This window comes from Schistocerca cancellata, chromosome 5 (assembly GCF_023864275.1).
Source record: "Schistocerca cancellata isolate TAMUIC-IGC-003103 chromosome 5, iqSchCanc2.1, whole genome shotgun sequence".
NCBI lineage: Eukaryota > Metazoa > Arthropoda > Insecta > Orthoptera > Acrididae > Schistocerca > Schistocerca cancellata.
In genome coordinates, this window is record NC_064630.1 from 407611078 (window position 1) to 407899435 (window position 288358).

The 288358-nt window shown below is 38.5% G+C and overlaps 1 protein-coding gene across 6 annotated transcripts; it reads right to left on the minus strand.

Annotated features, from left to right (window-relative positions):
• Positions 1-69855: 69855 nt before the first annotated feature.
• Positions 69856-238054, minus strand: LOC126187317 (TGF-beta receptor type-1). Of its 6 annotated transcripts, none has more exons than XM_049928322.1 (9): positions 237804-238054; positions 211716-211833; positions 167596-167744; positions 131213-131455; positions 130271-130501; positions 120372-120539; positions 99355-99527; positions 78327-78566; positions 69856-77998 (listed from the first exon to the last, which is right to left on the minus strand). In XM_049928322.1, the coding sequence occupies exons 1-9, from the start codon at positions 237874-237876 to the stop codon at positions 77873-77875; spliced, it is 1521 nt and encodes a 506-aa protein (XP_049784279.1). In that variant the 5' UTR covers positions 237877-238054; the 3' UTR covers positions 69856-77872. The 6 variants fall into 6 exon arrangements, with proteins under 6 accessions (XP_049784279.1, XP_049784278.1, XP_049784281.1 ...); XM_049928321.1 differs by having other exon boundaries at positions 131213-131458; positions 237804-238053; XM_049928324.1 differs by lacking the exon at positions 167596-167744 and adding an exon at positions 177479-177612 and having other exon boundaries at positions 237804-238049.
• Between the last annotated feature and the right edge of the window lie 50304 nt (positions 238055-288358).

A 288358-nucleotide genomic window follows, 5' to 3' on the forward strand; every position in this document is an offset into this window, starting at 1 on the left:
TTAAAGGCATCTCGCATTGAAGTCCGTGCCAAATTTCGCGCGTCTGTAAATTTTAGCCACTCTTCTGGCGTTCTTCTGAACTTCGCATGCTTTTTCCGTTGCCTCTGCAACAGCGTTCGGACCTGTTTTGTGTACCATGGGGGATCAGTTCCATCTCTTACCAATTTATGAGGTATGAATCTCTCAATTGCTGTTGCTACTATATCTTTGAATTTGAACCACATCCCGTCTACATTTGCATAGTCAGTTCGGAAGGAATGGAGATTGTCTCTTAGGAAGGCTTCTAGTGACACTTTATCCGCTTTTTTAAATAAAATTATTTTGCGTTTGTTTCTGGTGGATTTGGAAGAAACGGTATTGAACCTAGCTACAACGACCTTGTGATCACTAATCCCTGTGTCAGTTATGATGCTCTCTATTAGCTCTGGATTGTTTGTGGCAAAGACCTCACTAAGCCATGGACCCAAGTTGTCAACAATACACTGTGCATGTTGTTGGTGGCTCCATAATGGAGTGGGCTGTGTTTACTTGCAATGGACTGGGTCCTTTGTTCTTTAGATATCCCCACAAGGAGAACTTAAAAGAATGGCCATGAGGGCCTTTCCTGAAGACCACGGCTTCCGCCCAACTTCCCAGAAAATATGTCGTTCAGTTTGTGCATTTCACGTGTAGAATACGCTGGATAACCAATGTGCTGCATCCACATACAGCCTCTAATGTCCTGATTGACATTTCTAAGTACAGCATCTAAACTGTTGACGGGACAGCACAATATACATTGAGATGAGAAAAGTCGTGGGATACTTCTAATATCATGCCGGGCCACCTTTTGCCCGGCATAGTGCAACAACTCGACTTTGAAGTCGTTTCAAATCGCCTGCAGAAATATTTATCCATGCTGCCTCTATAATCGTTCAGAATTGCGAAAGTGTTGCCGGTGCTGGATTTTGTGCACGAACTGATCCCTTGACTATGTGTCATAAATGCTCGCTGGGATTCGTGTCACGCGATCTGGGTGGCCACACCATTCGCTCGAATTGTCCAAAATGTTCTTCGAACCAATCACGAAAAACTCTGGTACGGCGCATTGATATCCATAAAAATTCCATCGTTCTTTCGGAACATGAAATCCATGAATGGCTGCAGAGCGTCTCCATGTCGGCGAACATAACATTTCCAGTGAACAATCGGTTCAATTGGACCAAAGGACCCAGTCCATTCCAAGTAGACACAGCCCACTCCATTATCGAACCACCACCAACATGCACAGTGTATTGTTGACAACTTGGGTCCATGGCTTAGTGAGGTCTTTGCCACATTCTAATCCTACCACCAGCTCTTAACAGCTGAAATCGGGACTCGTCTGACCACGCCACGGTTTTTCAGTAGTCTTGGGTCGTTGCTAGCATCGTCTGCTGCCATAGCCCATTAACGCCAAATTTCGCCGCATGTCCTAAAGATACGTTCTTCGTACGTCCCACATCCACTTATGAAGTTATTATCACAGTGCTGCTTGTCTGCAAGCAATGACAACTCCACGTACTGCTCTCGGTCGTTAAGTGAAGGCTGTCGGCCGTTGCGTTGTCCGTGGTGAGAAGCAGTGCCTGATATTTGGTATTCTCGGCACACTCTTGACGCTGTGGTTCTCGGAATATTGAATTCGTTAACGATTACCGAAATGAAATGCCCTATGCATCTAGCTCCAACTATCATTTCGCATTCAAGGTGTGTTAATTTCCGTCGGGCGACAATAATCAAGTCGGGAACACTTTCACATGAATCACCTGAGTACAAATGACATCTCCGCCAATTCGTCGCCCTTTTATACCTTGTTTACGTGATACTACTACCTTCTGTATTTTTTTCAGTTTGCTATCCCACGACTTTTTCCACCTCAGTGTCAGTCACTTGTCAGAGTACCTGCTGTATGTTTGGAGCCACGATTTTATCTCCAAGTATTACACTCCACACATTAACCGACCACCTCTATTGACGATCGACGTGACGTGTCTACGTAGGACTTTCTGTGGCCCACTAACGCATATTATTACTGCTCACTGCATCATGATATGCGAACATGGATTCATCAGCGAACACAACATTCTCTGAAGTATCGAGAGTGAAATTATAAGTGGTCCATTAACAGAAAGTGACTCGCCGAGTTGAACCGTTACTACGCAGCTCCTGTGTCAGTAACAGGTGGTACAGGTCCAACTTGTGACCGTGTACTATTCGCCACACAAATGTAAGGCTGACATGGGGCTCTTGGTAGTACTGCAGCTAAAAGAAACATTTCCTCCCTTCTACGTGGTTTTCGTCTATTACCGCCAGCCGTTGTCAACTTCTTGTCTCTCGACGTTATTGTTCAGAACATAAGAATGTATTGGTTAATGAAGCGCTTCGATCACTGCATATGCCATGGCTGCATCAGTCACATCGCGTCGGCGTTTTCCGAGCATCTACAACAAATGGTACACGTAGGATGTTTATGCCAGATTTGTTCCACATAAATATTCGAGGCAGACTGTACCTCGTTTTTCGTGCAGTCATACCCACCCTGTATTTCGTAGTGTAAGGACAGATTCCACAGTGTAACTGAGCATGGGCTCAAAGAGCTCATCAAGGAAGCTTGTCTCTCCAACAACTTAACATCTCGCCTGCATGTCGTTTAGAAGGCTTATTGAGTTGTGCAATCAGAACAGTTAAGTGGACATTCCGCCATTATAACACCCTCTCAACGTAGTCAATTATGTACATCATCCTGCATCCTCCCCTAAAATTTCGTACGTTTCTAGCTCCGTAACTACGCATGATAGAAATGTAAATTAATTGATTTGCACACAGTTGGTTTAATCCTTATTTTGGCACTCTGGATGCAGTACACTCTAAACCCACTTTTCGTTAATTTTAAGTATGTAAATCGGAGAAAATCGGTTCTGTGACGCCTTCTGTCAAGAGTTCGATAGGACCACTACCCGTGAAGTCAACGGCGTCACACTGAAAGCCGCAGTCCGTCTGCGGCAGCCGTCCACAGTCGAGTGGGGTTGCCTACACTCCTGTATGTCAGGTAAGATCGAGTGTGTGAAATTTAAATGCCTTTTGTTTCAAACATGTTTTGGCATCCGAGTGAAAAATAAAATGAGCAAACTATGTTTTATCATGCCAGTTTTTTTTCCAACATAAAATACTTGAATGACGTTTAATCTGCGAACTTGACGGCAATCTATTGCGTAAAGAATTTAACACCTCGATGTGCTGACACCGTACGTGGAGGAGAGGTATGCCGTAACTATGCAGAGACGAGCTATCTGACATGGTAACGCCTGAATTTTGAACAATCTTATTGCTGATAAAAATCGGAGCACATTGATCTATCAAATGCGATGCGGTGTGTCCTTTACAACAGGAAAGGGGACCAGAAAAGCAAAGAAAGGCTGCTCGTCCTGGCACCGTTCAGTTTGCAGTGAACGCAGCTACGTTATCTGCGCCGCATGTGTACGCCAGAGATATGAAAACTTGACTAAAATGAGTTCACTTAGTTATTATTAACATGTTTCTTCTTTCTTCTTATTAGAATCATACGAATATTTTGTTTAAACAATAAAAACTTTTTTTTATTTTTATGACAACAGAATTTTCACTTCTTCACGATAACCCTCGCTTTTATTCTCCATAGTAAATGTCTTTTTTAGATAGTTCAGTAATATTCTATCTTTTTCATGTATTACTATATCTTCAGCAAAGTCAGTTCAATTTTTAGCCATTTATATGAAAACATAAAAGGACACGATTTTTTAAACCAGTAATGTTTTTCAGTTTTTCCTATATTTCAGTTTCTTACTCTTATTTTTTGGTTGTGTGAGCAATATAACTTCGAAAAGTAAGTTTTTGAGAAGTTAAAAAAATTTCAACTAAAAACATTCAGTAGATTAGTTATAACAACTGTTGTCCTTGGGGTGCGATATACCTCGTGCGTCAAGTGCGTCACTACACGAAAGCGTGTCAAGTAAGGATTAAATGCGTTAGCTACAAGACAGAAAAAAGCGTTGTGTTTAAAAAAATTATAAATCGTTGTGTAGCTCTCTGGAAAATAACTAAACATACCATGATCACAACTCCGCAGAAACAGTAATGTTTCTTACATTTACCTATCTGAATAAATATTTCTTTCATTTTTGATTGTAAGCTGCAGAGAAGAACACGTTATCTGAAACGCCCTGCATGTAAGTGACAAAGTGGGTCACGTAGGAAGTCCCATGAGGCTATTTATGGATGATGCTGCTGAATATAGAGGAGCCATAAAGCTAGGAAAGTAAAGCGAAATGCACGAAGACATGTTAAAAATATCGACCTTTAATATAAAGATTGACAGTTTAACCTTGTGACGGTATTATTGATATGGGATTCCGTTATGTTGGGTATCGGTCTCTTCATTTATTCTTGCGACATTGTATTTCATGAAGTGGATTTCAGTTTGGTCAATTTAGATTCTTTTTCTAATATATTGTTTATCTAAATAATGTTTATCATGTGGCGGTCGACCCGGTCTGGCGCACGTTTGCAGAATTTGGCGTAAGTGTCGCATTCAGCAATAGCTCTATCCGCTTTCTGAGAAATTCATATCTTGCGGTATTTGCTACGCAGCTTGTGTTGCCTGATAGTATTGTTTCATGGGTCTCGGACTCCTCTACTTTTCATCTGCGATCTTTGTGATTAGGAAAACTTGTGTTTCCCTAGAAGTCATCAACATAAATGAGGTCCCTCCCCAAAGTGCTAGCGGGACACTCTCGATTAAACTGAGCTTCTAGAGCATTGGGGGGAATTTTTCTGTCAATTTTACGAGACTTTGTGTTCATTTCGTTCGAAACTTATTCTCTGCCATATTAATGCGGTACGTGTCGAGATTTTAGAGAAAATAAATGACTTATTAAACTCAAATTTGATTTAAATCTCAGAGCCAAAGAAACTGGTACACCGGGCTAATATCGTGTAGGGCCCCCGCGAGCACGCAGAAATGCCGCAACACGATGTGGCATGGACTCGACTAAAGTCTGAAGTAGTGCTGGAGGGAATTGACACCATGAATACTGCAGGACTGTCCATAAATCCGTAAGAGTACGAAGGGGTGGAGATCTTTTCTGAACAGCACGTTACAAGGCATCAAAGATCAATAATGTTCATGTCTGGGGAGTTTGGTGGGCAGCGGAAGTGTTTAAACTCAGAACAGTGTTCCCGGAGCCACTCTGTAGCAGTTCTGGACTTGTGAGGTGTCGCATTGTCCTGCTGGTTCAAATGGTTCAAATGGCTCTGAGCACTATGGGACTCAACATGTTAGGTCATAAGTCCCCTATAACTTAGAACTACTTAAACCTAACTAACCTAAGGACATCACACACACCCATGCCCGAGGCAGGATTCGAACCTGCGACCGTAGCAGTCCCGCGGTTCCGGACTGCAGCCCCAGAACCGCTAGACCATCGCGGCCGGCTGTCCTGCTGGAATTGCCCAAGTCCCGTGATGCAGTCGCGCGGTTTGGGGCACCTTGTCACGGTCCGCGCGGCTCCCCCCCCCCTCCCCCCCCCCCCCCCCCGTCGGAGGTTCGAGTCCTCCCTCGGTCATGAGTATGTGTGTTGTCCTTAGCGTTTAAGTTAGATTAAGTAGTGCGTAAGCTTAAAGACCGATGACCTTAGCAATTTGGTCCCATAAGTCCTTACCACAAATTTCCAAATTTTCCGGTGATGCAGGTGATCAGACAGGATGCTTAGGTACATGCCATTTGTCATAGTCGTATCTAGATGTATAAAGGGTCCCATATCACTCCAACTAAACACGCCCCACACCATTACACAGCCTCCACCAGCTTGAAGTGTCTCCTCCTGACAGGCAGGGTACATGGAGTCACGAGGTTGTCTTCCATACACCTCCATACACCGCCATCCACTCGATAAAATTTGAAACGAGACTCGTCTGACCATGCAACATGTTTCCAGTCATCAGCAGTCCAACGTCGGTGTTGACGGGCCAAGGCGAGGTATAAATCTATGTGTCGTGCAGTCATCAAGGGTACATGGGTGGGCCTTCCGCTCCGAAAGCCCATATCGATGATGTTTCGTTAAATGATACGGACGGCACTTTATGGTGGCCCAAAACTGAAATCTACAGCAATTTGAGGAAAGGTTGCACTTTTGTCACGTGGAACGATTCTCTTCAGTAGTCATTGGTCCTGTTCTTGCAGGATCTTTTTGCGGCCTCAGCTATGTTGGAGATTTGTTGTTCACCGAATTCCTGATATTCACGGTACACTCGTGAAATTGTCGTACGGGAAAATCCCCACTTCACCGCTACATCAGAGGTGCTGTGTCCTATCGTTCGTGGGCCGACTATAACCCCACGTTCAAACTCACTTAAATCCTATTACCATAACAATTTGTTTTTATCGAATATTATGTTCTTTATAACAAATTCTCAGCCTGTTGGCCGTCATTCATCAACAACACCTGTAGTCGAGGGACACATTTGTGAACAGCACTGTACAGCATACCAATAGGTATGGTGTGAAATTGTCGTCGAATGTTGTCTTTGGCATCCATAACGAGGTAACCACACAACAAATAATCACACGGATTGAAATCAGGGGACCTGAGTGAACAACCATGACGGAAGTGGCAACGAACTCGTGATTCTCACCAAACGAAGTGTGCAAGAGATCTTTCACAAATCTAGCAATACCGGGTGGAGCGCCATCTTGCATAAAAGTCGTACCTTCCAGCACGTCTTTTGTCAGCCAGGCTAAGGATGATGCGATTCCGTAAGATAACGGCGTACCTCGCACCCGCCGCGATACTTGTGCGGCGTCACTGATATGTTACTGTCCAACGCCATCTGTTGGCTGGTTTTTGCACTCGTTTTTTGGTTTCAATAATATCTTGTGTCAGAGTGTCAAGTTTTACCTGTCCACCTGTATTATTACGTAAGTTAGTACATTTTCAAATGTTAGCAGACTTTTGGGTTACCATGTATACCGCTTTAGATTTCTGTCTCTGTAATCTTCACTAGTACTGCCTGTAGTAAGACAGTGGTACACTTTTACTTTAAGACACACTGTGTGCATATGTTTTACAGTTCGTCGTATTTCTCATTTCAAATAGTTGTTGTTATCCTCATTTTGTGTGCACCAGATTTGCCAACTGCCGATTAACTAAAGTGAAAATTGACTTTAAATTTGGAAGAGCGAATTCTGTTTTGGGAACTCATATTTTGGATTGTTTCACAGGAGTAAGTAAGGTGTTCAGAATAATAACTGCATTAGATGCTTCTTTGACATATCGCATACACACTGCTGACAAAAAAAACTTTTCGAGTGATGGCAGAGCACTTTTGTTATTTTCAGGTAATTATCAAAATGAAAGAGATGCTTATTTTGGAGATTACAAGGGCTGAAACTTCTGTCTTCTTGTTGCGTCCACCAATTTGCTGAGCGCTCATATGCATTTCAGTCCCAGTGGATGTTATTTTTGTGCGGTGTTGCTTCCGAGTGGATGTGTGACAAATTGAAAGTCGTCTGTACACATAAAAAGGAGAGTATGTTTAGTCATCTGTAGAGAGAGAGTTACTCGCCACGAATATTGATACACCAGATACGAGAGTTTACCTAGTCTTTTGCTTCACCGTGACTAATATTACGTAAGTTTATTGTCCTGGTACCAGGGTCAGAACTTACAGCACCATATTTGTCATTAATTGGGTGTTAGAAGTTGTCACGAGAACCTCAGCGACAGGAAGACTGCCTTTGCCATGCGCAGTTTACACAGTTAAAGAAGTTCCGGTAACACTGGGGTATTAGATATCGGGTGGAAACTGATCAGATATACCGTAATAAGACCTTGCTCATATTGTTGATAATGACGGCTATCTAGTGTATATTTTGTGTAGGACTATTGTACCTAGGAATACATTACGCTTCCCGGGCGGTGTTCCACCTGCCCAGTTTTAGAACCACATTAAGAAACGCGCGATAGAGGCCACAATATACTATTCCCGGCGTTTTCTACTACACTCCTGGAAATGGAAAAAAGAACACATTGACACCGGTGTGTCAGACCCACCATACTTGCTCCGGACACTGCGAGAGGGCTGTACAAGCAATGATCACACGCACGGCACAGCGGACACACCAGGAACCGCGGTGTTGGCCGTCGAATGGCGCTAGCTGCGCAGCATTTGTGCACCGCCGCCGTCAGTGTCAGCCAGTTTGCCGTGGCGTACGGAGCTCCATCGCAGTCTTTAACACTGGTAGCATGCCGCGACAGCGTGGACGTGAACCGTATGTGCAGTTGACGGACTTTGAGCGAGGGCGTATTGTGGGCATGCGGGAGGCTGGGTGGACGTACCGCCGAATTGCTCAACACGTGGGGCGTGAGGTCTCCACAGTACATCGATGTTGTCGCCAGTGGTCGGCGGAAGGTGCACGTGCCCGTCGACCTGGGACCGGACCGCAGCGACGCACGGATGCACGCCAAGACCGTAGGATCCTACGCAGTGCCGTAGGGGACCGCACCGCCACTTCCCAGCAAATTAGGGACACTGTTGCTCCTGGGGTATCGGCGAGGACCATTCGCAACCGTCTCCATGAAGCTGGGCTACGGTCCCGCACACCGTTAGGCCGTCTTCCGCTCATGCCCCAACATCGTGCAGCCCGCCTCCAGTGGTGTCGCGACAGGCGTGAATGGAGGGACGAATGGAGACGTGTCGTCTTCAGCGATGAGAGTCGCTTCTGCCTTGGTGCCAATGATGGTCGTATGCGTGTTTGGCGCCGTGCAGGTGAGCGCCACAATCAGGACTGCATACGACCGAGGCACACAGGGCCAACACCCGGCATCATGGTGTGGGGAGCGATCTCCTACACTGGCCGTCCACCACTGGTGATCGTCGAGGGGACACTGAATAGTGCACGGTACATCCAAACCGTCATCGAACCCATCGTTCTACCATTCCTAGACCGGCAAGGGAACTTGCTGTTCCAACAGGACAATGCACGTCCGCATGTATCCCGTGCCACCCAACGTGCTCTAGAAGGTGTAAGTCAACTACCCTGGCCAGCAAGATCTCCGGATCTGTCCCCCATTGAGCATGTTTGGGACTGGATGAAGCGTCGTCTCACGCGGTCTGCACGTCCAGCACGAACGCTGGTCCAACTGAGGCGCCAGGTGGAAATGGCATGGCAAGCCGTTCCACAGGACTACATCCAGCATCTCTACGATCGTCTCCATGGGAGAATAGCAGCCTGCATTGCTGCGGAAGGTGGATATACACTGTACTAGTGCCGACATTGTGCATGCTCTGTTGCCTGTGTCTATGTGCCTGTGGTTCTGTCAGTGTGATCATGTGATGTATCTGACCCCAGGAATGTGTCAATAAAGTTTCCCCTTCCTGGGACAATGAATTCACGGTGTTCTTATTTCAATTTCCAGGAGTGTATTTTTGTTGCTATAAGACATGAAGCTGTGTTTTGTGCAACATTTATAAATATTACGTGTTCGACATATTTAAGTGCCGTATAATATATTAAAACTATTTAGTGGATATTGTTAATTCTTCAGTTACAGAGTTTTATAATGAGTAAAATTTCTGGAGATTTTAGAAACTAGTTACGTGATGTGTGGACGGTTAATTCATACGCCGCCGGTGGTGCACCATCTTGTACCTAGAAACGGAAGGTCTTTTTAGAATGGAACACATGATACTTCCAAACGAACTGAGTGACTTGAAGGTCTTAACAGTCTTCCCCATTTTGCAAATGAAATTTGAATTAGTTTCCAACAGCTTCTATTTCAAAATAATTGTCACTTGTAACTCGTTTAATACTTACACTACTGCCTGTCATCTCGACTGCTAGTGATACGAGGCCGTTGGGATCCAGCACGGCGTTCCGTATTACCCTCCTGAACCCACCGATTCCATATTCTGCCAACAGTCATTGGATCTCGACCAACGCGAGCAGCAATGTCGCGATACGATAAACCGCAATCGCGATAGGCTACAATCCGACCTTTATCAAAGTCAGAAATGTGATGGTACGCATTTCTCCTTCTTACACGAGGCATCACAACGACGTTTCACCAGGCAACGCAGGTCAAGTGATGTTTGTGTATGAGAAATCGGTTGGAAACTTTCCCCATGTCAGCACGTTGTAGGTGTCGCCACCGGCACCAACCTTGTGTGAATGGTCTGAAAAGCTAATCATTTGCATATCACAGCATCTTCTTCCTGTCGGTTAAATTTCGCGACTGTAGCACGTCATCTTCGTGGTGTAGCAATTTTAATGGCCAGTAGTGTATTTTTCATCTGCCTTCACTTGATAATTATTGGGGCGCATTAGATTAGTAATGTAGCATATACACTATTATAGAAGGCGTCCGGAAATACCCGTTACAGACTTCTAGGACTTGTAGAGGGGTGTGAGCGGATAATATTCTAATCAGGGACCCATATCAAGAAACGTACGTTTTCGTGCTTTAACCATTCGAAAACATGTTGATAATGAAAACAGTCTTACAAGTAATTGATTAGGCGCAACCCAGTATATCACTTATCTTACAGTTCCACTCACTAACAGTCAAAGAAATTGCTCGTGTACCGTACTTGTTTATCTTAGCGAAAGTGATGCAGTAGCGCCTCTTCCATCTCGGGTGTTCGGCGTCACCTTGAAGCATTACAGTCACGCCTGCAGACGATGAGGGTACCTCTGGTTTTGAAGTTGTTGCGTACTTGTGGCAAAAAAAGCATTCGATGGAGTCGGACGTTTTGGAGAACGATCTTGATAAAAGCAACGATCAGCCCCTCCATTGTCTTCTGCTTCGCCATTCAGAAGGTTCATTTCCGGTATATTCTGCATATGAATAGCCAACCCATTTTGCTCCAACACTCAACGGCCACGTGAATCAGGTTCGAACCAGATCTGAGAAGTAGGACAGATATCAAATGACATCGGCCGACCCGACGTAACCACCCCCCCCCCCCCCCACCATGACTACCCTGTTATATACCTGCCTAGCAAACATGTTTTCAAACGGCTGTAGCACATGGTTCAAATGGCTCTGAGCACTATGGGACTTAACATCTGAGGTCATCAGTCCCCTAGAACTTAGAACTACTTAAACCCAACCAACCTAAGGACAACACACACATCCATGCCCGAGGCAGGATTCGAACCTGCGACCGTAGCGGTCGCGCGGTTCCAGACTGAAGCTGTAGCACATGGATTCCTACTCAAAACATTATTTACTCACTCCCCACTACAAGTCCTAGAAGCTTGTAATGGGAATTTCCGAACATCCTGTATACAGTATTGACAAGATTTTCTCGATTGCAATACTTTTAAATTTGGATAACGTGTTTGTTCCTAGGTACGTGACCATGTTGTTATCTTGGAACAGTTTTTCACATTTGGAAAAACGTTATTTTTCCGGAGTAATTTTTGTACTTTCACAAAAAGACGGCAGCATACTTAAAGTGAATGCTATCATTTCGACATAGAATAGGAAAATACATAAAAATTCTACGTGAAAGTCTGAAAAGTGTTTAAGGTACAGCACTCTAACCTAATAATGAGGTATCACAAAGTATTCACCAATTCTTTTTTTTTTTTCTGTGAGTCATCAGTCTTCTGCTTGATGAACTCCATTCACTAATGGCATCCACCAGTTTTATGAGCCGTACCGACAGATTACTATTGTCTGAAAGCGAATCAGAGAATCTTGTTTGTACCTCTGTTATATTTGTTCTACGATACCATTCACCACACCTTACTTTTGCGTAATAACAGCTGAGAACTTCACAAAAAAAATTCTGCAGTTTCAACCCACTATTCGGGACTGTGTATCGATGTCTTGTAATTTAGATGCCACCTTCCTCTACTCAGAAAGAAATTCGTAGTTGCCTAAGGCAACAATTCACATTTACTCTTAACACGAACTTCAACACTCCATAATGTTACAAGCGCTTATTCCGCTTAAATTTAATAATGCTGCTACTTTGGAAAAAATCTGCTGCCTCCCCAGTTTTCCTGCACATAGCTGTTGTTTACCTGATATTATTAGCTTAAAATTTACTTGATTATGTCTGTAAGCACTGAGTTCTATTTATAGTACATTATTGTTTGTCTTACAGCTTGATAAGGAACACTTCTACTTGCCATGTAGCAAACAGAGGTCTTCAATGCGAGAATCTAAATTTTCAGATAAAACTACTCGCAGCCGTTTCGCATCTTAGGTGTGATATATTAACCAGTATGAAGCTCGTGAAGTAGAATGTGGATGTAGTTTCTAAAGTATTGTAGCACGTAACAGTTCTAGAATTTAAGGGTGCTTTATCGTAATTTTCCGTTTCTTGCTGTTTGGATACCTAATAATCTGCCTTTAGTTCAAGCTTGCAAAATCGTATATTAATGGAAAGGATAATCTGAGTAATATTCATTGGTTGAGCCCAATAAAATCATTTTAACTCCTCTTCATCTCAAGTTGGACCGTAGGAAAAACAATATAAAATGTTATGGATAAAGGAGGTCGGATCTTCAATCACTTCAAAGAAGAGATTCCCAGACTGAGTGAAGTAGACCTGAAAGAGATTGTATTTGTTGGACCACAAATAAGAAAATCGATTAAAGATCCAGACTTGATAGCAAACTCAAAAAGGCCGAATTACCAGCTTGGTCCTCTGCCTAAACAATCGTGAAGGCTTTTTTGGTCAACAGAAGAGATAATAATTATGTTTCTATTTTGAGTGATCTTATTAAACAGCCATGGGGTGTAGAATGTCGCTTACAGTACAAGTTTTTAAGAGCAGTTTTGATTTCTTTGCTGAAAATGTGGGAGTCATAAGCAACGAGAAGGGCAAACGTTTTCATCAAGACAAGCGTACGATGCAACACTATTAACACTGGAATCCTTCGATAACGGACGACTGCTGCTGTGGTCTTGTTAGGGACAGTGATGAAACTGAAAACAAAAGAAGTGCATCGTTGTCGAATTTTCCGAGTACTACCGGAAATTAAAAGTGAAAATGTGTTCTGAAAAAGACCTTCTATTGACTTCATGACCACTTATACATATTAAATAGCACTGAGTTCTAAGGTTCTGCATATGTACATCTTGTTTGCTTTAATTGTATCAATGTTCGCCAGTGTTGTTTTTGATCCTGCTGCGTCTAGGAAATGTGACGTAATGGAGAAAAACTTATTTTTACTAATGAATTAAGCACCCCAGAATCAGATAAATCCATCCCTTTGCAAACCAGATGCGTATAAAATTTTAATTTGTTGACTAGTGTGATTTGAAGAGGTAGTTCCTAATAAATTTTGTTTTACATTTTTTTTACTGGTAGGGATACCCAGTTTCTTGCTTTATATTAGACGGGGCTTGTTGAATATCTTACCACTAGAGTATGTAACTCCATTCTGTGAATTAGACAAGGAAAACTATTTGTGTGTTTTTTTATTATGACTGTATATCACAGTTCGGCTGAAACCGAGTCTTATTACCAGCAATAAAAATAGTTGAGAAGTAAATGTACTGGGAACCGAGTGTAAGAATTCCAAGATCCTTAAAAAGCTTGTGCAGGATGTATAGTTATCTATTGTACATAATATTCTTACTGTTCGCTTCTGCTAATGCTGTTATTTAATCCGTGTGTTGACTCGATTTTAACATTTATCCAACTGGGCACCAAAATATTAATTATACTGTGCTTCATTTAGTGTATGACCACTAAATGTTTACTTCTGGTGCTAAGAGGTCATTATTGCATAGTATTTGTCTTTGTGAGATTAACTGTGAACCACTTGCAGCCCTGTCCACGTATCATCCGAGCTGCGTCTATCTCTTCATTAGTGTGCTTGTGTCATTAGTAAGCATTACAGGTTTTGAGCTGCCCCTTAAAGTCATACAAGGTCAGTTATATAGGTTGGAAATATAAGTGGGCACAGTACTGATTCTTACAGCACTCCACATGTTATGTTTTACCATTCTGAGGTTATGGAGGGTAGAGACCATCCATGCTACAGGGATGTCATTAATACAACAAAACTTTAGGCTGCTAAATGGAATTTTGTGAACCATACAATCACAGTCTTGGGAAAGGTCACAGAAAGTACTACAATGACAATGTTTCTTGTTTAGCTCTGCTAGCATTTCATTTATGACGTATTGCTTTCAGCATGGAGAATCCTCCACTAAAATCAAACAGAGAGTCTATTAACATGTACTGCTCAGTTAGTCTGTATTCTAACATCCGTCACTTTCTCAAACATTTTTGTCAAAAGATTTTTCTATAACATATTTAACTCTGTCAGGAAATATGAGTCGAGTTGTTGATTGATTGCAAATATAAGTTTAACCCAATCGAGTCAGAAAAAGGTTTTACATTCTTCTAGGAACACCATCATAGCTAGCAGTATTTCTGCTTCTAGTGACCTGTAACCTCTTTAGCGGTTACATTTTTTTTAATCTGTATTTGTTGGAGGTGCAAGCAGTGTCCGCAAAAGTAAATCTAACATGTCTGTGATTGGTTTTTTGTTACTGGGCACTGAATTTTCAGCCACTGTGAAAGGTAATCATTGAGTTTTGTGATTTGAATGATTCCAAAGTGTCACCATTTCCGCCAGGGCTGTTTGCTAGGAGTTCAATTTCATTTGGATAAGTAGTTTCGTTTCTCTTTTCTTGTTTAATACTGTTCAAAGTAATTTTGGCCTTACACTTAGAGTGTATCAGTGTTTGAGCATAGTGCACGAGTTCTGATTTTTAGTAACATATCGTAGGACATTACGATACTGGTAATAAACGAGTTTCCATCACTTACTATAGCTTATCCTCCAGACTCGATAGATATCTCTCTTTGTAGCACAAGATACGCTAATCTCAGGAGTTATCCACACCTTATCCTTGCTTCTCATCAATTTTAGTCTTATTTGTTTTAGAGGAAAACAAGACTCAAAGTGACACGGTTATGTGATGAAAACACAGTTAAATTTCTCATTCCCACTCTCCGTTTCATAAATTTCTCTCAAACGTTATTTCCATACTTTCCTTCGAAGCACTGTGATTGAGTCAATGTTTATGATTCTGCAACCTAATACTTTTCTTCTATAATCTATACCTAATTAGACAGTAAATTTTATTTTTAATTTTGTCCTTCGTGATCAGACAAGTCAATGATTACTGGTTTTACAGCTAAATAGATGTAGATGTAGATGTAGATGTAAATAATTTCAGATTGTTGCTAAAAACAAACTCTCGCTCTCTTCCTTCCGAACCACGTAGCGAATTGTACAGTGTAAAATAATTCAGAGCTGACCATCAATGACTCTGGCTGCCCTCGTTCAGTATTATCTTAAAGAAAACCAACATTATAGTCTCCACAGGCAATTATTATACATTTAAGTGTGTATGACCTTATTAAAACTGGTTATAGCTGTTTTATGATGTGCAACAAAAATTCTTTAACTTGAAAGAACTCCTTCAGAGCCTGGCGAAATGGGATAAATAGACATAGGAATTATTATCAGGCACACTGTAGTAATTTCAAAAGGATAAGAGGCAGAACAAATAGGTCATACCAAAATTTTGTACCCAGTATACAATCTGAAGTGAATAAAATAAAGTTTGATATGGCATTTTGGGAAAATTTTTCATCTGAAAACAAAGATGAACAAAAAAGTAGAAAATCTGAATTCGAATTAGAAGAAAACACTTTGACAAATTTCTTAAACAGTAGTTACGCCGTAGTAGTTGTTGATAGTAATGAGAACATATCTGATGAGTATTGTTTAGTGAGAATGTTGAGTGACTGTGAAATGAGTGAAAAAGTTGATACTGGCGGTGTATGTGTGGAAGCTGATGTTCATGTACTTGGCAATAAAAATGAGAATGACAGACCAATACCAGATGAAGTTCCAGTAGATAATAGACAGAAAAATGAGGATGTCATAGAACAGAGTGGTCACAGTGTCGAGTTTGTTGAAGAAGGGTGTGAAAAAAAATGAGTTTCGTGTTGAAAATGACATTAAGTGTGACGATAATGTTTCTGATGAGGATGTCTCAGATGATGGTGATAATGATGTTGATGATATGTTACTTACAGAATTAGATGGGATGGTATATGTCGAAGTTAAAGTTAATGATTTGATGCTGAATGATTCTGGAAATTCTGATGTGTGTTCGAGTGATGAGTTAGAAACCATTAGAGCAGTTCCAGATAGATTTATGTTGCCAGTTGATGTTGTGTCTGAATGTGTTGGTGAAAATGGAAAAGAAGATCTAATTAGTGCTAGAGCACTATGTGTAGTTAGTGATTATAGTAACGAATGTCAGTACGGTGATCAAAAGTGTAAGGTCTTAAGTGAAATTCGTCAAAGTGTGTACTCAGATGGTAATATTGCTATGAAAAATGTGGAAGAGTCTCCTGGTAGTAATATGATTAGTAAATGTGTAGAGTCTGTAGTAAAAAGTAGTGATTGTGATAAAGGGGTGAATTTCTGGGACATAGAAGAGGATTTGTTATTTGAAAATGAGGTCAATGAAATGGGTAAAAAGCTTGGAAGTCCATATATCGAAATACAGGTTAATGACTGGATAGGAAACTGTCTTCTGGATAGAAGCAGCCCAGTTACAGGAATATCAAGAAAGCTAAGAGACAGGATCAAAGATAATAAAAATTTCACAGAATTTCCAGTAACAGGGGTAAGGATAAAAGGGGCTACAGGCAAAAGCAGTAAGTTGATTACCAGACAAGTCTTACTTGAAATTAAGATTAATGATGTACAATTTATACAAGGATGCTTAGTAATTGATGATTTGAATGAAATCTTGATACTACGTATGAACTGGATTATTAAGGCTAAAGTACATTTTATCTGGGGTGACTTGAAAATAACATTTGTTGAACCAAAAAGTGGAATTCGTGGGGAAACGAGTATTGTAATGGAAGATCATGGTCTAAGTAGTCTGATTAGAGGGATGCAAGAGACTAACAGTGATGGTTATTGTGAGTAAGGGGAAGAATTTGGTATTCATGAGGATAGTGTTGATTATTACAGTGAACTGGTAGCGAAAAAAGTGTCTGAAACTGAAAGCCTTAATACAGAAAGTAGGAGAGACCTTAAAGATTTTTTGAGGGATTTTAATGATATATTTGATATAAAACCTGGAAGAGTAAAAGGGTAACAATGCAAGCTAAAATTGAAACCTCATGACCCATTTTTCATAAAACCATATGCTAACCCTATCTGTAAAAGAGAGGAAGTAGAAAGAGAACTTCAGAAAATGAAAAGGTAGAAAATAATAGAAAGAAGTTTCATTCCTTACAATAACCCATTAAAAGTCGTTTCGAAACGAGATGGGGGTATTCGTTTAGTGCTTCACTCCAGACCTCTGAATAAATATTTCGAGAGAGAAACTGACCAACCTGAAAGTATAGATGACTAACCTTGACTTAACTTCAGGCTTTCATCAGATCGAACTAGAAAGTGATTCTAGAAAATACACTGCATTCTTGTTTAATGGGAAATGTTTTCAATGCTGTGTTGTACCATTCGATTTAAATGTATCTGTGGCAGAATTTATTAGGGGATTGGATTTTACATTGAGTAAAGAACTCTTGGAAAAGTTAATTACACTACTGGCCATTAAAACTGTTACACCACGAAGCTGACGTGCTACAGACGCGAAATTTAACCGACAGGAATAAGATGCTGCGATATGCAAATGATTAGCTGTTTAGAGCATTCACACAAGGTTGGCGCCGGTGGCGACACCTACAACGTGCTGACATGAGGAAAGTTTCCAACCGATTTCTCATACACAAACAGCAGGTGACCGACGTTGCCTGGTGAAACGTTGTTGTGATGCCTCGTGTGAGGAGGAGAAATGCGTACTATCACGTTTCCGACTTTGATAAAAGTCGGATTGTAGACTATCGCGATTGCGGTTTATCGTATCGCGACATTGCTGCACACGTTGGTCGAGATCCAGTGACTGTTAGCAGAATATGGAATCGGTGGGTCCAGGAGGGTAATACGGAATGGCGTGCTGGATCCCAACGGCCTCGTATCACTAGCAGTCGAGATGACAGGCATCTTATCCGCATGGCTGTAATAGATCATGCAGCCACGTCTCAACCCCTGAGTCAACACATGGGGAGGTTTGCAAGACAACAACCATCTGCACAAACAGTTCGACGACGTTTGCAGCAGCATGGACTCGGAGACCATGACTGCGGTTACCCTTGACGCTGCATCACAGACAGGAGCACCTGCGATGGTGTTCTCAATGACGAACGTGGGTGCACGAATGGCAAAACGTCATTTTTTCAGATGAATGCAGCTTCTGTTTACAGCATCATGATGGTGAACGCACATTGGAATCGTGTATTCGCCATCGGCATATTGGCGTATCAACTGGCATGATGGCATGGGGTGCCATTGGTTACACATCTCGCTCACTTCTTGTTCGCATTGACGGCACTTTGATCAGTGGACGTTACATTTCAGATGTGTTACGACCCGTGTCTCTACCCTTCATTCGATCCCTGCGAAACCCTACATTTCAGCAGGATAATGTACGACCGCATGTTGCAGGTCCTGTACCGGTCTAAAATGTTCGACTGCTGCCCTGGCCAGCACATTCTCCAGATCTCTCACCAATTGAAAACGTCCTGCCAATTGTGGCCGAGCACCTGGCTCGTCACAAAACGCCAGTCACTACTCTTGATGAACTGTGGTATCGTGCTGAAGCTGCATGGGCAGCTGTACCTGTACACGCCATCCAAGCTCTGTTTGACTTAATGCCCAGGCGTATCAAGGCCGTTATTACGGCCAGAGGTAGTTGTTCTGTGTACTGATTTCTCAGGATCTATGCATCCAAATTGCGTGAAAATGTAATCACATGTCAGTTCTAGTGTAATATATTTGTCCAACGAATACCTGTTTATCATCTGCATTTCTTCCTGGTGTAGCAATTTGAATGGCCAGTAGTGTATTTATGTGGATGACATTTTGGTACCAAGTAAGACCTGGGAGGAACATATTCGAATTTTAAAGGAAACTGGAGAGAAACTGAGCCAGGGGTATATGACTTTGAAATTAGAAAAATGTAAATTTGCAAATGAAACAATTAAAATTTCTTGGCCATTGCATAAGTGAAAAAGAGATTTTCCTTGATGGGGAAAAGATAGAGGCAATCGCAAAATTTTCAAAACCTAGAAATAAAAAAGATTTAAAATTTTATTTTGGATTAGTAAACTTCTATCAAAAATATGTGAAAACACAGGTACTTAATGCACCATGTTTGAATAACCTGTTAAGAAAAAATGCAGTGTAGGATTGGTCTGAAGAATGCCAATTAGCTTTTGATAAAATTAAGAAGGTGTTGGTAGAAAGTGAAATCCTTTATAGACCTGATTTATCTTTTCCATTTTGTTTGATGAGAGACAGTTGTGATTAAGGGGCTGGGGGTACATTTATTCTGAGAGAAAGAAATTAACAGGAAAATTTAACATCATTCTATGACATTTGCAAGCAGAACCTTACAAAAACATGTGAGAAATTACATGGTAACTGAAAAGGAACTTTTGGCAATTGTATGGGGAATCAAAAAATTTAACAATTATTTGTTTGAGCTTGAAGTCAAAGTTTATACAGATCATAAAGCATTAACCTACTTACAAGAGTGTAAATTGTATCATGGGAGAATTACCAGGTGGTCAATGTTCTTACAGTAGTTCAAATATACAGTTCATTTTATAAAGGGAAAGGAAAATGTCATTGCTGATGTCCTGTCAAGAATGCCAGTGAGCAATGAAAATGATAATGAAAACACGTCAGGAGAAAATATTTAAAATAATGTATTTTAAAGATGTCCAAGAGCAAAGTGAAATTAGGAAAATCTGTAATCAATTGAGAAGATATCAAAATGGTGATGAACATTAGAAGCTAGGGAAGAAAGGTCATGAGAAAGTACAAATGTACTACCAGGTCTTCAAAGGTATTTTATTTTATAGGCACAGTCCAGATAGTGATGCTTGGAAAGTTTGCAGGCCTGATTCTCATATAAATACTTTGACATAATACACACATGAAAGCTTCAGACTCTGTGGTGCATTGAAATGTATTCAAAAGATACAAGAATGTATATATTTTCATAACATGTGTAGGAGAGTTAGGACATCACTTGCCTGCTGTGACAGATGTCAAAGAATGAAAGTTAGTAATAAAATGAATAAGGAACATTTACAGAATGTGGTACCACGTAAACAGTTAGATTTGGTAGAAACAGATTTGTATGGTCAACTTCGAAGAGCTAAAGGAGGATTTCAATATATTTTTGTCATTGTAGATTAATTTTTTAAATATGTGAAATTTTATCCTTTAAAGAAAGCAACTAGTAAGAAAAAAGTTAATCAATTTGTGAAAGACTACTTCATTAAAGTGGGTACACCAAAAGCAATTTTATCTGACAATGGGAACCAATTTACTTCTAAATTTTGGAAGGAATTTGTATAAGAACATAACATCAGACGTATCTTAATACCATCATATTCACCTAATTGGTAGATTATGTAGAACTTACTGACTGATCAAGATCACACAAATTGGTTATGTTATATTAATGAATTTGAAGACATTATGAATAGCTTACAACATATCTCCTTATGAGATCATGTTTGACCAAAAACCACCTTACCTAATCAAAGAACTTATAGAGTTTATTTATTTATTTATTTATTTATTATCATCCCAATGATCACATTTGTGATATAGGATTTGTCAGGGTACATTTTAACAACTATATAATATCTTTACAAAATTTGTATCTGTGCTGAATTCATACTAATCTATCTTATGTTTAATACAATATACAACTAATAAGTGTTTTTATAACATAATTTATTATGCACTGATGCAATTTCATTTGTCACATTAACTTAAACATATATTTTATACAGTTGCGCAGAGATATTCACTTATGCTGTAATAGCATTTGTCAAGCATGTGGTTCTTTAGAACAGTTTTAAATTTATCCTCATTTTCCAGCTCTTTGATATGTTTTGGTAGTGCATTAAAAAGTTTGATGCCTTGATTACATACATGTTTCTGGCTTCGGGTCCTTGTTACAGCTTGTATGTGGAGATCTTTACATTGCCGTGTATTGTAATTATGGAAGTCTCTATTGGTTTTCATTTTGTCCTGATTTCTTTTGATCACCAACAGACATTTCAGAATGTATAATGATGGAATTGTTAAAATTTTCAATGCTTTAAAAAGGGGCCTACAATGTGCTTGAGGTGGGCTGTGGGTCATTATCCGAATAGCACGTTTTTGCAATTTGAAAATCTCATTTAGACGACAATTTGTTTTTCCCCAGAATACTATCCCATAGGATGCAATGGACTGAAAATAGCCAAAATATACTAATCTGGTACAGTCATTACTACAAACTCTTGAAATTATTCTAAGCACAAAACATGCTGAATTTAGTTTTAGTGCTAAGTTCACCACATGGTCCTTCCAATTAATCTTCTCATCAATGTGCATACCCAGGAATTTTGCACACTGTACTCTTTCAAGTTGTTTGCCCTCCATGGTGGGATTTAGGTTGTCCTGTTCACTTATTTTTCCATATTGCACATAATTAGTTTTTTTGCATTCAGTGTTAGCTTGTTAGCACTAAACCATTTTTGTATATCTTGTAGAACATGGTCCACAGTACTGTGCAATAACTGCTTCACATCACTAACTATTAAACTAGTATCATCAGCAAATAACATGATTCTAGCTTTTCTCTCTGACACCTGAATATCATTAATGTAAATGAGGAACAGCAAGGGGCCTAATACACTTCCTTGAGGTACTCCTACTGTGACCTCCCTTGGATCTGATCTTAGTTTAATTTTTTGATTAATATTTGGTGCTGTAATTTCAACCACCTGCATTCTCTTTTCCAGATAAGACTCAAACCACTTTTTTACTGGTCCTCTGATACCTATAGCTTCAAGCTTTTTCAAAAGTATGCTGTGGTCAACAGTGTCAAAGGCTTTTGACAAATCTAGATTTATCCCAACTACACTATTTCCCTCTTCCAATTTAGTGATTATTTCTTTTGTGTATTCTAGTACAGCTGTTTCGGTACTTCTCCCAGCTTGAAATCCATGCTGATTGCTGTTTATCAGATTGTGCATATTAAGATAATGTGTGACTCTATATTTCATTAGTATCTCTAAAACTTCAGAGAAAGTTGGGAGGAGTGAGACAGGTCTGTAGTTTTCTATTTTAAGTTTATCACCCTTTTTCAACAGGGGAATGACTTTAGAAATTTTCAGTTTTTGTGGAAACATGCCCTCAGCCATTGATAAGTTTGCTATGTGCGTCAATGGTTTCGCTATCTGATTAGCTGTTTTCTTTACTAATATTATTGGCACCTCATCTACTCCAGCTGACATCTTGGACTTCAGACTTTTAATCACTTTTAAAACTTCTTTTTCGTTTGTTGGAACTGCCATCATACTGCTGGCTGCCTTGGGTGCTTCCATCTTAATCTGCTCCCCAAGATTCCTGCTTAATGTCTGGGGTACATTTAAAAAGTAATTATTTATATAATTAGGCATGGCATATTTATCTACCATTTTATTCTCCTCATCTTTTAGAATAATTTCCTTGTCTTTGGTAGGTACCCCGGTTTCTTTTCTCACAATTTCCCATGCTACTTTAGTTTTATTTCTGGACTGTTTTATTTCCATATTATTACTTAATAACTTTGCATTTGCAATTACTCTGCGGTATATTTTCCTATACCTCTTTACATATTCTATAAAATCAATATTTGTACACTCCCTCAACTCTGAATTCAGTTTTTTCATGTTTTCACATGATTTCTTAATTCCAAGAGTCATCCAAGAACTTGACTTTATGTATCCAGTAGACTTGAATCTGGTCAGTTTCTTTGGAAAACACATCTCAAAGTTCATCATATAAATTGATGCAAATACACTATATGCCTCATCTGTACTTGACTGTTTCAAAACATCTAACCAATTTTCATTTTCTAAGATACTTATGAACTGATGACAGCTGTCCACAGAGAAGTTTCTTTTGTAAATATTATTTACACCTTTATCTTCCTTTGATCTTAAAGGGATTTCAATGGTGAGAGCATTGTGGTCAGACAATCCTAAATCTATGTTTGTTACCTCTATGTCAGTTTCTGACATATTTGAGAAAATGTTATCTATGAGGCTATTGGAGGTGTTTGTTATTCTAGTTGAATTGTTTATGTGTGGTGACATGTTGAAACTCTTTAATATGTCCAAAAATTGCCTTTTTTGTTGACTTTCAACTAGAAGATTAATATTGAAATCACCACAAAGAATAATCACAGTTTCTTTTTTGTAAATAGTATTTAGCAACAATTCTAATTTATCAAAAAAGACTTCTATGTTTCCACATGGTGACCTATACACTGTTATGACTATGACTTTTTTCATCAGGCCATATAGCTGGACAGCACCTGCTTCAAAAAACTTTTCAATACTTAAGTTCTCTGCTTCACATCTCTTTTTAAATTCTAACTCTTGTCTAAGGTAAATACCGACTCCACCACCTTTTGCAATTTTCCTACTATAATTATTTGCCAGTTTAAATGGATTAATATGAATACTACTAATTTCTTGGTCCTTACACCAATGTTCTGTAATACACAAGACATCAGGTTGGGTGTTACTTACTGCTATTTCAAGTTCACAATATTTGTTCTTGAGGCACTGCACATTTAGAGTCATAATCTTCAGAACAGGGGAGTGAGCACTGGTGGTATTTCTCCTTTCGTTTAACACTGTTATCTTGGAGTTTTCATTATGGCTGGATACCAAAAATCCTGTTGTACCACAGGTTTCTTGTTTCTGTTGCTTTTCCTACTTGAAGTTGATGATGCTGATTGATTGTTTATACTAGCTGTGGCAGCTGATGGCATTTTAATATTTACAATAGCAGATGATGATGTTTTTAGTGCTTCAGCAAATGTTGCTCTTGTTAAGGTTTTCATTTCTTCTGCTTCTGTCCTCATTTGGAGTGGGATTTTAGGGAACTTTTCTACTGTTATGCGGCTTATTTCTTCTAGTATCTTTTCACCCATCATTTTTTTTCCATAATAGTTCCTGTGCTGTCCATGCCTCGTGAAATGTTTTCTCACTGAGCTGTTTGCATCCACAAAAGTTGCACACTTAAAAGCACAGCAGATCTTCCTGAATTTATTATTTGTTGACTTTATTTCTTTGTTTACACACGATTCCTCGATTAGATCATGTCTATGTGGCACACTTACAATGAGAACCTTTAAATTTAGATCTGACAGCTTTTTTAGAGTTGTTTGAAGTGCCCTTGTCGCTAGTTGGCTTTCATTTTTGTATATGTCATCCCAGCTTGTAAAAGCATAACAGCAGATGAAAGAGAGGAGGTAGTTAGAAGAACTATGAAAAATTATAATGAAAAAAGAAAGAAAAACACATGACAAACAAACAAAAAACACAGTATTCAAAGTTGGAGATCTAGTTTTGACAAAAGGTTACACCAAATATAAAGAACTAAACAAAGAAATAAATAATTTTTTTCATATTTGTATCGGACCTATCGAAATTGTTTGAAAACCCACACCCAAATGCTTACAGACTTATACAAAACATTATTTGGACTCAGGAATGTTACACAGCTGAAATCATACAAACAGCCTTCATCACTCATATAACATCACAAGAACTGTTTTTGCTCAGGAGGTTGCAAACTCTTTTTGCAATTTGGGGGTTGTGAACTCAAGGCTCTGAGCTCATATGACCCTTTCCTTTTTCAAGTCGCATTCTCTCCTACTATTCTGTCCAAACTGACCCTCCTTCCATGATCCATGTCCTCCAGTAGTTAGTAAGTAAATGATTATGTTGTTTGAATGAATACAGGTAGTCAGCAAATGTGACAATGCAACATATGTATGAATTTTGAGGAGAGATGGTCTGATATTAACTTATGATGTCTGTGCAGTTATAATGTAGTTGTGTTAATTTACATTTTGGATATGATACTCTCTTTGTGCTGATAATGTTATATTCTCATTGTGCTGATGATCTTGTGAAAAGTAGAGAAAATGTTTAGAGGTGGTGTTAAGTTTACTTAAGATATCTGTGCAGTTATTGTGAAATTCTATCACTTTACATCTGGGGTGTGATTACAATTAGGTTAGACTCTTTGTAGTCTTATATATGTGTTCTCATTTGGCTTGTCCTGTTACTATACGTATTATGTGAAAGTCACTGGATAGATGTTGATTTACTACCACCTATGAAAATACTCTATGTCATGATCTCGTCATTAACATGTATTAGATCTACTGTGTAATTGGCAAAGGAAAATTTCTCAGAAAGAAATTTATTATGTTTGTATTACTTGAATGGTCCCATCTGTGGAGCATGGAAAAAATGAATTTTATGTTGGAGATAGTTATTGGGACAGAAGGGTTTCTGATTCCAAGGATTTGAGATGCACTCAGTTTTAATTTCATGTTATTTCTACCGCTTCAATGACTATTATGATCAACCATTGGTAGTCTTATTTAATTATTCTTTTGCCATCTTTGTACTATAAGATAGGGATGATGTTTGCTACATGTCTGGTATCTGTATATGTAATGCTATCTCCTTAATACAGATGCAAGGTGTTCTTTGTCACAATATCTACACAAATCTGAAAAAACAGCTCTTCTATCAACTTCATGTGATACAAAATGATTGAGTTAGGTACTGTTCGATATTGCTGTATGATACAGCAAATCAGTGCCGCACAATATATATATATATATATATATATATATATATATATATATATATATATATATATATATATATATGCGTGTGTGTGTGTGTGTGTGTGTGTGTGTGTGTGTGTGTGTGTGTGTGTGAATCAATTAGGTTTCTAAGCATTGTAACTTGAAATCTCCATTAACAAGTGTTAGCTCACAATCTGATTTCTAATGAAAAACTAGTCAAATTTCTTTGTTATCTTATTGAAAATACTCTGATGACCACTAACGATTCTGATGTAATGAGTAGCAAAGGAAAAACTAAAGATTGAGGATTTGTGTTCCTGGTATAGTTATTGTTCTTGCAGACATCTACTTTCAATTGAAGTCTAGTTGATTCATTATTATGTAACTGATGAGAAAATATATACATATAGATCAAACCTTTAGAATGTCTGAACTAACCATTTTGTGCCTAATTTTTTTTTACCCATTCATATGTAACTAGTGGTACTTCACCCTTTACCTTAACCTATGTTGGAATTTACCTTTATCTGTTTATTTACTGTCAGATCTGATGTTGCTACATCATGTCTAATGTGGTGACACTCAACGAGAAGTCTGTCAACTGGTTATTGAGCAGTTATCTGGAAGTACACTGTGGGTACTTAATTTACCAATATAAATTTGATTCTACGGTGGCATGTGGCCATGATGGCTCTTAGTCTCTACAAAAAGATGCAAAAAAAATTCGGATGTTAACTTTCAAGCTATGAGAACAAGGCACCTTTGACAGTTATTGCGGGCAAATTCCTCTATCCATCCTTGTGGTTTCCTGACCTGAAACGTTCATGTCAGTTCAGTTGCTCTAAAGTCTGAGTTTGAGTTGTAAAGAAATAAGGACGTTTGGTCCTACAAGTGGTACAGTCATTATGTCTAGGTACATTTCAACAGTTGAAAACTAACACAATTTTTCCATTAAAATAGTTTCTGAACGGCTAACAACTACTGTTTCTTATAAATTGCTTAACAGCTACCTTTACATGATATAACGTACAGTAAAATCATCTGTTTAATCTGGTCTATCTAGACTTAATACAAAGATATACTGTTACATGCAATATAATTCTTTATAATCACCCATAGTCAACGTATTCTCTGCTGCTTGAAATATCTTCTTCCTCTACTTAACACAATGATATACTGCCATTGCAACATGGTTCTCAGTAATCACTCATAATCAACGCTCTTTTCCTTTCAAAAGAAATATATTTACTTTAATTAGATATACATCTTATGGGAAGAAAGTTAGAACTAGCAACGTATTGTCATATATTATACCATACTGTGCTGTCACACGCAATCTAATTCTCTGTAATTATTCATTGTCCAAGTGGTAAACTGCTTTCTTGTGGTGTATACCTTACCCCAGCGATTATTAACAACAATGTCTTGACTATAATTAATTCCATCACTCTAAAAACAACTGTTTATTCATATGTACTGGAACTTGAAAAAATATATATCTCTTGCCTTTGACTTATATATAATTTTGTAACATTTTAAACACATCAAATATGTCCCTGAACTTGAAATAGCACTTCATATACGCTTTGTCTATTGGAAGGATAACATGACACTTATCTAAGATTTTAGGAACCTAAAATTTTGTATCTTAGACTTGCCTTCTGTTTAATTTTGAAACTGTGACATAATTTTTTTTGTAATTTTCATACTTGACTTCATGGTGTTTATCAAACATATTGATGCATGAGAAAGTACTTCCATAATGCGAACATTGTAACATTTGGATGATCTGCCCAATGAGGCAGTTGACTTTGTTTATTTAGTGATATGGGATATGTTGTAATTCAATGCATTTGGCTACCTTATTTCTATATTTTCATATTTGTGCACTAATTTATGTTTGAGCAGCAACAGATATCAGAGGAACACAGTAATTCTGTACCACACTTCAGTATTTTCATGTTTATGTCTTTGATATGTCACAGGTTTCAATATTTCATGTTTAAGTTATTGATTATGTTTGATGAAACCCAGATATTAGAGGGACAGCTTGTAAGTCAGTTGGTAGTATCTAGCATTTGTTACTTGAATTAACCAATACAGCATTATATATGTCATTTACTCTGTCCTGCAGAATGCTAATTGCTCACCCTTCGTTCGTTGATCAGTCAATAGTAAGTGTTGGGGTTAATTTTTGGGGATTGGGAAGGTGAAGCTGTGGCAAGTCCATTCTTCAGGGAATGCCAAACACTAATCCCTCTGGCACTACAGTGAAGTACTGGACCAGTGGGGGTCCTGTGTGGGGGGGGGGGGGCGGAGGGTAGGGGGGTTTCCTGTCTTTGGGGTCTGTCATCTTTTCTTCTTCAACTCCAACACTCCGAATCTTCCATTTCATTTCTTGTTTCTCATCAGAGTACCAAACTATATTTCCCACTGTCCACATGCATATGTCTCTATTGCTGAGACCCTTCTAATTTACCATGTCAGCTTTATAAGTGACTAAAGCCTATTTTATAGGAGGATCTGGGGAACAAGCTAGCATATCTGTGTTATTAAATGTAACTATGCTCTGTCATACTGTATTATTTATTTATGTCTGACTTTGTTGTATGCTGTCACCCAAATGATAAATATTTACTTTTTTTTATTTTGCTATATACCAGCACTCAAAGTTGTGAACATTTACTTATATACAAGTATGCTCTGTTAATATATTTTCGTGAGGAATGGCTCGCTTATACTATTCTCTGCCACATAATTATGTTTTATGAGTTATGCTGTTCTAATCTGTGGGGTCTGTCATCTTTTCTTCATCTCTAACACTCCGAATCTTCTGTTTCATTTCTTACTTCTCATCAGAGTACCAAGCTATCCTTCCCTCTGTCAACATGCATATGGCTCTATTGCTGAGATCCTTCTAGCTAACCGTGTCAACACTTTACATTGTTGACAAAAGCCTATTTTACAGGAGGATACGGGAAACAAGCTAGTATTTCTGCACTATTGAAGATACTGAATTTATATATATACTGAGTGATCAAAAAGTCAGTATAAATTTGAAAACTTCATAAACCATGGAATAATGTAGATATAGAGGTAAACATTGGCACACATGCTTGGAATGACATGGGGTTTCATTAGAACCAAAAAACAAAGTTCATAAAATGTCCGACAGATGGTGCTGGACAGCCAAACGTCAGTGACTGCGCATGACAATCGTGTATAAAAGGAGCTGTAATGAGAGAGAGAATCAGATGCGCCAGCAGTCACAGCATGTTGACGTTACCCGAAAAGGCGCTTTTAGTGAAGCTGTATTATCGGAATGGAGAATGTGCTAGTTCAGCGTTACGATCCTATCGCCATAGGAAGGGGATTCGAATGGGTAAAGGTCCGTTGACAAATGCAGCTGTGGCCTGAATGATTTCGAAGTTTGAAGCCACCAGTTGTTTAGACGATAGACCCCATAGTGGCCGACCGAGAACAAGGCTGAGACAGTTCAGGAAGAAATGGAGACTGTAACGGGTTCGTCTATGCATGCGGAAGTCAGCATTCGTGCAGCCGCACGTCGCACCGGCATTCCATACACTACTGTTTGGTTGGCACTTAGGCGTACCCTCCGATGCTATCCGTACAAAATCCATCGGAATCATGAACTGTTACCTGGCGATTTAGTGAAGCGGAGGGCAATTGCGGTGTGGGCGTTTCAAAAGATGGCGGAAGATGACGATTGGTTGAGTAACGTGTTGTAGACTGACGAAGCTCATTTCACGCTCCGAGGGTCTGTCAACGCCCACAACTGCAGAATTTGGACTACCGAAAATCCTAGAACTGTCGTGGAAACTCCATTGCACGACGAGAAAGTCATGGTATGGGTTGGATTTACCACATCTACCGTTATCGGGCCTTTTTTCTTCGAGGAATTGCGAGATTCTGGTTTTGTAACTGCTACCGTGACGGGTTACGCCGATATGTTACAGAATCACATCATCCCCAGCCTGACTGATAAACACCTGCTGGCACATACGATGTTTATGCAGGATGGCGCTCCACCTCATATTGCTAGACGCGTGAAAAATATCTTGCGTGCGTCGTTTGGTGATGATCGTGTGCTCAGCCGCCACTTTAGTCATGCGTGGCCTCCCAGGTCCCCAGACCGCAGTTCGTGCGATTATTGGCTTTGGGGTTACCTGAAGTCGCAAGTGTATCGTGATCGATCGGCATATCTAGGGATGCTGAAAGACAACATCCGATGCCAATGCTTCCATAACTCGGGACATGCTTTACAGTGCTGTTCACAACATTATTCCTCGACTACAGCTATTGTTGAGGATTGATGGTGGACTTACTGAGCATGGACTTATTGAGCTTTTCCTTTAAAGAACATCATCTTTGCTTTGTCTTACTTTGTTATGCTAATTGTTGCTATTCTGATCAGATGAAGCAGCATCTGTCATATATATATATATATATATATATATATATATATATATATATATATATATATATATATATATATATATATATATATACTATTGAATGATTGTAAAGGTGGGAAGGAGGCGTTGGAAGTGTCTTGACAAATGAAAATAGTAATATATACAAACCAACTTTCCAATGTATAAAACCTATTCATATTTTTGTCATATCATTTATGATTCATTTATTGTGTACTCCCACCTAAGTGGTGAACACTTACCAATGTATAATGCCTAACCATGTTTTGTCATGATGTACCAGTCATTTATGATTCAATTATTGTGTATTCACACCTAAGTGGTGAACACTTACGAATGTATAATGCCTAACCATGTTTTGTCGTTATATACCAATCATTTATGATTCATTTATTGTGTATTCACACACAAGTGATGAACATGTACCTGTGTATAATGCCCAACCACTTAACTGTTGGTGACATTTCAGTTACTTATAAAACACAACCAATATGATGTATTAGTCACTTATTCAAATCTTTGTATATTGTCACTGAGAGTAATATGTAACTGGACACATACATATCACAACTGCATTGTGCATGTATTCTTGAAAAAAAATACATTAATTAATGTTTGAATAATTGTAAAGGTGGGAAGGAGGCGTTGGACGTATCTGGACAAATGAAAATAGTAAGATTGGTCATTGGTCAGACATTTCATCCTATAAAGCAGTCTGTGTACTGCACACTTCATGATTCTCTACGAAGCAGTCTGCGTACTGCAAACTTCACGATTATTCATAAAGCAGTCTGCGTACTGTGAACATCAAGACTATTTACATATATGTAAAGTACAGAGATTAGTGCATTTACACTTAGTAATTTTGTACTAGTTTTGAAACTCTAAGTTACATATTAGCTCATACAGTTAAGAAATAACTTGTTCCTTCCTTGTGCTAATGAGTAATAATTTTGTATTATGCTTCATATTAATTTACATATTTGATCAAATACTGGATTTATTTCATGCCATAAGTAAAATTCTTGTTCCTCCATGTGTCAGAAAAGGTTTTGTTCGACTGTCAGTTTCACAAATCCTTTTGGGGGTGTTGAAACGTAACAGACCAATTAGACTCACTTAAAGCATGCATTCTCCAGAAGAATTAGGAATTACACATCCATACAAAAATATGTAACTCGTCTAGAAAAAATTATAACTGCAAAAATAACTGCTTGATTTCATTTACTTCGAAGTGTAGAAGCTCTGTAGATGAAGGGAACAATTTCCATGAAGGGAGCCTCAAGTAATTGACGAGATATGTAAATGCATTATTGTAATTATGTATTCGAGAAATTATACTCAAATAGTATCACAAATACGACCCAACATAGAATTGTACTTGCTGTTCTGGAGTAAACATACGTTTTTATATGTATTTTCAGTTTTTATATGTCAATTTTAATTGTTAGTTAATCAAAAAATGAACCTAAACAATGCCGAGGATTGTTCGGGATTGTTTGGAATATATATATATATATATATATATAATATATATATATATATATATATATATATATATATATATATATATATATATATATATAGGGGTAGCCATATTGGCATAGGGAGTCAGTACTTTGTGTGTATTTGTACCGAAAGCATGTAGCTTGTTGAACATGATTCATTTCATTATTGTAAGTATGTTACAACTTATTTCAGATTTGTCAAGATGCTTTTATTTACTTTGAGATCGTAATAAATATTCAGCTGAAACATTATACTGGATTAAATATTCATTTGACTTTATAGTTAAATCCTACAGTCGCTGTTTTCCAGGACTTCCGCTGCGACAGATTGCCAGCAACGATGAGTACTTTAACTTAAATCAAAATTAATTCATAGTAACGTTTTAATACTATATTGAGTACAAGTGGCGTAAATTTCTCAAGGTATAGTCCCCACTGTAATACCACTAAACGAGTGTTCCGTGAGTTTAACAGATTTATGAGAACCTACATACCAATTGGGTAACATATTTGTCTTTATTTGAAGAGGTACACAACAACCTCAATGTTTATGAAACTCCGTACACTCCTAATGAGCTCATTTTCGATAGCAAAGAAGACAACGATTGGACAACGCCGTTACCAACACATTCTTTTCAGCAAACAGCACATAACGAAAAGGTAAGGGAAGTCTGTTTCATCTGATCTAAGAAAACAAGGCCAAGATGTTTCGAAGAATGTGAGAAAGATCTTATTAAATAATGTAATGCCACACTGTTCAATCATATTTCACTATCAGTCACTGCACACACTATACTCACATTGTTTCATAACACTTCACTCACTACACACATACACACACACACACACACACACACACACACACACACACACACTGGTGATCTCTGGACCATTTTCTGTACCACCACTTTCCATTTGCTATCCTGAAAAACTGAGTCAGTTGATTTAGCTTTACAATACAATACAGTAAAGCATACTACAGCGTAGCCGGGTGGCGTGGCCGAGCGGTTCTAGGCGCTACAGTCTGGAACCGCGCGACCGCTACGGTCGCAGGTTCGAATCCTGCCTCGGGCATGGATGTGTGTGATGTCCTTAGGTTAGTTAGGTTTAAGTAGTTCTAAGTTCTAGGGGACTGATGACCTCAGAAGTTAAGTCCCATAGTGCTCAGAGCCATTTGAACCAAACTACAGCGTAATGTTCTACTTCAAGCAATCAGTTATCTTCGTCTGCTTTTTGCATTTAAGATGTGCGTACGCATTTCAGGTTTGACGATGTATTCGTTTTATAGCCTAATTTGAAACCAATAGTCTGCAGAAAACTGGAGTTTAAAAAATAAGTGTTACTCTCTTGTTAGTAATCCCCAAATGCTTATCAAACATAAATGAGCATTAGACGTTATAGCCGATATATTTCTCAAAAAAATTAATAAAAAAATACGAGGTTTTATAAGCAAAGCAACAATGAGCGATATCGTACTAAGCGACTTTTAAACGTAGCGTTTTCGTATGATTTAGACGGAAACGTCAAATTTCGCTCTCCTTTTTTCACTTCTAAATACTGTAATCGCGAAAAGCTGCGAAAATATGCTCTAACTTTATACCTGTACAGTCAACCGTTCACGTGACGGGTACGTGAAACCTCCTTTAGAAACCACAGTAATGCATCGTGGTATTCGGGAAGGCGCTCGGGTCCCGAATCGAATCCTGGTACATTAACGATGAGGGCCGGTGTGCCGGCAAGCCTGGATGTGGTTTTTAGGCTGATTTCCACATCCGAATAGATGAATACTACGCTGTTACTCACGTCCCGCCTCCTTCACAAGGTGGGCGTACATTTCGAAAACTAGCTCAAACTTTCAAATGGGATGACACTAAACGCAGACATTAGGTGCACACGAATTCCCGTCACAGAGGGGAAGGTGCGCTGACCCCGCCTCCTTCACAAGGTGGGCGTACATTTCGAAAACTAGCTCAAACTTTCAAATGGGATGACACTAGACGCAGACATTAGGTGCACACGAATTCCCGTCACAGAGGGGAATGTGCGCTGACAACGAGGGCATCCTACCATCCTCTGTGACTAACATTTCCCAATCCAGAAAACATGTCGACCCCTTGAAGACATGGAATAAGGCCAGACAAAAGAAGATGGAAGATTACCAATATTATCGGTAAATTGGCTTCTTGTTTGACACATAACTGACCGGAAAAACTGTAATATGTGTCGAACTTTCTGGTAAGATGCTTAGGTGCTTACATTAAGAGCAGTTTCTCCCAATGCATACAATTATTTGAGGGGACAGAAGTATCCTTTGCCCTACCTACCGTTCAACACTCCAACGAAGAACGAAGCAACTTCGAGCATCGTAGTAAGAGCTAACAATCTTAATCAAAACTGGAGAAAGCGTTTTTCAAGCTTTCGATGAGATATCTGTTCTCACCTTCGATAAAACGAGTACTGATAGTCAGTTAGCTACAACAGCTAACGTAATACGTCAGGTGATCATCGCCCTCAGCTTATGTGCGACAGGGAAGCAGCCTGTCTACGCTGAGGTGACTAAAGTCATGGGAAGGCGATATGCACACATACAGATGGCGGTACTATCGCATACGCAAGTTATAAAAGCACAGTGCGTTGGCGGAGCTGTCACTTCTACCCAAGCGATTCGTGTGAAAACGTTTCCGATGTGGTTATGGACGCACGACGGAACTTTGAACGCGGAATGATGGGCCATTCCATTTCGGAAATCATTAGCGAATACCAATATCCCAAGATCCACAGAGTCAAGAGTGTTTCGAAAATACCAAATTTCGGGCATTCCTCTAACCACGGACAACGCAGGGGCGACGACCTTCACTAGACGACCGAAAGCAGCGGCGTTTGCGTATAGTTGTCAGTGCTGACAGACAAGCACCACAGCGTGAAATGACCGCACAAATCGATTTGGGTCGTACGACGAACGTATCAGTTAGTACAGTGCGCCGAAATCTGTCGTTAATGAGCTATCGCAGCAGACGACCAACGAGAGTGCCTTTGCTAACAGTACAACATCGCTTGCAGCGCCCCTCCAGGGCTCGTGAGCATATCGATTGGATCCTAGACGACTGGACAACCGTGGCCTGGTCAGATGAGTCTGGACTGTAGGTTCCAGCGTGGTACAGACACCACGAAGCCATGGGTCCAAGTTGTCAACAAGTCACTATAACGGTGTGAGCTGGGTTTACACGGAATGGACTGGGACTTCCGATCCAAATGAACCGATCGTTGACTGGAAATGGTTATGTTCGGTTACTTGGAGACCATTTGCAGCCATTCATGGACATTGTGCCATGTCGCTGGGCAACAAGTGGTCGCGGTTGATTTGAAGAACATTCTGGACATTTCGAGCGAATGATTTGGCCATCCAGATAGCCCGACATGAATCTCATCGAACATTTACGAGACATAATCGAGAGGTCAGTTCGTGAACACAATCATGCACCTGCAAAACTTCCGCAATTATGGATGGTTATAGAGGCAGCATGGATCAGTATTTCTGTAGGCGACTTCCGACTTGTTGAGTCCATGCCATGACGAGTAACTGCGCTACGATGGGCAAAATGATGTCCGACACTATATTAGAAGGTATTCCATGACTTTTGTCACCTAAGTGTGTTACGACGTCACAGTAACCCCCAGGAAGGCTAACAAAAGGGATCAGAGTGTGATGGACTTTGCACTGTAACTTTTTCTTACGACAGGGGAGCAAAAAATTGGACGATATGGAAGCTATCCACAAATAAAATGTATCTCTCAAATCCTGCCTATCGCAACAGGATAGTGTGGGTATTTTGCAATGTATCCGCTGTTAAAACGACTATGAAACCATTATATAGTATATAGACGAAGGATCCAATTTGCCAGATGTCATGCCGTGACGAGGAAGTCAATACAAAATGTGAGAATTGTTGTAAGGACGATCTTTCAATAGCGTTTCATATTTCAGAGACCTTTCTGAGTATTACTTGGAACGTAGAACGAACAGTGAGAATAGTTGCACAGTTGCTTTTCTGTCACACTGCTAAAACTGTTAAATATCTGGTGAACTACTAAATGATACGCGTTAAATTCACAATATCCCAAAGATGATACGACTTTCCTGAGAAGTACCATGCGATCTCAAATTAAGAACAGGATTTTTTAAATTTAAGCTTATGTTTCAAGCAAGAAGAGCATTTTGAAAGGTAATTTGATTAGTGATTTCAATTTTGAGTAGGTATACATCACATGCGTTTGTTATATTTGTTTGAATGAGGAATGTTTGAAATTGCTATTACAATAAATATTTTAGACAACCTAAGCGGTATGTTTCATGTAAAATTGATAACATATTTTTCTGACAGATCTCATATCCAAGCGAAGTTCACTTTGTGTGAAAACCTACAAGAAAAGATACATCATAAGGAAGTACATATGGATTCTCAGTAACATGCTGTCAATAATATATGCAAAAACGGTGTATTTAACATTCACGTTGCACACACACGTAATGGCCAGACTTAGAAAAATGTTTGTTAATGACTTTTCAACGCAGCTAAGAAATTAATTCGTTCTCCCATCCCCTAAACTGATACAGTCTCGCCGGCCGAAGTGGACGAGCGGTTCTAGGCGCTACAGTCTGGAACCGCGCGACCGCTATTGTCGCAGGTTCGAATCCTGCCTCGGGCGTGGATGTGTGTGATGTCCTTAGGTTAGTTAGGTTTAAGTAGTTCTAAGTTCTAGGGGACTAATGACCTCAGGAGTTAAGTCCCATAGTGCTCAGAGCCATTTTTTTTTTTTTTTTTTTTTTGTGTGCAGTCTCATACGCATCTTTATTATTACTTCCTACAAATGACAGTGTTCTGTTTTTACGTCTTGCTTCGAGGCAGAAATAAAATTTCATTTATCTAATCTCATATGTTACCCTCAGTGAGAAAACGTTCTAAACACAACCTTACATTATGAGCATTTATTTCATCTATCCGCTTGCACCGAGATACCCTCGAGCGCTGAACAACAAAAATTTTCGGAAAACCGTGATACATAACATCCCGAGTTTTACAGGTAATATTGTTGAAATGCGCAACGGCACAACTCTTATTTATTTCACTGACTGTTCAGTATTACTGAGTTGAAAGGTATAATCACAACACGAATCACAGCAATTTTTGCCTTGCCTCCCCAGTGACGTCACAGCAGAGGCTGATAGTTTCGCCCGGGAAGCCGGAATACACCCTCCTGAGCGCATGTATGTTTGAAACGCTACAGGACTACCAACTATATGACGAGTGCGTGGCAGATGGGCAGTGTTGTAATGCTAGCCATAGAAGGCAGCGCTGGCTCAGACGGAATTTGCATAACGCCAGCATATGAATACAGAAGCATTCGCGGCTGTGCGGGAGTGCAGAGGAGTGTCCCTCAACAAACTGACTACGACTCAAGAAGATGTTGCAGTGTTCTCCGGCCGCAAGGCACTAAGGTCCTCGTGCATCATCTAGTCGGCGTCGACGAGATCGCAAAATAATCTATATATATTAGCTACTCGGTATAGTTCGTGACGGAGAGGTCTTCAAAACTTTTCGGTCCCTTCCTCTCCTTTTCCGACTACGGAGGAAAGAGGAAATTATCTCTCTGTACTCTGGTATCTCTTCTGTTGCAATTGAAACATTTATGTAACAATGTTACCCCAGAAACGTCGTTGGATATCCTGGTATCGAGACTGAAACTTGTTAATTCATAACATGCATTTGGGCAATAATGAGTTCACCTTCCCTGTCGTTCTTTCATACTTAATTCTGACAGATGGAAGCTGTACGGAAGTGATAAAGCACGCTACCAGTCATGGTTCATACTGATCCATCATGAGCTAGGCGTATTCTGCGTTTCGTGCCACTAGAGGCAACCGAACTATATGCGGGAAGTACGTCCACCAGAAATTGTTGTAGAGAATGTGAAGACATATTTATTTTTGCCAAATTATAGACCTGTTATCTGATGTTTTAAAACAGGTCGTACATCTTACAGTTTTCGTTTTTCATCTTTTTACAGTTTTCTTTTCTTTTGTTTTATCTACAACATTTACAAAGAATAATACTTTTCAAAATAACAATAATTTAAGGTTAAAAATGTAAATAAAATTTTGTTGTTTTCTAAGACACATTGCAGAACGTTACCGACGTCGAACATTTTTGGAAGTTGACCACTAACAGCCGTCGAGTAATGCATAAAATGCATGTTTGTCCATCAGCTGCTTTTTTATTTAAAATCCAAATATTGGTTTGCTTTTGCACTACATAATTGCGAGGCAGGCAGCGCTTACTTATATCGTCAGTATTTCAGTTTATTTCGCTGTATCTACTTTGCCGTAGAGAGTCCACTTACATACGGCCTGCACTGTGACTATTATGTTTATCTTGATAGATTGCCGCGTCTTGCTTTGATGGGTTCTTGTTAGATGAAAACCATCTTCTCCCATACGATATGCCAGGAGCGGTTCAGGTGTTCGGTTCTACGGAGCTTGGAGAGGGGAAAGCGGCATCGTAGTTTGTTACTATATCTGCCACCTCAACAAATACACTGCCGGAAAAAAATTAGTACAACCATTAAGTGGTTTACAAGATTTATTGTTGCAGCAGTTCATATGGAGTAAATGAAATGATTATATTCACAGGCAGTTCTGAGGTGCCAGGTAACGATCTATGCTGAAACACCCACATATTAGCATGTAGTGTAGCCTCCACAGGCGGCGTTACAGGAGCTAGCTCTCGCATCCAGTCGATCACACAGATAGCGAATACTGTCTTGGGATACGTTATGCCACGCCTGCTCGACCTGTCCACATTATTCTGTAAGAATTGTTGGCTGTAAGAGTTGGCACACATCTTACGGAACAAGCTGAATTTCACGAGCAGCGTGTGGGCGAACATTATCCTCTTGGAATAACTCATCACCCTCCTGTCGCGAGAACGACAAAAGAACGTGTCTAACAACATTCTGCCCGTACCGAGCGCTGGTTTGCGTCCCTTACAGAAGTACCAAGGGTGAACGAGACTTATAGCCCGTCGCACCCCAGACCATAAGGCCCGGTTTGTCTTGGACGAATGCACGAACAGCACTCACCAAGTCTACGTCGTACTCGCATACGACCATCACTTGCCTGCAGGCAGAATAGCTTTCGTCGCTGAAGACCATAACGCACAATTCCATCTTCCAAATGATTCCCTGACGGCAACAGTCGAGCCGTGCACGTCGATGCTGTGGTGTTAGTAGGAGACGGGCATAGTGCCACTGCTAGTAACCGGTTCGCAACTGTTCACATTGACACATCCGGACTCACAATATATAATATAATATATATTAATGACTTGCCATCCTATATTCACGAAGGTGCAAAGCTGGTACTTTTTGCCGGTGATACAAGTATAGCTATCAGACCCAACAGACAACAATTAATTGATGAAATTGTAAATGATGTTTTTCAGAAAATCATTAAGTGGTTCTCTGCAAATGGTCTCTCATTAAACTTTGACAAAACACAGTATATACAGTTCCACACAATAAATAGCATGACGCCATTGTTAAATATAGACTTCGATCAGAAATCGGTAGCTAAGGTATAATATTCAAAATTTCTAGGTGTATTCATTGATGAGGGGTTGAACTGGAAAAAACACACTGAAGATCTGCTGAAACGTTTGAGTTCAGCTACTTATGCTGTTAGGGTCATTGCAAATTTTGGCGATATACATCTCAGTAAATTAGCTTACCACGCCTATTTTCATTCTCTGCTTTCGTATGGCATCATATTATGGGATAACTCATCATTGCGTAAAAGAGTGTTCATTGCACAAAAGCGTGTAATCAGAATAATTGCTGGAGCTCATCCACGATCATCCTGCAGACATTTAAGGAGCTAGGGATCTTCACTCTAGCCACACATTATATATATTCACTTATGAAATTTGTTATTAACAATCTGAACGAATTCAAAAGTAATAGCAGTGTACATGGCTACAACACTAGGAGAAAGGATGATCTTCACTACTCAAGGTTCAATCTAACTTTGGCTCAGAAGGGGGTAAATTATGCTGCCACAAAAGTCTTTGGTCACTTACCTAATAGCATCAAAAGTCTGACAGATAGTCATATAGCATTAAAAAGGAAATTAAAAGAAATTCTGAATGGAAACTCCTTCTACTCATTAGATGAATTTTTGGATATAGTAAGTGTGTAATTTCCCCACGCCCCACCCAAAAAAAATTAAAAATATTAAGTGTCATGTAATATTTTGTGTAATGTAATATCTTATATAGACACATTTTATTAACCTGATACGTTCCACATCATTACGAAGTGTCGTATTCATGATCTTTGGAACAAGTACTAATCTAATCTAATCAAGCCCTTTTATCTGTGCTGTGGCGGCTGCTGCCCTTACACTACAACGATCCTGGGGGTGCGTCTGAGCTGCGTGGACGTCCAGAACCTCATCTACCTGTTTGCTAATATTCACGTGATCACTGGACACAGCATCGCTGCACAACTGACGCAGCATGCCCAGCCTGTGTGGAAATTTTGTGTTATGTTGTCCTCGTCATCATTGCATCCTCATCGCCGGCAAGCGAGTCTCCCAATGTGGCTTCGACTGAAATAAGACTCGCACTTGGCGGCCGAACTTCTGCGGTTGGGGACTGGGAGCCTTTACCAGAATATTCTTCAGAGCAGCAGTGAAGTCATTTACCCTGCAGTAATTCTCCCTGACACTTTCACAAACTCAGTGTAGATCATATGCAATATACAGTGTGATTATAATTAAAGTTAAACTTTCAAAATGCTGTAGAAATAACATAACTGGTCAGAATGATGTCAAATTGCAACAGAATGTTATTGGAGAAGGGGGAAAACGTATGGCAGAAGAAAAAATTGGTCAATAGATGGTGCTGTATGTGTCACAACACGTAAATGAAAACACCTGTCATGGGCACAACCCATTGAAGTTGGTATAAACATGCTGGGTACATGCCCTCTAATTGTCAGAAAGCTGAAAGCTTGTAGTGTACTTGATCAGTCACTACAAGTCTGACTTTTTCATATTGTATGTTCCCTGGACCCAGGTTCATACATGAGGCATTGAATGATTGCGTTATCATGCAGACATTTGTCTTCTTGAGTTGGTACATTTTAAAAAGCATAGGTTTTACCCATTCATCATACAATGGATAAGCCAACATGCTCAAAATCTATCTCTGCAGCTCATCCGTGGTTTAATGTAAAATAAATCCTACTTCATGTTTGCTGACCACCTCTTACTTTCTCCACAACAGTCTCATAAATTCATAACATAACTTTTTCTCAGAGTGCTCTCATCTGGTGTTGACCTTTGTGTGTATTTCTCAAGAAATGATTTGAATGCGTTATTGCTTACCTTGTGGACTGGAATTCCTGGTTGGATTAATGCCATGACAAGGTCTGTACAAAACTCATTCAGTGACCACTGCTTTTGAGATCCTGAAGTGAAGGCAGTTTGTATTATAGTAGTTTGCTTAGGTTTTGAGTTGTGAAGTTTAATGTCCTTTAAGTGTTTGTTATTCAGATGTGCTGGTTTATTCTGTTTCCTCTTATTCTAAATAAATTCTTTCCATCAAGCCTGAATCACGGTACTTTAGTTGAGTACATACATTCAGACTAGTAGCCTCATCATGTCTCTAGCAATCAGTTTTCATACTATTTTATAATTTTTTTTCACACTTACTAAGTATGCTATTTACCTTTTACCCTTAAGGGACCTAAGAACCACTCTGTAATAATTCCTTTACATTTGCTAATTGTATTTTGCAACCTTGCTTTAGAGAAGAACAACACTAAATCAAATTATCTGTTAAGAAAATTTGCTACCTACATTTGTTTTTACTTGCAGGAAACCACCATAACTGCTTGAAGAAGTCAAACAGTTGCTTCACAGAAATTTTGTGGGATTTGCAGTGTTATCTGGTGGTATACCTCAGAAGTTCATTGCAACATATCCACCAGGAAAGCATAAAAAGTCACAGAGTAGCTACTAGGTAATTCTCAAACTGAATTATTATGTAAAAGGAAATAGTATTGAAGGAGTTTATAATAACTGTATTTGTGCTCTCTTGACCCCTTGCTTGCATGTCATATGAGTGTTCCAGATGACTGTCTGCCCTTGTTGCTCATGGTTCTCACTAGCTGTGGGTAATAAGGATCACTTCCACACTCAAAACAGCACCATTCAGTAGCTGTAAATGTCAGTGAAAAACTTACACACACACACACACACACACACATACACACACATGGGCCTTGTGGAAGGTGGTAGGATGTTCAAGTAACTCTGCTAGTCTAATTATCATTTCATACCTTTGTTTAAGGGGGATATGTTATTCAGTTATAATTCATTGTAGCTTACATGCTACATAAGATTGTCATTTCAGCTGAGGCTTTTTGTTCTCCTTAGCTGATGGGCCATTCTAAATACATAACTCAAAATTTTTGGAATCAGTCTCATCTTTAGCCTTAAATGGGACAAATAAGTTTCCCCTGCCCTCAGCTCAGTGTCCAGGTGTAACACTGGGCAAAAATCTAAATTGGGCTAAATACACAGCTACAAATTGCAAGAAACATCCCTCCATGTACTAAAAAAACCTCTTTCCTTTGGACTGGAAAGAAAGCTCATACAAATAATTGAACTTCCAATTACTGATTACAGCAGTCTTACCCTGCCAGAGCTTTCTGAGTTAAGTTGCTAGTACTTGGAGCTGCTGATGAATATTTGAGTACAACATATCCGTAATGACATTTCAGTCATATTCATAATCTTATGCACAGTTACACTGGCTGCACGGAGACAAAACAAGGGAGTACCATACATACACTTAGCTTTACTACCTGATCAATATATACACTCTCATCTATCTCTCCTAGACTGTAAGATTGGTGTAAACAACAGCAGACACATTCATTTTAATAAGAGCAAAATCATTTGTGTCCTACTAAATTCTTTTTTTGTACTATGAACACAGCATTCAAATGTTCTCCTTCACAATATAAAAGAAATTATCGATATCTCTAACTAAATAAGTCCACTAATGACATATCTCCTAAAACACCAGTAATGACTTCCCTTGTTTTTGAATGTATCCTTTATCAGTTACAACCAATTATCTTTGTTTCCCGTCAAATATTTCCCCTTTGCTAAGTTACCTGGCTTGGTCCGAACATCTGAATTTCTCCCTCTTAGAACTCAGTTTGCTTACGGACATGGTTTTGGAATGTTCCCTATAGGCATGTTTTTACTTTGCAAAGCACACGCTCATGGATTTCCCAAGTTTAACACAGAGCTTGATGGCATAGAATTGCTCTAAATTCCATTGCTCCAGTTTTTTAATGCAAAACAAAAAGACAAATGCACTGATGGCATTCTCGAAAATCACATGATGTATGTCTGGAGCTGAAAGTTGGAAACTCTGGAAGGGATGAACACACTAGTCTAAACAAGCAGAACAATACAGTGTTGCCAGATTGCTTGCAGTGTTGTCAGTCCCATTACTTTTCTCACACATGTTGTATGTTACATGCCCAGCTCTTGAGAAGCACACTGGGTTCATTTTGTAGGACTGTTCACTAAACTTCATCTCACTGCATTGTCAGATATGTGAGGATGACCTGCAGATTTGTTGTGTCTTATTGAACATCCACTTTCAATAAAACACATATGCCACTCATAAATAGGTCTACTGGGAGAATTGTAACCATACTCTATACAAAAGTTACATTGTACAGTTGTTGCAGATTCCACTCTTCAAACCAAAACATGCAGTGAGCACACTAGGAACCGGTAAAGGCAGCCATCTTTGCTGCAACTGCTGCTAGCACTTATGATGGCACAATTCTGTACTAGTGCACCATTTAAGTAAAAATTTGATTTATTTTCCTTCAAGATGACACCAAGACTAAGTCTAAGTCATAAGAATAATTTTGCATGAAATTTCGAAGCCGTAAAATCCTTTCTGATACATCTGATTTATTATATTTATGTTTCCTACTGTCATTATTATTATTATTATTATTATTATTAACATTATACTATTTTATTATTTAAGTAATGTGTGATGCTAAAACGTTTTCCATGTTGTTGTTGTTGTTGTTGTGGTCTTCAGTCCTGAGACTGGTTTGATGCAGCTCTCCATGCTACCCTACCCTGTGCAAGTTTCTTCATCTCCCAGTACCTACTGCAACCTACATCCTTCTGAATCTGCTTAGTGTATTCATCTCTTGGTCTCCCTCTACGATTTTTACCCTCCACGCTGCCCTCCAATGCTAAATTTGTGATTCCTTGGAGCCTCAGAACATGTCCTACCAACTGGTCCCTTCAACCCTATTCTGATGTAAGAAAACGCCAGGAATGCCCTCATCTTATTAGGACAAATTAATGATAGATCCTATGGTGGTGTGCCCACATTTCTGTCACTTGGAAAACCTCATGTGGTTTCAAATGCATAGTTTTTCATGCAGTCTAATAAATTCAGCTTTAATACACTGTTGCTGTTTTAGTCAGAAATGCCAAGATTAATTCAATGAACCTCTTTGTCTTAGCCAACCTTCTGCATGTCTTCTCATATCTGGATAACTTGTGTATCCTACATCTGTCTGAATGTGCTTACTACAATCATACCTTGTCCTCATTCTACAATTTTTACTCCCCACACTTCCCTCCCTCCCATCCCCTCCCCCCCCCCCCCCCCCCACACACACACACATACACAAATTACCAAATTTATTGTCACCTGGTTCCTCAGGATGTGACCTGTCATCCTATACTTTCTTTAAATCAGGTTGTCTGATAAGACCCTTTTCAACCCAGTTTAATTCAACAACTCCCCACTGTTATTCAACCTATTCATTTAATCTTCAGCATTCTACTCTCACCTGGTTGTTATTGTCAACTGTCAATGTTTTCTTTCAATTCCTCTCTATGCTCCAAACAAATAGGCCTACTTTCAAAATTCTTCCTGAATCTTAAAGTTATATGTGATGTGACCATATTTCTCTTTCACACTTCTTAAACCAAATGTTTTCATAATGGTTAAATCATGGCCTGTGTGAAATTCTACCAGGCATCTTCCCATTTCATTCATTTCTCCCAGTCCATGTTGTTTTATTTCTACCCTCCTCTCTTCCTTTTCCCACTACTGAATTCCAGTCCACCATCAAAAAATTTTAAATTTCTTGAAAAAACAATCTTCTTTGCCACATATTTCACTTTATTTTTGCAACATAGTTTTCAGGTCATTAGTCCCTTGTCTAACCTTACCGTATCTATACCAGACAATGGGCAAATAAACCAATGCTTAAGTAGTTTGCAAAAATAAATATTTAATGAAACAGGTCACAAAAGCGGTTTCTTTTATCATATTGTAATTTTTTACCACATAACCACAGAGTGGCATGTATTCAGTGGGCATAAGGAACCAGTGCTTACCCAGCATAAAGTGAAAAGACAGCGAAACACTGGAAACATTTGGGTTAAAAAGCATTCCTCACATCTGTTGACAAATGCAATATTATACAATATTTTTTGGATTAACAGTACAGATTTTTTATGATTGTCAGCAAAATTTGGTATTTCACACTCACTTCGTGTTACAATTCAGGCAAGGACTAATTTTCTCTTAATAGGCAGTACAAGTGGCAGCGGGAGCTCTGGAAAATGTGCCTGCCTGTTACCACCAGCCACCAGGTCCTGCAGTGAGACGACTGCAGGCCTTGGTGTGAGATTAGAAGAACTTCTTCTTACTGAAATGTTTCTGCTTATGCAAGTCATTCACAGAGCCTGTTCCAAGCTTCTCTTTTCCCCCACAGTCTATCATTTAGCACCTCCTCCCATTGCAGCCATCTTAAGCTCACATCATCCTTCACCTGGTCTCTCCATCTTATTTGTGGTCTTCCAACTGGTCTTTCTCCAGATTCTGTGGATTACAGAGCTCTTCTGGGAAGTCTTTCTGGCCCAGTCATTTTAATGTGGCCAAGCCTCATTACTCTCCTTTGTTTCTTTTAGGGGGTTGATCTGCAGGGTGTTTCATTCCTTATCTTGTTCCTTCTCATCTTACCCAGGCTCCCTCACAGAAGGCACATCTCTGTTGCTTGTATTCTGCTCAGATCTTTCTTTGTCCAAGTCCAACATCCATAGGCCAAACTTGATAGATAATAAGACTTGTACATCATAATCCTTGCTTTGGCTGATATTTTCCAATTTCTAATTATATCCCATACACAATAATAAAATTTTGAACAATTTTTTTTTCTCTCAGAAATTTCATCCTTGATGTTTCCTTTCTTGGTTTGCTAGATACTTGAAAGCATCTACTTTTTTCATAATTTTTCCATTGCAAGTTACGGCCTTCATTTTTCGTTTCTCCTGCTATTTTATTGCTTCATTTTTCGTTAATCTTATTTCCATTCCTGCTTCTTCAATTACTCTCTGCCAGGTATATAGTTGGTCTTTCAATTTCTGCTCAATTTCTTCCAAAATTATCACATCATCTGCATATGCTGTGATTTTCATATCATCTGCTGTTCACTCTTGATGAATTTCCTAATGATTTTGTCCATTACCATATTAAAAAGCACTAGTGAGAGCACACTTCCCTGCTGAACACCTGTATCAGTTAAAAACCATCCTGATATTTTTTCTGTCTATTATAACACAATTCAGGCATTTTTTGTACATGTTATGATGCTCAGTTACATTCCTTTTGATTATTTCAGTCTGTTCAGACATTGTCATATCTCTTCCCTTGTACCAGTGTCATAAGTCTTCTTTATATCTATGAATGTGAATATGATGTCTTTCTTAAATTCCCATTCCTTTTTTACAACCTTTCTGGCTGCAAGCAAGGCATCTATAGTTGATCTCCCAGGTCAAAACTCTTGTTGTTCTTCTCTTAACTATGGTTCTATCTTATTCCTGATTTACTGTAACATTCTCTTTTCATAAATCATCATACAGTGGCACAGTAGTGCTATTCATGTGTATTTCTCACTGTGTGCCTAGTTACTCTGCCTAAAGATAGGTATTGCAGTTGTCTTTGTCTAATGATCAGGAATCTTTCCATATGTCTACATTGTCCTCATTATTTTATACAGCCACTGAATTCCAATAGTTCACATGGCTTTGATCATTTCTGCTGTCATGTCATCAACACCAGGAGCTTTGCCATTTTTTCATTTTTAACACAGATTTACCAACATTCCATTAGAACTACTGACAGCCTTGGGAGAGCCAGTCCTGACAAAACTCTACCATCTGGTGAGTAAAATGTATGAGACAGGCGAAATACCCTCAGACTTCAAGAAGAATATAAGAATCCCAATCCCAAAGAAAGCAGGCGTTGACAGATGTGAAAATTACCGAACTATCAGTTTAATAGGCCACGGCTGCAAAACACTAATGCAAATTCTTTACAGATGAATGGAAAAACTGGTAGAAGCCGACCTCAGGGAAGATCAATTTGAATTCCGTAGAAATGTGGGAACACGTGAGGCAATACTGATCCTATGACTTATTTTAGAAGCTAGATTGAGAAAAGGCAAACCTACATTTCTAGCAATTGTAGACTTAGAGAAAGCTTTTGACAATGTTGATTGGAATACTCTCTTTCAAATTCTGAAGGTGGCAGGGGTAAAATACAGGGAGCAAAAGGCTATTTACAATTTGTACAGAAACCAGATGGCAGTTATAAGAGTTGAGGGACATGAAAGGGAAGCAGTGGTTGGGAAGGGAGTGAGACAGGGTTGTAGCCTCTCCCTGATGTTGTTCAATCTGTACATTGAGCAAGAAGAAATAAAAACTTTGAGGTTCGCCGATGACATTGTAATTCTGTCAGAGACAGCAAAGGACTTGGAAGAGCAGTTGAACAGAATGGACTGTGTCTTAAAAGGAGGGTATAAGATGAACATCCACAAAAGCAAAACGAGGATAATGGAATGTAGTCGAATTAAGTTGGGTGACGCTGAGGGAATTAGATTAGGAAATGAGACACTTAAAGTAGTAAAGGAGTTTTGCTATTTGGGGAGCAAAATAACTGATGATGGTCGAAGTAGAGCGGATATAAAATGTAGACTGGCAATGGCAAGGAAAGCATTTCTGAAGAAGAGAGATTTGTTAACATCGAGTATAGATTTAAGTGTCAGGAAGTTGTTTCTGAAAGTATTTGTATGGAGTGTAGCCATGTATGGAAGTGAAACATGGATGATAAATAGTTTAGATAAGAAGAGAATAGAAGCGTTCAAAATGTGGTGCTACAGAAGAATGCTGAAGATTAGATGGGTAGGTACTAATGAGGAGGTACTGAATAGGGTTGGGGAGAAGAGGAGTTTGTGGCACATGTTGACTAGAAGAAGGGATCAGTTGGTAGGACATGTTCTGAGGCATCAAGGGATCACCAATTTAGTATTGGAGGGCAGGGTGGAGGGTTAAAAATCGTAGAGAGAGACCACGAGATGAATACACTAAGCAGATTCAGAAGGATGTAGGCTGCAGTACGTACTGGGAGATGAAGAAGCTTGCACAGGATAAAGTAGCATGGAGAGCTGCATCAAACCAGTCTCGGGACTAAAGACCACAACAACAACAACCTACATCCAACATCTGCAGATCTTCTTTTTCTGTTTCCTCTGTAGTAGTCATATTCCTTTCATCTCCCTCCATCATTGTTTCATCCCGTCCTTCACACAGCTTTTGGAAGCATTCTTTCCACACTTTCAAAACTTCTATGTTTTCCTTCTATGTTGATTTCCTTCTATGTTGATTTCTTTTGAAGTGTTTTCTTTTTGCTTCCTAAGAAGAATTAAATGTTGTAAAATATATCTACATCTTTGGAAAACATTTTCATGGCTAAGGCAAATAACTAATTACATACGTGGTACATAGTTTTATGTTAACACCATAAACAATCTTAACAGGTATGCTGTTACATGTGGGAAGCTAAGCAACCTAGCTCATGTGTATCATACTGCGGGGTAATGGATTCTTGGAAACCCGAGCAGGTCTGCACCTTTGTGAATGTGGGACTCTGCTGCCTGCAGTTCCCAACAGGAGAAGAACATAATACAGCTGGGTAGACCTAAAATTGAAATCATGGATAACTTGAGGTGAAATCTTGCATACAATTTTTTGATATGGAACATTACAACAATCAACGAAAAGAATCTGGACAGTAGATGAGAAAGTAAAGAAATGACTGCCTAAAGTGTCTGCCATGCTGTGGAGTTCTGCATCTCATTTGGAGGAAACCTCATGGCACAGTCAACTACTTTCACTTTTCAAAAAAATAATAGATCCAGACTGGGGGGACAAAGAAGCCTATATCGGTACTCATGGTTGATGTCACCATGTCAGATATCAGTTTCAGCTTAATTCTACATGCTTTGCAGATATTTTCTCTCACTGATTCCTTATTTGATATGTTGTACGCTTGATTTTATGACAGTGGCTAACTTGTAACAAAAATCAATGAATGCCAAGAAATATTGAAAAATAAAAGTGATGGATTTTAAATAAAATGTGTGGAAGAGTCATTGATGGCCAGCATAAGGATGACTCAGTGGCTAAACAACCGAGGCATGATGCAGCAGTAAATTTGGAAACATATGTTAGCAGAATCTGCTGTAAAATGTTTGGGTGTGGTGTATTGTATATTTATTGGTCCTGTGAATCATACATTGTACAGGGGTACATAATGATACAGGACTTGTCAAACAATTGCAATAAAGTTTAACAGAAAACTGTTGTATGGTTTCTAGTATATAGCAATATAAGTCTAACATATGGCAATAACATTTCACAAAATACACAAATAAGTTTTACACATACACATTCCTTACTTTTGGCCTTGATTATCAGATACACACATATATGTAATAGACCACATATAATACACAGATAAATCTACATGTAAACATTTCATATTTTGGCCTTAATTGTACAAACAATTTAAATTTTTCACATATTTGCATTGTAGATAAAAAACTCATCAACACTATAGTAGCAATTCTGTTGCAAGTAGGCCTAGTCACTCACTGCAGTTTTGAATTTATGCATGCCAGTTATTGCCTTAATTTTTTTAGGTAGTTTGTTATACAGTTTTTTCTGCTTGCAAGGGTCCTTTTTGTTTTAGTGTTGTATGTGAAAACTGCAATGTAAATCTTGATTATTCCTTGTGTTGTATAAATGGATAATTTGGTTTTTTGGAGCAGTCTTGCTATTTTCACCTACAATTTTCCTTACAAACATTATTGTTTCTAGGATATATAGGCATGGTAATGGAAGAATATGAAGCTTTTTTAATGGGGGTTTGCATGAAGATCAAGGTGCTGTGCCTTCCATGGCTCTTATAATTCTTTTTGTGCAATAAAACAGCTTTTGCTTTGTGGTGAATTTCCCCAGCAAATTAAACCACATGTTAGTGGGCATAGTACACATTTTTTATGACTTGCTTTGATGTGCATCCAGGAATAATTTTTATACTACAACAAATGGTATTTAATTTACTACATAGGTGTTTTGTGTGTCTCTGCCATCTTAGGTCATCTTGGAACCAAACTCCCAGAAATTTGGTGCTATTTACAATTTCATGTCATTTGCCTAACAGTTCTATGGTCACATTTAAAGGCTGTTAATTCTGCACTGTGTGTAGATGCATACTGTTTGTTTTGTGTGTGTTTATTATTACGTTGTTCATTGCAAACCATTCTGATACATGTGAAGTGCTCTTTTTTATTGCATTTTGGAGCTCTTCTGGGGTCTTTCTTTGATAAGTATGTTTGTATCATCAGCATATTTAATGTACTAATAGTTGCAGCTGCAAGGTTCCAAATCATTTACAAACAGCAAGAACAAGATTGGTCCCAGTACGGAACCCTGCGGCACATCGTATTTAACACACTTAAATTCTTTACTTCTTTGTACAAGGCTTTAACTATTTGGTGTCTGTTTCGTGGATATGACTTTACCCACTCATAAGCTGGGCCTCTGACACCAACATTTTCTAGCTTTCTAAGCAATAGACCATGGTTAATGATGTCAAAGGCTTTTGAAAGAGCTAGGAATATTGCTGCTATGTGTTCTTTTTTATCTAATGCATTTAAAGCTTCATTTAAGAAATTGATAATAGCTGTCTCGGTGGATTTACATTTTTGGAAACCATGCTGTGTAGCTGAGAAAAGTTTTTTCATTTTTCTTTTTCTTTTCTTTCCCCAATGAAATCTACTAGTCTTTTATAAAAGATCTTTCAATTATTTTAGAAAAAGCCAGTAGTAGAGAGACTGGCCTATAATTTGTTATATCTGTTTTTTCACACTTTTTGTACAATGGCTTCACTTTTTGGGAAGATTCCCTGAGAAAGTGAACTATTGCATATGTCCATCATGGGCCTAACTACTAAGAGTGCACATTTTTTAATGGTAGGGTCTGGTATGTTATCAGTACCAGAGGAAAAGTTTGATTTTAGCTCCTGTATTGTTTTCAGCATTTCCTGATCATCTGTTGGGTATAGGAAGAGAGACTTGTTGCTAGGGATGTTATGGTACCGGTATTCTCTCCATTTTACTCCTGTTTCATGCCTTACAATGTCCCATGTGGCTTTCATTTTATTTGGTGCATTTGCTAAGAAGGAACTATTTGCCTTTCTTTTTGCTTCTTTTATGACTTTAGTAAAAATCTCTATAATTCTTAAAATAGGAAACAAATTCTGGGGATGTGGTGTGCTGTCTAGATATTTCATGAAGTAATCTCTTTTTCTTCGGAGATATTTGTAACCCTGTTGTGATCCATTTTATTTTCAGATCCTTTTTTGTGACTGCCTTTTTATGGAGTGGAAAGCAAAGTTCAAAACAACAGCTAAAATATTTAGGAGTTTGTTGAACTTATCATTTGTACTTTTACATTCATAGATGTCTTCCCAAGTTTCTTTACTCAGGTAGTTAAGGAAATGTTGTATATTCTGGTCATTATACTTCCTAGATGCAGTTGTTAGACATTCAGTTGAATGAAACTGTTTTCCCAATCTTATACTAATTTCTTGGACTGTCTGGTCTCCAAAGCCTGTATTGTGGGTTTGTGTTGAATATTGCGAGGGCACATTTATAAATATTTGATCAAGGATTGTGGCTGAGGTTTTTGTGATGTGTGTTGGTGTTTCTGTAGTAGCGTTTAAAATGAAAGTTGCTAAGAGATTCAGTAAAGCAGTTTTTTGTTTGGACTTACTTGCAAAGTCATAATTCTATTTGCCTCAATATCTTTCTCCATGGATAATTTTTCTACGTAATGCATACATTTAAAATTTCTGCTCTTTTTTAAAGATAAATACAACTACCACCATGTTTACACAATTTCCAACAAAAATAACTACTCAATACAAAATTTGGAATGCATACCATCTGAAGTTTCTCTTTGTCAAGCCAATGTTCAGTAAAACATAATACAGAATTATTTTTAATGTCATTTTCTAACAAAATATGAAATTCGTTTACTTTGTTGGATAGCGATTGTACACTTTGATGAAATACCGTAACGTTTGGAGTTAAACACGAGTTCTGAAACTTATTTTCCTTAATACTTATATTTATATTGTAAGTTCAGTCTGGAAGATATTTTTTATTTTCAGTTTTCACTTTTGAATTTTAACCCCCTTCACACGGTATCAGCTTCCCTTGTTCTTAATGATTTTACAGATGTCTGTAATCATTTTACTGAAATTCATTGAGCCTAGTCTGTTTAAATGCACACCATCCTTTCCCAAGCATTTGTCACTAAAAAATTTGTTGGGGTCTATGAATATTGTGCCGAGTTCGTCACACTGTTCCCTGATAGCACTTTTTATGTTAGTTATATAAGAACTGCTTACTGGCCTTCTGTGCAGAATTCCACTTATAACCAGTCTCGAGTTTGTGTACAGTGCTTTGGCTGAACGAATGATGTTTCTCGTCTCACTTACAATTTCTTCCTGACTGCTGCTCCGAATTGAATTCGTCCCAGAATGAATAAAAACACCTTTGTAATTGGTCTTTGGATTGTTTCCATTTTAAATTGTAGACTGTTTTGCACTTAAGAGATTTTTAAAATGTTTGTTGAGTTGATGAGCAGTGCAAACACTGATTTCACAATTTGGTGAAACTACATTTTTTAGTATAGAATTGCAAATAACAAACATGCTTCACCCTTATATTAAATATCACTGTTTTCCAGCTGTATTTACTTAGTGATTTTCTACAGTTTAAAAACTCTGTGTCTTTTTCGATCGTATTTTGCCCATGAGAATTTTGAGTTTTTTTCCATGTTTGGTACTGTATTCCCACAAGCACAGGGTGCCAAATCACTTAGTAACGTCATGTTTGCTTCCTTGAGAGACACAATTTCACTTCTAAGCGTCCACCCCGAAAACTGATTGGTCAGCGTGACGGAAGTAGCGGAAAAGGAAAGAAATAAGAAAGACTGGGTGTGGTGGTGGAATGACGGCTGTATAGAGCTGGAATGGGAACAGGGGAACAGGCAAGTGACTTCGTTAGTCACTGTCCTCACCCATCCAGCCCCTTGTCTGTTCCCATTCCAGCACAACGCAGCCATCATTCCACCACCACACCCAGTCTTTTTGTTTCTCTCCTTTTCCACTACTTCTCCCCACCCCCCTCCCCATCTCTTCCTGCCCTCCGTCTGCCCTGCTGCACTTCACTGTCCCCCACCCCCACCATAAAATCCCTCCCCCTCCCTGTCCCACTCCTCCTTACCCCCACTTGGTCACCAGACACAGGCCTGTGTCTGTATATGTGCGGATGGATATGTGTGTGTGCGCAAGTGTATACCTGTCCTTTTTTCCTCCTAAGGTAAGTCTTTCCACTCCCGGGACTGGAATTACTCCTTACCCTCTCCCTTAAAACCCACATCCTTTCGTCTTTTCCTCTCCTTCCCTCTTTCCTGATGAAGCAACCGTTGGTTGCGAAAGCTTGAAATTTTGTGTGTGTGTTTTTTATTGTGCCTATCTACCAGCGCTTTCCCGTTTGGTAAGTCATGGAATCTTTGTTTTTAATATATAGGGACTTCACATTAAAAATAATATGACTGGACATTCTCACAAAGTAAACCCATTCCGAATTTTCAATAAGTTACTAGTCTTTGCTCGGACCATGGATATAATTAGTTTTAAACAGAAGTGGTACAGATCACCCTTTTTATAATATTAAAGAATACTCTGATTTACCAGATTGTTATATTAACTTTGAAAAACTGTTACTTTTAATTGTATTATTATGTACCGCATAAACTTTGTAGAACTAATATTTAATGTTACACATTGTAGTACTGTGCATTGTATATACTTTATGTTGTATCAAATTGATGAAACCCATGTCACTGTGAAATGATTTATGGTGAATAAAGATTCTTGATACTAAAAAAGCCATACAGTTCGTCAGGAACTACAGGTCTACTATAAATGATTCATCCATTTTCAAAGCTCTTATTCCAAAGTATTACATGTACAAATATGATAGATGCATGAAATCTGTAAACTCATCAAGTTTGCATTTTGCACTCTACAAATGTTGTACAAGTACCTCTCTGGTCACATGACACATCCAATCAGTAGACAAGTTCATTCACTGTCTTAGGTAACACATCCTGATAATGGCCATCACGACAGCATTTATATGTTTTCTGTGCTGTTCCAGTGTTCTTGACAGGGGGTAGGGGGTCTATTTAAACATAGTTCTTGAGGTACCACCAGATGAAAATAATAAAAAAAAAAAAAACACATGGTGTTAGGTCAGTTGACCTGGGGAAAGGGAACAGAGCCATACCATCTTCAGCACTATGCTCAATCCAGCAATGCAATAGTTTGTTGTTCAGTTAGTAACAAACATCAATGCAACAATGAGGGGGTGCCCCATCCTGCTGGAAGATGAAAGTCTTGGAATCGGCAGTCTGCTGAGGAAATAACCACAACTGCAACGTATTGAGGTAAAAGGTACCCATCACAGTGTTCTCACAGAAGAAAAATGGCCCAAATAGCTTTGTCTGTGGCATTATACATAATATCACAGGATTCAAATCAGCTTCTTACTTCTGCAGAGAAAATATGGAGACAGGAGGAGTTGCCACATTTGTCAGATACTGTTTTGATTACAAGAATATTGATATTAATAAATTTTGCTCAGAACAGCACTTAGAAGCTTGTGCAACAGAAGTAGTATTTCATAATAAGACTTTTATAATAATAAGTATATACATATCATCTTCAGGAAATTTTAGCCTCTTCATACAAAATCTGGAATCTCTGTTGTCCCATCTCACAGTAAAAAACAAGGAAATAGTGGTTGTTGGTGATTTTAAAGTGACTTTATTGAAAAGCTGTGTCAGTGAACAATTATTGAAGTCAGTAACACTATCATGCAATTTAGTTCCTACTGTGAACTTTGGACTAGGATGTATAAATGCACTGAGACTGCTATTGATAATATCTTCATAGACGAATCTAGGGTAAAAAGTCATATCACAAAACCAGCAGTAAATGAGCTATCTGATCTTGATATTAAATGTTGAAATTTCTCAGGATAAAAATTCTGTTAAATCTGAGTGCAGGAGGGCAATAAATCAGTCAAAAAATGAGACATTCAGGAAATTCCTCAAAGGCATGAACTGAATAGATGTTTACGATACCTCTGACTCAAATGGACAACACAAACAATTCATTAATAAAGTTACTTCCACTTTTGAAAATTGTTTTCCTCTAACGGTAACTCAAATCACACAGAAGTCAAAAAATAAACTATGGATTACGCAAGGAATAAAAATATCATGTGGGACCAAAAGGAGACTATCTACTATCTAGGACAGCTCTGATGTTAGCATTGTAATGCATTACAAAGGATAGTGCAAACTATTGAAGTACATAATTCAGAAATCGAAGCAGCTTTATTGTGAGAAAAAGATAACTGCATCAGGCAACAAAATAAAAACTATATGGGATATAGTTAAGACAGAGACAGGTGGGACCAAAAAGGAAGAGGAACAAATAGTTCTAAAAATAAATGAGACTCTGGGAACAAGTGCATGTAGTGTTGCAAGCCTCTTAAACAAGTACTTCATTTCTGTTACAGACAGCTTGGGCTTATCAGGTTAGGTGAAGACTGCAATGGAGTATCTGAGACACGTCTTTACAAATAACTTCAGTAAAATGGGACTGACACTCATGTCCCTCAAAGAAGTAGCATGCATCATAAAACCCTTAAAATCTAAGTATTCTAGTGGGTATGATACCATATCAACAAAGTTAATCAAAGAGTGTTCATGGGAGTTGAGTTCTATCTAAAGTTATTTGTGTAATCAATTTCTTACCAGTGGAACATTTCCAGACTGACTAAAATATGCTGAAGTTAAACCTCTTTACAAGAAGAGGGATAAAGACATACCATCAAACTATCGACCAGTTTAACATTTGCCAGCTTTCTCAAAAATATTTGAAAAGATTGTGTTCAAGCTTCTCCTTAAGCATCTGACTACAGATAATATATTGTCCAGATCACAGTTTGCGTTTCTTAAGGGTTCTGATATATAGAAGGCTATTTACAGCGAGAATGTACTTAATTCATCAGATAATAAATCAGAAGCTACTGGAATTTTCTGTGACCTGTCTAAAGTCTTTGACAGTGTGAACCACAGCATTCTCTTGAGTAAAATGGTTTGAGTCTTATCTAACTAACAGGAAACAAAGGGTGTCATTGTGAAATACCTGTGCAGTAAACAGTTATTCTTCATCTGACTGGGAATTAATTATGTGTGGTGTTCCTCAAGGTTTCACCTTGCATCCGTTGCTTTTTCTTGTGGACATTAATGACCTCTCATCTGTTACACTGTCAGATGCTAAGTTTGTTTTGTTTGCAGATGATACAAACATCGCAATAAGTAACAAGCCAAGTACAGATATAGAAATAGCTGCTAATGCAATTTTCACTGACATTAATAAATTATATAAAGCTTATTCAGTCATTAAACTTTGAAATGGCCCACTATAGTGCAGTTCAGAACCTGAAAGAGATTTCCTTCCAGCATGTGTATAACATGTGAAGACATGCAGATCAAAGAGGTTGACAGTATTAAATTTCTGGGATTACAGCTCGATAATAAATTAAGTTGGGAAGGGCATACCACAGAATTTCTTAAGCACCACTGTGGATATATATGTGTGGATGGATATGTGTGTGTGTGCGCGAGTGTATACCTGTCCTTTTTTCCCCCTAAGGTAAGTCTTTCCGCTCCCGGGATTTGAATGACTCTTTACCCTCTCCCTTAAAACCCACATCCTTTCATCTTTCCCTCTCCTTCCCTCTTTCCTGACGAAGCAACCGGGGGTTGCGAAAGCTCGAAATTTTGTGTGTGTGTTTGTGTGTTTTTTATTGTGCCTATCTACCAGCGCTTTCCCGTTTGGTAAGTCATGGAATCTCTGTTTTTAATATATATATATATTCACTTATGAAATATGTCATTAATAAGTCATCCCAATTGAAAAATAACAGCAAAGTGCATAGCTACAACACTAGAAGAAAGGATGATTTTCACTATTCTGGATTACATCTGACTTTGGCACAGAAACGGGTGAATTATGCTGCCACAAAAATCTTTGGTCATTTGCCAAATAGTGTTAAAAGTCTGACAGATAGCCAACCAACATTTAAAAGCAAATTAAAAGAATTTCTGAATGACAACTCATTCAACTCAATAGGTGAATTCTTAGATATTAAGTAGTAACTGTAAAAAAATAAAAAAATTAATTAATTATTTTATGTAAAGAAAATTCATGTTAAAGTGGTGTGTTCCACATCATTACGAAATTTCTTATTCATGATCTATGGAACAAGGATTAATGTATGTACACCCTTCAGTCTCTCTGCCCATTCATCCTGAAGTGTCTAGTTGCATAATATCCATAATGTTACTCGTCAATACTACAAATGTACTGTAACTGAAGGTGTTGTGCAGGTTTACTACAATGGGATACTCCCAAAGTTGATTTGACTTCAGTACTTGGGTAGCTTACTACGATATCCAATCGCCACTACCAATGATCTATTAAACAAACTATTTCAAAAGTGTTTTCTGTGTGCTCAATGAGTATAAATACATTTTGACATACACTGAGGTAACAGAAGTCATGGTATACCTCATAATGTCATGTTGTACCTACTTTTGCGTATCGTAGAGCAGCAACTTGATGTGGCATGGACTCAGAAATTCGTTGGGTATCCCCTGCAGACACATTGAACCATGCTGCCTCTATACCTGTCCATTATTGCAACAGTGTAGCTAGTCCAAAGTTCACAGTAGGAACTAAATTGAATGATAGTGTTACTGACTTCAATAATTGTTCACTGACACAGCTTTTCAATAAATTCACTTTAAAATTACCAGCAACCACTATTTCCTTGTTTTTTACTGTGAGGTGGGACAACAGATATTCCAGATTTTGTATGAAGAGGCTAAAATTTCCTGAAGATGATACTATATACTTACTATTATAAAAGTCTTTTGAGCATGAACTGCCCTCTCGATTACTTTCCATAAATGTTCAATGGGATTCATTTCGTGTGATGTGGGTACCAAATCATTCACACGAAATGTCCAGAATGTTCTTCAAACCAATCGCAAACACTTGTGTCCCAGTGACACAGCACACTGTTGTTGGGAACATGAAGTCCATGAACAGTTGCAGACAGTTTCCAAGTAGCCGAACATAGGCATTTTCCTTCAGAATCAGTTCGGTTAGACCAGAGGACCCACACTGTTCAATGTAAATACAGCCCACACCATTATGGAGCCACCAACGCCTTGCACAGTGCCTTATTGACAACTTGTTTCCACTGCTTCATGGGGTCTACCCCACACTCAAAACTTACCATTAGCTCTTGCCATTGGAAATCAGGACTCATCTGACCAGGCCACGATTTTCCAGTCATATAGAGCCAAAGTGATATGCTCATGAGCCCAGGAGATGACGTGCTGTTAGCAAAGGAATTCGCGTCCATTGTCTGCTGCCATTGTCTGCTAATGGCAAATTTCAGTGCACTGTCCTAACGGATATGTTCAAGATACATCCTACATTGATTTCTGTGGTAACTGCTGCAAGAAGTGTTGCTTGTCTGTTAGCAGTGACAACTTTACACAAATGCCACTGCTCTCAGTCATTAAGTGAAGGCCAATGGCCACTGCATTGTCCATGGTGCAAGGTGATACTGTGGATCTCTGAATATTGAATTCCCAAACAACTTCCAAAACAGAATGTCCCATGTGTCTAGCTCTGACTACCATTCCTTGTTCACAGTCTGGCAATTCCTGTCGTGCAGCCAAATCATGTCAGAAACGTTTTCACATGAATAACCTGAATACAAATGGCAGCTCTGCCAATGCACTGCCTTGTGCATGCAACGCTACCTCCACCTATATATGTGCATATTGCTATCCTATGACTTTTGTCACTGCAATGTAATGAGTATGTTTTATTATAGAAAATGTCTTAAAGGAGGGTTAATCAACACTTTTTGCTTTGGGATTTTACTAACCAACACTTAATATGAACCACTGAAAGTGTTTTAATGATAATTATTTGATGCTATCTTGCTCCCAAAAGCAGCTAAGGAAATAAAAATCAATCTACATGGGTAAATCAAATATAAGCACAATTTTTGTTTCAAGTGTCTATGGTTGGAAGGACTGGGGCCATGCTTCTCATATTTTTGGTGGAGGAATTAATCGTGGGGAGACCTGGCCATTCCACACTCCCAGTCAAAGGGAGAAGCTTATGACATGCTCAGCTTACTGGGCAAATCAGCAGTAGTGCTCCTTATGTCAGAGCAGCAGGTGCACTCCTCCATGGCACAAAGCATAATTTTGCAGTTTCTTGCTCATGATGGAGTTCAAACAACAGAAATGTTTTGGAGACTGATTGCACATTTCAGGGACCAAATGTTATTAAGTACTTGTGTGCTTACCTGGCCTAAAGAGTTCAAGGAAGGAAAAAGCAAGTGAAAAATCAGGAATGTGACTGCCAGCCTTGGGCCAGCATTATGGATAAAAACACTGGCATGGTTAGAGACATTCCTGAAGATAATCAACAGAAGCACGTATCCGAAACTGCAGAACAGATTGAAATAAGTTGTGTGAGCTGTTAAGTGACCATCACAAACGAATTAAAGTTCTGTGAAGAATGTGCCAGGTGGGTGCCTCACCTTTTGACTGGTGATCACAAGATGAGATGTTTGGAGGTCTGTCAAGATGTTTACAGCAATGTTTGTAAAATGAGATGCATTTTTGAGCCAGGTTTTCATCTGCAATGAATCGTGGGTGCACCACTACATTCCAAGTCAAAACAAGCAAGTATGGAGTGGTGGAGGAACATTGTTCTCCATGACAATTCCAGACCCAATACTGCAGCTCCATCAGTATAAAAACTTGAAGAGACACACTGGGCTCAATGTGATTATCCTTCCTACAGCCTGCACCTATCACCCGATCATTTTGTACTGCTTACAGAAGCTCTACGAGGGCAACAATTTACACAATTAGCTCCTGGTGCAACCAGCTTTGCTCTACAATGCTGAGATAAGAAAACTTTCTTTATCGCTGGAAAAACTGTATTTCTGTAGCAGAAAACTATGAAGAAAAGTAAATTATATGTGGTGTTGCTATAAAATAAAGGGACTATTGCTGTAAAGCATTTTATTTCAAAAATACAGATATACAGTTATTGCCACCCTCAAGACACTCCCCTCCTCTATCTCCACAATATGCCAGATGAATTGTCCATTGATGGAAATAGAGCTCGAAGACTTCCTCTATGAACAGACAATGCAGTATGAGCAAGCATGTTGTTTTGATGCGAAACCCACGACTTGTTCTTCCATAACTCAGGTCTTCTTTTCTTATTTTCTCACAGAGTTGAGCAAGAACCTCATGTGGTAATGTTGATTGCTAGTTGAACCTTCAGGAACCCAGTGGTGACACACAATTCCACAAATATTGGAAAAAATGTCATCATCACTTTAAACCTTAGTTTGTTCATCTGAGCTTTTTTTTATTCCTGGCATCCTGGTAAAGTTGGGCCCTTCCAGTGCATGGATTGGCACTTAGTTTCTGGATCATAAGTGAAAAACCACAACTCAAGATATTTCATCATCCTTCTCAAGAAATCAGGATCATTTTCAATTGTGTTCAAAGTGTCAGTACAAACATTTACACGAGTTTCTTTTAGTTTGATTGTGATAATTTTTGGTGCCAGTTTCACACACACCTCATGTTAAGTTGGTTATGTAAAATGTTCCTTACACTTTCTTTGTCAATTCCTACAGTTACAGCAATTGATCGAATACTCAAATGTTGGTCAGATCAAATCGGATTACCTTCTTTTTGATATTTTCATCTGTTTTTTATATTGAGTCATCTTCAACATCTTCCAGGTCATCTTGGGAATGCTTGAATCACTCAGGGACCCGGGTATGCGATAAAAGTCTTCACCATACACTTCTGATAGGTTTCAGTAGCAGTTTTTCCAAGTTTCTTGCGAAATTCCACAACAATTCAATGCTATATTATTACACTTATCATTTTTCCAGTAAAACAAAATAATAGCTGTTATACAAAGACCACAGCCACATTGCTTTGTCAACAGGCACGAGATATGCCATGCTCAACTGCAAAGGCTTCATGCCTCACAGCTATTGGTCGTTCATCTTAGACGCATGCATACTTGCTTTGTGACTGCAACATTCCCATTATTTTACAGCCACACCTCTTATTTGCCTCTTATTTTTCAATAATTAATTTTTTAAATAAAATCTCATTTATATTAGATCTACCCTCAGACACAGAGCAGTGTTTTACCTGAATTAGCCTAACACAAAACTGGGAAGTCTCACATGCTTCAGAGATTGAACACTTAACAGCTGTTTCTTCTCAAAAATCATACCCTCCATCAACATGCAGAAACTTTGAGGCTGCTTTTATTTTGTTTATATATAAGTTTGCACTACTCTTACAACTGAGTCACTTAAGGAAATATCACATTTCTCTGTGATACAAAGTGTTCTGCTATCACACAGCTTATAGGTATACATTGTGGAGGTACTGACCAGCAGCCAACTTTATAATCCCAGATCCTCAAACTCAACTCATACCTGATTAGCAAAGCTCCCTTGGGGATCCGAAATTTGGCATAATTATGTGGGAATGTGTAGCTCACTGGATGTCACAGGTGTGCTAAGATTACATCACTGATGACATACAGAGTTCATACAGAGCACACTAAAATCAGGTTATTCAAAACTTCTGCTTATAATGCTCTACAAATAGTGCAATTCTTTACCAAATTGTTACTAACCTGAAAAAATTATTTCATTGAAAGATAATATAGATGAAGCCTCAAATAATGCCCCAATTATATCCAAACTCTAAAGGCAAAATAACCTTTATTATTTGAAAATGAAGTACAATATTTACATCAAAATGTTCCAATCAAATAATACCATAATACAAAAAAATACCTTGACATTACACATGATCACAAACATTGAGCACCATTTATTTTTTCTTCCTTTTTTAGTATCTAGTAGTACAACATTGTGTGAAGCAGGCTTCATTATAAAAGTACACATTTAAACAGTAACTACAGTAACATTTGCACATTAGATTCAAGAAAACTAAAATTACATTATTCTACATCTTTTACAAACTATACATTATGCCTATATCTGATGAAAATTTCCAAACAGAAGCCTTTTTTATTATTTTTTGCATACAAATATGGATAATTTATACAAATATAAAGTCCTTCCCCATATAGAATGGATATCTTCAGTAACTGATACAGATAACAAAATTTGTTCCAACAGTCATGAAGGTAACAATGAACACAAATAGTGGAACAGTATGGAGTATTGTACTGTACACAAATTATGGACAACAATGGACAGAATAAAGCAGTTTATGCCTGCAGTTCATTGACCTGATTTGAAGAGGAACCGGCTGTTATCCTGAGGAAGAAAAGGTGTCGTGATATACAACATAGTACCTAACAAACTACAGACAACATTCAATATAGGCAGCATCTCTAAAATTCTCTAATGTGGATATATAAATTCTTATGGCAAGTTGTTATACAGTCTAAATCACTTATGTTCTTATAGAAAATTATACTAACTTAAGTGGTGATATTTATGAGTGACCATAATGATAAAATTGACATTCATAAAAACTGTTATGAAGTTGTTATGTAAAATATATTTTCAGTTGATTTCTGCCAGAGGAGGAGACATCTTAAGGCTAAGATAAAAAGGCTTGTAAATTTGGAACAAAGATGCTCTCTTTGGCTGTTTGCAAGTAAGATATCTTACTGAACACAGCTGTCAAGCTATCCTTTACTTTTTTTAATCAATGAACAATGATATTACCTAAGAAAAGGATCCAGAACTAGGAATGTACCAATAACTCAGTTTATTTTAGTTGTGTGAGGTTCAGACTATTTACAAATGCATGTGTCTAAACATAAAATTACATGATTAAATTATGACATCTCACTAGCATTGGTTTTAATGACTTTGTGCAGCATAGCACAGAAAACAATAAAAAAAACTGAAACAGTTGGCATGAAAAAAATGTTAACATTACAGTATGCTATGTATTACCAACAGTTTAAAAACTTTTACAATTTTTATATATTATAATCATCTGCAAAGTGATGGATGTCAGTTGAAAAACAGCAATCCTTACCATTCTACTATAATGAGGTCATTTGTACATAAAAGTCTGTCTGTTTAGAAATTCATGAGCAACATGCAATTTGAACTTTTGCTATATGCCTATCATACAAAAAGAACATAGAAGTATTTAGAATCATACATCTATAACAGAGTCTTCCAGTTTAAATTTTTTCTTACAATGATTGCTGGTTACTGAATAGCACCAGTTCCACATGTAATAAAATATCTTATTTGAGAAATAGGAGACTACAGAGTATTTGTAAAGAATTATACAAAGAGGAGAGGATCAATCTTTTCTCAACAGATAAAAATTGCAGTACATGGGTGACTTGATGTTTGTTTCTCTTGGCTTCTATGGAGGGTAGCCTTTGTTCATGGAACATACAATGCAGTCTATATTAAATGTAACCAGGTTCTTATACTTTACACGCAACAACAGCTGCACTTTTATTTCACTACACTACTGAACCTTGTAAACATTTGTAATGTCTTACTGTTGTGGCACCAAATAGATATGTTTAAGCAGCAGTAATATTGAACAAAAAACAGCATGTAGGGGCCAGTAGCTTGCCAGTGAAATAGGCTGCAGTAAATCAGAGTAAACTGACAACTGAACTTGTGAGGCATTATTTATTCCCAAAATTTAACAAGAGCACTGCTGATCTGAGAGAAAGAATAAACCTTTCCATTAAGTTTGAGGAACTAAACAACACTATCAAACAATTATCTTATTCAGCTAATTGCAACTGACACACTTTAATAGAAGTGCAAGATCCTAGGACACAAAATCAATAGTGCAAGTTATGTATTTGTTAGAGTACTTATAAGCATGTAATACACAAAATATTTTGGTATAGTATTCTCTGTTAATTATTTCTCCACTAATGATCTCTCATATCTTGTTCTGGTTCTTTTGGTCAAATGATCCGTATCACAAACAATTATGCTTAAGGATTGTGTACGTCAATAACATAGATATTGGAACTAGCATATAGAAATTGTACTCACAAAGGCAATAATTAATTTAAGATAGTTCCTCATTATGACAGAGACAGAATAGGATAAGGATGAAGAGCATGGATCACTGATATTAATTATGTATTCAGAAGTACAAATAAACAGAGGCCACAGAAGCAGATTTCCCATATGTAATGTCTGTTCTAACCAGTCAACCAAAAGTCCAGTGACATTCAGCATATATGGAAGTTAAATATTCATATATTAGTTATCTTTTTTAGTAATTTACCTTTTCTCATTTCTACAATTAGTGGAAAGAGCTTAAGAGATGACCCAATCATTTTTGACAGGATTATACTACACAAATGCTTAACAGTGCATTTAACTACATTTGATGTATACATAGCATGATTTTACTGGAAAATGGATATGAAACAGATCAAGATTTTTGCTATGTTGTCTGAAGCAACACTTCACACTCAAGTCACTTATGGAATCAGCAATTACCAAACTTCCGTTTCATTTTCTGTCATGATTGAAAATAATTTTAAGTAATATTATTTACTGTTTCAGATATTCAGATCAGATAAGATAAGCCATGACTGGCTCATCATGGTGAGAACTATGCTTTAGATATATGTAAAACCAGTCACCAAAAGCAGTAACTAAAACTTTCTGTGATCATGGCATAAAAATAAAATAAAAATATAATTACAGTGCTGCTGCAGTCTCTATTGATCACATCATCATTTGCAATTAGTCAATGATTAACAACCATTATGGACCATTCGTTGTTGGTCTGAAGTGAAAACAGAAAGAGCAAAAAATGCGGTAAATGGATATCTTAAAAGTGCTCTTGAAGTAACATAATGAGGTAGAGAAGATGCCTGACTGTCACTTTCTGTCAGTTTCTTATACTCTCTAGACAACTCTAAACTGCAAGTCAGATCATTATGCTTCTTTCTTTACATCCTCCACTAACTTGCTGTAGCCTTTTTATCTGTGCAAACATGAAATTCTGTACCACTTTATGTCTGAGTTAGACAGGTTACAGTCCTTATAAAATATAGCTCTTTTACATGGCTTCAGTATTTTTTTTCTATATTTTGACTTACATAAAATCACATACACATTGTATGAAATAAAAATCAGCATTTAGCATAAAACAGAATGGACACACTGTCAGTCATTTCCTAGGTTACAAATCCTGTCGACAAACTAAACATATGAGAATATTTACCCACAAACTGCATCAAAAGGAAAATTATGAGGCAAAATTGCTGCCCAGTACTTACATTTTGGAGGCAAAATTTCAGTACTGCTGACAGACACACATAGAAGTACATACACTATCCCAGCTTTCAGAACCAAAAATTCCTTCCTTGAGGAGGAGCGAGGAGTAGGTTGGGGATGAAAGGAGCCAATCTGTCGTCTGAGTGAGCTCCTCATCCTTTCTATCATCTCCCCTACTATGCTCCTCTCTCCTCGTCAAAGAAGGAATTGTGTCTGTTGGTCATGCTGAAATTTTGCCTCCTGAAGTTCAGTACTGACCACCAATTCTGTCTCACAATTTTATATTTACTCACAAATGCTGCTGGCATATATTCCTCTTCTGAGAAACAAATATTTTGATTAAATGAAATATTCCCCCAGGGGAAAGTGCTGGTAATAACAGTCTCAGATATTAGAGTGGTGAGGGGAGGGGGGGGGGGGGGGGGGGATATGGAGAGACTTATTAAGTGGACCAAAAGATTAAAGCATCACAGTATGGAATAGATGTCAATATCTGTAAAAGTTATCTTATGCATCACACCCACCAGATTTTATTTCATAAATACAAAATAAGGCATGTAGGTATTTTATCATAACGCGCAAATTAAACTATTAAATATAGGATAAGAAGCAGAAAAATGAAGTAATTGCAAAACTGATTGTAACACTGTTATCAGCTTATAGTATTTATTCGCATGTAAACTGTGACATGAAGTGAATCCATAGTGTTAAAGGTACATGTATTTTACACAAATTTATTGCACAACACTGGAACTATGGGCTCTTAAGAAGGAAGGATGAGAAGTTGTGTGAAACAGAGACGTGTACAGCACCCATAAAAATCTGACTGAAACAAAAACTGTCTCCAGAAGAAGAGTGGCATATAGTATCTGCAAGCTGTCTTGACATGCAGAAGTGGGACAGAGACGAAGTAATGCACAATATGTAGTAAACAGCAAGAATGAATTTCTTTGTGTCACGGTGCAAAAAACATATAGTATGTAACTAAAGACAGGTTAAAACTTTTTTGTAAATCTTGCAAAGTATTAATGCAATACTTTGATTTGATACTGGAATATCCTGGTTGGAAAATAGACAGTGAAATGACAAAGATAACCAACCACCATATAATGGAGGTGTTCACCAATGAAGATTGGATGATGTGCTATGAGATTTAGGATGTAAGTATGTGTAAAATATGCCTATGCAGATGAAAATGAAAAAAATAAAATAAAATAGAGAACTTGATTACACAAGCAGTAAGCCATATATATCAGTAACCAGTAATGTAAAAAGTTTACTCATGTTTGCATGCACAGCCTCAATGTATTTTCTGAAAGTCATAACCATTTTGTTAACAGTAGGCTATTTGATTTAATTCAACAAGTTGACCTTTTACTTCAATATATATTTTTCATTATTAGCTAGTTTCAGCCAGTGACCATTTTCAGTAATAGCTGTACACTGGTGACATGTGTTTCCTCATACTTGAGACCAATTATGTTATATGGGATCAGGAAATTGTTCATGCACACAAATAATATTTCCTTTTATGTAATATGATTTTATTGTGTTGCTTTATGTGTAGCCAAGTCATAACAAATTACAGTCACAAGGCATGCAGTGCAATGTGTGCTCTTAGGAGGACAGGATGTTATTGTATTTATATACAAGGAAATATGACTTGTGTGTGGGAATAAACACTTGTTCCCGTGGCACATACATTGATTTTAAATCTGATGACACACAGGTCACTGATCTGCATGTGAAAACGACCATAGTATGAAACCAACTAGTAGTGCAAAATACATGTTTCAACTTTCTCAAATAAATTAAACAGCCTATGATTTTGACTAACAGAATAAAACATATCAAACAATGGAAACTCCACTTTGGAATATAAACAATGTAGGGAAAGGCAGATTGCTATTTACTGTATAGATGACATGTTAAGTTGCAGACAGGCACAACTGAAAGACACTGTTGGTGGTCATGTGTGTGTGAGGTGTGCTTGCTCGTGTGAATGAATGGTGTGTATTTCTCCTTCTTTTTCTGATGGAGAATGTGGCCAAAAGCTTGAGTGTAAGTATTTTTAATTGTGCCGCTATGTAACTTAATATGTCATCTTTATTGTAAGTAGCAATCTGTTTTTTCCTGCATTGTCAGAATAAAATATATGTAAGATATAATTACCCCTAACCATGCAGCAGAAGACTGAGCAAAATGTACAAAAGCTTGCAGATAGCTCTCCACTGTGTAGTTGTTGGCTTCTTTATTTGGTCTGTTCTCAATGTGTCTCCCTTGACTTAGGTCCTCAGACAACTTGCCTGTAAAACCCCTTCCAGTCTCTTTTGACAGTTGTAGAAACTTCACATTATGAAAGTTAGTGAATCTGTTATATTTTTTCTCTCTATAATTCTGCTGCAATCAGGCAAGTAACAATTTTTTAAAATCGTAATTAGTTTTAGTTACAATCTGGATCAATTAGTTTTAGCTTCAATGTGGATAATTGTTTTATTTATGCGTATGTTGAGTATGTGAAGAGGTACATTGTGATTCATAAGAAGGTAGTAAGAACTTGATACTATTGATAGAATAAACTGAGGCACAGTGTTGCAGTGGCCCAATGAAAAATATGTTGTTCACTTACAATCTGTAAAAGGGTGCTGACCAAGCAATTATAATGTACAAACACTAAATCTCACTCACAAATAAATGAAAAAGAATCAACAGACTGAGTAAATTTTGGACAGCCAGATGTCTGAGCATTGATAAGAAATGCAAAGAAGTAAAAATTTTTCAAACACATGATATTGTATATGGGAAGTAATAGTAACCCATCAGAGCTGATAAGCCTTAAGGGACAGCACTAGAGCACTGTTCTGAAACAGCTGCCATTACCAGTGGAATGCAGCCACAAATAGGATTGAGAACTGACTGAAAAGCAACCGTATTTAAACAGCGTTATTGTACAGCAGTTAAGTTTATTGCAGCTAAGACACTAACAAGTCAAAAATAATTTTCCAGCAGCATAACATATAATTACTCCCTAATTCCTATATGCAACATAAAAAATGTTGAAATAAAAAATTCCAATATGCCCCATGGAACTAAGTTACTTTATCTGACAAGAGACAGTTCTAAGTTGCATGAATTAAGAGTGTTTAGGAATGAAGTAGGTAGTGGTTTCCTTGGTAGCTCTACTATGCTCATTTTGGTACATGAGGGCATAAATAGTCTATAGCAGTCTCTGAAAACTCTTAGTTCAGTCTAGTGAAGATTTACTCCCTTATAACAGCCATATCATCTTTTTATTGTTAAGCTTGACTCATTCTAAAATTCTAAATGTTTTCTTTTATCATAAATGAAATGTGAAACAAAGTCATCCATGATTTTGGGCCATGGGAAAAACTGTATAACAAAATATGATGGAAATCGTCAATTAAATACTAACAACAGACTAACTCGTACGATTCTTTTCTCGTTTTGCGGTTTGTCTGTATCTGCTGCCAGTTTGTTTTCTATTTGTTTCACTGTAGCTTCATATTGTACACAATTTTCCATAAAGAAGCTCTTCTTGAATATATCACTCACAGTTACACCATAGGAATAAGAGTTCTCTATTCACTCTGTATTTTTTCAATTCATTTTCTACTCTAAATCTTTTCTTATTTAGGATCAAGCTTTTTATGTCCTTTCTTCATTGATGATCTATTGATTAAAAATAAACTCACCGAAAACAGCCTATTACCTACATAGTTTCATAACATTTTCTTGTTATTTCTGAGCATGATGAAATGTTTAACAATTTTTGTGATCAAGTGACACAGTTTTAAAGTGAATGATTCTACAAGTGCCTAATATAAGATTTGTACTGAATGCCTCTTATAAAAAAAGCGAAATGCTCATAATGTGACAACCACAAATTATGCTCCAATACATGACATTGGTACTAGCATACATTTTTTTCTCCTGATGTGCTTCTATTGTTCTTATGTAGTTCACACAAAAAGTTAGCCACAAACAGCAGCAGACCTCCTTTTTTCATACTGTAATTCCATTGCGATCTAATATAATTATTTTCACACAGAAAAAATGTGGCTAAAATGGTTGCTGGTCAAATGGGTATATAAATGAAGAACCAACTTTTTTTAAAAAAGACGCAATGTGCAAACATAAAAAAGTATTCTCTTATGCAATTCACTGATTTTACCAGGCCTTGGAGCCACACAAAATTATAACTGTTATTATGATTACTGGTTTCACAAAACATGTAGAGGCCTTATATTCAAAGGCTACATTCAGGCAGCTAGGAAATTTAAGCCTTTATCTTTTGTTCTATCATACAATATCTGTTACACAAAATGTAAAGGAATTATATTTTGCAACAAAACTTGCAAATTTTTCTAATTTTTCTGCCTGCAGTCACATATTTCTTATGTGCATTCATATATTTTGGCACAATGCAAGAACATAGAAGCAGAGCAAACTTTCTAGTATGTAAATGAAGGACAAACAAAAAAAATTTATTTTTATTTTGTGGTTTTCTCTTGTTGAATAGATGTCCAGAAATGCACCAGTCAGAAGGAATAGCGAACATCACTTTTACTATTACTCAACTAAAATGAAACATTAAGGTGAAAGAGTGTGCTAAACTGCACTTGGAAACAAATCCCTTATCCAAATAGGCAGTGTGAAAATTCGGAAATTTCTTTAATTGATAGATTACATTTGTCAAGTCAAGTATGTCACACATTGACATTAAACTATAGAAAACAATTTACCATAGTGTCTATAGTCTCAGAGCATATCAAGGCTAGAGAACAATTTACAGTAGGCCTATAATGTCATCATAATTTGAATTGATGTGAACTGCAGGTGCCCATCCTCCTCCAAGTTTCTTTTTTTTGGTCTGACAATCAGCTATACTGGACAGGATTAAAAGGTACTGCATTAATTTGCTACATCAAATACCAAAAGACTTGACTGATTATCTTTCACAGCGTTAATATGTGATTCTTGTGAAATCCAAAATATGTAATAATCATTTTCTGGCAATGGGAAAAGTTTAGTTGATAGTAAAATACCACAGAAGAGGTAAAACAAGAGCACTGTGCAGGAAACAATAAATGAAAGGGATGGCTCTAAGACCGCGGGAAAAAGAACTGGGTGGATGAAAGAAGTGTGTAAGAGAAACAGCTCAGGGACCAAAAATTGAGGATAGATAACATGGTGGTTTCCTTAAATTTGCTTTCCTAATATCCATTATGCAGCTCAGTTTTGTCTTTCATCTGACCCTTAAATTGGTCTTCTTTGTTTTTCTTTTTGTCAGTGGAGTTCCCTGGCATTTGTACTTCTCCTTTTTATCTTTCTCTCCTCTTCTTCACTCTCAATCTCCAGCACTCTCTCGAGTATCATTACCGACACAGTGCACATGATGCTCCACAAAATTCACTCAACATTCTTGAAACAGCAAGCATTTATGACTGTCAATACATATGTATGCTGCATATTCAAATTAAGGCATCCATAAGTCATTTTTTTGATGCATCCCATTATCAGATGCAATGGCAGCTTCGATGTAAATGCTGCTGTGTAAGTCTTTCAGTCATCTACACCCAGTAATCTATGTCTTCAGACATATCATAAAATGTGGAAGTAGAACTAAAATACAAAGATGAACATGAAATCTCACCTCTGAGAATATTTTCCCCATAAGTTTGCACACTGCAGCTTTATGAAAATTGGTCTCTTTCCTTCACACTGTAAACAATGTTTACTTCAACCTCTGCAACTTGTCTTGTCCTGTCCTCTTTGTTCCCAGGACATTTTATGATATGAATACAACGTCAAAAGATTAATGGTATAAAATACATATACTATAGTACCAGTACAAACAATGTTTGTGTTTCTTGAGAGAGAGGGAGGGAGAGGGAGGAGGGGGGGGGGAGAGAGAGAGAGAGAGAGAGAGAGAGAGAGAGAGAGAGAGAGAGAGAGAGAGATTTTGCCTCAAATCTGCAGAGCTCCAGAGGAGTACTTGTTATACTTCCCCACAAGCTTAGTGAAACACTTGAAGTAATACTAGCAATGTCTTGGATTGGCCTCAAAAATTAATAAAGCAGTCACTATTATTTGCAAATGTTGTGATGAAACTTCTCTAAACATCAACACTAAGCATGACAAAATTTAAAACACATCTATAAATAATATCATAGGAAACTCTTTCATTATAAAGCAAAAATCTTAAAATTACCCTTTATTTTCCATTGTCTCAGTTGCACAACTGTTATGATTATTACTTTCAGTCATTTTAGTTTCGGGTTCAACATAGTAAAACTGCCTCTCACTGCTTGGCTTTGCACCAGCTACATTATTGCTGATAGCAACAGGTGCTGTATGGTATTAAAATTTGCCATTATTCTACATTGCTACAGTTCTAATCATTATTAAAAAATTGAAAAAGAAATGGAGGAAATGAAAAAGCTAATTTTAATACCACATAGCAGTTGTGAGCCTCTTCTCAATAAATGTGTTAGCAATACGAAACATAAATCATTCTGATTTCTGTATATAATTCAACATTAGCAAGTTTAAAAAAAAAGTCACAATATTATAACAATACACAGCTCCATTTCTCTCTTCAGCATATAAAAGTCCTCTGTAAATACCTTGCAACAAAGAAAAGAAATGATGCATTATACTCCATGCACTGTGGACAAACTTAGCCCTTAGTTACTAAAATATTTCTCAGCTGCACAGCTGATCAGAAAGAATACATGAGTTACTGTAACATACTTAAATCATAAACTAAATAATGAAACTATAATTCTCTGTAGGGTCATACAAACAATACGGGAATCATTTACATAAAAAAAAGTAACTCACACACAGCACGAAGTTATAACATGTGCAATGAAGCTAAGAACTTCCTAATTAAAAACAGTTTATTACATTTAAGTGAGCTGAAACTAACATATAAATGCATTTACACTTTAAATATGTACACAATAAATAAAATAATAAAAAAGGATATGAGGTATACTGCATTACATGTCAGTAAGAAATAAATAACTGAGAAAATGCGAGGAATAAACCTGGTGCACACTCCATAATGAGGACAGTACACATTGTAACAGCCATCTGTGACAGCTTTCTGACAAAATCATAGGAAAAAATGTTTTTTCTAAGGTTCAGTGAAGTGCATCTCAGAGTAGTCAAGATCAGTTACATTTAAAAGTTATGTTGAATATAAATTATGACTGTAATTTATTCTTATCAAAACTGTTGATTAAGCTCACTGAAGGCCACGAATTAGTTTTGTCAACATATGATTACCACAATCTGAACTTCAGTTCATTACATTAAAAAAATTGCAAAATTCACAACTTTTTTTACAGTATATAGTTAAAAGATTTCATGTAACATATGTGAATCTAGCAAGGAACATAAAGTAAATACTGCAAGCTCACACCCCACAACTCTTACTGAAAACATCAATTGTTTTCATGAGTTAAACACAAACAGGAAGCAGGAGAATGGCTAAACGGTTTGTCCGAAGTGTTGATCTGACATGTATTCCAGAAGAGAAAACTGTTATTTGATTGGACAGAGAAAACTGGTTATTTCTTTCATTTAGAAGAAGATAACATAATGGTGAAATGAAGCATTACTGACATAACTAATATCAACCCAAGTTACTAGATCAACAAATATTAACCCAAGTTACTAGATCAAAAGAAGTTAAATTTTTGCAGATATAAATAATAGAAAACATAGTACAGATGATACATCCATTAGCTCAGAATATATATGACAGAAAAAAAACTTCATATATGCATAAAAATTACAAAAATAAATAACAATTTTTATAAAGAAAGAGACAGCAAAAACAGCATCACTGTGTGAAACTCATAAAGTAGTTCCCCTCGTCACAGGGGGAAATGAACAACAGCATAACACAGCACACATTTATGTAGAGAAGCAATGGAAAAAGCTTGAAATTTAAGTAACACAAGATTATTTTCTGTACATAAAAATGACTGGTTTGGTGTACATAAAAATGTATACCAAACCAGTCATTTACAATGCACTTCTTAACATTACTTAATAATTATTTTAATGGGGTATGTTCCAGTTTCCAGTCTCTCTCATTTCACTTATTTTTTAAACTAAAGAGACATGATTCAAAACATGCTCTTTGTTTTGTTTTTGCAAAATATTTCATGGTCAATTACATAAGACGTGTTACGAATCACTGTTCTGCATATTTTAAGATTGCAAAATATCTGCCTGTTTCAACAGGCATATGAGCTAAAAACAGCATACACAGCATTACAAATAAGCACTTTTGCTTGTAAACATCTCAAGTATATTATTCTTTCCATGAAAATGCATTGTCAAAGATCTAACATTGTGATGCATTGTAAATATACTTACTGGTAGATATGGTTCAGAAAAGTGGTAGTGGACATCTCAGTTTCAGCAGTTTTAATTAAACTGAAAGCTGATGCGTTTTATCTCTTACTCAATTTCCTGGGTTTCTAATACTGTCATCAGGTGAACAAAGCTCACTTCTGTTTTGCACAAAATATAATATTATGCAGTATGCTATACATCTTATATTTATGCCTTCAGTTCCACATTGGTTGGTATATACTAAATGACACTAAATAGTCATACTAACCTTGCTATACTGAGGCTGGTGCCTCTCACTGTATTTTGATATTCCAATCCACGTTGCGGAATTTCCTTTTTTCTTTTTAATTGGGTGGCTTAAACAGCTCTCATTCAGAGTATTTAGCCTATCTTCAATGACTTATGGTGGCAACAGTAACTAATTTCTATTATAGTCAACATAGTTATCAATCAGTTCTCGTGTTGTTTACCAGAACCGTATGTTCACATCGGAACCTTTATTAGAAATGGAACTGCATTGCCCCATTTTTTCCCAATGCCTGGATAGTAAACTGTGTTAAAGCACCTTCTTCTGGGATATTGGGAGGGGTACTGGCCCCGGATCAAATCACCTTGCAGATTAATGATGGAGGCTGATGTGCCAGCCAGTCTGGATGTGATTTTTAAGCGGTTTTCCACATCTACCAAGGAAACTGCTGGGCTGGTTCCCATGTCCTGCCTCAGATACATAATACATAAAAACTTTGGAAAATGATCTCTCATTTAACCATTAAGTGAACAATAGATGCAGGCAGAAGGGGTACATCTATTCCTCCTGACGGAGGAAGGGGAGGGGGGTGCCTTTGGGAGAGGTGACCCTCTTATAATTAAGTAATAATAGCCTATATAAAGGTATCATTGGTTTTTTGTGAGATTGGAGACATAAAATACCAGTCCGTACCAGGCACTAGCAGGGCATGAAGCACTGGACAGAAAGGAAGGAATTACATTTTCCTGAACAGAAGACACTAAAAAATCTATTGGGTCCAACGTCTGTGATGAATAGGAAGTATAAAATCATAGTCACACTGTGACTGACAATCTGCCCCACTTGGTCCTGGTACTTAAAAGGTTTTACTCCTTTGGTCAAAATATCTGTGGAGCAGACTATTTCCCAGTGACAATGTATGGAAATTCACTCACCTCTGCATCTCTAAACAACTGTTTTGAGTTTTTTTTTTCCCCCTATAAAACTTATGCCACACACTAGCAATATAAATTTCAGAACAGAAACGACAAAATGAAAACTCTTCAGTTGCACAACTACTGCTTCAGCATACAAATCTACAACATGCTCTTTAGCCCCCAAAAGAATTCAGTTTGAAATGTCATCCAAATTTGTTTGGATTGTTTAGTGAACCTTTATGTCATATACTATATACCAGAGGTGATCAATAGACAGAAAAACATATTTTCAGCATTTTTGTCTTACAGCTCATTGTAAGGATGTAGCTTGTATTTCTACAAAGGCTATTGGACTGAACAATGTTTCTCCAGCCTTTAGCGGTGCACAATTCACATCATTAATTTAATTTCTGTGAATTTAGGATTTGTTATTGCTCCATAAGAAGCTCTTCATGTTACCTTGCTAACATGTTTTGCTAAGATTTAACACAATGCCATTCTGTCTGTAAATCAGATAACTGTTGTGTCTTTTTCATGTTTTAACAGTTGTGCAATCTTTCTGAGTGGAGATTGTGAACCGCCTCAGTATTTGCCTAGACGGATGTGGGATATCACATAAGATCACAGTCAGGCTGCCCACTATATGAGACAAATAGTTATTAATTAAATTTATCTTGTTTGTCTCCTTCTCCCACAAGCCACAATTACTCATGACAAACTGAAGTTCCAACAGTAGACAAAAATGTCACAAACTCTTTCTGATAAATATTAAAAGGAATAATCTCAAAAATTAAAATTTGTATTTTTACAAAAAATCACCAAAATTATTAAATTAATAGTGTCAATGATCTCTTTGGAACTAAGTCTCTATGGTCTCCCTGTATGCTACCGTAACTACTGAGACTGATATAGTGGAAGTGAATTGCAAACATTTATGATGATTCATTACACACTAAATATCCCAACTGACCAAATGTTTACTTTATACATGGGGTTTTAAGTTTTTTGTGCCCAATTGCAAGATTTGATTTGATTTGATTTGACTACTCTGAGTTGCAGTGAGATTCTTACTGAGGAGGATAAGGAATAAAATATGTATTACAATGATACTGTTACCACTGTAGTATAGCCAAATGTACTAGTACTGTTTCTAGCTGCCTTATATACTTAATTTATATCCAAACTGTACGTTGACATTTTGTTTTACACTGAAAAAAATATTTCTTACTTCATTTATATAATTTTGGAAATGAATGTTTCTTTCATAGCCCTTCAACATCATTTCATCAACTATATAGGTGTGCACAATTGGTAAATAAATTTGTGGCTAATATTTTCTGTCCAAATTGGCCAGATTTCTATTAACAATTCCAATGCAAAACATCTCTGGTTATATTTACATACATGTGGCACAGAAAACTCATGTCTAAGGACTGTACAAAATTGTTATTACATCTGCTTCAGTTTCATAAATAGAAAAACTCTGACAAAATTCATACAAAATGTAAAACCTGATAAAACAGCTAGTCTGGAAACATGATTTTAAAAAATATCAGTATTTCCCTACAGACATATTGTCTTTATTAATATTCCTTTCTCCTGAAATACTAGTTTTTTCCTAATTTTGGTTTGGTATTGCATGATTACAGACTGAGTTTCTCAATACAATTTCATCATAATTTAACATATTATTAATCGCACTTTGTTGAAAGAAGGCAACATTATACTTGTGACTGGCTCCATTTTATGTGTTTGTCCGTTTTGTAACAGTACTAATCACTTGCTCTGATTTCTACCTTATGTCTCGACAGGCACGAATACGCCACTTTTTCATAACATAAATTGATGCAACTAGAGGAAATATTACCAGTCGGCTGATAATGTGTAATAGAGAAAAAGCACCATTTAAACAATAAGACAGTATGTGACACAGCAAACAAAATATCAAGACACTTAGGTTTCCTAATTAATCTCACATGATAAGCTGCTAAAATTATCATAAACAATTATTAATCTAGAGTTGGTTGCGATGTCCTTGAGATGAACTTTCAAACTCCATAGTGCTGGAATTATGATACAGTGGAAAATATCACTGTGCAAAAGTAAAACTACATTTTTATAATTCTATGCACTCATAGGTAAAACACTATACGAAAAAAACATCTGTCTTAAATAAATTTTAACAAAACTTGTTGAAGGGCTAAAAAGAATCATTCACTACATCATCTTCTGATGACACAAAGTTCATCAAATTTACATGTATATAAAAAAATGACTAGCGGAAATATGGTCATTTGTAAAATTGTTGAAGCTGCTTTTAGAAGGGCGCTCCTCTGAGCAAGAGCAATGTGACACACTCCACACATTAAACATATAAAAGTTTGCCTTGAGACATACTGATTTGTAACAAGACCTAAATTTTGAGATCTTCAGACACACCAAGATTGGCAAGAGTTTTTTTGATCCGCAAGGCAGTCAGGCGAGCAGCTGCGTTGTGATACCAACATTCTTTCATAAGTTTTGACATGACATGCAATGCCTGTAGACAGAAACCAATTATGTAAATACAGGTCATTGAAATAATCTACCATCTTGTTTTTCAAAAAGGAAAAATGTCATAATGGTAGCCTGTACTTGTACTCCCACTCCCTCTCTCTCTCTCTCACACACACACACACACACACACACACACACACACACACACACACACACACACACATTCATGCACATGTACACATGCATGCGAACGCTCGCACGCACATGTACAAACATATGCATGCAAATGCGCATGCGCACATGTGCGTGCGTGCACACACACACCTCTTCATTTGCTACAGGATGGAAACATTTTATTTGCATTATCTTACCTCATTTGACTGCCATCTGTTTGGTATGGACGGCCTTTGTCGATCAATGCATACAACCTTCCTCATTTCTTCAATAGTTGGGTCTGAAGGTACCATGTCATAAAATGGCAACTGATATTCATCATAGATGCCCCCAACATTACACCTCCTTGCTATTTCCCAGAATATCAGCCCCAAAGCATAGACATCAGCTCGTTTGAAGGAATCAAAGTGGTTTGTATTTATTAGTTCATCAAGTACCTGCACAGGGAAATAGTAAACCATAAAATTGTAGACAGCTATAAGGCCAGCAAAGCAGAATTTTACATATGCACACAAGACAATTAATTATGTAATATACAAATAGGAAAAAAATGCATACATATGCTAAGATAGCACCGCCAAAGTTGATCCCATGTTGTTTGACTTTCAGAAGGCAATCAATGTGGTTCCACACTGTCATCTGGTGAACAAAATATGATCTTATGAAATACTGCATTAGCTTTCAAAGGTGGACTGAAGACTTTCTGGCAAAAAGAACACAGTATGTAGTTCTCGATGGGGAGAAATCACCACATGCAAAAACAGATTCGGTCATGCCCAGAGGAAATGTTACTGTTCAAGATAGATGCATAACAACAGCAAAAAATGTTGTTTGTAAATCGTTGGAAAGACCGATCACTACTTTCTGGAACAATCACAGATTCCCAATATCTGGAGGTATGCCATAAGAATATTTTAATGTGTGGCAGTCGTATAAAAATGGTTAGGGGTAAGGCAGTTATTAGGTACGTTGTGCATTGTGGTACGGTTGATTGCTAAAATTTCAGGAGAACAGATTCAAAGAATATGGAGCAACATATTATTCCCTTGGCATGTATCTTACAAAATGACAATGATGGTAAATTCAGAGAAATGCAAGCTCATACGGAGACTTATCAACAGTTGCCATTCATCTGCATGATTCATGAAGGTGGGGGAGGGTGTGTGTGATATAACAAAGTCACTATAAAGAAGCACAAAGTAGAAATGCAGATACAAAGGAGTGAATTCTGAAGTTTATCCATGTTCCATTGATTGCTTGCAAGACGGCATATTAATGAAGTGATACATGTTGATTTTATTGATTCATAACAATGCATTTTTATACATAATTATGTGCTTCCCAATTGTAAATTAATAAGAGCAGAAAGTATTTTATTTTTGATATCCATACTAAAAGTTTCCAAAAATCAAGAAATGCTTAAGACCTTGTTTTATTTTGCATATTGTTTACCTTGTATGCTATATGAATCTCTTGACTGGATACTTTATTACCTCTTAAGACTTCAATACCTTCTTCAATGGACTCTTCTCAATTTACTATTTATAGCTCCTTGCAATATTCTGCTACAAATCAACAATTTCTCTTTTTTCCTTTTACAAATAAAATGATATTCAGATATTTCTGTATTGCCCATAACCACATTTAAAACAAAAGCACTAATCCAACTTTTTGGAACTTGCTGTTAGTTCCTTCCTCAGGGAGATATGAGGTACATCATTGGGAAGTGTTACAAATAAGCAGTAGGGCACTCAGACTCCAGGGTGAGAGAGAAAAGCCTTTTGTGAGGACAAAGGGAGACAGAATTAAACATGAGGCATCATAGAGGGGAGAATGTCAAATATAGCATATTGGTAGGCAACTCACCAGTTTTCAGTAAAGAGATTATATACAGACCGAGTCAGAAACAGAAGACAGATAGAGGACGAAAAATAAGAAGGCAAATGAATAGTGTAACTAAAAACTATAAACAAAATGGAGGTACTGAGAAAATAAAAAAAGAGTGATTGTACATTAATGTAGGTCAAATCCTAGAGGCTGACAAAATGCGAGGGTATGTTGGAGAGCAAATTCTCATCCCTGGAGTTTTGAAAAACTAGTATAAGGTGGGAGGATCGAAACAGCATGCATTTAGGTTCCTTGAGTCATGCTGCACAGCATGGTCAGCAAATGGCTACTGGGTGTCCTCAAGATGGGACAATTCTTCTACATCCATTCATGCATTCAGCAATGGAAGTTGGTACACAAAATGTGTGGTTGCACTTGTTGCTCTGTCTGTTATGGTATACAATTTACCACTTGCAGGACTGGAGTGACTGATAGTGGCTGGTTGTGTGGGGCAGATGTTACAGTGTGAACAATTACAGGGGCAAGAACCTTGAAGTAAGGATAACACTCAGGGAATGTCATATGGTTTGATAAGGATGTTACAGTGGTTAAAAGGGTAAAAGAAAGCTACAATGAGACAGGCCAATGTAGCCATGAAAGTTGTATATTAACATACTGGAATGACATTTCAGAATAAACAAAGCAGGAAGGAAAATGACCTACTTCGTATACAGTTACTATGTCAACACAATGGGAAAGAGAACAGAAAATTACGATCTTTCATTTATCATCATCACTAGCTGACAAACTGTTGACAAACCCAGAATTGCCTGAGTATTCATTCTGCCAATTTTCTATTAGATACAAAAACAAACAAATGGACTGTGTTTGTAGTGCAATATCAAAAAAATTTCATTTCCATGTACTTGTGATGGTCACCTTCAAAATTATGAAACAGCTATACAAAGAAATATGCATCCACATTTTTTGTAAACATCTCTACGGCAATGGCTATTCACATAGCTCTATAAACAACTATTGTTTTTGCACACAGCCTTTTGTGCTTAGCAATTGAAAGCTGTCAAAAACATTGCCAGGTGTTAAGGATTTCCTGAAGTTGACTCAGCTGTAGGTGTGTCTTAGAAGTAGAGAACAAATGTATTTAAACATGCATGAGACAGAATTTTTTCATGCAGCTCAGTGTTTATGATGTCATATTTCCTAATCTATGTATCATACGATGATATAATTTTATAGGTACATTCAGCGCCATATGTGGACACATCTGTAAACTGTGCTGTGAATACAGTTAGCAGGAAAGAAGTAATAAATTTAAACATCATGCACAATGCAGCAGTTTTACATGCATCCCAGTGTTTATGATGTCATATCTCCCAAACTAAATGTGGTACCACGATATAATTTTGTAGGCACATTTAGCAGCATACACGGATACTGCCAGCAAGGATACTGTCAGCAAAATTTATTGTGAATAGAGTCAGTATCACTGAATTAATAGTTTTAAATGTTGGCACGATGTGGCAGTTTTTCACACATCTCGTTGTTTATGATGTTACCTCCTAAACTATAATAGGCAGGGGTTTCTCAACCGACAGCAATTGTTGCCCGACAGTAAGGGTTATTTGTGCCAAGTTTGGTTGAAATTGGCCTAGTGTTTCAGGAGGGGATGTGGACCTTACATACATACATACGTACGTACATACATACATACATACATACAAGAGTTGGAACTTAAATAGTGGCAACTATTTATTCACAACCGATACAAAAGAGTTACATGTTTGTACCTGTTACAATCCTTCAAAGTAGTCACCAGCTTTGTGTAGAACCCATTGCCAGCGATGTGGAAGGCGTAGTATACCGTTTGCAGAGCATGTTCTGTTGATGGTACAAATGGAGCGGTCTGAAGCAAATGCCACGAAGTGGTTCCTTCATCTTCGGAATCAAATCAAAGTCACAAGGACTTAAGTCATATTACTGTTTGTTTTTGGAGCATCACCTGCGACCAACTTTGCAAAAGAAGCAGCGACACTTTCTGTGCAACCCACCCATCATTTTGCATGATAATGCGCTGGCGCATACAGCACCAGCTGTGGCGGCTCTGTTCGGTCGATGGGACTGGGAAGTACTGAACCATTCACCATACTCCCCGGAATTCAGTCCTTGTAACTCTGATATGATTCCAAGAAGGAACCACTTTGTGGCATTCGCTTCAGAATTGTTCCAGAGATTCGACAGGCAGTAGACTGCTCCATTTGCACCATCAACAGAACAGACTATGCTAATGGTACACTACGCTTTCCACATAGCTGGCAATGGGTTCTACACAACACTGGTGACTAATTTGAAGGACAGTAACAGGTACAAACATGTAACTCTTTTGTATTGGTTGTGAATAAATAATTGCCACTATTTAATTTCCAACCTTCGTACACACGTATACACATCTATTTTTGTAATGTGTTTGGTTGTCATCATCATGTTTTTCCCAGGACTGTACTTAATGTGTAGGTTGTCTCAGTATGAAAATGTCTTAGGAACATTTTGTTGGGTAGCTGTGATCATTTAGGATGCCATTTGTGGATGTGCACAAGTAAGAATAAATTATGCTGAGCTTAAATGATTCTGTTCAACAAAATGCACAACCTTGACTTTAGAAATAATTTCCAATATAAATGAAAACATAAGTTGGCAATAATGTGAATGTGGCAATGCATGAGTGAAGCAAACAGCATGAGTACTATGCATATAGCGCCTGCCAGATCACCTACAACTATGTATAGTACACTGAAAAGTGGCTTGCTAAATGAGATTCAATGACACAATCAGTAAAAGCCACTGACCATTTGCAATACACAGATAAAATGCTGTTAAAATATCTTTTCAAAAATAGCAGGTGGAGGGATTTTCTTGTTGTGCTTCATCATGTCAGAGTTTAATCTGAACCTGACAATCATTCACATATGGTATTTGCTCCATCCCTGATTAAGAACAGGAATGTCTGCTACACCAAGTTCCTCTATGTATGTCTTTGCTCATACAGAAAGCACCAAACATTCACTGCATGTATTGTTAGACTCAGTGCTAAAACTTGAGCACAGACCTCATGTTGAATGCATGTTGCACTATAAAGAGATCTTGTCAGATGGTAACTGGCAGCTCACCAGCCTCTCTGCAAGGACTAGCTATGGGAGTACTTTGGTAGGGGTCTATGCTAATTTAATACTTGAATGGTGGACTGCATCCAAGATCTTCAGATAGGAAGATCGAGCTGATCTGTACATTATGCAACTATGCATTCAAACAAAGGTTTTATTGAGTGGGGTGGTTTGGTTTATGATCATCAAAAATCAGGCCCAAGAATCTCACAGAGATTTTAAAAATAGACTTCCTTAGTCAAGCTCCAGTTTGACACAGGTTGACAACAATTTGTCTCTCCCCTGGAGACAATCTTCTGGGTCAGCTAAATGTCAGTTGTTCATGTTTCATAACAATCTTCATTCTAATAATGGTGGACTTTATCTTTTATTTCATCATCTTTCAGGTTTGCATCTGGGATACCATTATTTTTTTCCGATATTTTGGGTGATAATCTTAGAGCCATTATCAAGGTGAATTGCTGACAGAATTTAAACTACATAACACAATACTAAGAGTATGCACATGTGTCAGATAGAACACTGTTGACAACAGGAGCATGTTGTTGTTGTTGTTGTTGTTGTGGTGGTCTTCAGTCCAGAGACTGGTTTGATGCAGCTCTTCATGCTGCTCTATCCTGTGCAAGCTTCTTCATCTCCCAGTACCTACTGCAGCCTACATCCTTCTGAATCTGCTTAGTGTATTCATCTCTTGGTCTCCCTCTATGATTTTTACCCTCCACATTGCCCTCAAGTTGTGCCACAAGTTCCTCTTCTCCCCAATTCTATTCAATACCTCCTCATTAGTTATGTGATCTACCCATCTAATCTTCAGCATTCTAATGTAGCACCACATTTCTCTTCTTGTCTAAACTATTTATCATCCATGTTTCACTTCCATAGATGGCTACACTCCATACAAATACTTTCAGAAACGACTTCCTGACATTTAAATCTATACTTGATGTTAACAAATTTTTCTTCTTCAGAAACGCTTTCCTTGCCATTGCCAGTCTACATTTTATATCCTCTCTACTTCGACCATCATCAGTTATTTTGCTCCCCAAATAGCAAAACTCCTTTACTACTTTAAGTGTCTCATTTCCTAATCTAATTCCCTCAGCATCACCCGACTTAATTCGACTACATTCCATTATCCTCATTTTGCTTTTGTTGATGTTCATCTTACACCCTCCTTTCAAGACACTGTCCATTCTGTCCAACTGCTCTTCCAAGTCCTTTGCTGTCTCTGACAGAATTACAATGTCATCGGCGAACCTCAAAGTTTTCATTTCTTCCTCATGGATTTTAATACCTACTCCGAACTTTTCTTGTGTTTCCTTTATTGCTTGCTCTATATACAGACTGAATAACATCGAGGATAGGCTACAACCCTGTCTCACTCTCTTCCCAACCACTCCTTCCCTTTCATACCACTCGACTCTTATGCCATCTGCTTTATGTACAAATTGTAAATAGCCTTTCGATCTCTGTATTTTACCCCTGCCACCTTCAGAATTTGAAAGACAGTATTCCAATCAACATTGTTAAAAGCTTTCTCTAAGTCTACAAATACTAGAAACCTAGAAACATAGGTTTGCCTTTCCTTAATCTTTCTTCTAAGATAAGTCATAGGGTCAATATTGCCTCACATGTTCCAACATTTCTACAGAATCCAAACTGATCTTCCCCGAGGTCGGCTTCTATCAGTTTTTCCACTCGCGTTAGTATTTTGCAGCTGACTTATTAAACTGATAGTTCAGTAATTTTCACATCTGTCAACACCTGCTTTCTTTGGGATTGGAATTATTATATTCTTCTTGAAGTCTGAGGGTATTTCGCCAGTTTCATACATCTTGCTCACCAGATGGTAGAGTTTTGTCGGGACTGGCTCTCCCAAGGCCGTCAGTAGTTCCAATGGAATGTTATCTACTCCGGAGGCCTTGTTTCGACTCAGGTCTTTCAGTGCTCTGTCAAACTCTTCACGCAGTATCGTATCTCCCATTTCATCTTCATCTACATCCTCTTCCATTTCCATAATATTGTCCTCAAGTGCATCGCCATAACATAGACCCTCTATATACTCCTTCCACCTTTCTGCTTTCCCTTCTTTGCTTAGAACTGGGTTTCCATCTGAGCTCTTGATGTTCATACAAGTGGTTCTCTTATCTCCAAAGGTCTCTTTAATTTTCCTGTAAGCAGTATCTATCTTACCCCTAGTGAGATAAGCCTCTACATCCTGACATTTGTCCTCTAGCCATCCCTGCTTAGCCATTTTGCACTTCCTGTCGATGTCATTTGTGAGGCGTTCGTATTCCTTTTTGCCTGCTTCATTTACTGCATTTTTATATTTTCTCCTTTCATCAATTAAATTCAATATTTCTTCTGCTACCCAAGGGTTTCTATTAGCCCTCGTCTTTTTACCTATTTAATCCTCTGCTGCCTTCACTATTTAATCCCTCCAAGCTACCCATTCTTCTTCTATAGTATTTCTCTCCCCCATTCCTGTCAGTTGTTCCCTTATGCTCTCCCTGAAACTGTACAACCTCTGGTTCTTTCAGTTTATCCAGGTCCCATCTCATTATATTCCCACCTTTTTGCAGTTTCTTCGGTTTTAATCTACAGTTCATAACCAATAGATTGTGGTCAGAGTCCACATCTGCCCCTGGAAATGTCGTACAATTTAAAACCTGGTTCCTAAATCTCTGTCTTACCATTATATAATCTATCTGATACCTTTTAGTATATCCATGGTTCTTCCATGTATACAACCTTCTTTCATGATTCTTAAACCAAGTGTTAGCTATGATTAAGTTATGCTCTGCGCAAAATTCTACCAGTGCGGCTTCCTCTTTCATTTCTTAGCCCCAATCTATATTCACCTACTATGTTTCCTTCTCTCCCTTTTCCTACTCTTGAATTCCAGTCACCCATGACTATTAAATTTTCATCTCCCTTCACTACCTGAATAATTTCTTTTATCTGATCATACATTTCATCAATTACTTCGTCATCTGCAGAGCTAGTTGGCATATAAACTTGTACTACTGTAGTAGGCGTGGGCTTCGTGTCTATCTTGGCCACAATAATGTGTTCACTATGCTGTTTGTAGTAGCTTACCCGTACTCCTATTTTTTTATTCATTATTAAACCTACTCCTGCATTACCCCTATTTGATTTTGTATTTATAACCCTGTATTCACCTGACCAAAAGTCTTGTTTCTCCTGCCACCGAACTTCACTAATTCGCACTATATCTAACTTTAACCTATCCATTTCCCTTTTTAAATTTTCTACCCTACCTGCCCGATTAAGGGATGTGACATTCCATGCTCCGATCCGTAGAACGCCAGTTTTCTTTCTCCTAATAACGACGTCCTCTTGAGTAGTCCCCGCCCGGAGATCCGAATGGGGGACTATTTTACCTCCGGAATATTTTACCCAAGAGGACGTCATCATCATTTAACCATACAGTAAAGCTGCATGCCCTCGGGAAAAATTACGGCCGTAGTTTCCCCTTGCTTTCAGGCGTTCGCCGTACCAGAACAGCAAGGCCATTTTGGTTAGTGTTACAAGGCCAGATCAGTCAATCATCCAGACTGTTGCCACTGCAACTACTGAAAAGGCTGCTGCCCCTCTTCAGGAACCACACGTTTGTCTAGCCTCTCAACAGATACCCCTCCATTGTGGTTGCACCTACGGTACGGCTATCTGTATCGTTGAGGCACACAAGCCTCCCCACCAATGGCAAGATCCATGATTCATGACCGAGCGAGTTGGCGCAGTGGCTAGCACACTGGACTCGCATTCGGGAGGACGACGGTTCAATCCCGCGTCCGGTCATCCTGATTTAGGTTTTCCGTGATTTCCCTAAATCGCTCCAGGCAAATGCCGGGATGGTTCCTTTGAAAGGGCACGGCCGACTTCCTTCCCTGTCCTTCCCTAATCTGATGAGACCAATGACCTCGCTGTCTGGTCTTCTCCCCCAAACAAACCAAACCATGGTTCATGGTTTATGTGAGTACGAATAAAAGCAAGTGTAGTATCAGTAAATCCATAGTGCTTACAAATTATGTGGTTTATTATTAAAATGGATGGCACTTGCTGAAATGCCACATAGTGAAGAACCAGAATAAATTACTCTAAGAGTGCAGTTGTGAAATGACTGGTTTCTGTAATTTCTTGAGCTGCAAATACTTGTCTTGATTGAGCATGAAGTTTTATCTATGACTAATGCTCTTATTGCCAACAATGTTATCCCTGCTGAACACTCATTTATGCTACAGTGTAGTGTCAAATGGTTTAAATTCTGCCAGTGATTGACCTGGAAGATGGCTTTAAGGTTATCAGCTGAAACTCTTGGAGACGAAATAATATTATCTCAGATGCATGCCTGAAGAATGATGGAATATTCCATCTGCCTGTGGCTGTACAGGTATGAGCAGCCCTTAGAGGCTCGCCTTCACACATTCTTTTTGAATTTTTGTGATTAAAGCCCTTCTCGCTTGTTATTTATGTTATACTTGACATGTGAGTACTGTCTCTGTCTGGTATGTTAGTCAGTATTTACACTTTTTTATATATAAAAAAATTTATTTGTTGTTTTGTTTATTGACCCACAATTTAACATAATGTAATGCAGATCGCTCCCCATTCCGCTTCTGAAAATGACTCTTTCATAAATGACTTTTTAGCTTCACACGCACCAACTTTTGATCAAACAGTAAAGCCACGAAATTTTTCCTGTTATCTAGACCTGTTTCAAAAATTAATTAATGCCATAATGTAATGAGGATATAAGAGGATATAAGATGAAGATACATAAGATATAAGATGAACATCAACAAAAGCAAAACGAGGATAATGGAATGTAGTCGAATTAAGTCGGATGATGTTGAGGGTATTAGATTAGGAAATGAGACACTTAAAGTAGTAAAGGAGTTTTGCTATTTGGGGAGCAAAATAACTGATGATGGTCGAAGTAGAGAGGATATAAAATGTAGACTGGCAATGGCAAGGAAAGCGTTTCTGAAGAAGAGAAATTTGTTAACATCGAGTATAGATTTAAGTGTCAAGAAGTCTTTTCTGAAAGTATTCGTATGGAGTGTAGCCATGTATGGAAGTGAAACATGGGCGATAAATAGTTTGGACAAGAAGAGAATAGAAGCTTTCGAAATATGGTGCTACAGAAGAATGCTGAAGATTAGATGGGTAGATCACATAACTAATGAGGAAGTATTGAATAGGATTGGGGAGAAGAGAAGTTTGTGGCACAACTTGACCAGAAGAAGGGATCGGCTGGTAGGACATGTTCTGAGGCATCAAGGGATCACCAATTTAGTATTGGAGGGCAGCGTGGAGGGTAAAAATCGTAGGGGGAGACCAAGAGATGAATACACTAAGCAGATTCAGAAGGATGTAGGTTGCAGTAGGTACTGGGAGATGAAGAAGCTTGCACAGGATAGAGTAGCATGGAGAGCTGCATCAAACCAGTCTCAGGACTGAAGACCACAACAACAACAACAATGTAATGACTTTAACTACTCGGAGTAGATACAGTATAATGACACAGTTCTTAATGACTTTTGGCTGTATCAGCAGAATCTAATGGTCCCATCTAAATCCTATGTAAATGTTATATGCAATTTGTCCCAGCTCCATTAGAACTGTGGTTATGCAAACTAAACGTCATGGATTATGTTCACCAAATGACTGCACTTATTCAAAATAGTCTCCCTATGAATCAAAACACAACTGAAATAATTTTAAAAGTGTTTTGAAACAGTCACTGGAGTCCTTTTTGGAGTTGTATTTAGTACTGTAGTACAACTTTCTTGGGTGTCCATAATTTTGGCTTAGTGTGTTGTTTCATCGCCAACTTCAATTTCAGGAACAACCATAAGTTGGCTGGGACCAAATCCAGCACTTACAGTGGGTGATACAGGAAGATGATCCATTTGCTGGCCAAGATCTCGGGCACAGTCTTTGCTTTGTGACCTGGGGTGTCATCATGGGGAAGCAACCAGGAACCCCTGTCTCTGTATTTGAATCGAATTTGGTGAAATCTCAGCCATAAATGCTGCAGGATTCTAAAAACTTGATGTAGCCCCACTCCCCCACTGCCACTTTCTGACAATGTCAGAAATGTACTGTTTACATTCGCAGCCAGGATGCCTGCTACAGGCATTTTCTACACAGAAGTATTTGAAACTTTAAGGATCGTAATGCCACAACATGCCATGAGATAGCATTACTTTGGAATTTCATACAAGCAGTCCTTATGGAACTTGGACACACTGTGTATTTAAAAAAACACTTAGTACAACATTGCTTATTGTGGCTTATCGTATAAAACGACACATTTGTTATCACATTTTTGGAGAAATATATCACATCCAATATTAATTTTTGTTTGTTACACTTTTGGGAATTACTAACAGTAATGTAATGTTTATTTTCAATCTCTTGTTCTTTGTAGTTTCTTGGTTTCAAATCAGTATGTGTACTCAACAGTCAATGCAAGGCAAGCATCATTTTAAAGATGTCACAAAAAAGAGAGCAAAGTACTTAACACTGAAGAAACGTCACTTGTAATATGGCAGTTAAAAATGGGGGGACAAATGTCAGTACCATTAAGGAATTGGGTGTCTAACACTACGCAATTTGGGAGGACGGAGAGAAAATAGTGTCTCTTTTCAAACACAATTCTTTAAAAATCAAGCAGGCAAGATCATCTGAGCACAAAGATATAGAAGCTTTACTTACATGGTGTAAGCAGTAAAAATCAAACAGTGTGCCAATCAATGGATCCATTCTTCAAGCAAAAGCCAATCAATTTGTACATCTATTAGAACCAAACTTTAAGTGTTCTTCAACTTGGATACAATGTTTCTTAGCTCAGAATGATATTATTGCCAGGAAAATTTATGGTGAAGCTGCTGGTGTATGTGATGGCATGACAGACAGGTAGCTATCTAAGAAGTGGCATGTTTTGTGTGAAGATTAAAAGCCAGATGATATATTCAGTGCAGATGAAACTTGATTGTTATACAACATGATACAAGATAAGGTACTGATGTTTAAAGGCACGCAGTGTTTGGGTGGGAAAGTGTCTAAGACAAGATCAGAGTTATGGTTGCTGAAAATACAACAGGATCATGTAAAGAAAAGCTTTTGGTGATCAGAAAATCGAGAAAATCCTGATGTTTCAAAAATATTCACTCCCTATTTGTACTTAATGAAAGCAATGCAAAATCTTGGATGATCTTTTTGAAAAGTAGTTGCATAACTGGGATTCTCTGGTGAAGTCAAAAAAATGAAAAATTATTCTCCTAGTCAATCACTGCCCTGCTCATCCAGTACTCAACAAAATACAGAGCACAAAGCTTGTATTTTTACCTCCATACATCACTTCAGTTCATGAACTTATGGATCAGGGAGTTATAAAATCTCTGAAAATGTGGTACAAGAAACTTCAAGTGATGAATGCGTTAAAAAATCAAAGGAGGTAAAGAAACAGTTTTCAACACTCCTGATGCAATTTCAATTATATCAGATTCATGGGAAAATGTCACTCAAAAGACAACTGCCAGTTGTTTTAAACAAACAAGTTTCTGAGACCTTTCTGCACCATCCCATGGTGAGGATGACATGTTTTCAGCAACAGCTGATGGTGCTGATGATGAAGATGAGGTTGAAATTCCTCTGATGGAATCCATATCTGTCAACTTGTAAAATAGAGGACTTCACCCAAATAGACAACAGTCTTATCATGTAGGCCTCGCTGAGTGAAGAAGACACTGTAGCTAACATCCAGAGCCAACATGTGTTTGATGAACATGAAAATGGACAAGAAGAACAGTTTGTTGTGCCATCACTTAATGAAGTTCTCATTGCAGTGAAAACTTTATAAAAATTTCCTGTTTTCAAAAAAGAGTTTAATACAAATGACAATACAAGGCATTAAAATAAATGCATTATCAAATGCAAAATGTATACGCACATCTTAAATAGAAAAAGTTGACAACAATAACTGATTACATTAAGTAGGGCAGTGTAATGTAGTATGCATTACTGTGGTGAATTTTAAAGTTAAAGCAACTGATTTAAATAAAAATGCTTTCTTTGCCATGATTGTAGAAAACTAGAAAATTAAATTTCAACAGTGTTATTTTTTCAAAATACTAACGTGAATTCTTTACAGACAAATGGAAAAACTGCTAGAAGCCGACTTCGGGGTAGATCAGTGTGGATTCCGTAGAAATATTGGAACATGTGAGGCAATACTGACCCTACGACTTATCTTAGAAGAAAGATTAAGGAAAGGCAAACCTACGTTTCTAGCATCTGTAGACTTAGAGAAAGCTTTTGACAGTGCTGACTGGAATACTCTCTTTCACATTCTAAAGGTGGCAGGGGTAAAATATAGGGAGCGAAAGGCTATTTACAATTTGTACAGAAACCAGATGGCAGTTATATGAGTCCAGGGGCATGAAAGGGAAGCAGTGGTTGGGAAGGGAGTGAGACAGGGTTGTAGCCTCTCCCTGATGTTATTCAATATGTATATTGAGCAAGCAGTAAAGGAAACAAAAGAAAAGTTCGGAGTAGGTATTAAAATCCATGGAGAAGAAATAAAAACTTTGAGGTTCGCCGACGACATTGTAATTCTGTCAGAGACAGCACAGGACCTGGAAGTGCTGTTGAACGGAATGGACAGTGTCTTGAAAGAAGAATATAAGATGAACATCAACAAAAGCAAAACGAGGATAATGGAATGTAGTCGAATTAAGTCGGGTGATGCTGAGGGAATTAGATTAGGAAATGAGACACTTAAAGTAGTAAAGGAGTTTTGCTATTTAGGGAGCAAAATAACTGATGATGGTCGAAGTAGAGAGGATATAAAATGGAGGCTGGCAATGGCAAGGAAAGCGTTTCTGAAGAAGAGAAATTTGTTAACATCGAGTATAGATTTAAGTGTCAAGAAGTCGTTTCTGAAAGCATTTGTATTGAGTGTAGCCATGTATGGAAGTGAAACATGGACAATAAATAGTTTGGAGAAGAAGAGAATAGAAGCTTTCGAAATGTGGTGCTACAGAAGAATGCTGAAGATTAGATGGGTAGATCACGTAACTAATGAGAAGGTATTGAATAGAATTGGGGAGAAGAGGAGTTTGTGGCACAACTTGACAACAAGAAGGGACCGGTTGGTAGGACATATTCTGAGGCATCAAGGAATCACCAATTTAGTATTGGAGGGCAGCGTGGAGGGTAAAATCGTAGAAGGAGACCAAGATATGAATACACTAAGCAGATCAGAAGGATGTAGGTTGCAGTAAGTACTGGGAGATGAAGAAGCTTGCACAGGATAGAGTAGCATGGAGAGCTGCCTCAAACCAGTCTCAGGACTGAAGACCACAACAACAACAATTTTTTCAAAGCACAGATGTAGGCATTACTAATTTTTTTGTGGTTGTGTGTGTTGCATATTTTCAGTAGTAGAAACTGTAGGAATTTTTGTACTTTACTCTTCATTTTGGTTAACTTTTGTAATACAGTAACTGTAACTAAGTTGTGTGATTCATGAGTATTATACCACACAGCAACAACATTAAGTTTAAACATGTTCAACATATTATCTCATTCATTATCCAAGACTGTGTTCGACATTAAGGAACAATTTACACTGTTGCTACTACTTTCTTCACTTATTAAAGGTTTACATTTTGATGGCATCTTATTGCTGTGCATACTGCATACACATAAGAAAACTTCCTCTTCAGTCCCTCTCTACAAATGTTGTATTGTGAATACTACTGTTTGAAGTTTTAATGCTATGGCATCCTAAAGTTAACAGACACCAAATTTTTATCAGAGAACACAACAAAAATCTGGTCTGTGTGACTATCGGGTATAACAACCACAAACCATCAGCCCCTTTGATGTTGTTGTAACCAGTTTTGTCTGTATTTACTTTTCTGGTTTTGCCTAACAATGGCAGTTCAAGACATTTTATCATCCTCCTTAAGTCAACAATATAGGACACTTTTGATATTGTTCTAAAATAGTGCAGCTGAATGTAACACTTCGAAATTAATGTGTAGCTAAACTTGTGATTACAACTCAATGTGCCACATTCAGATTAGTTTTTATCTCATAGGTTTCTATTTTGCTACTTATTTCATCTTTTGTCACAACATATAAAATTCCATCTCCCTGTATTGTTACTTCACTGCTATAGTTGGCAGTGACTAGCATAGTGAAACCTGGAGCGGGAACACACCATGTCGTAGACACTGATCTTCAGATGAACACAATACAGGATAATGACTTTATAGTATGTATAGCGGGTTCGAATGACATAGCTAAAAATGAAGCCGATGCCTGCATCAAAACGCTACAGAACTTTCTAGAAGTGAATAAATCAAGGAACACAATAGTGGCCACTGTGCCTCATAGACACGACCTAATTTACAGATCATGTGTTAATAAAGAAATTAGGAAAACTAACATCAAAATTAAGAAATTGTGTGCAGAATACACAAAGTGTGATGTACTGGACGTAAGTAAACTACATCAAAACCTGCACACCAAACACAGAATGCATCTTAATTACGACGGAAAAAGTGTTATGTGCGATCACATCAGTGAAATAATTAAAGAAAGACTATTACAAAATAGATCTGTCTATCAGCTTCCTGAAAGACTTACAGGCAAAAATGAGAAAAGCAAATTCGACAAGAACGAAGAAAGCAGGAAAGAGGAGACATCAGAAGATCCACAAAGGACTGCAGCAGCTACACCTGTAAGTGTTAATTTAAGATCAAGGCGGAATGTACCCAAGAAGGAGGATTTTTTCTATCCCCCTATGAGAAAAGAAAAAACTTAGCATCACCAAACAAATCAAAGACAGCATCATCAAACAAGTTAAAGATACACGATAAAACTTGCAAAGGATCCCATCAGCAAATTGTAGTAAATAAGGTAAAGTCTGAACCTCCTCACCAATGTATAAAAAAATTAAACAAAAAAATTCTTGATCTAAACGTATACATCCATAATGTACAAGGGCTCAAAACCAAACTTAATGAATTAGAAATTTTGTTATCAAGTGCAAGTGAACTGTCAGATACACACATATTATGTATTAATGAACATTTCATGAGGTCTTTTGAAATAGAAAGTGTAGTGATACCAAATTTTAAACTCGTAGGTCACTTCTCAAGAACATCTTACAAAGGTGGAGGTAGTTGCATATTTGTAAAAGACAACATTACTGCTACACCTCTTGATATTTGTAACTCGTATAGTATTGAAAAAGATATAGAACTGTCACGTGTAGAGCTTACAGATCTAAATGTTTATATAATAGCACTTTACAGGGCACCCTCTGGCAACATAGGAACTTTCTACAAAAATCTAGCACCAGTAATAGAAAATCTACGTAAAAGAAAATCATATAGTGTTCTAATATGTGGTGAGTATAATATAGATTTTATCTCAGAAAACTCTAGCCATCTAAGCATTAAAAATTTTATGAACAGCTACAACCTAGACCTAATGGTCAACACTCCAACCAGGATAACAAATCATAGTACCACTCGTCTGGATCAAGCAGCAAGAAATATAAATTGTACTGTATTCTCCATCAAACTAGGATTTTCAGACCACAATGCATTAATTATGCAGGTCTGGTTGCAAAATAACAGTCACGAACACAATAAAATCACTGTACAGAGGAGAAACTTCAATAAAACCCACTTGCATACTTTCCTCTTTGATATACAAAATGAAAACTGGCAAAATATATATGAGGCTCAAACAGTAGACAGCAAATATGAAGCATTCTTGGATATTTTCTGTTATTATTTTAATTGCCACTTTCCCTTACAAACAAAATGTATCAACAAAGATAGAAAACTCTCCAGCTGGATCACCCCAGGAATCATTAGATCATCACAAAGAAAAAGAGAACTTTTTTACATTATCAAATCCAAACTAGGCAGTAGTGAAGCATTTAAGTCATACTTTACTCTATACAAAAAGATATTAAGGAACGTAGTAAACGCAGCCAAAAAGCTACAGATTGATAACTACCTCAAATTGTCATCAAATAAGAGCAAAAGAATGTGGCAACTTATTAACATGAATACTAATAGAGGAAAACAACTACAAAGTGATATTACCTTAAAAATAAATGGAAAATTAGTCTCCAGTGGGAAAGAAACAGCAGAGAAATTCAATAACTACTTTACAAAAACAGTAGAAAACCTGGCTAACCATCTTAAAAATAGCTTTCTCTTACAACTAGAACCAAACTTATGCTCTGAGACTCTATTTTTAAGGCCTACATCTGAAATTGAAATAGAAAAGACACTTCATAGCAATATTAAAAAAAAATCATCTGCTGGACAAGATCAAAGTCCATGCTTCCTCCTTCATAATTGCAGTAACTTTATCAGTAAACCCCTAGCCCACATAAGAAACTTCTCATTGCTGAATGGTGCATTTCCTGGTATGCTCAAAATTGGAAAAATTATACCTGTCCACAAAAAAGGAAGCAAAGAGGATCCCAGTAATTATAGATCCATTGCACTGCTTTCAACTTTTAGTAAAGTATTTGAATATATGGCCACCAGAATCATGTCCTTTCTAGACAAAGAAAATATCCTGTCACCTGCTCAGTTCGGCTTCCAAAGTAAGAAAGCTACAACTGATGCAATACAAGAATTTCTAGATCATGCACTGGAGCTTGTGGACAAAAAACTCCCAGTCATAGGTATCTTCCTAGATCTAACAAAGGCCTTCGACATGGTTAATCATAGTATACTTTTGCAAAAGATGCATTCCTATGGAATAAGAGGAAATGCCTATGACTGGTTTAAAAACTATCTGGAAGACCAACAGCAGTGTGTTGAATTAAATGAAACTAAGCTCTCAGGTACAGCTAGCACTGTACATTCCTCCATACATACCATAAAGCAAGGCATTCCCTAAGGCTCTGTCCTGGGCCCCTTGCTGTTCTTACTTTACATAAATGATCTTCCTCACAGCCTACCAGACACAAAAACCCTTTTGTTTGCTGATGACACCTCTGTACTCATATCTGAACCCGAACAAATTCTCCAATCTAATATAGATAGGACCACAGATCAAATAAGTCGATGGCTTCAAAGTAACAGGCTGCTTCTTAATGCGAAAAAGACAATTGGAATAACCTTCCACACTGCCCAAAACAGAAATCCATTACTACCAACTATATCACTGGAAAAAAATAATGTTAAACTTGAAAATGAAATAAAATTTTTGGGGGTCACTATTACTGATACGCTCACATGGAAAAGGCACATTGACGTCACCAGCACAACACTTAGTAAAGTGTGCTTCATGATTAGATCAATAAGGAACGTCACTAACACAAGTATCCTAACCACAATGTACCATGCTCTCTTTCACTCTGTACTTAATTACAGAATCATCTTCTGGGGCCAAAATTCTGAATCAATTAAGATATTCAAACTGCAAAAGAAGATAGTCAGAACAATTATGTTCAAAAAACAAAGAGACACTTGTAAACCATTATTTAAGAAACTAAATATTTTGCCCCTCCCATGCCAATACATACTAGAATTATTATTCTTTACCAAAAAAAGCCACTGTACTGATTTGATCTATGGGACAAATAAATACTAAATAAATAAATAAATAAAAGTCACGAACGATGGCGGTCGAGTTTAGGCTTGTTCTGCACACCTACGTCAGGTATTCCCTGATGGCCAATGAGTACTCAATATTGCTCTGAGCATTCTACAGTGAATCCTGTAGCTAATGTGTGGATTAAATATGATCATAGTGAGTTGTTTAGTGAATTTTGATTCCAGTTGTTCGAGTTGTCATCACTGATTATGGTGGTAAGTGATAAACTCTGCATACGTAAATGAGAGACATAATTTGCAGGATGTATGCTTTCCTCAAGCAGAAAGTGTGCGCAGGCACGTACCACAGTTGTCACTTGCAATCATCAACAATGCAATCTCCGTCCATGCCTCGACATGCGCGAACTGCCATCGTTTGTGGATTGACCTATAATTGTTAATAAAATGTGAACTTTTGACTTTAAATGAATTCTCATCTTAGTTCCGAAATCCACACAATCATATATAACTATATCGTTGCACACAAAACAGCTGTGAATGAAGTTTTATGATAACATCACAAATATATGGCCAAAAGCTACATTGCCACTAGTTCAGTTAACTGTAGTTCAGCCCTCAAGATGTGTAGGTAAAATAATACTCAATTTAATACAAACTATTTATCATTAACAGGTTACTCAATTTGTTCATCAGATGAAATAAAAGGAAAAGAAAAGCAGAACAATTCAACTTTCATCTTTTCCATGAACATACAAAAACGTTATTTTGAACCAGAAATAACGTTGGGACACAAACAAAACAAGTAGAGAAACACACTTCAATTGATTAATTTTTGTATCTTCACCTGTTTGTCTCTATAAGTGGTAGCATGAGGACGTATGACGAGTTCTGCCATTTTAGTATTGTTCAAAGATGTATATTCTAACCATACATTACACAAGTGTTATAAAAGTTATTATGGAGATGAAGTTCATATCTGTATAAATAACCCCATCTGTTCATCATTTCGCCCGCGCGGAGAATCCTGTACCATGAAGATTGAAGCAGACAAGTGGAATTTGCGTTAGCAGAGGTGGGGGCATCCAGTAACAGCATCGTCATAACCAACTCTATGCACAATGGCGATAACGAGAAGTATGTAAATTTAAATGATGATTGTTGATCTTAGATGTATTGAGTATTGAAGGTCTGTCGATATTAGTGCCAGTTAAAGTTCACTAAGAATATGTGTACTTTCCTATTTCTGACAATTATTCTTTCCAATTTTTTTATTATTCAAGCAGCAATTATTAATCACTTTCCATTATATATTATATTTTATGCCCCCTCCCACCCCCCCTATTCTGACTCTATTCACAGGAAATAGTTTAAATCCTCCATATGAATCCCACATTATCAGCAATAGTTAGATTTTGTAGTACTCTGTACAAGAATTACGGAGGGGACAGTTCACATCTGTTCCACATCTACAACAACGTAACTTTAGCAAGATTTAAGTAGACCATTCTTCAGTGTCATCAACAATTCAGTGGGGCAACATTTATATTATCCATCTATTTCTTTTTTGTAATGTATAAGATCTCTTTATGGCCAGTGGATAAACAACAGCTCATTAAAATATTTATCACTGTCAAATTCACAACACTTTTTTAAGAGTGACGATTAAACCAGTTATTTCTAATTATAAAATGTAAGCTTCCCTGGCAAGTCTTTAGAGTACTGATAATTTTACTTGTATGGACAATAGGCTGTGGTCTAAGGCATGTTTCTGTGGTAATGTTGCACCTTGTAATGCTGGAGAGATCCTCAAAGACTCTAAAAACTTCATTAGTGCTTTTCGAAATCAAAAAGCTCAGCAAGCTGAACTATTTCTATGTAACAGTGCAATGGTCTGGTAGTAATGTCATTACATCTCAGATAAATTGTGGACCTTAGTGCTAAAAAAAGTGAACAGCACCAACTTTTCTGCAGTACAAGCTCCTTAACATGCAACAGTGTAACTGGTCAGATGACATCACTCTCCAGCTGTTGTGCAGTTACTTACAAGTGGTTTAGATTGTTGAGTTTGACTTATTTTGAAAGGCAACTAAAAAAGTTTTTACAATCTCTGAGGATATCTCCAGCATTAACAGAAGAAATAATTGGCACAAAAAGGCCTAATGCCCATACAACAAAAATCAGCAAAAACTGCCTAAGACTGCAAAAAAATAAATTAGAAGTAAACAGTTTTCCTAACAGCTATACATAATTGGAGAGGATCTGAAGCCTAATTTTATTTACAATGGATGAAGTTTAAAGCCACAGATATGCATATACAGATGTTTTCTGATTCATGATGTGAACTTGTCATTTCAAAATTTTCCACGTGAAAGTTGTGAATATAATCCACCATTACAACATAAGGATTATAAGGACGTCTCTATAAGATTAGGGTGTATTCACACACACACACACACACACACACACACACACACACACACACAATGTGAACAATCACTTTCACTTATTTTCCATCAGCTTGCTCTATAGAGGTTGAAGTGAAGTGAAAAATATTAATAAATAAAGGAACATATAGCAGAATGACTCACCTCAGGTGCCATGTAGCGTTTCGTGCCAACACGGTTGTTAAGGGGTATATCCACAGTATCTGTGGCCACATCATGTCTAACAGCGAGACCTAAGTCTCCTATAGCACAAGTTCCATTGGATTTTACTAGGATATTTTTAGTTTTGAGATCACGATGTGCTATAGCAGGTTTCCCTAAAATGGCAAAAATCCTTCTAATTTACATTTGTTCATGTATGTGCTTAACAATGCAATAAGCCTCTAAAAATATTATTAATTTGTTTATTTAATTACAAAACATACACCCTGATGAATGATGGGAAAGTCAGTAATATTTAATAACTGTAATGGAAGTTACTTACGACACAGACAGAGTTGCGTTACAACATTTAAATGAAATTGTATCATTACTGATAGTGAAAAACTGGTGTATATGCGGATGGATATGTGTGTGTGTGCGAGTGTATACCTGTCCTTTTTTCCCCCTAAGGTAAGTCTTTCCGCTCCCGGGACTGGAATGACTCCTTACCCTCTCCCTTAAAACCCATATCCTTTTGTCTTTCCTTCTCCTTCCCTCTTTCCTGACGAGGCAACCGTTGGTTGCAAAAGCTAGAATTTTGTGTGTATGTTTGTGTGTCTATCGACCTGCCAGCGCTTTTGTTTGGTAAGTCTCACATCTTTCTTTTTAAATATATTTTTCCCACATGGAATGTTTCCCTCTATTATATTCATATATATATATGCGGATGGATATGTGTGTGTGTGTGTGTGTGTGTGTGTGTGTGTGCGCGCGAGTGTATACCTGTCCTTTTTTCCCCCTAAGGTAAGTCTTTCCGCTCCCGGGATTGGAATGACTCCTTACCCTCTCCCTTAAAACATATCCTTTTGTCTTTCCTTCTCCTTCCCTCTTTCCTGACGAGGCAACCATTGGTTGCGAAAGCTAGAATTTTGTGTGTATGTTTGTGTTTGTTTGTGTGTCTATCAACCTGCCAGCGCTTTTGTTTGGTAAGTCTCATCATCGTTCTTTTTAAATATATATACATATATTATATATATATTATATAGATGATTTGACTTACCAAACGAAAGCGCTGGCACGTCGATACACACACAAACAAACACAAACATACACACAAAATTCTAGCTTTCGCAACCAACGGTTGCCTCGTCAGGAAAGAGGGAAGGGGAGGGAAAGACGAAAGAGGGTAGGGAAGGATGTATACCCTCTGGCTCCTACCCTTGTAACCGCCCCCGGTGTAAAACCTGTCCCATGCACCCTCCCACCACCACCTACTCCAGTCCTGTAACCCGGAAGGTGTACACGATCAAAGGCAGAGCCACGTGTGAAAGCACCCATATGATTTACCAACTGACCTGCCTACGCTGTGAAGCCTTCTATGTGGGAATGAACAGCAACAAACTGTCCATTCGCATGAATGGACACAGGCAGACAGTGTTTGTTGGTAATGAGGATCACCCTGTAGCTAAACATGCCTTGTTGCACGGCCAGCATATCTTGGCACAGTGTTATACTGGCCGGGTTATCTGGATACTTCCCACTAACACCAACCTGTCAGAACTCCGGAGATGGGAACTTGCCCTTCAGCTTATCCTCTCTTCTCTTCTCGCTATCTGCCAGGCCTCAATCTCCACTAATTTCTAATTTCAATTTGCCGCCGCTCATACCTCACCTGTCTTTCAACAACATCTTTGCCTCTTTACTTCCGCCTCAACTGACATCTCTGCCCAAACTCTTTGCCTTGTGTCTGTGTATATGCGGATGGATATGTGTGTGTGTGTGCGCGAGTGTATACCTGTCCTTTTTTCCCCCTAAGGTAAGTCTTTCCGCTCCCGGGATTGGAATGACTCCTTACCCTCTCCCTTAAAACCCACATCCTTTCGTCTTTCCCTCTCCTTCCCTCTTTCCTGACGAAGCAACCGTTTGTTGCGTTGCGAAAGCTTGAATTTTGTGTGTTTGTTTGTGTGTCTATCGACCTACCAGCGCTTTTGTTTGGTAAGTCTCATCATCTTTCTTTTTATATATATATGTCTGTTTGTGTTTGTATATGTGTGGATGGATATGTGTGTGTGTGTGTGAGTGTATACCTGTCCTTTTTTCCCCCTAAGGTAAGTCTTTCCGCTCCCGGGGACTGGAATGACTCCTTACCCTCTCCCTTAAAACCCACATCCTTTCATCTTTCCCTCTCCTTCCCTCTTTCCTGATGAGGCAACAGTTTGTTGCGAAAGCTTGAATTTTGTGTGTATGTTTGTGTTCGTTTGTGTGTCTGTCGACCTGCCAGCACTTTCATTTGGTAAGTCACATCATCTTTGTTTTTAGGTATATTTTTCCTTCGTGGAATGTTTCCTCCTATTATAACCATATATATATATATATAGACCAAATTTTAAAATTTAAAACGATGACATAATTTACTCATTAAGAGGTACAATTTTATGCGGAAGATTCACCACTGTAAGATAAGTATTACAATGATAAACTGTGTATATGTCTTGAGGTAATGTAACTCTCCATGTGCAAATACCCTTACTAAATTCATGCAGTATTTGAGAATGAGAGTACTTAGTGAGTTGCAATAAACTTTTCACATAATTTCAAACCTTTATGAAACTTTTACACAAAATGATGAAAGGAAAAGAGATTATTGGTTTCTATATTTTCAAATGATCCAACAGTAAAACCGCTGCATCACAAATATTTTAATTTTTTTCTTTCTTTATTAATAACTATATTTGCAACACATTTTGCAGATAGCATCCACATATAGCACTGAATGTACCTGCAAAATTATATCATCATACAACACACAGTTTGAATGTACTCATACAGTGTTCAGTAATGAAAGCACTTTGTCACTTCCAGTTAACTTTGAACATAATTTCAAACCTTTTCTAAACTCTGTCTTGCTTACATGCTTAACATCAAAAATGTTAACTCATTTGTAAAGCTGTTTTATACATCAAGTCTGATTCTTTAACAATTGGGGGTTTACTGGTCATGTCTAATGGAAAACTTCAACACTTATATACATATTCTTTTTATTTCTTCATTTTTTTCTTTTTTTAAATTAAGAATTAGTTCTCTACAAATAAACTGTCAGTTAATTTAGATAACAAAGTATATGCATTCTGTACTGCACAAGACCTGGCTACACTATTAGAAATAATGCAAGACAGTAAATCAATAAATAAAACAGAATATTCTAAATTCTCAGGTGTTTATACTGATAAGAACCTGAAGTGGAAGCCACATGTTATACACCTTCTAAAGTTTATATGTTTGATAATTTTTAAATTACTTGTGGTGCCCATTGTAGAACACCTTGCAGATAGTTCTTGAAACAATTAAGCATATTGACAACAATCTCACAGTTCATTTACTCCCTTATGAAATTTGTCAGCAATAGTTAATTGAAATTAAAAACACACCAATAACATCCATAAATTTGAGCCTAGAAGAAGTTTATAGAATACATCACTCAGCTTTAGGGTGGCAGAGAGGAATTAAGTATTCAGGCACAAAAATCTTTAATTGGTTCCCCAATGATGGGGAAGATCTGAAAGATAATCATGTCAGCAATTTTTTCATTGAGAAAGTGTGTGATAACTGCAAACTAACTCACACTTCCCACATCATAGCATTACATTGCAATAATGATCCATGGAACAAGCGAATAATTCATTCTAAAACTTCATTCACTTGCACACCCACTTCAGTATGTGTCAGTATTTTCTGAAATGTTGCTATGAGATTTTAGGGCACTTGATGACATTGTCATAACTGTCTTTCTGATGACATTTAAAAACTTCTAATAAAAGAAAACAAATTAATTAAAACATCCACTACAAAGTAAAATGTAAAACATTATAGACATCAGAATAAGCATTATAAACAATACACTAACATGGAATATGAAACAAATAAAAATATTTATATTATCCTACCTCTAATGACAAATTAGTTCTGAAAGCTACTAAGCTCACTCAGAGGTATTATGTTCCCTAACAAAAATAGTGAAGAGCAAGTGTAATAGAATTGAGTGTTCTTAAATTTGTCTATGGCTCTGGACTCTGTGGGATAATGCAGTAGAGCACCCTCAGTGTCCATGATTGCACACCACCAAACTGTACCAAGCAGCAGCTGCAACTGTAGACAATTGCATCTGCAATATGCAGCTGTGCTGATGCCACCAACGAAAGCTCACCATATTACAACTGGGACAGGCATGTGGTCCACAAATAGGTCAGTCTTTTCTGACCAAGGACGCAGTCACTGAAGTATGCTCATTGTGGTGGCTCAGAATTGCACTCTGAGGATGACTGTAGCTGCACTACTGGTTTGCCATTTGCATAGAGCTACCTACAAGCACCAGCTGCTTGAAACTCATGTTTCTTGATGCTTGTATGTCTTAAAGTAAGTGTACTGGGGTGTGATACGTAGACAGCATCAAAGATGCCACAACCTAGGCATCGTTCTTAAGGAATAGGACAACAAAAAGTCTACACGACGACCATGCTCGATCAGTGATCTCACATGGTCTTTACCACCACCACCACCACCACCACCACCACCACCAGCAGCAGCAGCAAAAACAAAATAAAAATCACAAAGATGGCACTTTTAAATTTCAGTTAACACGTAATTGTGCCCCTAAATCAAATGTCTTGCAAATCAATGTATAAACACTTTGCAAAGGTGAATGTGAGTATCTAAGAAGATTGATAACTGATAATAGCACTAATATTTTAGCGCTTCAAGAAACACAACTGCCTCCAGAAACTGTTATACAACAATTAATATTACAGGATAAAAACTGATAACACCCATACCATCTGCCAACTACGAATCAAGAATCAAGAATTTTATTAACCATGGATCATTTTGCAATGATATTGGCTTCATCATACAGGATACTAAAAAAAACACGTGTCAGTACATTACAGAATACATTTCAAGCATGGCAGTGTACCAAATTACACTAGGATAGCTTCTAAAAGTTAATGCAGTAAGCTATACTATAATCTAATATAATACACTATTGCAATGTTTATTGTATACACTATGTAATTACACACGATTAAGCACAGCACACAATAATGTGTTTAACTACAGACAACTTTTGAATGGATGATCTGACAGCCAGCTGAACCAATTAATTTTTTAAAAAAATATTATATCCATAGACTGAACATGAATTGGCAGTTTATTGAACATTTTAAGTGGGTTAACTTTGTGGGAGTTTCCTGTTCTTGCTAATCTGCTAATTTACCCTTAGCCCTGGTGTTGTGTTTATGGTAATAAATTCTGAAATATTATTTTTAATATAGAGTACAGACACACAGATGTATAAGTTTATAATTGTGAATATTCTGAGACTGGAAAAAAGAAGATGACAGTGCTGTTAAGGTTTGGTCAATGATTTTCAATGATTTCCAAGATGGCCCCTGTTGTGTTTTCCCTTTAGTGAAAACCAAACTGATTACTACATAGGATATTGTGTTCTTTAAAAGAAGCTGCTTATTTGTGTGTGTATCAGTGCCTCAAATATCTTTGAGAATATTGGAACAATGGAGACTGGTCTGTAGCTTTGGGGAAGATGTTTGCCCCTTTTTTAAAAACTGGGACAACTTTTGATACCTTAATTGCATCAAGAAAAACTCCAAATTCTACGCATTATTAAAAAATAAAAGCTAATGTTTTGCCAATTGAGTGTATTGTCCTTTTAATTATGTTATTTGATAACCAATAACAGTTCATACTTTTCGAACCTGATAATTTGGATACAGCAAAACATCAGCAGGTGTGACAGCCCTCCATTGAAATACCAGGTTAACAGGCAGTGGTGTTCCAACAAGATTCATTGCAGATGAATTTGTTGCTTTGATACTGTTACTTATTTCTTTAACTGAGTTTAAAAAGTATTGATTTAATTCCTTGGGTGCAAGCAGAGTTGTTTCTGTACATTTTGGTGTATTCTCTTGTTTTATTATCTGCCATGCCGCCTTGCATTTATTGGGAGCCCTTTCTATATAGTTCTCCACTGCTTGCGTTTTTGCCACAAGTAGTTAACCTTTATAGTATTTTTTGCGTTTCAGATATGACCTATGAATGTTCACGCTCTGTACTGCGCCTTGATTAGCGGCTTGCTTATGCATCTGGTACAGCATATGCATGTTTCCTTATTTCTGCTAGCTCTTCTGTAAACCAGTTCAGACTTTTCTTTTTCATTTCAATTGGTTTATCTAATTTTTTTTTTTTTTTTACTGGTGAATAAGAATATGACAAATCTGTGTTCTTTTTAAAGAAGTTATCAAAGGTAATTTTAGCTTCCCTTTTTCCAGATTGTCTACGCAGGCAGTCTTATGTGTGGCACGGTTATTTGTACAATAGAGGTCTAATGATCTTAGCATATTCAAAAATGTCCTAGCAACTGGCCTCTGTGAGTTTACTATTTCTATGTCAAAATCACCACATATAGCAATTCTTATTTTACTCTTCAATATCTTTTTAACTATTAATTCACATTTTTCAATAAACAAATTTACATCACCATCTAACGACCCACATAGGCTAACTACCACTATATTTTCATTCATTAGTTTTACACTACTAAACTCCCCATCTAGTTGTGAGGAGTACATAGATACATCAATTCTGGAAAACTTTATTCTTTCTTTGACAAAAATTCCAGCACCACCATTCTTTCTCTGTTTTCTACATATCATGACTTCCACAACTACCCTTGGAGAACAAACATATTTACTTGTTCTTGGGTTAACCAGTGCTCAGGTACACATATAACATCTACATGCTCAGTGTTACATAAATGTTCCAATTCTAATATCTTATTTCTAATAAAACGGGTGGTAACTTGTAGAAAAGTAAGTAGTTTGTCTCTGTCTGTATTCCTCTGAGTGCAATTTGAGTCTATACTTGAAGTTGTAGGTTCAGTTACTGTCTTTAATATTGATGCACTGTGATCATCTGTGTTATGATAGTCACATACCTGTTCATCCACTTGATGACTCACTTTGTTAACTGCTTTCTTCTGTGAAACCACTGCTGATCCAACCAAAAATCCTGGTCCCTTGGTTGTGGTTTCTTTCTTCGGGTTGACTTCCATATTCCACCTGTTGGTATTATCATTCCTTGAGCTTGAGTTGCTATTCTTCTTTTTGCAAGTAGTTCTCTCTTCTTATGTGGTGTCTTCTTTCCTGCCACATCATTTGCTGCTTCTTCTAAGTTTTGCACTGATCTCTTGGGTATATTTATTTCTTGAGTAATTGTCCCCTCCACACATATACAATTCACTTTTAAGGATTCTGCTGTTATATGTGCTGGAGTTGTGTCAGAAACAATTCTCACTGATTCCTTATTTGAGACTGCATTATCCTTCCATATTAGTTCTATTGCTGTTTTGTACACTTCCCTGTTTGTTTCCACTGATTCATAAATCCTTGTGGCAATTAGATCTTTACCAGTTGCATTTAGGTGCTGTTCATGTGCTATATACAGCTCCTTGTTACTAGGAGTGTTAACAAAACCTTATGGAAGCCTTTCATTTTTTTTTATTTTTTTTTTTATTTTTTTTAGTTTTCTGTTTGCGGATTGAATTTCTTGATTTACACAAGACCATTCAGGCAGGTACACTCCACATGTACCACTACAGCATCTTTCCCCACCTCGACCTGCCATCTCCACATCACGTGTCAGGAGATGTAGAATGATTTACCCCCACATGATGAACAATAGCAGACACATTACCGTTCTCCACTTGATAATGCTCAAACCCACAGTTCTATAGAAACACAATTCAATCAGAGTACCAGCCCACCAACTTTTGTCAGTTTGATGAAGGAGCAAAGCATGATCAAGCATCATGTTTTTCTGACTTTTCACCCACAGAAAAGAGAAATTCATCCTACAGTATTCCTCTGAAATTTTTCAGGAATTTTTCTGAATAGCTGGAGTGACCCCCAGCAAATTCAATTCGTTACTGGATTTATCGTAGGAGACGCTGCTTTATGGGGAACCGAAATGGTCAACTCTTGTAAAAGTTAAAATGAGTTCGAACAGATGTTTCTAGCTAAATTCTGGAGTTCTGGTGTGCAGCAGCACCTGAGAAAGAGGTTTACAATGCCGAAGTGTTTAACAGCCAGCAAGGTAACCTGAGGAAATATTTTGAGAAATATTTAGCGAAAATTAAGTTTTGGGATTCGCCGACCACCGCCAAAGACATTATTACGATCCTAAAAACAAGACTACTGATTCCAGTCAGAGAAAAGTTAGTAAACATCTCTGAGGAAGATAATGAGACCTTCCTATCAGTGTTAGACTCCTTAGATCTGATTTACGAGGACACTAGAGTTAATGATGGTAACACCCACATCAGTGCAGGCAGCCAGCACAATATAGAATATGCAGCAACAATGGTAGCTGATTGAAAGCATGCCACAGCAACAGCCAGTACCAACCCCACAATGGTTTCAAAAATAAACACAGCATGTACTCCAAAAATACAAAACTAAGTACAATAACAGGAGAAGACACAATCCAATATATAATTCATCACCACAGCAGTACAGAAACACACATTATAACACACATTATAACACACAGTCCCAACAATATGGAAACATGCAACCGACCAACGGCAATTATCAAAACAGTCAGTCTTACAATTCAAATTGCTTGTGGAAAGGAAATAAATGGCATAATCAAAGTGAAGGCCAACATACATCTTTCAATAACAGTTATACTCCACACAAGCCATAGCAAAACAATTTTCAGTCACTGAATGTACACTTCATGCAACAAGCGAAGGGACCTTCAAGAAGTCTGAAGCCTAAACGCCAGCATAATACACAAATTTATTATGCGCAAGCGAATACTCCAGAAGAGCAAGACCCATTTCCACCCGAGTTCGTGCCACAAAACCAACACCAGCTTGAGACGGAAGAAACTTTGAGAAACATGAACCATTAGGAAAGTAAACGCCGAGTGGAAAATTAAATGCAGCACCTTTCAGCCTCCTAGAGGATGCTGCAGGTTTGAATGGGGGCACCGTGTCCATTAGTACACACAAAATTAATGCAATCAGGTATGACAAAGAGAGAATCTTACGGGATGATCTAGTAGCAGACACTGAGACGAAAGACAATGATGACGCTTGGGATGAACAAGTTCAAGCTTCCATAAGAATATCAATTGCCAACATACCGGTAACAGCCATCGTAGATACAGGATGTCTTATCTTTATTTAAGCTATATCTTCTGTATGCAAAGTTTTATCACTTCCAATTCAAGGTTGCACCGTTTCAGGAGCAATTGGTCCACTAACACAATGTATAAATCTTCAAACTCGGCTTCAAATTGAGATAGAGTCTATTTCAGTAACATGCATTGTTCTCATTGTTAAAAACCTATCAATGCCATGTCTCCTGGGCATGGAATACTTGAGACAGATGAAAGCTAAAATTGATATTGAGTGTGGAACCTGTACTCTAGTAGTAAGTCAGCAACAGGTGACAGTGAATTTGTTAAGAAGTAAAGAGAAGGCAAAGTTTAGTGTGCATCAAATACAGTATGACAAAGGACTAAAAGACAATGGTACAGTCAGACAAGAGACATGACAGAGTTTGAAAGTGTTAATGATGATGACTATAAAGACCTAATACCCAATCATAATGAATTAAACGTCAAAGCTAGTGAATCCACTGAACTCTCCAAACAACAGAAGAATGAACTTTACAATTTATTAATAGAATATCAGCTGGCTGCACTGCTCTTTAAATGGTCAACACACTCAACCCAACAAGCAGCCTTCCTAGACGTTGACGTCCACCTCAAAGATGGCTACACCAGTACCTCCGTCCATATCAAACCTACTACTCACCATCAATACCTCCACTTCGACAGCTGCCACCTGTTCCATACCAAGAAGTCGCTTCAGTACAGCCTAGCCACCCATGGACATCGCATCTGCAGTGATGAGCAGTCTCTCTCGAAATATACCGAGGGCCTCACTGAAGCCTTCACTGACCATAATTATCCTCCCAACCTCGTACAAAAACAAATCTCCTGTGCCTTATCTTTCCAGTCTCCCACCACTTCCCAAAGTCCCACTGTCCAGCCACAGAGAAGCATTTCCCTCATAACTAAGTACCACCCATTACTGGAGCAACTGAATTACTTTCTCTGCCAGGGTTTCAATTACCTCTCATTGTGCCCTGAAATGAGAAATGTCCTGCCCACTAACCTTCCCACCTCTCCCACAATAGTATTCCACTGTCCACCAAATCAACACAATATACTCATCCATCCTTACACAACCCTTGCTCCTTGGCTCATGGTTCATACCCCTGTAATAGACCTAGATGCAAGACCGTCCCATACATCCTCCCACTACCACCTATTCCAGTCTGTTCACTAACATCACCTATCCCAGCAAAGGCAGGGCTACCTGTGAAACCAGTCATGTGGTCTACAGGCTAGGCTGCAACCCCTGTGCTATGTAGGCACGACAACAAACAAGCTGTCTGTCCACATGAATGGCCACCAACAAACTATGGCCAAGAAACAAGTGGACCACACTCCTGGCCTCAACCTTCATTAGTCACTGTCCTCTCCCATCCATCCCCTTCCCTGTTCCCATTCTGGCACTAAACTGCCGTCATTCCACCTACACACACAGTCGTGTGTGTGTGTGTGTGTGTGTGTGTGTGTGTGTGTGTGTGTGTGTGTGTGTGTGTGTGTCTTGTTGGCAAAGGCCAATGGCCGAAAACTTTAATTGTGAGAGACTTTTTGTTGTGCCTATCTGCAACACAGCATCTCCACTATATGGTGAGTAGCAACTTTCCTTCTCATAACATTGTTTCATTCCATCCTGGATTTTCCATTGTTTAATAATTAATTATCCTTTTTATACTATTAAATAAATTTTCCCAGGACAGCTGACACCACTCATGTGTTGCCTACATAAAGGACCAATGGTTGGAGAGGGTGGCATAATTTTGACATCTACAGTTTAATTAATACGAAAATGCCCAAGATTGTTTAGTCCAGTAAACTTCCCTGGCCAACAGTAGATCAACAAGTAAGTGATCTGTCAAGGAACACAGACTGTTAGTACATCTCCAAAAACCATTTATTCCCCCTTCTTATAGTCTGTGCAAAAATAGTCCAGCTACAAGTTTTGTTGGTTTGTTCTACCATGAAATATCCATAAGCACGATGCTACAAAACTTACAGTTTCATGGAAAACACAAATCTGAATATGCCTGGATTAGTTCACATTTAAGAAATAGGATGCAGAGAGTTACACAATGCTGTGCATGTAATTCACAGTGGTGTGCAATAACGTCCTCATGGGGAGAAATTAAAATGAGAATTCTACAAGAGTCAATCATGCGTTGTTCTTGCTCTGGGTTCATGCTTGACAATTTTATTTCAGACTGGAGGCAGAATTAGACCTTTTTTAATTGATGTTAGCATTATTATCACATTGAACAAATCAAGAGAGAAAGTGCTGTTATGAAAATTACTGAATTGTTTTACACAGATGGGCCAGTTGCAGTTGGGCAGGGGAGGGAGGGAGGGAGGGAAGGAGGGAGGGAAGGAGGGAGGGAGGGAGGGAAGGAGGGAGGGAGGTAGGGAGGGAGGTAGGGAGGGAGGGAGGGAGAGGAGGAGAGAAGAATCCTGTTTTTTACTGTTAAAAGTTACCTTCTCTGAAGAACAAAGTGTGCCAGTAAGTAATAACAAACAGGCCCACCTAGTTGGCCGTGCGGTCTAACACATGGCTTTCCGGGCGGGAAGGAGCGCCTGGTCTCCGGCACAAATCCGCCCAGCAGATTTGTGTCAAGGTCCAGTGGACTGGCCAGTCTGTAGATGGTTTTTAGGCAGTTTTTCATCTACCTTGGCGAATGCGGGCTGGTTCCCCTTATTCTGCCTCAGCTACACTATGTCGGCGATTGCTACGCAAACAAGTTCTCCACGTACGCGTACACCACCATTACTTTATCACGCAAATATAGGGGTTACACTCGTCTGGTGTGAGACATTCCCTGGGTGGTCCACCAGGGGCCGAACTGCACAATAACGCTGGGTTCTGCGTGGGGCGGTGGAGGGGTGAAGTGGACTGTGGTAGTTGTCATGGGGTTGTGGACCACTGCGGCTGCGGAGGGGACGGAGCCTCTCCATCGTTTCTAGGTCCCCATTTAACATACAATACAATACATACAATAACAAACAGGACAGAAAATTGTAAGTTCTTATGTGTGCTTAGTTACGGAAGTTTGAAATAGAACATCATATAGTAGTTGAATTGTTAGGTCTAGTTAATTTCGCATTCTATAAATGTATAAATTTACATATTTTGTAAACTTTTAGTGATTGATGTCCTATGGCATAACACATCCGTGTTTCTTAAAAAATTTAAAGAACTGCCTGAATGAATCAAAACTTAAAGAATATGTAGAAAAATGTATCTGCAGAAAGTGACAAAAGTTGCAGAGCAATAGTATATATGTGGATCCAGCAGTGCCCTCTCTTGTGTGACCAACTGCTAAATGCCTCCTCAGTGTGGTGAGTAGCAATCTGTCCTAATTAATAATGTTATTCCATTCCGGATCTTCTATTGTTTGAATATAGAAACATAAATTGACAACAGAAGGGAATAGCGGGAATACAGAATCCATAATACCTGACATTTGCTGCCCTACAGTGTTCAACTCTGCAGATACAGTATACAAAGTACTGGAGCAAAATAGTGATAAATAAAAATCCAGAGCCTTGCTGTTTTGAAGCAGTGAATAGATATTCTTCTTCTTCTTCTTCTTCTTCTTCCTCTTCTTCAGCTATATATGTTGTACACCACAGCAGTATTCTTCAGAAATTTGGATGTACCACAACACAGTCACATACTGGTAACTCTCACCACAACATAATTGCCACTAATTAACACTAGAGACTCCACATCCATCGTCTGTAAACATAAGCATATTTCCCGGCAGATTTACACACAATACAGCAGTGTAAGCATCACTTCAGGTGATGGCACAATCACTGAGCTATTTTCCTGCACCAAGCACATGCCTCTTGGAAACTGATTGTGTACTCTTCTTCCAGGCATGCTTATAACTGGCTGTCCAACACAAAGCCAGCAGAGATCCTGCCAAATACCCATCCTGGATACCAGCTGTTTGCATGGGCAGCCAAGCTGACAGCCTCAAAGGACTCTACTTGTAGCATGCTCTTTAAGTTGTCCTGAGCAGTCACTACCTGCCACCAACCACAGCCTCACGGTTCCAGTTCCACATGCACCAAGAGCCACCATGTTGCCACTGTGCAACCGCTACTCAACCGCCATGCCGGTTGGCACCAGCTTCATCAACCACTGGTCCTACCCTACCCATCAACATCGTCATACTATCAACCTGTCCTATGGCCTCCCTTTTTCCTCCTGCCTTCTGTGGCTGTCTTTGCACTTTTCCCACACTCCATTGTGGGCTTATCTTTGTTCTTTTTTTACTTCTACTCACTCCAGTGCACATCAGCATACGTCATCACACACAAAGTGCACCACATTTTATCCTTGCTTCCCTTAGCACTCTCAGACACATGCTGGTACACACCACTGTTTTCCTCTGGGCTCCAACATGCATCACCCAAGCTTCAAGGTGCACCATTGTGCACCACTGCACTCCAACACACTCGACTATGTGCCACTGTCCCTCAACACTCACAACTGCACCCCAATATTCACCAACACATCCCAATACCCACCAAAATGCTCCAAAACCACCGACGACATCAATGCATAGTGATGCGCATATCCATGCTCACCCCTGCACACTTTTTTCTTCCCCAGATCACTGGCACCCAATCAGTTACTAATCCCCCTATCTATCTCCTGTGTTCCTTTACACTTCTCAGTTTTTCTACACTTTCTCCTCAATCACTGCCATTCAAACTGTGATTGGGTGAAAATCACAGCAATATCTCTTTCCATTCTGTTTAGGCACATAGTGGCCAATCCCACAGCAGTCCTCGCAGAGCTCTCACAGGCAGCTGGCTCCAAGCTGAACGCCTTGTGTCTCCCCACCAACATCTGCCTTGGATCACGCCGTGCTGCCCAGTTGCTGACACACAACACCTAGGCGGCACCACTGTCCTCAAGTTCACACTACCATCAGCATTGTGGTCCCTCTGCCATCTGACAGTCACCCTCTTCCCACCACAACTGACACTCCCGTCCATATGACACAGCTGTGGCTGGACTCTCCCCAAGGGTGGCATTGCTCCGGACCAACTCCAGTTCAAATTTTTGGTACATCTGTCCTCTTCTGCCTCCCAGCTGTCTGCCCTCCGAATGCCACATCTCCCACTTCAAGGGGCTGGCATAGCTGGCCTACCTTGGGAGGGCATCACAACCCGCTCAGCTGGACACCAAGGACTATCACCACCTGGCATTTCTGCATGTGACATCTAACATCTCATGTGCCTGTGCTGTGTGGTGCCAACCGCAATCCACTGCTCTACATCTGGAAATGCACCTATGTAGTCCACCTCTCCACCAGCTGCCAGACATGTCTCCTCTGGCTGCACCCAACACTACACCTTCCATTCAGGGGGTAGATACATCTGGCCTCCCTAAAGAGGGTGTTGCTCTGCACCCCCACTGTGCCTTCACCACAGTTTCCCAATGGTCGCCTCCCCCAACACCTCTGCTGCAGGCCCGGCCACCAACACCACTCGCCTGACCACCTCCATTGCGAGCCCAGCCACATCTGGCGCCAGCCTTCACAATGCAGATATCTGCCGACATCTCTCTGGCCTTGTCATTCTGCGGCACTCTGGCGGTCCCAGACTCCGGTGCCACTCCACATACCTCATCTTTGGGACACACTCTCACCTTGCTTCCTGGAGATGACTTTGCGATCCCTCCCCTATGGCAATAGAGGTACCTCTTGGAAATTCAAGAGTACCATAGCATATTCAGCCTACCGTCAATGTCTCACCAAAGACTAGAGACTCCACATCCACTGTCAGTAAACATAATTATATTTACTGGCAGACTTGCAGAAAACTCCACACAATATAGTTGTGTCAGCATCACCCCAGATAACACCGTGGTCAAAGAAAATGTTTCTGTACCAGGCAAGTGTCTCCTGGAAACTTCCGCCAGGTGTGCATATAACCAGCCCACCACTGTACGACCAGGAGAGTTCCCACTGAGCTTCTGTCCTGGATACAAGCCATCTACATAAGCAGCCAAGCTGTCAATCTGGTGCCGAGCGCCATGGGTTTCGAATCTGCGCCAAACGGCATGGAGCTCGATGACCACTAAAGGTCTCTGCAGCAGTCACGCCGTTAGCCATGGCTGCGCACGCTCCTGGCCCTGAGTCTAACATGAGGGCGCCACTGTGGAGCACGTGGTCCCAGCGGCCAATAGCGACATACACTGTCATGTTTTTAGGCGGCTGCCTCTCACGCAGTGAGGCACTCTGTTATTAGCGTTGAGTCGGCTGATATTTCACTTACAGACATCGTGTTTCATTGCATGTGTTGACTTTCTGTTTGCAAGTGGACATTGTTTTGGTTTCATGAGGTTATCTCTTGTGACCCCGTAGCTTAATGCTTTGTTGTTGATCTTTTAGTCTTGCTCAGTTGTTTGTCGTCATGCTTGTCCTTCCATTCCCATTTGTACATCTTGTTTGTTCACAGGCAGCTCCCATTCGGTCCTGCCACGTTACACTATCATTATGCAGCCAATGTTCAACCACCAATCACAATCTCGCTGGACACCACCTGCCCAGCATCCTTCGAACTGCTCAGCTGTCAGCAGGTGCAGATACTGCTTACCACTGACCACTGCCTCGTGGGGCTCAGCGTCTGTTGATGTTGTGAGACATTTCCTATTTTGGTGATGAAATTTAGACTGTGAGTGAACTTCCCATTGGTGGATACAGTGTTGACTCTCTTCTTGTAGTCACGTAATTATTCATATTTTCTTGTCATCAAGCACTGTCTCCTACTTTCTTGTTATTCATGTTCTACGTTCAATGGCATAATAAAAAGTGGTTACGAACATAAAACCATAGTTTATTTCCAGCCCATTTTCTGTTGGTCTTTCATGACTCCATCTTTCTATTTGGTTCTTGGTTGACTTTGACCTAGTTGACCATCTGGATTGCCACTTAATTTTCTTTTGGCTAATCCTTTATCACTCACCCATGCCATTTGTCCCAGCCATCTCAATTTGGCTAATTTCATTTTCTTTTGGCTAATTTCATTTTCTTTTAATAAGCGTATCTTTATATACAGTGTACAGCTCAAGATTATACCTCTTACTCCATCTTCCTCTTTTTCACATTGGGCCAATGATTTTGCAAAACATATTTTTCTCAAAGGTTTGTAGCATTTCAGTATATTTTATGTTAATGGACAAGTTTCCAGAGCATAAGTGAGCACTGGTCTTGTAAGTGTAACACGTAAAATAAGAGAAATGCAACCACTCACTTATAGCGGATCAATGCATGTACCACAAACAGAAAACAGCTTTCACGCTACTTTCTGCGCACTCTCATTTTCTAGCAGAAACACACACGACACAGGCACACATACACTCCCACGAGCACAGCAAGATTGGTTATTGACACTCAGTTAGTGAAAGCAGTTGCTTGACCCGATGGAAGTGGAGAAGGGGTAGAGAAGAGCACAAGAAGTAGGAACAGGTCAGCAGAAGTTTAGGCCAGGGGGATTGTGAGGGTGGAGGATGTGGTGAAAAGACAATTCCTATTTGGATAGTTCAGAGAGACATGTGCTGGAAGAGAGTATCCAAATGGCTCGCATAGTGAAGCAACTGTTGAGTACACTTGTGCTGTGATGTATGTTATGTTCAACAACTGGATGTTCAAGTTTGCAGTTTGCCACAGTTTGGCCTTGTGAGTAGACAACTGGTTACTTGTCATGCCTATGCGTAATGCTGAACAATAATTGCAGTGTAACTGATGTAAACATGGTTGCTTCCACATGTGGCCCTGCCTTTATGGGTAGGAAATGCTTGTGACTGGAGGCCGTGGTAGGAAATGGTGGGTAGGTGTATGGGACAGGTCTCACACATGGGCCGACTACAGCCAAACTGTGACAAAAAGCAAACGCTGTCCATCCAGCTGCACATGCTGTGCACCACAACACAAATGACCTCAATAGCTGCTTCACTACATGGGCCGTTTGATATTCACTCTGAGCACAAGTTTCTCAGAACTATTCAGATGGGAACTGTCTCTCCACCACTCTCACAATCCCACTGAACCTCCAATAACCTGTTCCTACTGCCGCACCTTACTGTTCCCCTTCTTTCTTCTCTCCGCATCACTCCTTCTCCATCCACATTGTGCACCGCCTTCTCTCACAAATTATCCCCCCCCCCCCCCATATGTAGGTGCTCTCTCTCTCTCTCTCTCTCTCTCTCTCTCTCTCTCTCTCTCTCTCTCCACCCCTTGACCTCTCCTCCCCCTCCACTTTGTAATGCTTCTCCCTTCTCTCTCTCCCCTCCCTTACTCCCTCTTGATCTTCACCTTTCTCTCTTCTTCCCCCTCCATTTCCCCTCCTCTCCTATATCTCTTTCTGCTCTGTCCTCTGTACTTTTTTTGTCTTCATGTGCAGGTGCAGAGATATCTGTCCAATGATCTGCTTCTTTTCTGTTACCACTTTCTGGCATCCTTCCCTACCACTTTCCCATCTCCATGAGCTCAGGCAACTGCCTTCAGTAACCAGATATGAATAATCAGTCTTGTCATCACCGTGTGTACATTTGGGTGTCTGTGTGGTTGTATGTGTGTGAATGTGTCTGTTGACAGCTATGGATCACTGTTTAACTGTGTCATTTGAGTATGTGGCTGTCAATCATTGACATTTAACTGACTCAACTTTCTCAAAAGTATAATTACCCAATGTTATTGAGGGTGGCATGCTCTCCTTACATGTTTTCTCAGCAGCCCTATATGTTGTTTTCTGTTGGTTAACATTCAATCCCTTATTCCTATTTACCTGCTCAAGCACCATGAATATCTCCTCAACTGCTTTCGAAGTTCATGTAACTACATCTACATCATGGACACAAGCGAGTGCCTGCACTAATTTACAAAAGTTCATTCCCCATGATCATCAGGTTTGCATCCCTCATACCCTTCTCCAATGCAACATCGAATAGGAGACACACCAGTGCACCTGCTTGCCTCACATCACCTCCTATATCTAGTGTGTCAGTCATTATTCCTCCCATTCTTATATTATTTTACACATTGTTCATTGTCATTCTAATAAGCTTTAATGATTTTTCAGTTCCCAATTCAGTCAAAACATGATACAGTTACTCTCTGTCTATGCTTCCATATATTGCTTTTTAGACAGTGAAGAGGTGATGCAAGCCGATCCCAAATTCAATTTTCCTTTCTAAAATTTGTCATAAGGTGAAGATAATCTATAGTTGACTTCTCTGGGAGAAATCCACAACAATATGAGCCAGTCTCCCTCTGAACATTTGGAAGGTGATGGTTGAAGTGTGTATCTGAGGATACATAATACTCCAAGTTTAATACAGTAATTCCTTGAGGGTTGTCATACTACAATACACTTCCTTTCTTGTATATAGGGCACATAATTCTGCTGGAGCAATTTCTCCTCATCTCATACTGAAGCAATTAGCTTTAGGAGAATATGTTCTGACTGGCTGCCAGCTTGCTTCAGCATTTCACTGAAATAGTATCTGTTGTTAGCAACTTATTGTTCTTAAATTTCTTCCAAGCAATTGTCACCTTTTCCAGAGTTGAAGGGACAGGATTTTTGTCCAGGTAATTTATTCCTTGTGAGTCAGTGAAGTCTCTTGGTATCATTATGGCATTGAGGGGTTTACCAAAATGTCATTTCCCCTCACTGATGATTTTCTCTGTTTCAGCCATTATCAAGCTAGTTTTTTCTGGGCAGCATATACCTTCCCATAAATGTTCCTGTTCTCATTCTTGGTTCACAGAAGCTCCAGTTCTTTTATTTATAATTTCAACCACTCTTTCTTTTATGTTGACTGAACCCATTTTCAGCATTCCTTTTTTCTTTTTAATAAACTTCCATCACTTCTCTTGCACAATTTCATTGTACAGATTTTCCCTATGCATTGTTCTTTTCCTCTGTTGCTATCTAATACTTAATATCAAACCATAAAATTTTAAGCATCATGCCTCAGTTTGCAGTGTTTCAATTGTTGACATCTTCAGTGCATTCTTTATGATTTCCCATTGATATTCAATATTACTGCACTCTTCTGCCTTTTCAAGAATCTGTGGTATCTTTTACTAGTATTGCTCTCTTTTTGGTGGTTCTATAGGTATTGTATTTATGTTTGTTGCTTCAGGTTCCTTAGTGCCCACATCAAAAAGTGGTCTGAATCTAGATCTGAGTGTCTGAAACTCCTTGCATCCATGAGATCTGGCTCGTGGGTTGCATCAATCAACGCATGATCAATCAGGTTACAAATATTCCTGTTGATAATTTATATGGTCCCTTGTGAGTAATCTTTGTGTGGGAACAATGAGGAGCCCACAGCCATGTTTCATGACATCGCAAATAAGATGAGCCTTGTTCAGTTATTACTGTTTGTGGTGTGTTTGCTGTGGGGTCTAGTTATTGGTTTAAATACCTGTTCTATTCCTATCTGAGAATTTAGGTTACCGGAAACTATTTTTACATCGTGGCCTGGGCAGCCATCATTTGTTTTTTACAGGAGTTCTTACTTCTTTCTCAGCTTCTCTGGTTGGTGCATATGCATTGATTGTAGAATAATTGAAATATTTCCCCTTAATCCTGTAAGAGTCTTGAACTAGTAAGTATGAGCCCCATCACAAGATACTTAAACTGGTGGTGTACCACAAATACAAATACTGTTCAGAGCTTATGCTTCTCCCATACAGCTGTACAATATGCTAGCTGCTCACTTTTCTAGAGTCCACTATTGGTCCACCTTACTTTTAGCAGAGCCCTAATATTTCATTCCAGTTACCTATTTTGATCTAGTAGCATCCCCAGGCATTCTGGGCAATGCAGAAACCTCATATTCCAGGTTCCAATATATAAATCTGAATCATGAATTATATTTCTACTCTTCCTTGTATGATTTTATTGTTCATTATCATTGTCCTTTCCCTTCCCATGTTTGTCTCCATTGACCAGTCCAGCTTTCTTTATTGATGTTTCATGAGTTGAGTTAGTTTTCCATAGTGGGTTGTCAACCCTATCTCTTTCAGCAGAGGGGTAATTTTTAATCAGAGTTTTCTTTCCTTAGCCTTTGGGGAACCAACCCCACATACTACAAGACAGCAATATCTTCACTGAAGGCCCATTAATGACCACGTTTTAGGTTTCCTCTTGGGGCTCCACAGTTATTGAAATGGCCTCAAGGAGCACATAGTCCCCACTGTACATCACAGCTAATACTGTGAAAAGATTGTTAAGTATGCAATTTTAACAATATGATTGTATACGAATAATATAAACGAAAACCTACAGAAGTAAATTTTATCATATTACGGTTTCTGGAATGGTAAGGCTGCAATGGTCAAGTAAAGTTCATAAAGAAGAAGAGAGGATTACAATTAGACATTTGTAGGAACAACATATACCACAGCACATGGACTAACACAATGTACTTTAGTATGGTATCAGATTCTTATTTTTGTGAATGTATCAAAGGATTTTACAGGTTCTTAATGCATTCATGCAATACTGCACCTAAAGCAGCTAGAAATTTATGTGCAATTTGAATGGGAAAAAGGAGGGAGATAGAGGGAGAGGGAGAGAAATCGAAAGGGGGGGGGGGGGGAGATATGGGATGAGGTTTCACTAACAGTGAAGGCCCAACCTTCTCGACAAGCTTCAAGAGTACATATTATTTTCAATAATCATTATTTCTATTTCAGTTGTGTACATAATAGCAATTCAATACATCCAGAACAATATACTGATACCTTGTGTTCCAACAATGTCCATATGCAAGTGAGCTAGACCTGTTGCTATGGAAAGGGACATTCGGATCATGCCAGCTGTGTCCACAGTGCACCTATTCAAGTAGTCAAAAAGGGAGCCATTTTCATGATAATCTGTTATGAGCCACAGCTGTGTCCATGTTCCATTGTCTGAAATAAAGAAGTCACAATCAGCAATGAACTAAACAATTTTAGGTACTTGCCAACAAACCTAGTAATATTTATGCACTGCGCCATCTTGAAGTATTTACATTCACCTACATTCGCATTTACAACTCACTATCTGCCTTATGGAGGTTAATGTAAACTAGCTTCTTCCACATTTATATATCATCTTCCATCCCCCCCCCCCTCCCTCCCTCTCACATCACTGCAACTTTATTATGAACAAATAAAGATTATTATTATTATTATTATTATTATTCAATGGGGTATGTCAAAAAGGACATTACAACTATGAAATGGTATAAAAATTCACCGAAATAACTTACAGAATCAGTAGATGTGATATTTTGTAGCCAATAATCTCAATTTTGATACACATAGAGCATCAGTACTGCATTCAACCACCATGAGTGCCAGCATAGTGCACAGTTAAAATGGCTACTTTCACTGGTGCAGAGTGTGCTCACTGTGTGTATTGGTTTTGAAAACTATTTAATTTCACAGATTGACAAAGATAACCAAGATGGGATGGTTTACTACCAACAAGACAGTGGACCTCATTTCCTCATGGAAGTTTGAGGTTTCTTCAATAATTGCTTCCCAGGTCTGTGGATTGGCCATGAAGGACTAATCACATCACAGCCTAGTTCCCCAGACATGAAACCACTGGATTTCTCCCTTTCTCTGGGGTCCTGGGGTCCTATTAAAGATCATATATATGTTTCTCCTGTACCAAACAATTTAGCTGACCTGAAAAATCTAATCTATGTGACCATTGCACAAGTTATACTCAATTTGCTGCAACGAGTGTGGGAAGAAATTGATTATCAGTGGGATGTTTGCTGCATCACAAATGGTAGTCATATGAAGCCAAAATGACACTTGACACTATTATGTGAAACCTGAGATTGTTTGCTACAAAATAGAACATTTAATGATTCTGTAAGTTATCTCCGTAGATTTCTATACCATTCCAAAGTTGTACAGTCCTTTTGTCTCACCTTGTGTTTGTGGATAGCAGTGACAAAGTGATTTCTTGTAATCTTCTTTATGTTTAAAGTTCCCTAGTTTTATCATTGCGATCTTTGTAAGTGGGTGTAGTCTACATCCTGTGATTCATTCTCAAGGGTATAATCTCTGAATTTTAACAGTAGTTAGCTGCATGATGTGAAATGAGTTCATTTCATCAGATTCCATTTAAATGTACTAATCATCTGTTTATTTTTTTTTAAAATAGCAAAATCCACTTAAAACAGCAGACCCTCTTTCAAGTTTCCTTTCTTATACAACACTTGGTAAATATCGCAGGCATGTGAGTGATAACAGTTAACAAACTAAGAGTTTCAATACAAACTACAGGGTGATCAAAAAGTCAGTATAAATTTGAAAACTTAATAAACCATGGAATAATGTAGATAGAGAGGTAAAAATTGACACACAGGCTTGGAATGACATGGGGTTTTATTAGAACAAAAAAAAAAACAAAGTTCACAAAAGTCCGATAGATGGCGGTGGACAGCAAAACTGCTACTGCGACGGGTGAGAGGTACGCCGATATGTTACAGAATCGCATCATCCCCAGCCTGGCTGATAAACACCTGCTGGAACGTACAATGTTTACGCAGGATGGTGCTCCACCCCATATTGCTAGATGCGTGAAAGATCTCTTGCGCGCGTCGTTCGGTGATGATCGTGTGGTCAGCTACCACTTGGCCTCCCAGGTCCCCAGACGTCAGTCCATGCGATTATTGGCTTTGGGGTTACCTGAAGTCGCAAGTGTATCATGATCGACCGACATCTCTAGGGATGCTGCAAGACAACATCCGACGCCAATGCCTCACCATAACTCCGGACATGCTTTACAGTGCTGTTCACAACATTATTCCTAGGCTACAGTTATTGTTGACGAATGATGGTGGACATATTGAGCAATTCCTGTAAAGAAAATCATCTATGCTAATCATTGCTATTCTGATCAGATGAAGCGCCATCTGTCAGACATTTTTTGAACGTTTGTATTTTTTTGGTTCTAATAAAACCCCATGTCATTCCAAGCATGTGTGTCAATTTGTACCTCTCTATCTACAGTATTCCATGATTTATTCTGTTTTCAAATTTATACTGACTTTTTGTTCACCCGGTACATGAATCTTGTCATGAGGAAGGCAGATGCCAGACAGAGATTTGTCAGAAGAATCCTAAGAACATGTTATTCATGCATGTAGGAGGCCACTAGCAAAACACTGGATTAACCAAGGCTTGAGCATTCTTCATCAGACTGGTATGTTTAGCAAATTGGGTTAATGGAAGAAATGCATAAGATTCATAAATAAGCTACACTATTTGCCATTGGTTTGTTTAGTGAATGTGAAGCATCACTGAAACACTCAACAAATTTCACTGGTAGATGCTACAAGAAAGGCAACATGCATCTCAAGATTCTTACTCCAGTGTGTATCAAGAAACATATTACTTCCTTCATCTTACATCTCACCACGGAAATATTTGGCTGTATATATAGGAACACTGACACTCTTCCTTCATATGTATCATCTTCTAATGGAACAGGAAGATAGTGTCCAAATGATTTTGGTATACCATGAAACCTCCACCATGCTCGATGTTGAGGCTTGCAAATTACAAATTGAAATGTAGATTTCTTCTGCAGAATAAATTAACAAATCTAAAACTTTTCACTGGATTTAAAAGCAAAATTGATATTTCCTATTTCCACAATTTGGAAAACATCTGTCAACAAAATTTTGTTAAAAATTTTCAACAAATGTTGCACTTTGCACCTTACATAATACCTACACTGGGGTTGGCCAAGGTGTGCAAAACTTCACATGAGCAAAACATGCATGCAGTCTGGGGTTCAATCTGTCTCAACACTACTCCATATGTCCCTGCCACTATGTCTACCACACCTTTACCCAATCCTTCTTGGAGCTACTCAGTGCACTGTGACATTTAGCAGTGTAATGTGCCAGAGTTGCTTCCAGTATCTGATGCAGCACTATTTGGTTGCCAGTTCATCAGAATTACAGTGGCATCACTGTTTGTCCCTCACTATATTCTGTTGTTATAAAACAAAGTTCTTTTTTAAAGGGAAGCATGATAAAGCCTAAACATATATTATGCTGTCACATAATTGTCAGAACCACTTATTCATTATACAATGGTATTAGAACACCATGCACTACGAATTTTAAAAGATTTAGTTGGTGATGAAACTGCAAAAAATTTCAGCAATCAAAAGATGATTTGTATGGGATTCATTGTTTTGTATATAAAGAAGCACTCTTCGATAAATTTTCAGGCATGGAGCATGTGATGAAATTGGTGATGCAACTAATAAATTTTCTGAAGTCGCATGTGTTATTACACTGTCAGTTTCAACCATTTTTGATGGAACTGATTACAAATTATGAAGATATTATACAGGGTGATTCAGAAAGTTGGGCACAAATTGAAACAGCTGATATAGGAGTCAAAATTCAAAATCTTGGAAGTAAACCTGAGCAAGTGAAAGCTTTGAAACATCAGGAATAACAAGGACAGTAAATGAACAATGCTGGATATCCCAGGTGCTGGATCAGAAGGTCTGATTGCAAGGCTACCCTTGCTCTCCTGATCTGAATCACTCTTTTTTTGTGGGAACATATCAAAACCCTCTCATACATGAAAGAAGTTCCTGATGAAAAAATACCTCTTGCCAGGATAGTTGAAGCATTTGATGAGGTTTGTGCAATGCCTGATGAATGTGGTGGTTGTCAATTTGGACACCATCTGTTGAGTAAACAGTACACCACCTTTGCTGAACTTAAGCATATGTTGCACTGATTATCCTTGTTGTTCTCGACATTCCAAAGCTTTCACTGATTCAAGATAACTTCGAAGACTGTAAGTTTCTATTCTAAAGTTTCATTTCGAGTTCTCTATCAGCTGCTTTAATTAGTGCACAACCTTGAGAATCACTTTGAATTATTGTGTAATACATTGGTTATTTGAGGAACATGCCTGCAAATATTTTTTGATTCAAGACACACCTATATAAATTTATGAAGGAAACGGGCAGCAGGAAAAAATTTAGAAGTTACAAAATGGAGAATAGACATCACATTTTTAGTGGACATAACTACAGTCTTGAATGCCCTCAGTAAGATGTTAAAGGCGGAAGCAACTTATCTCTCATTTGACATGGAAACTGAATGGATTTAAAAAGTAAATTGCACTGAGGAAGAGCTAACTTCTGAAAAAGAACACAGTCTATTTCCCTAGTCCCTCTGTCGTTTAAGAAAGTGCAAATTTAGAAGAATTCACAGCGGCATAGAAAGACAAACAGGAACAGTTTTCTAAATGTCTTCAGAACATTGCCAATTTCAGATCTGTTTTTGAATGGTTTTCCAACTGAAAGCATCACTTTGCATGAACAGATGGGATTGCTTGATATGTTATGTAATTCCCATTTAAAAGACAAATTCTTTTACATTAAAACTATCTGGATGTTCTACAATATTTCCTCAGGAACAGGAGAGCTTCCATATCTCTATAATGGGGCTAAAAAAGTGACAACAAAGTTTCAATCAACATATACGAGTGAAAGGTTTTAGTCAATTATGAAACTAAATAAGTCACGATTATGAGGCAATATGAGTAACAAAAATGTGTGAAACTGTCTGCATCTGCCCATGTGCCAACAGTTTGTGCCAAATTTTATTTATGGTGTCAAGAACTGTAAGCTCTGTAATGCTAATAGAGTAGTTCTAGATAATAAAATTTGATTCTAACGACATGTGAAAGAAACATTTATAGTAAACATGATGTGCGGTAGAGACTATTGTTTCTGGCCTCTCTTTGAATACCTAACCTTAAATGTTGTGTCAGCATTTTGCAGGGAACAATGTAGCATGCACGACACTGTTAGTTTAATGCAGTTGTGAACCCTTCTTCTTCTTCTTCTTCTTCTTCTTCTTATTTTTTAGGTGTATTTTCTTTCGCCGACAGTCAGTCACAATAATAAAGAAAAGTTGGGTTCAAGTTTGCTGTCATGATAACAGTAAAATATATACAGTCATTATCTGATGTATGTTCTAAAGTATTGTTTTACGATTAACCTGCTCCAGCACTGAAATAATGGACATCCTAGTATACAAAGAATAAAATGGTTGATAGTAATGAAAGTGAGTGCTCCAATGAACAGCTGATAAAGATGGTGTTCCTTGGGGATTGATGATGGGGTCACATCTCTTCATTACATATGTGAATAATATGTCTACTGCAGTAGATGTCATTTTCATAATGTACACATATGAAACTTCAGTCATAGCTAGTACAGACTTAACAGAAGAACTGGTATTAAAGAGTTTTTCAAAGTATGAAAGGAGCTATAGGTATTTCCATGAGAACAAGTTGTATGTAAATGGAAACAAGACAATATATACACTGACACATGTGAAGAGATCACTACAGTCCAATGATATTCATCTTCAGTTGCAGACTCAGTTATAAAAGAAGTAGAAAACCATCAATACCTGTATGGAAACAGAAAAATATAAAGTTTCATGTGTTGTAACTGATAGTCACACGACACAGCAGCAACTTATTATTCTAATTTGTTCCATTATCAGCTCCAGCATATTCCTAATGACAAAAGTTGTCTGGGGAAGAAAATGCACTAAATTTAGAATGCTCTAAACTATTCACACTTTTCTTATTGAATCTAAACATGAGAACAGACAGTACATATACAAAGAGAGGTTGTGGAACTACAGAAAGCTATAGGTGAATTAAAAATTCAAATAACTCGTTTCCAAGGTACTCACACAGAGATGACTCAAAAAACTAGATACAGCATATTGAATATGTCCTCCCTGTGTTTCTATGAAAAAACTACATACTTAAAAAATAGCTGCAAAGCTCTGTTAAACAGAAACATACCCAATTACAATAAAAAAATAGCAAGCTATGGCCATGAAACTTGTCAGTCATTCTCCACTCACTCACCCTTCTTCCCAAAGACGGGTGACTTGCCAGAGACATTGGTTGTACAAGTCTGCATTTTTGCTGTTCAGAAACCATTCCATCTCAAATATCACCTAGCCAGCCTTCTGGAAATACTTATCACACAATAGTTTCTTTACCCAAGGAAAGAGGAAAAACTCATGGTGCCATGTCAGGAGAATATTGGGGATGAGGCAAAATTTGATAGCCCACAGAAGCATGTGTGACAGTGTGTGAAGCATGTGTGACTGCGCACTGTGCAAAATGAGCTGAGGTGGTGTCATAGATCAGAAACACTCCCTAGGATGGCTTCCCGCAACATTTTGTCTTGACAGCCTCCTGTAACCTCACCAGGATATCTCAGTAGTAAGCTCAAGTGATAGTTTGCCTCCTTATAAGCACAGCTTGTTCGCATCATATTAAGGCAGTCCCAAAAAAACACCTAGTGTCACCTTGCCCAATCATGGCTGGAGCTTCACCTTTTTTGGTAGTGGTGAACCCACATGTTTCCCACTGCCTACTTTGCTTCTTTGTCCCTGGGACAAAGTGATACATCAAGCACTTGTCAAAGGAAAGAATGTGGTTACAGAAGTCATGGATTCACCTGACACAGCTGCAATATTTCCAACACTGGGTTTTTGAAAGGGAATGAGCAATTACAGAACTCAGATGTTCAAAACTGATCCACGACCGATTTTCAATTTTTCCGCTATCAGATAGACTGTGATATGCTTGTCTTTAGGGAACCAGGGCCTCCACTTCCCTTGAGATTCACAGTTCTTCACAGAGAGATGGTCTGCCAATTCGTTCTCTGTCACACTGGCAGTGTCTGTGCCACCTAAGCACCGTGTCCTATGATGGTGTATTGTTGCCTCATATTTACACGAACTCAGCATGGATTGTTGTTGCACCATTGTTCCCATTCAAATGCAGAAAATGAATTACTGTGCAATATTTCTTTTTATCAACGGCCTTCACCAATCAGTTTTGTCTCTTCTAACAGCGTGCTATGGTACTGTGTATGTCAATGTGTGCTACGATTGCAGACATCTGAATGCAAACAATCAGAAAATTAATTCAGCATCATCGTCTTCATTTCCCATTTATACATCAGGTGGTGTTGGGATATTTATGGTGTTTCTCTGCTTTCCTCTATCTTCTCACCATTCTTCTTCTATAACTATTTTGTTTCAGTCCAAATTCTTTCTTCTTAAACTTGTTTTTATTGAGTCAATCCATGTTTCTCTAGGTCTCCCTTTTGCTCTCAAACTGGGCTTCTATCATTCATTTTGGTACTCTTCCATTCTCTTTACATGTCCAAACTGCCTTAACCTGTTCCTCTAAATTCTCTCATTCAGCTTTTCTGCTCCAATTTTGCTCCTAACATCTCTATTTCTCACTCTGTCTCTCCTTGCTTTCCCTAACATACTTCTCAGGAATTGCATTTCACTGATTTGGTTTCCACTCTCCTCTCTTCTTGTCTTTGTCCAGGTCTCTGATGTGTATGTCAGTATGGGTTTGAAGTAAGTCTTGTACAGCACTTTCTTACACTTTAGTGGCACCTCTCTTCCCCAAATGAAGCCCCTCCCATGCCTCTATTCTTGTGTTTCCCATTATCACACTTCCTCCATATTTAAAGTTATCCACAATTTCAGTATCCTGTCCTTTAATGTAAATTTGTCCCTTGCCTTCGCTGTCTCCTCCGGTTACCACCACAATCTTTCTGTTATCCACACTACATTTCATTCCATGTCTCTCGATTTTTGCATTTCAGATGTCTATTTGCTCTTGGGCCTCATTACTGATGGTTCCCCACACCACAATACCTCTGGAAAATAACAATAACTTCATCTCCCTACCTCAATGAACTTCTTTCATCTCTTTAACAATTTCAGCTGTTGCCATTATAGATAATATTGGCGACACCACACTTCTTTGTCTCAACCACACAACAATTTTTAAATCAATCAGTTCTTCCAACTTGAGTCTGGACACAACTGAAGCTTTTGTCATACACTGTTTGAAATAATTCTACTGTTTGTTTTCTGCCTCCATTTCTCTCCAAGATTTCCCATAGCTTTTCTCTGGCAACACTATTGTAACCCTACACTAAATCAAGAAATATAATTGCCAGAGCTTTTCCATATTCCCAAGGCCTTTCCACCAACTGTCTCATACTTAAGATTGGGTCCACAGTTGATCTACTGTGTCAAAAGTTGTACTGCTCCTCTTCTAACTGACCTTCCACTTTTTCCCTCATTCTCATCTCCAGTACCCTCTCAACTACTTTTGCTACTTGTGATATGAGTGTGATTCCTTGATATTTGTATACTTTCTTGTCGTTTGTTTGAACACTGGAATTATTATTCCCTTTCCCCACTTTTCAGGCACATGTTTCTGACTCCATATACATCATAGCAGTTTACATAAACACTGTAGCCCAGTAGGTCCAGCAGCTCTTATCATCCCCATACCTCCACAGTCATTTCATCTATCCCAGATGCCTTTCCTGTTTTCATTCTTCTCAGTGCTAGTTTATTCTCTTCTTCCAGGCCCCTCCTTTCAACATCCGGTAGTTTGTCAAAGTAGTCTTTCCATCTTTTGTTTATCTCCTCTGGTTCCATTATTAGCTCTTCATTTTCCCCTTTCACCAGATTTGTTTAAGTGCTTTCCTTCCTCTTATTCTCTGTAATTCCATACAGCTTCCTTTTAACACCTGTAACATGCTTTCCCATCTCACATACACATTTCTCCCAGCTTTTCCTCTTTTCTTTCACTACACTTTCTTATACTTCTTTTTACTTTCCTGGTATTTCCTTTTTCTTTCTTCCTTTTATCTGCATTCCATTCAGGCTGTGCTTTATCCTTTTCTTTTATTGCTTACTTTGTCTGTTAATTCCACCATGGTGTCTCCTTATCCTTTGTCCTTCCAGACATTCCGGCATGCGTGTTCTCTGCAGAGCTTGCAAATGCCTCTTTGAACTTATTCCATCCCTCTTCCTACTTTGACATTCAGTCTTTGAAATTTTAAGCTTGAGTAACTCTCTGAACTTTTCTTGTACCTCCCTAGCCTTTAGTTTCCACATTTTTATTTTCTTCTCCCTATATGACTTGATTTCTTACATTTTATCTGTCCTCATATTTGCCACAACTACTCTATGGTCTCCATCAAAACCTTGATGAAGAAGATTAATTAACTTTATTTTTGCTAGGTGATAACTGGAACTTTATGATTCCCCTTATACAGAAAACATCTGCCATTACTATCTTACAACCAAATGGCTTAAATTAACTGAAAAGGATCCCACAAATACTGGATTCATTCTGCACAACAAACTACCACATGGAAGTAAAAGCATATAAAATACAAGTACACTTAGAAGTTAAAGATTACTTAATTTCAGTTCTATACAGTGTGAAGAATATTTGAAAAGACTAGAGACTTTTGTCTTCCCAATAAGAGTGCCTTTATCAAACAAAGTAAATATGCAGACATTATGTATACTGAGTACATGCCCCATTTTTGTACCTGACTGTTGCTGTTGTTCTTTTTCTCTCTCATTGTTTCAAATGTCACCAAGTATGAATGATATGTGATTCAAATGGAATGAAGGAGATGATGAGTTTTGCGAGTAAATTGGAATAACAATGTAATATAGCTAGAGGTGGCTACTACTACTGCAGCTACTTGTAAACTAAACAGTTTTTGGTACCTTTATTGTCTGCTGCTATGAAACCCAAAATATTGTCGTGTCTCAGCATAACTGTCTGATAAATTTCTGCTTCCCGAAACCATGACCTTTCCTCCCGAGATGAAAAAATTTTTACTGCAACATTTTCTCCCCGCCATCGACCCCTCCACACTTCTCCAAAGCGTCCTTTACCGATAATTTCAACCAGCTGAATCTGTCTTGCTATACTGCGTTGGACAAGAAGAGGCAGACCTGTGAAAAAAAAAGAACAAAATGACAATCAATGAGGAAAAAAGTTATAATGAATTCATCATCTAATGAACATTCATATTTCGTATTTAATATCTTGTTAAATCAGACATAAATAGCCAGCATTTTTGAAAAGTTGCCATACTGTCTGAAAAGTTATTGGACATACACGTGATGTGCATACATTAAGTGAATGTACACACAAAATGCACATATAATTTTGAAGAATATATAATTAAAAAATTAAAATTACTGTATGATGTTTGGAGTGTTGTGAGGATACAACTAGGTGCAAATTAACAATTCAGCAAGTGCCAAATTGGCAGAATATTTTGTGATATTTAGCAACAATCAAATCATGCAGAGACTCAATAAATGATAATGGAAACATTATGTTTAATGATCTAAGTAAGCTTTAGAAAGCTTGCAGTAGACTTATTCAACTAATAAATGCCACTAAATATTTCCTATGATGAGTTCTCTGAGGAGAACTGCCAAGGAATAAACAGAACCACTCATCAGAAAGAAATTTATGCATTTGTTGGTACTAGACTGCCTAATATGGCATAATAACCATGCAATGTTCATTACTATCATTGAATCAACAAAAATAATATTAATCTTAACCAATAAATCACATGAGATACATTATATAATGTGAATACAGCTTTTATGCATATACTGTATTAAAACAACTTGTGTCAGGGTACATACCTGAACCAGAACCACTAGTGGTCATCTCAATCATATCTCTCAATGATACACCTCCCAGAATAGGATGATCAGGAGCTTCAATTGAATCATCTGGATGGTACCTAAGTTGATGTAGTCTCCGCTTCTGGTGATTCCAGAAACAGTAGGCCATTACTGATAGAAAACAGAATATTACAATTGGGCCTGCAATTACTATTGCTAGTTCCCACTTTCCCATCACAGGTCCTCGAAGTACGTGTTGGTCTGCTGACAATACAAGAATAATGGAAAGATAAAACACTGAATGCACAGAACAAGAAATTACTTCTCAAAAACAGGAAAAAAAAGGAAGAAGAATTGTAGCTGATAGTTGTAGAAAACCTTGGTGTATACAGTGGGAAGAGGGAGGGAATTTGGAGCATTAAGTGAATTTACAGGTAGTGAGATGTAGGATAATCCTTTGTAGCAGTGATAATATAATTAATCTGCAACTAACTGTTGTAAGCTTGGTATTGAAAAAGGTACACAAAATGATTTTGAGCCCAGGTTATCTACCAAGCAATTATACATCTCGTATCCCAGATCATAAGACACAACAGATGTGTTTTACACACAGAGGCTCGATCATTCTTAATGGGACACATGGAAACTGTGTATTAATATTATTGGAATGATCACAACTCAACAATTGCAGCAAATCAACTGACTGTTATCAGGATATTCAAATAACACAGAGGGCAGCATGCAGCAGACAAGCATTCTTCTGTCCTTTATGGTGGGTCGTGTAACTGATGATGTATCTGTAAGATGCATTACTTCCTGAATTTGGAAGGAAGAAGGACCACAACTAATATACAGTATGAATATTGGGACACTTCAAAACTGTGAATTTACTCCATGTCTTATACCTTCATAATGGTGCACCTGTTTTTCATCATTACATTCTCTTTTTCTCTCTCTAATCAAATGCAGCAAAAATTAAAAGTGTTCTTGCTGTATTTGCAGAATGCAATCATGTCTCAATTGTGAGTGTATCTACGTTTTCAGACCTTTCTTCTTCTGCCATGAAAGTAATGGAAATGGTTTACTCTCTGCAATACAATCCACCCACAACTCATTCAACTTCCAATTAAAATTATACATGTATTCTCTATCATACAAATTAAGGATTAACATTGCAGAGAGAGGTAGCTCAAAACACTGTCTACACACAGTAGACTATATAGTCTCTTCAAAGTAATTCACTGTGAATAATTTTGTAACAGCAGAGTGTAGGAAGCTATGGCAACTCTATTTTTACTTGTATCTTTTATCAAGGCACAAATGGCACTTCAGCATTTGTATCTGAACAAACAAGGAGAGACCATGACGTTGGGATCACAGATTTACTTCAAACTTTGTACACCTTTAGTAGATCACAAAAACAATATATTGTGCAAGTAGTGGAGTGCACTACTCTGACAATTCCAAGAAAATCACAAGAGAAGTTTACGCATCTATCATGTAGTCGATGTATCTGTGCAAAGCTGCTTTGTGGTCAAATGGTTAGCATTCATGCTTTGCAAGAGGGGCATGGATGAATCAACAGTTTGAGTCCCACCAACACTTAATTTTTGATCTATATTTCTTCATCACTTGTCACATTATGTAATTTATATGACATCTGAAAAGTAATATAATGAAAAGAAAGCCACATGCATTTTCATGACACTCTAGTGAATTTCATATGTTATTTGACTATTTACTATTTGTAATTAAATTTTCACAGATGAGGGACAGGCTTGGAAACCCTAATTCGTACCTCAATAAATAATGATGTGAATGACATTATTCACAATCAGTAATATAGTAATTCACAATGTGCCAGACCACAAAAGTAATGTACAACTACTCATTAGACATACTCTCGATGTCACACATTTCTCATACAGACATGGAACTCATAAATTGAAACTTCATGCAAATGCACATGGTTTTTTTTTTTTTTTTTTTCTTTTTCTTCATTATATTACCTCTCAAATGGCATATAAATTAAATAATGAACAGTGTTACAAAACTAATAACTAAGTTTGAGTACAAGTCGAACTGTCACCTCATATTCATTCATCTCACAAAGTTGACCACCATGAGCTCTATCGTCCGGCACCTTAGCACAGATACATAAACCACATAATAGGCACGTAAAACTTCTTTTGCAATTTTCTCAAAATTGCCAAAGTGGTGCACCTTACTACTTGCACATTATGTTGTTTTCGTGGCCAACTGACCGTCTGGTGAGCTATGCAGTCTAACGCACTGCTTTCTGGGCGGGAAGACGTGCCGGTACCCGGCAAGAAACCGCCCGGCAGATTAGTGTCAAGGTCCAGTGAGCTGGCAAGTCTGTGGATGGTTTTTAAGGTGGTTTTCCATCTGCCTCGGGGAATGTGGGCTGGTTCCACTTATTCCGCCTCAGCTACACTATGTCAGCGATTGCTGAGCAAACGCTTTCTCCACGTATGCATACACCATAATTACTCTACCACGTAAACATTGCACACTCTCAGGTATTGTGGCAGGTCAAAGTTAATTGTCCCTAGGTTTATTTGGACATAAAGCTATTTTATTATATTACTTGATCTTCAGGCACCACTGTCATTCACTTCAAACATTAATACAAAGTCACATATAGAACAAATTAACTCTCAGTTATTGTAGTAGATCCAAGTCCATTGTCCACAGGACTGTTTTATTATATTACTTGATCTTCAGGCACCACTGTCACTCACTTCAAACATTAATACAAAGTCACATATAGAACAAATTAACTCTCAGTTATTGTAGTAGATCCAAGTCCATTGTCCACGGGACTGTTTTATTATACTACTTGGTTTTCTTGCACCATCGTCATTGCTATTCACTTTAAACATTAATAGCATGTGTTTTTTTTTTTACCACTACTAATGTAATCAATGGCTTTTACAGTAATGTGTCAGCTCTTGTACTTGTCTTACCAGGCTGCTGCCACCCAATAAGTAGTTTCTACTAAGCTTGTAATATACACATACAAAATATGTTATTTTACTCCCAAAATGTTGCTGTTTTGTTTACTAACAAATGAGGTCAAAGATGTAGGTCTGATATCCAATTTAGTAAAAATTTTTAAGCTTTATGGAAACCAGAAATGAATAAATTTTACTGCCTATGAAAGTTCCTTCATACAAGAACCTTACTAATGACTACACTGAATGTCTAATAAAATTATGAGGGTATTGCAAGCATAGCATATGTAATGAAACTTTCACACCACACTACAAACGCTTCTTTCTTTAAAGTAGTGGTTCCAAACCTTACTGATACAACTAGCCCGTGTGCAGTCACATATATGTGGAAGATGATGTTCATGCATTACTTTCACAAGCTGTAACCTCACCACACTGTCATGTGTTAATGCTAGCACAGAACACTTTCAATAATTTGAGGTGAACTGGACCAGGACCACCTCAAACTATCAAAAACCACACTTTCAAAATTTATTTGGGAAAAGAAATAAAACAATGTTTTTTCTTTTTTCTTTTTTTTCAATCCCCAACGTCTTTATCATTTTTCAGTTGAGAGAATCTTCAGAGCATTTTGTTGAAGGAAACTGTTCCAATTTAAGTCAGTTACTTGGCCAGTCACCATGAGTAATTTTGCCAACATCGTATTCAAGAGCAATTTATTTTATTGTTTCTTATTTGTTAGTTTATTTCAGTGCTTCTACATTCAAAGACACAAATTTGCTTCTTTTTTTTCCCAGCAGCCATTTTTGGGCATACAAGCAAAATAGTCAACAAAGAAATCAAAGCACAACACTGTACCTTACCAATGATGAAAAACCTAAAACAACACTTACAACAAAAGGTGCGCTTATGTAAACAATTAAAGATTAGGAGAAGCGTATGAGTGGTCTCACTGAACAGGTGTTGTGCCACCAGCGGCAGGGGGAAATGGATCAAGGTTTGACATGCCATACACTAGTTTTTATTATTATAATTATTATTATGAGGCTCAGATTTATGAGATACTCGTAATTCTGAGAACTGAAATAATGTGTTGTACTTGAAAAAAATATTTTTATTGGTAACAAATGTAGTAGTCAGCATTACAGGCTTACTAAATATTGATGATAGTAATGATCTTTTAAAAATAATTTACTTTTGTCACTTGTTTTTATCTTCAGAAAATTACCCCTTAAGGGGTAATTACCCTAGGTTGCGAACTGCTGCTCTAGAGCACTGATCTTGTATTGTTTGCAAGTGGTTTGTTCCTAGCGAAAGTACAGCAGTTCCTACAGGTAGAGAAATAACAATTTGTAGAGGACTTCAAAGGACAAATAAAGGTAATTAGTGTAATGGTCTTGATTTTGCAATAAGTATGTGTGTTACTAAGCTCTGTCATCTTTCATTTGCATCTATACCTACTGGTGACTACAAGATATATCTATTTTTCAAATAATCAAAAATCCAGGATGGAATGTAACAATATTCTGAAAAGGAAAGTTGCTACTCACCATGTAGCGGAGACAGAGATGCTGAGTCGCAGATAGGCACAACAACAATACACTCACAATTAAAGCTTTCGGCCATTAAGGCCTTAATCCACAATAGAGCACACACACACACACACACACACACACACACACAAACGCAACTCCCATACACAACTGAGAACCACCAAGTTTCAGTTGTCTGAGACTGCAATCATGTGTGTGAGTTGTGTTTGCATGAGTGTGTGGGTGTGTGTACGTGTGTCTGTCGACTATTGTTGATGAAGGCCTTGATGGCCGAAAGCTTTAATTGTAAGAGTCTTTTTGTTGTGTCTATGTGTGACTCAGCAGCTCTGCTATACGGTAAGTTGCAACTTTCCTTTTCATAATATTGTTATATATCTGTTTTTGTTGTACTAACATTCATCACTGTCAGAAATTTTTTAATCATTCATGATATTATTTATATTTCTGATCATACCTACAGAGCTACTGTTACCAGATTACAATTCCAAAATATTTTACACAGAGCATCACTCACTTTATCATCCATCTCAGTCTATTGTGTCTCTGTGTAAATATATTCTGAGAAAATAAATTTTGACTCCACTTTTCCAATACTATGTAGGATGCAAAAGAAGCACATTTTTACCAAGTGTTAAAAAGAAGCTGCCAACATGTGTAACTCATAGCATTCCTTTTGATCATTTTGAAGTTATTGTTTTCCAGCAGACAAGGTCCCTGAAATTGTGGTTCCTGATGATGTAGAGAAGTGTGAAGGAGAGGGTTTTTGTCAGTTGCTAGTTAGCATCACAAAGAAAATCTGCTCTTACAACCCTGTGCCCAATTCCAAAGCCGAATTAAATGACCTTGTTAGCAAATAACACAAATAATACACGTAATTAAAATTTGTTAATGACGCCAAAGCTATTACAGCTTTTAAGTTTAGCTCAGAAACTAGGATGTCTAATTAGCCTGTCTGGATAAAAAGTATTGGTTACTGTCACTCCCCAATCCATGTAATACTTGTAATACTCCAAAATTACTCCATTTGCATCCCAGAAGAGAATGAGCAAAACTCTTTCATCAGACAGTTACGTGTGAATATTTTTGGTTTCGGTAAAGACACATCTTGTAGCAAACTTCGCCGGCCGGGGTGGCCGAGTGGTTCTAGGTGCTACAGTCTGGAACTGCACAACTGCTACAGTCGCAGGTTCGAATCCTGCCTGGGCATGGATGCGTGTGGTGTCCTTAGGTTAGTTAGGTTTAAGTAGTTCTAAGTGCAAGAGGAGTGATGACCTCAGAAGTTAAGTCCCATAGTGCTCAGAGCCATTTTGTAGCAAACTTGCAGAATTTACCAAATTTCACAAAATAGTTATCATGTTCCATAATATCATGATCATGCTTTCCTAATCCACTGTTTCTTACACATCAGAACATCTCCATAACATAGTCTGTCCTATATAACTTCTCCTAGCCTAATATTATCACACACTCCAGCATCAACAATGGTAAAACTAAACAAATAAGGGAGGATAAACAATAACACCACACACATTGACAGAGCTGATCAAATTTTGGTCAGCATTTGAAACTGCAGGTTGTCTGACAACATTCAACATACTGTTATCGAATGTATCCTGTATGATAATTTATTTCATCACTTGGAACACCTTTACCGCCTTTCCATAGATGCAGAAACTGACTCTCATATTTAACCTACCATTCCTCCTTTCCATTCTATTTCTCTCCATGTCTAGATGTCCTATTCTTTTCTATTCACAACTTCTCAATTCTGACCATCAGTGTCTCCTTCTTCCACAGCCTGTAGTGTATTTCTCTATTTCTACTGGCATGCTGTTACTTCATTAAAGTTCCAACTGTCTTCTTGAAATTATAAATTTTCTTTTGTCAGTTACTAAAAGTTAAATTTGAATCTCATTTACTACAGTCCATTGTTACTTTCAACTTTCTTCTTGTACATAGCATCTCTTCTGGCCTGTGGTTCACACTAAGTTTCACTTCCCTCTGGCGGTGGTATTATGTTTACAAATCTAAAGATTTTAATTCAAAGATATTATATATCTGCACATAAACTGCAGTACTTATTTCATGTGGTAGAGTCCCATTGCTTTCCAAGAAGTGACACCATAATACAGATAATGAATTGGAATAAACACACAGATACAATTTAACATGACATTTTTTTCTTTCTCTCTTCCTTTCCTTCTTCTTCTTCTTCTTCTTCTTCTTTGTCATAAAACTAAATATCTCTTGTTTGTGATAAAACTGAATATACTGTGTGTACTCTATTCTATTTGCTTGGAGCTTTTTCAAAAATACACTTGACTGCTTTGTTTTCTTTTCCACACATCACTTATCAAGCAAAGAGAAAGCTAACCATGCCTGCTGAGACTTAAATGTGCAAGATTTAACAATAAACAGTAAAATTTAATTATAATATACATAATATTAAGTGGTGGCTATGATGCTGTTCATAATTAAACATGAATTATTAATTATGTGTTTCAATAATGAGTGCTTGATATCTGTCGAATTTGTACTAAATCAATCTATCGGTGAAAGAAACAAAAGTCGATGACAGGTTATAAGGTTAGTGGAATGAACTTTCATCCCCCATGTTAATGACACATGATAGTTTAATCTCATACTGTGTTACTGTTTATGTATTGTCAGTTTCTTATCTTTCTGGAACTTGAACTTCCACAGAGAGAAACAGAACAACATTATTTCTATTATATTAAGATTTTAGTTCTTGTTCACGTCTGTGTCTTTCTGGAACCTGAACTTCCAAAGAGAGTAAAAGAATAACATTATTTCAACTTTAGTATGATGTTAGTTTTTATTTGTGGCTGTATTACCTACCCGGTAACAAGGCGACTTTTTTAATGTCTCATTTTGGTCATTATCCTTAAAGATAAATTTGTTTCTGAAATTGGAATATTATTTCTGCAAGAGTACTGTTACAAGCTAAAACTAGAATATGAATCTCTGAAAGGTTTAATGTTGGCCTAACAAAGGGGTTGGAAGGTGGGGGTTAGTATATCCCAAAATTATGAGGGTATTCCACCAAAACCTTAAAAGTGCTACAGTATTTTTAACTGTAACAATGAGTAAAAAACACGTCATTTTTTGATGAAGTCTCCCTGATGCTGAATGCACCGCTTTGGAGGTGCATATATGTCATCATGAAAGAATTCTTTTGGATGTGTGTGCAGCCAATGAAGCAGCATGGTTTTCACCTCTTCATCACTTCTGAAATGCCTGCCTCCCATTGATTCTCTGAGTGCACTGAACAGATGAAAGTCACTACGAACGAAGTCTGGTGAATAAGGAGGATGTATCAGACATCCAAATTTAATCTCTTGAATATTCTCAACTATCTTACGGGTTGTATGTGGCCGGGTGTTGTCATGCTGTAGCAATAGTCCTTAAGTCAGAAAAGCTCGTCGTTTACTCCTGACAGCAAGGTGAAGTTGATTTTGCAGCATTTCTGAATGAAAAGTGCTGGTTAGTGTCACTCCCCTAATCATGCAATACTCCAAAATTACTCCACATGCATCCCAGAAGGAAATGAGCACAAATTTTCCAGCAGACGGTTGAGTGCAGAATTTTTTTGCTTTCGGTGAAGACTTTTTCATTTCTGATTGGTGATTGTGAACCCAAGTCTCATTGTCTGTAACAATATTTCCCAGAAATGTATCACCTTCGACATGCATACAATGCATAAGTTCCTCACAAGCATCGACACAACTGTCTTTCAAATTCAGCGGTCAACTGATGTAGCGCCCATCTTGCAGACATCTTACTGAAGTTTAGTACAATGTGAACAATATTCTACACTGAAGCAATACTAATCTTCAAAGTTAGGGCTGAGTTACGTATCTGTTCTTCTTTACAAGCTCCTCCACAATGCAATATTCTCCTCCATCAATACGCAGTGAGCCTGCCATAGTCTTGGGACATCCTACACAGTAGTTACATCACTTGTAAACTTCCTACACCACTCGTACACTTAATGAAATGACAAACATTAATCACCATACTGCACTGTCATTCTACAATGAATTTCAGCTAGTTTGTCACCTTCACTACACAAAAGACGCATCACAGATTGCTGTTCAATCGCATTGTGGGTTGACAGTGGGATGGGCATCTTGTTGCAGCTGTTTCTGCATTGTAGCATCACTCTGCCACCTGTCAGTCACTTTCTGAATCTCAAGGAACCTACTGCCACCTACTAACTCCATCACACAACTTTTTGAAATGTTATGGAACTTTTAAGGTTTTCATTTGAATCAAGCTCAAAATATTACAGTTGAAAATAAAGCCACTTCATTCCAGCTTCATATCTTCAATCTCTTAAAGGAATCAGTTGAAGAATTTGGGAGAGACAATTGATGGGGAATGAGTGGTTGGGCTGCTCAAAAGGAAGAAAAATGAATCACTTATACAATGATAAAATCTGCTATATATAATTCACACTGAAAACTAAAAGAGACAAAAGACATTTATCCTGAATACATTTCAAACACAAGAACAGAGCATGAACCAAAATGAACCTCTTTAGAATGCATTTCAACAAGAAAATAACTCAGATACAAGACAGAGAAAACATACTGAAAACCTGACTGAATACAGTAATGGTTAAGATAAGGACAAAGTTTTGATTGTACAGGGTCCACCAGTGAAATGAAATAATTTTGGGTGGCATTGCAGCACAGTAGGGAGACAGTGGATATAAAAGTTACTGGTCCCCCAGTATCTGCATGGCCTACTGTTTAGTTGCAATGGACTGTTGGTCAAATGAACAACATGGCTATATGATGAAAGTGTGCTATCAAAATGCTGAGAAGTGAAAATGTAATCCACCTTTTGACATAAGTTTAAAATGCCACATAAACAGCCTGTTACATCAGATGATGTGACCTGAACATGGATATACAACCTAAAACAAACTAGATCAACCAAAACTGTACTCTCCACATGGGAGTTAAAATTTAATAGCAAAATTCCCAAAAACATAAAAGTAGATACTGAGATCAAAACCTTGGGAAAATCTTTAATATCATATTTAGAGCATCACTGTTTTTACTCCACTGAAGAATATTTAAATGTATGAAGTTTATTATTTGTAATTTTTAATACATGTGCATAGAAGCCACTGTTGCCTGTATACCAACATCTCATACCTTTTTTAGTCAACAGGACCAAGAAAGATACAACACAGTACCATTTAAAACATGAGGCAGCAGTGTAAGAACTGTTCAGACTCTTGAACACATCACAGACATTCAACACGTGATGGTCAGAAGTCCTCACTGATCAACCACACAATATACTTTTGTGGAGTATGTGGCATATTGGTGGGAGAAGACCTTAGTTTCCGCACATAAAACCTTCAGAGTGCGAAGTCTCTAAATCCAATCCTATGAGTAAATGCTCAGATTTCTAAAAGAAAATTATGCTAAAGTAAATAATATAAGGATGAGTGATGAGGTGTACTTCCATCTCTCTGGTTTGGCAATACGAAATTTCAGAAAATGGTTGAATGAAAACTCTTGTTTACTTTATGAGAAGCCTATACATGCCTGGAAAGTTTTATTGGCGGACCCTGCATCTGACTATCTTAGACTACAACAACTTCTTAACCTAAGGCATTATCTACGCTCTTTCACAAAGTGATTCTGCAAATCTGGAAAGAATTTGCAATTACTGACTCATGAAGGGATTGCCAACAGAAAAAGATAATAAGTCATCTTGGTAAGAATTTTAACAAGTAGCGTCTGGAAATCTAGATGGAGATGTACAGTGCTTGACACTTTTGTCAGATCAACATGAGCAATAAGAAACTGCTGATTCAAAGCTGGATGACTGGGAGTTGTGGGTAAAAATGTGACGAGATCACGTACCATCTGTAAGCAAACAGTCCCAACACAGTATAAAGTGGTCACCAGTTGACGAGCATGGTATAGTTCAACAGTTTGAGAGTTCCTGCCAGCAGAAAAGCCTTGGGTGATTGTCAGTCGACAACAGAAAATTATGTGAGTCAAAGAATCTATTCAATTAAGCTTGCACACTAAGAGGGACTTGCATTCTTGCCTGTTTGTACCTCTGGACTATGGGTTGTTAGTCCATCATGGCTTAGTTGTACCTATGACTGACTGTCATGATATGTAATGGAAACTGAGGGTTCAATTTGAGCAATAAGAAGTTGGCTCCTTTTCATAATTTGCGTCAAAGTGATAGGCCAAGCAGGCTATTTGTTGTAGTAATTTGAGTATCACAGGTAAGCCTTATTTATATTCTACACTCTATTAATATTCTACACTCATTGAAATTATAACCCAGTGACTGTGCTCTTCACCACATTCATGTAATCTCAGGAAGAATAATAAAGTACCAAACCAGAGGCTTGTTTCTTCTTTTCTTCCTCCCTAGCCTGATAGCCGAGCCTTTCTGTAGTCACTCCATCTACAGAGACCTGATAAAACTCAGCTAGACTCTGTCACCAATTTATTCCCATGCACGAAAGCCACTTGCATGCTAAAGAAAAATCTCACATCGCCTCCTATTTGCCTGAGGGAATAACAAGTATGTTGCAGCCCCTGTCAGGTTACAGCATATAGACTTGTGTCAGATGTGGGGTCCAGGCTTCGAATTCTAGCTGAGTAACTAATCTAAGAAGTAAGGTGCCTTTGAGTACAAAAGATAGGATATTCTCTTAGGAGAACTAGCAAGCCTTTGTCTTGAGACAAATCAGTCTGAGCTTCCAAGGTAGATCGGGTACCATAACATGAGCAGAGGGGGTCCCTTTAGTGTACAGCAGTAAGAAGTGAGAAGGAAGGAAGAACAAGACATCTTCAGTCCATCAGCTGCCCCAAACCACAGAATTATGAGACCACTGCGAACAGCCCACCGCCAGTAAACACTGAAGACGCTGTTGCAAGCAATTACACCAGCCGAGGTCAGGGCCGATGACACCTGAATCAGCAACATGTGCATTCCAACATTCACCTTCAAGAGGCCAACACAGCATCATTCGCCTGATCAACAAGGAAGGTGAGTGAAACATACCGTGGCGCAAAAACAAAGTCCATGTCTACGAGGAAAGACGAAAAAACAGCTAATATGAATCTGGAAAGTAGAGAGTTCCCCACCCAACAAATAGCCTTATCTGATGCATTCAAGTTAATTCCAAAAGCTTTGATGGAAATAAATATGATCTTATGGAATTCATAGACAACTGTGACTTAGCATTTGAACTTACTCCACATCATATTCATAGTGTACTGCTAAAATTTGTAAAAACTAGGATTGGGGGAGCTGCACAGAGCGAGTTACTCGTACGTGGTTTGGCCACAACCTGGGCAGATGTGAAGTGAATTCTATTGGAGTAGAAATGGAATTTCGATTACCACACATGTTTACTGTTCTTGAGTAGACAGATTAGGACTGAAAATATGACTCAATGGGCAAGTCAAGTGGACAGCACCAATTTCAAGAAGCTGCCGGGGGGGAAGGGGGATGGGGGTAATGAGGGAATCAGACGTTCATGGGAGCGAAGCTCTAATTGGGAAGTTAGCGAGAGCAGTATTCTCACAAGGAATCAAAGATGAGAGGATTAAAGCAGCTGTGAGAGTGAGAGGAGAGGATTTAATGTTAGCGCAAGTGGTGGATTTAGCGTTAACAGAAGAAGTTTCAATTGCCTCTTGTATAGAAAGACTCAGTGAATCTGGTTGCTTGAGAGACTATTGTTCCAGATGTAAGAAAGGAGGTAATCATGCAAGGAACTATGCTATAGAAAGTCGTGTCAGAAAAACAGATACCATGCAACCAAATCATCCGTCACTGCTCATAGAAGACAGGTGAAACATCATGCAGGGATCATAACGGGTCATGGAAAGTATGTGGTTGACTGTGTGCCACCGATGCAACCTACAAGTACTTGCAAGGCCGTGTGATAAGGTGAGACCCATAAAACATGTTTGCAGAGAAGCAGGATACATAACCTGACAGTGGAATACCAAGGATGGGTCAGCAAATACTAAGATTCAGAAGATGGAAAAACAAAGGGACGGCATGAGTATGCAGTCAACCAATGTTATGAAGTTATACTCAGTAGACTGCTATGGAAAGAATGATTTCATAAACAAAAGGTGCACACGAGGTGGTATGGAAATCACAAGTTTTATAGTAGGTCGTGCCACCCCTGTTAGCATCATAAAGGAGTCAACAATGGGTAGTACGATGGGCACTGACACCAAAGACGGAATAAAACTAAGAGAAATCACTAAAGAAGTAATAGAGACATGTGGAGCTGTGTTGCTAATATTGAGAACAGATGTCGATGTGTGTGTGGAGCACAAGTTCCGTATAGTAGGTGAGGAGTTAAGATGTTCCAAGTGAAGGAACTTTAGGCAGACACTTCTGCGAGAAGCAAAAAATAATCATACATTATGCAACGGAGAAGTTACAGATCAAGGGTCAACCATTGCAGTTACTGACAGAATAGGAGCAAAACTGTCTAATCTTGTGGACTGGAAGAGGCCCGCGAAGAGAGAAAAATTGTCCCATGGGTTATATGTTAGGCAGCCAAGAGGAATGAGTAGCAAGAACTAAGGCATCAGTAGGGATACACATAGAACCAGAGAGAGGAGAGAAACCTCCAGAGGGAGGAACGAGAAGACATCAGAAGAAAAGGGTGCTGCAACTACGGGAAACATAAGAAAAAGTTGAGCAGCAGATGGAAAAGAAAGAGAGCCCAAGTGATGTTATATGATTAGGTCCATGAGGGGAAAAGATTTTAAGGATTAAGGTGCAGCCTACAGATCTGACTGAAGGAGTATTGGAAAAGCAGCAGTGGCGTACGGCTGCCTGCAGCATTAGTGACAATGTAGAGAGGCACATGCATCATTGGTATTCTGAATACTACAGAAGAAGAGGTTATGCTGAAGTGTCCTGAGGTTAAGACAGACACAGTACCTGCCACAGAAGAAGACGAGGTGAGCCACATATGTATGAGGTTCGTTCAAACGAAACCTGGTCAGTGCATCTATCTTTGCCTTACACGTAAGGTGGCACCACGTAACTGCAGACATGGTGGCACCATACATTGGTAGAGAGACTGACATGTGTGCACAATTTGATGTTTCATAGCGCCAGTGTTGTTTCACGCTGAAGAGAAGGTGGTCACACAAGTTATCATCCACTACCGAACATGCAGGCGAGTAAGCAGGAACAACTTGGAGTGATTCGATTTTTGGCGGTGGAGGGAGTTGCAGGCTGTGAAATATATCACCGGATGAAGGCTGTGTACTGTGAGTACAGTCTGAGTCATTCAAGTGTTGTGGAATAGTGCAAACCATTCTGCGGTATCAAAATTTGATACCACACTTGTTAGGGGTTGCAGTTATCAACCACGGTCCGTACTAGTATTGCTAGACCCGCGAGTCGAGACTAGCACCGCTCCGCAGCTTGCAACAAGTCTCTATCGTGCGCTCAGCCACTCTTGCTCGGGACGTCAAGTAGGAAAGTAGTATAGCCTTCAGCTGATAAGCGCTTAGTTAAAGTATGGCCTATGTGTTGCCTCTATAGCTCTCTGTTTGCAATTATATTCCTCCTGACTATGAAGACTCCTGTACAATACATTATTTTTTACCAACGACTTCTAATTATTTTAGTCATTGTAGACCCAGACCATGCAGCCAGCTCCTTATCGACTTCACTGACAAGCCTGCTGTATATGCAAAGAAGAGATTTGTATGTTTCCATTTAGCATTGGCCACCAGTCATTCACATTGGCAATGATTCGTTCGTCGTCATCATAATAGATTCCTTGTGGGGCGCAAGTCACTGGAAGACGATGCTCGTCCTGGACAGGCTCATTGTGTCATCACACTGGAAATGGTTGCAGAAGTAAATGCTTTAGTCTTGGACATGCGCAGAATCACTGTGGATGAGATCCACCAGTTACTGGGTATTAGCATTGGCCCCACCCACACCATAATGCATCAACACTTGAACTTTCAAAAAATCTGTGCGCAGTGGGTTCCCCACCAACTGACCGCCAAACAGCGCAATACTCAAATGGCGCTGTCTTTGGGTCATCCGCAACATTGTTCAAACAAATTTTGGGCTTGCAGCCAGTCGTCGTTCAATACTTCGCACAATATTTCAACTGGGCACCTGCCAGTCATCTTCAGGTGAGCCCTCGCAGACTGGCGAAAACGTCCTCCATTCTGCAATATATAGCGTACTGAAACTATTCTGCACATGCGTCGAAAACTTGATAGATGAACCACACTGCCCGCTAGCAAAGCCCTCGCTGGTGGAATAGCGAAACTCAGTCGCCCTCTGCATTGCTGTTTGCCACGGCCGTCGACGCACTCTGTCGTCTTCGATTTGAGCAAATCGTGGAGATGATGGGATTCTATGCACTGTCCAGCTGGTAGCCGCTGTCACAGTTTAACAGGTTTTCCGCCAGTCGTATTTCTATGGATTCTTTAATAATGGAGTCCCAGAAAGACGTTACTGTGGACAAAATCATTGTTTTCTCATACTCCATTGAATGTCCAGTAGAAATACAATGTTCAGCAATAGCAGACTTGCTTGGCTGCAAAAGGCGGGTGTAATGTTGATGTTCAGTGCAGCGTTCTTTCACGGTGTGTGCTTACATAGGTCAAACCACATGCACAACTGACTGATTGTGAATTGCAGGTAAAAATGTGATGCAGTCATGTACCATTTAAAAGCAAACAGCCCCAACACAGTATAAGGAGGCCACCAGTTGGTGAGCACGTCAGGTTTCAAGAGCTCCTGCCAGCAGACAAGCCTCGTGTATCCCTCAGTCGACAGCAGAAAATTTTGCGAGTAAAAGAATCAATTAAATTAAGCTTGTACACTAAGGACTTGCATTCTTGCCTGTACGTCCCTCTGGAATGTGGCTAGTCAGTCTATCCTGGCTTACTTGTACCTAAAACTGATTGTCACTTACAGTGTGACATGTAACAGAACCTGAGGGTTCAATTTGAGCAATAAGAAACTGGTTCCTTTTCATGATTTGAGTCAAAGTGATAGGCCAAGCACGCTATTTGTTGTAGTAATTTGAGTACCTGGTAAGCCTCATCTACGTTCTACACACACTGATATTACCATCCAGTGTCTGTGATCGACATGTTCATATAAACTCAGCAAGAAGCAATAAAATCAGGCCAAGGTACCAATTCAGAAGCTCGTTTCTTCTTTTATACCTCCCTAGCCTGATACCGAGTCTTTCTGTATTGTCTCCAACCATGTTGTTGTTGTTGTTGTTGTTGTTGTTGTTGTTGTCGTCATCGTCTTCAGTCCGAAAACTGGTTTGATGCAGCTCTCCATGTTACTCTAACCTGTGCACACCTCTTCATCTCCAACTAACAAGTGCAACCTACATCCTTATTGTATTCATCTCTTCGCCTCCCTCTATGATTTTTATCCTCCACGCTTCCCTCCAATTCTAAGTTGGTGATCCCTTGATGCCTCAGAACATGTCCTACCAACTGACCCCTTGTGCCACAAATTCCTGTTCTCTCCAATTCTATTCAGTACCTAATCATAAGTTACGTGATCTACCCATCTAATTTTCAGCATTCTTATGAAGCACAACATTTTGAAAGCTTCTATTCTCTTCCTGTCTAAAATAGTTATCGTCCATGTTTCACTTCCATACATGTCTACACTCCACACAAATACTTTCAGAAAAGACTTCCATACACTTAAATCTATATACTTTATGTTAACAAACTTCTCTTCTTCAGAAAAGCTTTCCCTGCCATAGCCAGTCTACATTTTATATCCTTCCTACTTTAACCGTCATCAGTTCTTTTCCTCCCCAAATAGCAAAACTCACCAACTACTTTAAGTGTCTCATTTCCTAATCTAATTCTCTCAGTATCACCTGATTTAATTCGACTACATTCCATTATCCTCATTTTGCTTTTGTTGATGTTCATCTTATATCCTCCTTTCAAGACACTGTCCATTCCATTCAACTGGTCTTGCAAGTCCTTTGCTGTCTCTGAAAGAATTACAATGTCATCAGCAAACCTCAAAGTTATTATTTCTTCTCCCTGGACTTACATCTTGCTCACCAGATGAAAGACTTTTGTCATGGCTGGCTCTCCAAAGGCTATCAGTAGTTCTAATGGAATGTTGTCTACTCCCAGGGCCCTGTTTCAACCAACATCTTTCAGTGCTCTGTCAAATTCTTCAGGCGGTAACATACCTTCCATCTCATCTTCAACTATATCCCCTTCTGATCTTTACATTTATCCTCTAGCCATTCCTGCTTAGTGGTTTTGCACTTCCTGTCAATCTCATTTTTTTTTATGTTTGTATTCCCTTTCATCTGCTTCTTTTTCTGCATTTTTATAGTCTCTCCTTTCATCAATTAAATTCAATATCTGTTCTGTTACCCAAGGGTTTCTACTAGCCCTCATCTTTTTATCTAACTGATCCTCTGCTACCTTCAAAATTTCATGTCTCAAAGCAAACCATTCTTCTTCTACTGTATTCCTTTCCCATGTTCTTGTCAATCATCCCCTTATACTCCCTCTGAAACTCCCTACAACCTCTGGTTCTTTCAGTTTATCCAGGTCCCATCTCCTTAAATTCCTACCTTTTTTACAGTTTCTTCAGTTTTAATCTAAAGTTTGTAACCAATAAACTGTGGTCAGAGATCAAATCTGCCCCTGAAAATACCTTACAATTAAAAACCTGGTTCCAAAATCTTTGTCTTGCCATTATATAATAATCTGAAACCTTCTGGTGTCTCCAGACTTCTTCCACATATACAACCTTCTTTCATGAGTTTTAAACCAAGTATTAGCTATGATTAAATTATGCTCTGTGCAAAATTCTGCAAGGCAGCTGCCTCATTCATTCCTTTCCTCTAGTCCACATTCACCTATTACTTTTCCTTCTCTCTATTTTCCTACTATTGAATTCCAGTCCCCCATGATTATTAAATTTTCATCCCCCTTAACTATCTGAATAACTTCTTTTATCTCATCTTGCATTTCTTCAATCCCTTCATCATCCACAGAGCTAGTTGGCATATAAACTTGTACTACCGTGATGTGTGTGGGCTTGGCTACAATAATGCATTCATCCCCACCGGTTTTTTTTATATTCATTATTGAACGCACTCCTGCATTACCCTATTCCATTTTGTATTTGTAACGCTGTCTTCACCTGATCAGAGGTCCTATTCCTCCTGCGACCAAACTTTCTCCTGCCACTGAACTTCACTAACTCCCATCATATCTAACTTCAAGCTATCCATTTCCTTTTCTAAATTTTCTAACCTACCTGCCCAATTAATGCATCTGACATTCCACACTTCAATATGTAGAACACCAGTTTTCTTTCTCCTGATAACAACATCCTCCTGAGTAGTCTCCACCTTATCATTTAACTATACAGTAGAGCTCCATGCCCTCAGAAAAAATTATAGCTGTAGTTTCCCCTTGCTATCAGCTGTTCACAGTAATAGCACAGCAAGGCCATTTTGGTTGATGTTACAAGGCCAGATCAGTCATTCACTCAATTCACTCGGACTGTTGCCCCTGCAACTACTGAAAAGGCTGCTGCCCCTCTTCAGGAACCACACATTTGTTGGGCCTTTCAACAGATACCCCTCCTTGTGGTTGCAACTGCAACTACCTGTATCACTGAGGCACACAAGCCTGCCCACTAATGGCAAGGTCCATGGATTATGCGAGCAAGGACGAGGCGGGGGGGGGTCTTCAACCATAGAGACCTGATAAACCTCAGCTAGAACTGGACACTGTCACTGACTTATTCGCTTCCACGAAGCCACTAATGTGCCAAGGAATCGTCAGACCTGAAATATCCCACTGTTTCCTTTTCGACTGACCGGTTCAATGAAGTATATTGCGACCCCCGTTGGGTTATGACAAATTATTCAGTACAAATTGGTAATACACAAGGAGAAATTTAGGTGCAATATACTGCTTTTGTTCAAACAATCTAAATAAAATGCAAACTGACAACAAATGCAAAGTTTTCACCAATACAATATCCATTGGCAGAAGGTTCAGTAATCTTGATTTCATAATACATTTGGAAATCAAAACCAAAGAGAAATATAGCTCACACCTCCCAACGTGTTTTGTGTCTGTCATTGTCCGAAAATGGAGCAGCATGCAATAATCATGGTTTGGTTCAAACTTGGAAAAACTGCATCAAAACACCTGAAATCACAAAGTGAACATAAGACTGCAGATGACTGTACATGAATAGTATAAACAATTTTGTTTGCTAGGGACAGTGACCAAAAGAATGGACGTCTCTCCAAGATTAACATAGACTGCCTTGGTGAAGATAAGTTGTGCATCAGCAAAACTGTTGTTGATGCTATTATTGTTTTGGCAAACTAAGATTGTGGGAGACATTAGTACCATATTTCCTCATTTAAAAACAAAAAATCTGCTGATGAATGGTTGTGCAAATTTTATCAAAACGGCACAGATTACTCTAGCTGCTAATAAACCTTTCGGGATGTGTGGTCATGGTCCAAGAAACTCTTCTGTTCCTGATGTTTCATCCAGGACTGCACTGGGTATCCTCAGAGCTGCACAGGAGTGCCTCTGAGGATGCCCAGCGCAGTCCTGGATGAAACATCAGGAACAGAAGAGTTTCTTGGACCATGACCTCAAATCACGAAAGGTTTATCAGCAGCTATGTCATCCGATCATAAAAGCCTTCATTCTATGACCAAATTATTCTGTTTGGTAACATTCATCACTGTTAACTAAACATGGTGCACCAAACATGAACCATCTATAAAACAATAGACCCAAGAATTGGAACAGCTCAAATGATGAAAATGATGCACATCATGTTTTCAACTGCCACTTCATTGTAAACAGAAAATTTACATTTGACGTACAAACTCTTACCTCAACCAATTTAGACACTTCTTTTGCAGAAACTTAAAAGAGTCTTCAGGGGGTGTCATATGGGTAAACCACTGATATTCAAAAGGTAGAGACCTATCATCTGATAGGCATCACTAAGCAAGACTACTCAAATGAAGCAAAGCTTATATACGTACATGAAATGGAAGGGAAGGGAGGAAGGGACAAGAATTATGTAGACCTCTGAGTGAAAGATGTATTTATACATCCCTATGTCCATTTGTATTCACCTACTATACAAACTTTCCAGACAGACTGTATACTTGTCTCACTATCATGTTCAGTCACCAATATATAAATAATTTTTTGAGAGGACAGGTAATGTTCATGGTGAAATTATTATCGAGAATTAAGAGCTCATATAAATCCACATCCATTTCTCAGTGGTTGTAGTGTTATGACATGCAGAATGTTATGTATAACTGAAATCACACCAAGAAGGATCATAAGCACTTAAACCACTTTCTGGGAGATATTATTGTAGCAAAAATACAAATACTTATCAACATTTTCATTATGCAAATAATCCTCCATGTACTTCAATGCATCACTTTGCTCTCTTTGCTACATTACATACAACATTACTGACAATGTCTCCATACAATTTTAAACAGATAGCAGCGTTCAAAAAGCAAGTACCTAATTTGTGACTCATGTTTGTTAATTTCTTGTGAAGTTCCCATTTCAACATCTCCGCAGACAAAAAGCTAATGTAGGTAGGTCCAGAAATCTTGGTGGTCTCTGAACATAGTCCATGTGCCTGATTCCTCACACAGGGAGAATTTGGTTTACATAACAGAACTGAATTTTATTTGATTCTGTGATATTACATTGTGCACAATAAACATACATGTAACATGGGACATACCAAAAACAGAAAACATTCATTATCATTTATTTCCAAAAGAACAATCATTTTTATTGCACTTTCCAACATCACTGATTCAGCAGATAGTCTCCAAGTTCCTTTGGAAGGATAGTCTTCTCATGTCTCCTATCCCACAGGTTTTTACACAGACTTCTCAGTTTTTAGTAGCTTGATACCTAAATACTAAGGTCCTTTTTCCAGCACTGTCAGTTGGTCGGGTATGTTTTTTATATTGTACTTCTTTCCTGTATTGTGGGTGTGTACACTAGCGTTAGTAATCAATACAAAACTACCTTTTGTGACTTGTATTATTGTTTTATGTGTGTACGAAGATGTGGAAGTTAAGATGCCTAGATTTTTGAAGTAGTTTCTGCATGTTTCAGAATGTTAGACAGACTGTAATTAAGTTGTTACAGTTTGGAGTAAATATGTTTTATTACTTGCATAAAGGAGAAGGCACTTTAAACACATAACATAGAACAGATTCCATTAACAATTTCTTTGGAAGCATAGTCTTCTCATGTCTCCTATCCTACAGGTTTTTACACAGACTTCTCAGCTTTTAGTAGCTTGATACCTAAATACTAAGGTCCTTTTTCCAGCACTGTCAGTTGGTATGGTATGTTTTTTATATTGTTCTTCCTTCCTGTATTGTGGGTGTGTACACTAGCGTTAGTAATCCATACAAAACTACCTTTTGTGACTTATATTATTGTTTTATGTGTGTACAAAGATGTGGAAGTTAAGATGCCTAGATTTTTGAAGTAGTTTCTGCATGTTTCAGAATGTTAGACAGACTGTAATTAAGTTATTACAGTTTGGAGTAAATATGTTTTATTACTTGCATAAACGAGAAGGCACTTTAAACACATAACATAGAACAGATTCCATTAACAATGGTCACAACATAAATTAGTATGCAAAGGGATAAACAAAATGTATCAGTCAGGAGTGGCAAAGATATAAAAACGCCATATGTACTACTGTCCATCTGCACACAGACATCACAAGATAATCAGTGCAACAAGCCGCAGTACGTAACACTCCTACCCTGATTTTCTGATTATAAAGACACAGGTGATAATGATCTACAATTAGTTTCAAACTTTTGTTTGGTAATTGCTTTTGTAAACATTTCTGCCAAAAGATCTTGACATAGGCTGCAAGAATAGAATTATCATTTATCTTTTCACAAATGTAATGAAACTTTATGCCTATGAGTGTAGTCCTTTTGTATTGCTCATTATTTTGCAATAATTGCAAAGCACTCTGATTGTCCACAAAGAGTTGAGCTGACTGTTCCATGCTGATACCAAGCTCCTGGAAGATGTGCGAAGCCACACTATTTCAGCAGCTGTGTTGGATGTTGCAATGTATTCAGCTTCTATTGCAGATTTTGCATCACATTTTTGCCTATGAGATTTCTAGGTAACAGGTCCACTAATTAATATGCCGATGTAACTTCTTCTTGAATGGTGAATATCAATATCTCCAGTGAAACCAGAATCTGGGTAAACATGTGGCTTAAGATGGTCCCACTGTATTTATACCTTTGTCTCTTGCATCTTGAAGATATTTCAAGTTGTGTTTAACAGTAGTCCAATGCTCAGATCCAAGGTTCTTGAGAAACTGATTTACTTGACGGAAAGAAAACATTACACCAGGCATCAGGTCTTGTCACTGTAGCAGGAAACATCAACCCTCCTTCAGGCTTGTAAAATGGAACATTTTCCGTATATTTCTTGTTTTCATTATCTGGGCACTGTCCCAAGTGTAGCTGTAAACTGTAACCAGCTTGTGTGCATGGGAATTACTGCTGTTCATGCTGAATTTTTCTAAGAGGCGACTAATATAGTCCTCTTGACTGATGAAAAATTCATTAGTATCACATTTTTTGCCTGATTTCCAATCCTACAAAATAAATGGGATCATCAACCATAATTTCAAAATGAATAATGAATTTTTTAAGTATTTTATTTATAACTGTGATTGATTTACTCAGAATTAGCCCCATCATCAACAAAAATAGCCAAAAACACTTGATGACTACCAACTTGAGCATAAAACACATGACTGTCTCAATAAAGCTCCTTGAAACCAAAAAACTTTATAAACTGAACAAATCTTTGATTTCAACATCAAAGAGACTGCTTCAGTTATGAAGGCTTTTCTTTAACTTGCCAACTAATGTTGCGTATCGTTGATGAAATCTTCAGGCTGTTCTATGAAAATATCTTATTGCAAATCACTGCTGAGAAAGTCAGCATTAACATCAAATTCCTCCATGTTCGTATCCACACTGCAGCCAAATCTAGAAGAATAGAAATTGATTTATACCTAAACTAACAGCAGGTGGAAAAAGTTTCTCCAAAATCAAGACAAGTTCTCTCGGAATATCCTTTTGTACATGCTCTAGCTTTATACCTCAGTTATACTACAATCTGGTTGACATTTAATTTTGTAACCTCATTTATGACCGACAGGTTGACAATATGGAGTTAGATCTAGTAAGTCCCAGCTATTATTCATTTCCAATGATAAAAGTTTCATCTTCCAGTGCGTCATATCACTTCTCAGACTCTATGGATGCCATCATCTGGTTGAAAGTTTGTGGTTCATTAATGATTGCTGCGCAAGCCCCATAATTTTTGAAATGAACTGGAGGGTTCATTGCACTTCCTAAGATTCATTTCTGACTGAGAAGCCTTCTCAGTATCACCTTGATCTTTTGCAACTACAACTCAATTTTCCAAACACTGTTGAATTTTATCTTCTTCTGGTTGTGTTGGGAAGTTGTATTCATAAATTAACATTTCTGCTCCTGAATTCTTTGTGATACCTTGAGGTATTTTCATTGAAAACCACATCTTATGAAACAATTATTTTCTCTGTTATTGCATCATACACCCTAAAACTGTTACTTAACCAAACATTAGCATCTTCGACCTGCTATGACGTGGGGTCAAAACTGTTTGGGAGTGTACAAGAAATATTTGGCTCCAAACCTCCTCATTGTGCTTTAATGATGTTTCCTTCCCAAACCATTCCTCATCAGGTATCTTTTGACAAACATACATACAAAGACAACAGTTTAATATATAGACTGACATGTTGACCACTTCTGCCCAAAGTGTGTGTAGATGACCTGAATCAAACAGCAGTTTGCATTCTTCATCTGATATCACATTCAGCTCTACTATTCTGCTCTGGTGTATATAGTGAATTAATTTCACAGATGATGCTGGTTTTCTTGAAGTGATTACGAGGTTCATCATTAACGAACTCTGTCCCACTGTCAGTCCTGAATCTTTTAACCTATTCTCTGTCTGCATATCCATCAACTGTTCAAGCTGTTGAAACTCTAGGAATACAGGAGGAAAATCACTTTTGTTCTTAACAAAATATACAAATCAATATTTAGTACAATCATCTATAAAAAGCAGTAAAATAGTCGACCACAGCTAACGATGTAAGTAGCAACTTTTCAAACACATCAGCATGAACAAATTCTCTTGGAGTATAGGCACAAGTTAGCAAATCTGATCTAAATCACTTCCTGTGAACTTGAACAAACTGACATGATTCACAAAGGAAGTTACTTAAAGTGTTTAATTTTAAATCTGGAATCAAACCACAGTCAGCCATTATTTTCAAATTCTTGAAATTTACCTGTCCATTGATAAATCTGGTCAAAAAAACTGTTTCTATGAAAATAATCTATTTTCGAAAATATAATGTAATTGAATGGATAAAAAAATCTACTCGTCAAGTGGCAGCAGGAGAACACACATACAAAAGGTATTACAGTTTGTAAGATTTTGGAGCTAGAGGGTTCTGGCACAAGGGTTGATAGGAAGGAGAAAGGGCGAAGAGAAAGGGCTAATGAGGTTTAGGAAAAGGGGTAGAGTTAGGAAAAGTCACCCAGAACCCCAGGTCAGGGGGGCACTTACCAGACGGGATGAGAAGGAAATACTGATCGTTGGGGACAAGATTTGAAAACCTAAGAGGCTAAAGGTGGAAGGTAGGGTAATATGCAAGACAGTGATTCCTGTTATAGCATCATGCACGAGTTAACAAGAGCGAAAACCTAAGTTCATTGCATGTGACAGAGTGAGAGGGGGACAGTGAAAAATAGACGGGGCAGAAAATAAAAGATGTAGAAAATTAAAAGGCACTGAACAAAGGAAAGTTACTTTGAAGTAATGCTGAGACCAAAGAAATTACAGTAAATTAAGGCCAAGTGGATGTCAAGAACCAAGGACATGTTGCAACACCAGTTCCCACCAACACAGTTCTGCATAACAGATGTTAGTTGGTGGCTGATGTAGGGGAGAGGATCAAGCAGAAAGTCATCAGCCCCATCGGATTAGGGAAGGACGGGGAAGAAAGTCAGCTATGCCCTTTCAAAGGCACCATTCCAGCATTTGCCTGAAGCAATTTAGGGAACTCATGGAAAACCTAAATCAGGATGGCCGGATGTGGGTTTGAATCATCACCCTCCTGAATGTGAGTCCAGTGTGCTAATGAAACAGGTGTCTGGAGGAAGAGTCTAAATGGCATGTATGGTGAAACAGGCACTGAGGTCATGACTTTCCTGTTGTAAAGCATGCTCTGCAACAGGATATTGTGTGTTGCCAGTTTACACCCTCTGCTATGCCTATTTATCCTTACTGATAACTTGGTGGTAGTCATACCGATGTAAAATGTGTTTACACAACAGCTGGTACATGATGTGTTGTTCCGCAGGTGGCTCTCCCTTTGATAGTACATGTTTTGCCTGCTATAGGGCTGGTATAGGTGGTGGTAGGAGGATGCATAGAGCAAGTCTTACAGCAGGGACAGTCACAAAGGTAGAAGCCACAGGGTAGGGAGATGGTTGCAGAAGGAGCATAGGGTCTACGAAGGATATTGCAGAGATTGGGAGGATGACAAAAAGCTATTCTAGGTGTGATGGACACAATAAACCTTATTTCTTCAGGGCATGATTTTAGTAAGCCATAGACTTGTGGAAGTAGCTGATTAATACAAAGAAGACCAGGATAATACTGAGTAACAAATGGTGTACTCCTATGTTGGTTTTTGGAGGGACCAGCAGCACAAGGATTGGATGTGATGGCCCGGAAACACTGCTTTTGAATTAGGCTGGTGGGGTAATTATGTCCAGTGAAGGCTGAGGTTAGAATAATAGTGTATTGCTGTAAAGAGTCTGCATCTAAATAAATATGGTCACTTTGAATGTCGAGGCCTTTTACATCGACATGACGACTCTAACTTATCACTTAGGATGAATGGGCATATGCAGAGGATGTATACTGGCAACACACAATATCCTGTTGCAGAGAATTCTGTACAACATGACAGTCATGAACTCGGTGTCTGTTTCACCACACTTGCCATCTGGATTCTTCCACCAGACATCTGTTTTCCAGAACTCCATAGGTGGGAACTGTCACTTCAATATGTTCTTGGTTCTCACCACCCACCTGGCCTTAATTTAATTGATTTCTTTGGTCTCAGCATTTCTTCACTGTAACTATTCCTTTCTCCACACTCTTTTAGTTTTCTACAGCTTTCATTTTCTGACTTGTCTATTTTCTGTCATCTCCCTCCCACCTCTATCACATACAACGGACTTAGCTTTCTGCTCTTATTAACTATGCATGATGTTTTAGCAGTAACCTCTGTCTTGTATATTACCCCATCTTCCACCTCTCAGCTATCAGGTTTTCAAATCTTGTCCTGTGCCAACTCCAACAATCAGTCTTTCCTTCTCATCCCATTCCGCTATGTCTCCCCTGACCAAGGTTCTGGGTGATTTTTCCGAACTCTACCCCTTTTCCTAAACCTCCCCAGTCTCTTTCCTTCCCCCCTCTTTCTTCCCCTTCAACCCTTCTGCCAAAAGAAGGAGCCTCTGGCTCCAAAAGCCTGAAAACTGTTATACCTTTCATATGTCTGTTCTACTGTTGCTGCTTGGTGAGTAGATGTTTTAACTACCCAACACAATATATTTTGAAGAAAAAATGTTTGTTCCATAAACAACTCACTTTACTACTTGACTTAGTCTCCTTTGAGGGACATACACTTGGTTCAGTGACTCTTCAGCTTTTTCACCCCATTTAAAAAGTAGGTTCCGTCAAACTCGGCAAAATACTCATTGACTGCAGCTATCATTTCCCCATCTGATGGAAATTTCTACCCAGCAATCCAAAGTTTCAAGTTAGGAAACAGGTAGAAGCAACTTGGGACTACGTCGGGTGAATAGGGTGGATGAAGAGCCAACTCAAAGTCCAAGTCATGCACCTTTTCCATTGTTATTGCTGATGTGTGGGATGGTGCACTATTCTGGTGAAAGAGCACATTTTTAAGTGCCAACCTTGGTCTTTTTTCAGCCAGCGCAAGTTTCCAACGATCCAACAACGAAGCATAATAGGGTCCAGTTACAGTTCTGAATTTTTCCAAGTAATCTATGAGGACTATTCCTTGGAAATCCCAAAAAACAGTGACCACACCTGACAAAATGTCCTTTGACTTCTTCAGAACATTTTCACCAGACTTTATCCATTGTTTTGACTGCCATTTCGACTCTCATGAATAAAGATGGATCCAGATTTCATCAACAATCACAAATTGACACAAAAAGTTTTGTGGGTTGCTATTAAACATCATCAGACACTGTTATGAAATAGTGCACCAGGCACACTTTTGGTAGCCCAAGCAATTGTGGCACCCACCTCACACACAGCTTCTCTTCTGTTTCTTTATTTGGTCAATCTTTTCCCATTCTTTCAATATTATCTATACCTAGGCTGTGTTTATCTTGCTTTTTAGTTCATTATGGTGGTGTTAACAGCTCTTGCTTTTATCTATCTCATAATTTTTCTGTAGCACTTCCGTAATGTTTTACAGTTTACAACTTAACCCATCCATCTCAGACCCTGCAGCTTCCTGTGTTGTTCAAATTTCACTGGTAACCCACTATATTACATCCTGCAGCTTCTCTTGTCTTTATGCTTCGGGAAATGCTACATTACAACAAAACAATGGAAACTCCTGGTTGGAATATCAATAATATAAGGAAAAGAAAAGATTTCTGCTCACCATTAAGATGATACTTTGAGTTGCAGACTGTCTTAGTGAAAAGACTGTTATGATATAGTTTCTATCAAAATTCACACAAGCAAGCACACCCCATGCACAAATGACTGGCATCTCTAGCAGCTCAGACTGGATATTTAATTTTGTAATAAAAGCTATACACTTTTCATTTTTATTCTGTACCTGTTGGGTTTCATTCCACATTTCCCCATTTAATATTGTTCCAAATATGTTAATATTTTGCTCACTGATAATCCTGATTTCTCTGGTTGTTCATTTTGATTATGATACTATGTCATTACTTCTGCAATGGCAGATCAGCCGTCAACGATGAGCAAATATTTCTATCTGAACTACATGAAACCAACTGTCACATCTACTAACAGTAGCAATAATGCTGTCAATAACTGTTTAGCTTTGAGAAGTGGTACAGATAATGTTGCATGAATGCTATACTGACTTAACAATTCTTCAAAATCTTGTCTTATTTTTGACCCTTTTCCTATATCAATATTGAAATCTCCACATTTAACAATGTTTCTATTCATATTCATGTGTAGTAAGATAGCATTTTTTCCAGAAAGATTTTGTCACCTGGTGACCTGTACACACAAAATACTCTTGTCATTGGTCACTGCACCAGCAATTTTAAAGACTTTTCTTTAACTATGGGTCATCTCACACCTTTATGGTACAAATCTTTAAGAGCTTTCCTGTTCTGATATGTATAAGGATACCAGCTTCTTTATATTTAGATCTACAGGAATAACTGGTTAATATATAGTATTTTTGCTGTGGTGACATGAACAGCAGGTGCTAACAGCTACATGCACAACATATATAGGCTGTTTCAATATCATTATATGGGTTTTAAGGCTTTCTAGAATTTACTACATTCAACTTACAATTATAAATAATACATCAAATGAAAGAGCAATTCAAACAGTTTTCTTTGTATACCTGTGCACAAAGGGAAGAGTGACTGAATAGCAAGTTGAATGAGTGACAGTCTTTTACACTAACACCAAGAAATAAGTTCGGAACTTAGTCATCAATTAGCAGTTCCAGTGATGTCAGTTTGGAGACCTTTTGAGGACACGCTTACAACTCCGTCCAAATCGTTTGCAGCCGGTACCAGCTCTATAGCCACATACTGTGGTTTACGTGCCAACTTTGCAGACGAAATCTTTATGCATGACGATGAAGATTTTCTGCATCATGTTGTCTTCAGTGATGAATCATCAATTCAGATAATTGGAAATGTGGTTGCCATATACCACCCTCTTTTTTGGTGAAGCAACTGTAAGAGGCATTTCTTATCTTGATGCAATAGAACTATAGCTCTTTCCTCAATTGGAAGAAGCTGAACCACAGAACTTCATTTGGCAACAAGATTGTGTGCTACCTCACTGGCATAATTGAGTATGCGATTGGTTAAGCGACATTGTACCTGACTGCTGGATTGGCTGCAAGGGGTCAGGTGACAAAGTTTGTTTTGCATAACCTCAGCGTTCACACACGGACTGATGCGATGCGATTTTTACCTTTGGGTGTTCATAAACACTCGTATGTATGTGCCTCTGCCACCAGCTGATCTACCTGACTTTAGAAACAGCATTGTTCCAGCAATTGCTCCAGACACACTGATCAAGGCTTGGCAAGAACTCACCTATTCACTCTGTGTGGTGAGTAAGTTAAATGTAATAACTGCTGCAAAGCTTTAAAACCTGTATATTCATTTTGAAACACCCTGTACGTCATAGCAGCAGTACCACAATACGCGTGTCACCAGACCAGACGCCACGACAACTCAAACCGGTGAGCTGCACCACCAGACCAAGAGAGGAAGACACCAGTGGCCATGTCAGCATACTGAGATGCAAGTGCAGCTACAATCAGGGCAGGCAGATCAAATTATTCTCTACTTCCATGAGGCAGTTATTTAGGCTCACACTCTGGCTCCAAAAGTCAGTTCCAGCACAGTGAGCAGCCTTGAAAAGATTTCACCAGGACATCATTCACTGCAACACAGATGCCTTTCACCAGGGACCAGACTTCATCAATGGAATAGTGCCACACAGGGAGGCCTTGATATACTCTGCTTCACTACTACTGCACTAAATTGAAGTGTTGGAGCTGGTGCCAGTAGTATTTGCACAAATTTAGAAAATTTTCTGGTTCTCTTGTCAGGACTTCATCAGCAAAGTATGACCCCAAGAAACTCTAAATCTTGTGATGCCATTACAACTTTTGTTCATTAACATCTGCCTAAGACTCTGGCCTTTAACTTCTGGTTCCTATTTCAGAACTTAACTTGTTCACGTAAATGGGAAACTTTATGTTACCCTTCAGACTTTAATTTGGTCATACTTTTGAACTTTAACTTCGTGGAACTCTGAAGCTGCTTTTGTTGATGATCACCTCTTTCAAGAAGACCCAAGTTTGTTTCTTTGGAAGTTATTGATTGTGTTATGATAAAGTCAGTGGTATTACCTGTGGGACATATACTCTGCTTATAATAAAACTTTTTAATAGTGCTTCTGTTGTACTTTAATGTGATATTTCTATTGGGAGAGGATATATATCAGATTAAATATCTGACTTTCAGTTACCCCACATTCACTGATGTATAATATATCTGGTTGTTTTTGTATTATCCAATGGATGAAATGTGTAGGGAACTCAACCATGCAGAAAGAACATGCCTAGTCTTGTAACCAAATATTTTTTCCAATAACCATGACAAGTCCCATTGCAGGAATTCTTCATATGTGAGCCATGTCATACAATTAGGAATAACAATCATTTCAATTCACTAACTGTCAGTCATACTGAACCAGATATTTGCAAGGAAGCAGTGTTGAAAATGTGCCTCAAAATAGCATGGATGGAATTTTTGCCATATAAACTGTTGCGGAATATAGGTGGTATGAATAGACAACAATTAAGATTTCAGTTAAAAGGTTACATACCCAGTGAAAGTTTTCTACAGTAGGTGATGGAAAGGGCATGAGCCACATTGATGAATTCTTTGCCATACTTTTGTACACGGGAAATCAATATTAGTTGAAATTCTTGAAATTCATAGTCTACTTGTAATATAAAAATATAAATATTTACCTATAGAGGATTGGTGCATGGTACATGAATCATGTAATAGAAAACAGTTAGCAGTAGCACCGTTCCTCTATGTATAAGTGGTTGCCTGACTCTTATATTACGTAGTTTTCCATCTAGGAATTTCCATTACTGTCATATAAATATGTTCTATGAACTGAACAGAGGCTCCTACTTCATATATTTCTTTTTCAGTTGCAGATTCAGCAAACTGATTGTTCTGAGAACTGTATCAACATCATTGTCTTATTGCCAATCTGTGTCCATATATTTAAATGTGGAACTGGGTTATTAGGAAACTATTCATTTAGTTCTTTAAAAGACACAGTAGCATTTATATTTTGAACGTCCTAAAAATTACTTATGGCCAATTTAGAACTTATGAAGATTAGTAACTGCTTAAAATACTTATATTTTTCACAGACAGCTTTACACTACTGATGATGATGATGATAATGATGCAGCTTTAAACTACTATCTTGCTGAAGTCAGACATCAGAAAAGTGGTTGTCATCAGCTCTACATGTTTACCTCAAACATCTGTACATCCTTACTCACTGAAAACTGGACAAAAATTTACATGAATGTGCCACTGCTCAGGAGATTGAAGATGTAGTTGTGATTACCAACAACATTGCAGTATTTGAAACTGCAGCAATGGAAAACCACCAAAGGGCATTCCAACTCATTTTTCAATACACCACATTACATATGATCACAGCACATTTCACATGGAATAACATAGTTTTACACAGTGTTAGCAATATAGGTGACATGTCAGCTGGTTCTCTAACCGAAAGAGTGACAGGTGGAATGCTTGTGAAGAACTTACTCTATATTAATGGTTAGGTAATGGCTTCCTTGGCAACGCAATTCGATTATCTGCCATAAATCAAATACAAAAAGTTAAAAAGGTGTGAAAAGTGGTAATCCCCTTAAGTGAAACTGGTTAGCCTTTGAGCACAATGACCATTTAGGAACACCAATTTTCTTTTGGAATGACTAAGACTTAGAACTACACACTTAAAAGTGAACATGATAATTCTCAAATCATATTCAAATTTACAATCAGCTGAAACACAGACTTAAATAAAACCATCTTGCTGTCTAGGGGTACAATTTTGTAACACAACAGTATAAGATCTCATGCTGCCAACAGCATGATTCCACCTGGTGCTGGCCTACATTTTCTCTTGTGCACTACAGTCACTAATCTCAGCCCAACTGATATTCACTTTCCAGTCATTAAACAACACCTTACGAGAAACTGTGTTTGGCACATACAATGAATACTGCTCAAGAGGTTGCAAAGGTAACCAAAAGAACTTACTTAGACAAGAATTTAGCAACTGGTAACTGCTGCATGACTTTTTAATAGGCCTTAGACAAACTGTACTGAAAATAACAAAGTTTTATACAACTGTGGCACAATAAATAATCTGGACAGCCAAACAACTAACCAACAACATGTAATATCCCACTGTGGGACAGTGTAAAATATATATAACATGCACATAATTACAATCAAATAACAGAAAATTTGGGATGGAATAACAACAATATGAAGTAGGATATACTGTTACTCAACACAAAGAGGAGGGATCGAGCACCAGACAGGCACATTTAAAAGTACATTAAAAGTAGACTAAGCTATTGAACATGGTCCTCTTCCAGATATAGAAAAACACACTCCCATTCATATACAAACAACTCACACACACATGGCCGTGTCATCTTTGGGCACAAAGGTCTGAATACAGTGGGCAAGATCATGGCTGGCACGGATAGTGGGGGTGGGAGGTGGGTGGCAAAGGGCATGTGTAGGACTGGAGTTGGGGCAGGGAAAGAGGGGAGAAGAGGAGTGAAGGAGAGAAGGTGAAAGGTCTATGCATGTGCAATATTGGGAAGAAGGTATGTGTGAGACTGGAGTGGAAGCAGGAAAGAGGACAGAGACAGATGGGGACAAGGACTAACAAAAACAGAAACCAAATAGGTCACAGGAAGGAAGCATACATTGTACGGAGATTTCCATCCTGCACAATTCAGAAAAGCTGTTGGTAGGAAGGCTCCAGAGGGCACAGGCTGTGAATCAGTTGTTGGAGTCAAGCACATCATGTTGGGCATCAAGTTTGCTGACTGTGGTACAGTAGTCTCTTGACCACAGTTTGGCAGTGGCCCTAATACAGAGAGAAAGCTTAATTGTGGTCATTCCAAAGTACATGGCGACATTCACAGGTAGTCCTGCCTTCAATGGGGTAGAAGATGCCTGTGACAGGGCTGGAGTAGATGGTAGTGGGAGGATCTATGGGAAAGTCTGGCATCTAGGCCTTTACGGTGATATGAGCCATGAGGCAAGAGGTTTGGAGCAAGCATGGAATAGTGATGGACAAAGATGTTATGTATGTTGAGCAGGTGGCAAAATATCACTGAGGGAAGGGTGGGAAGGAGATTGAGGAGGATATTTCTCACTTCCAGGCACGACATGAAGTAGGCAAAACACTGGAGAAGAATGTGGGTCAGCTGGGTACTACTGAATCACAAGGGGCACTTCTTTGTGGCTGGCCAGTGGAGTGATGGTACATAACAGGAAAGACATGGCACAGGAGATATGTTTCTTGACAAGGTGAAGAGGGTAATTTCCATCTGTGAAGGTCTCAATGAGATGCTCAGCATACTTGGAGAGGGAATTACTGTGGTCTTCACAGACCAAAATTACTCTCCTTATGCTGTCCAAGAACAGATCTCCTGCACTTTGTCTCCCCAGTCATGTACCAACCCCCGTATAACCACTGACCAGCCATAAAGGAGTGCCACCCTTGTGACTGGAGCAACTAGACCATGTTATCTGCCAGGGTTTACACTAACTCTCATTGTACACTGAAATGAGAAATATTCTCCCCACCTCCTCCAACAGCAGTACTCTGCAGCCCATTCAAGCTATGCAATATACTTGTCTGTCCCTATTCTATCCCTGCTCTCAATCCCTTGTCCCATGGTACAAATTTCAGTAACAGACATTGATGCAAGGCCTGTCCCACACATCCTCCCAGTACCATCTCTACTACAGTTCTGACACAGGCATCTCCTACCCTATCAAAGGCAGGGCTATCTGCAGAAGTGGCCACATGGGCTACCAACATAACTGCAAACACTGTGACCCATTCTACATGGGTATGACCACAAAGAATCTGTCGGTCTGCATAAATGGCCATTGGAAAATTGCCATACTGTGGCCACGATACAGTTGGACAACCAATTGCTGAGCATGCCACCCAAAAAGGTGTTCTTGAGTTCAGCACCTGCTCCACAACTTCTACCATCTGTATTGTGACTACCGACACTGGCTTGGCCATGAGCCCCAACCTTCACTAATCCCTGTTCACACCACCTTCCTTGCTCCCACTACAGCCTCAAACGTGCCGTCTGTCCCCTCAAACCCCCCCCCCCCCCCTCCTGTCATGCATCTACATAGACCTTCCTGCTTCTCTCTTCTCCACTTCCTCCCTACTTGCAGCACAACCTCCCAATGTTGCACCCAGCAGCCCAACATCTTACACCTGCCACATCCCTGCGCGCGCGCTCACACACACACACACACACACACACACACACACACACACACACACACACAGGCAGCACTACAGCATCTTTCCCCACTCTACCCCGCTATCCCTCACCCTCCTTGTGTCATGCCTGTTCTGTATCACCAATACCCACCCCAATCAAGATCACTATCCCTTGCAGTCAGGCTTTAGTGCCCACAGACAACAGGGTGATGTGTTTGTGAGCTGTGTGTGTTTGAACGTACATGTGTGTTGGAGGTTTGAACATACATGTGTGTTGGAATCAAACAATGGAAAATCCAGGATGGAATGTAACAACAGTTCTGTATGTGTTTGCGTGTGTGTGTGTGTGTGTGTGTGTGTGTGTGTGTGTTTTCAAAAATGGTTCAAATGGCTCTGAGCACTATGGGACTTAACATCTGTGGTCATCAGTTCCCTAGAACTTAGAACTATGTAAACCTAACTAACCTAAGGACATCACACACACCCATGCCCAAGGCAGAATTCGAAACTGCGACCATAGCGGTCACGTGGTCCCAGACTGAAGTGCCTAGAACCGCACGGCCGGCGTGTGTGTGTGTGTGTGTGTGTGTGTGTGTGTGTGTGTGTGTGTGTGTTTGTTTGTTTGTTCTTCCACATCTGGAGGAGGACTCCGTCCAATAGCTTTTTAATGCTCTTTTAACTATGTCTGTCTGCCATACAATGCTTCCTGTATGTAGTGAGTAACACTCTGTACTACTTCATATTGATCCATGTAAGTACTTGTTACATAATTTATTTCACTCCTTTCAATACCACTCCTCCATAATCCTAGCACTGAAAATTGGTTTTCCAACATATACTCGATTTTCAGATACATCTATCCACAATTTATGCTAATTTCCAGGGTTTCAATTTTTGTGGCTAACTTTTGATCACATCTGTAATTATTCTAACACCCACCAGTCCACTTTTTGGAACGTTTTTCCTTCTCTTCAAAATCTTTGCATCTTTTCCTTTCTTTTTACTACCTCCCATCTTTCTGCTTTTTTTGTTGTTGTTGTTGTTGAATATTTTTTAGAAACTCTGAAAGTAAAAGTTTCGACTTGTCTTTTTATTTATATGGCTGTCAGCCCAGCAGAAGTGCCTCCTGTCTTGCTGCTTGGAAAGTAGGTACTCGTTATTTGTTTCAAGTGTCACCAATATTCATTTATGACTTTCAATTTGAATAAAATTCTGTGTCTAAGTTTAACAGGGGAGATTTGATGACAGCAGGAAGACATGAATGCAGTGTGTATGAAGAACGAAAGTCAGAAAATCAAGTCATTGGTAAGACATTTGAAATCTTGAAACTGCACTACATAACACAGAAATTATGACAATAAGTTCACATTTCCAAATCCTTTCTATATCATTACTGGTCTTCTGTGAAGGATTATTTAACAAAGGCAACAACAATAACTAAGATGATATATGCTATATTTTTCTAATAAAAAAATAGAGGGTTGGCAAAGATTTCTTGAAGTTATGAAATAGTTCATGCCCAAAATTATTTACATTTCACTAATTTGAAGCAAACATTAGAACAGTTTTCTGTAAAAAGTGCTGCACAGCTTCAACATATTTAAAGAATGACATCATGTAGCTGCCAGAAGCTGCTCCAATGTATATTTATACGCACGCAACTGATTTTGGTTAAGTTGTTGATTAACACCCCATCAGATTAAAGCAAGGTTCCCTGCCATCAAATACATAACAGTCTTCAGCTGCAACATGTATCACATACATATGCACCTGTTACATTATATAATTTTCATCAGTCACCATGTGCAAAAATTGACATATCACTGCAGGGTTTAGTAAACTGTCTAGAGATTGTAAGATGAATGCTGTAAATGTACTGTAAATTTTTGTACCTGGTGACTGATGAAAAATGTATAAGATAATAGATGCATGTACATCTGACAGGTGCTGCAACTGAAAACAATTATATATTTGATAACAATGAATCTTCCTTTAACCTGATGTGGTGTTAAACCATAACTTGGTAGTTTAAGGAGAATTGGTTGTGCATGACTAAACAAATATGCAACAACTTTTGGTCATTTCATGATTCCATTCTTTAGAAATACTGGAAAGTGCAATGTTTGCTGAATGATTTATTACGTGTATTGAAGTCAAAATACAGGCAGTAACATACAAGAGGCACAACAAGTTTTGCAATACAGTAAAATCCAGTGTAGTGGCACACTACACACCAAAGACCTGTTTATACCTACCTGTTTCTTTGTTGTTATTGAGAGTTGGTTTCAAATCTCTGTTACACATATCAGATTGCTTACAACATTCTACGACAAAAGTGTCATTAAGTTTGTTGGAGTAATGACAAGCGATGGGATTTTCAGGAGGAAAATTACTATCCAGGCACCTGTCATAGATACAACACACAAAAGACAACACAGATTAGTTGTATATCAAAAAAAAATCATGCATTTATCAAAGTGTAGTCAGCCAAGGTTTACGGGGAATAGCCAGTTCAGAAAAACTCAATTCTTTAAAACACAATACTGCAAATTCAATATTAGAATTACACACACGGAGGAATCAGCAGACTGTTAATTATAAATACCAAGGAAATAAAACAACTTTATTTTAAAAACTACACAGGAAATAAAATAAATGCACAGTTCATAAACTTCTAACTCATATGATAATCAGTAAAGATTCATACATCATTAAAATTTCAGGCTTTGGATTACACACAGCTAGTGGGAGGATAGGTCAAAAAAAATTGTGAAATTGAAATATGACAAAATGCATGAAATTAAGGTAACAAGTAAATGAATAGTAGAGGAGTTGAGTTGAGTGATGTGTATACACACACACACACACACACACACACACACACACACACACACACACACAACCGCCTGAAAAGCCACATTGTGCTAACTGAACATACAACGCTGGGATAGTACTTCTGCAGGCAGACCGAGGTAAGGGATTGGTTGAAAATAGAGGGCAAGGGGACAAAGAAAGCGGCCAGTGGGAAGAAGGATTGACCAAGAATACCTGATGACTCAGGTGCAAATGCCTAATGTTTGGGCCCCAATGTAGAGTGAAGGAGAGTGAGGATTAAGAGGATAAAGGATGCATTCGAAGGATACCTCCTGTCTACATAGTTCAGAAAACCTGATGCTAGGAGGAGGGGAAGGCGGTGGGAGAGGGGGAGAGGGAGGGGAGGAGAAGACCCAGACAGCCCACGTTGTGAAGCAGCCACTGAAACAGAGGATGTTGTGCTCAGCACCTTGTTCCACAACTGGGTGGTCAATTCTTCTCTTGGCCACAATTTTGCAGTGGCCATTCATTAGGATGTACAGTTGGCTGGTGGTCATGCCCACATAAAATACTGTGCAGAAATTGCAGCAGAGTTGGTATATGACATGACTGCTTTCACAGGTGGTCCTGCCTCTCATTGGACAGGAGCTTGTGACACGACCTCAGTGGGTGAATCAGACAGGTCTTGTGCTTGGGTCTTCCACAGGGAGATGACACATATAGGAAGGGATTTAGGGCAGTTGTGACATAGAAGCCATGTCATATACCAAACCTGCTGCAAAATATCTACATAGTATTTTATGTGGATGTGGCCACCAACTAACTGTCCACCTGAATGAATGGCCACTACCAAACTGTGGCCAAAAGCAAACTTGATCCAGTAGCAGGACACACTGCTGAGCATATAGCACTCCATTTCAATGGCCGCTTCACAACCCATGCCACACGTTCTTTCCCATAATACTTTTGACCGCAATCTCCGTTAACTCACTACACCACTCACCTTCACCCTGTGCCAGGACTCAAACTTCACTCAACCTGCACCCACACAATCTTTCTCACAGTCTCCACTTCCTCTGTTCTGTCCACTCTTCCCAATCTACTACTCCTTATCATCTTCCTCTACATCACTATGATGGTGCTGGCGTGCTGGATTCCTATCCTGCGCACCTTCTGCATCTCACCTCTGCATTCCTATCTTGTGTCCAAGGGGCCTCTCCCCAAGCTATAATCCACCATTCCTCAACCTTCCCTCCTACTACCTGTCTCTTTTCCCTTCTGCGGCCACTTTTCACAACACAACCCCTCACCCCAGTCTACCTGCAGAACTGCAGTCATGGCGTTGAGTATCTAGTCAGCACAATATAGCTATACAGGTCTTTGGGAAGGGGGGGAGGGAGTAGGGGGAGGGGAGGCAGGAAACGCACATGCATGGTCTAGCTCAAAAAAGATTTGTCTGAAAGCTGGCAAATGTTTCAGTCTTGTTTATGTGCACGTCAATAGCTGAATGCCTCTACTATTTGATGGTTTGTTAGTTTGACTTCTAAATTATTGGCCCCTCAGAACTTTCCATACCATATTTATGGTACTATCATCTGAAATTCTGAACATAAGAGCTCAAAAATATTCATACTGAACACTATATTGATGAATTTCTTTTTTCTCTCATTTTGTTTCCATTCATCTGTCACTTTACTGAATTTACAAGTTGTTTATACTGTTTCATACTCTCAGAATGTCTCTTTACAGAGCCCTGTACCCCTAACAACAGGAAAAACATTGTTTTAAGTTGCAAGTTTAACATCACAGGACATGGTGATAGTTGCACTTAATGAAAAATTGTCAAGTGTAGCCAACTATAATACTAATACTGCCAGGAACTATTTTGCACCTTTTGTTAATACAGGGTTTTCATACACCCTTGTTGGTTTGGATATAATAGGGGTTTCCCAATGTTTTGGTACTAGTCTTTGTTGTTAAAGTACTCTAATAATTTAAAGAATAGCATTTAAAGAGTAACACAGCCTGTGTGCTTTAAGGAAAGACATAACAGTCACACATTTTTTTCATGCATTGAAATCGTGTAATTATGCATTCACACAATCAGTTAAGAATTTCTTTCTGTTTCCATTGTTTTCAAAGATGCACTGACACAAAAAATGGAACTAATGATACTATTAACAAAAATGGGAAATGTAGCATTACATGAATTACCTCCAACTTGTTCTACTTCTTCTGTAATAATTCAGGAGCTTATTTTACAGCTAGTAAACAACAAAATGTTGAACTCTCTCTGCAAATAAGTTTATTTTCTTCATTTCAGAAGATGATGAGAAGTCTCTTTTACTATTCATACATTCAAGTATGACACATCACTATGTGACTGTACAGCTCAGATACCAAAATAATTCTCTATTCATGATTAGTATCAAGATTGTATACAAGACATCAAAGCCCTACATTAAAAAGATACCACTTCATAGGGGCTGGTTTTTTCTCTTTCAGTTATGACAAAGTGTGCAAAGAAGATAATCATGTTCATTTAATATTTAATCTGCATTTATATACGCTGACCAGTTTAAAACACATATATTATTAAATGGGGCAGCAGTATAATTAACATTTAAAAGAGTGGTTATACTTTACAAGAAACTAAACTGACTGTGATAAAAAATGTAAATACAGTGATACTGTTGTACCTACAGATACTTTTTCCACTTTGTTCAGATATTCTGTAAGCTGAATGCCATGGATAGAAGCCAAATGTGTATAGCATCTATGTTTCAAATCTGATACTTCATTTTAACATAATTCATATAACATTTCACATAAATTCACCTGACCACCAGTTACTTATCCTTCAACATGTAAAGTAATTACAAGGAGTGTACGTCAGACTTTAATGCTCCATAAATGCTAAAGCTTTTATGAAGCAAAATTTCATTTATACAATGACAGTGGTGAAAACAGCCATGCCACTACTAGAGCATTCGTCTTATGTGACTTTAGGAAACTATAAGGAAGATAAGTCAAGCTGAATGAATGGGAGTTTGAATTGCACTTTTCCCACACAGAATGTCAGAGCCTTGAATATTAAGCCTGTGTTACACTGACTGAAACATAATTACAATAACTGATCTAATTATCCCAAGATTGCACTGGAACTGCAAATAATTTTCATTTTATTATTTGCAAACCTAATAGATCCCTACATCCCTGTTTTATCACTCCAAAAAAATTAGAAATCATTTCTATTCTTTTTTGCAGAGATTTTTTATCATGGTATAATGGTGTTACGCCTATAAACATCACAAACATTTTCATAAAACCTCTCCAAAAACAGTGATTTTTCAATTGCCATCACTTCTTCACCTTTACTTAGATTTGCTGTCTGTAGCTTAGGAATAATGTTATAATTTTTGAACGATTTATCCAGGTGAAACAAAATTAATATTTACTTGCGTGTATTCTGAATAATAAGTGAACCATTGAATATGTTTTATTTATTTACCACCTTTTAGTTCCTCTTTGCCTGATAAGAGATGGGTGCAATGAATTTTACTATATTTATAATCTTGCATGCTATTACAATTGCAAAGTATTGACTTCCTAAGTCTGCCTGTAAATCCAGTGTCTAACAGTAGGCTGTAACTTGGCTATAAAACCTGACTTGCATGTTCAACACAGCACAGCGTTTTCGTTACTCCAGGTGAGACTGGAAATCTGATGAAGATAGCATCTGGAATTCTGCACACTTCACCTGAGGAATACCTAAACCTATAACACACAACATTCATTCCTCACAAATCAGTCACAGTCATCTATAAATTTATTTATTTCCTCTTTGTTATTAAAGAGATATTTTAATTTCATGTATCATATTGATGTAGAATCTGGTAAATAAAACCTGTATGCGATTACAAAGACTTTTGTGACAGCAACCTTTAAATTAAAGTTCTTGGTTCATAATTTATGTCAAATCAGAGTTAAAATTCAAGCTTTGAAGAACCATTAATACTGTCCTCAATGTCAGGAAAGCAAACTCCAAGTTTTTATCCCAGACACACCCCTATATTGATTTAGGCTTTTATAACCATTACTAAAAGTTTTCCAGCTACCAGTCCCAAGGTTTCCACAAGAAGGTTGAATTAAAGTCAATCACCATAACTACAATAAGTTCATTCACCTCTTCAGTTACCAGTTACAACAGTGATATGAGATTTAGGTTTCTAACAGGATTATTGTGCCATTTGTGTTGTTTTCTCCATCTCTACTCCATCTGATGGCTGCATTCTATTAATGTGAGGTGTGTGCCCACAAATTCTAGTGTTGCCAAATAATATTTCATCAGTAGGCATGACTATGTTCTGCAATGGCAGATTTCTCAAACTTACTTTTTATACTGTCAGTATGTTCTCTCCAATTGTTTATTAATAATGCAATCTTTCTTCTAAAGTAATTCTGCCAAATACTGAAAACCCTAAGACACACTGTTCCAATGCTGCCATAATGGGCATGGGAGAGCCTGTGAGCACCCTTCAATTCAACCGTGAGTAGGAGCAGGTGGTGTAGGCAACCTGCCAGACAGCCAGACAGCCCGACCGCATGCAGTCTGCACAAGTGTGACCTGCTTGTCCACTCCTGGCCATCTGAGTTACAAGGCCGATCATGTGTCAGCCGTTTGTACACCCCTGCTTGTCCTGTGGCTGTGCCCACCCTCCTGCTCTGCAGCAGGTGTGTGAGTTGGAACAGCCTGCCCTAAGGACTGTTAGGCATTGGTCATCTTTGACTCATTGTAATTTACCCTTGATTTATGGAGGTGAGCTAAAGACTGATTTATCCCATGCCCTCCCAATAACCACTCAATCTTTCTGGAGGCTGCTCCAAGGAACAACAGATGCAATTAATTTCTTGTCTTTGTTTTTCTATGGTTTCAATATGCATTTAGTATGCAAAGCAGATATGATTTCATAGGACTTCATACTTTTTTCTGAAGAGTTTTTCAAAGTATTTTAGCTGAGCCCATAGATTTTGTCTCACTAAGATAACCATAACCATGTTTTCTGAAGTACTGAAAACGAGTTTGTTCTGTGCTGAATGGTGGAAGCTACACGCATTTAAATGTAGAATGGTATGCGTCGCCTTCCTTTAGACCATATGACACATCAGCTCTGTCTTTCCTAATTCAATTTCCATAGTGAACTTCATTTCTGGATAATACAACCCACCTGTTTAGAGGACATCTGTAATGCTTTGGTACCACGGGAGAAACAATAGATGATGTCAGTTATATCCGTAAACCCAGTTTGGTCATAAAGAAGCCATATTCGAGGCCTTGCTTTAGGATAATCCCATATCAAGCAAAATATGAGGTGCTGAATGGAACAGCAATATAACACTCAATAACACCAGCAGTGGATAATTTTTTATGAAAAACTTTGAACACACATTCCTGACTATGGCTTATGTTATGAGTACTTTACATTATCAAAACTTGTAAGTCTTACCCTTCACAGCTTTACGTTAATGATGGAATGAAATAACATATGATTAAATACCAAAACTAATCTGTAACTTAATTAATATTAATCTAAATGGAAGAAATAGATTGAGAAATTTAATTTCTGGACTGAAACTTGTACTCAACAAGTATTAACTTTCTTGATAGATTGAAACACTGTTCCTAACAGGCCTCAAACCTAAACGTTCATTTTTAGTCAGCATGAACTCGGACAGATGATTGTTGCCCATAAGATTAAACTCCTGGATTTTTACCTTGGTCTGGTAAATATTTTTAATTAATGAAGAAAAAATTAGTAATTCTGTCACAACTGCAGTAAAATGGCAGTGAAAAACTAGCTGCTCACTGCAGACAAACACGGTGTTGCGTAAAACAATTTAGTTCCATCACACTTAAAGATAATTTGCTCATCTGGAGTAAGCCATGATATGGCAGCCACAATTTCTTTCTTTCTTGTATATCTGTGATGCTACAAATAGATTAAATTGTTAAGTCATCTTCTCCTTAAGGAAAAATTTCCACTTGTATTTGAGCAACTAATGGGAATTAACACAAAATTTAAATTTAGATCACAAGACAAATTTCAAATCCCACCAATATCTAGAGCAGCTACTTCTGGTCCCATACACTACCATTTCTCATAGCTCACCACTTCAAAATTAAGTTATAAGGAAGATCCTTATCAGCAGTCTAATGATGAAGTGAGCTAGTGAGCATGGGAATGGAACAGGGCTGCGAGGAAGTAGTCAAGTTTCTGTAAAAACACATGCCAAATTTTCTGATGATGTGGTTGACTGACAAGGCAAATTATACGATGATGTGAATGTAGTGCTCCAGGCAGATATAGATTTAAGGACAATGCTCATTCCAGCCATCAGCTAGGTCACTGTCAACCTAGACGAAAATGCCATCCATTATGTTGTTGTTGTTGTTGTTGTTGTTGTTGTTGCTGTGGGCTTCAGTCTAGAGACTGGTTTGATGCAGCTCTCCATGCTACTCTATCCTGTGCAAGCTTCTTAGCATTATAGCACATTCATTTGTTTTCAAAGACACTCATTTTAAAGTTTATATAGTGTTCCCTAGAGAAAAAAAGAGGCAGTAATTAACAGCCTCATAAGGCCATCGACATTGGGTAACACTGCAGATGAAGACACAGCTAAGTCATCTTCTTTCACATTTTTAATTCAGATTTGGGGATGAACCTTTGTATGCAGCCACATAAATTTCAGCCATATTTGCAATAAAAGCCGAACAAATGATACAACCCTGCTGACATCATTGTAAGAAAGCTATTTACACAATAACAAAAATGAACATACATTAGTACTACTGTGTTAGTGACAGACCCATTAATTCATTCTGGTTGGCAGACTTAGATTTCAAAACTGTATTGTCCACGGAAGTGATCTTGAATAACTATGAACATCTACATGGCAACAACTGGATTACAATTTAATCAACAAATCCTCAGACATAACTAAACAATACTCATGTAGCATAGCACTGCTTCTTTTTGTATACCCACGTTTGAGCTAGCAAACCATTGAGTAATAAAGGATTTTCTATTTAACAACATATGTCAGGTTTGACAACAGGAGTAATTTATTTATGCTCCATGGGTGTGACACATGCAAACTGTAATTTTTTTACATAAACTTGCCTTTCCCTGGCATTTTGTTTCAAAAATGCATCCTTTGGTCTATATGTGCCAATTCATAAATTGTAAAATAATATCTTTCACTTGCCGTGGTACAATGTGTCACTTGCTCACTCTGCTTGACTACAAATAAAACTATGATTTTTTTTTATTTTTTATTTTAAGTTAATCAGTTTTGACACTGTATATGAAATGTAAAAGAGTAAACTAAACTGCAAGACAAAATACTTTAGAACGTACAATTATGAAATGCCTTAATATTCTCTGAGTGATTCGACAATATTATGGGAATCGTAAAGCAGATAACGGGTGCTATGAGATATTTATCCTTATTTTTGTGTATAATCTATTAGCATTCTCCGTTTTACTTATCTAAAACTATTGTTTCATACACCCCTTTTGTACAGTTGTTTGTTCCCCTAGATTTTTCTTGATAGAACATACGAAAATTCTCAGTCTTCAGTTACAATGATCAAAGAATGCATTATAATCAGGAGAGTCAACATCAGTATTTATCTTTTGCTTCCTGTTCCAACCCATTATCTGTCGCTGTCAGTAACATCAAAGTAAAATGGTTCTGTATCCAATCATGACATAATTCTTCAGGAAAACAAAAAAGGAGTAATTCTGGATTTTTTTGCCAAATAGAAAGCAAAACTTCAAGTACTGCAGAAAAATTATTTATCGATTTATTGCATCATCACAAAGTCATAACACAACATACATGTGACTCTATGAAGGCACAATTATTTTAATAGTTTATTATGGGTATTCCATCAGTCCATTACTCTACAGATCTTTATAGAATTGAAAAAATAATAACATTCACCTTGGTACAATAGTTTAAATAAGCAATATGTCAATTTACATAATGAGAGGACATAAAAAATTTCTTTGTCATATTCAAACACATCTCCTCCTTTCTATAGTTAAGACAGTAACATCCAAATATGTCCCCCTAATCCTTTAAAAAAGTAAATATGATTAATTTCAATCAATTTATAAAGCACGAATGACTACTAAAGGACCTTAACCAAGTTGTAAAATGTACATCATAATCATCAGCTCATCATCAAAATCATCACTGTCACATGAGTTGGTAAATATTTTGACAAATAACTGCCCATTATGCTACAATTAAGTAAGGACAACAATGGCATCATAAGTACACTATAATATTACTAAGCTAGCATTTCCTTGTTACATTAGCTTTCCTGAGAGTATTTGCCAAGCATAAAGGACCATCAACTAGATTAAGAATTTATAGTCTCTTGTACAGCATATAAGAAACACCACTTTCTTCTCATTTTTCTTTATGGATCATGAATATTTGCTCTGCCTATCCTCTGCATAAAGCAGAATATAACCACATTTGATGACTAAATGACAAAATTGATGACACCAAGTATGTACCTAATAATTTTAATAAATCCAAGTAAGTGTTGCAATAATTTTAAGCAGACATATTTCTCAGTAATTAGCATGATAAATATGACAATTTAGTTTCATACCTATATCACTTATTTTTCAACATGTGCTGAAGTCCACTGACAAATACTGAAGTCTATTCATATACACTCATTTACAAAATAACTCAACTATTAGGTGCCTGTTTAAAACTAGAAGAATAAAAGCAATGCAACTGCACCAGAATACAATTAAATGAATGTAGGATGACTCTGACATTTGTAAATGTTCATACCAAATATACAGAGCTCTGTGTAGCTGCACAATTCACAGCTTGTAAAATAATTATATATAATTTAATACCACATTTCTCAAAGATCTATGAACAGCAGCAAACTAAACACCAATATATTTCATTCTATCAATATTTCATTCTATCACTCTGTGTAAGTGTTTCACATGAAGAACTGTTCACATTGTCATGAAACCAGTCACTCAGAGGCAAAAACTGTATCAAGTTAGAGGCAAGTACAATGTAAACACACAAAGCTGCTACAAACACACTACTCATTTGGTTATTAACATAAATCTACGATATCCAAACAGGTAGTCTGCTACTTGTTAGTGTACACCACACAACGTCACATGGCGAACTGGAGCACAAGATGTTAGACAGCAAGCTGGGGCACTGATGACTATCATGTCGTCCATGTGGGAGAGTGCGGGGGAGTCACCTTACCTGCCAAACGTGGGACCTCATCCTTGTTGCACATGTCTGAGTGGTTGCAGCATATCATTGCATAAACTGCTGTGGGCTTCCGTGTACAAAGTACCGGATACTCCGGTGGGAAAAATTTCGCCTTGTTAAGACACCTTAACAATCAGGAATAACATAAACAAAAACTCCTCAGATGGAAGAATAAAATACCACTATTTAGTTTAAAAATATGGGCTGTATAGTCAGCTAAAAATAAGGAATGTAAATGAGTTTTTATAATGCAATTATGTAATTGAATACTAGTTAAAATTAAGCAAGTACTCTTTCATTAGCAAAACTTCACAACTTATTTTTATGTTCCAAAACACTTATCAAAACTGTTAAGGTAGCTACTATTTAAGTGGTCACTGTTTATCTGTGAATTGTGTAAAATAAAGCACCAAATGTGTGGAATTAAATTCTTCAAACAGAAACCTCCTCAATCAGAAATGAAGACCATTCTGAAAGTTTCAAGAATGACTGTTCTGATCTACCATTATACTTGCAAACAAGACATGAAACAGGAGCAATCAATCATTTGTTGAAAGTTTCAACAATGTAACTGTTGAAACAGTGAAAATATCATTTACATTATTCAGTTGTTGTTGGTGGCAATGGACTGAATTAGGGTCATTTCTTTGTAAAACAAAATTACTATTTCAAAGAATAGGAATGAGAATACGTATCTTGAGGAACTAATTCAGGTGTATGGAGATTCTCCGCTCTCCACAATAACTGTCTATAGTTGGCTGTTGATTTCAGATATGATGGAAATTTTCATTATGATGAAAGTAAATCTGTGTTGCCTAAGCAAATACATATAATATTTGGGGAGCGATTGAATGAAACATTCACTGCACCTACAGCACATGGAGAATGTCTTTTTTGCAAGGAATAGTGCAGCAGCCATTGTTAAGATGTTACATGGAAGTTTTCAAGTCAGGTTAGGAAGAATTGCAGTCAGTGGACACCACATGGTTTCATCAAGAAACAGAAGCCCACAGTTCGATGTTTTATCAGTTGATGTTTGACACATTTAATTTTACCATAACAGAATCAACATCCAAAACTATATCGAAAGATGAAGCACAACTGCATGAATTTGATTTATAATTATAATGGAGGGCATACATACAGAGCATCACTCATGATGATCATCCAATGAACATGCAGAAACCAAGGATTGTAGTTAACAAATATTACTGATCATTTGCTTCACTGAAAATGAACACCTCACCCCAGTCACACACTAAAAGCTAGTATTGTATCTACAGACTGTTATGCCTAAAGTGTCTAAGGTTTTCAAGGAGACAGAAGATAAACTGACAATGGCAGGTGTAAATGCAGTACAAAATTTATAGCAGAATGTAAATTATTTATGGATAAAGGAAACAATTCAGCAAACAGTGGTGGTATTAAGTCTTCGATAGGCACAAAAAAAAGGTGAAAACTGTGCTAGCTTTACGACGAATGACACACACACACACACACACACACACACACACACACACACACAGTGTGGCATGTGACCACCTGTGTGTTCAGTGTTCAGCCAGTAAACACAGAAATGTGTGCGTACAGGGGAGGTGGGGGGAGGGGGATTGGTGGCTGGATGACAGCACGCCTGTGCACTCATTGATGGATTCATCAAAAAGCTAGCAAAATTTTCATTATTTTTTGTGCACCTGTTGATAACTCCACATCTTCACTACTTGATGAGTCGTCTTCTTTACTCCTAAGTTATTTACAATGGCAGATGTGGTTGAGATTGTGGTCGATCATCACAAATGCCTTCTCACATAGTGGTCACTATACAAGTATTTTTCACGGCATTCAAATCCAGGCAACTCTTAATCCACTTCACTGCCTAAATCTGCCACTATGTAATTGTGTAGCACGCTGAAAACTAAATACATCATCTGTCGACAGAGTTGTGAATCTCCAAATAAATGTGCCTACAGAGTCTTACAACACAACCTTCCCAAAGGAAGGAATCAATGTGTGAAGATTTTTTTTTTTCTTTTCAGAAGCAGAATTTTACTTTGGTTTCTTAAAACTTTCAGAGTGGCTCTTGTTCTGAAGTAAGAAGACTGATTTTCATTATGAAGCTCTTCAGTTTACGTAAATACTCATATTAATCTTCTTGTCTGATAGATTGATTTCCCAGAATATGGGCTCCAACACAACAAATAACCTAAAAATCCTGAATTTATGGAGCTATACAGCGTTTTTTATGTTGTAATATTTTTTACCACAAAACATTCAGTGTTCTTTCCACAGGAGATTACAGAATTATGCAGTGATCTACACCCAAAAGTGTCCCATCAGGAAATATATGTTTTTTAATTTCAAGTACGAGTTTTCAGTATTGGGCCTGAGATGGGCAATAAGAACTGCAACTACACCACAGTAATACACAAGATATTTAGAAAATAAGTGTGTCCATTACAAAATAAAAACTCTGTACCAGATTTTGGAAAGATGCTTCAGAGCTTTTTTCATAGCTTGCCTACCAAACTTCATACATCTCAAATATTGCTGATGACAAAATTTTGTATTCTCATGAAAATGGAAAAAAGTGAACTGATGTATGTTCTGGAAACTGAAGCACTGATCATCAGTTGGAACAAGCAGCCTTTATGAGTCACACAATCTAATTATGAGCATTAAACTGTTTTTGAAAACTGAACTACTTCATCAAAGTCTTATTCTTTAACATGCCTGATGAGAATATTCTCGGAAAACTGTGCACATATTTCTTGAGTGACCACAGTTAATATAACACAGATGAAGAAGAAAAGTAAGCTACAGAGTTACATTGCAGATGAAGCAATGAACAAAGATCACTCATGAGAGACCCATAAATACATAGAAATATAGCATGATTTACAACATGCACTGTTCTACAGTTAAAGTAGTACATTAAATTGAACAGCCTGACAGTATAAAAATATTAAATGCCTTTCACATTAAACAGAAAATATGTGAATTAGCAATCTGCAAATACTGTGGGAACAGATCACTACTACAAGTAATTTTTAACACTTATTATGATCCACAAAAAATTTAATTTTAATTTTCACATGGCTACACAAATTTTATATGTAAGATGAACACTTATAGAAATGCACAAAGCTCATAATGCACATTTCATAACCATATGAACTGTCTGATCAAACACTGTCACTTGTCACTTTGAGCATCATGTGACAGGAAGCTAGTTAATGTAATAACTGTTATTAGAAGAACACTGTATATTACTGTTACAATATGAAGCTGGCTATATGCACTGGACCTAATGAAAATAGAGGAAGCATAGCTTAAATGGGATACCAAGTTCTATGATGCAGGCACAGTGCATTTAACAGATGCACAAATATATATTTGCCAGGGGAGGGAAAATAAATCAACGAATTACAAAACTGCTACAAGAACAAAGTACAGTCAAAACAAGAGATATTGCAAATAATCAATATGGTTGAAAGAGAGTGAAAACACTGTTGCAAAACTGGCCAAACCCCACAAACCTTGTCTGTTACAGAGAAATTTAAGTTCATAAATGTAAGAGCACAAACATGATCACAAAATATTCCAGAACAGTACACAGATGCCATAATTTCTGAAGCGCTAAAAACTGTGTGTGATATAATAAACATCTTACACTCCAGTTGACAAACTCTGAGAGCACGCTATGGGCAATTATTATGCACACTTCCAAAATTTTAAAAAAATGGTAGTTGTGATTGTAAGGAATTCCTCATTAAGTATGGCCTGTTTCCACATAATTTATAAAATTTACTTGGCATCCTACAAAGCAACTAGTTCATGTGCAAATTTCAGCATTACAACTAAATTTGTAAATAAAACTTGAAATAGATGACAAGGATGTTCTCACTTGTTGAATCAAAAACAGAAATAACTACTGTCGCTGTTATAATTTATGCAACACATGACATCCATTCATTTGCACTATTACGGTATTTTACATGTCAACAGTTAGTGGGTAAAATTGCACTTCACTGTCTGGAAGATGAACTGTTAAAAGTTTCTACTGTGAAAATAATCACTTTAAGAAAGAATTCATTTCTACACATTACAATTCTGGCAAAACAAAAATACACTCCAACTGCATATGCTTATTTCAAACAGAGACAACAGTTTTATATAGCTATGGCATAACAGAAATCACTTCGTTGAGTGCTAATCAGTTCAGTTCTTAATGGGAGCTCATAATTCTTGTATCGTACCAGGTCCAGGCATTATAAGAGAATCAGTGTGCTTAATTTAATATTATACGTTTACTGTTCTGTCAAACACTGCACAACGACAATGCAACCCCACTGTGAATGTTGTTATTGGGCATTGGCTCAGTTAGTTGATACTTGTAAGCTGCTGGAAAATGACTGAAAGTGGTTGCAAATGGATGTGCTGGGAATGTTTGCAATATATATGTGCAAGATATAGCAAACATACCTCAGGTGCTATCCTCTCCCATGGATACTGTCCTCTCTATATAAAGTACAGTTTCTGTCACCACCTGTCCACTACACCATGAGTAGCATGTCAGTGATGGGTCTATGGGCCCTGTATAGGGGAGGGAGGCAGCAGGAAGAACATAGGGTTGGAACTCCAGTTAGCAATGACAACAGAAATGGCTAAACAAATGCTCTAAAATATTTTGTTTCAGTTCAGTATATTTAGCAATATTTCTGAGTGTGACACATTTTAATAATTTTCTTTATAGTGTGTGAACACTGGTTTTATAATTGGTACAGTTATAATAAACTAAATCAACTGAATTTCCTCTCTGTAAAAACTAGCCTCATCAAATATGGTGGGGTACATGCCACAGGGGATGATGATTTCAATGCCCCTGCTAGTCAACATCAACAACAACCAACCGGCTGCCCAGTGACTACATCAGGATACATGTCCCTTCCATGATTCTCTAGAACCTACATTGGACACCCCAATGAATGCTACCAGCCACTCATTAGTGGTCATTAGGAGTTAATCTGGGACACATACTGAACAGGAGAAGATACAGATGTTAGTACAGGAGCTATCTAGCTTTCCCAGCACAAGAAACAAGCAGCAAAGTGACGTTAGTTGGAATCATGGGATCCGAAAGCCTTCATTGAGTAGCTAACCAAGTATTGTCTGTTACTGATGTTTCAAACATATCTGATCATCTTGTAAATGAAGCTTCTGCTTCCAATATCTGCCAACAAAATGTTAGAATTATTCTTCCTGTCGAATCTACAGCTACTCAGCAGTCTAGTAACTTCTAGAAACAGCACAGTCAATAAAGATCAAAAACAACCAAATTCTCGCACGGTGCCAGGAGGAAGAGTCCTAAACAAAATACTAAAAATCCTGCCTAGTGGCAGGAGAGGGTGGGTTTGAAGGTCACTTTTTATGTTTTTCTTGAATAACACAAAAATTGTGGACACTATCAAAAATCCTCCCCAGTACAAAATTAGGCTACATTAAATTTCCTACAGAAAAAGGTCCTAGCCACATTTTCTCTAAGACCAATAGTTTCTGCATTCAGGGGATGGAAAAATCATATTTTATTAAATACGTTGTTGTAACAGTACAGAATTAATGTTTATCTTTAAGTAAAGTGGGTTATAAGGAAACATTAAATGTCTTTACCGGGGGGAGTACAGGGTAGGGGGGAGTGGGTGTGGTAGAAGTACAAGGGAAGAGATATGTTTCCAGATTGTGTTCATGCATTTCCCTCCTTCACAAGTCTGCAGACTGAAGGTTGAATAGGTGATTCTACACTGTCTGCCCCACTATGTCACAAGAAACAACTACAGCACATTTCACAAAGTTATAATTATACTCCACAGTGCTGCTTGGGAATCAATGACAATGCAGTGTACAGACATGCCTGGGGAGCATTTATTTTGCACAAAATGCAGTAACACTACATGAAATGCAGGTGTAAGTTACTAATAAGGATAACACAGGTATAGTGATTGGAATTCTTCTGGGTATTATGCCGCGTCATTGCTAAAAACTAACAACAATGCCCTGAGGAAGGCCGTTGCAATTCGGCCGAAATGTCGGTTTTAGTTTATTATTGTTGATAGTTTTTAGCAATGATGCGGCATAATACCCAGAAGAATTTTAATCACTACGACACCGGCTGTGGAACCCTACGTTCTTACAACACAGGTAATCCTCTGTACAGAATATAATATATGTACATCTCTGCATTCTGTTCTACACTGCTCAATATTAATTGATTCTTAGTCATCCTGTATGGCAGCTGTAGCATTCTTCCGAGAAAAGCACTTTCCCCCATAATGAGTGCTGCTGGCTTTTTTATTTAGAGACAGACTATACCTTCACAGGATTTCCAGTCCAATTCTCTAACATGAGTACATAAAACGACTTCACAGAGCTCGTGTTTATATAGTAGAGTTATTTTCAGTTCTTTAAGTGAGTACTTATGTGCAGTTGTTAAGTAAGCTCTTTTGAAAATATGTTCCTGTGTGCTTAATTTGTTATTATGATGTTGCCATGACATATGTAGGGTCAGTGAGAAAGGGACTGGATTGGTAAATGTGGCACCTTGCTTACAGTTTACTGTAAAGCTGTGTAACTGTGTTTTAGTCACTTGGTGGTAAATAATGAATGAGCAAAAAGCTACTGCACTTCTCTGTCTGCATTAAGCTTTTACACTCACGAATTATTGGCTCTTATGGAGTGACCTGCAGGAGCCACTTACCATACATTTACCATACATTTACAGTACGTCTTCCAAGATAGGTGTGAATATGTCTGATGGAATGAGGCTGATCCTGTTCACCTAGAACAGCAATCTCCTGTAATGCACTGTTTGACTTATACTGAAATATCTGAAATTTTATAACACCTAGGTGACCTACTCCTGTTGCAGAGTGAGACAATTTAACCCTCTGTGCCTCTTCAGATTTTGGAAGAGCTGAGGCTGGAATGATGCATGTGATATCCTCCTCCTGTGAAAAGTGTTCCACACAGTGGTAGTGGAGACAACGAGATCAGCATTGTCAAATACAAATTGACAGCATGTTATATCTGGGAAAGGCTCTTTAGTGTTGTAGACAGTTGATAGTGCCAGCTGTTGAGGTTTTCACAGAATAGCCCATTTAACAACTGCAAAAAAAACTGCAAAAAGTACTCTCTTAATAAACTGAAAGTAATTTCACCATATAAACATGAGCTCAGTGAAATTATTTTGTCTACATACATAGTCCGTCTCTAAACTGAAAAACAAGCAGCACATATGGTGGGGGAATTTGCCTTTCCCAGAAGAACACTACAGCTGCTGTACAGGATGACTAAGAATCAATTTCTCCTCTAGCAGTGTAGAACAGCATACAGAGATTTATGTAGATTCTGTCCATATAGATTACCTGTGTTAGTGTTATTAGTAATTCATGGCTGCACTCCCTGTAGTGTTAATGAATTTTGTGCAAAATAAACACTCCCCAGGCATATCTGCACACTACATCACCAGTGACTCATAAGGCCCACAGTGAAGGGTTGGTATAACTTTGGGAAACACCCTGTAGTTGTTTCTTGTGATGTAGTGGGGTATACAGAGGGGAATCACTTGCACGATCTTCAGTTTGCAGACCTATGAAGGAGAGAAGTGCATGAACACAATCCAGTGAGCTACTTTCCTTTTCACTTCCACTCCAGACATTTCCCCTTCCACCCCATTACACCCATGGAACACAATGTATTCCTTAATACGGCTCTACTGCACTTAGATGTGGTACACACATTTAACATTTGTTTTCAACCCACTTCATTTAAAAATAAATGTTAATTTTATTTCATCAGAACAATATTTTTAATAATCTGTGACTTTTCCATCCCCTGAACACAGACGCTATGGGTCCTGGAGAACATGTGACCCGGAAATCCATCCCCAACTCCACACTTGCACATCATCGTTCAGTATTTTTAGTATGTTCTTCATGATACTACTCCTTGGTACTGTGCAAATATTTGCAACTATACAATTTTTCCCATAATTTTCCTTCTTTGACTGGATTCAAACATAAAGATAATGGCTCATATTTAGACTGTACAGAAAGTTTGGATAAATACCTAGGCTGCCTGCACACTATGGCTCTATGGAAAATTTTGTATCTTTCCTTGCCAGAACTCAAGAACGATATACGTTATATATCTTCTGCCAGGAAAACCAAAATGATGGTTGAGTTAAGAACTTCAGAAGAGGCAACTAATACAGAACTTGAAGAAGCAGAGATTTTGGAATCGCGCAATCTATATTCCCTTTTATAGGTGTTCGAAGGTTTATTAAGCCATATGTATGAGATGGTAAAGGACATTGTAAAACTGCAGACCTGCTTGTTAACCTTTGACTATCAGACTCTTTCGGGTACTGTGCCTATTCATGGAAGTGCCTATTCATAGAACTAGATGTCCTGTAGGCCGCTGTGTGTCAATTGCCAGACAGTGCTTTAAATGTCACTTTTACAGGTACATCAGTAAACAGTTTCATTCCCAGATAAGACGCAGCAAATTTAGTGGGCCTCAGTCTGTTGAATCTTGCACCTCCGCTATTACTATTTGTGCTCACTGTGAGGGAAAACTGATACCACTGGAATATCATAGACGGCAAAAAGCTCAGCAGCTAGCTATGTTTAACAATAAAGACTTCACATATGCATTGAACAATACTCATACGTCACTTATGTGTTCCATCACTGGGGGACATCATCATTTCTTGCCTGCACAATTGTTACTGCTCAAACAAACACCGGTGCACCAGATTAACAAAACACATAACTCTTCCCACTGCTGCCTGTCATAAGCATGTAGTGTCAACAGTGAGCAAATGGGGATATCATTCAATATGTGGATGTGCCTCTGCAGACAAACACTGCTCACCAACATTACTGGTGGCTGCCTGAAGTAAGCAAACACCATAACATACATGAGTGACCCCAGTATTGAAACACACTATAACTCATGCAATATGTAGCCACACCTATAAGCCAAATTCCTATTTGCCAGGTACCCATAGATTAGCAATTGTTTGAGTCTCAAATCAGTTACAGCTTTTAGTTCAAGCTGAACTGATCGATAAGATAATGAATGTTATAGACTCTGTCATTCAGAATACACAACCAAACAGTGTTATGAATGATAACAATCAGGCAACTCACAACAGAAATCTTTAATTCTCTGCCAGCCTAAATTATGAAGCCTATAAAACTATTATAGTGCAACGCAAGAACAGCTAACTCCAACAAAGAAAGCTTGCAAACAGAAATATTCACAAGTCAGCCTGATGTTCTGTTGTGTAAAACTTGGTTCAACTACCAGCAGAACTTTCACTCCAAGGAGAATCGTCTTGATGTGAAAGACAGCGTTCGTATATTTTTAAAAAATACACTGCCACATGTAAAATTCCTAATTCAATGCAAAAAACAATGGCATCAAATTAGTTGCCATGCAAATAAAATTTACTCTCAAAACTTTTATAGCTGTCTCTGTGTATAAAGCTCCCCACTACAGAATCGTGGAAGATGATTTGAGACACCTAGCCAACTTTGGTCTCCCTTTAGAAGAGGTGAAGACCTGAATTCCCATTATGTAGCATGGAGAGGAAGCATGACAGACACGAATGGCAGGACTTTGATTAATGTTATCAAAGACAATAACCTAGTGATAGTCAAAGATGAATTTACCACCATGGTGCCTTCACCTTTCCACTGAAGTTCTGCAATAGATAAAATGCTTTGCACCCTGTTTTACCAAACTTTCTAACTGGCATGTTAAAATAGATTCAGTGGAATCAGATCATCTCCCAATAGAGTCCTAAAGTAATATAAACACTGATACTAAACAAATATATTAAATTAGTAGCAAGCAAAAATTGCAGAAGCCAACTGGGAAATGCTAAGTAAATAGTTGAAAAAGTGCTGCCGTTCTGACCACAGAAAGGCCATATACACCAGTTAATGACATCATCACGATGTGGTATGGGTGGTCTTTATTAAGTGACTCTCAATTTCCTTCAGAGTATAGGACAGGTGACCTTTCACGGAGAGTGATCGATGGACATAGAAGTAAATTCAGGGGTGCTCCAAAGAAGAGTGTTGGGGCTCTTGTTGTACATCAATGTTCAAGCAGACAACATTGATAGCAACCTTACTTTTTTTTGCACATTTTCCAACTACCTATAATAAAGTACTGTATGGAAAAAAATAACAAACAAAAAATAAATACTGCACAAATATACTGCAGTGTCATCAATCATTGATATTTGTGCTCCAGCTGTCGACCATCACAAAGATGCTGCACATCCTCACAGAATTGCAGGGTACCACTGGCACACTGAAGCTTGATAAGCAGTCACATGAGACCAGAGTGGCAGTTTTGTTTTGCCCACCATCATGAGAGAAGACCTAATTCCACTTCCAGTGGACAGTCATGTAACATCGCACCATCATGCTCTTATCTGTCTCTGTGGTACGGTGTGTTATGTGGTGTCAAAGGACATCTGTTTACCATAACTGAAGTAAACATTTCAGAGTTCATTTTCCTTCAAACTTGAGATTTCATGCAGCACAGAGCTTTTAACTGCTTCTTGTATTTGGACCTTCTTTGGTGAAGGAATTTTGTAAAACAGTATTTAGTAGCTCTGCTTTAGTGGCATTGTGATGCAATTCAGTAACTGCATATGAATAATTCACCTACAACTGTGCAATGTGAGAAAGATAAGTGTATTATCTTTTGTTCTGCATTTGTACTTACCATTTTAATGACTGTTCTCTTCGGCATCTGCATGTTTGAAAGTGGAACACAAAATGTTGTCAGATCTTGTCAAGATTTCAGGGTGGCAAAAGACTGGCAACTTACTTTAAGTGTTGAGAAATGTACATTCGTTCTTCAGAAAATGACAAAAAATTTATCCTACGAGTACAATGTCAATGATTCTGAACTCAAATTGATCAACTTGTACAAAAACCTGAATGTAATGCTTTGCTGGGATATGAAAGAGGATGGTCATTTATGGTCAATCTCAAATAAAGCATAACGCAGATTTTGGTTCATTGGTAGGATACTGGACAAAATACAATGATTTTCAAAAGGAGATGGTTTGCAAAACATCATACAATGCATCCTAGAACAGTGCTCAAGTGTGTGGTGCTGATACCAAACAGAACTAATAGGGGACATTGTATACAATGGAAGAGGCACTCATACGATTTGTCAACTACGAGAAAGTATTCAATAATGTAAAATGGTGCAAGATGTTTGAAATTCTGAAAATGATAGGAGTAAGCCATTGGGAATGGTGGATAATATACAGAAAGTACAAGATCCAAGAGGGAAAAATAGGAATGGAAGAACAAGAACAAAGTGCTTGCATTACAAAGGATGTAAGACATGGATGGAGTCTTTAGCCTCTGTTGTTCAATCTATAGTGAAGAAGCAATGGTGGATATAAGAGAGAGCTTCACAGTGGGATTAAAATCCGAGATCAAAGAACATCAACAATACGATTGAATAATGATATTGCTATCCTCGACGGAAACGAAGAAGAATTACAGGATGTGTTGAACAGAATGAAGAGTCTACGAGTACAGAATATGCATTGAAAATCAAAAGTAATGAGGAGTAGCAGAAGTAATGAGGATTAGCAAAAATTTTATTAGCGATAAACTTAACATCAAAACAAGGAAGTCTAATACCTTGAAAACAAAATATCACATGTCAAGATGATGTGAGGACATGAAAAGCAGACTAACACAAAAAAGAAAGAAGAGGGTAATCCTGCCCCATGAAATGCCTGCTAGTATCAAACATTGGCCTTAACTTGAGAAAGAAATTTCTGAGGATATATGTTTGGAGTACAGCATTGTACGGCAGTGAATCACTGTGTGAGGAAAAATTGGAAAAGAAGATAATTGAAGTATTTGAGATGGTGTGCTATAGGAGGATGTTGAAAGTAAGGTGGCCTGCCTCCACCATATTGCTCAGTCTTGGTGAAGTGTTCAGAATGCAGTGCTACTCTTCAAACTCACTTAATACAGTAAAAAAAACATTTGGCTGTTTTGCTGAAATGTGCACCATGTTTGATGAGTGAGAATTGGCATAAAATAATTACATTTTCAATTGTCTGATGACAAGTATCCATCCATAACAAAACATTGTTTCAAAGTACATACTCAGATCTGACTGTCAATTTAACACATTAACATTAAGAGTGTAGATTTAACACAGAGCTTTAACATATTTCCAAGAGACACCAAGATGGCAGACAGGCTTCAACTGACATCTGTGCTCAGCATAGAGCATGCTCGTATGTTCCCATTAGTGCTTCACAGTTGACAGTTGGAAATAGTGCTACAATCTCTCAGAGATCTTCTTAAATAATCTCGATTACAGTTTTACTTAATGTTTCTTATTGTGCTTCGTCTCGAGCCATTTTGTTTTCCTATAATAAAAACGTACACAACAGTGCGAGGGCCTCTGCAGTTGCCTGGTATTTGAACCTTTGCAGTGCCATGAGTTGCTCAATTGCTAAGGGACACTTCTTATTCCACTTATTAAGCAGGCAGCCTTCAGATTGACTCTATGGTATAGACTCTTCAACATTATCTGTCATTGATCAAATATAAATTGTTTGTAACTGTCATCCCTAGGTATTTTGTTGAACTGACACCTTGATATAGTATAACCAAAATTTAATGAATTCCTTTTAGTACTCATCTCGATTACCTTACATTTTTCATTATTTAAGGTCAATTGCCACTTTTTGCACCATACAAATGCCTTGTCTCGGTTATTTTACAATTGGTTTTGATCTTCTGATGACTTTACAAGATACTAAATTACAGCATCATCTGCAAACAATCTAAGATGGCTGATCAGATTGTCTCCTAAATACCGTATTTACTCGAATCTAAGCCACACCTGAAAACTGAGACTTGAAATCAAGGAAAAAAAAAATTCCCGAATCTAAGCCGCACCTGAAATTTGAGACTCGAAATTCAAAGGGAGAGAAAAGTTTTAGGCCGCACCTCCAAATCGAAACAAAGTTGGTCCATTGTAATATGAGAAACAATTTAGGTCGAATGTATGACGATACAGCTACAGTAGTTTGGTTCGAGTCGTAAGCTTAGCAGTTAAGCTTTACCAGGTAGCCATTGCTATGCGTCAGGCGCTCCGTCCGTATTTATTCGGGTGCCCTTCCTTTTTCACGTGCTTCGTCTGGTTTGAATTGATTGCTCATTTCTCTTTGATCTGATAAGTGCCGTTCTCTTTGTTATAGGTGTTTACGTCACTCTAAGCTGAAAATGCATTACTGTACTGTGTTATGCATTGTTTGTCACATTCTGATAATGAGTGTTTACGGCCTGTTGTCACTCACGGCATGGCTTGCTTTTGTGCATGCTAACGCCGCTTACAATTAAAAAGAGAGAGAGAGAGAGAGAGAGAGAGAGAGAGAGAGAGAGAGAGAGAGAGGGAGGAATCATCTCATTAGCGAGACAATGGCAAGACTGAAAATTTTTCTCCGTTTGAAAATCTTTGCAGACGCCTCTTTAGTGCATTACACACTGCACAGGAATTAGAGTCATCTTAGATTTAAAAATCTAGTCAATTGCCGTGCTTCATTTCTGACTGTATCACTATTAGGCATAAGAATAATACAAATATAAACATGACATAATATGTATATTATTCCGCATTTACTGCTGCCTCACTCCAGTTTCGTAGTGTATTAGGCAGACAGGATTTAAACGAGATAGCAACAAACACGAAAGAACACATGGCAAAATGTTTATATTTGTATTATTCTGATGGTGAAGAGAATACTGCATGTGATTCACAATTCATAAAAGTTCCTATTAGCAACCATCTCTTCTCACAGGTATGAAAAAATTCGGAACGTAGAGTTGGCCATATTGAAAAACATCCCAAACAGTCTCGCCAGTCGGATTTTCGTAGTACATTGAAATGCTGTCACATTCGAAGATGAACAATGCGGCATTTGTATTTACTTCATTGGGTAAAGTATGAAAATGCAGTGGTCGAAACTCGGGGCGGAGAAAAAAAAGCTCGTCTTCCACCTTTTTTTTATTTATTTACTGACGCAGAGATTTTGGCGCCAGTATTTATCTTTGTGCCTGCAAAGCATGCATGTGTAGCGCTACATATATTCGACGGCAGAAGTTAGTTGTGGCGGCACCTACCAACATTTTTCAGAACTTCCGCTTACTTTGCACTCGATTCTAAGCCGCAGACGGTTTTTTGGATTACAAAAACCGGAAAAAAAAGTGCGGCTTAGATTCGAGTAAATACGGTAGTTTATTGACTAGGAACAGCAGAGTGCTTGCAACATTTCCTCGGGGAAAACCACACATTAGTTCTGTTTTATTTGATGTCTTTCCACCAAAGGCCAGGAACAGTGACCCTTTTGACAGAAAATCTCCAATACATTCGCGCATCTGAGATGATACTCCTTAGGGAAGCAATCTGATTAGAAGCTGCTTTTGAGGAACAGTGTCAAAAGCTTTCTGGAATTTTAGAAATATGGAATCAATTTGAAATCACCTATTGATAGCAGTCATTACTTCATCAGAACAGAGAGCTAGCTGTGGTTGCACAAAAATGATATTTTCTATGGTTGTGTTGACTATGGATCAATAGATCATTTTTCTTCAATGTAATTTGTAATATTCAAACACAGTTTATTTTCCAAAATTCTACCGCAAAATGATGTTAGTGATATGGGTCTGTAATTCAGCAGAGTACTACTATTTCCTTTCTTGAGTATTGTTCTGTCTTGAAAACAGCACGGTGTGCGCCTGTCAAAATACTCGCAGTTGTCGGTGACATCACCCTGTTGCTATTCCATAAGTTATTTGAACCTTGTGTACGCCGGGAGAAAATTAGGTCTTACCTCTAAATTACCTATGTTGGCAACAGTTCTCATTTCAAATTCTGGAATATTTACTTTGTCTTCTTTGGTGAAGAAATTTCAGAAAACTGTATTTAGTAGCTCTGCTTTAGTGGCACTGTCTTCGGTAATGTTACCATTGGTATCATGCAGTGAAGGCATGTTTTTTTGTTGTTTTATTGTTGCTTCAGGGCACACAGCAGCTGAAGTCATAAGCACCCATGTCATAAATTAAAATGGTCAATTACCGAATGAAATTGAAGTTGATAATACTCAGAGCCTAATCCACCAAGTAGGGAGATAGCCAAAAACGATCACTTCCCCTTTGAGGATGTTGCTCAAATGGTTGAAAATTAAATCTTCTTCACCATATTAGCATGAACAATAAAAAGTAAAATGCCATCTACAGCCCATGCTGTATCTGCTAAAATATCTGATAATTCAGATGGCAAATGTACTTTAAAACATAAAGTTCAGATAACTGATAATAAACTTCTGCTTGAAATCATGCAGTGCTGTTGGATAATTTATAGAGAACTGCAAAGTTACCTTTCCTCAGATGAGTGGTTTTAATTTACTATTTATTCTGCAACCATTTATCTCAATGTCTGTCATTTTTGGCAAATGTGAAATAAAGACAGGACCTATCACAATCTTCAATAGTGAACAATTTCAGAAAACTGAATTCAGTATTTCAATCATCTCTGTCTCATACTTCAAAGATCAGTGAATGACTGTGTAGATCATTTTGATCCATTTACCAACTTTACTTATGAACAAAATTTCTTTGAAGTTTTCATCAATTTTTTAGACAAAATTGTACTAAATGCTCAGCTCTTTGCTTCCTTTATGATAATTTTGGGCTTGTCCTGCTTTTGCTGGTCATAAGGCTTTTATTTTGCTAAGCTCTATCTCCTTTCACAGTAACTCCCTAATAGAGCAACTAAACCATGGTGCATCCTTCCTATCCCACACACTCATGCTCAGCACATTCTGGAGGGCTCAAATGAGTACAAATCCCCACTCCTACCCAAGGTTGCACCTGGTACCTCCAGGACTGGAGTCAAGTGCTCTATTTACTAGACCACTACAGCCACACCGGATAATAATCAAAAGAAATACTACTAGTCAGATTTTGGATGTGTTGACCTGCCAACAAATAAAAGCAACATTTGTGTACTACTAGCCAGATTTTGGGTGTGTTGACCTGCCAACAAATAAAAGCAACATTTGTGTACTACTAGTCAGATTTTGGATGTATTGGCCTGGCAACAAATACAAGCAACATTTGTGCAACAATCTGAAGGACAGTCACATTCAGTAATCACTCACAACTAAATGTCTTTTTGTAACTGAAATGCTATATTTTAATGTTCAGGCACAGTTTGACGATTATTTCAAAAGCCTTCTACAGTAGATTTTTATGGAATAATAAACAGTTTGGTTTTTACACACATTATACATTTGAAAGTATGTGACCTAATTTTTACATAAATAACACGTAAATCTCTCTTTTTTCTCTAATAATTCTCGCATTTACTCCCATGTGGCAGGCCGTAAGGTAAGAGACACGCTTCCATTTTACTTTAAAAAATCTTTACATATTCACATCCAAATTTTCAGTTTTATTGTTTTTCCACGATTTGCTCATGCGTACTAGATGGAATGACACACTTCACTAATGATCTGGCAACAACTATTACAGATTATTATCATGACAACTGCAATTGTTTCTCCTGGAAGAACTGTTTGTTTACTTGGAGAGAAAAAGCAAATAAGAACAAACAATTGGTTGGCAACACATCTATACATGCAGAATACTACAGGCACTTAGTTAACTAATGGTTCTTCCAGGAAAAAGTCACACAGTTCTCCTGTTATCAATCTGAAGTAACTGTCACATCATTAGTGAAGTGCTTCATGTCATTTAGCATACAAAAAGTGTGGAGAAATAAAAAAATTAAAATTCTGATTTCAACAAGAGGCAAACTTTCTTAAATGAAATGGGAGAGTATATCTTAATCTAAGAACACAAGAAAGGAGATACAGACAGACTGATACATCATTCCACCAGTATCATTTGAGCATTATATGGGAGGCAAAAGTTCAAAGAAGGGCATCACATTTTGAATTATCGTGAACTATGGGAGAGTGTCACTGAAATGATACAGGATTTGGGCTGAACATCATTAAAAGGAAGGTGATTTTTATTGTGATGGAATATTCTCACAAAATTTCAATCACCAACTCTCCTCCGAATGCAAAAATATTTTTTTGATACTAACCTGCACAGGGAGAAAAGATCACCACAATAAAATAAGGGAAATCAGAGCTCATACAGAAAGATATAGGTGTTTATTCTTTCCACACACTATACGCGATTGGAATAATAGAGGATTGTGAAGGTGATTCGATGAACCCTGTCAGGCACTTAAATGTGATTTGCAGAGTATCGATGTAGATGTAGAAAGTGACATAGATTGAATATGGATTGTGGTAAGAAATGGGCACTTGAAATCCAAAATTCAAAGAGCTAACATCTATTGCTTTTCATACTGTGGCTTGCTTCAACTTTTGCTCCTGTAAGAATGTGATCCTTACGATCCTCCAAGCCCACAGGACATACCACTTCTGAACTGAAACTACCGTATTTACTCGAATCTAAGCTGCACTCGAATCTAAGCCGCACCTGAAAAATGAGACTCGAAATAAGGAAAAAAAAAAATTCCCGAATCTAAGCCGCACTGGAAATTTGAGACTCGAAATTCAAGGGGAGAGTAAAGTTTTAGACCGCACCTCCAAATCGAAACAAAGTTGGTCCATTGTAATATGAGACACAATTTAGGTCGAATGAATGACGATACAGCTACAGTAGTTTGGTTCGAGTCAAGCTTAGCAGTTAAAGCTTTACCAGGTAGCCATTGCTATGCGTCAGGCACTCCGTCCGTGTTTATACGGGTACCCTTCCTTTTTCAGGTGCTTCGTCTGGTTTGAATTGATTGCTTATTTTTCTCTGATCTGATAAGTGCCGTTCTCTTTGTTAAAGGTGCTTGCGTCACTCTAAGCTGAAAATGCATTACTGTACTGTGTCACGCATTGTTTGTCGCATTCTGATAGTGCGTGTTTACGGCCTGTCGCCGCTCGCGGCATGGCTTGCTTTTGTGCGCGCTACTGCCGCTTACAATTCAAAAAAAAAGAGAGAGAAATCATCTCACTAGCGAAACAATGGCAAGAGACTGCTATTTGTTGTTACTTACACTGCTGCTGTCTTTGATAATGATCAACAAGAACCAAATAATAGACTGCGTATGATAGAACATGTTCTGAACGAGAGTTAGGCGAAAATGTTTCTCCGTTTGAAAATCTTCTTTAGTACATCAAATTCTGCACAGAAATTAGAGTCATCTTAGAATTAAAAATCTAGTCAGTTGTCGTGCTTCATTTCTGACTGTATCACTATTAGGCATAAGAATAATACGAATATAAACATGACACAATACGTATATTCTTCCGCGTTTGCTGTTGTCTCACTCTAGTTTCGTAGTTTATTAGGCAGGCAGGATTTAAATGAGATAGCAGCAAACACGAAAGAATACATGACAAAATGTTGATATTCGTATTATTCTTATGGTGAAGAGAATACTGCATGTGATCAAGATTTCATCAGGTTCCTATTAGCAACCATCTCTTCTCACAGGTAGGAAAAAATTCAGAAAGTAGAGTTGGCCATATTGACAAACATCCCAAACAGTCTTGCATGTCGGATTTTCGTAGTACATTGAAATTCTGCTACATTCGAAGATGAACAATACGGAATTTGTATTTACTTCGTTGGATAATGTATGAAAATGCAGTGGTCGAAACTCGGGGCGGAGAAAAAAGGCTCGTCTTCCACCTTTTTTTAAAAATTTATTTACTGACGCGGAGGTTTTGGCGCCAGTATTTATCTTTGTGCCTACAAAACATGCCTGTGTAGCGCTACTTTTATTCGACGGCAGAAGTTAGTTGTGGCGGCACCTACCAACATTTTTCAGAACTTCCACTTGCTTTGCACTCGATTCTAAGCCGCAGGCGGATTTTTGGATTACGAAAACCGCAAAAAAAGTGCGGCTTAGATTCAAGTAAATACGGTATCACAAATATCTCATGGCCAGAATTAGGTACAGCTTGGCTTACTTGCTGTCAAGGGGAAAGATACTTTAAAATCCTATCCAGCTGTACTGGCACCACTGTTCATTTGATTACCTACTTTTGTATGTATTCCATCTGAGCTGTGATATTTTTGCTATTTTATACCTTTACTTTGTGCATCTGTATTTTCTTTTCTTTGAGATATTTGATTTTAACAGTTCAGATATGTATTGTTGTTTCATGATTTGCAACTTTCCTGCATCTTAGGAATAACTTCTTTTGCCCATGATAATAAAACCTGTAAGAAACTAATATTTCTTGGTGGCCAGGACATTCTGTCATTACATCTGTCTGAGTTGCCAGAAAGAGCTTACCTCTTTGAGGTGTTTCATCTAAATGACACTGTAAATGCAGCTGACCCCTCTCAAGGGCACAGGAAGTTACGATGCGCTATTCTTGAGAGCAGTTGTCGATAGAATATCAATCAATCATTTCTGTTGAGTTGTCTGCTTTACATTCTGTATGGCTCAAGTAAGCACAATGTTGAAAGCAGGTGTTTGTATCATGTGAAATGAACAATGGGTTTTGAACCCAAGAAGTGTCTTACATTACCTTCATAGCATATGTTCCAATGCCTGGTCCTCTAACTGTCAATTTAATGAGTACATTGGAATACCAGCACACAGGCAACTGGGCTATAGCAATACGAAGAAATAAACATTTCAGTGCTTTGACATGAACAACCTTGATTACACAGAACTTTTGAGTCTTCACTACCTATTCATGTATGTTCTAACTTCAGTATAAAGCACAAAGCATGCTTTTATTGACAACATAAGAAAGGTGTACTTCTGGCAAATGTTCAGTAACAGTTACTTCTTTATGATGCATTTGGACGGTAGGTGCAATAAAGATGACACTGAAATTGTGTGCACATTTCACTCCTCGCAACCACTTCAGCTGCCCTGTGGTTTTTGTACATTTAGTAGAGTGACATCTTTCCAAACTGAAAATACATTCTTTTCATGACGAATAACCAAAAAGATTAGCCTACAGCAAGAAGTTTGTTTCCAGTTTCAATTACTAATTAAACTACTTGAATTCATCTTTTGGATCTGCAGCTCGTCTTCTTTCCATGTTCTCAGTTAAAATTATTGGATATAGTTTCCACTTTTTATGCAAACATGCTGTTTTTTCTTGTTACTCTAACATGTTTCAGCACATCTATGCCATCATCAGTGGCTTTTGTTTTACTGAAAACTGTAAGAAGTTAACACATTTAAGGTTGTAACTGATCTAACAAAGTGGACACCATAAAGATGGTCCTGCAAAACCATATAATGTAAAATCACGGCAAGAACAAAAATGAACAATAACTGCCTTTAGACCTCACTTTGTTAGATCTGTTACAACCGAAAATATGGGCACTTTTTAAAGTTTTCAATAAAACAAAACCTACTGATGACAGTACAGAGCTGCTGAAACATGTTTGGGTAACAAGAAAAAACAGTGTGTTTGCATAAAAGGTGGAACCTATATCCAACAAACTACTTGCAGCTAGTTCCTTATGAAGAATAGCCACCAGATTGTTTTATAAACACTGTTTTATAAACACTAAGTTAATACTCACTAAAGAAACACAAGCCAATGGGCACACTGAAATTTAACTTAATCACTGGGTTTTAGTGAGTTCAAATGAATAGCTAAGAAAGTAACAGTCCATCCAAAGTAACTACACACATTCGAAGTGAGGTATCTCGAGTCTTCAGCTGTATATCTGCAACTTTGTTTCTCAACTAGTTTCACTTATTACCAGCATCATCACTGGAGGCAAGAAGTAAAATAAAATGATTAATATATGTAGTATACATAGTCAAATAAAAATATAAATATTGTATGTATGAATAGAGTATCATCTACAGTACTTATAGAGCTGTACAATGAGAAATCAAAATGACGTTATCATCAAACAGAGCATGATCATATGTTCTGTATAAATAAATGTCACAATGAAGTGGATACAAACAATAAAACAGACTTCAGCACAATTCATACAGGTTGTGTCATGAATAGATGATAAGAAACAGGTATATATTTCCAGCCCAATGAATGGAATAATGGGAGCTCATCGCAAACCAGTAACCCTCATATCAGGCAAAAGGTTGGCAGCAGTTATAGATAACATCACTTGTTAGGATTATGTAAATAGGTTTTGCCTGATTGCTGTATATTTCTTGGGACTTCACCTATGTTCACTTCTGATTACTGTTAGAGGAGCACTTTTGCATTACTAACAGTGCATAATGTATATGCAACAGTTGTATTACTAAAGCAAAAATATGATTGTAATGTTCTCTTGAACAGGACCAGAGTCTCACTCCATTACGTCACAATGCTATTCATAAAAAATGACGTAGGAAGTTGTTACTACTTATAATGCTTATTTTCTTTTTAATTACAAATTACTGCTTTATATTTTGATAATAAGGATTTGGTATTAGATATCACCAATATTAGGCTAAGAACTGTTTGGATGCCACTTTTGTTGTTATCTCTAACTGCTGTCAACCTTTGACCTTATAACAGAGCTGCTGGTCTGTGATGATACATGCTCCTTTGCTTTGGATATTCTTTCATTATGTCTCCCGCCTTTGGTGTTATACTGACAATGTATGCCAGTTTGCTATCTTGCATTCATGACATAACCTGTATGAATAATGCTGAAATGAGTTTTATTGTTTGTATGCACTTCATAGTGACAGCTATTTATATACAGCATATGATTATGCTCTAGTTGATGTTAATGTCATTTTAATTTTTCACTGTGTAGTTCTGTAAGTACTGTAGATGATTATCTTCATATACACAATATTTATATTTTTTATTTGACTGTGTGTACTACATATATTTTTCATTTCATTTTACTTCTAGTCCCTCCACTAAAGATGCTTGAAATAAGGGAAACTGGTTGAGAAATAAAGTTGCACTTGTATGGAGTAAGGCTCAAAATGCTGTACTTAAAATACCTGATGACTGTAAGCAATTGCCTTTATGAAGTTCTTTTAACTCCACACACCTTAGATAAACCTATGACAAATGGGATGTAATTAAGTGCTCCAAACATTGTACACTGCTGAGAATTTCATCTCAAATGTCATTCAGCTCCTTGAGCATACTGTGGACCATGAAACTGAGATTTTATTTTATAGAAGTTTCCACTTTTCTCTCAACCACAAAATTTTCTGTTTTGTACTATGCTCTGCTATCACAGCCATCAGTGTTCACTGAATAACAACCATAGTTCACAATTCTAAGAATTCATAGCACGGACCCATCCTGAAGCTCAGAACCCTCAGGTTCTCAAAATTCAAACTCAACCTCAACCAAAACTGATCTCCCTGAGACATATGCCATGATGCTAGCCAGAGGTCATTGGAATCTTTAAAGACACAGTCAGGTTTATTTCACTCAGCATCCTATAATGTATCAAGTGGACTAATAAATTACTTCTGCAGACATTCAGATCCATCTTACATGCACTGGATTCAAGAGTTAAAGCTGCTACTACCAATTCACCACAGTCGTTGCTCAGTTTCTTAACGGAAGAAACATGAGAACTCAGTTTTGCACCACATTTCATCTCAGCAGTGAAGGGCAGGTTGTTGCTTTGAGGATACAGCTCTACTATTAGTAAATCTGCCCATATTTACATGGGACATTGTTCAGAAGTTTAGGTTTGACCTGAGTGAAAATATTTTCAAGGCAACATAAATTCATTAACCCCTACAGAAAATAATTCCACAGTGCTAAAGCAGAACAGCACACAGAACATTGCATTTCTTATTGCAAATGAATGCTCAAAAAATTTTAAAGTGTCACATTTCAATATGAAAATACAACTGTTACAGTAGACAAACCTTAGGTTAAAGTTGTGATGCTCTTGGAAAGACAAAAAATAAGAAGTGGGTATTCACACAATGTGTTCATCTTTTACAGTTCTGGGATACCAGTCTGTCCAGAAGAGAATCATGGCTTTCTACCTTTTTACCAATATAAAGGAAGTACTGAAATTATGGCACTTGAGAAGGAAAGAAAAAGAAGTGTCACTGGAAGTGGTATGTGCTGTTTGGTGACTGACCTCATTCCTAGCTCTAATGCAATGCAGTTAAAATTTTATTTCATGCTAAAAATTTGTGACCCTCTAGTGCAAGAATTGCAGTACACTGTTAGGAAAACAAGCAGAATGGTGTCTGACCTTCACTCCAGAGCAAAGTCTGCAAAAGCTGTCTTGTTTTTATGTTGTCATTAATGTGGTAGCCCAGTGGTGAGATACTCAACTATGGGTATATAGGTATGAGATTCAAACCCGGTCAGTCATACGACTTTAAATGAAACTTAATTGTTTCACCTCTGACAATGTTTGTTAAAATGTGCAAAATGCCAAACTGCATCATGGTTGAGTCAAGGGTACAATGCTTCCAACAGGACCATACCTAATAAAGATCTGTGGTGTTCAAATAAACCTTCGGGTCAGTGACAAATTTAATTTTTCCTAGTACATGTTAAGCCAAGTATTTTTCAACTCATCTCTTATATAGGTAAGACATTTATTTCAAAGAGACTTTATCTATAAGAATACATTATCAAAGAGGGAAATTAAAAGGACAAGAGCTTCAGCACAAAGAAATAAGCCTAAATCTGCATTTTGGATACCTCAAGACATGAACACAGAAATAATTGGTTGAAACCTTCCTGATAAATATGTTGGTGGTTTGTAAGACAGCATTAATAAGATTCTATGCAAAATTTTGTCATATGTTTCTTGAAAATTTCCCTGCCTTCATGAAAGGTTGATAGTTAGGAAATACCTTATCAGTATCACAGAAGCTACATAGGACAAACAGTTCATACTGTACAAAAATAGTGGACTGAACACCAGCGACACACCTGCCTTCTCCTGCCTTCTAAAAGCCAATAAATCTGCAGTGCCTGTAATATTGTATTACCACTGGCCATTCCAGGGATTATGGGAAGTCATGATGCTGATCACAGCCTCATCCTATTGAGATTCAGTGGTCATGAGAGATTTGGTAATACAAGTATGGTATCTCGAATACCGAAACTGCAAAAGAAAATTGTCCAATACATGTGTGCTGCACAGCAAACAGAGTCTTTTTGCCCCATAATTTTGGAAACTACAAATCCTAACTGTTCCCTCCATATACATTTATGACATCATAATCTTCCCGCACAACAGACAAAAACTGTTCGAGGAGAATAATTTTAATCATAAATATGACACAAGAAATAAAAACAATTTTATGTTACCCACACAACAGTAAAATTACATGCACGGACTCCACAGTATATGGGGATGACAATATATAACATGTTAATGGGCAAAAACAAATTTCATATGAAGCCAGAGATTTTAAAAATGAGGCTACAGCAGATTCTGTGGGAGAAAAACTACTATTCAATAGAAGAATTCATAGAGGATGAAATGATAATTTAAGCAAGGGGTAATTAATTATTAGATTTTATTGTATGTGTACATAACAAAATTGTATTATGATTATGATGCTGTTTTTTAACATCAACTGTTCTTTGTTTATGGTGAAATTTTACAACAAGTTGACGTGTCTCTTGTACTTGAATCAAATGATTTAGATTATGGCCATTATGAGACAAATGAACCACAATTCATAATTAGTAAGCAACCTGCTCAAATGAGATGAGAGTTCCCAGATTGAAAAATCATGGAAACCACTCATTTCACATCTGCACTCTCAGAGGAATTACTATCATAAGTCTTTGCTGCCTCACATACCAACACATGCCATCCATTTTACAAATTAGCCATATAATTCATAAGCACTGCCAATTTCCTGACTTGGGATCTACTATGTTTTATTCTTAGCCACACAAAGTTTTATTTATGGCTGACACCCTTGTTACTAGAAGTCTCATCTGACACATGTATTTATTATGCAGTATTGTGTCAAATAATTATAGTTCTGTCACCGACTAGCTTACAGATGGCTATAAATTTATCAGTTGAAATATAAGAAGAAGAAATAATACTGCTCCAGATGCACACCCAAATGACGATGGGTTAAAATTTTGTCAAGCTATATGTTGCAATAATGATATGAAATACTGGAATATCATAAGTAACTGCTTTATGCATGGACAGTAACTAATGATATCTTCAATGAAAAACTGGATCAGCCTGATTCATCTAGCAATAAAAGTCTGAATTGTCAAGTACAGAACAATACTTTAAAGAACACACAGATAATGTAGAGAAGGCAACTTTGGTAATACTGCACACTCACAAGCAGTTAGGACACATATATAGGAAACAAATGACTGGCTGTTTGTCACAAACAGAGCCTCCAGGCCACTCTGACCTCCTCCAGGTGTTGATCTACATTCTGTACAAGGGGAATACTCCACTACAGTTAAGGAACAGAAATAGTGACAGTCACAAGGAATATTTTAAATTTTGCCAAGAACAAGGCTAACATACTTAGTTCAAAACCACACACTCGCATGCCACTATAAAAACAGGGCATGGTTGATGGAACCATCCTAGCTTTCACATCCTCTTATCACATAATATCACCAAAGCTTTTAGAACATAACTTCATCTTTAGCCATAGCTTTGACTATCTACCATGCCCTGAGATGAGAGAGATCCAACCAATCTTCATCATCCAAAGTAAAATTCTATCATCCACCAACAAATGCAATATTCTAGTCAATCCCTATTACTGTCCTGCACCTCATCCAACATCACATGGGTCAAGTCCTTGTGGACAACCAAGGTGCAAGGCCTGTCCTGTAGACACACTGACCATCTGCTAGCACAGTCCAATCACAGGCATTTCCTGTCCAACATAAGGTAGGGCCAAATGTGCAAGCAGCCACGTCATCTATCAATTGTACTGCAATCTCAAACACATATTTGCTGAAGATGCTGCACATCCCAACACCAATGACTTTAATAATTATTTCAGATCCAGTACTGTTTGGACCCTCTTCCTAACCCCCCCCCCCCCTTTTCCTTTTGCCCAGTGCCAGTTCCTCTGAATTATAGAAGTGTGGATTGTTCCTTCAGCAACTCCTCTGCTCTGGCAAACACCCCAGCCTAAAACTCCAATAGCCCTCTTCTCATTCCCTTGCCCTTAAAAAATTAAACTGGTCTGCTCTCAAAGATTCATTTGAATACCACAATGTTTTACTTGGAATGGTCATATTGCAGGGTGTTGAACAGATTTATCTAGACTATAGGAGGCACATACAGTGTAACATGGGGGTTCCAAACAAAGGTGTGGCATGGAATTATTCAAATTAACAAATTATTGCCAGAGGGGAAAGAAATCATAAGAAGCAAAACAAAAATCTTAAGACTATCTAGGAATTGAACCCAAAACCCCTGGATTTGCAATTTGGCACCTAACTTTCTCGCAATTACCGTAGTGGATTCCCCCCCCCCCCCCAATATTTATTTCAATACTATTAACCACTCACATCGTCAGTGCCACTGAAGGTCCAGAGGTGAACATGTTTGGGTATCTCTGTTGTTTTGTCTGCCTTAGTGTGAACATAAACTGCAAAAGGAACAACTGCTTGAGTGCTACTCAAGTCTCTATGCTGTTACATATTTTTAAAAGCTACACATCAACCACTAACAATTGGAAAGGGCAGATTGCTACTTACCACATACAGGAGACGATGAGTTGCGGGCAGGCATAATGTAAAAGAATGCTAGATTTATTCCACCATACGACAAACTTCTTCATCACACATAGAAAAAACATACACTTTCACAGAAGCCCAACACACACTGGCTGCCGTCATCTATCGGCACTAATTCACATAGATTTTATTTCGTTATTATTCACTATAGACCCTGCTTAATCTGGTTCCATCTTTTTTCACTGTATTTCATGCATTTCACCTGGCTGTGTTTTTTGTGATAATCTCACATACTTCATATAATTGTATGTATTTATAGGCTTTTCTGTCCTTCACTAAGGATCCTCAAAAGAAAATTTGCCCTATTCCTAGCCAGAAACCAAACCCATATACTGTTCTTCCATTGTTGGCTACCTCCATTGCCGCCTAGATCGTGGAATCCCTCAACTGACTTGACCATCAAGTTACCCATCTCCAGCTGCAATCCCTACTTCCACAATTACTGCTCTCTGTGCAAATTCAATCAGTCCATGGCCTTCACCAACACAGTCCTGCAAAACTACATATATCAGATCCACACCTCCTTGCACCACTTTTGTTGTATCTGTAAAATCCTCCTACTCTGTAACCCTAAATTCCTGCATCACATCTCCCAGACTGAAACCCTTTCCCTTCAGGAACTAGAGCAGAAAGCACAACACCACCTCAAAAATTGTTCAATCTATTCTCCTCAAACTTCCGCCTTGGACTACTGCTGTACACCACACTACACGAGCCTCCATCAAACCTCCATCACATCCCTTCACAGCTGCTAGACATACTACATTTAACACACACCCCAAATATTACTGCCACTACCCTACAGAACCCAGAGCCTAAACAGACCTGCAACACAGTCAAGAGCCTATCCCCAAAAAGCCTCAGTACCACAGAAGTATTTGTCCTTTCCAAAGACCTTATCTTTTGCCCAACTCTCAAATTCAGTCATGCTGGTCATGTTAAAGATCTTATCTCTTTCTCCCTATCCCTACAGTGGAAACACTTTTTGCCACAAACTCAACCAATTAGACTCACTCCAAAACCTATACTGAATCCTGCATGACTCAATTTACTCTTCCATCTAACCATGATTCACCCACACCTCCTGTTAACATTCCAGAATTTACTAACGTAAGATCTCATCTCACCGTTATTCCTCAAATCCTTCAACATGGAAACCGCCCTCACATAGGCAAAAAGCAACGCTACCCATCACCTGAAAATTGATCCCAACGTCATAATTCTACCTGTCGACAAAGGCTCCATCATTGTGGTTGTAAACCACTGGGATGCTGGAGGAGGCCAGCTGTCAGATTTGTCCATCTTCAAGGCCCTACCACAGTGACCTCATTCCAGAAATCCAGTAGGATCTAGGGTCCTCAAGGCCTTAGATCCATCCCAGAATCTCTTCCCTGGGTATGTGTCTCTCCTCACTCCACCACTCCATCCACTCCTACCTACTACTCAATTCCTAAAATACATACAGCTAACCACCTAGGAAACTCCTTTATATGGCTGGTTATTGTACCCGCACAGAGGAAATTTCTGCCCTTGCAGACCAACACCTCCAGCCCGTAACCCAACTCCTCATATAAAAGACATCAACCATTTCACTTAGAAATTCTCCACAGTTCCTATTCCTTTACCACTCAGTGCCCTGCTTGTCACTGTTGATGCCACCTTCCTCTACACTAGCAACAACATGCCCATAGCTTTGTCACTGCTGAACACTACCATTTCCAATACTCAAACCAACTCCAAACTTACAACTTCCTTCCTGGTCACCGTGATCAACTATATCCTCATCCACGATTACTTCTCCTTTGAAGCCATCACCTACAAACAAATCCGTGATACAGCAATGGGCCCCTGCATGGTACCATAATATGGCAACCTACTCACGAGCCATTTACCAAAATCCTTCCTTATCTCTCAGAATCCCAAATCCACTTGGTTCAGATTCACTGATGAAATCTTCATAATCTGGACTGAGGGTGAGAACAACCAATCCATATTCCTCCAGAAGCTTAACACATCCTCCCTCACTTGCTTCACCTGGTACCTGGTCCTCCTCAATCCAACAAGCCATCTTCCTCGATGTTGACCTTCACATCAAAGATAGCTACATTAGTACCATATCAAACCTAACAGCCACCAACACAATATCCACTTCTACAGCTACCACCCAGTCCACACCAAAGTCTCTTCCATACAGCCCAGCCACATGAATCAGATTCTCCACCAGGGTTTCTACCACCTAATTACCTGTCATTGCAGCCTGAAAGGTGAAATATCCTCTCCACCACCCCCCTTACCCCGCCCCCTCCTGCAACCTACATAATATCCTTTTCTGTCCATATTCCATCCCTTATCCCAGTCCCTTGCCTCATGGGCCATTCCCTGCCATACACCTTCAAGGTATGTTGTGGCATATGACTGGTGCCTTGCGATCCAGTCACTTGCCACACAACAATGTGCTGTGGGTCACAGCTCTGTCAAGATGCCTGCAAGTCAGTGCAGCTCAGCTCATCTGTGTCAACTGTTGCAGTACTGAGAGTGCAACATTCACAGCATACAGCTGTCACTAACTTGTATCTGCAAGCCAGAAAACACAAGACTACTACCTGGTATTCAACTGCTAGGTGGCTTTTATAAGACACTGCTCAACAGCTCCCCAGCCAGTGTATGACGCAGCCTCAACATCAATGTTCTATTTGAAGTGCTGCTAGTATATTCCTTCAAGAGCAGTGCATGTAATCAGAATCTTGGACATCGGCAGTGCAGCCTGCACCAACTGTGCCAAAGGCAGATTTTTCTCAGTTGTGACAGACTGAGTGCTCAACTTGCACCCTCAAGGACTGTATCAACATTTGTGACATTCTTTCAGCAGATCAGGATGATCTTTTATGTTGCCTTCCCTGTTTCTTATGTTGTTGTGTACTTTCTCTGTAGTAATAAAGTTATACTGTCCTTGGCTACCTGGGCACCTTTCTCTTCTTGTGCTTGTGACACTACAATGAGATAGTACACCTCGGTTCCTGTTTCCTTTGGATTGCATTTGCTTGTGTGCACCTAACGTTGCATGCTTCTATGTCTTTCCTTGCTTGTTTTGCCTTGTCTTCATCTTCTGCTAATGCCGCTTACTTCCTTCATTCCGGCGTCTTTCTGCCTGCTTCATTTTCCCAAGCTGTACACTTCTATTGTCACTGTTGGATCCTCCCAAGTGTTTTTATTGCTGGTCTTGCTTGCCTATTTTCCCAAGGCTCCTTTCATGGCAGGACTTTCACTTCTGCAGCTTCAGCAGATAGAGAATCAACACTGCTGCATTTTACCTGGATACCACTCACTTGATGCAGCACTTTTCAAAGGCTATGAATGGGGCAGTTTTGCTTCTTCATTACACTCAGCACTTCCTGTGCACCTCAGAGCCTCTTCAACCGCACCTCGTCCATCCCAATGCCCCCTGTAAAGGACTCAATGCTACTGCCTCCATTTTCTCCTGATTTATAGAGATGCCTTGGATTCTTGACCCATGTTCCTTGCTGCACTGGATCGCCTCCTTACAGTCTCTGCTCTTCGCGATGTTTCTCTTCTGGGCACGCCCAACCACCATACCTCTAGCCCCTTTGCCTCTCGCTCACTCACTTCTTGCACTGCCTCCTCTGTCATCAATCCAGCACATTCCAATCTGGTGCCACCAGCTCCAGTGCCAGCAACTACAGCAGCTCCTGCTCCGGCACCACCACCAGCCCCTGCAACACGATTGTCCTTCTTGATGATAACCTTGTATGTCTCTTGTTCTTCCAGGTCTGCTCCTTGCCTTGTCCAGTGGCTACCCTCCACTGGCAGTGCCTGATGTTAATTGTGGAAACTGACAGAAGCCTGTGGCCATGGCTGGCCTTCCTTCTGCAGGCGGCTCACTACTCTGGGTTCCTGCCACCTCAGGCAACAGGTCATACAATGATCTCCCAGACCATTTTCCATGCTATGTCATGGCCACCATTGGTTCGAGTGCCAGTCTCCCATCAGCCACCAGCATCATGATGCCTTCCTCCTGGCCAGTCTGTGTCAGTCCGGTGCCTGCCGTGACCTATTCAGGTGTCTCCGGCACTCTTGCCACCAGCAATAGTGCTTCCTTGGGTTTGAGCAATACCAGTTCCCACCATGCCTCCAGCCACTCATCTCTAGTCCGCACTCTGCTGGCCCCCTTGCCTCTGGCCCATACTCAGACTGGCCCATTTGTTGATGTCCCATTTGCCGTTCTCCAACTTCAGCCTCTCACTGGCGTTTCCTTCGTCACTGGCTCCTGCCCTGACTCCTGTTTGCCAGCATCTTCTTGGTCCAATGATGGCCTCTCTCCATCTTCTGCCACCCCCGATGTCCCCTTCTTTTCTCCTCCTGCTGTGTGACCCTTCATTTCATCATCCTTCCTGCGTGTTACTGGCCTTTAGCCTACATCTCCAGGGCACTAATTCCTTTCCCAGATGTCATCTCTGCTGAGTGAGATACACAAGTGCACCAGCGCGCTTGCCCTCATGCACGCACGCGCGCGCACATACGCACACGCACACACACGCACACACGCACGCGCGCACACACACACACACACACACACACACACACACACACACACACACACTGGAATTTTTTTCCCAATAGGCATTTTCATTGCACCCTGTGTGCTTCATCTCGACCCACCCCACTCTGTGCTGCTGCACCCTAGTTGTGGGCCCTGGACATTTCTGACCATGATCATCTCCTACATCTTCCATGGCCTTCTTCTCTCCACAGAGTTCCAGTCTCTTCCCTTTGGGGAATCCCTTCTGAGCCTTCAGCTGGCCTTCTTAAGTGCTTCTATTCTCTGGTCCACTTGTTCCAGATGGCTTCACCACTTCCTCCTTCAGAAAATGAGTCCCATAACTTCAGCTGTTGCCTGCACCACAGCTACCACATGCAAGGGAGATGGCTCTGCTGTCTTTTCCAAAGGGAAGAGAAATATGACATACAGCTGGTGCCTTGTGATCCAACCATACAACAGAGTGCTTGCAGGCTGCCGCCTTGTCTAGACACCTGCAAGTCGATGCAGCTCAACTTTCCTGCACCAGCCATTGCAGAACAGAGGACGCCACATTCACTGGATATAGCCATCACTAGCTCACATCAGCGAGCCACAAGACACACGATTACTCCATGATATTTCTCTGCCAGCTGGCCTTTATATGGCTCTGCCCAGCAGCTCACCAATCAATGTAAGTCCCAGCCTCAACACCAATGTTGTGCTTCAAAAGAGCCATGAGTATATTCCTCCAAGTTCAATGTTTGTTATCTGGACATCACCAGTGTGGCCTACAATAACTGTGCCTACAGCAGCGTTTCTTGGTCATGAAAGACTAAGTGCTCAACTTGCACCTTCAATGATTGTATTGGTTTAGTGACATTCTTTCTGCAGATTAGGAACCTGTTTCTATTGCTTTTGTTATTGTGTAATTTCTCTGTGGTAATAAAGTTCTATTGTTCTTGGCTACCTGGGCACCTTTTCTCTGCTTGTGTGTGCATCACCATTCACTCTCCCACTACCACATACTCCAATCTCATCACAGACACCTCTTATCCCATTCGAAAGATAGGGCCACCTGTAAAAGTAGCTATGTGGGCATGACAAATTAACAATCCATCTCGCCCTCACCTGGCCTCAACCTTCAGTAATTTCTGTCCTCCACCTGCCTACCACCTTCCCTGCCTTGACTATGCATGCCCCCTAGCGTGTCAGCACACGTACATAGTCCTTCACATGTCTCTAGTATGCTCCTCTCTGCTTTGGGCATCTCCCCCTCCCCCAGCACAGCATACTGATGCTGCCCCTAGCAGCCCTACCTTATATGTCCTTGCACCTCCCATGGTGCCACACTAACAACATCCCCCGCCCCTTTCCTGCTATCATTTCCTCTTCCCCACCCAACACCTCTTCTATATTCCCACTACCTACCCCAGCAACGGTTGCTGCTTACCACTCAGGCAATTGCAGTTGGGTATTATACCGGGAGACGACAGAGACCAACTGTGTGTGAGTTAGTTCATGTGTATGTGTGTGTTTTTTCTATGTCTGATGAAGAACTTGGTCCAAAATCTGAATATTTCTTGCATTATGTTTCATTGTGCCTGTCTCAACTAATGCCTCTTCTATGGGGTATCCTTTCTGATTGTTGTTATTCCATATCAATCGCCTGCAGATAGTGCTTTCTTTTGTTTATTATTTTATACTTTACATCACAATGAAAATGATAAGACATATTACAGAAAAATTGTACTAGCAACTGTTCTTCCTGTATACAACATAATGACACAGAACCTACATATAATACATAAATTAGTGATAAGGAAAATGAGAGAAATGAGACAGAGCAGCTCAGTATCAAAAAACACACAATGATAACTGTTTATTAATGATGCTGCTTAAAATTATTAATATCTTCCGCCCTTTCAGTTTTCCTTTATTTAACATACAGCAGCATACAAGATAAATTTGCAACAAATATATTTAAAAAATACAAATGAGAGGGTGGATCAAAATGTAGTTCCTCCTGTGTCAAGAAAATTTTAATAATTAACATATAACAGTGGAATTAGTACAGATTGTAGCCTAATCTGTCCTCTACACAACAGCAGCTTTCAATATAGTCAGCACGCATTTACACACAATAGCACCATTGTTGAAGATAGGCATCAAAATCTGTTTATAAAAATTCATGGTTTTGCTTCTTACCCCAAAATTTTAAAACTGTTTTAACCTCATTAAAGTCACTGAATCCATAACCACATTGACTTTTACAGGCCCAAATCATAGCTGTAGGGTGCACGAGGCACCGCTGTTAAAAATGATGTGTAGGGGCACACATTATCGTGATAATGCTTGATGGCATGAATGTCATTTATTGCCTTCACTATTGACTGTAAACTCTTAATGTGTGTGTCTCCTTGAATCACTTCATCAGTACGCCTGCATTTGCCACCTGTGACAAATGTCGGCCAGTCACTGTACAGTTTATGTACAATGTACATTCCTCCAATATCAAACTTCTTCATCCAATGCTGCACATTCCTGATATCCACTACAGTGTCCACATACACTTTTTTCAAGGGTGAAGTTAAAAAAGCTTTAAAATCATAGATCAAGAAGTAAACCCTGAATTTTCCCAAATTGGTTTTGTTGCCTCGGTTCAGTGATGGCACAAATGTCTACAAATGCATTGTAACTATGTTAAATGGTAGTGTTGCATAGAGGGCAGTTCAGGCTATGATCTGTACTACTTCCATTGTTGTGTGATATACTGCCCTATATTAAACAACTGAGTTTCTTAATAACTTGTGAATAAGTGAAATGCATTAAACTTTTGTTCATACCTGTACTGTAATTCCGTGGACCCTGTATTTTTATCCATGAAGATAGACGTAAAGCAGTAGCCATCTGTTACACATTTGTAGTCAGTCTCAAGACAAATGTCACAATAGCATTCGAGCCCTTAAACAGATATTGAGATGTGTCACAAAATCTGTACACAATGTCTAGCAAACAGCACAGTTCTGTTGAACTGTTAACTAACAGTTGTAAATATATACTATTTAAAGATACTTAAAACATGTAATAAATGCAAAATAAAAGAAACAGCATTTTTGCCCCAACAGAGCTCATTGGGAAATGCAGTTGGGTTAAATGTTACACAGGATTATTTGAATATGGCAAATAACATGTTTGTTACATTTGGGATCATTATGATATTAATTATTTACACTTGTAACAATGTTGAAAGAATCCCTAGGAATGCATCTGTAATAAAAGGAATGAATTAATTCACAAATATTAGCTAACTAAAAAGATTGACGAGACAGTCATTTAAAGGAAAGTCACAAAGCAGAGGACAACATAGATACAAACAAATGTATATAAAGTTGAACCACATTCAAATCAAAAACAGCCCATAAGCTCTAGTATCAGACAGCATTTAAGCGCAGCTGGAATAATTCACTGAATACTGCTTTCATTCACATCATAACACAGCTTCTTCTCATAAATTTTTCCACTGCACCATGTTTACAGTTCTATACCACAGGTACCCAGGTAAGATAAGTGGCCTAAGTCATAAATGGATTCGATTCACAGGCACTGAATCATAATATTACTGGGGCCTGTCTTGGTTAAAAGCCAACCTCCTTTTAATAGTGTACAATGAACATACGTGGACAGACATTAATTACCTGTAGTGGTGTAACTAGGGTATGGCAGTCAGTGCACATGCACAGGGTGCCCTTCCTGTGAGGTGCAATTTTGTGACAGGAGGAAAAAAATGAAGAAGGATAAAAGCAGATTCACAAATGTTCACTGAATATCTTCGAATCTATGGATAAAAGCATGGTAAGTCACTGGTCACTGGCCAAAGCGTCTGTTGTCAACAACAGAACAAGAAGAAGGAAATCTGTCTGATCTCCCACACACAGAGTAGCCACACGCAGCAGTGACACCGGCAATGTCACAAAATGTGGGCACTCTTATTCAAAGCGATGGATTAATAACAATCAAGCAATTCAGAGCTCAACTTGACATCTCTATTGATAGTACCGACACACTTGTCCATCAGTTAGGGTATTCAAAAATTTGCAATTGCTGGTTTTCTCAAAGCCTATCTGAAGAGTATAAAGAAGAAAAGAAGGGACATGGTGTGCAAACTGCTTGCTAGTTTGAGGCTGATAGTGACAAATTCTTGTCAAACACTGTTGTACATGATGAAACATAGATTCAACATTTTGAGACCAAAACGAAACAGCAGTCCATGAAGTGGCATCACGTCTCCTTGAAAGTAGTGCTACAAAACAACCACCTCAGGTGGTGAAGTCAAGCCCACAATCTTCTTCAACACCCTTTTTCATAGGCAAATGAACAATTCTGAAGTCTATTGTGAGATGCTTAGGAAATTGAAGAAACAATTACAGCATGTCCGTGGCCACAAAAATGTGGATGCACTTCTCCTTCACTTCAACAATGCAAAGCCACAAACAAGTCTGCACACCCAAGAGGATATCACAAAATGTTGGTGCACTGTTCTTCCTCATCCACCCTACAGTTCGGATTTCGCATCTTCTGACTTTAATCTCTTTGACCCACTGAAGCATAGGCTCTGCAGGGAGCTCTTCAGCAACAATTGGGGAAGTTACTGGTGCAGCAAAAACTTCGTTGAAATGCAGAATAATAGAGTAGTACAATTGTGGCATATGGGGGCCCACATTAAGGTGGTGAAGGCCATAGAACTCAATGGAAATAACATTGAAAAATAGGGTTTCCCAGTCACATAAACAGGAGCAAGTTGCACCAAGGTTCAGAATCCATGTTAAACAGTAGGTCCCCTATAACTGGCTGGGTTAGTCAGTTCAAAGGTCAGAGGAAGGCACCAGCATACCACCACCAACCCACTGTAGTGTTCAGAACAATCTAACAACTGCTTCAGTCAACTGGGGAACAATATGGTGCATTTAAATCACAAATAAAACCATCTTGCTTTTGGAAAAAAATATGTGTTGCATTATTTATTGAATGACCAGTATATGAAAGGAAATCGTGGTACAATTCAGAATAGATTGTGCTGAATAACAAAACCTCTCCCTCCCTGATACAGAGGTGCTTGTTTCTTGTTTTAAGGTACTAGGTAGAGTCACTTTCAATATGCCAAAAGAGGCATCATAACAAAAGCATAAAGAGTAATTTTTTCCTTCCCTTTTTCATGGATTTGCACTGATTGACAATGAACCAATAAAACAGGAATCACATTATTGTTACATGCAAACTATTCTGAGTGGTGTGTTGTTCCATATTTTGAATTGTATCATCTGAAAGAGAATTACTGAAATGAGATTCTTTTAGTTCATTGTAAAGTGAAAATTATTGAAATGAGTTAACTGTAAAGTTGTGTTGATCTCAGTAAGGGAATACGCAAGAGACACATCTAGGATTATGTAGCCACTAGCACACAGTGTTATTACAACAGAAGGAGCCTGATACTGGAAAATCTGGTCGCAAAAACATTATTGTTACATCTTGTTGCTGCACACTCGGCAGTTAAATGTTAAAGGCATTTTGTACATCCATGACTTGATAGTGTGGTTTTAACCTGACCAAGTGTGTTATCATCATTCCTTATGCAGGGTGGAAAGGGAGAACATGTCACCAACAGCTATCATTTTTGGAGTGGTACATCTACATCTACATCTACATCTACATGATTACTCTGCAATTCACATTTAAGTGTTTGGCAGAGGGTTCATTGAACCACAATCATACTATATCCCTACCATTCCACTCCCGAACAGCGCGCGGGAAAAACGAACATCTAAGCCTTTCTGTTCGAGCACTTGTGAAGTCATTTTTTAGGTGAGTAAATTGTTTCTTCTTTATACATGGTTTTATAGAGCAAATACATGTGTTCATGTTGTGCCATTCAGTAGCACGGTAACAAAAATGCCAGACTACCATTACATAGGTTATGGTTTCGATACCCAGTTGGTCCCATGATTTAGTCATGTACTTTCTTCCTTTGCCACCTCTAGGTATATCAAAAATTCCTATTATCACCATGGTTCAAATTCCACATTCAACTGTAGAACACCCCCCCCCCCCCCCCTCCCCTGAATAACTTGTGAATATTTTATGTGCATATTTTGCACACATACACACCTCAACAAAAGTTTGGAATACCGTACATTTTACTGTAATGGCTTCTTATTGTACAACCCCTGAGATTTGTACAATATCTTATTAACAAAATAAACATAATTCTTTCTGAAAACAAGAATGGTTTGGTTAGTTACAAAAAATCATTTTGAAACAAAGCAGGCTCTCTCCCAAGAGAACATTTTGAAACCAATTAGACTGGAATTCTTTCACTGGTGATTATTAATCTTTAGTAGCGAGTAAGTCCTCCCCACACATGGATGAGTTCTTCCACTCTGTGAGGCATGCTCTGGATGAGACCATCAAGTTTATCTTGGGGTGTAGGGTCCCACTCCTCAATGGCAGCTTCATTGAGGTCCTCAAGATTGTCAGGTGGATTTGGACACTGTGCAATGGCCACCTTCAACAGGTGCCACACATGCTCAATTGCATTCACATCTGCGGACTGTGCTGGACAACGCATTCAGTTGATGTTGCTTCTTTGACGATACCAACACACTGCTACAGTACAGTGCGGTCTTGCATTGTCACTGACTACGATGAAGGTGTCCCTGACTTAATGTCTGTAGGGCCTTACAATCATTTATTGGACCTCTTGGTCTTCTGGAATGAAGATCACCCTAAAGCAATCTTCTACGCAATGTTTTGTCTGAGAAACAAATCTCTGTTGCCCGGGAGAAGCTGTTTCCAACATTTCTGTGAACTGATGTTGGGTGCCCACGAGTTGACAGCTGGAGGAAACGATCCTTTGTTGGTGTTGTCATATGAGGACGACCACTGCAAGGTCTATTGTTAACATTTATCGTCTCTCTGTACTTTCCCTACACCTTACACATGCCACATTGAGTGACACATAACCGATCAGCAATGTGTTTCTGTGTATAACCCACTGAAAGTAAAACCACTATCCTGACTCTATCAAAGTGTCATATACCTCTACATGCCATGTTACTCCAATGCTGAATGCAAGTTGAATGAAGCTTTTGTTGATACTGGACTTCTTGCAGGGCACCACTGCAGCAGTGGTATGTTTACATGGCTGGAAGACAACTACAAAGCATTCCAGTAGTAAACACTGTCCAGTATATGGGCTCTAACTGGATAATGCATGAAGTGCCTAGGTCAATGAGACCTCTAGTATCGCTTACTACATTTTATGATAGTATTCCAAATTTTTGTTAAGCAGTGTATTTAAGGAGTAATTATTGCATAAAAATCTGGTCTTTTTTCTTCTTATGCCAAAACCTCAAGAATTTTGTCCCCCTTGTTTCTTTGTGTTGGGACAAACAGCTTACCTGCATTCTCTAATTGCTCTACTTGTATTGCTGCATTATTTCTCATTAAACAGTCTATCACTTAATTTAGAAAAAGACGCAGTTAAGTCAATTTTGTATAAAGAAAGATATTATACCATCACAATCAGCAACAACAACAAGTGAGCCCATGGGAAGGGAAATATATAAAACTTACTGTTCAAAAGTTCTGGGTGTGTATTTTGATCAGATCTTAAATTCTAATGTATATATATATATATTTTTAAATATGTTATCTAATTTGCCAGCATATGTTTTAACAGAGAAACTGTATCTTATTCGTAAACCTACTGACATGTTGCACATCATGATGAGCTGTCATGAATATTATACATGGGAAAAGCAAAAAAGTAATCTAAATTATATGTGGTTATCAGAATATGCCTTATTTTATTTCCTTTTTTTCACTCTTAATACATTTTTCCAATCCCACAGAACATAATGAAACAGTCTGTACCAGAGAAACAGGACAGCAGAGAGGATGGACAGAAGAGAGAAATTCTGGAGACAGATGTATCAGGGGCCTTGAGACTTATTGAAAACTGCCTGGACAAGTCGTTCATCTTCAGTGAAATCTTCTGAGCTGTATAGGAAATCAGACAGTGCTACATCTGAGCCTACAGACAAAAGTGGTGGCAAAATGGATTTGGATATGCCTCATTGTGAAGCAATGTTTGCAAATATTGCATGTTGCTAGATATGTATACATAGATTGTGAAGGTGAGACTGAACATCTACACGAACTTTTGCTTGGTTTGATTGAAATAAGCCAGAAAGATGCCAAAATACTTGTGAGTGACATCTTAGGCCAACTTGGAAAAGGAAAAAATTGATAGTTAACTTTGAGGATCGCAGTGCTTTAAAAACACTGCAGTGATGGCTGGTCAAGAGAGCAGAAATAATTGCTGGGTCGAAAACAAAAATTATCAGTTTCTTTTCATGAAACATGATGAACGATTTCCTGACTATTCTGGGATGAAATCCTCATTCAGTGAACTTCCACAACTCCAGGTTTGATCTAAAAGCACTGTGTAACTAGATGCATGAAAAAAAAAAGAGATGAGTTAGTTAGCAAGTCACTTTAGAAAAGAGCAAACTTATAAAAGAAATGGGTAAACGACACAGTAAGGCAGATCAGATAAAGACAGCTAATGATTGGCGAGGTGATAACTGATGGCTGAGCAAGAAATGGAAAGACGGATGAATAGAACACTAGTCCTTCTTCAAGAGGAAATGAATGCAAGGTTGTCCTCACTGAGTAAAACAGACAGAAAGTTCAGGCTGCTTCATGAAATATAAAGCTTGTGCTACGATGCTGAAAAGGAGATCCTGAGGCCCAAATGTGAAAATTTTGCAAAGTATTTTCTGTTGTAATGCGGATGGTGAATGGCTCTATGCTGAAATTTTGAACTTCAGGATGCTGCTACAATTTGCGATTTCATCAAACTATCCAAACCACAAGAACACTTGCATTTCATTATTAAGTACAGCGACAGAAGAGCTCCTTTAGTGAAGTTAGACTTATTGGAGGAGAGTTTGCTCACACAACAATCAACTGAGAAACTTGCCGTTTTGTAAGTGGTGAGCAAGACCATTCATCCTTCCGAAACCACTACTAAATGCCTTCTGTGAAAGTTAGCAAGAACAGACGGTTTGTGCATCTATTCTTAATGGAAATATGTGAGAGCTAATAGTAATGCTTCTTTGAAGATATCCTCATTGAGACTGGTATCAGTGACAATAAGGCAGTTATAGCACTAATGATTTCCAAAAGTACAAAGGGCAACTAAAACAAATAGGTTGTTTTATGTTATCAGGAAGGTAGATATTTAAGCAAAGATGTCATATCTCAAAGAGGAACTCAAAACATTGACCATTATTATTATTATTATTATTATTATTATTATTATTATTAATGTATGCATCAGCTGCAACATCAAATTGTTTCACATATTTAACTCAAAAATACATATCTGCAACTATTTACATTATATATCAGTATGCATGAGACGGCACGCATACCTAATATGTTATAAAACACTGTGCATAAAAACAGGATTTTCTAGTGCTCATACCTCAGTTTCTATTGGTAAAAAAGAAAGGTTTAAATGTTTCGGACAGCGCTTGGGCTACGGACCATTTGTATAGCCAGCAGAAAAATAATATTGTGTCACTACCCTACAGTATACGGTCAAAATACGAATATTACACACTCCCTCCTGCTTAAGCAAATGGAGCAAATTGGTTGGTTCTCTTTGCATTTGAAGTGGTCTATGGTGGGCTTGATGGGACTTATGCAGGCACCATTAGTTCATTAGTTCATCGGGGGTTCCACTGAAAAACCCAGAGATGGGTTTTCTTTTACTATATTTTTGCCGTCACCAGCAGACCAAAATCCCGCTGAGGAATCCAAGGTAGCTATGCACAGAAAATGGCTGAAATTTTTATGATATATTCCTAACACCCTGATCTCAAACAAATTTGAAAATTTTATTGATATCTTCATCCATTTCCAAGATACAGAGGTACTGTGTTACCCTACTTCTACACATAAAATCCAGTATGAGGTGAAATCTAAATTATAAATAACCACAGCAAATTCTCTAGACATTTCTCTAGAATGCCATCTCCGCATTTTCAAAAATCTTTATCTGTTACCTAAAAACACGACAAGAACTTTTTATTTGGGTACCGAAACCCAGCTGTGGATTAAAAAATGGCTATGCATAACTAATGGCTGTAATTTGTATGATGCATTCTTAAGACCCCAAGCTTGAAAAGCTTTGAAAGTGTTCTTCATATCTTTATCTGTTTCCGAGATGCTGAGGTTCAAAGTTACCCATAAAATACGCATGTAAAAAACATTGCGTACTGAAAAAGTACTTTATAAAGTGTTTTAGCATAGAGAAATGTACTATAAAGTATTTCCATTATCATTTGGAAACTCCATGTTGTAGTAACAAAGTACATGCAAAATTTTTTGCACATAAAATCCAGTCTGAGGAGTAAAATTAGTTTTGAATTCTTTCAGTTTCACATAAGTAAACTATCTAAATTTTACTGACCGATACATTTCTTTTCATATGAGTTATATGCTCTGCTGCAGCAGGGAAAAGAAAGGAACCAGCAGAAAAAATGTGAATATGTTCCTATTTATTTAAAAGACTTTGACTGAAAAGTGGTGTACCAGGTCCCTCATTCTACTTTCCTCAGCACCTTTAAAAATTTTCCCAAAAATCTTGGCGTGTGAACATATTCACAGTTTTTTATGCTGAGAGAAAAGAAGATGGTAGCAGTGGAAAAGTAATATATGTTGGGAGACAGTAGACAGTGGTTGTGTTATCAAAATGAACAAAGGAGGCAATGACAGTGTGAGAGAAAGAGAGGGACGCAGTGGCAGAACATAGTTGACAGTGACAGAACAGTGTAGGAGAACAGGAATAAAGAGCAGGAGAAAGTGGAAATGGGTGAGAGCCAGTGATAATGAAAGACAAAGTATATGACAATGACGACATGGAAGAGAAAGACAGTGACAGTGAGAAGAGACAGCAGCAGTAGGTAGGAAGGAAGGAAGGAATGAGGTACCAGCTTTAAAAGAGAGGAAGAGGGAGACAGTGACAGAGAGAGGAGACTGTAGGAGTAGGACAGATCAAAGGGGCTGTGACTGTGACACAGGAGACAATGACAGAGAGACACAAAGAGATGACAACGAGTTGGGCTTAATGAGTGAGTGCGAAGGGGCAGCTGGGAATGGATGGGTATGAGTCGCTTACAGTGATGGGCTAGTGAGTGAGTGTGAGTGAGTTACAGTTAGGGGAGATCATGGTAGTTCAAGGTGAGTTGTGTGTTAAAAAAGCATGAATATGTTCAGTTGCCTAAATGTTTGGGAACATTTTGAAGGTGGTGAGGAAGGTAGAATGAGGCAGCTGGTTCCCCATTTTCCAGTCACAGTCTTTTAAACAAACAGGAACATATTTCAATTTTTCGTGCTGCAATGGGAGCATTTTTCTGCTGGCCTCATCAGATACTAGTTGGAGGCAACTTTAACCTATGGAGTATAGACTGGGATGTCTATGGATTCACTCCTGTGAAATACTGTTGAACACATTTTCTGAAAACTGTCTTGAGCAGGTTGTTCAGCAGCTCGCACTCAATAGAAGTAACGGGTGATCAAAAAGTCAGTATAAATTTGAAAACTGAATAAAATCACGGAATAATGTAGATAGAGAGGTACAAATAGACGCACATGCTTGGAATGACATGGGGTTTTATTAGAACCAAAAAAATATAAAAGTTCAAAAAATGTCCGAAGACGGCACTTCATCTGATCATAATAGCAATAATTAGCATAACAAAGTAAGACAAATCAAAGATGATGTTCTTTACAGGAAATGCTCAATATGTCCACCATCATTCCTCAACAATAGCTGTAGTCGAGGAATAATGTTGTGAACAGCACTGTAAAGCATGTACGGAGTTATGGTGAGGCATTGGCGTCGGATGTTGTCTTTCAGCATCCCTAGAGATGTCAGTCGATCATGATACACTTGCGACTTCAGGTAACCCCAAAGCCAATAATTGCACGGACTGAGGTCTGGGGACGTGGGAGGCCAAGCATGACGAAAGTGGCGGCTGAGCACACGATCATCACCAAACGAAACGTGCAAGAGATCTTTCATGCGTCTAGCAATATGGGGTGGAGTGCCATCCTGCATAAACATCATACGTTCCAGCAAGAGCTTATCAGCCAGCCTGGGGATGATGCGATTCTGTAACATATCGGCGTACCTCTCACCCGTCACGGTAACACTTACAAAAAACCAGAATCATGCATTTCCTTGAAGAAAAAAGGCCCGATAACGGTAGATGTGGTAAATCCAATCCATACCGTGACTTTCTCGGCGTGCAATGGAGTTTCCATGACAGTTCTAGGATTTTTGGTAGCCCAAATTCTGCAGTTGTTGGCGTTGACAGACCCTCGGAGCGTGAAATGAGCTTCGTCGGTCCACAACACGTTACTCAACCAATTGTCATCTTCTGCCATCTTTTGAAACTCCCACACCACAAATGCCCTCCGCTTCACTAAATCGCCAGGTAACAGTTCATGATGCCGATGGATTTTGTACGGATAGCATCAGAGGGTACACCTAAGTGCCAACCAAACAGTAGTGTATGGAATGCCAGTGCAACATGCGACTGCACGAGCGCTGACTTCCCCGTGCATAGACGAACCTGCTACAGTCTCCATTTCTTCCTGAACTGTCTCAGCAGCATTACGTCTTGTGCTCGGTCAGCCACTACGGGGCCTATCGTCTTTTTATTGTGTTTATCTGCGACTCAGGGTCTCTGCTATATGGTGAGTAGCAACTTTCCTTTTCATAATATTGTTACAGCCCATCTTGGATTTTCCATTGTTTGATTGTCTTGTATCTTCCTACAGTCACTGAACTTCGATGTCTTATCATAGTATACACCATGGAATCATCAGCAAACAACCACAGGTTTCCGCCCACCCTATCCGCCAAACTTCGAACTTTGAAATTATTCTCGCCACAGCTGCATTTGTCAACAGACCTTTACCCGTTCGAATCCCCTTCCTATGCCGATAGGATCGTAACGCTGAACTAGCACATTCCCCATTCTGATGATACAGCTTCACTAAAAGCACCTTTTCAGATAACATCAACATGCTGTGACTGCAGACGCATCTGATACTCTCTCTCATTACAGCTCCTTTTATACACGATTGTCATGCGCAGTCACTGACGTTTTGCTGTCCAGAGCCATCTGTTGGACATTTTGTGAACTCTGTTTTTTTTTTTTTTTTTTTTTTTCCCCTAATAAAACCCCATGTCATTCCAAGCATGTGTGTCAATGTTTACCTCTCTATCTACATTATTCCGTGGTTTATTAAGTTTTCAAATTTATACTGACATTTTGATCACCCGGTATATTAAATCTTGTAGCTACAAATAGGCTGAACCTTATCAACAATGTCAGTATAGAAACAGGGATTAGCGATCATGATGTCATTATAGCAATTATGATTATGAAAGTCAATAAATCAGCCAAGAAGGCTAGAAGAGTGTTTCTGCTAGATAGAACAGATAAGCAGTTGTTGGCATCTCACTTAGACAGTGAACTGACATCATTTAGTTCCAGTAAGATGGTTGTAGAGGAATTATGAGCAAAGTTTAAGCAGATTGTAAATTGAGCCCTATCATGGTTTAATAATGAAATCTGGAAGATACCAAGGATGCAGAGGGTGTTGCACTCTCAGTTCAAAAGAGAATGCGCAAATGACGACAAGCAAAGGTTAGTAGAGATTCACGTGTCTGTGAAAAGGTCTATGCGTGAAGCATACAACTACCACTGTCACACCTTTGCAAAAAATCTGCCGGGAAACCCAAGAAAATTCTGGTCCTGGGTAAAATCACTACGCGGGTCTAAGGCTTCCATTCAGTCCCTTGTTGACCACTCCAGTGTGGCAATTGAAAAGAGCAAAATGAAAGCTGAAGTTTCAAATTTCATGTTCAAGAAATCATTCACAAAGGATAATCATACGAACATGCCTCAAGATTGACTCCCTTATGGACGACATAGTAATAGGCATCCCTGATTGATTCCCTTTATTCGCATGAAGTAATGGCTGCTATCGACAGGGGATCTCAGGTTGATTCCGTATTTCTGGATTTCCGGAAAGCTTTTGACACCGTTCCTCACAAGCGACTTCTAATCAAGCTGCGGGCCTATGGGGTATCGTCTCAGTTGTGCGACTGGATTCGTGATTTCCTGTCAGGAAGGTCGCAGTTCGTAGTAATAGACGGCAAATCATCGAATAAAACAGAAGTGATATCAGGGGTTCCCCAGTGAAGCGTCCTGGGACCTCTGCTGTTCCTGATCTATATAAATGACCTGGGTGACAATCTGAACAGTTCTCTTAGGTTGTTCGCAGCTGATGCTGTAATTTACCATCTAGTAAGGTCAACTGAAGACCAGTATCAGTTGCAAAGTGATTTAGAAAATATTGCTGTATGGTGTGGCAGGTGGCAGTTGACGCTAAATAACAAAAAGTGTGAGGTGATCCACATGAGTTCCAAAAGAAATCCGTTGGAATTTGATTACTCGATAAATAGTACAATTCTCAAGGCTGTCAATTCAACTAAGTACCTGGGTGTTAAAATTACTAACAACTTCAGTTGGAAAGACCACATAGATAATATTGTGGGGAAGGCGAGCCAAAGGTTGCGTTTCATTGGCAGGACACTTAGAAGATGCAACAAGTCCACTAAAGAGACAGCTTACACTACACTCGTTCGTCCTCTGTTAGAATATTGCTGTGCGGTGTGGGATCCTTACCAGGTGGGATTGACGGAGGACATCGAAAGGGTGCAAAAAAGGGCAGCTCGTTTTGTATTATCACGTAATAGGGGAGAGAGTGTGGCAGATATGATACGCGAGTTGGGATGGAAGTCATTAAAGCAAAGACATTTTTCGTCGAGGCGAGATCTATTTACAAAATTTCAGTCACCAACTTTCTCTTCCGAATGCGAAAATATTTTGTTGAGCCCCACCTACATAGGTAGGAATGATCATCAAAATAAAATATGAGAAATCAGAGCTAGAACAGAAAGGTTTAGGTGTTCGTTTTTCCCGCGCGCTGTTCAGGAGTGGAATGGTAGAGGGATAGTATGATTGTTCCCCTCAAGGAATCATTTGTGTCATTCCACAACACCTGAATGACGCAGACTGTACTCGCCATACACAGCCCTCATCTGTTGATACATTTCGTGGCCTCCAACTCAACTCTGCTGCCAAAAATCAAATTGCTCCTCGTTACCGAGCGAGGTGGCGCAGTGGTTAGCACACTGGACTCGCATTTGGGAGGACGACGGTTCAATCCCGTCTCCGGCCATCCTGACTTAGGTTTTCCGTGATTTCCCTAAATCGTTTCAGGCAAATGCCGGGATGGTTCCTTTGAAAGGGCACGGCCGATTTCCTTCCCAATCCTTCCCTAACCCGAGCTTGCGCTCCGTCTCTAATGACCTCATTGTCGACGGGACGTTAAACACTAACTACCACCATCACCACTCCTCGTTGTTCCTGCTTACTCGCCTGCATGCTGAGTAGTGGACAAAAACTTGTGTGACCACCTTCTCTTTGTCTTTGGCGTGAAACCACACTGGTGCTAGCGTCAGCCTCCCTACTAGTAGATGGCACCACCGTACCCGCAGTTACGTGGTGCCACCTTACAAGTAAGGCATAGGTAGACACACTGACCAGGTTTCATTTGAATAAACCTCAGAAATCACATACAACTGAAATGTGGCAGGATCCCCAGGGCTTGCCCACTAACGATTGTTTCACCTCTACGGCCATGCATCTCAGTGTGCAGCACACCTTGAGACAGATTTTTTTACCATGCTCATGATCCAGGCAGTCCAGTCATGATCTCCATTCCCTGTGACACAAGACATTACACCGCCACATCATAAAGTGGTCAATGAAGCATAGCCAGAGCTTACATGTACAGAGGACTGGCAGTGCCTACTACTCCCCAGCTCAGGAATCCTGGGGTTGCCAAGCTGTAGCCAGCTAATGAATGGTGAGCTGCTGAAGACTACCCACTGTTAAGAAACTTTGAAGGAAACAGTGACTACTGCATACTAGGGACAGTAAAAAGTGTGGTGCTACATATACAGATGCCAAATGAAACACACTTGGATGTGAAGTGCGAAATGATGAAGCATTCAATGACTACCAAGCAGAATCTTGTCTACAGATCTCTCACGAAACCCAAGGAGACTGTGGTCATACATAAAGGTTGTCAGTGGCACTAAAGTTAGTGACCAGACACATATGGATGACACAGGATCTGAAGTTGAGGAAAGCAAAATAAAAGTAGATATGCTGAATTCCATTTTCATATATGAAGATACAGACATAAAGCCTCAGTTTACTTCTCATACCACTCCAAAGATGAATGACACATAATATGTCAAACAATGGAAAATCCAGGATGGAATGTAACAATATTAATGTCCTGCCCGCTATCCCTCCCACAGTGGTATTCCACCATCCACCGAACCTACATCTGTTCCTACACAATCCCTGCTCCCAACCCTTTACCTCATGGCTCATACCCCTGTAACAGACCTAGATGCAAGACCTGCCCCATACATCCTCCCACTACCACCTTCTCCTGTCCGGTCATGAACATCACCTATCCCATCAAAGGCAGGACTAACTGTGAAACCAGTCATGTGATCTACAAGCTAAGCTGCAACCACTGTCCTGCATTCTATATGGGCATGACAATCAACAAGCTGTCTATCCACATGAATGGCCACTGACAAACTGTCGCCAAGAAACAAGTGGACCACCCTGTTGCTGAGCACGCTGCCAAACTTGGCATCCTTCATTTCAATGACTGCTTCACAGCCTGTGCCACATGGATCCTTCCCAACAACACCAGCTTTTCTGAATTGCGCAGGTGGGAACTCTTCCTGCAATGTATTCTATGTACCCATAACCCTCCTGGCTTCAATCTTCACCCATCTGCCCTTCCCCTGTTCCCATTCCAGTACTACACAGCTATCATTCCACTATCACACCCAGTCTTTTTACTTCTCTCCTTTTCCACTACCCCCTTCCCCACCTCCCCCCTGTCCTCTGACTAACTTCCCGACTGCACACAGCTGCCCTACACTCTCTCTACCTCATACCTGCACACCCCCCGGCAGCACCCCACTGTCCACCACTCCTACTCTACTATCCATCCTCCTCCTCCCCCCCCCTCCCCAGCCTGTTGCTTACCCCCACCCAGTTGCCACACCCATCATGTGGTAGTGGTGCTGCTGCTCGTAGTGTGGCATCAGTTGCCTGAGACTGCAGTCATGTCTGTGTGAGATGCATTATGTGTGTGTGTGTGTGTGTGTGTGTGTGTGTGTGTGTGTGTGTGTGTTGTCTATTTCTGACGAAGGCCATACTGGCCGAAAGATCTGCGAAAAGTAACAACTTTCCTTTTCATAATATTGACACATATGTTTGTGTCAATCATGTAGCGAAAAAGCTGAAATTGGTAAAACTAAATAAGGCACCGGCCCCAATGAAATCTCTAACAGGTTCTATACAGAATTCACACCTGGCATTTGAACCATAATACCACTTCAGTTCTTTGATTAAGAAAGTACAGGTCACGTCCGTCCAAAAGAAGGGGAGCAGAAGTGATCAAAAAAACTATCTCACAAACATCCATATGCTGTAGAAGCCTAGAACCTATTCTGAACTCAAATGTAATGAGATATCTCAAACAAAATGACCACCTCAATGCCAACCAATATGAATTCCAACAACATCAATCATGCAAAACCCAAACTGATCTTTTCTCACATTACATGCTGAAAGCCATGGATCAATGAATGCAGTATTTCTTGACCACTGAAAAGCATTTTACTAAGTACCACACCAACAATATTTACCTTTTAAAGAAGGACAGCATGAATTGTCAATGTTTTGTCTGACTCATGGGGAAGCATCAAAGAGATGTTGAAAAATCTGAATTGGCAAGCTCTTAAAAGATAAGACGCAAACCAAAAACATACTTACAACATTTCAAGAACCAGTATTACAGCAAGAACTTAAATCTATACTTCAGCAACAAACAAATGCACGGCAAATTTAAAAAAAAAAAAAAAAACACAAAATCTCCAAGATCGTCAACCATAAATGGAAGCTCGAAACTTAGCACAGACTTCAATACAAGATGCTTTTGATAGTTTCCACAACAAAACCGAATGAAGAAATTCTGGTCATATGGAAAGTAAGACACACTCAATACTTCACTGTGGTCATATGGAAAGTAAGACACACTCAATACTTCACTGTGCGTAAAGCAATGGTAATGTTGCCAATGACAGCACCAATGAAGCAGAGTTACTAAACACGGTTTTTCACCATAATAGATGTAATAAATATTCTGGAGTTCAAATCAAGAACAGTAGTCAACATGAGTAATTTAAAGTAGACAGTTTTGTTGCAACAAAGCAACTTATGTCACTTAATTAAGTCAACTCTTCCAAAAAAGAGTGCACACCAATTAGGCTCTTTTCAGAGTATGCTGATGTACTAGCAACATTCTTATCAAACAATGAAAAGTCCAGGTTGGAATATCAACAATATTATGAAAACGACAGACTGGTACTCACTGTAAAGATCACACGTTGAGTTCCAGACAAGCACAATGAAAAGACTGTCATTTGTAAACTTTCAGCCAAAACTTTCTTCAGAAAAGAAAGACTCTCTCACATGAGTGGCGGGAGATAGCACTTGTGTCCAGGTGTGTAAGGTGTGCTTGTTTGCGCAAATGTGTGTGCATTTTTTCTTTTCTGAAGAAGGCATCAGCCAAAAGCTTATGCATAACAATCTTTTCACTGTGCCTGTCTGCATCTCAATGAGCCATCTTTATGGTGAGCAGCACTCTGTCTTTCTCTCCACTCTTACAGTTATAAACAACCAATTGACCGATTAAGGATCCATACCAAAAGACTGGGAAGTTACATGGATCCCACCAACACAAAAAAAAAAAAACTGAAGTAATCTATTATATTACAGACCCATGTTGCTGACATTAATTTGCAGTAGGGTTTCGAAAAATACTCTGTGTTCCAACATTATGAAATATCTCAAAGAAAATTATCTATAGACATATAACTAGCAGGGATTCAAACTATATCATTCTTGTGAAACACAAGTGTTTCTTTGTTCACACAAAGTAAAGAGTGCTATTGAGAGGGAATCTAAAGCTGATTCCATATTTCTAGGCTTCCACAAAGCTTTTGACACAGTTTCTCACAAGCAGTTGTACATCAAATTGCATGCCTTTGTAGTGTCTCAGTAGTGCAACTTGATTCATGAATTCTTGTCAGAGAGGTGGCAGTTCGTAGTAATTGACGAGAAGTAGTCTCATGAAACCAAAGTGATATCTGACACCTCCCCCCAGAAGAAAGTGTTATACGCCTTCTGCCATTCTTAATCTATCTTAATCTATTTTAGGAGAAAATGTAGATGGCCCTCATTGATGGTGATGCTACTGTTTACCACCTAGTAAAGTCTTCAGGAGATCAATCAGTCTGCAAAACAATTTAGAGAAGATATGTGCAGGATGCAAAAAGTAGCAGTTGACACTAACAAATAAGAGTGTACTAAAAACTCCATCATATTTTCCTTAAATGACAAATCACAGAACTTTAAAGGTTGCTGACTCAGTTAAATACCTAGCGATTACAACTGTGAACAATTTAAACCACATGTGGAGAAGGCGAAGCAAAGACTTCATTTTACTGGCAGAACATCTAGAACATGAAACAGATCTACTAAAGAGAGAGCCTACACTACACCTATCCATCCTTGTTGCATGAATGAGATCCTTACAAACAGGCTTGACAGAGGGCATCGAGAAATATCTCGGAAGGGCAGCTTCTTTTATAGTATAACAAAATAGGGGAGTGAGTCTTGAGGATATGGTAAGCAACGTGGAGTGGAAATCATTGAAACAAAGGCGTTTTTCATGACAGTGAGAGCTCTTCATAAAATTTCAGGCACCAACTTCCTCCTCAAATGGTAAAAAATATTTTATTGAGTCACACCTATGTAGGGAGAGATGATGATAATAATAAAAAAAAGAGAAATCAGAGATAGTACAGAATGATTTAGGTGTTAAATTTTTCCACATGGTATTCAAGAATTGAATAGTTGAAAAATAATCTGATAGTAGCTCTATGAACCTTCTGCCAAACACTGGAGTGTGAACTACAGAGTAGACATGTAGATGTAGATATAGCACCCTAAATATTCCAGAATGAGATTTTCACTCTGCAGCGGAGTGTGCGCTGATATGAAACTTCCTGGTAGATTAAAACTGTGTGCCCGACCGAGACTCGAACTCGGGACCTTTGCCTTTCGCGGGCAAGTGCTCTACCATCTGAGCTACCGAAGCACGACTCACGCCCGGTACTCACAGCTTTACTTCTGCCAGTATCTCGTCTCCTACCTTCCAAACTTTACAGAAGCTCTCCTGCGAACCTTATAGAACTAGCACTCCTGAAAGAAAGGATATAGCGGAGACATGGCTTAGCCACAGCCTGGGGGATGTTTCCAGAATGAGATTTTCACTCTGCAGCGGAGTGTGCGCTGATATGAAACTTCCTGGCAGATTAAAACTGCGTGCCCGACCGAGACTCGAACTCGGGACCTTTGCCTTTCGCGGGCAAGTGCTCTACCATCTGGGCTACCGAAGCACGACTCACGCCCGGTACTCACAGCTTTACTTCTGCCAGTATCTCGTCTCCTACCTTCCAAACTTTACAGAAGCTCTCCTGCGAACCTTGCAGAACTAGCACTCCTGAAAGAAAGGATATAGCGGAGACATGGCTTAGCCACAGCCTGGGGGATGTTTCCAGAATGAGATTTTCACTCTGCAGCGGAGTGTGCGCTGATATGAAACTTCCTGGCAGATTAAAACTGTGTGCCCGACCGAGACTCGAACTCGGGACCTTTGCCTTTCGCGGGCAAGTGCTCTACCATCTGAGCTACCGAAGCACGACTCACGCCCGGTACTCACAGCTTTACTTCTGCCAGTATCTCGTCTCCTACCTTCCAAACTTTACAGAAGCTCTCCTGCGAACCTTGCAGAACTAGCACTCCTGAAAGAAAGGATATAGCGGAGACATGGCTTAGCCACAGCCTGGGGGATGTTTCCAGAATGAGATTTTCACTCTGCAGCGGAGTGTGCGCTGATATGAAACTTCCTGGCAGATTAAAACTGTGTGCCCAACCGAGACTCGAACTCGGGACCTTTGCCTTTCGCGGGCAAGTGCTCTACCATCTGAGCTACCGAAGCACGACTCACGCCCGGTACTCACAGCTTTACTTCCGCCAGTATCTCGTCTCCTACCTTCCAAACTCGGTCGGGCACACAGTTTTAATCTGCCAGGAAGTTTCATATCAGCGCACACTCCGCTGCAGAGTGAAAATCTCATTCTGGAAACATCCCCCAGGCTGTGGCTAAGCCATGTCTCCGCTATATCCTTTCTTTCAGGAGTGCTAGTTCTGCAAGGTTCGCAGGAGAGCTTCTGTAAAGTTTGGAAGGTAGAAGACGAGATACTGGCAGATAAAGTTTGGAAGGTAGGAGACGAGATACTGGCAGAATTAAAGCTGTGAGTACCGGGCGTGAGTCGTGCTTCGGTAGCTCAGATGGTAGAGCACTTGCCCGCGAAAGGCAAAGGTCCCGAGTTCGAGTCTCGGTCGGGCACACAGTTTTAATCTGCCAGGAAGTTTCACCCTAAATATTGTTACCATAAGAACCACAAAGAGATAATTAGACTAGTAAATGCATGCACAGAGGTATTTAAGCAGTCATTCTTCTCACCCTCCATATGCAACTGGAATGGGAAGAAACCCTAACATGGGTATCATACTAAGTACCCTTTGCCATTCCCTTCACAGTTGTTTGCTTAATATTGAAGGGAGGAGAGAGACAAATGCTATTTTGATACGATGATTCAGAAATCTGCTGCAGCCAAAGAATAAAAGATAAGTCAATTACCTATGAATAAAATAATGGTTAAATTCTAAAAAAAAAAATATTATTTTATTCTTGTCAAAACAAATATAATTTAACCACTCACCACAGCTTAGCACAATCACTGTTTCTTATCTTACTGTTTGTGTGTGAGAAAAGTGATCACAAGAGCTCTCCAGATACTAAGACTACAACTAATATTTATCAAAGTGAAATTTCATATAAATAATATGAGCTTCTCTTTGATTACAGCTTTACTTAATGTTCCTACATAGTGTAAAAATATGGGTAAAATGTAACAGGGTCTCAAAGCTTTTACATAAAAAAATTACAGTTGCTGTGAAATGGAAAAGAATCCTTTTTGAGTACAAGTTTAAGTTTGCATTGTATGTTCTACATCATACATACTGACGTTAAAACATGTATTTTAAGTATTTTCCTCTAAGGAACAAATAACTCAATAATCAATTAATTATTTGTAGCCAGGAAACCATAACAACATTTAATTATTCCTAATGCTTGAAGCATCAGCTATCTGCATTTCGAAAACGACCTACAAGTTGGATAGATAGGCTGGTATAAAGTTTGTAACTGGGAATTTAGTGACTTCTTCTCAAAATAAATAACTGAAGTATGCCAGATCTAAAATTACTCTATCCTACAGCACCTCACAACAAACAAAAAGCATATACATTGTGAGTTTGCTTTATTGGTGCATTAAAATATTGCAAACTAACAAGGGTGGATGAGGGTAGGCATCAGCTATCCAAAAATATGGACAGTTTAGGAGGGAGTAGGGAGAGGGGGGAGAGGTCGCAAAGCAGATAGTAGCTGCACAGGATAGTGCACAAGGTTTGAGCAGAACCCATTCCTCAGATATGACAATGTTGTGTCCCCACCCCTCCCAAAAAAAAAGAGGGGGGGGGGGGATGTGGCTTGATGATGCATCTCACATTATCTCCAGAGAGCTCAGCAAGCTTAGAAAGAATTTTGAACACAATTCCTGCAACAGTCCCTTTTTCTACTACTATCCTATGGAATAAAACTCGTTTTATTAAAACACTGTTAGCAACTACAGACGAGGACACAGAGGTAGATCCTGTATGGAAAAATAAAAGTCATTTACATAACTTCCAGAATTAGGAAATAATTTAGACCAACCGACTGCAGCTGTCATTCAAAATCAAGTGGTACAAGGCAAGCAAATTCAACTGTAACATTTTCCGAATACACTTGCTGCAATACATTTTAATAAATGTTTGATTGATTGGATAAATGATTAATTAAAATACAAAGTGTCAAGGTATTAAACATTTGCTTAATACAGAAAAACATTAAATGAAAAAGCAATCACAATTTTTTCCCTTGAAAGTATCCATTAAAAATATGCATGCTACAATAGCAATACCAGACAAAATTTTTGGTCTGTTGATACAAATTTTATTGGATATGTAATTACTTTGGATTGTGGCGCCAGTTCCTGTTTATGTTTCAGTACAGAATGGGTGAATATTTAAGAATATTTGGGTATACATACTGATGTAAACATTTACCTTCAAGGGGAATGAAATTACGACTGCCTTATATGAAACATAAAATTTTATGCATATGAATGTTTACAATAGATTATTGGTTCTGGATTTCATTTTCTGACTTCAGCTTGCAGGAATCATTACGGTGATGATGCTATTTAAAATAAAGTCACATACATTTACACAGGCTGCTAAGATTTTGTGGTGTGTAAATCCACAAACTACATATCCAATATCATTTCTCTAAAATAATATGGTAATCTCTAAATAACTGGAAGTGTTGTTTTACCAAACTGTTTTACAGGACCACAAAAAAATGTGAAGTTTTGAGATTGATTGTCGCACTGCCAATAAAAACACACTGATGCAACATCAAATCTAATCATTTGTTGCTGATTTCAATAACAACTGAAAATATGTACTGCTAGAACAAATCCCCACTGCCATGGCATACACAGTGCTTAACTGTTGTCAACTGAGCTAGTAAAACGGTAGCATTTGTGTGTGATGCATTTTTATGATTTAAAAGTGTCTGGATGTGAATCAATGCCAGGAGAAACAGTATTAGACACTAGTGCACTTTTCAATTTTCATTGACAAAATTCTTCACTTTTCAACAGATCCAGATATGAAGTAAATTTTCTTGCAAGTGAAAATCAGCCCATACACAGAACAAGAGCTACTACTCAAGGCAACATGTCTCATACTCAAAGCAATTGAAGTGGATACCATTAATATCTGCCAGAATATGTAGTGTAACCAGGACAATGCTCATATTAAGAGCCACCTCTACAACTTTATAGAAGAAACTTCTATATCGGGAAGGTTCAAATTCAATAGATCACATATTATGTATACCATTACCTGAAAGCATAGAATTTAAAGTTCTGTCAGAATATGCTGAAAAGGTTTGGTTATACTGTATATATAAAGACAGAGAGAAGACAAAGAGGAAGAGATGGACCATGTCTGTGCTCATTTCAGTTGATAGCACTGCAGCCATGTACATGCAACTTCTTCAATGATGCTTGACCAATAGAAGTGGAGAAAGTACAGTCAAAGTAATGGTGTACACTTTCTACACACCAAGCAACCTTCAAGGTGTGATGTGACTGTGATGTTAGGGTGCAATGTGACATGGTTGCAAGCAAGCACTAGATGTGAAAAATGGAAGTAAGACTACCCATGGTGCAGAAATTTTCTATGATATCCCTCACACCATCTTAAAACATTATGTCAATAGCATGGGAAGGGGGAGGGGGGGGGGGGGTACACATCACAAGAAGGTTATGGCAGTGGTGGTATCATCTTAGCAATCTCCAAAAAAATTAAGGAGGACTGGTAAACATAAACAATGGACAAAAATGGATTTGGGCTGCCACACAAAGTTCAGCTGGATGTCGTAGATCATTACACCAAACAAAACAAACTACAATCATGATTCAAAAATCAATGATCGGGGATAGATAATTTTTTATTTTTTTATCATCATATGGAGAAAGGTATTTACCTTCTATAAAGAAACGCCAAAGTACTGAACATTCTGGTTGTGATCAGGCCAACTCATTGGTATTTATAACATTTTAAAAAGCTCACTGCCACTCTGACAGTACTAAATTCATGGGGTAAGGCGGGACAAATATATAAATGTGATGACACTTCATTTCTTCATGACCCTTCTCAAGTTGGGAGTTGCTGTAGGAGTTGGCATCAAAAGCAAGTAAGACTAATTCTTCTGGACAAGAAAACACTACAGTCTTATTGTGATCATCAACTGATTATAAAATGGTGCTAATGATTTGCTTTTGTAATGGTCCCACAGACTGCAATGTTAGCAAATGAGCAACACCGGATGTAAGTCACACTGTTTTTCACTAATTCAGAGATGTCTTTTGGAGAATACTGATTCACAGAGGGCAGCATTATTCATGTATAATGGTTATGCAACCCACATACCAAACAAATTAGTCTGGCTAACACAATAATACAATGTTAGTATAATGAAGCTGCCACCTCCCATCGCCTACGCTTTACAATCTCCCACTCCAGTGTTTCATTGCTATAAACACCTACCTGTAATACTGATTGCCTGACATTGGTAGTAAGTCTGACTTCTCTATGTAACCTTACTGTTTGTCAACAGGCACAGACACCCAAAATCAGATTAACACAGTTTATATGGAGGAGTGACTAGATCCAGTGACCCACAATTTTTTAGATTTATTTATGTTCCACACTATAGTATATATAAAGAAAAATATAGTGAATTATAGTACAAACAGCATTTTACACAGCTATAGCACAAGAACAAGCCACTGCCTTCATCTAGATAGGAGAAATAAGCATAAGACCCAAAAAAGTTTCTTGTATCAGGGTGTAAAATTGTATAACAAGCTGCCACAGGAAATCAAAGAAATTAACAGCATGTACTGTTTCAGAAAAACTCTTAAACTGTATTTTCAGGAACACTGTTTTTACACAGTAAGTGAATATTTAAATGTTTGAATGTAATTTAAGTGACATAATGACATTGTATTGTATATTCTGTAAATGTATAACAAGCTGCACAGGACATCAAAGAAATTAACAACATGTACTGTTACAGAAAAACCCTTAAACTATATTTTCAGGAACACTGTTTCTAAACAATAAGTGAATATTTAATTGTTTGAATGTAATTTAAGTGATAAATGTCATTGTATTTGTATACTCTGTAAATGCATATAAAAGTGTCAATGTATCTGCAAAAATCACTGTATCCAAACTGACAACATCCATACATTGCAAAATGTCTACGGATGGCTAATCAAATAAATAAATAAATAAATAAATGAGCCCATATGAAGACAATTTTTCAACAAGTCAAAACTGTCACTCACAAATTCAACATTTCCATTTTATATGGTAATTACCATAAATAAAGTAACAGACAAACAATAGCAAGAAACAAAAAAGTGGCAATATAATAATGATCAAGTATGTCCAGGCTTCCAGCCAAATACAGTAATATTCAACTATTTGACCTAACTAATATCACTACCAATTTATAAGGCAAACACACATACTGAATTTTGTTGTTGTTGTGTGTGTGTGTGTGTGTGTGTGTGTGAAAAAGGAAGAAGAATCGGGATGACAATCAGAATAAGCCAACTAAAGTAAAAAAGTGGGCCCTGTGTTCAACAGCAATTACAATTATACAAAACTAGTAATTATGATTTCTGGATAAAGATATCCAACAACTGTTGGAGCTATCATTGTGTACTTCAGAAACAGTCATATTTGCTGATAATCTCATTGTTAGGCACCCCAAACCCACGACAGTCATGCTGCCTCAAATGTTTTAATCTCTTACAACTGACAAAAAATTAATCTTTTTTATATGGTAGAGCTTCTTGGATTTTGTTCATCTTTTATAGCCTTCTATAATATTCTACTCCCAGTGGTACTAGTCCAGGAGGAGAAGCACAAGAGCCTCAATGAATATTGATATACAAGGCAGACTAAACCTTCAAATAACTTAGTATGGTAAACTTTCATCATCCTTGTACCATATGGCCTGTGAAATGCCAGTAGGCCTACTTGCATTCTAGTCTCAGCTCAGCTCACAGAGTTTTGGTGTACACTCACTGCAGATTGTCTTTTAGTTTTCAATGAAACACTAGGTTTTATCTAAACCACTGCTTACAAAATCTCTTTACATAGGGGCATTATGTCAACAGGACATGAATGAGAATCTCTGTGAAAATGTTACAATTCTTCAGGGTATTTATAGTGATTATTAATGTATTTGTTTTTTAAACAAAGTGGTCAAACGAGGAAAAACAATAGAAGTGGAAGAAACATTTCATCAAATAATACCTTAAATTAACTGTCTAAATATCACCAAAGGGAGTGAAAACTATGAGTGATAAGTTGAATTTCTGTAAGATATATGAGCAAAATCTGCATTAAGCACATGTAGTAATGTTATTCAGTAAGGCTGAGTTCTGTTCACATAAAAATTGAACAAAATGATGAAACTTCCAACATATTTAATGAAACTGCAGGCACTTAAAAATTGAATTTGTATGGCTAAAAACATATCAAAGGGCAAACTTAATTACTAATTTTTAATGCTTCATGATAGCAACTTCAGCATAATACAAGTCTTGTGTCTAGTAAGCAGCCCTGTAACTCTCATCCTACAAAGTTAAAACTGCAGTTTTAGGATGACAGAAGCAATGCACACTACACCACGTTAAAATGTTTTGATGTTATAATAGTTACTGTAAGTCATATTTTCATTGCAGAAATAATCTGAAATCTGTTTTACTTTCATCGATGTATTCTTTTTTCCAGTCTCAATATCAACAAATCCAAGAACAACAAAGCACGGAAAGTGTCAGCCACAAAAACTTGCTTGCAACAAGATCAAAGACCAGAAGTATCTGTGCATGCTGTTATTTCAATATTTTTACTGAAGAGTGTAACAGGTGGCGCAAAACTATTGGGCCTACCAATGGAAAACAAATCTGGGATAACGAATAGACCTACTATCACAGTGAAATATCTATGGTGTCGAACATGTTTAAAAGGTCTATTAGAATTGTGAACTACATGTAAAATGAACAAGTAGAGTTCAGTTATTTTATATTTCGTTATTTTTCTTGTCTCAATCATAAATAGCATAAATGGCCAATGGCTAAAGATCAGGTATTTTTTGTCGGCTCCCAGCTTACTACAGCGGCAACGGCTGTTTTTCTCCATTTAAAAATGTGGTAATAAATTTCTCCCCATTAGGTAAGTCTGTTCACATTCGAAACCAACTGTTACAAGTACGATATTGCTAATGGTAACGAAAACACGGTTTCGTTTCATTTGCAAAGTGACGTCGTTACAAGACAACAAATTATAATTTTTGTGGTACAGTCATAAAAAGGATGCGTAGTTTCTTAAAACCTCTAAAGTGTTCATGGTTCTTTCATGATGACACGGGCAAGTTCAGCAAGCCTTACTACTTTTTCCTAAATGAACATCAATTAGCGTGTTAGAAATGCAGTACGTGCGTAACTGTATTGTTAGAACGTATAAAAAATTGCATGACATCAGCTCAAGAGTACACGATGAGCATCTCACATTTCCTGGCAATAATCAATAATTTATTTGTAAACTGTAGTTTTAATTTCTCACGGTAATATGATGCCATACCATCGGTTACGTCAAATCATAAAACCAGTTTTATCAGTCAGTAAATGAATGTCACTTCTTTGTGGTGGGGTATTACAGGGGTTAGGGTGATAACTGATCAACGCCGATAAAAAGTTTTATTAATTCTCTAAGAAGTGACAGCACTGTTCCAATACTGACCATTGGTAACTGCGATGTGCAGGTAAGCCAAGATAGCTGCGTGTAACATGGTATAAACACAGGAAGACGTCATTGCTTCAGCGTTTGAAAACTTATGTAACAGTAATTGTAATTTCCGCGTTACAGTCGAAGGTCATTTTTGAAATACTTTTCATTGTACAGGCTGAAACTACTTTCAGCCATCATTCACACCCACAACAAAACCACTACGACTCACAACCAATCACGCTACCCATTAACAACAACATATTGGGAAAGAACTTAGTATCCCTCCGCGACTGATACGTGGTATCCTTTTTTAATCTTTGTTAATTAATTATTTTTCCACCCGTTTTGAAAGGCAGATAACTTATTTGTAGGAACAGTTAACCGTCGTGTTTAAGCTACATATAGTTCGTCGTGTGATGTATCACTAATTTAGAAGTGTTGGAGACAGAAGTCCTTACGCTCAAAATGTGAGTCTAAACTTCTCGCGAAATTAATTTTACTTTTAATCGGTACCATTCACAGACAATATATGAACAATAACTACACTCTCAGAAATAACACCGAAAGAGCATCTCAATGGCAAATGTCAATTTCCTCTGTCGTTTCGAAGATTCCTGACGTGTCATCTATGGGCATTTTTATATCTTACAATTTTATCAGACGCGAATTTTAATTCGCATACACATCATCAGAAGTAACCGTGATTAACTCTTGTAACATTAGCAGTTGTCTTCCTTCACCCAGTACCTATTTTCCTTAGTTTGAGGAGATTTTCCTCGGATGAATGACGGATGACCAGTCAGAGAGTGAATGGATTTTGGACAAGAATGCACATAAATCAGAAATAAGTCTGTTATACTGTATGCATAAAAATTCCAGGAGAATATATTCATCAATTATGGGCGTCCCCTTAAATGGATACAAGAAGGGGCAAGATTCTAAAGTGACCATTTTTTGACACAACTGTCCGGCGAGAATGAGAATGTAGCGTGTCCCAAGAACTAAACTTGACAGGAAATACACAAATCGTGTAGTATCTAAAACTTAATGTTTTAAAGATACATTGCTTTGTAAATATAAAGTATGTTCAAAGCAAATCTTTTTTGTACAATGTATTAATGATTGACATCCTTTTATTGATTCTTCTGAAATTATATACCTACTATTTACGATTAATTCCGCCGTATCAGATTAGTTATTCACAAAGAAACATTTTTATTCGTACACTTGTACCGTACCAAAAAAAAAAATCTGAATGATTGAGGCCATCTATTACGTCAGGAATTAATCAATGAAAATGCAAAACTACATATTCTGTAAACCACTGCTAGGTGAATGGCAAAAGGTCATAGCATGGTGGTACTACATCAATTTTTCTTCCCTGACTGTTAAAATGTCGCTTCTTGTGTCTTGATTAGTCTAATTTTGTTGGAATATTTATAGAAAAAGCCTATACGAATTTAATGCCACCTCCAACACTGTGTTTACAAACTTCACATTTGACCATGTTCGTGGTTTTATTGCATTATTTTGAGGCCATGTACTCATGAATGTAAGAAAACTCCCAAAACTACCCTCAACTTGACCGATGGACGTTTTAACAGCCCAGGTTGCAACTCTTAAAGTTGTAGGCATCCAAATTCCTAAAGAAGATATTTTCGACCTTAGAATTTCAGTCTTTTAATTCCTTTGCTTCCCGACTGAAGTATTTGGGTCCATATGTAAAGAACACACCTACAGCGCAGCATCTCTGTATCCTTCACAGTGACTCAATCCGCGTAAAACTGGATGGAAATTCAACAAGCCGTCACGAGTCTTCTTTGTCCGCAAACAAGTAGTATACTACTATTGCTTGCAGTTTAAGTTGTGTGAGGACGGCGCGGCGGGGGGGGGGGGGGGGGGGTCAATCGTTGTCAGAGGTGAAAACACGACAAAAGAAAAAACGTAGCACTCATGTAGGAGTAAACTGCACTCTTTTACGTTAGTAGTCCAGTAGTTACAGATTGAGTTAGGATTGCTAACTATCCCATATTTCTCTAGAAATCGGTATTTTGACTATTTTTGCAGATCCCATGTCTCATATTATTTCGAATTTATCCTATTTACCTAACTTTTGCAGCGAAAATTAAAATAATTTATTTCACCTTACACGTCACGGTTGTCGCTACAATCTCTGGTCCTGGGGTGTTCAAGTAAAGGTGGATTCATACGTTTTTTAGCGTCGACGGTCAGAGGAATTCCTGAGTATTCGCACTACACAGCACGTCAGCGTCGAAAGAACGTCGTGACCATGGAGATAAAAAGAAGAAGGGAGTTCTCATTACGTCACAAAATTTAAGCCGTTGCCCACCATCTTATATAACCTAAAACATTAGATTCACGGCATTCATACCTCCAATGTTCACCACTTTGATATTTCTCATGAAGTCACTCTGACGTCCCCGTATCCAGGGACTTTTGTGGTTGTACGCCAAAGAGCATCTACTGCTTTGTTTGTGCGGAGACGTAGTTGTTTCAACAAAAATGCCAGCTTGCGTCGTTTATGGATGTACTAACCTATCCGATCGTAATCTAAAGTTTAACAGAATGAAATTTCATTATTAAGTGAAGCTGTTCTAGTAATATTCTCGTTCGTATGTACGAATCACGGTTGTGCTGTTTACTTTTATTCATCCCTGTTTTTTATTGCCATCAAGAGCACAAGCGGTCCGACATCCGAGCTACGTGGTTATCAGTGGCTTCGTCTCCACATAACACATGGCTACAGAACCGCTCAGGTTGTTGCTGTAGCATCTCAAGCCCTAAATTCCTCTCACAGATAATTATTCACTGAACACATTTCTTACCTCTTTAAAGACAGGGATCATATGTGTGTGTGTGTGTGCGTGTGCACTTTGGTTGCTTTCTGAAGAGGGTTTGGTCGAAAACTTGTCAACATTCGTTTTTTCATGCCTGCCTGCTGCTCAGTGTGTTAGTAGCAATGTAATCGCTTCACCATTTAATTTATTCGCTTTTGATGTTCGTTGTAAATAATCAGCCGCACTTCAACAGAAATAAATGATACATAGTTACAATACCAGAAAAAAGACACTCAATATGCCACATTAATGTTGTCCGTATCACAAACAGGTGTTCACAATGGTGTAACCAAAAGTTTTGATCACTTACCCAGTGATATAAAATGCTTGACAGACAGAAGAGTTAAATCTGAAGCTAAACTGAAAAACGTTTCTCTTTGACAACTCCTCCTATTCTGCAGAAGACTGTCTATTATTGTAATGAGTAAATGGTCATGAACAGGAATTTTTAACATCAGTCTGTTTTTAATTAAAAAGCAAAAAACTAATAAATGATCAGCATGGAGGCTTAGCTACAAAAAAAAAATGTTAATATAAAGTGACTCCTTCCACACCATTAAGATTTATCATACAAATGATAAGTGGAATGTGCAGCTGACTAACTAACAATTGGTATATCACTAAGAACAGTACGTATTTCTATACTTTCAAAATCTTAAAATGAAATTCAGAAGTAAAATGAAGCAGACGATCGAAATGGATGTACTTTCCAACTCTGATATGTTTGGCTGTGATATGTTTAGTTATTCCCGAAAAACTGACCATTACTTTTGAGAAATGCGAGGACTATTCAAAAAGTAATGAAAGTTTATTCATTAAAAAAAAATTAACCCCAAGAAATACATTTTATTAAATACATCCGAAAGAGCGACCGACATATTACTTTTCCACATAGTCATCAAACACATTGAGGCACTTATCAAGCAGTGGACAATCTTTGGAAGACCTTCGTCGTAAAATTCTGCCGCCTGAGATTTCAGCCACTGAGTAACAACTGCCTGGAGTTCCACACTTCGACCATAAATATAATAGACTGGCCCTGACGTCATTTTCGTGGCTCCAACATCTCTGGGCTAAAGTCACGTGAATGTTGGCAAAACATGGTTGTTTCGTGTTGCGCTTATGGCTGTACTCAGCGTTTTGTCGGGGGAAATGGCATTACATTTCACGTGTGTTTCTATGATAATGCAGATACGTTTACTGAAATCTGCTGAAGTGACTTTTATATGTTTCTTACACTTGAAATAGAGTATCATGTAAATTAAAGTGTTGAAAGTGATGCCTGTAAAGTCAGACTCATATTACATTTAGGAAAGTATCTGTGATAATTCGGTTACAGAAGTAAGTACAGGGCTATTACAAATGATTGAAGCGATTTCATAAATTCACTGTAGCTCCAATCATTGACATATGGTCACGACACACTACAGATACGTAGAAAAACTCATAAAGTTTTGTTCGGCTGAAGCCGCACTTCAGGTTTCTGCCGCCAGAGCGTTCGAGAGCGCAGTGAGACAAAATGGTAGAGGTGGGACAAACGGTTATTCTGGAGTAACCGTTATCACAGTTCCAGTTATTCTTTGATAACCGTTATCGTTAATGATTATTAATAACTGCCAAGTTATTTTTCGCTAGCGAATACCGATAACTCCGACAGTTAAATAACGACATAGTTGGAATCCATCAGTTTAGTTATCAGTATAACTGCGAGTAGTGTGAAATAGCAGGAATGTCGTATGAATCGTGTCATAACCTCAGCTTATTAACTCCGGGTACATTTTAGTTGATGTTAGAACGATTATTAGTGTTTCAGATTATATGTTTGTAGGTTATCGGTCGCTATTAGAAATATTATCTTCGCAGCTGCGACAGAAAGTACGCGGAACTTCGCCAAAGCACTGTTTAACTAAAATGTTAACAATGTGCGTTTTTAAGTATGAAGTAATATGTAAACTGAGTACTGTAGGTGAAGTTCGAAGCTTAATTTCTTGTGCTGCTCACATAATAGAATAAAGTGTACAGCCTTGTAATACAACAAAAAATATGCGTAATGTGACAGATTCGTTTACTCTTGTGGTGTAAAAGCTAGTCCTATTGGGGAAAGTGTGAGTACACTAATCCAAGTTTTATGTCAGATTTGGAAACTGCTCGATTTCTCCAGCTATAGCATGTTTATAACATATGAAGACATGCAGATAGAAAAGGTTGACAGTGTTACATTTCTGGGACTACAACTCGATAATAAATTCAGTTGGGAAGGGCGTACCACATTTTTTCATTCTATTATTTCATAAGGGAGCATATTCTGTGGTAACTTATCAAACGTAGCAAAGGTTTTTCGCATGTAAAAGCGTGTAATAAAAATCGTTTGTGATATCAATTCAAGAACATCATGTAGGAACCTGTTCAAGGAACTTTGTATTCTAACTACTGCTTCCTAGTATATTTATTCCTTAATGAAATTTGTTACAAGTATTTCCAACCAATACATAATATATAATAATATATAATAATACATAATATCAGTACTAGAAATGGGAACAGCAATCTACATAAAGACCTAAAATCACTTACCTTGGTCCAAAAGGGGTCCAATATTCAGGAACATGCATTTTCAATAAACTGCCAGCAAGTCAGCAACCATTAAAAACTTGGTTTCAGATAAAGCACGGTTTACAGTGTGTTTGAAAGACTTTTTGATACAGAAGTGTCTGATTCCACCCGTCATCAATATGCCGGAAATAGCTATTTTAAGTGTGTCTATGACGTCACTACATACACATGGCAACAAACACGAAGATACATATAAATAATACAATAACATTTCCCACCAAAAATACAATCAAACAAACGGGACAACTGCGGGAAGTTGGGGGTTTTAGAGTGAGGACAAGCTAGTAAAAAAAACACACCATGATCCCAAAACACAAAATGAAGAACAAAAAGAAAAAAAAATACAGCATTCTGCTACACCAACAAAAATCTGCAGGAATCTGACACTTCCCTTGAACAATATAGGTCAACCATAGGTGATCATACCAAAACACCAATACCCACAACTAAAAGTACGAAAATTGGAATTGGACATTTCCCTTGACCTACATAGGTCAACCTCAGATGACGATACTAAAACATCAGCACATACAACTATGAAAATGGGAATCAGTCATTTCCGGTGACCTATATAGGTCCACCACAGCTACTGATGCCAAAAAACCAACACCTACAATTGCGAAAAATAAAACCACAATCCCAAAAGTCCACAAATCAATCATCCCTACATAAATTAAATCACATTCAGTACTTCATAAATACACAAAACATCACAGCTAGAAAAAAAAATAATAATTACCACCAGCAAATTCCGGCACTGCAACCTAGATCGACACACACAAAAACCAACTCATAAACACCGTGCCGTAATGACATTCACACACCACAACACCTTTACGTCGAAGCAGGCGGGTGGAATCAGACGCTTCCATTGACCGCTCCTTCTACTCTGTAGATGAATATCGTAATAGAGACTGATAGACCAACTTAGGGAAAAATTCTGCTATATTTCAGTTTTGACAGCACTTGGTTGCAACAGTCAAGATCGGGTATTCTGTGTATGATAAATTTATTGAAAGTGTGTATCTGTGTTTTATTCTGACATTGCATCAATTCTGTAAATATTAACAGTTACTGTGATATATTCACATATTTTGACAATCTCCTGACAAATGATCAGGATAATAATTATTATATTCCACTGTATTATGTTATACGTTCTGACATGTTATTTGTCATTCACGACGGCCAGCGGCTATTTCCGAAGAAGTACGTAAATATTTGTTCGCTCCAGTAACTATCGTCTCTGTAATATCACCGGGGTCTAAGACTGGAGTCACTGTATCAGGAACACAGACACACAGTTATTCCGTTACCAACTTCCAGGTTACTTGTAATGGTAGTCCGATAACTGCCAGAGAGCTAGAACTGTGAGCCAATAACGATAACTGCCAGAGGAAAATACCTATCTCTGACAGTTATTTCCATAGTCGCTCAAATTCCTTATGGTACCTCTCCTTATACAACCCGTCCAAGCTAAATTGACATATGAGGCGGTGGCTTAAGGGAACGACCGTACTTGTTAATGCCTGTACTGCAGCTCCTATCAGCCACTGCTCGGACATTAATCTTATTTAATTGTTTGTGCTAAAAGTAACGAAGGCGCACAATATAGTACACAGTTCTTATCAACAGATGGCGCGCAGTCTCACAGTTATTCCCATGGCCTATAGAACGCCTTCCAAATGGTCTATCCTCTCCTTAGTTCCTAGCCAGTTCTCCGATGAGTTGACGAGAAAGCGTAGTACGAACTTCGGTCAACAGATGGCGCGAGGCACTGTTGACATTAGACAGTTATTGAAATAACTGCCTGTATCAGAGGAACGGTTATCGCAGTAACCGTTAGTTTTCAGTAACCAGTTATTTCTATCAGTTACGTTATTTTTTGCCACCTCTACAAAATGGCGACAGGAGCCGAGAAAGCGTATGTTGTGCTTGAAATGCACTCACATCAGTCAGTCATAACAGTGCAACGACACTTCAGGACGAAGTTCAACAAAGATCCACCAACTGCTAACTCCATTCGGCGATGGTATGCGCAGTTTAAAGCTTATGGATGCCTCTGTAAGGGGAAATCAAGGGGTCGGCCTGCAGTGAGGGAAGAAACGGTTGAACGCGTGCGGGCAAGTTTCACGCGTAGCCCGCGGAAGTCGACGACTAAAGCAAGCAGGGAGCTAAACGTACCACAGCCGACGGTTTGGAAAATCTTACGGAAAAGGCTAAAGCAGAAGCCTTACCGTTTCGAACTCATTGATGGGGACATGCTGCGCCGAGTGTGGGAGGAACTTGATTATCGGCATGATGTCTGCCAAATCACTAAAGGGGCACATATCGAACATTTCTGAATGCCTAAAAAAACTTTTTGAGTTTTTGTATGTGTGTGCAAAGCATTGTGAAAATAACTCAAATAATAAAGTTATTGTAGAGCTGTGAAATCGCTTCAATTATTTGTAATAACCCTGTATAATTGTTTCTCGTTCCTACTCATAGGTTCCCTAAGGATGAAAACCGAAGACAGCTTTGGATACAGGCCCTGAAACGGAAAAACTTAAAGCCATCTGCACATACGCGCCTTTTTATATATACAAGTGAGATTATAGTAAGGTAAGAGCACCTATAGTCGACACATGAAGAGCATTTTTTTCTACCTTCTAATACTATTAAATAAATGTAGGTTCCAAAATTACTTTCTGAAACTTCAGAGTCTCACCTTTCATCTAAAATATCATTTTTTTTAAACTGATAGTTTAAACTTTAGTAAAAATAGTAGGAACTGAACCTTTGAAGTGCACCTAAAATTTATACTCTAAAATAGACCTGCTCCTAAAGTCGACAATTTTGGGACCTATAGTTGACATACTTCCCATATCCCATTTTCTTTTATAAGTGACTAGAGCTCAAAACGCGGCGAATCCAATATTTAAAATTTTGACACGAGCCCACTCTTACTGTTTAAAAGAATTTTTACGACATTTTACTTTAACTGATAGTTTACAGTAATTTAGTCCTGCTGCCCACCAGAGGGGCCTTCGATATATTTTTTAGATTTTATAAATGGTACTGTGAACAAATCCAAGTCAAATGTAGTTCTGATATAATTTTTCGCAAATAAAAAAGTAATTTTTGTTGGAAGCGTTTGGCAGTCAATTGAGAACTGTGGGTAAAATACGATACAAACATAGGATGGCAGACAGCTGATTTGAAATCCCACCACGTTTTGCCAACAGTCACGTGGTTTATGTTGGAGCCACACCAGCCCTACAGCTTCTGCACAGCAAGGCCATTCTACTAGTATCTATGGTCGAAGGTTCCACATCATCATCAAAGCACTGCGTTGCAAGTCAGTTCTTCATCTTGGGAAACAAGTGGAAGTCGCTTGGCGCAAGATCGGGGCTGTATGGCAGATGAGGGAAAATTTCCCATTTGAATGAATTAAGGAGTTCTTTAGTGCAGTTTACCATGTGAGTTCGGGCATTGTCATGCAAAAACAAAATTTTGGATGTCAGCTTCCCTCGGCATTTCTTTTGAACTGCTCTTCTAAGGTTGTGCAACGTTTGACAGTACAGGTCAGAATTTATGGTTGCTCCACGTTCGACAAAATCAATAGGAAGCACACCATGCCTATCCCAAAACACTGTCACCATCAACTTCCTTACTGATAAAGTTTGAAAACATATTCTTGGTTTTTGGGGGACCTTGTATGCCCCCACTCTATGGACTGTAATTTTGTCTCGCAATTGATGTGTTTCAACCAAGTCTGGTCACTGGTTACGATTCGATCCAGTAATAAATCACCATGTTTGTAGTAGGCCTCCAAAAATGTTAAAGTTGCCCCCATTTGCTGTTCTTTATGGTGCTCTGTAAGCATTTTGGGGACCCATCATGCACAAAATTTGTGGTATCCTAGCTTTTGAGTGACAATTTCAAACAACAAAGTCCGTGAAACTTGTGGAAAGGAAGGTTTAAGTTCCGTTATTCGAAGCGACGGTTTCCACAAATCGTTTCAACTTTAGCGACAAGATCGTCAGTCACAGTGCTCGGGCGTCCACTATTCTCTTCATCATGAACGTTGGTTCGACCATTTTTAAACCGAATGCACCATTTCCGGGCGGAACATTCACTCATTACGTTGTTTCCGTATACTTTGTACATTTCACGATAAATTTCTATAGGTTTTAGGTTCTTTGCCAAACAAAACCGTATCACAGACCGCACCTCACAACTGAAGGGGTTTTCGATTAAAGTGCACATTTCAAATTCGAATATCGAAAATATCAGATGCACAGAGACGTTCCCACTGTCACGGATGGATGCCGAGCACGCACATACCAAAAACATACGTGATCGGCACACTCCTAGTGGCGTCAGGCGGAAACGTTCCATACTTTCTGAGTAGCCTTCGTATTCCAAGAAAATAAGCAAACAGGCTACTATTGGAAAGGTAGACCTATTATGTTACGCTAGTTAGGTTATCATTATTTTTTAAAAAAGGCTTGCAGACCATCCCCTTAATCACATTTATAGTATTGCACAATAATGGAACGTACAAAAATTTATATCTTTTTTTACCCTGTAAATTGCTATTATTGGTCACATACTGAATGATGCATCATAGGTAAGATTTAAAAGGGAAATAACGTGTAAACTACAATGAAACTAATGTACAGTGAATCGAATGAAACAAGAGCTCTATTCGGTTTTGAAGTAGACCTCTATGCAGTTCTGTTTCTTTGACATTCCAATAATGGTTCCCTTTTTTGACATACATAAGATATGATAGCATACCTTGCGTCTTCCCTTATTGCTCACGTCTATGGGTTAACAAAGAACATGTAGATCAGTTTTTTGCAAACATGAGCATTAAAAATGTTGTGAATACAAGTTGAAAGCTGAAAATGTAACGAAGAAGAAGCAGTACCAGCAAGACAACAATCACTGTGTTGGAGTTCCATCTTCTTTTGATATCGGTATAACTATGGTAAAAGTGGAATTAAATGGATTACAAAAGCATGCTTTTTACACACCGTTTCCTTCTCTTCTTGGTTACTCGAAATATATCTACAAAAAACGACTTACATTAAGGAGCTCAAATGTGTCGTATTACTACAGCAAATACGCTTTTATGAACAAATAAACATTCGAAATTGCGTTCCTGGTACTATGTTAACAGTGAAATTCTGTAGAGCCATCTCCCTCTCTCTTTTTTACCTCCATGCTCATGACGTTACAGCTAGTTCTTAAAATACCCATCGGTGGCGCTATTACTTAGTTCATGGTAGAGCATCATAAAATGCTAAAAATTAGTTTAAAGCAGCTTGCAATGATTGCTGTTGCACTTGATGTTGAGGAACAGGAACAGTGAGGAAAGTTAAAAAATCGAGACTGTGAAGGCGAGTTCCAAAATTTTTACAAGGAGCTGGAAAAGGAGTAGTCATCGTTCTGTAAATATTTCAGAATGTCTAAACAACGGTTTTTTAGCCTGTTAAGCAAGATGAAAATAAAAATGACGAGGAGAAATTTGAACTACAGAGGGGAATCTTCTGACGTGATGGTGACGTTCCATCAAGTGTGAATCCACCTGAAACCACCATCAGCAAATATGCTCTGCTGCCAGCGACCTGGAAACTGGAGGGAGAACAACATTATGCTTAGCTAGTGGACGTGAGCATTGTTCTGAGGTTCGTTTGAGCAGCTGCCAGAGAGCGCCAGAAAACAGGCATTACTGTGCATGAGCAGCACGGTGTTTTAGAGGGGTTGTGCTCGATGTTTGCTCCAATCATACACTTGTTGTCGCATTGCAGCATGTTGTTAAATGGGCACATATGGAGTGTATGAACTTAGGGCAGTTGTTTCATCACATTGTATCGAGATAAGGAATGCAAAATAAGAAAGAGGTTCTTTGCATAATACTCATTTCAAAACTAAACTCTACAGCTCAAAGTACGCTATTATTTTGTAATGTGGTGACGTAACTTTAATTTGTACTTTGCAACACCGTTACGTAGCACTTCCAGTCAAGTTTACATTTACCCAGCACTGCAAAAAGCTATTAAGAAGTAAAACAAATTTCTTGCAAAAAAGTTGCTCGTATACACCAGAACTAAGGACAATAAATTATTTCATGATTATTTCAGACTGTATAAAAATCAACAAGGTTACATGTGAAGCAAAGAAACTGTACAACTGGTAATTTATATTCTACGCTGGGAATAAATATTAAGCTACGCAGGGGGTTACAATGATAAAACATGACGTGCTGCCATCTTATAATTTACCAAAGAATGGCATTCTAAAATATAAAACACAAACAGTACAAATTAAGAAATAATGTCAAGCCTAGAGGAAGTACCAGACAAGTATTGAAAATGTCTTGTGATAGAAAAACACTATGTCTCACGAAAAGCAGGTCCGTAAAATTCCATTAAATCTGTCAATATATTTGCAACAAAGCATTTTATTCAATAGTACTGACAAAATTTGCCTGCTAAGTCTTGTGCAAGTGAACATCTACATTGTTGTTGTTGTGGTCTTCAGTCCTGAGACTGGTTTGATGCAGCTCTCCATGCTACTCTATCCTGTGCAAGCTTCTTCATCTCCCAGTACCTACTGCAGCCTACATCCTTCTGAATCTGCTTAGTGTATTCACCTCTTGGTCTCCCTCTACGATTTTAATCTCCACGCTGCCGTCCAGTACTAAATTGGTGATCCCTTGATGCCTCAGAACATGTCCTACCAACCGATCCCTTCTTCTGGTCAAGTTGTGCCACAAACTCCTCTTCTCCCCAATGCTATTCAATACCTCCTCATTAGTTATGTGATCTACCCATGTAATCTTCAGCATTCTTCTGTAGCACCACATTTCGAAAGCTTCTATTCTCTTCTTGTCTAAACTGTTTATCGTCCATGTTTCACTTCCATACATGGCTACACTTCATACAAATACTTTCAGGAACAACTTCCTGACACTTAAATCTACACTCGATGTTAATAAATTTTTCTTCTTCAGAAACGCTTTCCTTGCCATTGCTAGTCTGCATTTTATAGCCTCTCTACTTCGACCATCATCCGTTATTTTGCTCCCCAAATAGCAAAACTCCTTTACTACTTTAAGTGTGTCATTTCCTAATCTAATTCCCTCAGCATCACCCGACTTAATTCGACTACATTCCATTATCCTTGTTTTGCTTTTGTTGATGTCCATCTTATACCCTCCTTTCAAGACACTGTCCATACCGTTCAACTGCTCTTTCAAGTCCTTTGCTGCCGCTGACAGAATTACAATGTCATCGGCGAACTTCAACGTTTTTATTTCTTCTCCATGGATTTTAATACCTACTCCGAACTTTTCTTTTGTTTCCTTCACTGCTTGCTCAATATACAGATTGAATAGCATCAGGGAGAGGCTACAACCCTGTCTCAGTCCCTTCTCAACCACTGCTTCCCTTTCATGTCCCTCGACTCTTATAACTGCCATCTGCTTTCTGTACAAATTGTAAATAGCCTTTCGCTCCCTGTATTTTACCCCTACCACCTTCAGAATTTGAAGGAGAGTATTCCAGTCAACATTGTCAAGAGCTTTCTCTAAGTATACAAATGCTAGAAACGTAGGTTTGCCTTTCCTTAATCTTTCTTCTAAGATAAGTCGTAGGGTCAGTATTGCCTCATGTGTCCCAACATTTCTACGGAATCCAAACTGATCTTCCCCGATGTCGGCTTCTGTCAGTTTTTCCATTTGTCTATAAAGAATTAGCGTTAGTATTTTGCAGCTGTGACTTATTAAACTTATAGTTCAGTAATTTTCACATCTGTCAACACCTGCTTTCTTTGGGATTGGAATTATTATATTCTTCTTGAAGTCTGAGGGAATTTCGCCTGTCTCATCCATCTTGCTCACTAGATGGTAGAGTTTTGTTATACCTGGCTCTCCCAAGGCTATCAGTAGTTCTAATGGAATGTTGTCTACTCCCGGGGCCTTGTTTCTACTTAGGTCTTTCAGTGCTCTGTCAAACTCTACACGCAGTATCATATCTCCAATTTCATCTTCATCTACATTCTCTTCCGTTTCTATAATATTGTCCTCAAGAACATCGCCCCCATATAGACCCTCTATATACTCCTTCCACTTTTCTGCTTTCTCTTCTTTGCTTAGAACTGGGTTTCCCTCTGAGCTCTTGATATTCATGCAAGTGGTTCTCTTTTCTCCAAAGGTCTCTTTAATTTTCCTGTAAGCAGTATCTATCTTACCCCTCGTGAGATAAGCCTCTACATCCTTACATTTGTCCTCTAGCCATCCCTGCTTAGCCATTTTGCACATCCTGTCGATCTCATTTTTGAGATGTTTGTATTCCTTTTTGCCTGCTTCACTTACTGCATTTTTGTATTTTCTCCTTTCATCTACATACGTCTGTATTTATATGGCATTAAGAGATCTTATGTGATGTCACAATAGAAACATGATTTCAGAGAATATTCCAAGAGCATTGTAAATTCGTAAACCATACTAAAATACATAATTCTGCATAAAGTGTACATTTTTATGTCCAGATTCGTACTGTAATACCTGGTGGTAAGATTTTCAGTGTAGTTTTCTGGATGCTAATTTTTATCGAGTATCATTACTTTTATGGCATAATGTCACATGTGCCAGAAAATGAAAATGTGTATTTGAAGTTGAATGAACAGTTGAAACTAGCCAACAGAGTGGAAGGAAATACTTCATTCCCCATAAATTGGCTGCATCTACAGAAAAAATTAATAAAGTCAAATTTATGTAGCAAATCAACAAAATAACTTCATTGTACTGCAAGATGATTAATATTTGATCGCTACTAAAATAAAATCAGAAAACTGAAGTTAATAGCATATTTTAGTCTGCCATTATTATGGGAGTGTTTTTTAATTCACTTGGCAGCTCTCAGCAACAGATAACTGTTTTGTTTTCATTTGAGGTGAGACTTGTATATGAAGAGAGACAGCAAAGTCATGAACTGTAACAAAGGTCACATCGAGACTACGAGACTCTCCCCCCCCCCCCCCCCCCCACTATCATTCAGACTACTATACACCTGTGCAGTTCTGTCAGCTTGAGTGACCCAGAAAAACTTTTTCCAGGTAGTATCTGGCTGCTTGCTGCTACTTCTCGTACTGCTAACAGACACACTCCAAGTTGCCATGAGCAAGAGAAGTCACTGTTCATATGCGACTTCAGCTCACCACATGCATGTGAAACCACTGCTCAAACAAATCTCTGGTCAGATTCAGCGATGAGATAATCTCATGGCATTTTATGTGTCATTGAAAACATATTTAGCAAGAATTTGACATCTGAAGCTCAATGCCAATGCCATTAGAGTCTGGGATACATGTATGTCTAAGTTCCTAGCTAAATTTAAGCATTTCGAAGAAGTAAGTGACTCAGTTCAGATAGATGATGTAGATGAAGAGTGACTGCATGATAAATTTTTAATGTAAAGCACATTTTGAAGCAAGGCATATCCATAGAAGGCAATGTGAACAGAAGGTGAGTTAATGTTTTCTGCACCTTGAGAGCCAAAAATGATAGGCTCTCAATTTGTCTGTATTAAACATTCCTGGTTCAAATGCTGAGGCAGGAATACCTTTATTCCCAGTGAACTATAAATGGACAGAGGTGTGCTACAAATGAACTGCCAAGCTTATAAAAGCAAAACTGCTAGCATCTGTGATATTTAACTGTAGAGAAGTCTTTACATACATAAAATCGAAGGTATCTTTGTAAAAAGAACCAAAGTCTGTAAATAAGTACAATAATAGTGTAAAATAAAACAATTACTCATATTTTAATTGTATTCAACTACTCTTTGAAGAAAACACTATTTGGAATGTTTATTTTGTAAACTTCCACATTGATCCCTTATTTTCCTCCTAGACTGAGTCACCAAACCCAACAAGTACTACCAGTTAAACAAATGCAACAGCTGTTAACTGGTTAACTTATTAATTGTTACAAAAACTCACATATATTCAGAGAATGAAGTTGACTGGTTCCCAGCTACAAAGGACAAAAAGGCAGCAAAAGCTTTTCCAAACTGCAATGGGATTGCTAACATTGCTACTGCCTCCCAAACCGTTAAGCACTTTAATTTCCTGAAAAATAGTCATTAGGAGCCAGAGTTCTTAAATTTCTGTCAGAGGTAAAAAGGCTTACAAGCAGGTGCTGTCTGATACAAAAACCTCATTTAATGAAAAAAATATATACAGTCACAGTACAAAAGGAAAGCAGCCTGGGATGTCATAAAAAAGGAAAGAGTGGAGGGGGATAAAGTAATAAATAATTCACACCACCTGGGAAACTATGTGAATGAACTTTTTTCAAATATTGCAGGGAAGCTACAGCAAATATTCTCAAAAACAAATATAGGACTTGAAAATAATTATGCCATACTTTCGCGTCATTCGTGTCACTCATTTCTATTATTATTATTTGCGTAACAACGCATATATGAAAAGAGCCGCGAAATATCTTTTAGTAATTCTGTGCTATGAATTTCTTTATCATCATTACGTTTTAACAAAACAGAATATATTGAGTTCTTATTGTTCTGTATCTGGCCTTCTATTAAAGGGACATTTTTCGTGACTGTAACTCATTCTAAAAATCAACATATCTTCCCTATTTTATAGTTATTGAAAATGAATATTACTTTGTTATGAATATCTACATCTACATCTACATTTATACTCCGCAAGCCACCCAACGGTGTGTGGCGGAGGGCACTTTACGTGCCACTGTCATTACCTCCCTTTCCTGTTCCAGTCGCATATGGTTCGCGGGAGGAACAACTGTCTGAAAGCCTCTGTGCGCGCTCTAATCTCTCTAATTTTACATTCGTGATCTCCTCGGGAGGTATAAGTAGGGGGAAGCAATATATTCGATACCTCATCCAGAAACGCACCCTCTCGAAACCTGGCGAGCAAGCTACATCGCGATGCAGAGCGCCTCTCTTGCAGAGTCCGACACTTGAGTTTGTTAAACATCTCCGTAACGCTATCACGGTTACCAAATAACCCTGTGACGAAACGCGCCGCTCTTCTTTGAATCTTCTCTATCTCCTCCGTCAACCCGATCTGGTACGGATCCCACACTGATGAGCAATACTCAAGTATAGGTCGAACGAGTGTTTTGTAAGCCACCTCCTTTGTTGGTGGACTACATTTTCTAAGGACTCTCCCAATGAATCTCAACCTGGTACCCGCCTTACCAACAATTAATTTTATATGATCATTCCACTTCAAATCGTTCCGCACGCATACTCCCAGATATTTTACAGAAGTAACTGCTACCAGTGTTTGTTCCGCTATCATATAATCATACAATAAAGGATCCTTCTTTCTATGTATTCGCAATACATTACATTTGTCTATGTTAAGGGTCAGTTGCCACTCCCTGCACCAAGTGCCTATCCGCTGCAGATCTTCCTGCATTTCGCTACAATTTTCTAATGCTGCAACTTCCCTCTATACTACAGCATCATCCGCGAAAAGCCGCATGGAGCTTCCGACACTATCTACTAGGTCATTTATATATATTGTGAAAAGCAATGGTCCCATAACACTCCCCTGTGGCACACCAGAGGTTACTTTAACGTCTGTAGACGTCTCTCCGTTGATAACAACATGCTGTGTTCTGTTTGCTAAAAACTCTTCAATCCAGCCACACAGCTGGTCTGATATTCCGTAGGCTCTTACTTTGTTTATCAGGCGACAGTGCGGAACTGTATCGAACGCCCTCCGGAAGTCAAGAAAAATAGCATCTACCTGGGAGCCTGTATCTAATATTTTCTGGGTCTCATGAACAAATAAAGCGAGTTGGGTCTCACACGATCGCCGTTTCCGGAATCCATGTTGATTCCTGCATAGTAGATTCTGAGTTTCCAAAAACAACATGATATTTGAGCAAAAAACATGTTCTAAAATTCTACAACAGATCGACGTCAGAGATATAGGTCTATAGTTTTGCGCATCTGCTCGACGACCCTTCTTGAAGACTGGGACTACCTGTGCTCTTTTCCAATCATTTGGAACCTTCCGTTCCTCTAGAGACTTGCGGTACACGGCTGTTAGAAGGGGGGCAAGTTCTTTCGCGTACTCTGTGTAGAATCGAATTGGTATCCCGTCAGGTCCAGTGGACTTTCCTCTGTTGAGTGATTCCAGTTGCTTTTCTATTCCTTGGACACTTATTTCGATGTCAGCCATTTTTTCGTTTGTGCGAGGATTTAGAGAAGGAACTGCAGTGCGGTCTTCCTCTGTGAAACAGCTTTGGAAAAAGGTGTTTAGTATTTCAGCTTTACGCTTGTCATCCTCTGTTTCAATGCCATCATCATCCCGGAGTGTCTGCATATGCTGTTTCGAGCCACTTACTGATTTAACGTAAGACCAGAACTTCCTAGGATTTTCTGTCAAGTCGGTACATAGAATTTTACTTTCGAATTCACTGAACGCTTCACGCATAGCCCTCCTTACGCTAACTTTGACAGCGTTTAGCTTCTGTTTGTCTGAGAGGTTTTGGCTGCGTTTAAACTTGCAGTGAAGCTCTCTTTGCTTTCGCAGTAGTTTCCTAACTTTGTTGTTGTACCACGGTGGGTTTTTCCCGTCCCTCACAGTTTTACTCGGCACGTACCTGTCTAAAACGCATTTTACGATTGCCTTGAACTTTTTCCATAAACACTCAACATTGTCAGTGTCGGAACAGAAATTTTCGTTTTGATCTGTTAGGTAGTCTGAAATCTGCCTTCTATTACTCTTGCTAAACAGATAAACCTTCCGCCCTTTTTTTATATTCCTATTAACTTCCAAATTCAGGGATGCTGCAACGGCCTTATGATCACTGATTCCCTGTTCTGCACTTACAGAGTCGAAAAGTTCGGGTCTGTTTGTTACCAGTAGGTCCAAGATGTTATCTCCACGAGTCGGTTCTCTGTTTAATTGCTCGAGGTAATTTTCGGATAGTGCACTCAGTATAATGTCACTCGATGCTCTGTCCCTACCACCCGTCCTAAACATCTGAGAGTCCCAGTCTATATCTGGTAAATTGAAATCTCCACCTAAGACTATAACATGCTGAGAAAATTTATGTGAAATGTATTCCAAATTTTCTCTCAGTTGTTCTGCCACTAATGCTGCTGAGTCGGGGGGTCGGTAAAAGGAGCCAATTATTAACCTAGCTCGGTTGTTGAGTGTAACCTCCACCCATAATAATTCACAGGAACTATCCACTTCTACTTCACTACAGGATAAACTACTACTAACAGCGACGAACACTCCACCACCGGTTGCATGCAATCTATCCTTTCTAAACACCGCCTGTACCTTTGTAAAAATTTCGGCAGAATTTATCTCTCGCTTCAGCCAGCTTTCTGTACCTATAACGATTTCAGCTTCAGTGCTTTCTATCAGCGCTTGAAGTTCCGGTACTTTACCAACGCAGCTTCGACAGTTTACAATTACAATACCGATTGCTGCTTGGTCCCCGCATGTTCCAGTTCGTATGATTGTTCAACAACAAGATTTTGCAGTGGATTTTGTTTCTCGGTAACACACCATTCAATACCACGACTAGCACAAGAACATGAGACTCTTATTGAAAAAATACGTTTTCACTATAAAGTTTGCCAGATCAGAACCGAGCACAGCAAGATTCCTATTAGATTTTGAAGGTACATTATCTTTTTTGTACTGTTAGCTATAAATTATCAGCAGCCCGCGTCAACCTGCAACACATCATAAAATCTGCTGCTCTGCACTGCAAGTCCGGAAGCTAAAAGAAATAATATTATTTCACTATCACTTTCCCGCTTCCTTGCAGTATGATAGATTCTATTTGAGGTAGTTTGAATGCGCCGCGGCAGCGGCTCTTTCGTTCGCCGCGCAGCTCGGCACCACGGATAATATTTAAATAACTGAACAATGTCTCAACAGGATGGGATAATATGCAAGCAAGCTATAACAATTAATAATGCAAGTTTTCATTTAAATAACTCTATTCAAACATTTAAATACGTTAACTGTTACACACCTTTAAAATGCGCACGTAATGGCGTACATCTTTCAGTCTTGACAAAAGAATGCTATGCTAGCGTACAATACAACGTCACAGGATATCCTACTCGCTTAACTCCAAGAAGAAGAAGACAGAGAAATTAATGTTCGTCATTTATTATATACTAGTTAACTATTCTAATCTTTGTTTGATATTTATCGTCTGTGGCGGTTACATTACTCGCCGACGCAGATATTCTCTAAAATAAATAATAAAAAAATACATAATTTTATACAATAACAAAATATAATACATATAATTTTCTCGTTACTACATAATATGCTTTTTTCTACTAGACGTTACAATGCCCCCTGGCAGCAATTGACTAACGTTAAGAATATTCGGCAATATGCTGCCACTAACGTCTGTTTGGTTATTGTCTGTCACCTTGATTGGAACATTCACTTTTGACTTCTTAATTCTTTTGCACTATAGTTTTAATTACACTCTTTATAGTTTTCTTACACTTTGTGAGGTGACCGTAAACCTAGTCCCAGGGTCATTACAGTTATCTGGCTCCCCCATTCGGGCTACGTGCGGTCAGAAAACCTGGGAAAACTGCGCCGGAGCCATGGTCATCTCGCCTGGTTTGTCTTACACACAGTTTGATTGTTCATCACAAAAAAGTTCAGACTTTATCCAATGTCCACAGCTAACAAAGGCTATTTATGACAAAATGTTAAACTTTTAGTCTCTTTGTTACAAACGTACCTTTTACCCTTTTTCACATTTGTGTTCTGTGTTGCAATGAAAGTCAATCATTAAACAGTTTTACAGTAATGTAATTGATTGTCTCTGCACTTACTCACGACAATTGTTCTATAATGTTCTGGCATTCGTGCGAGTTTACTTCATTCACATGACGAAAACATATTATATATATATATCACTGAACCAATGAATATTTTGAGTCTGCACCCAGTAACTAAAGAAAAAAAATGTTTGTCACGTCATTTCGTGTCCAATAAACCATTTTCATATTAGTACATTAACCACATAGTTGATAGTTCATTTGAATGACAACAATGTACGGAGCGTGCTGCGCGAAGCAATTGTTGAGTAGCGTCGTCTGGAACTCAGCGTGCCGACGACCGCTGGGGTCGACGACCGGCTCTCAGTAACAGCGACGTCGTGCTGACGTGGCGCCCACGCAGTCGCGAACCGCGCCGAACCATTCGCCAATGTCGGCGTGTTGCAGTGGTTTACCGCGACCGGCTGGCTGGCGGCACGGCACTCGTCTCTGCTTCTCCGCATGGCTCCCTGTCGTAGCGCATGAAACAAATATTCCACAACGGTGTACTGTCTTTAAGGACACAGATTACTAGCTGTGGAAGAAAATGCAACTTGTTTAAAAGCGTTTATTGTTCAGTAAGCCGTCGCTTCACTGGTATGCACAGGATGTTTTGGCGTGATAACAGGTTTCTTGTGGCATTGTGACACTAGTATTCAGGGCTCGTCACATGCACATTGTACTACACACTTTCACTTGTTCTCACGGTTGATACACTGCCAGAGCGTCTCTCAACACGCGAGAACTAAATGTCTAATGTCTCCATCGAGCGATGTTTCTTTGAATCGACTACGAACGGACCAATAACTATTGTTTTTACACACTGTCTCTTGTTCGTTGAGCACTGCACTATGACAGTCTGTCACTCAACACTTGACTTATATCGACGTATATATTGGTGCAGATACAACAGTCATTCTCTGTCCCTACTACACACAATATTCCGTCCTTTCCTCAATTGTTTATGCACATAGTTTCTTTTTAATGCATCTTAACTGTTCTTAGCATAATCACTCTCATCTACATTGCGTCCATTGTTTTTACTTTGTCACTACACACTTTTAATGCTATTACTAGGCGTATATGGCCTTTTTGTAATTTTTTAAAGGTGTGTGATTTTTGGTACATAGCTTTCCTTTCCTTTTTTTTTAGTGTAGCTTGCCTGGTTATCACCCCTCTAGCAAACAGATTTTACCATGTGCATGACAGCTTGACTTGGGCATATTGCTCAATAAATACTTCATTTAGTACTAGCATTATTTTTAATGAGCTTTCCTACAGGACTACAGTGTAGGTTACGCGTTGATTAACTTGATCTGCATATCGCGTAATTAATATTCAAGGGTGTGTACCAAGTACACAGGCTTCAATTGAAGCATCGATACATACAAAGCGGAGTTTACACGGAACGGGTTTGTTTTTGATTAGCTTCTGCTCCAGTGTCATTCTCAGATCACTACTGGCAACAAACGTTACATCACATAATTGTTTCATATTACAAAGTCAATTTTTGGCTAATAGAGACTCTCTCTCTCATGGTTCCTTAATTCTAATACCATTACATCTATTACTTTACTATATGAGATTGCATCATTAATTGTACTTACATACTACACATGGAAAATGATTCAAGAAATTAACCCTCACTTTATCAAAAAGAAGATTGTTCGTTGCTTGATGAGCATATAGTATTTTAATGACTCTAACTGTCTGTAAACAAAGTCTTCCCTTTGTATGCTATTGCTCACTTTACTGATTCCACTTCCTCCAAGTTTAATTACATACAAATTTTTTCTTAAAACTAACATACTTATACTCTAAAACACAATTAAAATCTTCTTATAACTATTACTACTTGTATGTGACATGTCACTGAATAAATAACTTTACATCTTTACGTGGATACAATCCTTTTATCTTCCCCGTATGGGGATGTGCTAACAAATAGCTACATTCGTGTGGCACCTTTATTACTTCAAAGGGCCCTGAATATAACAATTGCCACTTAGTATTTTGCTTTAAGGTGGCTGAGGCTTTAGGGTGGTTACGAATAAGTACCATGTCCCCTACATTATATTTCTGTTTGTTAGTTATACCTCGGTCGTACTTCTTTTTTCTCTTCGTAGCACAGCTAGTTAGGTTGTCCCATACCTTTTTTATCTTTTCCTCCCTTGTTTCTACCCAGGCTGGTAATCTCGGTAAAGGCGGGAGCCATTCATTCTGTGTCTCATTAACTCCTTTCAATATCTCTACCGGTGGGTATCCTGTACTTGAGTGGGGTGTTAAATTGTGTATTTCTACGAATTTAGGTACCAACTCAAGCCATTTTGTGTGTCGGTTCCCTATGTAAATTCTAAGGAACTTATTCAATTCTCTGAATGTTCTTTCGACTAAACTCGCTTCTGGATGGAACCGGGATACCAGAATATGCTGTATACTTTGTTCCCGTAGGTAATTTTTCCAAGTGCGACCCGTGAAATAAGAGGCATTATCAGTTGTTATGGCTTCGGGTTTCCCCACTTGAGGCAAGTATTCTTGATTGATCCGTCTGACTATGGTTTTGGCAGTAGCTGATTTTATGCAATAAATTGCCAAGTATTTGGAAAAAATATCGTACATGGCCAGTATATATTTCATACCCCCTCTGGCCATGGGATAGGGACCTGCTACACCCAAAGATACTAATTGAAGTGGCCGGAGTGGAACTATGGGATGAAGTTCAAATTTGGTGGACCTATTATAGTGTTTTGCTTTCTGACATATAACGCAAGTCCTAACTGTTGCCTGAATTTGATGTTTCATTTGGGGAAAGTAGCAGTATCTCGCTATGATTTCTGCACACTTCCCGATCCCTGCATGGCCCCATGCCAAGTGCGTGTGCCATATTATAACGTTTACCGACTGGTTAGGTATGCATACTGCCCAGCAGTCTTCTTTCGTGCTAAGTTTATGATACAAAATATTGTTCACAATCTTAAAACCTTGCTCATCTCTATTGTTAGCACCCTTTTCAATATTGTTAATGATTTTTTTCCACATCGGATCTGATCTCTGTAATTCAAACATATTTTTACATATATATAAAAAATCCTTCCTGTAAGTATTGTCACGTACTAAAAGCACTTTATACTCAGCGGATTGTTCTAGCATTTCTGCTAACTCCGGTAATCCTACCGGCAGCCGCGACAGAGCATCCGCTATTATGTTATCTTGTCCTTTTATGTACATAATCTGTATTCGGTATTCTTGTAAGGTAAGCATCCATCTCCTCAGTCGGGTATGGAATAGCTTGCATGACATCAAAAAACTTAACGCCTGGTGGTCACTATACACTCTAATCTTCTTCCCATGTAGATAGTAATTAAACTTTTTTACAGCCCAGACTACTGCAAGCGCTTCCAGTTCGGTTGCCGAGTAGGCTCTCTCGCAGCTAGTTAAAGTCCTACTGGCAAAGCCGATAATCTTTATTGTTACCGGGTCGTTGCCTTCCTCCCACTGGAACAGGCACGCTCCCAAGCCATAGGAACACGAATCCGTCACAAGACAAAAATCTTTTGACAGATCTGGATGCTGCAAAATATTTGCATTCAGCAGGGCGGTTTTAATCGCTTCGAAAGCTTGTTGACATTTGTCAGTCCACACCCACTGCACATTTTTTCGTAGTAGATTTAGCAATGACGTGTCATTTAACATCTGATTAGGTACGAACCTTCTGAAAAAAGACGTAAGTCCAATGAACGCTTTCAATTGTCTCTTAGTTCGGGGGCTCGGCAATTCTCTGATCGCCTCTAGTTCTTTGTTGTCTGGGCTGATACCAAGCGGCGTGATAAGATGGCCTAAAAATTTAATTTTATTTCGTCCGAATTTTGACTTTTCTAAATTTGTTGTCACACCTGCTTGCTTAAATCTCTCTAATACTCTATGCAGCAATTCCATATGTTCGTCCCAAGTAGCAGTAGCGATTACAAGATCATCAACATATACTGTGATTTTTTCTAACAAGTCTGGACCCAGTACCGTGTCTAGAGCAGTAATAAATACTCCAGCACTCACATTCAATCCGAAGGGAAGTACCTTGAATTGGTAACTTCGCCCTCCGAATATGAAGGCTGTGTACTTTCTTGATTCCGGTGTAAGTGGGATTTGCCAGTACGAACTTTTAAGATCGACCGAGGTCAAGTACTGCACTCCATTAAATTTTTGTATCTGCTCGTCTAAATTTTCTGGACGAGTCCTGACAGGTATAATAATTTTATTAATATCCCTCGCATCTAACACTAGCCTGATTTTTCCGTTGGATTTCGCCACTGCTACAAGAGGACTACTGTATGGGGAGAAAGAGGGCTCAATGATATCCCACTCTAGCATCTTCCGAATCTCTTTCGCCACTACTTCCCTCCTCGACCAAGGGATGGAGTAAGTTGCGCGACAGTATGTTTTGTGGGGCATCACCTCTATGTGATAGTGGTACCCTTTGACTATTCCTGGTCGGCCGGTAAATACCATGGTATATTCCGATAGCAGCTGCGTCAACTGTTGCTTTTGTATATTGTTTAAACCTTCAGATTCCTGTACCTTGGTTTGAAATGCCTCAACATTTGTTTCAAAATTTCGATCCTCTAAATTCGGGTAATAGAGGTCTGCTACATGTGAAAAATAATCGAGGTGTAGTACCCAGGGGTTCCTACATTTGATATTCATTCGATTACAACATGGCACAAGTACCTCCTTCGATTTCATCATAGACAACTCAATCCTCCTACCTTTATTAACTATACTCAGTTTCCCCAAGGAGAGGTCGATCACTGCATCCCTCTCACGGAGAAAATCTACTCCCAGAATGCAGGCCACCTTTAACCCTTTAACAATGAGGAACGAGCTCACTATGGCTTTGCCCTCCTTACAAATCTCCACCTGCACCTGGTACTTAACTAATTGGCTCTGTGCACTTATGGCTCCAGACACCTTGCAATTATTAACCGGGAAAGTCGGTATGCTACGTCCCTTCCCCAGCGCTTTAAACAACTCTATACTCATTACCCTTACTGAGGCACCTGTGTCGATGATTATATTCACTGCAACATCATTGATTTTCGCTTCTATTATGGCTTGCACATATTCGTTGTTATCTTTCCTACATTCGTGCGGTTCGGTCAGTAGATCTTTATCCATACTGATACCGTCGTTGTATCGCAGCATACATATTCCAGGTATATTATTGTCATTCGTGTTGCTCTCACTCCACCCCTCGGCCAGCGATGGAGAGCATATCGAGGCCGATTCTAGTTTGTTGGATTGCTTGCTTGTGAGGTACTTGGACAGCTATTGTCCGCAACCTCTACTATGTGTACGTTTTGATTTGTAGGCCGCCACGACTGCGCAATAGGCGCGTTTTGCGGTGGCGGTCTGTTGTTGTCGTACCGGTCATTACCCTGTCGCTCTGGGCTTGTTCGCTGATTCTGATTCCAATTGCGATTACTGTCCCTATAATTGCTATGCCACTGACCTCGCACATTTTTCCAGCGGTTGGTCCCTGGCAGTCCGGAGTCGTACCGGTCGTCAAATCGATGCTTTTTGTTATAAGTTGGTTGCCCATACCCGTTCTGACTTCTACCATTATTACCATTTTGCGAATGCTCTTGCCGCTTGTTACCACCCCCACCATTTCCATGGTTGTGGTTTTGTGCACTATTATTTCTATCATGTTTACACCCTGATCCATTATTCCGCGAGTGATCACACGCTGCTTTTGCGTCCTCCTGGATTAAGTCTATTGAATCTAGAACAGACAGGAAGTGTTCCATGTCGCTCTCTGGTACGTGTATTAATTTCTCTTTGATATGAATGGGTAAATGTGATTTTAGGAGTCTTATTATGTCTCTTGGTGATATAGGCTCGTCCCAGTAGCGCGTTTTGTTTATATACTTTTCAAAATACCGTCTCAAATTCCCAAGACGGGGTGAGTACGGTTCGGGATTGTATACTTCTTTTCTTAGCCGCTCTTGTATACAAGGCGACCAATATTTCGACAAAAACGCCCTTTCGAACTGTTCATACGTCATGCAGCTGTCTGCTACTTCCGTAGCCCACAACGCTGCATCACCCTGAATGTATGACATTACGTATTGAATTTTCTGTGCTTCGTTCCACACACTAGGCAAGATATTTTTAAAGCTTTTTTATGAATACTACTGGGTGTACTGACTTCCGTTCAGTAGTAAACGTTTGAAACTGCCTATTTTTGATTAAACTTTCTTCAACTAATATTTTTGGACTATATGGGTTTGCTCCTGGGACATAGGCTGTGTGCTCCGAACTGAAGCTACAGCTCTTCGCATTATCGCCTACAGCTTCACCATTGTTGTGTCGCGTATAAGTTTGTGCGTTGCCAAAAACATTGGCTGTTGGCGACATAGTTTCATGTTCAAGATGTTTTCTGCTTTGTGCTAAACCCTTTTCCAAGTCGGATATCCGTTTACTAATATTCACTTGCCACTGCGGAATATCCTCACGGAGTATTTGTTTGATGGTTTGCACATCATTCTGTACCTGACTATTTACTGCAGTACTGAACGATTCAGCATCTCTATCTACCATGGCTGCTTGTACTTTAGAATTAATATTTTTGTCGATCTCACTCTCCTTCGCTTCTAGCCATGAGTTGAATTCGGTTTCAATTTTAGTCGCTTGTTCGTTCCACTTCTGCTCTACAAGCTGTGTGGAATCTATTTCTAGCTTTTCTACTCGGTTGGCTAAGACACCTATCTCGTCTACCCTGTTGGTATTTGCTACTTGCAGGTTGTTGACCTGTACCGTCAACTCCTGCACGGCTTTAGGTATCGACTCATAATTCTGTTTCATACCGGCAATCTCTTTTTTCATAATTTCTAACGATTGCACAAGTTGCTGGTCTCGCTCAGCTTGCTGGCAATCCCGCTCAGCTTGCTGGGCAAGGAACTTTTCCTCTAACTGGCGATCTCGCTCAGCTTGCTGCACGAGAAAGATCTCAATTTTTTCATCCTTTGCAGCTTGTTGTTGTGCGAATTTTGACTGGTAATCCAGCACGCGCTCTAATATCGCCTGAAGTGAATACCCGCCAGGCAGATTACCACTCTCTGGTTCCTGCTTTTCTGGGGTTGGTGCAATTTCTTTATCTACATCTCCTTGAGAACTAGTGGGCTGTGCCCCTGCCCCCACATTTTCGCATGGTATATCCTCAAAGAGAGTACTTGTACTGCTTAATGTACCCGTTTCTACATTTCCTGCACTAACTAATTGCTGTTCCTCAGTATCCATATTGCTCGGTCGTTGACTACGCAATTTAACCATATTCCTAAATTGCCTACTCTAACACAAGATCTGACAGTTTTTCCACTTGCACACAAAATACGTTAATTTATCTACACTACACTGCACACTAAAAATTACTATCTACCATCAACTTTGTCCTGTCATAAACACTAACATCAAACTACGCACACCACTAGCGATATGAGATCACTTCACTGGAGATCAGCTTCTACAAACAGGACAACTACACTGTAGTCTTACCTTTAGTTTATCTGATCTCGGGGTTCGGCTGCCCCCGGATTACGTAGTCGTTACAGTTTCTCAGTACTATCAGGATCGTCTCCTCTGACTCGCTTGCAGTAGTGCGTTTTTTCATGAAAGAGTGGTTGTACATTCATTAATACATTGCATTAATCATGATACACATACATACATTTATCACTAAATACATACATATATACATATATAACAATAGACACTGAAAGGAAAATACATAAAAATTTTATTTTTGTGGCCACTGCAAATTCGGGCCCCGCGTTTTTGGGCGACAGTTTCGCGTCGTTCGTGTCACTCTTTTCTATTATTATTATTTGCGTAACAACGCATATATGAAAAGAGCCGCGAAATATCTTTTAGTAATTCTGTGCTATGAATTTCTTTATCATCATTACTTTTTAACAAAACAGAATATATTGAGTTCTTATTGTTCTGTATCTGGCCTTCTATTAAAGGGACATTTTTCGTGACTGTAACTCATTCTAAAAATCAACATATCTTCCCTATTTTATAGTTATTGAAAATGAAAATTACTTTGTTATGAATACTGATGTTCCAGTTCGTATGATTGTTCAACAACAAGATTTTGCAGTGGATTTTGTTTCTCGGTAACACACCATTCAATACCACGACTAGCACAAGAACATGAGACTCTTATTGAAAAAATACGTTTTCACTATAAAGTTTGCCAGATCAGAACCGAGCACAGCAAGATTCCTATTAGATTTTGAAGGTACATTATCTTTTTTGTACTGTTAGCTATAAATTATCAGCAGCCCGCGTCGACCTGCAACACATCATAAAATCTGCTGCTCTGCACTGCAAGTCCGGAAGCTAAAAGAAATAATATTATTTCACTATCACTTTCCCGCTTCCTTGCAGTATGATAGATTCTATTTGAGGTAGTTTGAATGCGCCGCGGCAGCGGCTCTTTCGTTCGCCGCGCAGCTCGGCACCACAGATAATATTTAAATAACTGAACAATGTCTCAACAGGATGGGATAATATGCAAGCAAGCTATAACAATTAATAATGCAAGTTTTCATTTAAATAACTCTATTCAAACATTTAAATACGTTAACTGTTACACACCTTTAAAATGCGCACGTAATGGCGTACATCTTTCAGTCTTGACAAAAGAATGCTACGCTAGCGTACAATACAACGTCACAGGATATCCTACTCGCTTAACTCCAAGAAGTAGAAGACAGAGAAATTAATGTTCGTCATTTATTATATACTAGTTAACTATTCTAATCTTTGTTTGATATTTATCGTCTGTGGCGGTTACATTACTCGCCGACGCAGATATTCTCTAAAATAAATAATAAAAAAATACATAATTTTATACAATAACAAAATATAATACATATAATTTTCTCGTTACTACATAATATGCTTTTTTCTACTAGACGTTACAATACAAACAATGATATTACTGCCAACTATAAGCATGAAGTCAGTATAGAGTGAAAGTTGGTACTCTTTGATAAAGCACCAATGTGTGTACTGAAACAATGCATAGAGAGTATACAAGTTTCCTTAACAAATGTAATAAACAAATGCTTCACACCAGAGAAATTTTCAGAGTATTTAAAATAGTGGTATCTCTGCTAAAGAAAGGTAAGGCAGAAGAGACAGAAAGTAACTGGCCTTGCTGTCAGCAGGTTCAGAACCAATAGAATCAATTATGAAAGACACATTAATGAATTACTTGAATAAGTACAATCTTTCAAGTGGATCACAATTGGGATTCAACAGCGGTAGAAATACTGAATCACAAAAGCGTGACTTGATGCTCTTGACAAAACTGAGAGTGTCACAGGCATATTTTTGCTTCTTTCAAAGGCTTTTGATACTGTCGATCATAAGATTCCACAAAATACTCGCAAGTTTCTGCATTAGGAATAATAGGGGTAGCTAATGATTGATTCTGATCATACCTAGCAGATAGTGTACAAAGAGTAGAAGTAGCACATACCCCAAATAAACTTTTAGCTAAACAATTATCAGAACCAGAATGCATTAATACAGGTGTTCCTTAGGGTAGTATTTTAGGGCCAATATGTTTCCTGATATGCATCAGTAGTTTTAGTCAGTCAAGGGGAAAAATATGTTTGCTGATGACAGCAATATTATAGTCACTGAGAAAACAAGAGAACTCCACACAGAGAAAACAAATGAAACGTCCAAGGAAGTTTACAATTGGTCAGTAAGCAAGAAAGTGACACTGAATATAAAGAAAACAAATGCCATGAACTTCAGTTTGAAGAGGGAAAATGACACTGTTAAATTAAATGTAGATGGCACCTCTATAGAAGTAATAAAAATGCAAAATATCTGGGAATGAATATTGATTCTCAGTTTATGTGATTTGAAAGCACAAAGATACTTGCAAACAGAATGTAATCAGCAAGTTAAGCCCTGAGAGTCCCCCATGTGTAACAGCCAGTGTCTTTTTAGTTACTTACTAGTTGTATGTAGACTCTTTTTTTTGCGAACAAATGCAAAATGATGACAACTTTTAAACTGCAGAAAAGAGCCATGACAATAAAAACTAAAAATAGTCGAGCTCATTGTAAAATCTATTCAAAACACTAACCATTTTTACTGCACTATGTAAGTACATTTACCAGTCAGTTGTACACATCAAAAATGACATTGATTACAGTTGTACAAGCAGCTCTGTCCCTGACCATGAAACTATTGGAGAAATGTGAACAAAATATATTTCCAGTGCGTGTAGTTGTGCATATGACACTTTGTGCTGAATGCATTAGACCTCTGTGAAATGATATTCTATGGCTGTTGACTGGCAACGAGATCGTGTGTGTTGTCTATATGTAAAATATGTTCTTGTAGTAATAAAATATAAGTTTTATCTTGTCCCAAACAACTTTTCCACGTCATTTCACTGCGCTAAACAAAGAATCCAAGAGGTTATACACCTACCACTGAATTAAAGTGAAATAAGTTGTTTCACCTTGACACGATTTTGTATCAAAGTGCACAGAAGTTTGTATAAAGTTTCATTGTGTGTACAGTGAATAAAAGTGAGTGTTAATATAAGTACAACACCGATACTAAAAATAGAATGGCCTATAGGCAGCGAGAATTATGCAACTTGGAAATTTGCCCATGAGGCGTATTTGCATTTGGATTACCTATGGGACATTGTCAATGGTGCATTGAATGAAGGTTTTCTGCTAAGGATTGGAAGGCAAAATCAGAACTAATCCTTTTGATTGATCCAGTAAAAAGAAAGTATGGGACAAACTGAAAAACGCATTTGAAGATGGAGGTTTAACCAGAAAAATAGGAATACTTTTGAGCTGATAACCATAAGATTGAACAAGCGAAAAAACGTGGACGAGTACATTAATAAAAAACCTTCAGCTTCAAATCGTCTGATATCAATTGGTTTTGAAATTGCAGGAGAATGGGTTGCCACTTTAACAGTAGCTGGACTACCAGAGAAATATTCACCTATCATTGTGGGTTTGTAAAGTTCAGGAATATCCATTACGGCAAATAGTATGAAGGTAAAAATTCTACAGGACATGAAAAATGAGCCCGTTTCTTATGATCCAACGATAGAAACGGCTTCCGTTTTATAATCTAAATACAAGAAGAAGCCAAGAAAATGTTGCAGAAGACTGGACATTTTTCATCACAGTGTAACGAAAGGTTGAGTATTAATGAAAAGTAGCATGTTAGTTCTAGTAGTCCTGAGAGGAGAAACCACCTGTAAAGGTAAGGCACTTTTTGCATTTTATTGTTTTACTGAAGCGAGTTACGATGATGCAGAATGGTTTCTAGAGTCAGGAGCATCTGTGCATATTATTAAAGCTCCATAAGTTGCATTGGAATTTCCCAGTTGATGTGTCTGAGTTAAAGTGTTAACTCGCAAGAAACGTTATCTCAATTTGTTAGTGAATGGGGAAAAGCAAAATGGTTCAAATGGCTCTGAGCACTATGGGACTTAACATCTGAGGTCATCAGTCCCCTAGAACTTAGAACTACTTAAACCTAACTAAGCTAAGGATATCACACACATCCATGCCTGAGGCAGGATTCGAACCAGCAACCGTAGCAGTCATGCGGTTCCAGACTGAAGGGCCTAGAACCGCTTGGCCACCGCGGCCAGCGGGAAAAACAAATTGTAACTGCTCATGACATACATTATACGAAGAATATTGCAACAAATTTGCTGTTGGTAAGCAAAATACTAAAGAAGGCTAACAAGGTTATCTTTGGTATAGAGAGAGCCAAAATAAGACTCTTTTGGCGATATTGTAGCTACTGCAACTAATGTAAATCGTATTTACAAATAAAATACAGTTCAAGATATTGCTGAAACTGGAATTCACTCTGTTTATGCTGCAGAAGATTTCTTATGACATAGGGGACTTGGAGATTTGATATGCTGCAGAAGATTTCTTATGACGTAGGGGACTTGGAGATTTGAACAGATGAAGTACGACCTTATTGAAGAATATGGCAACTGGAATGGAAAATTACAGAAAGAATAATGTACAATGTAAGGTGTGATTGCAAGGGAAGCAGGCGAGACTACCATTTAAATCATGGCAATGTAGACCTACTGAAGTCTTGCAACTCATTCATACAAAACTCTGTGGATCTATTGAGAATAAATCCTTAGGCTGTAGCTATTATTTCCTGGCATTCATAGCTGATTCTTCTATATACATTCATGTATACCTTACAAGCACCAAGGATCGAAAGTGAATGATGAATTTGATCTTAATTGCAAAATATTCGAAAGACAGATTTGGAAGAAAATTAAAATTATTAGATCAGACAAGGGATCAGAATATGTAAACAGACAGTTTAAGAAACAGTGGAATGAAATGGGTATCTGGCATCAGACTACTATTGCTACAATCCTTCTCCGACTGGAGATGCAGAACCTGCCAACAGAACCACTGTAGAGAAGGCAAGAAGTTTGCTAAGTCATACTGAACTAACTAAACGTTTTTTGACAGCAGCAGTGGCAACATCAATGTATTTAGTTAGCAGATCACTTATCAAAGCTGTGAAAAACAAGACACCTTATGAAGTATGGACTGGGAATAAACTGGATCCAAGGCACTTAAATGTGTTTGGATGTAAAGCTATGCTTCAGATTCGAAAACCATTAAGAGTTAAATGGGACGCAAAATCGTAGAAATATATTTCTGTTGGATACTGTGGGGTTTCAAAAGGATACAGATTTTGTAATCATGTGAATAAAACGATAATAAGCACTAGAAATGTAGTATTTTCAGAGAATTCTAAACCTAAAATAAAGGAAAAGAGTCAGAAAAATACAGTAATTCGAACAAATATAAGGTGTGACAGCTGAAGAAGAGATGGAAACTGAAACAGAAGAAGGTAAAGATGAAGAGTAAACTTATACGCTACCTGAGAGAGAAACTGAGGAGGAAGAATTCAATTTATGGAGTTCTACATGTATAATAAAACCAAAAAGATATCCAGAGTATGAAATGTACATTTCCCAAACCTTCAACAGTGAAGCCAAGATAGTCGACAAAGCCTTGGTAAATATCAATACTCAAAGTTGGGAACAGGCAATGGAAAAAGAATTACAGTCATTTTTGGATAATGATACATGTGACTGGGTTGACATGTCTTAAAATAAAATAAGAAGACAGTAAGAACAAGACGGGTATTCAATACTAAAAATCCTGAGAGTGCAATACCAAAATTCAAGGTCAGATTGATAGTTATGCGTCAGAAATAAGAAATGGATGTGGTAACAGCCTATCTGGATGGAGAGCTGGAAGAGGAAATGTGTGATCCCAACTGATAAAGTTAGTAGACGTTGTCAATGAAAAAGGAAAATTTGGCATTTGATGGAATGCAGATACAGATTAAAGTAGAGTGGCCAGTGCTGGAGTAAATGTTTAGAAAATCTTTGATAGAACTGGGAATGTCAGAGTCAAAAGCAGCTCCAAGTTTGCATTATAAAAGAAACAAGCAAGAAATTACAGCCATGGTGATTTGGGTAGATGACTACTTTTTATTTTGACCAATGGTGAAAATAAAGTGGACCTTTTTAAAAAAACAGTTGCAGTCAGAATTTAATATGTATGACTAAGGTGAAGTTAGTCAATACTTAGGCATGAAGATTCTAAGAAGAACCAACAGAGGAGAATTATGGATCGATCAAGCTCCGTATACAAGAACCTCTTAGAAAAAGTTTGGCATGGAAGATTGTAAGCCTATTTCTACCCCAACGGAACATAGTGCAAAACTGTTAATAAGTGATGAGGAGAAGAAATGTAAGGAGAGTGTACTCTACTTGTGAGATGTAGGAGGTCTATTATACTTAGCACACTCCTTCAGACCAGACATTGCATTTGCCATGAATGCTGTAAGCACATTTTGCAATGATCAAAGAGCAAATCATTGGAAGGCAGTCAAGAGAATATTCAGTTATTCAAGGAGAACTACTGATTATAAAGTAAAATATTTTAAAAAGGGAAATATAAATTTAGAAGGGTACAGTTATGCAGACTGGGGAAGTGAGCTGAAAAGCAGACACTCCATCACCAGAAGTTGTTTTAAACTAGTGAGAGGATTGATATCCTGGTCATGTAAGAGACAGAGGACAGTTGCTTTGAGTATCACATAAGCTGAATATATGACATTAATCCTCCATTATCCAACGAGCTATGTGGATCAGAACACTGATGGGTGAAATAGAATGTCTTACAACAATAAAATCAACTATAATATTTTGTGATAATATGTGAGCTATTAAACTTGCCAACAATAATGTTACCTGTGTGAGATCCAAACATATTGATATAAAGCAACACTTTATCAGAGATTATCTGGAGGAAGGAAATATAACCATCAATTATATGTGCACAGAAGAAATGTTATCAGATCCCTTAACCAATTCTATCAATAAAGACAAATTTCAGAAGTTGGTGAAACATTATGGCCTAACTTGTGATGTGCACTGTTCAGTATCTAAAAAATATTTGTTTAAGGGGGATTGTAGGAGAAATGTGAACAAAGTATTTTTCCAGTGCGTATAGTTGTGCATAAGACTCTCTTTGTGCTGAACGCATTACACCTCTGTGAAATGGTATTCTATGGTTATTGATTGCCAATGAGATCATGTGCATAATTTATGCATAAAATGTGTCAATTTGTTAATAAAATATAAGTTTTAACTTGTCCCTAAACAATTTTTCCACGTAATTTCGCTGTGCTAAGCAGGGAATTCCACGGGAACAAGATCTTCACTGTACTTAAGTTTACCAAGAAAGAATGAATATAAAGCTCATGACAGCATATTCTAGCAAGGAATAAAACTGTACAATAAATTACCGAAGGAGATTAAGAAACTCCTAAAACAAACTTATTTAAAAAAATTTAAAAAGCAATAGTTTACATAAAGTGAAGGATTACTTAGATAACACAGAGTAGGGGCTCAGTAAAAAACATAACACAAATCAATAACAATAACGATAATAAAACACCTTGCACTTCACATAACATTTTCACGCTATATTTTTTCTTCTTCTTTTCTCTTCTGGAGAAACTTATTCCCAGAGTAATGAAATGTATAATACTAACTCCTAATCCTCTTTCTGAGCTCAACATCTAATTTGTTATAGGGGATGCTGGCTCAGTTTTCCGGGCTAGAAACGGGACAGTGAGGTGCACAAAATGATCCTGACATCAACTGCATTAGTTTATAGTGTGTCTGGTATGAGTAGTATTATGAAACAATGTGTGTACAGTCTGTGTAGCGTGTACAGTGACAGTGAGTGAGAAATGAATCAACAGTCCACCGTTTGCCTTTTTCATAATTAAATAACTTATCCATAAAATCATTTCTACACTAGTGGTAAGCCAAATGGGATAGCACTGTTTTAAAAAGATTGGTGTTGTATCTGGCAGAGTATAGGTTCCTGTCTTCATCTAACCATACTGATTTAGGTTTTCTGTTGTTTCCTTAAATTTCTTCATGCAAATTCCAGTTTGGTTTCTGCTACAAGGTCACAATCGAGTATCTACCCCATCCTTGTCATAACAGATCTGCAAGTATGTAAATGTCTGCATATGTGAATTAATTTACTTTTGTCATTACAGAATTTTAATATCAAGACATGTCCAATATCATTGTTAAAGAGATGTGACTAAGGGAGAGATTAGGATGTTTGCAAGAATTATTTCCGACACTTATGGAAAAGTTGTACTAACTATTTTTCCTAATACACATCCAATAGCCCCGAAAATAAAATGACTTGTTCATTTACATGCAAAAAAAGCATTAAATCCAATAACATATAAATTCGACAGTGTTCATAATGGTGTCGCAACAAAATAAGTTTATTTTTAGAAACCGTGAAAGCTAGTTTCAGGAGCTAGTCTGTAATTACAAACGATGGGTAGCACTTCTAGTAGGTGAATTGTAGCAGCAGTTCATTTTATCTTATGTACTATGAATAAATACTGTTTCAAAACATAGCACATTGAGCATCTCTCATAAACACTTTGGCATTAGTAAAATTTGTTGTAATAAAATTACATATGACGTCAGATTGGTGTTTAAAGATGCATTTTAATTTAAAACATTTTTGTAGAAGATAAATGTTCTGAAAGAACTAGTTTATAGATTTTCTTTCATACATGTAGATCGCTGTGAGTAAGTTACCTTTTAATTCTTTTGTAAATATATAAATTTGTTCTATGCTTTTTATATTGAATGGTAATTTGTTTTACCAGACAATCAATGTGTTTTGAATATTTAAAGCTTAAACTGTAAATTATTGGCAATTACAGCTCAATCCTGAAGACAGAGAGAGAGAAAGAGAGAGAGAGAGAGAGAGAGAGAGAGAGAGAGAGCAATCTTGTATGTATGTATGTAATACTGAATATTACAGAACACATTTTTATTAAATTATAAGGAACTAACAGAACCTTTTCAGAAACGTGAAGGCAAAAATAAAACTGGAAATGGCAGAACATCAACCAGCTACTTCACACTTCATTACTTGAGGTTTGTAATGAATACAAGATGACAAACTTCGGATATTTCAGAGTTTATACTGGAATTTTAGGAGGCTTTAGCCACCGATTTGTCATTATGTGACGTTTAATTATAACAAATTGTACCAAGAAGGAAGTGTTTTTATGCATTTTCAGTATACCACTGGCTTGAAATGGCGTACTTTCATATCACATAAACTATAATACCAAAATGTTCAACTATGAAATCCAATGTGGCGTTTCCCAAGCACCCTTCATCGAACACTGTACAAAGTCTGTAGCAGTCCCTGCAGTCTTCGATAAAGTGTGACGTCAGAACCATGTCATGTATGCATGAAGTCTTGTGAACTAAGTGTTATCCCATGTGATTGTCTGATTAGCTGTTACGCCGTGAGTTTTTCAGTTCACATGTTCACAGTTAATTTCGAATATTATCATAGTTAAGTTATTTTTCAGTAATAGTTATTTATATTTGTTGTAAATGACTACTAGAAATTACATAACTGAACTACCAAATGCACCAACAGTGTACTTCCCATCTGGTATAAGCGATATAAGCGAAATTCAAGCTCTAATAGGTTTACTGTATTTGGCTGGTATGATGAAGGCTAACCATTAAATGCAAACCATCTGTGGAAGACTGATGGCACAAGGGTATAAATTTTCGGGCTCACTATACCACTGTCTCCATTTCTCTTCCTTCTCAGATAACTGCGATTTTATGACAAGTTAACAAGAGAAGAAAGACTGAAATATGACAAACTAGCTTCAATAAGAGACAATTTTGACATGTTTTTCCAGAATTGTGCAAAATAGCATGTACTCGATTCCAGTACCTCACAATTGTTGAGAAGTTAGAGGCATTTCGAGGCAATTGTCAGTTTAGACAGTATATACCCAGCAAGCTGAACAAATACAGAATAAAAGTTATTGCTCTTTGTGACAGCAGATGTATTATACTATTGATATTGAAAAGGATGTTGAAACACAAACATAGGTGTCATATTATATAAGTAATACTCCAGCTGCTGTAGTTCAGATACTGTGTACCTCCATCAGAGGAACTGGCAGGATTATCACAGTGGATGATTGGTTTACCGGCCTTCAGTCGGTTGAAACACTGGAAAACGATTTTCGACTAACTTTACGGAAAAAACAAAAAGGAATTGTTATTTGAATTCACGGAGCCAAATAAGCATCAAATGGGTTTAAATATGTTTACCATTAGAAAATCTTGCACTCTTATGTCATATATTCCCAAGGAAGGCAAAAACGTTTTACTGGTATCCAATCTTCACCAAGATGACTGTGTTGACGAAGAGACAGGTGAAACGGAAATAGTAGTCTTGTATAACAAGACGATGGGAGGTGTAGACATGTCTGACAAGTTGTGTGCTGTCTGAAATTGCGCAAGTCACACTCGCCAGTAGTCTCTGGTCACATTTTTTATTTTTTATTCGATGTTGGAGCTATCAATTTTTTAGTGATTCGTTCTGTTATCAACCTAGACAGCTCCACTGCATGAAGAGATTTTCTGCAGCAGTTGTCTTACGAGCTTGTTACAGAACATGTGCGAATCTGAGCTGCCATGTGTAGAATACTGTCCAATTTTCCTTCCAGGATTTGTGAAATTTTCCAAACTGAAGCTAAAGCAGGGCCCAGCGGACATCCTAACTAGCAGAGAAGACATTGTGCATACTGTGACAGGAGAAAGAATAAACCTACCAGGCACAGCTGTTGTAAATGTAGTAAATAACTTTGTTTGGAACGTGCAAGTATCATTTGTTCAGAATCAGGTTACCTTCCATTAGGAACATGGGTGTACTCAGCGACTGTGATCTGATTTATAAATGATGGAGCACAGCAATCAGTCGTCCTTTTTTTGCAGGTTTCATTTGGCAAATCAAGATTTCGGTTAGGGCCTAGCCATCATCAGTGCACTATTTTCTACTCTCAATGCATTTCAGTTCCCCGTTCTTCTGGTGTCAGTCACAGTTCTTTGAAATGTCTTTGAGTAATATTCAAAGAAATGTGACTGATGCCCGAACAGCAGGGAACTGACATCCATTGAGACTAGAAAATAGTGCCTTGATAATGGCTAGGCTCTAGCCAAAATCCGGATTTGCTAAATAAAACCTGCAAAAACTGGTTGTTGTGCTCTGTCATTTATAAATATGTTCAGAATGTTTAAAAACAGAAGACTGTGACTGAATAAAAACGGAAGACCGTGACTGAACTGTATAAACTGAAGAACTGTTGTATGCAATATGTATCTTTCATCCTGTTTACTATATTATGATACATTATTTTCATCTCCAAAATAAATATTGTAACATATTGAGAAACTTACATTTTCAATGGAACTGAGAAACGTACAATTTCAGTGGAACAGGACAGAATTTATAGCTCTGTGCAAGGTATGTACTTAGCACATTAAAATTAAACATAATAAATTGCCTACTCTCAATTACTTTCTTGAATTTTCCTGCAGCAACTACTAATGGTACTAAGTGTGGTGCAACTACTGCATGATTAAACGAAAAAGCTATACACATAAGTAATACTCATATATTTGGTATGCTCATCAGGTAAATGGGTTATTGCTAAACTTCCAAAATGACTTTGATTCAGTGTCACACTTAAGCTTATTGTACGATTATAGGCGATATCGTGCAAAATTTGTAATTTGATTGAGGATTTCTTGGTAGAGGGAATGCAACATGTTTTCTTGGACCAAGACTCATCCTTAGATGAAAGAATAATTTAAGGCATTCTCCACTGTGGTGGGACCCTCGCTGTTCATTTTGTACATTGATATCGAGACAGACAATAGCAATAGTAACATCAGACTTTTAACTAATGATATAGTTATTCCAAGTATTACTAGGGAAAGGAGGAGGAAGTAAATGAAAATGATATGAGAGATATGATACTATGAGAATAATTTGACAGTGCACTGAAAAATTTATGTCAAAACAAGTCACATGGAGAAGACAACATTCCTTCAGAATCAAAGAGATCCTTGAGTCAACAAACAATAACAAAACTATTTCACCAGGAATTCATGATACATGCACAGCTGAAATTCAGACTTCAAGAAGAATGATACCCATTTATTTAACAGACATATTTGAGTAATTCTGGCAAGAATTATCTACAGAAGAATGGAATGGTTGCTAGATGCCATATTCAGGGAAGACAAGCCTAGATCCAGATAAATGTAGGAACATGTAATGCAACACTATCCTTGAGCCTTACCTTAGAAGATAAACTGAAGAAAGGCAAACTTACGTTTGTAGTGTCTGCAGATTTAGAGACAGCCTTTACAAAGTCGATTACAGTAGGCTCTTAGAAATTTTGATGGTAGTAGGGATAAAATACACGGTGCAAAAGGTTATCTACAACTTATACAGAAACAAACTGCGCTTGAGAGAATCAAAAGGAATGACACAGTGTTGTATCCTATCCTCAGTATTATTCAATCTGTACATTGAGGAAGCTGTGAAGCTAAAAAAGCAGAAATTTGGAAATGAAATTAAGGTTAAAGGAAAAGAAATTAAAATTTTGACATTTAACAGCGACTTTATAATTTTACAGTTTGGAGATTGGATAACTAGTGAATTGAACTGGAAAGAAAATAATTTTATAGCACAATATGACTAAACAAATGGATCAATTGATAAGACACATCATGAGACAGGTTTGGTGATGAAGAGGATCGTGGCAGGTAAAAACTGCAGACTAAGGCCTCGACTTGGAAACAGTAAGCAGCTAAAATGTACATACATCATAGTCTTAACTTAGATATGAAGATCGTTGAACAGCATAGACTAGCATGCAGGGCTGCATCATACTAGTCTCCAGATTCGAGACCACAACAACAACATTTGAAAAATTGCTCAAATATTCAATTAGTTTTTATGGGACTTAAGTGTTCAGAAATGTATCATTTTGCGGTTCATAAAATAAAAAAAAATGGTGTTATAGGTCTACAAAGCAAAGTGGTGTGAATGATTGTAGGTTCATTTGACCTAGATGACAATGGAATTGAAATGCTGAACGATGCCCGAACATAGTTATCAATTACCCATAATAGCCTAGTTATAAAGTTTTATTGATCAGTATTAAGTACGAAATCCAGAAACATTCTATATTTTCTTACATTTCGCTCCATAAGATTACAATATCGGTGGATCATAATTGGAATCAGTCAACCCATACAAATACCTGGATTTAACAGTTTGTGAGGGTATGAAACAGATTAATCACATATACCCAGCTGTAGGTTAAACTGGTGGTTAACGTTGGCTCATTTATATGATTTTCGAAAAATGTAATCAGTTTTCAAAGTAGGATACTTACAAAATATTAATGCAGCCCATCCTACAACATTGTTCAAGTGCGTGGGGCCTATAACAAAATAGGACCGATACTGGGTAATAAATGTATACCGTACAAAGCACAATTGTGTGAATGGTCATAGGACATATGACTTAGGTAAGTGAGTCAGAAATAGTGCCGAAGAGTTTGAATTGGCTGATGCTTGAAGACAGATATCAATTATCCCATGATAGCCAACTTAGAAAGTTTTATTAACCAGTATTAAGTGAGAAATCAAGAAATATTCTATAGTTTCCTACATTTTGCTCCCACAGGGCTCACAAACCAAAGATTAGATTAATTACACTGCAAACTGAAGCATTTAAGCAGTCAGCCTACTGACATACCAATGCATGAATGCAACATGAAGAAATATTAATTTGTGGAATATTGAGAATGACCCTTTGTCATGTACTTCACATTGGTTTGCGGTGTATCAATGTAGATGTATATACCAGTACAACGAAAGGAAAAGCAATGAAATTGTTGAGCAGTAGCGTAAAGGTACGTAATTTGATGATAAAGCTATAACCCTATAAATAAAAGTCTGATTAGCCTATATTCTGTGGAAAATGCTTATGTGACTTAGGTTTATATGGGTACTATACATTAATAGCAATTTCAGAGCATTAGAGTTCGTTCTGGTGGAGTTGAGGTACTAAAATTAAAAAACACAACATAGATGTTCTGTAGACAGTCCCTCTTGTAATCTTCATTCTACTGAGAATCTTTGAAAATTGTATACGGACTATCCAGCTCCCATTACCACAAATTCAGCCTGGTAAAGTCATATTTTCTTCCAGCTTTGCGAAGGTACATCTATATACAATCTTCTTTCCTATCTATTTACAGCACTGAGCTTGACAGCAAACATCAAGCTGGTTTTGTCAACATTCCACAAATGACCTTCCAACTCGCTTAGAGGAGACAAGTTAGTTTCTTTATGGCATCTGAAAGTTTGTCAGAATAATCGTCTATCATAATAAAATTAGACACAGAAGCCCAGTATGCAGATAAATTTTCTGGCACTCTCAAAGTCAGTCCAAATCAACATTCATAATTGAACTATCATTTCTTGTTTGCAGTTTTCTTTGATCTTATCATCATCATCATTTAAGACTGATTATGACTTTCAGCGTTCAGTCTGGAGCATAGTCCCCCTTATAAAATTCCTCCATGATCCCCTATTCAGTGCTAACATTGGTGTCTCTTCTGATGTTAAGCCTATTATTTCAAAATCATTCTTAACCGAATCTAGGTACCTTCTCCTTGGTCTACCCTGACTCCTCCTAACCTCTACTGCTGAACCCATGAGTCTCTTGGGTAACCTTGCTTCTCCCATGCTTGTAACATGACCCCACCATCTAAGCCTGTTCGCCTTGACTGCTACATCAGTCTTTGCACTGTTAAAAAAATTCCTGCAATGAGTTTTACCTGCCCATTCATGTACAACGACCTCACCTCAGCTGCTTGGCAAAATCACGTATCTTGCATTGTGGTTATGTACTTCAGTTATATCTGTCCTGAGTATAATGGGAGTAGGCGACTTAAGCTCTTCAAACCGACAGCTACACTAACATCCTGATTTTCTGTCAGGAACCTTTTTAAAGAACTCTGAGGTACCTCATTCTCTTTTACAGCCTTGTAAACACTAACACGATTTTGATAAACCATTCTTGCGGCCCCCATCATTGCACTAGAGCTGTAGATACGATTCTGTTTCCTTCTGATGATACCGCATTATCATGTTTACTTTGGTTCAAATGGCTCTAAGCACTGTGGGACTTAACAGCTGAGGTCATCAGTCCCCTAGAGTTAGAACTACTTAAACCTAACTAACCCAAGGACACAGTAGGAAATGATGGAGTGAGCATTGGCATGATTAAGAACGTCGTAGACACTATTATTCCAGTTATCACAGACATCTTCAACCTGTCTCTTGTCAGTAGTACATATCCTACTGAGTGGAAGCAAAGTTTAATTCAACCTATACCCAAGACTGACAACCCTAAGTCGCCAGAGCGCAACACACTGGTTCGACAGCTACCTCAAAAACAGAAGTCAACAAGTCATTTGTGGGTCGGAAAAGTCATCATCGAAAAACGTGCGCTCTGGAGTTCCCCAAGGCTCCGTCCTTGGTCCATTACTCTTCTCATTGTACATTAATGATATTTCTTCAGTGATTCACTCCTGCAACTACCATCTATATGCCGACGACATCCAACTGTACATAAGTGCAAGCCCCAAGAACATTGATGACGCAGTAGCGAGTATGAATGCAGATCTTTGCTCTGTTTCTCGATGGGCACAGAAACTAGGTCTGAAACTAAACCCCAAGAAATCCCAGTTCATACTTATATCTCATCCAAAGTTAATCAGCCGGTACTTTCGCGAAACAGTCCCTCAAATACTCCTCAATGGTACCCAACTACCATACCCAAAAACAGTAAAGACCTTGGAATAATCTTGGATGAACACCAAAACTGGGAAAACAAACAGTCACAGCTTGCCAGAAATCGCTCTCCTCCCTACATGCAATTCAAAAATTTAGAAAAATATTTCCAACCCATGTTAAACAAAAATTAGTCCAAACACTAGTCTTGCCCAATCTTTACTACTGTGATGTAGTTCAACACAGCACAAACAGTGAAAATTCGAGATGCCTCGAGCTAGTGATGAATGCTTGCGTTAGATACGCGTGCAATATACAGTTGTATGGTCATGTCAGTCCTTCACACTCCCAGCTAGGTTGGATACGCCCACATAAGGCACGTGATCTCCACACGATGTGCTTACTTCATCGATTTCTTAGCCACTGGTGCCCCCAATACTTATCTTCTCACATTAAACATCTATCATCATTCCACAACCGCAATGCCAGATCGGATACGTCTAACATCTTGGCTGTACCCTTACATAACACAAAATATTTCTCCGGGTCATTCTCCATCTCAGCCATACGACTATGGAACACGCTCCCCTGTGATCTGCGTCTTATCCAGAACCACTCAACATTCAAGAGGGAACTCAAAACTTACATATTAGGGACGGTATAGCCACCATTGTTGTGCCCCTCTCATCTCTTTCTTTCTCCCCTCCATCATAGCTTCGAATTTCACCATTCTATTTCTCTTCCTCTAACCTTTCTACCTCTTCTATATCTCTTTCACCGCCATTCTATCGCCTTATGTCTCTGCTAGATGAGAATAACTCACAAGCTGCAAGAACATAACGAGAAAATTCCCAGCTAGCAATAGGACTGACATTCATAAAAGAAAAATATGTTTACTTTCATATACATAGTCATAATTATTATTATTATTCTTGATTGTTATAATTATTTTTTGATTGTTATAATTATCATTGTACTACTGTTATAATCTCTTTTTTTTTCTTTAACATTAATACTGTATAACACATTATATATCCTTAATGTTCTGTAGAAACTGAAATTCGTTCAATCTGAGTATACCTGGTTAGGTGTAATAGAGGGCCTGAAGGCCCTAATCTTGCCAGGTAAAATAAATGCATAAATAAATAAATAAATACATCTATGCCCAAGACAGGATTTGAACCTGCGACTGTAGCAGCAGCGCGGTTCTGGAATGAAGCGCCTAGAACCGCTCGGCCACTGCGGCCGACTATGTTTACTTTCTGTTGTTTCCACCTTGAAGATAAAGTTGTAATAAATAAATTTTATCTAAGTTGATGATGTCACCTAATTTGGTGATAGGCTGCATGAAAATATTTTTACTAAAAAAAGCTTAGTTCTATGCATGTACTAACATATAAAAGCAAAACCATAGATAACTATTTAAACACAAAATTATGATCTTCTTTTAAATTTATGCATGCATGATCAGTTCATAATGCTTGAGAAAACTATATACACCAAAAAAAGTTTTGCATCACCCCGGTTCCCAGAACTCCTGAAGATAGATGTTGACTGTGGATATTGTATCACAGACACAGTCCCTGCGACTGTTCAGAGATGTCACTAAACCCGCCCAAATATATAAATAACCATGCATGAGCAGCGTCCATTAGATGGAGGGCATCTGACAGCTGATCAGTTCCAGTAATTCCACCTGGAAGGAGGTACACAGCTCATGTTGTCTGTAGTTCAATCATGCTTAAATGTTCAATACCGTAGTTCGATCGCCTCCGCATTGTTACTTTGTGCCAGGAAGGGCCCTTAACAAGGGAAGTGTCCAGGTGTCTTGGAGTGAACCAAAGCAATGTTGTTCGGACATGGAGGAGATACAGAGAGACAGGAATCGTCGATGACGCGCCTCGCTCAGGCCGCCCAAGGTCTATTGCTGCAGTAGATGACCACTACCTACGGATTATGGCTCGGAGGAACCCTGACAGCAACGCCACCATGTTGAATAATGCTTTTCGTGTAGCCACAGGACGTCGTGTTACGACTCAAACTGTGCGCAGTAGGCTGCATGATGCGCAACTTCACTCCCGACGTCCAAGGCGAGGTCCAGCTTTGCAACCACTACACCACGCAGCGCGGTACAGACGGGCTCATCAACATGCCGAATGGTCTGCTCAGGATTGGCAGCACGTTCTCTTCACCGATGAGTGTCGCATATGCCTTTTTATCAGACAATCGTCAGGGACGTGTTTGGAGGCAACCCAGTCAGGCTGAACGCCTTAGACACACTGTCCAGCGAGTGCAGCAAGATAGAGGTTCCCTGCTGTTTTAGGGTGGCATTATGTGGGGCCGATGTATGCCGCTGGTGGTCATGGAAGGCGCTGTAACGGCTGTACGATACGTGAATACCATCCTCTGGGTGCAATCATATCAGCAGCATATTGGCGAAGCATTCGTCTTCATGGACGACAATTCGCGCCCACATCGTGCACATCTTGTGAGTGACTCCCTTCAGGAAAACGAAATCGCTCGACTAGAGTGGCCAGCATGTTGTTCAGACAAGAACCCTATCAAACACGCCTGGGATAGATTGAAAAGGACTGTTTATGGACAATGTGACCCACCAACCACTCTGAGGAATCTATGCCGAATCGCTTTTGAGGAGTAGGAAAATCTGGACCAACAGTGTCTTGATGAACTTGTGGATAGTACGCCATGACGAATACAGGCATACATCAATGCAAGACGACGTGCTACTGGGTATCAGAGGTACTGGTGTGTACAGCAATCTGGACCACCACCACCTCCGAAGGTCTCGCTGTATGGTGGTACAACATGCAATGTGTAGTTTTCATGAGCAATAAAAAGGGCGGAAATGATGTTAATGTTGATCTCGATTCCAATTTTCTGTAAAGGTTCTAGAATTCTCGAAACAGAGGCGATGCAAAATTTTTTTAAATATATATATATAGGTCAATACATTAACAATCAATACACTAACAATAATAAAACGGTCGTTCACTATGAATAGTACAAAGAAGACATTCGGCACCATCTATGATCGGTGTCTCGAATTATTTGAGTCACTCCAAAGTTCATGAGAGACGAAATAAAATGCAAAACCGACTTAGATGTACCACCAAATAAGCATTCCTCACTCTATTTTTCATACAGAGTGGTCAGGAGGTATGCAAGCACCCTTCTAAAGCAAAAACAATTGAATAACCAGTGATTTAAAGTCAAGAAGTAGGAGATGGGTAAAACCTGTGAGGCTACGTTAGCAACATGGCGGTTGGTGGTGTTCAATAGGTATTGAAGTGATGTGTTTAAATATGATAAATATCAAGAAAGATGAAAATATTCCTGTAAGCATTGTGTTCTTTCTGACTTGAATCCAAATTACAGTATCAAAAGGGAAGAAACTTTGAACAAGTTAGTTCCACAGCTTCGAGTGCAAACATGGCCAATGGCTCATGAAATCGAGTGACGTGCTCTTAAGGAACAGTAATGACGAAACCAATGAAAAAATTTCGTGTTATCAAAGTATGATAGCTATGTTTTGTGATAAAATAAGAGATTTGCATGAAGAACTGTGTGAACTTGATCCTGAAAATTGGATTACTGTGCAATAGAACAAAATAGAAGAAACTCGCTTAATTACACTAATAGCTGCACAAAAATTCAAGGGAGCGCAAAATGTAGTTCAGAAATGTGTAAGTCACGAAAATAAAAGTGTGGAAAACAGGCTAAAGCGTTCATCTTCCAAAAGCAAAGGCATTCTGTGAAAATGTGAGCTGACATGTTACATTGTCGAACAGGTAGCAGACAGGAGCAGTAGAGCAGTGTAAAATGGCGAGAAAAGAACATATATACACACAGTACATCATTTTACAAGAAGCCACGCAAAACACCGAACATAGAATCCTGCCTTTCCAAGAAACGTGCTGGCACTGATAAATGCGCTTATATTGTAGAGTTGTATATCACTTCAACAGCGATAACATACATCCTAAACGAAAGGTGTAGTTTACACAAAATGTGATGAGCTGGGCCTAAAACTGAAGGAAAAGGACCACAAAAACATAATAATTACAGTGCTTGCAGAAGAGATCTGTAGCACTCTAGAATATAAATATTACAACAACAAGCAACCAGACAGTGACAGCAACAGTATATAACATAGTGATAAGATAAAAATTGTGGAGAGTGTTTGTTTCATATCTCAACAGAATAGAAGTGCACAGCGATAAAAATGTGCTAGCTAACCAATGTGAAAAATCTTCAAAACAGCAATGGACTAAAGTTACAAATAATATGGGTAAAATATAGCGTTATCAGACAGCCTTGTGCATGGGCTTGTTGAAATAAGTAATTAGTCAACATAGCTAGGGTAAACAGTGTTGTGAAAACAAATGCTCGTTTGTTGGAAGTGGGGATGCCAGTAAAATCTGGTGACAGTAACAGTGTAAACCAAAATGATTTTGTTGTTTTACTAGGGTGGTCAAACGACACATATAAATATGAATCTCAGATGGCCACACTACTATGTGAAAAAATTCTTAAGCAAACTCACACATCTGACTGTCATTTTCCACACAGGTACAACCTACCACAAGGGTCTTATGTAAACGAAGAAATCACAGTGGCTAATAAACGTTGCGTAGATATTTGCAGTCATTTCAGAAATGTCAAAGTTATTGCCATTGGTTGCAGGTTTCATACTGCTTATGGCTTGCATCTTAGCAGACAGGGTAAGCAACTGATAGCCAAACAAATCACCAATATTGTTACAGCAACTATGCAAAGGACAGCATTGACAATAACAGTATCACTAACTGCCCATTACCTTCAGTGACAAAAGAATCATCACTGGAAACGACGCTGTCAGCAGGAGAGCCTCCACCATCATCACCAGCAGTGTCGCCACAAACAAACGAATCAACAGCTCTGCAGCTACAGACTCTTCAATACATGCACTACTATCAGCAGCAACAGGACCATTATAATCAGCAGCAGCAACATCATCAACAGCAGTGGCAGCAGTAGAGCCATCATCATCACCTGCAACAGTTTCATTAACAGAGCTAGTATTAGCAGAACCAACATCACCACCTGCAGCAGCATCATCATTAGCAGTGGCAACAGGAGATCAATCATCGTCCCTGATAGCAGTGTCATCAACTCCAGTGGCAGCAGCAACAACAATGTTTCCAGAGGGATGCAGAAGAAATGGAAGAAATCAAAGGCCCACATACAGCAGGAACCACGATTTTTTGTACTCACCGGTGGGAGAGGTGGAGGGGCGAAGTAACATAGGTAATTCCACCATAAAAATCAATGTTAAAAGTGGCTCAACAGAAGAGCTTGTAGCAAAGCTACTGTAAGTCTGAGGGAGGCTTACAAGTATTTCAGTGGAAACAACTACACTCATGCTCATAAATTAAGGATAATGCTGATACATGGTGAAACAACACTCTGGTGGGCGGTTTGCGGGTTTTAATCACTTCGGGGTATGACCATGCGGTGCATTTGACCTGCAGTCGTCGCACGGTCATGCTGGCAGCAGTCCACATACGCAGAGCTGTGTTGGCGTATGTCAGAATACAGTGCAGCGAGTAAGTGTGCAGACGTTTTCAGACATGCTAATAGCGACTGTGGGTTCAAAATGGCCCAAAGAACATATATTGATGATGTTATGAGGGGTAGAATACTAGGGCGACTGGAGGCTGGTCAAACACAGAATGTCGTAGCATGGGCCCTCCATGTCCCAAAAAGTGTGATATCACGATTATGGCAACGATTCCAGCAGACAGGAAACGTGTCCAGGCGCTACAGAACAGGACGTCCACAGTGTACAACACCATAAGAAGACCGATATCTCACCATCAGTGCCCGCAGATGGCCATGGAGTACTGCAGGTAGCATTGCTTGGTACCTTACTGCAGCCACTGGAACAGTTGTCTCCAGACACACAGTCTACAGACGACTGAACAGACATGGTTTATTCGCCCGGAGACCTGCAAGGTGCATTCCACTGACCCATGATCACAGGAGAGCCCGTAAAGCCCGGTGTCAAGAACACAGTACATGGTCATTGGAACAGTGGTCCCAGGTTATGTTCACGGACATGTCCAGGTATAGTCAGAACTGTGATTCTCGCCGGATTTTCATCTGGTGTGAACCAGGAACTAGATACAAACCCCTTAATGTCCTTGAAAGGGACCTGTATGGAGGTCGTGGTTTGATGGTGTGGGGTGAGATCATGATTGGTGTGCGTACACCCCTGCATGTCTTTGACACAGGACCTGTAATAGGTCAGGTGTATTGGGATGTCATTTTGCACCAGTATGTCTACCTTTTCTGGGGTGCAGTGGGTCCCACCTTCCTACTGATGGATGATAATGCACGGCCCCTCCGAGCTGCCATCGTGGAGGAGTACCTTGAAACAGAAGATATCAGGCGAATGGAGTCGCATGCCTGTTCTCCAGACCTAACCCCCATCGAGCACGTCTGGGAAGCTCTCGGTCAACATATCGCTGCACGTCTTCAAACCCCTACGACACTTCAGGAGCTCTGGTGCACGAATGGTAGTCTATACCCCAGCAGCTGCACGACCACCTGATCCAGAGTATGCCAACCCATTGTGCGACCTGTTTATGTGTGCATGGTGATCATATCCCATATTGATGTCGGGGAACATGCGCAGGAAACAGTGGCGTTTTGTAGCACATGTGTTCCGTGACATTATTTTGCACCATACTCGAACCCTACCATACGCGATTACCAGGTGAAATCGGGACTCATCTGACCAGGACACGAGTTTACTGTGGTCTGGGGCCCAACTAATATCGTCACGAGCGCAGGGAA

Excerpts from the sequence above, each read along its gene's own strand:
- LOC126187317 (XM_049928321.1), bottom strand. The coding sequence starts at position 237,876 with ATGACGTCTTCCTGTGTTTATACCATGTTACACGCAGCTATCTTGGCT. Across the intron at positions 130,502-131,212 it reads CACTAGTGGTTCTGGTTCAG|GTCTGCCTCTTCTTGTCCAA; the intron begins GTATGTACCCTG and ends TTTTTTTCACAG. Across the intron at positions 78,567-99,354 it reads AACGCTACATGGCACCTGAG|GTACTTGATGAACTAATAAA; the intron begins GTGAGTCATTCT and ends TTCCCTGTGCAG.